General features: G+C 36.6%; 2 protein-coding genes and 1 pseudogene across 2 annotated transcripts; 1 reads left to right on the top strand and 2 right to left on the bottom strand.

Annotated features, from left to right (window-relative positions):
* Positions 1-70714: 70714 nt before the first annotated feature.
* Positions 70715-204189, bottom strand: LOC149077114 (phosrestin-2-like). Its single transcript, XM_089242691.1, has 4 exons — positions 203982-204189; positions 100478-100712; positions 87075-87270; positions 70715-72160 (listed from the first exon to the last, which is right to left on the bottom strand). The coding sequence occupies exons 1-4, from the start codon at positions 203987-203989 to the stop codon at positions 71421-71423; spliced, it is 1179 nt and encodes a 392-aa protein (XP_089098817.1). The 5' UTR covers positions 203990-204189; the 3' UTR covers positions 70715-71420.
* LOC149077115 (5S ribosomal RNA) lies at positions 130614-130733 on the top strand (annotated as a pseudogene).
* A 55599-nt stretch (positions 204190-259788) lies between the features above and the next one.
* Positions 259789-286650, bottom strand: LOC149077113 (uncharacterized). Its single transcript, XM_089242348.1, has 9 exons — positions 286617-286650; positions 279972-280105; positions 279155-279216; positions 274722-274775; positions 273771-273854; positions 264900-264983; positions 263724-263804; positions 263075-263165; positions 259789-260467 (listed from the first exon to the last, which is right to left on the bottom strand). Exons 2-9 carry the CDS (start codon positions 280103-280105, stop codon positions 260251-260253), a joined length of 807 nt encoding a protein of 268 aa, XP_089098474.1. The 5' UTR covers positions 286617-286650; the 3' UTR covers positions 259789-260250.
* Positions 286651-288358: the final 1708 nt, after the last annotated feature.

Genomic DNA, 288358 nt, shown 5'->3' with positions numbered 1-288358 from the left:
GCGGACATAGACTTGGAAGTCTGGGGGGGGGGCACGGTCATTATTGTTCGGGGGGAGCAAGATGATGATGATGTTAATTCATATATACATATATATATTAGATCAGTCAACTCCATCTTTGACGCTGGGGGCGGGGGGGGGGGACAATGCTTCCCCACCCCCGTATCTCCACCCATGCCCATACGACCCTAATTTACGGGATATTCCAGTAACTGGCAATCCTAACTTTCATATAACACATGTCCCGTTTTTCCTCCCTATTTTTAACAAATTAGAAACTGTACGTGAATTTGGCTATTTTTACGGCTGTAACTGGAAACTTAACTTGCCTTTGACAACTTTTTCAACTATTATTAGAAACTTTACCTGAATTTGGCAAATTTTTTCAGCTATTACTTTACCGCACAGAAATCTCCCATCATATATATCGCCGGTGTTATATATGCGGTGATTTCCAACCAGTGGAGTTGGGTGGGAAATGAAGGCTCCATCCATCGGTGGTCGCCCCCAGGCTCGGTAGGTAAAGAAGTTGCTGCTGACGTTCTATGTCCGAATTCGAGCCCATGGACCTTGATGATAACCTTCACAGGGTTAGACGGGCATCTTACCACTGCGTTATTATCAGCTACTGGGTATGGTATGACGTGTCTCACTAAATAGATTTGTGAATTCAATGGTAGTTAAATTCTGCGCTCATTTCCTAAGCATATTTTGTTTGGGAATTCAAGTTATTGTTTTTTTACTAGATCAAACTAATTATACTTGCAACTGTGAGGTAGGTCCACTATGTTTTCCCTTGGGATGCAGTGGGGAAAAAAATTGGTATGAAGCAAGCGCAGTGAATTAAAAAAGCTTCTGAATCAGTTGCAACTGGCAACTTTACTTGACTTTGACAGTTTTTTCGGTTCTTATTAGAAACTTTAGTTGCCAAATTTTTGGCAGTGATTTGCAGTTTCACTTGCCTTGACAAATTTTCTGGTGATGTCCTTTATTTTTTTGTGAAAGAGATATTGCTAGATTAGGTATTTTTACCGTGTAGCATCTGATTTTCTACCGGAACAACATTCGAGGACCTGATGGAATCTTTTAGTGAGCCGCATTTGGCCCGTGTGGCAGAGGTTGTGCATCCCTGGATTCAATGGTGAAATTTGGCCCGCTCTGGTCCAGCACTGGAAGCATAGGATCTACCTACCCGCCCCAAATTGAGGCCCTGCCTGTAAAACCAATAAAAGGTTTTTGTTGAAATTGTATCTGAATGAACATGACTCTGAGTCGTTAAGTCCCACACCACGTACCCTCCCCCCCCCATTATTTTATTGCACGATCGTACTTGTATCCTACTTTTACTTAAAAATCCGAAAATTAAAAGGTAATTTTGTTAAATATATTTTGAACCGTATGTGAAAATTAAAAGCTCGCTTATTTTACAGGATCGCTATCCGAGATAATTTCGGTTGCCTTTTGATGAAGTTTATTAGAAAAATAGTGTTTATATCATTGAAAAATCGCTGAATTGCGATTTGAATCAACATTTTACAGGCCGAATTCAGATTATGACTGATTTTCTTCATTGTTTTTTTTATCATACTATTTCCTCTTCTTGTAGACCATAGTTTTTCAAACGTTTTATTCCCTTGCTCGTTCCCTTCAATCACATTTCTAATGCCCCAACCTCAAGCCAACTTATATATAGGATTCTAAAATTCATTCAGTACTTTTTACCAATCCCTAGACCGTTTCATTGCTCCAACAGGAAGCAATATTGCAGACTTTGGGAAACACTGGTTTAGACATACAGTGTACGTTATAACAGCCATACGCTATTGCAATCGATTATGATGACCATGCGATACGTTCTGAATATTTCTTTATTCATTCCATGTTACATTTCATCCAATGAACAACATTTTAATTATTCTTTATGAGCGTTGTATAATATTTTATCATGTGTATATATTGTTTATAATTTGTGTGAATTGCATTTTTAATTGGGTTGCTGTATTTTTGAAATATATGGCATCCATATTTTTATCGGAATCTTTTTATCAGCCACCTCGTTGGGCATTTTGCCTGTTGTGGCGTTGTATTTGTATTTGTATTTGTATATGAATGCGCATACACATGAATAGGGATCCCAATCAGGCGCGGATCCAGGGTGATGTGTTGGGGGGGGCGATTTTTCACAATGAAGATGTCGATCGGTGAGACCCAACCTAGTGTCCGCAGGTGCCAAACGTACTTAAAATAAAAAAACTAATAAAAAATTAATTAAGAATTAAAATTATTTAAAACTTTCAATTAATTTTCACTTAAAAAATTAATTAACATTAAAATTAATTACGATTACATTTTAATTGAAAATAAAAATTAATTAAAAATTGAAGGCAGTTAAAAATTAAATCTAAATTAAAATTTATATTTATAAAAATTATATTTTTTCAATATGCAGCATACTTATTTAAAAACTTGCTTGCAGCAACTGGTGTTACAATTAATGAATAAGCTGTTTTTGATAATAAATTTGAACGTTTGCGCCGGCTACCCTCGCAAAAAATACCGTACGAAAAAAATGTTTGAGGTGCAGACTGAATAATGTGTGTTATATTTATAAACATTGTAAAGAATTCTGATGCACATTACCAGTTAAAAATGTTTTCTTATTAACAGTATCATGAGCAATTGCACAAATAAATAAAAACTTTGCAGATGAAAAGAGAGCAGAATATGAAAAGCGTATGAAGAATTGGTATTTTAAAATGTTCCTGGAATACTACTTCTTCCTTCGCTTGATAAAAATTAAAAATTAAGGCTCACAGTTAACCGGACAAAACAATGCGCACAAATAAAAATTCATCCGAATGTATTCGATAAATGCTTTTTCCAGCTTTTCAAGTCAAAGTAGAGAGATACTTTCCGTTTAAATTTAATTTTTTTGATCCCCGTGAAAGTATTAAACGTTTCTCTTTGTGGCGTTATGATAACAATTAGGCAAATTAATATGAATAAAATAAGGATCTCTGTCAACCAGAGGAAATGAATTCTAAGCTAACTCGGATACAAGAAACCTCGTTTAAGAGAGACGATCCTTGAACATTTGAAGGAAAAAAAAATTATCTAAAGCCCTGATCATGGCCTCCACATCCTAGAGCGGGGCCCCTAGGCTGAAGCCTCTAGTGGGCCCCCAGATCAGACTTTTCACGGGCCCCTTTATAGTTAATTTATAGCTTAAAGAAACAAAAAAAAATGATGAGAATCGTCCCCGGCCCTGTCGGCTCCACCCTTGGGAGCATGATCTTTACGCACAACAACAAAGTAGTTATCAAATAAATAGGTAGGCTACTACGCGCACACCGACAGCCCCCTTACCCGTAACGGGTCGCACTGAGCTTGCGAAAAATTCTTGTGACCGCTCAAACTTTAAATGACTTCATGGCTTCAGATAAAAAGCTGAACCTATGCGGCGCAGCTTTTGTCCTCTCATATGTAGGGTCCGTGATAAGGCAGTTTCGGTTTCAGTACAGCACAGGGTAGATGTTTTCCCTGTTCAGATTTTGAATGCCGGTGATGGAATCGGCCAAATGAGCTTTGTTTACATCAGTGATTCCAGGTGAGCCCTCTGTGGTCTGTCTCGTTCGATAGAGAATTCTATCTATTTGCCGGCAGATCCATGTGGGGCCTTCAACTGGCTCTGCTTGTCTCGTACTAATTCATATCAGCTCAGTACTCCCCACTCGGCACTGGACCCGACCAAAGGGAGTTTGTGTCCATCCATGGGGTCCCTAAGGTGGTCCCTCTTGTTTCGCTCAATACCTTGTTTAGTATTTACTCATGATCTGCTTGGCGTATGCACTGAAAAGGTTCGGAACCACTGCTGGAAACTCAAGCATCCAAAGCCGAGCTACACTCACTCCAGCAACTTCTCGTGTTCACGTATACGCTTCGAGGACTTGGCGTTGATGTAGAGAACATTAAGCAGTCTTCTTTCAGTTACTCACGTTCTAGACAGTTAATTTTTCTTTCTGTGAACAATTTTATAGCACACCAAACTTGTATCCTTTCTTAAAATGAAAATAAGTACTACACACAATAAAACACCCATTTATGACATGTCTGTATTTACAAATAATACCTCATTTCCTCCTTTCCATCCTCCTCCTCCATTCCATTTCCTCCTCAGTTCCTCATTTATCACTTATAATTTTCAAACGAGACGATAAAATTTAAAAAATTACAAATTTCCAGCTTTGTATACCCGATTTATGAAAATATTTTGCGTCTGAAACCCATTTTTGTCTTCAAATAAAGTTTCCCATCCTACTACGTATAGAGTCAGATTTTCAATAATCCCTCCAGTAATCCGGTGTTTTTAGGCCGGTTTTCTCCGAGCATAGAAGAGGAAAACATAGTGCGCACATGTTTATGAGCAGAAGTTTGTTATTTAAATGGACTTTTTCAATCAATCTGCAGTAATTCGGCGATTTCGTTAACCCAGTACACCCTGGTGTGATATGTGCCAGATTAGCGAGAGTCTACTGTACTAATAATTCATATCTCTATTAGTTCTAGAAAAATTGAATTCCTTCAGCCTTTTTTTTTTTGCTGGTAATTTTTCAGTTTTTCCCCTCAATTTTTTTTTTTTTTTTGCAACACTGATTTTAACCATCCTCATGCCCCGTTACTGAAGACAATGTCCTATTTACAGAACTAAATGGGCTATAGCCCAGGGCGGCAAGTTCAGAAGGTCGGCAAATTTGAGGATTGAGTGGCCAAGAAAATTAGCAAAATGGGAGAAGGGCGGTGAAATTTTTATAACCCTTAAATAAACCCACCTCTTCCCAGACAACAAGTGACCGTGTCAGTGAGTGACCTAGAGAGTTTGCAAGCACGTGAATGAGCAAAAGCGTGACTTAGAGCGGGAGTAATTAATGATCAAATGAGTGACATAAAGAGTGAGGGACCAGTTCAGTGAGTGGCCTAGAGTCAGCCGTCAGAAGTATACTGGGCCCTCGGAAAAAGTAATTTTTCTGAGCCCCCCACCTGGCGAGACACGTTTACTTTTAAAATTTTAAACCAGAGGCCCCTCTGCATTTGAGGCCCCCCGCCCGCGGGGAATGCGTTAAGGCAGTATTGTCTAGAGCGCGTGTAAGTAACGAAACAATTACCAAAACCAGCGTCAAACACGTGTGTGACCAAAACAGGGTGCAAACATGTAAATGACTAAAAGGTCCGTCCCACGAGGGTTTGCTAGGGGACGCTGGGTAAGATAATTAAAGTTAATAAAAGTCTTTGTCGGACATAAACTGCAAAAATAACAGCCGGCGTGAAGTAAACCGTGCTTGTTCGGTCATTCACAAAGGAAGACGCTCGTTCCTCTGCCTTTGTATTGAAAGCCTTAAAAATTATTGCTTCCCCGAGGCCCGAGACGACCGCGGATCCTGACAAAGACTTTTATTATCTTTAACTTTAATTATCTTATCCAGAGTCACCTAGCAAACTCTCGTGGGACGGACCTTTAAAAGAGTGACTTTAATACAGGTGTACTTGCACGAGTGGGGGGGAGGGCTATAACATGGGATGAAAAATTCGTGGATAGAGTAGTCGAGAAAATTAGACTAGAGTGGAAGGGCGGTGAAATTTGAATAGCCTTCAAATCGGCAAAACCGTAAATGCGCTTCTGACTGAACATCAAAATTACTCTCAATCTCCTAACCTGAATCTCTGGTTCGGTTTCAAATAAACAACTCATAAAGGATGAAAACTTTAATTTGGAACCACCTTAGCAGGAGTTTCAGAGAATTACTAATCAAGAAATATAAAATCTTGGCAACACAAATACACGAAATACTAAATGGTAAATCTTGCTTATTCGAATAGGACGTCAAGATAAAATATGAAAATGTTTTTAAATATGAAAATATAGCATTGAAAAGTTATTGAAACAAGTATAGACTGTTTTCGATAACAAGAAATAATTGACGCATATTTCAATAAAATATGTGGGTACTAATTTGTCTGCATAATTAAGAAAAATTTAAGAGTAAAAAAACTTCCTAATGAAATTCTAATATTGCGCGATTTAAAATAATAAATTTCTTATTCAATTTTGTGCAGACTATATGGTTGTCAAAAACCTATTCAAAAACAGTTTTCCGCCACAGATACGTTAAATAGCAAAAGCTTACTTTCATGCAAATTGGAATGATTTTCATTATTATTTAATTATGATTATCAAGTGCACAATATTAATTTTCAGATTTTTTGTCTGAAAAGATGGTGGTTAAATTTAATTCCCGCAGAACATCCGACACCACACAATCAATTTTATATCGTGGATTCCACTTATAACGTTCCTCAAGGCCGAAACATGGGAAGAGGAGGTAGTTTGGTGCCCCGGGCGCTGGACCGGAGGGGGGGGGCGTGAATTTCAACCTTTTACCTGCCCTTTAACATTACAAGGGACACCAAGATGCTGACCAAGCATCTGGTTGCGGCACTGCTCTTAGAACCTTTTCCCGCTTAGTACGATTCATTTTCGTGGTTCCATCTTCAACTAATGCTCAGACCATAGAGACGTTGCAAGCGGAAAAACGCTTTGAACGGGAAATATTAATATTTCCCGTAAAAGCGTTTTTCCGCTTAAAACGATGTTATGGCGGTTTTTGGAAAAGCATTATACGCGCGATCCACTTTTTATGTTTAATCAAGGTACTTATTTCAAATTACAAAGGCTTTAATTATTAGATGGGGCCGAGGCCTATATTTTCATAGATATTATAGAGAAGCTATGTGTGTTCAAATGCTCACCTTCTGGCGCAGGGCTTTTGAGCTACGTTTTCGAGGAGGGGGGGGGGGCTTTGCTGAGATTTTTCATACTTTTAGGCCCCACTATAGTGAATTTGTAGAGTGAAAATCAAAAAATGATAAGAATCGTCCTGAGCCCTGTTAGCCTCACCCTGTGGGGGAAACCCCCGTTAATGTCATTATCAGTGAATCCGTAAGCGAATGCAGCTTCATTCTCTGGGAAAACCCCAGATGTGCTACAAAAAGTAATAGAATTAATTTTCTTAATATCCATTTATTTTAAAATTTTAGCTTACTGAAAACATTTTTTTTCGAAGATGTAGTGTTCTGTAGCGCGTCTCTCAGTTGACAACCTTGACGAAACAATATGGTATAAGGCTTGAGAGCATAAGAAGAAGAAAAGCCTCAGGAGACCGAAGGTTGCAAAAACAAAAAGGGGACATTCGAAAATAAACAGGGAGAGAGAGGGTGTGAAAAAAGCGATCGAGTAGGATCGTCGTCTCATGTTAACGTTCTTATTTTATTTTTTTTTATTAATAAATTTCTGTTTATGCTTGTCATCATGAGTGCTCACTATTCAAAGAACATAAGGTCACTACATTGGCGCAGTCGGGTAGGATAGTGAGCAATAGATCGGACAATATTTAACGGAAAAACTTTCGTCGTGAGAAGGCGACGCGAAGAGAACTTTTGTCGTGAGGAGACGATACGAAGAGCACTTGAAGAGTGTTGGAAGAACGAAGGAAAAGTGCGGTGAGTGTTTTTTTCATAAGAAAATTCGCTGGTTTTCTTTTCTTTGAAAGAATCATGGCTTTCTTAGCCAGAGGCAAAAAAGAGGACTTACAGCAAGTCGCTGCGGAAATGGGGCTTGAAAATGTTATGCAGATGAAAGTATTTCAACTTAAATCCGCAATAATGGAGGCAGAATGCTATGACAAAGAGTTCATCGAACAGTTTCTGAACACCGTAATTGAGGAGAGAAAACGGAAAGAGATGGAAGCAAGCGAGGAGAGAAAACGGAAAGAGATGGAAGCAAGTGAGGAGAGAAAACGGAAAGAGATGGAAGCAAGTGAGGAGAGAAAACGGATGGAAGCTAGTGAGGAGAGACGAATGGAGTTCGAACTCAGAAAAATGCAACTAGAAAATGAAAGGATTCGCATCAGCGCGGCAGGTGAATCCCCGATTAACTCAATGGCAAGGCCAAGGCTAGAACTACAGAACATTTTACAAAAGTTCGATCCGAAGAGCAACGAGATTAGCCTCTACCTGGTGCTGTTTGAAAGGCAAGCGAAAAGAGCCGAAATAAAAAGGGAACTTTGGGTTTCATATCTGATTGGACTATTACCTTATGAGGTGGCGCAAGTCATTGCTAGAGAAAATGAAGAGACAACAGATGACTATGACCAAGTCAAATCCATTTTGCTTAAGAGATATAAGCTTACTCCCGAGAGGTTTCGACAGATGTTCACGAAGCATAGTAAACGATCGGAAGCAACGTGGTGTGATTTTGCTTATGAACTCAGAAACTTCTTCACTGAATGGATCCGAGGCCTGGAGATTACCACGGTTGAAGAACTGTCTGATTTGATTATTACGGATCAGATAAAACGCAAAGTACCGTCAGAGATTCGAGATCATTTTATTGACGAGTGGTCTCAATTCAAGCGACCCGACATCCTTGCTAATAAGTTGGATGACTATGAGAACGTCAGGGCAGACATCGGCGAGGATATGAAAGCTTTCTCCGGAGAAGAAAAGTCATTGTTACAGCAACAACACTTCAGTTATAGAGAGGGACGAGGAACATCGACAAGAACAGCATATCAACCACCAACTCGGAAATATCATAGCAATAAGGACTGGAACAAAACCGAAAACACGATTATCAGAAAAACTCCAAAGGAGTGTTACATCTGTGGACAGAACCATTTCGCTCGAGATTGTGACCGAAGATATAAGGCTAACACAAAAGAGAAATCGGAAGATAATGTGTTGATCGCAGAAATTCGATCGGAATTATTTAATTCCAGTGAATCGAGTCTGGATTTGAACCCTTTACGTTATGCTGACATTTGCGTAGATGATAGAAAAATCAGAAGCTTAGTGGATTCTGGTTGTCAAATCCCAGTGATTCATTCTGACTGTATACAGGGACCAATAACTAAGAAAGGGAAAATCATCTTAGCGAGTGCATTTGGAGAAAGAATTGAAGCATCCCTTGTGAATATCAGTGCTTCGCTGGAAATAGGAAATAACGAAGATTTTTGTAAACCTGTTGAAATTCTCGCTTCAGTAACAGATAAAATTCGAGAACAATGCATTATTCCACCAAACGTACATGGACTACTTTGCGAGTCCGCAGACACCGAAGAAGGGCGATTGTCCTTCCCCACTATAAGGGAATATCACAAGCCTCCTGCGACAGAGCGAAGGGAGAAGGGCGTGAGTGTGAATATTGAAGAGGACAAGATGTCATCTCTACCCGAGGACAAATACAAAAGACAGACTGAGCTGGTGGATGACCTGGCTGAGCATTTCGACACCACCAAAATCTGCGAAATCAAACGCGAGAAGGTTGGAGAAATTCACCATCTCAGTACAACCAAGAGCCGAAGCAAATCTGAGTGCACCCTACAAATGGAATTGGATCTAAGAAGGATCATAGCGGAAGCTCGTGATTATGACGAAATGGCATACTTGTGGACATCTTGGAGAGACGTCACTGATAAATCCGTCAGGAAATATTTCTGGGAATTTGAGAAGCTCAGCAACGAAACCGCGAAGCTTAATGACTTTGAAAACACCATATCCATGTTTCGGGATAGCTACGAATGTGACATACTCGAAGACGCCATATCTAAGCTGTGGAATCAGGTGAAACCGCCGTACAAGCAACTCCCCGTTGATGTCCAGTGCATGACCAGGAACTGCTATGGTAGCGACAAGATTCAAGAATGCGGACCCGTACCGGCGTATATTTTAGAGGACATGTGGACCCAGCAATGGGGTAGCAATATGGACCACGTGAAGCAATTGACCGAGAAGCCATCGGTGGACGTCGCTCCGGCATCAAAAGCGGAAAATATAACGGTGCTGGAAGTGAAGACGGCTGAAGAGTTTTTCACTTCACTGAGATTGAAGCCGATGACGAAGGTCTTCTGGAAGATGTCTATATTCGACAGATCCAAAGGCAAGAAGATAGTTTGCCACGCGTCTGTCCACGAATTGTCCAATGGATTGGACTTCTGGATCAAAATGTTCGCAGACAGAACCGAGGATGATTTCATCACTATTCACCATGAGATGGGACACATTCAGTTTTTCATACAGTACGAGCATCTGCCACACGTTTTCCGGGGCGGAACGAATCCTGGTTTCCACGAGGACATCCTCGTCCTGCTGTTGATAAAGGGCTTCGACATGAAACACGAGGGTTTAATCACGTTGATGTCCGACGTAATGCGGTCGTTTCTGAACATCGACGTGAACGTGCTGATCCATGCCAATCGGTCCGACGAGTTGACGTCCGAGAAGTTCTGTGAGTGTGCCATACATTGCAGGAACGCAATGTATGGCATAACGGTCAAAAGTGCTCAAGAAACTCCTCCAGACGGATTTCTTCCGAATCTCGGTGATACGCGACGTGGAGATCATCGAGGTGATAACGACCAGGGCATCTAGAGAGTTGGTTGATGCTGGACCGTTGCTGAGATACTTCGAGCCGCGCTGTTGGAATTCGTCAAAGAACAGAACAAACAAAAGAATTCAGTTTGTGTTTATAGGTAAACCCAATCTTGCGTGGGGGGTGTAGTGTTCTGTAGCGCGTCTCTCAGTTGACAACCTTGACGAAACAATATGGTATAAGGCTTGAGAGCATAAGAAGAAGAAAAGCCTCAGGAGACCGAAGGTTGCAAAAACAAAAGGGGACATTCGAAAATAAACAGGGAGAGAGAGGGTGTGAAAAAAGCGATCGAGTAGGATCGTCGTCTCATGTTAACGTTCTTATTTTATTTTTTTTTATTAATAAATTTCTGTTTATGCTTGTCATCATGAGTGCTCACTATTCAAAGAACATAAGGTCACTACAGAAGACATGGCCATTTTTTGATCCACGTCAAGCTTGCGGGTTTCAGAACTGAATTTAAAAAAAAAAGAGATAACAAAGGCTAGAAAACGATGATTCATCTTATTGGATGGCTTGTGCTTTATTGCGCGTTACCAAGAAAACTGAAGGGTGTAAATTTTTTTCCTCTCTACACGAGCCCTTAGGCGCTAGGGGGTAAGCGAAAAGGCAGCGTGACAGCCGAATCGTATGGAATCCCTGTAGAACCTTAGTGGGAATACAATTGACCCTCCTCCGGCTATGACTTCTTTATTTTTTCGACCTTACCAGCAGAAGAAATCTCAAGGTGAAACTTGGGGAACAAATTTTATGGAAAGGAACTTTGAGAAAAAAAGGAAATTAATTAAAAAAATTAAGGATTAATAAAGAAAAAAAGTGAGGTAACTGGAGTTATGTTTGCTTGAAGGCTCTTGGGAGGGGCGATCGCCCCTTCACCTATTGTTTAAAGGCTCTTGGGGGGGGGGCGATCGCCCCCATCGCCCCCCCCTGGATCCGCCACTGATCCCAATTGTTATTCTTTGTCTTTTCAACTCAGAATGTTCTCTGGCTCAAACACGCCCTCCGCCGTGTGTTTGTTGGGAGAAAAACACACACGCGTCAATGAAGAGATATATGTTTCAGAGAGCTAACACACACAAAATTCACTCTAAAGGGCGGAAGAAAGAAAATAATGCCGGGAAAACTTGAGGACAAAGGAGGACAAAAGGGCAAATTTTCAAAAACGTAAGAAAATGACATAAAGAAAAAGAAGACGTCTAGTAACCCAATCATTCTTTCAATTACAAAAATATCTTAAATAGGTGTTTGCTGTCGCCATCTATACACCACCGTTGTTATTAAGTGTAATATTTACTAAAAGGACTTATTTGACCATTCCCGAGAATATGCCTGCGTGCTGCCATCTATTTAGTTTTATACAGAATTTATTTAACACATTCTAGTATGTGTGTACGCACGGTATTATGTTTTCCGCAATAGGTATTTGAAATTTAATAGAATTTTTGACTTAATGCAGTATAAACTTTACAGAGCCAGAATTAAATCTGAAGTTATGAAGGAGTATAAAAAATATATTTTTCATATTGAATCATCACTGAAAAATGACCCTAAAAAATTTTGGTCTTTCTGCACTATCAAAAATAGAAATGTTCCTTTAAATATGAAATGTAATAATAATTTTTTGTCGACTACTTCTGATACTGCAACTGCATTTGAGAATTTTTTCAAGTCTAGCTACATCACCAGTGCTACAAATGATATCTATATCTCCGATACGGCTTTTCCTAATTCTTCTAATGTTACCATTGATAATATTTCTGTGGATGATATTGTTCATAGTATAAAGAGACTTAAAGGCTCTTCTCTAGGTATGGATGGTGTTCCTTCTTATATAGTTAAAGCTTGTGCTATAAACTTTGTTTTTCCGTTGCTAATTATTTTCAATTTATCAATTAGTACCAAAATTTTCCCTGCCGAGTGGAAGAGAGCAAAAGTTGTTCCCATCTTCAAAAAAGGTGACAAATCTTGTATCGAGAACTATAGACCTGTTGTTATTTTATCTCCGTTCGCTAAAATCTTCGAATCGATACTACACAAAAAAATTTTCAATCAGATCAAGTCCTGTATTTCTGCGAATCAACATGGTTTTGTCAATGGTAGGTCTACTGTCACTAATCTCCTGAGTCTTAATGCCTGTATTATCGACGCCATACATAAAAAACGACAACTTGATGTAATATATACAGATTTTTCAAAAGCTTTCGATCATATCGATCATGGAATTCTTATCAACAAAATTAGTAAAATCGGTTTTAACTCTGACTTAGTGAATTGGTTCATTTCCTACTTATCCAACAGAATGTTGTATGTTTCCTATAAATCCAATTTAAGCCAAGGTTTTGTTGCTAGTTCTGGTGTCCCTCAGGGATCTGTGCTAGGCCCGTTGTTATTTATCATTTTTATCAATGATCTATCCGCACTTTTCAAAAATTGTCTACTCTTTGCGGATGATTTGAAGATTTTTAAAAGCATTGATTGTATTGATGTATGTTATAGCCTTCAAAATGAGCTGTCTTTACTTCACGAATGGTGTTTACTTAATAGACTTAATCTCAATATTGATAAATGTTTTGTTCTTTCATTCACTCACAAAAAGAATCCAATCTTTTTTACGTATATCATTAATAATAGCCAATTGCTTAGAAGAACCTCTGCGACCGATTTGGGAGTTATTTATAGTACCAATTTTAACTTTGCTGATCACATTAAAAATCTTTGCTCTGTGTCATATAAAAAACTTGGTTTGCTTAAAAGAATGTCGAGAGATTTCAAGGATAGTAATACGTTAATATCCCTTTTTAATACGCTTATAAGATCTAAACTTGAATATGCTTCAATTATCTGGAACCCATTTCACGCTTGCCATATTATGAGTCTTGAAATTATTCAAAACAATTTTCTAAGGTATTTATATTTCAAAAAATATGGTCCTTATAACAATATTCTATCTGCCACACATCTACGAAACAGTTTCAATGTCAATAGCTTACAAAAACGCAGAGAGTACTTGCTCGTTATTTTTTTCAAGAAACTGTTGACTAACCAAATTGATTGTATACCAATTCTTAATGAAATCTGTTTCAATATTAAGTGTCACAATACAAGATCTAATTGTTTATTTGCCATCAAATCATATAATACTAATATTGGTAATTTCTGTGCTATAAACAGATTTTCTGAATTTTATAATCCGCTTCCTCAACATCTGGATATTTTTCATTCGTCTGTTACCGACTTTAGAAGATTTTTGCTGTGATTGCGTTGTATATATCTTTGTATAGAATTTTTGTATTTTGCGTAATTCTTTGTTACTTTTTATTTGTCTTTTGTGTACTTTATCATGTCGCTTTTTCTATTCTGTGCAAATTTTTATTTTTACTGCAAGCTGTAATTGGGTTTAAACCTGTAGCTTTGTTTTTATAAATAAATAAATAAAAATAATATTTTTGGTTTAAGGAGTCTTCTACCTTTTAATATGATAAAAAACTTTCTTATGAAGAAATATTATTAGAAATGTCAATTATATATATATCTATTGATTTATTTACCACATATATATTTAATTATATGTTTTATGTTATATATATAACACATATCTTCATGGATGTATCTTATGAAACTAAGAATATCAATTTCATTTGATATTGCAAATGCTGTGATCACAATTCAGGGGCAGTTATATCTATTTTTTGCAATTAATCGCGTTTATTTCACTTATTGATGTTGCTCTGACGGTTTGCATCTTGAATTGTTTTTTATGAATAGCTTGCAATGATATTCTCTCCTTATTTTTGGAATGCCAGCAATATGGCTCCTTTTCGTATTCTTGATTTTTATTGTTGTCCTTATTTTTTGGATGAACAAAATGATGCATAAAATTCATGTGATATTGATGTAATTGCAATACAGAAATGGTGCGCGTTATGTCTTCATTATAACTTTCTCTCTGTGTTGTTCTTGAATATATAGTTATATTATCACAAAAAATGAGTAACTTTGCCTGGTTTTAATTTATACAAAAATTGCCACGTTTTTAAGACATTTCTCATTTTTTGTGATAATATTTTAGCCCAACGTGTGCTTTCTTTTTATACTACGTCCGTTGATTCCTGGGACTTCGCCAATATGAAAAAAATAAAAATGACCATTCGACCAGTTGAATTTATTTGTCTTAAAAACGTGGCAATTTTTGTATATAGTTATATGACTGATTCCAGACGCCTACAGTGTGCTGCAAACTAAGCTTGCTTGTACCAATTTTTTTTTTTTTTTTGCATGAACTAATCTTGTATTGATTAAATATCTCTGATTGGTGTCTCTCGATTGTGTAAAATTTTATAATGTTTTGGGTAGCATATTAACATCAGCTACTTCCCACTCCCCCTTTATGGATTTTTCCCCTTTATTTTTCCGACTGTGTTGTTTTGTGTTTTGTCTCGATGAGAATTCATTTTCCAAAAGATTTGTATAAACACTCCTATCCTCACTCTTTTCATTCGCTACACATACATACCCTACACCAGTGGTTCTCAACCGAGCTAGTGGTACTGGTATACTATACTTCAAGGGGGGGGGGGCACGGAAGAAAATGGAGAAAGGATCCATCATAAGCAGTATGGAGTGCTGCAGAGAGCTGAGAAGAAAAATTAAGGTGTGAAGAATAAAGATTTTTTATATTAAAATGACTATACATTATAGAATCCAACAAAACCACCCATAAAACCGTCTTAGGCATGGACCCACCCGGGCCTCACCGCCTACATTTTGCAACAAGTTCCTTGGGATCGGATTTTTCGCCGGTCCCCGGCTAGATTTTTCACAGACCCCCCCCTTCTCTATATTAAATTTATAGTGTGAAAAACAAAAACAAAAAATGATGAAAACCATATCAGGCCCCGAGCTGCAGCTCTGTCAGTCCCACTCTTGTGAGGGGTCATGCCCGTGGGTCTCATGCCCATAAGTGACCCCACCTTATGATATTTTGTATTGTACAATTAATTTTGATAATAAGTAGGAAATATGTAGGCTGTTGATTTCCAGCTAAGTATGTGACTACCATGGCATCACTTTGCCTGAGGGAGGCATAATGTTGAGACGGTCCTGATAGAACTCGGACTAGCGGGGAGATCAATAAATTCTACGCCAGCAGTCTGGAGGCCAATTTTCTTTGCCAAATTTTCGTTTAGTATAAATTCACTGAAAAACATCATTTCAATACGTGTAAAAGATTTTGCTTCTAGATGAGAGTTGAAGACTGGGTAAGGCAGGGGAGCCACGAGAAAAAATAATATGGTTCAAAGGGGGCCCACGGGCAGAAAAAGGTTGAAGAAACACTGCCCTACACAACTCACATACAGCACAAACTCATCTTTCCACTTCACATACCACTCCTGGTGATCAGTAAGTCACCAGACAGCCCGCAAAGGCTGGACGGAGACAAAAACGTTCAATTGTGGTCTGTTATGGTCCTGTGCCAGTACAAAATGTTACTCGTCTCCGATACTTAATTTATTACAAATTTTAAAACAAAACGCATCGGAAACGGCTTGCGCGTATGATAAAATAACATGACATCAATGCAATTGAATAAAAATTGATTCAAAATAAAGGAAAACAGTTTAGTTCATAAAATAACGAAAACAATTTGACATCCATTCGTAAAAAAATAGTCGATAAAATCTCAATCCTTTTCATCATTTTATAAACTGAACAGTTTCCTTTATTTTGAATCAATTTATTTTTTCAATTACATTTGTGTCATGTTATTTTATCATGCGCGCAAGTGGTTGTTCCTATGTAAACTTATTCGGGGGATTAGAAAAGTGTTCGTTATAAAACGAGATTTTCGCTGTAACGGTATTCGTTAGAAAAAGATTCGACTGTAACATATCTACATTAGGAAGTTTGTTTACCATGTTAAAAGATAGGAGACCCCTTCAATGCCTTTATGAGTTCACTGTAAGCTGTACAAAGTACGTGTTATAAAAATGCTTTTAATGCTTGTCATTTGATGTCGATGACCCCAACACGAAGAAGACTGATGACAGGTTATAATGTTTGTCCCATCCATTTATTTCATGAATCGAATCATCAGAATGTCCACATCCAGCATTCCAAAATTAAAGTATGGGTTCATTTCCTACGATTATTAAATTTATATTGAAAAATATATTTCATTTTTTTTTCCTTCAAATTCTTGTTTGATACCGACCGTGGAAAATATATTTCTGCTGAATGTTATGGGCGAGTGGATGAAGCTAATAATACTGTGTCAAATAGAAACATTCATTTTAATGATCAATTATTCATTACAACAACTTTATTAAAAAAGATTTGTTTTTTAATTTGCACGATGATTAATTCTGTAAATTTTGTTCATTTTTTGAATTTGTAAGTTTTATTGTTTTGAATCCTTATAAGTTTGCTCTTATTTTGCAAATTAATTTGAATATACTATATACTGTAATATATGTAATTAATGATATCAAAATCAAATCTCTCGAGTAATACATAGAATGCAATCTATCGTTTTTTTTTTACTCTTTTTAAGTATGTTATATTTGACTGTATGTATTTGTGTATTACACGGGTTTTTTTTTTTCTTAACCTTTTTCAGTCAAAATCAGGAACAACATCAGCTTCGCGATCCATGGGACTTGTTTCTCGAAATTAATGAAACCAGTGATGCAACAAATGAATTTATAACAGGACTGTGTCAGCGGAATTTTTACGACTCATCTTGGAAGTCCCTGCGCAAAAAGTTTGGGACATGACTCATATCTGCAGAATCCCTGGGTGTAAGTGAATTTGTTTGACCCATCTTGGAAGACTCGGCCAATCACGTGAGGGTGGTGATCAATAGCTGAAGATGCCCTGGTTGTCAGTGGATATTCACAACCCATGTCGGAAGCCCCTGCGAATGAAAGTTGGGTCATGATCCATAGCTCAAGAGTCCAACCCAGAAACAAACTTCACGTTAGGTTCACATCATGTACACGCATATTCCGGCCTGTACAGATTCGTTAGAAATCACGTAGAGGAATGTGTACGAGGTGCATGAACGGATAAATAGTAGTAGCTCAAGAATCTCTGGCTGTACGTGGATTCGCACGACCCTTCTCGGAAACCCCGCGAATAAAGTTTAAGAGCATCCAAAAGAAAACAATTTAAAATGACAAATTTATTTATTGAACAGTTTTTATGATAAAACTGAAGCTAACAAGTGCTATTGCGAATTATGAAGAGTTTTTTTACTACAGTCCACGCCGCTTGATGTGATCACTTCGGGACTCGGGGTTTCTCTGATAGCAATAACCAAATCATAACTATATCCGGAAAGTTCCGTTTGCAAGTACGGTGGCAATACAATCTTTTTCGACTTCGACAAACGGGACGTATGGTAAAGGGTTATTACAGGCCTGTCATTTTGGGGGGGGGGCAGAGGGGGCCGTTGCCCCCCCCCCCGGCTTTTGAAAATACACTAAAAATGGTATACATATATATACATACATACATTGAGTACATGTGCTTTGCCCCCCCCCCCCCCCGCGGAAAAAGTTGAAATGACGGCCCTGGGTTATTAATAAAACGGGACAGCTCTGCTTTTCGTTCCCACATAATTGGTTGCAAATTGTTCAGTTCTTCCATTTTTTTTGCTCCATTTTAAAACGGGACGTCCTCTCCCCCCACCCCCTTTGAGCTAAAATCCTTTATTATTATTAAAGCATTTTGAGGCATTAGAATGGTACTAACGTCTAATGCACATCATGAATTACGATATTTTTTTTTTAATGTAAAAAATACGCTTCATAGATCCCTTGAGAAAGTCGTCCGGAAAAAGAACTTTTTTTAGAATCTAGTCACATGAAAGAGAATGGACAAGAATGGACAAGCATTGAAGGAAAGAGTTTTTTTCTCGTTTATCGTCATGTATTTGCCTTCACTATGGGATGACCATTGCAAAAGCAGCTCCACGCGTACATGGATCACAGTGGGACTGATTACACACCTATGTACTGATTACGAAATTGAGTATGGGAAATGTTAGTTTCAGAATGCGGAAAAAAAACTTCCGATGGAAAGAAATATGATAACATTATCCAAAGCCCTGATGATAACTATAAATGATTATTGTCCCATTTTATGATATTGGTCAGTTCCGTTCTTTGCAAAAGTGATAATAATACCTGAATGAAAGCATTATTCGTGATTCTAATGAGTGGTATCGACTGTATTTGTGAAAGTATAGTTAACCAATATTGAGATGAATTGGGTAATTCGAATGGTTATGCAGTCCCCCTTGAGCTTCGAAATAACCAAGTCCGACTTCAGTATCAATATCTCTTCCGTATCACAATAAAACTCAAAATCGATCCATCAAACCTAATCCTATTGAATTAAATCAAATTATACTCCGCTCAGTCCAATATGATCTACTTATATTGAAACATAATCTAACGTCATATTTTATCAGTATAAAACATAAGCTCTTTTCCTAAGTGAAAAACGGAGATTTCATTTATTTTACGTTTTCCTGCCAATAATACCACCAAAATATATAGTAACTATCAAATTTTTTCCTATCATAAGAATGGAAGAGATTTATCTGTTATCTTAGAGATTTTGAGGACAAACAAAAAGATTCTTATTCGATGAAACGGAACGATATGACAGATTCTTCCGCAGAGATTCCACATTCACAATCGTTTATCAAATACACACATACAGTACGTTTTCGTTGAATACTGAGAGATTTCTTTCACACAACGTGACATTAATGGAAAAAAAAACTATAACGTTTTCCAACTTTGTAGAAAAAGAAAAGTTATCATTTTTTTTTTCAACTAAGATAACATCTTTTTTTTTAATGTGTGGGTGTTTGAGAGAGAAGTATTTGCTTTATATTGTCTCGTGGGATATGACGAGAGCGTAGGAAAAACAAAAGTGCGTGTTTTTCCTCGTAATCCGTCGAAAACACAATCCTCTGTCTTCGAACATAAAGACGATACGATGAGTTTTCTACTCCACATGTGTTACTAGCAGATATAAACGAAGGGTATTGTTCTTGGAAAGAAAAATCGAATAGAGAAACGCTGAAATACAAAAAAAATCCATGATTATATAGGTAGGCCTATGGGATGGTGGAAAAAGTTTTAAAGACAGCCGAAAAATCCCCATATCTTTAAAACCTATGGATATAAGTATATTAAGATTTTACAGCGATAATTACGAGTGTACTTAAACATTTTCTACTGAAAATAAATTTGATGAGTGTTGCACCACTGTATGAAAAAAAAATTTTCAAATTATAATAAGTTCAAAACCGATAAAAAAGTATCAGGACAATTATATATAACATTATTTTTATGGGCATCTTTTTCTCAGCCACCTCGTTGGGTATTTTGCCTGTTGTGGCGTTGTATTTGTATTTGTATATTAAACATTATATTAAGTATTTTACGCTATTACCTATTTTACCTATTAAGTATTTTATCTAGTATTATTTTACACGAGTGTTTTCTGACATAATAGGTAAAATAGGCAATAGGTTAAAATACTTAATATGATGTTTAATATAACTGTCCTAATACTTTTTGATAGGTTTTGAACTTATTATAATTTGAACAATTTTGTTTCCTACAGTGGTGCAACACTCATCGAATTCATTTTCACTAGAAAATGTTTAAGTACACTTGTAATTATCGCTCTAAAATGTTTTAGAGAAGTATTTTATCTAGTATTATTTTACAACCTATAAAAAGTATTATTTGACACGAGTGTTTTCTGACATCGGGGAGAAGGGGAATCGGATTTTTCTCATGTTGGCGTAACAGCTGAGGCTGTTTTGATCAGTCATAGGCCGTGGAATCGATTTTTTTTTCTGAAAGAGTAAAGACGGCCATTATTTATTGAACATTGTTCTCAGAGGAACTGCGATGTTGAACTGAACCTGAATAACCAGATTCATCCATCGCTTATATGGCAGGAGCTTTCAAACTTTTCCATCCGCGGCACCCATTTCCCAATCAGCGCTTATCCACTGCTCCCCAAGAGCAGTTTAACGAAGAATCTATTCGAAAAACCTTTACCAGGGACGCCTTGGAGGGGCGTCTCTGACAAAGGATAAAGAGGTAAAATATTTTTTAAAACATTTGCTTTTATTTCAAAGCCCTCAAAAAGAGCTGCAGATAATAAACAACAGCGTATACCCACACTTAGAAATTCCAACGTTACTTTTAGCGTATAATCTACGGAACATACGCTAGAAATCACGTTGATTCAAAAATTATCAATTATTGGTGAATGCGATTTCGAAATTAGTGACATGATTTTTAAGTATCGTGGCGAGATTTTTTCAACCTTAAGGGTAACTAGCATTTCCTCACTAAGTTGGAAAATACTAGAAGACCGGAATTAGGTTACCAAAGCTACGTTTTCACTAATAGCGAACCCCTGCTTTAAACTGCTTTGTGCAAAACCATCAAAATAGTCACACCATCACATTAACTTACCGAGTGACAGATCTTAGCATCAATCACAACGGGGGGAAAATCAGTATATAAATTATTGGTTCAATTTCATTTCATTCGTAACATTAGTTATATATATAAGTTAAATTTTATTAGCAAATTTAGATTGCATCAAAACAGCTAGAGCATTATTATCAATCCGTATTTGCATCATACTGTATATGCAATATGAAAAATGCATTAACGTTATAAAAATGTTCAAAAGTTGATTTGACATCCCTCCTCATCAGTAATATTCTAAAGCTGAAATCAGTAGCTATATATTATATATTACATCAAATTATTTCCACTAAATTCCCACCAAAGAAGGAAACAAATTTTTAAGACATTTTTTTTTCGTATATTTTTCTGCTTTACGTTTAAGGCTAAATTTTTTGTGAACCAATTTAAGGAATTTCATTCGGATAAATTCGATTTTACGAACTGACCCTTCAATCAATCATTGAGCAAAAGAAAAAAAAAATCAAACCATCAGGTAAATAAGAAAAAAAAAATTAAGTAAAGAAAAACTCTCAATATAAAAATATCTCGTAAGTGCCTTCCTCTTCCCTAAAAGTGAAAACATAATTCAATAAAATTTGCTGCCTAGAAAAAATAACTTCCTTAAATTTTCTTTAACATTTTCCTTTCGTACAGTCATTTCAAATAGATAGAAGGATCTTAGGGGGAAAAAAAGTAAAATGGATTTCATCAAATGGATTTCGCAAAGGATGCCAGACAATCATGGAAGAATAACATAAGTTACGGAAGATCACCGAATTCAAAGAATTGCTATGAAAATAAATACAGATATATTTGTTATATGAAAAAAAACTATTGCAAGAGTTACGAGATATCTTCAAATAATTCAATCAGAATTCATTGGAAATATTCAGTTGTTTTTACTAGTCTCAAAGTCCTACTGAAATAAAGAGCCCCCAACCCCGAATAAAATGTTTATAACTTTAACATTGAAAATAATATAAAGTTCAATATTTATACAAATACAAGGCCGCAACAAGCAAAATGCCCAACGAGGTTGCTGAGAAAAAGATGCCCATAACAAATATGGATGTCATATATTTCAAAAACACAGCAACCCAATTATAAATGCAATCATAAAAAGTAAACATTAAAAAATTCAAGAATTCATAATTCCGCACTTGCGGAAGATGCTATTTTTTTTATTCAGATTGGAGCAGCACCTTCTAGAAACAGAAGGCCTCCCCACGCCACTCGTGACGTCAGCATGTAGTCCATTTCCCTCAGAATATTTAGGGAAAAAAAAATTCCCTTCTGATGCCAGTATCATCGTTCTTCGAAAAAGAAATGATCGGAATTGGCGATTTCTATGCCCCCCCCCCCCACATCCAATCACCATGCTGTATTTGTGAGCCAACCGGGAAGATTCTACGACAAAACAAGAAGAAACGAAACAGGATGCTGTGGCTCAAAATGTGGCAAACGTGCTAGGTAGTCTTAATGGCGATGCAAATGAACTTGGCAACCCGTGCGTAGGCGTTTTATCTCTAAGATGTGCTGATTAGAGCCCCCTTTATGTACAGATCGACGCATGCGCCAACTTGGTCCTCTTTGTAGCGCTGCTCAATGTTATCCTACCGTAGGAGATCCCTAGGACTTTTTCCTGTATTTTTAATTATTATTAGCGTGTTTTTGACAGTTGTTTAGCATATGAAGGCTTCTTAATTTGGATACGAAAAACTCCGCGTTTAATGCATTTTCGTCATGCGTAATCACAGCGTTTTTTGTCAGGAGGGGCAGACTTTGCTCCAGTCACTGTAAAATTCCAAAGCTTTGTACACGGCAAAATGCGCATTCTGATTGCACGTGTTGGTGCGTTCTGAATATATGAAGTGATTATGTTTTCAAAATTATGTGAGTTTTGTGTTGAACTGGTGCTGCCGGCCATCTGTCTTCCATATATTCAAGTGGAGAAAACCGCAGCGAGCGCTTGAGTTTCTATATTATTCAAGTACCGTGTTGAAGGTTTTCCTGCTCTCTGAGGAGAGTTTTTGAGGGACACCGGTTCGCATTCGTACCTTGAAGTTGGAAAACCGCAAAAAACCAACTTCAGCCGACCACCACTATGCCGCCAACGGTGTTCGAACCTATATCCTTACGGAAACTAACTATGATGAATTATGGTGCAATTTTAACCACAGTAAGGTGGAATCCATAGAAGAAACTGCAATGACAGGACCGCAATGTTGGATAACCTCGGTTTTACTCACCGGTGTTCATCTCAGCATCAACCCCGTCACGTACAGACTTTTAACAACACAGTTTGGAGGATCTCTACTTGACGTATTGACAATAAAATTGGTAACCTTGATCGAGTGTTTGCTCAATCTAGAAAAAAAAAGGGTGGGAATCATAAAAAGGAAAAAATAATAAATAGAGAAGGGGGAAAACAGAAAAGTAGATATAAAGAGAGAGATTACAGGATATATCTTTCAATAGCCATCACCAAGTGTTCTATTTCTCTCTTACATGTATATAGTAGAAAAATACGTTATATGTGTGGGAAAACCCATTCACAGGAATATAGAAAGAATGGACGGAAAAAACAACTTCGGTTCATAGGGTCACAGTGGAGCTTCCCGATGATGAAGAAAAAGGGGGGAAAACACTGAGTACTCTCTCTCTCTGGATTAAAGTTGTTAAATTGGCCTTTGAACGAAATATTTCGTCCGTGATGGTAAAGGGGTCAACATCCGGAAAAAAGTATCGGTTCTTGAATGAAGAGATTTCCAGGAGCTCAGTACAAGTAATAGTAGCAGGAAAAACCCACACAAATTCAATAAAATTCTCCCCGCTATAACTACTTCACCAAACACCAACTCTGGTCATATCGCTATGTTGCAATTCACTGCAATTAATGAGTTTGGTTGGAAATGATGACGCCAGCAATGATGTAACAGCAACTTTCACGGTGGTAGATGAGCCCCCTGCTATAATTAGGAACTTCATTTCAATTTATTCGAAAGGCATTTAAACGCTGAAAGGACGCGCATTCTTTTGTTTCCCTGTGTAAAGGTGCCCAAACACTTAAAGACGAATGTCGTTCGGAAAAATTTCAGCTGAAAATCCAATCAGTTTATAAACTTTTGAAAGTAGGTTCCAGGATAAGAAACCCCACGGACAAACCGAGAAGATCATATCGATTTCACTCCCGTGTCTTCTCCGGAGAAATCCGCCACATCTGTGAACGAGACGTCTGCAATACGACTTTCTATCGGATATCGGCTTCTCAGTCTGGTTATGACTCTGGCAGTAAAAGTCTACAGGTTTCCAATTCGACACGGTCTGCATAAATTTAGGGCGTTTCCGTACAAAAGCATATTCGAGTTTCGTGTTTAGGTATTTTCGAAACTAATAAAATCCGGCTATATATTCTTGGAAAACATTGTGAAATGTATGCCAAGGCGTTGTGAGTATAGCGTTTTTATACAGGGTTGAACCAACCCCTCCTAGAGATAGAAGGTCTCTGCAATGTTTGCCATAAACGTCATTCAGACTACCTAGCAAGTTTGCCACATTTTGAAACACATCATCCTATTTCGATTCTTCTTATTTTGTCGTGGAATCTTCCTGATTGGCTCACAAATACCTCATAGTGATTGGATGTGGGACATAGAAATCGCCAATTTGAGCCCGATCATTTCTTTTCCTTCAGGGAATTTTTTTACCTGAATATTCTTAGGAAAAATGGACTACTTGCTGACGTCACAAGCAGACTGTGGAGGCCTTCTATCATTTCTTTCCGATATGTTTTTTTTCCCGTGTATTTTTGAGAAAGCAAGTGTGAATATTTTGGTTGTGTTGATTATATCTCTACAGGCTGCGGAAACTATCCTACATTCCTCAGTTCATCATGAATTCATATTTTTCGATTTATATACATTTCAGTTCGCATCCAGTTTCGAATTTCACTACATGTATACGGATGTATTTGCCAACCTTTGATTTCAGTGATTTTTCTGGATTTTCCGAATGAGGCATTAAAATTAAGGGCACTCAAAATTAAGTAATATGTTTGACTCTAGTCGAGGGAGGGACGGTCCTCGATCCTTGCTCTATCAAGGAAATTTAAGTCAGAGTCGGACTATGTATTACCGCTTATGCAAGTGTTTCTCAACCACTCTGGGGTATATGGCCTACTTGTGGTCGTGAGGTTATCTAAGGGGTCCACGCGAGGTGAAGTAGAAGAGCCATTGGCCGCGGTTAAAGTGATCTCCACTTGTAAAGAAATACTAACGAAGAAATAAAACTTTTTTAAATAAATGATACTTTTCAGAAGTGATACTTTCTTAAAGTAAAAAGATACTTTCAAAATCCCACGGAATCGCCCAAAAACCAGGACGATCTTAACGTATGAGCCCATCCAGGCATGGGCCCAGCTACGCATGTCCATAGGAGCCAACATGATGAGATTTTGTACAGTAAAATTTGTTCACTTCGGAAACCTCTGAATCCTAACTCCCTACATAGGACAATTTTGAATTGAACCAGCCGTAATCCTATAACACAGATTGTCCACAATACCAGACTTCTATATCTTATACACGTCTCTAACTTCGAATGATTTTAATGGAACCGTAGGTGTGTCCAACTTATACAACGAAAGGGTCACAAGGTGATGTCTTCCAAAAGTTTTGAAAAAAATTGAAATGTGATTCCACACATTTAAATATGCACATAAATATGAAAAAATTATTACTGGTCATTTAATTTTATTTTTAAATATTAATATTTTGAACGCCAATAGAGGCCAAGAATGACTAAATATCCCGCAATCCTACAGTCGTAGAGTGACATCATTCAAACAACAAATGATCATTGATTACCTACATCCAACACCTTCTATAGTTCTGTAGCAGAAAGCGAAGTTTTGGCGTCCCTGAAATCGTTCATTTCACCTGTAGCCATTGGATATGGCAGGTCAACATATGAGAAACCTTTACCTTTTTTGCAGTATATCCGATGACTATTAGGTGAAATGGAGGACATCAGTGACGTCACGAGCTTCGCACGGAGGCTTTCTGCTATAGACGGTGTTGGTATAGCATAGACAAGGAAAGATAAAAAAAAATGTGCGTGAGAATCTCGCGAGATAGAAGTGAGGTTTGGCATGACTAGATTCACCTCAATTAAATTTGACCCCTTATTTTACTTGAACTTTGCCCTTCCTTAAACTCGACTCACTTGATCTAATTGACCACTTAAACCCCAAGGCACCATTCTTCCCGTAGAATTCTAACCAGTTTGGCGTCGTATGGAATCATAATCGAACCCGCTGTAAATCCCACGTTGGCACATTTGTTCACTAAAAATTTCTGGCGATAAGCGTGGTTGGCATTAAATCGGAGGAGGGGGGAGGAGAGACTTTATCGGCGCTGAAGTCTGGTACAGGGATCGAGCACAAGAGTGAAGAGTAAGGAAAAAATGAAGCACTCTGGATGTGCAGCGTTATGACAGCGCAGCCAATTAGGAATTATTTTCCGTGCGAAATACACTAACACATATTAATAGCGCGAATAAGTCACGAGAGAGAGTAGCTTGCTTATATATATATATATATCTATCTCGCTATAGAAATTCCCCCTCAAACACTAGTTTCTGGAAGAGAAAAGCTGGAGACGAAAAAGAAAAATGCAAAAAATAGAGGAAAAAGTTAGAGCTAGAGAGAGTGTGTGAAAATAATTTTTTTATAGATCTCGCCAAAAGAGAAGCACAAGAGGTGATGAGCAAGAGGTGTTCCAACGGATGTAATTTTTATTAATTTTTTTGAGGCTTTATGAACTGCAATTCCTCGCAAATTTTTGGTTATTTATGTTTTTTTGGGCGAGATGAATGTAAATGGATTTTTTTAAGGACGACACCTTCGGACCCTTTTTCCCCGTTAAACAAGTTTTACTGAAGTATGATCATAGGTGGAATTGACTTGAAAGTCTGGGGGGGGGGGGGTACGATGATGATGATGATGTAAACTCCTATATCCGCATGTACATTAGATCAATCGGATCCCCTTTTGACGGTTTAGGGGGGGGGGGCAATCCCCCTCATATAACTATGCCCACGAGTGTGATTCTCGAAAGTGAGGCTGAGTGAGGCTAATGATGTTGGAACGTTCCTGCATAGAACCCTCACAAGAGGGAAGCCCACTGAATTCTAGCCTAGGATCCGGGAAACGATCTTATTGACCATTCCTGGATGATGGTAAGTGACTCTGGATAAGACAGGGGCCCACGAGAAGAAAATATGGTCTACGGAGGGCCATGGAAGAAAAAAAAAGGTTAAGAAAAGTTGATGTATTCCATGAATATTATCCCAGACTGTCTCAATTCATTTAAATCCTTGACTGCAATTTTGATTATTTTGCGATTTGAATACGGAAAATTAATTTTGCTGGCTAAGAATCTAAAGAAACGAATCAGATGTCATTGAAATTAACATGATTAACAATACTTGACACAAGCGACTACAGGCTTCTCGAATGGGAGGAGAGACGAATAAACGAGTATGTGTATTGCAGGGTTTCTGAAAAACAAGTCGCGACCGAAACTTTGGTCCAAGATGGGCCGTTGAAATCCACTAACGGCCAGGGCTCTTGACCTATGTGTCCCGAACCAAACTTGATTCTCTGGGGGAATTCGGATTTTTTGGTCGTAAAAATCCACTTGCGGCTAAGGATTCTCAAGCTATGGGTCATGACCCAAACTTTATTTTCTAGAGCTTCCTAGATGAGTCGTACGAACTAACTTCCAGCCTGTTATAAATGCATTTATTGCGTCACTTGTTTTCACTAATTTCAAAGAACAAACAGTTCCCATAGGTTGCAAAGCTGATGTTGTTGTTGGGTCGCGGTTGAAAAAGTTTAAGAACCCTTGTTGCGTAGTGAAACCGCCCCCCCCCTCCAGGCTGTATCTTCCTATGATACTGGCTGTAGATACACGGACAGACACAGATTTGCTTGATGTGGCACTTATGCCAATTTCACGAACTTTTTTTTTTGCACGTGTAAATTTATTCGAAACATTTGCTTTCCCCGGTCTAGATAATCCGATCAATCAGATAATGGGTAATAAAGAAATGGAAATCGGAAAATGTGAAATTCACCAGAATATGAAAGTGGTACACAAAGTACACCCTAAAGAATAACAAGAAACAATAACATAAAGTTAAAAGGAAGACATTTTCTCTCAGATTGAATTCGTTCATATAAAATAGATCACATTCTGGGGTTTTCTGTTTTCCATTTTCGGATAGGTTTTGAAACATCGGTTCTCTGTATGAAAAACAAATAAAAGGTTCAGAAGTTTATAATATTTCAGATTTCTATTATTGTTTGGCTTCAAAAACCAGACTTCGTACGTCATGTATTCATGGTGTGTAAACGTATTTCACCCAGACAACAATAAATAAATAACTAATTTTCAATTCCCTCTTAGAGTGGCATCTACAGAACTGTCCGTCGAGAGCATCGCAGTGCTCAGTGAAGTAGCTAAGGGTGCTCGATGTTTGTGTTTGGTTCAACACGCACGACGTGTTCATCTTCCAACCTCTCAGGTGAACATCCCACTCGAATTACATTTAAGGATTGACATTAAACTCTATGAGTTGTCATATGGTGGCTCTTTTTTCTGATGATGATCACGGTGAGAAAAAGATTGGAGGTCCGGTCCAAGATGGGAAGAGGGCATACTTTATGAGTTGTGTGGGGGGGGGGGGGAATAAAATATTCCAGGTTTACGAGTGCGGATGTTTATCAGCCCGAAATGCATGCCGAGCCGTCATAGTAATGATTGTACGACCAAACAAAATTGATATTTAACTAATAAAAAATTAATAAATTGCAATTTTTAACGGGAATCCGGATTCATTTCAGGCGTTGTTCGCAACGAAATAGGAGTGGTGGGATGGGGGAGAAAAATTTCGACTGCTTTTATTTGGCTTGGCTTACGCGTGTTCTCATGAATCAACTCTTTTTTGAGGCATTACCCAAAACGGAATAATGGGAATAAAACTCGAATGGAAAAGAAAAAAAGTGGAACAAAAAAAATACTGCTAAATATATTCATATATATATATATATATATTTCATATTAAGGCGTGATTGCTATGTGTTCGAGAAGTGCTGCCATCTACCTTTCATACTAAAAACCAGAAATGACACATGTATGAGTTTTTTTTTTGGGATTTTGAAAATTTCTTATGTTGGTCTGTCTGCTCGTTTTTCAAACGAAGGTTTCCATAAATTGCCACATTCGAATTTCGAGAACTACAGTCGAATCCCGTTTTAACGTATACCGTCATGGCGAAAATCTCGTTTTAACGAACATTTTTTTCTAATCCCCCAGATAGGTTTACATAGGAACAACGCAATAAGCTCGAATTCCATTGTAACGAGATTTTGTTATAACGAAGTGATTTCTCCGGTCTTTTGGAGTTCGTTATAACGGGATTCGACTGTACAACCTAATTGAATTAGTAATTGTACCATTCTGAATAATATCGGGTATCACAAATGGTTTCTTGCAAAAACTAAGAATGACCAGCTTTTTTTTTTTCCATCCAAAATATTTGACACTTCATATAAATCTGAATTCCTGATTATTTAATTTACAAATAATTCTTAATTCAAACGAATGAATAAGATCTATCATGTCATTTTCACACATATCTAAACAAAAACAACAAACTTTCTACCCAAGACTCTAACTTTAGGCAAGAGTTATATATATAAACAAAAATTATTGAGTTTATTGAGGAAGAACGTCCCATCCGAATCGATATTAAATTTCATACCTGCAGAAAAATGAATATATTCATAAGAATATTTTACGATAAAAAGTGTTTTCTTACAAAAGCCTTTAAGAAATCTTCTTTCTCTTTGAGAACCATCGGCCGCTTCTTTCCCCGATAAGTCACACGAACATCGGTTTTATCAGAAATCTTCGCAGCAAAGAAAGAGAAACGTCTTATATTGAAAAGGAAAATGCACATATATACAAAATTTATATAACACTTTTCGAGCATATGGCTACGCAAAATAAAGAAAACAACAATATGAATGTAACTTCTTTTTTTCTTATAGTGTTGAAACTCAAGACGTGAAGAAGCATTTGAGAAGACTTCTCCGTAACACACTAAAATGTTAGATTCGAAAAACCCACGCTCTCATACTGATTTCTCCGATGCCTGCTGATATTAAAGTATTGATAGTCAGCTTTCCGTTCAGGAATTCATGCTTTAGTGCAGTTCATAATGGTCTGAACATTCATGGCATTCGTGTTTCGATATGCTATGATTTATGATCATCGTTATTTGTTCCGTACCATTCATATTGTAAATGGTCTTATACAAATATGTGTAGCATGTGATGCCAAAGATTATTGAGAAAGAATCCCAAGCATTTCTAATATTGATGAAGTACAATGACATATGTATGTTATTGAACTGAACGATTTCGATCGTAATGAGTTTATAGAATGCACAATTATTTGCTGTGATATAGCGAACTTGATTTCCGGTCCCTTGATTTGAGTTGTGATGAAGTTTCGCTATATTTCGTTTTTATGAGAGAAAAATTCAAAATAAATTCAGTTGGGTTCTGAAAAAGGACGTAAAAATGTTGATTAATAGATATTATTAATGGTAATATGCAGTATATGACAATTATCATATACACTGTGTATATGCATAAAATCTTGTATTTTTTTTAAGTTTTGAAAAAAAACCTTCTTGATCGTGACAATCATTGTACTACAGATCGCTGTCTCATTACGCTTATTAATCAATTTTATTTTAATTATAATTAATATGAAATTCATTAATTGGTGTAATGACAAAGCGGCCTGTAGTAAAATGATTGTCACGATCAGACAATCATTATTAAAAGACCAGAACTTTTTCCAAATTTAAGAAAAATAAAGAATTTTATACGTAAGATGGTGTAAAAGTTATTTTTTAAATTTCTAATACAGTCGGCTCCCACCTAAACTGATATCAACGATTCCTTAGCACTCAATACCAGATCAAGCGGGGTATTCGAGGAACAATTAAATTGCCGTTTCTCGTATATTGGGAACTTATGAACCATCAGCTTAATAAAACTTGTGTAATAAATCAAGCGTCAAAATGATATGAAATTGAAAAGACAGTTCTCATGAATCCATGGCGTTGTGCAAATTTTAAAACTTTCATCGAAAAAGTTAGCGCTCTCTATTGGCCAAACGGAAAACAAAAATGAATTGCAATAATTGAAATATGAACCGAAGCCAAATTGTGTGAACAACACGAAACCTGAAATCTAGGTTTCTTTTTTATGAATTTCAACTTGTAATAATAATTTATTTTTGTGTTATATCTAATAAAAATGTTATGTTCATAGTGATTGTTATGTACTTATACGGATGTCGTTGGAGTCGTCATATTCGATTAAGCGAGGAAATTTTTTTTGAAATAATCTATTTATATAAAATTGATTTTCTGTGTGTGTATATATGTGTATATGTTCTCTATACAAATCAACAATTTTAGATCGATCGTTGTCGAATTTTACTCATGTACCAAATAGGACCCTTCTTGAACGATTGGCTACTTTAAAAGTTCGTCAGAGCTGGGCAAATATACCCGAAATGTGCGAAAACCTGTCGGGCAACAATGGTTTCTCGACCTTAACAATCACTTTCGGAATGTTTACTTTGGTTTCTGTGGTTTCCTACCAATGCGTTTCAGACATGTATATTAGGGTGGGTCGAAAGAAAAACGACGTAAAAATTTTAAAATCGGTTGACGTCTTCCGTTCGCGCATCGCACTCGAAGTTTATGAATATTGACGAAATCGAACATTTTTCTTGAATTTTTTAATATTAGTTAAAATTCTACGATCGACACGCAAATGTTTGTTTTATGCTTATTTCCTGGTTCAATAAAGTAAAATATATAAATTAAAACATCATTAATATTTCAATGCTTATTGGTCGCGCAACGTGTTCGAAAAACAGGGATTATCCACATTTTTCAAGTTTCATTGTGCAGCTTTCCACCCGCTTTGTCGGAACAAAACGACCAAGAATTCATCGCAAAAGGAGGTAGCTACTAACTATTTCAGTAAAAGAAGTTCAAAAAAGGGAAAGGCAAATTTTATCTAGTTCACTTTTACCCATTCATATGTTTCTACAGTTCAAATAAACCAGAATTCGTTTATAATGACAAGTCCGTCATAACGACACTCTTCACTCTGATTATGAACTGCTGTTATAACGGTCTTTTACTGTATTTCAGTAGTGTGTTGTACGAGTTTTCACTTCAATTCCCGAAATTCTCACCAATACTTTCTTTTTCAGGGAAAAATACTGATAAGCGAAAGATGTCGCCTTCGAAGATGAGCGTCTTAATACGTCGAATGCTTCCTTTCTTCCCACAACATATCGGAGACTTGGTTCACTTAACCACTACTGAAAGCTTTTCTTCAAAAATGGCTTTCACATTTGAATAGAATTTTAGATGATGATGATGATGATGAGAGAGAGAAAGAGAGAGATGATGCATATTCATCGCGATGAAAAACTCCCTTCACATAAAGTTTCTCCTCTTGTTTTCAGAGCGTGAAATTTTTTTTTCGGCAGATAAAGATTCTATTGACTGTTCTTTGAATAGAATTATCTGTTCGCAGCTCAATGCTATTCTTTATGTTGCATTCGCCTCTTTATATTGTTATCACAACATTTGTCCCGATTCAGATAAACCTCGTGAATTTTTTCATGTTCATTCTTATGAAAGTTCTCGGTCAGCGATACTAAAGTATGAAATTTTTTCATACGCTACATACAGAAAAACAAATTCATTGTTAACAGGGTGAGCCACAAAAACCACATTACATTAAATAAGCATTAATATAAAATCAACTCGTTGGCGTATGAAAAACTTTTTTTGGAATAAAATGCTTGTCTAGGTCAAGAATTCAACAGCAATAAAAATATGATATAAATTATTAAAATTCAAGGTGTTCACGCTAATAGTAAACAAAAAGTAATGAATAATATAAGGCGAACTACTGATAAATTTAGGTTCCATTCGAGAGGGGCAACTCCTAAAGGTTATTTGCGAATTAATAAAGTTAAATACGGATATCTTTTTAGCCGATCTGCGGATCGAGCTCTTGCCAAGTGTTTAATAGCGTTTCAGGTGTTATTGAACCAACTGCTACAGACACTGTTTCAAATCATGGGGGAAGGGATCTTCGCATTTTACTGAGTTCGTACACGTTGTTTTGGCGCACGCGTCTTTAATTTAAATTCAACTATCCTAAGCATGAACTTAATCTTTTGTTGTTATGGCATCCACATGCTACTACTACTATACTTCCCGATCCACTTCTAAATAATTTTCTGAGAAAAACGAATTGACGCATGTCGGAATGTGCTGTGTATGTGTTCTGTATCATCGTTAAGTTTGTTTCTCAGTAATTACTGTTATGAGTTCTAGGAAGTGCCGCCATCTGTTCTCTTAATTCGGAAGCAAATAAATTGGCAATTTATTTCGCCTGTATCATATACCACGCGTTAATTTTAAATGCTTTAGGCCTGATTGAAATCTGCAGTAGAACTTTTTTAATATGAGATCTGTTTGCATTTGGACCTTGAAGTTGGAAAACTACAGGAAACCATCTTCAGCCGACCACGGCGTCCCCATACCATAACATAATTTGTTTGTTCCCAGTCAATTATGATAAAACTATAAAAATTAGAGTTTACAATAAAATTGCATATATAAAAATATTTGATAGAAAATACAAAGGGAGGAAGAAAAAATTATAATTTATAAAATTGAAAATTATATAAAAAAAATTATATACTCGGAAGGAACGCGAGTCAAACTCACAAATTTAATGATGTTATATGGCATTTTCATGTGAATCATCTTGAGCAGTAGCCCATTATGATAGCCCTTATGGCAAACTTTATCAAAGGATTTTTACAGATCAAAGAAGGCTACTGCATCTTCATAAATTTTGGCTTCTTGGATTCGTTCCACAAATCGTAACAGTTGAGTAGTTGTCGAGTGCTTGCTGCGGAAGCCGTGTTGTTTTGGACCGATAATATGGTTAGCCTCAGTGAACTTGTGTATCTTTGCAGCCACAACTCTCTCAAATCGTGTCCGGAAAATTCACCGCCAGCATTTCACTGACAACAATTCACCGCTGGAAAATTCACCACCAGGAAAATTCCCCGACCAAACAATTCACCACCATGCAATTAACCGCTAGGAAAATTCACCACCATGCAATTTACCGCTAGGAAAATTCACCGACAACAGTTCGATGCGAGTCAGCGAACGATTGAGTTACTGAGGAGTGACTAATCCCTAGTGAGTATTTGAGTGAGTGACCTAGTGAGTATGTAAGTGAGTGACCTAGTGAGTATGTAAGTGAGTGACCTAGTGAGTATGTAAGTGAGTGACCTAGTGAGTATGTAAGTGAGTGACCTAGTGAGTATTTGAGTGAGTGACCTAGTGAGCATGTAAGTGAGTGACCTAATGAGTATGTGACCTAGTTAGTTTTAACCTAGTTGTTTCACAAATGATTAAAAATCCGATTGTTCTATATTATATTGTCTACATTACAATATTGACCTAATGGCATATTTATAGCTTCAGCGGTTTTGGGGCTCGGCGATGATGAATCAGTCAGGACAGGTTATTTTATATACAGTATATACACGTGTACATGTAGATACGCACTAAGACACGGGATTTCTGAAAGTTCATCACCCATGGGGATCATGAGCTGTTCAAGTGGTATAGGAAAAAATGTTTCATTGCTTACTGATGATCAACAATGTTTTTTATGACATCAAAGTGATAACAGGAGATGATTTTGAACATTTTAGGGGGTTAATGCATCGCGTATCCTTGTACTTTATTATCTTTTACTTCTCTGTTATTATTCCTTTTAACGTTTTGTTAGAAGATTCTGAGTGAAACATAGAGTTAATGGAATTATTGATTATATTCTCTTGTGCAACAGCAATTGCTAATTTCTTTCGTATCATCTAAATTTCTTCTAATAAAGTCGTTATTAAAACTTTACGCCATATCTTTAGGATCACTCGCTAGATCATCCACTCAGTAGCTCGCTCACTCCCTCGCTCGCTTTCTGACACGCATCGAACTGTTGTCGGTGAGTTTCCCAAGCGAACTGAGAAGCGAGAAGCAAGATTATAGGAAGGTGAGCATTGGATATTATAATATGAATTACATGTATACAAAACTTCAACTCATTTTTTTTTATCTTATAAAAAAGTAAGTACAAACGCTCAATTTATCTTTTTTTGCTGATATTTTGTTTTTTTATAGTAATTTCATAGATTGCTGAAGAAAACATTTCTCTTGGACCTTTCCTGCATTTTTACGTATTCATGCATTGTCAATTTTTCACTTTTAATTTTTGGAGACAGATGACAGGGCAAACATGTGTATTTAGCAAATACAAGAAACGTAATTTTTATTGAAAAAAAAAGCTCCCTTATTATGAAAATAAACTTCACTACAGAGTCATCTTATGCCATCACTACTTATGCCATCTTAATACAGGCTGCCAAGTAGATTAAAGCGGGGGGGGGGGGTGGTATACACGACCACCGGATCGTGGACCAAATGCGGCCCGGTAAGAGGTTCCCTCTGGCCAACAACCCCCCCCCCCCCAAAAAAGGGGGGGCAACACACTTCCTCCTTATTTAGGGGGTGTTAGCTCTGGTCCGCGTGAGGTGTATCGGTAGGAAAGTGTGTATCAATACAAACACGGTAAATAACTGGGTTGACCATATTTCCTTCATAAAAATACAGGAATCGGAATCTATACGGGATATCTCCAGTAATCATCAAGAAATTGTCGAATGCGGGTAAATTTGCGCAATTACAGCCAAAAAAAGTTGGGAAAGTCAAGTTAAGTTGCCAATTGCGGCCAAAACGTTATGAAAGGCAAGTGAAGATGCCGACTATCGCTAAAATAGCTAGAATAGAGGACTACGGAAGTCGCAATGAGTGAAATTATATATAATTGAAATAATCGTTTATAAAAAACGTATATGTTTGATAAACATGTGACATAAATGTATTTATGCGACTATAATTAATTATGATAGAGTCATAACTAAAGCTAGGATTTCTATGACTGCATACTGTTTATGCATTTTGCATATTTCGCTATTTTTACGCAATAGAGCATTTTTTCATGATCTTCAGAATTTATGGAGCATTATTTTGCATATTTCGGTACAACAATGAAGAAGGAGATTCCCCCCCCCCCAACCTCCCTTTTCCATAGGCTGCGATTATCCTATAAAAGTCCTTTTATAAAACTTGAAAAATGCAGCCAATAAGTCCACCGGTTGCATTTTCTAGAACGTAACCAATAATCTTATTGACTGGATTTTTCAAGTTCTATAAAAATACTTTTATCAAACTTTTATAGTGTAGTCCCGGCTTTAGCTTTATTTCCAGCAATTGGTAATTTTAGCAATAATTGGCAGTTTTACCTATTACGGTTGTTTCATCGGTTACATGCAGGAAAGTGTCGTGTGCGTGTATGCATGGCTCTAATGTATTTATGTTGTTCATGTTTCGCGTGCTTGCTGGTGCTGCCATCCGCCTTCCATATTTTGGAGTAAAGATGGTAAATGATTGAATTTTTATTTCATGTAAGTATTGTGTTGAAGGTCTCACTGCTTTCTGCGGAGGGAGACTTTCTAAAATGTGGAGACCGGCTCGCATTCACATCTCGAAGTTGGAGTATTGCAGAAAACTAACTTCAGCCAACCACCACTGTTCGGTCAACGGGGTCGGAATCTGGATCCTTGCGATGAGAAGGATGTAGTGCCCATTCTGATGGAGATATTTTGATGAAACTTGGTACATACGGACTATGATGCGGAAAAGAACGGTTCATTAATAAAAAGTTCGGTTTTCGACCACGAGGTGAAAAAAATGGCGCTTTTTATCGCACTTATGGTTTTCTCGGGTTCCAGATATCATATATACTAAGTGTCAATGAAATATGTCTACCAAAATGGATGCTACATATATGGGAGTAGTGTCAGTATAATTAAAGTAACAAGTGACACTATTCAGCTTAACTACACTGACACTACTCCGGCCTATTTAGCGTCCGTTGTGGTAAACGTATTTCATTGTAATTTGGTACATACGTTATTTGGATCATGAAAAATCTACACTTGAATCCCGTTTCAACGAATACCGTTATAGCGAAAATCTCGTTTTAACGAACACTTTTCTAATCCCCCAGATAAGTTTACATAGGAACAATGCAGGAAACCCTGGAATTCCTTTATAATGAAATTTAGTTAAAACGAAGTGATTTCTCCGGTCTCTTGGAGTTCGTTATAACGGGATTCGACTGTAAATGCGATGAAAAAAGCGTTACTTTTTCACCTGGTGGTCATATGTTGAACATTTTTTTTATTCAATCTGTCTTAGTATGTACGTACGGGTTTCGTCGTGTATTATAAACCAGCTCTATATGACAAGGATTATTAAATTTGTGAATTCAACAATCACCCGAAATCTGTAGATGATATCGACGAACGCATAGTATTTAACATATTTATTAAAATATAATTGAATCAATCATGTGGACAAATGAACCATCGGAAGGTTACGAAAGTATTGAAAGTTTACTTTTACGAAAGAAAAAAATTACAATTTAAATTCAATAACTGCATCAGAAACATCCGAATAATGGATTGGATTTTGGTCCTAATCTCTAAATAATGATTCTCTTACCCATAAGCATGAAAGCTACCGATATTTATCAACAACGTCCAGCTAATTATCTGGCGCTCCAGCGGAATCAATTTCCATAGCGATCACCGACTATTTATAGATATAATCACATCGAATACACCGGATATTCTTTAACGAATTCCTGAAAATCAGTTTTAAAATATTAATCTCCCAATTTTTTTAAATGTATTTCGGTGACATTTTTCTTCCATTCTTCGAAAATGAATAAAAAAAAAAAAATTTCAGAAATTGAAACTTGTAAGAAAACGTTTCGAAATATCTCTATTCATAGTTATATTATTCAAATTTTTAATTAGATATGCTATCGCTTTTTATCGTAGTGTTAAATCTCTCTGACGTTGGCGTTTATAATTGCATTCCGATAGATTTTTATTGTTGAATAATTCAAAAAATAATTCACAGTTTATTCATTTGATTATGAGAGAATAAACACACACAGCTATGCATTTTTTTAATCTTTCATATGCTTCTCAATTTTAATAGTAAATGAGTTACTTATTTGCATCTAGACGTTTGTAATTTTGTAATTTACTCACGAAGGAATTACGAAAAAGTTTCTTCGTATGCGTCTTTCATTCGCATTCGAAAAGATAATATACATTTAGATTTATAATAAATTTTAGAAAATTTTCCCCATAGATTTATTTTGAAATCACGTTGGTTAATAATGTTGATAACTTTCAGGGAAGTTATCAGAATTATTCTCGAATGCGTTAATGAGTTTTCTATTGAACTGTTTGCTTTATATTTTTCAGTCATATTTTTTTTTTCGATTTAGATATAAAAGAAATTTGTATTTAATTTAGGATGGTAATTCAATGTAGAAGTCATGAACCTAAACACATGATAAGCTATAACTAAATTCATTGCATCTTTTAACGAAATATTAATGATACTAATATACAATAATATCTTAGAGGAAGCATGTTGTGATGGAGGGAAACCATTGACACTTCTTAGATGATGCTAGAAAAATCGAAAGAAATAGATATTTTAAATATGAATGAAATTGGGAAACAATTATGAGAATCCAATCAAAAAACTGATTGCATTGATTGGAAAAAAAAAACTAATTTTTTTTGTAAATAGTTCCAATTTTCAAAATTTTAATTTTTCATATTTTATATAACTTTTATCTATTCTACTTTTCTTTTATAAATTGGTTGAAAAACCGTCATTTCTCATTTTTTAATATTTCTTCAAGAAAGAATAAATTGAATTAATATTTTTGTCAGAATTTACAGTTATAAATGTTTTGTTGCATATCCCGCCAAGCCACCGATGTTTGGCGAGAAACCTAACAAACACACTTCCCCTAGCAGACACCGCGGAATGAACACGCATAAAAACCGTCCTGAAATTGTTAAGTTTATAAATTATATAGCGATGAATATTTTATATTTTAGCTCGCATGATCATTATTTTTCTAAACTCCTCCATCACTCACCAACAGGACAGTTTGATCGTAAATTTACATCGTGGTATGTGGGAACGTATAAGCCAAATACAAAGTGATTTAAAAGTTATCGGAGAAAGAAAAAAATTTATACGCAAGGTATGTAGTATTTCAAGTGAAATGGAGTGGTTTTTAGCAACGCACAAAGTAGTGAGATTTTGATTTCGCAAAAAACGGGGACAATGAGAAATAATGTACAGGATGTCCTGTAAGTGCTGGCGTGGCTTTTATCTTGTCAACCGTCCATCGTAGAGGTATGATTTCAATTTAGAAAATGATCAACAGGCGTTTAAAAGTTACTCTGTACCAGTTTTGAGAGTGAAAACAGTGTGTCACAAAATAATAAAATTACATTTTTATACAGTCCACCGTCCTCTAACTTCCAATTAGAAAGTTGTTGCCCTGTCTCTACTGATGCCAAAAAAAACAAAACTCCATGTTTCTAAATAGAGATATTCGAAAAACGAAAACAAATTTCCTCCGTTTTTTGAATATCTCAGTGAATATTGCACTTCGATACATGACAAAAAAAAATTTGGCATTAGGAGATACAGGGCAAAACTTTCCATTTAGAGGTTTAAGCACCGGGGGACCGTATAAAAATTCAGATTTTTTTATTTTGTTACACACTGTATATTCACTCTCAAAACTGGTACAGCGAAATTTTTAAACGCCAGTTGAGCATTTTTATAAATTGGAATCATACCTTTATATACGACGCATGGTCGATGAGATAAAGGCCGTGCTAGCACTTACATAACACCCTGTATAACCGCTATTATCACTTGCAGATTTTTTTGCCATCAGGTACTTCCAGTTCAGTTCGTATTTCATGTAGTTTGAGTGTAGATACTCAAATAAATGAATTTTATTAGGCACTTAACGTGCTACCTGTTGACCAAATTATTCTAGCAAATGTAATTTCTTTTAACAGGGATAAAATAGAATCCTATTTTTTTGTGCATTTCTGTTTGAAGTTACATCATCCTACTTTAAATCTTTGCTACTGTTTTTTTGTTAAAATTCAGGGAATCATTGAATTTAAAGTCATCGACAATTGCCAGTGACTTCTGAATCACATAAAGTAATAACTGAAGTAAGCGGGACCGATTTGCTTCATTTGTTCAAAATCAACCTAGCACCTACGTTGGAAAAATCGACGAGACGTCTCGAAAATATGAAAGCAGGTAATTTGAATTATTCTATTTTTAAGGCTAGAGTGCTTCCCTCACTAAATTTTCTTCAGTATCCCCTTCTCAAGATTGGTTTTATTTTACTTGCTCCCCTCAAAGAGGTAAGTGGAACGTGAGGCGGATTGTGATTTAAAATCATTTATAAAACATTGATTGAAAAATGAACGACATCTGAACAAAGGGAAAAAAATTCATTTAAACCTAGAAAAAAACACAAATATTTTATTATTTTTCATATAAAAAGCTAATTAACAACTTTAGTATGTGGAAAACTCGGCATGTTAATTATAACTCTTTGGGAACATATAAACCGACAATGTGAAAATAACTCTCTCCTACATAAATATTATCCGGCATTATGTGATGCAAATGAGAAGGGTAATGCGAAATTTGCAAAAATTCGGGTTGTATGGGGTTAGTGTAAATGCAGTGGGTTTTCCATTTGCCTCAGCACAGTGAAAACCTGGGGAAAGTGTATCTACTACTTAATTCCTACTTTATCTTAAAAAATATCATATAATTATATTGGAATGACTGATAAAGTAATTAAAAAGGAAGGAATTGGCACCGAAATATTGATATTAGGCCAACTTCCATTTTCAAAATTGGTCGAAATGGAAACAGCACCAAAAAAAAACTCCCTTGTTTATAAGCGCAATATTCTCTGGGATATTTGAATTCAAAATCGGACTAAAGATGGCAAAGGTCAGCATAAACTAACGAGAAACGGCTCTTACTCATCTGTTCTCCAATATTTTAAATTAAAATATCTCAGTGAATTTTGCGCTAAAAAACGTGGGAGTAGTTTTTTGTTGGGCGCAGAAGAAGCAGGGCAATAATTTCTTGATTGAAAGTTAGAGGACAGGGGGACCGTATAAAAGGTTAATTTTTTTAACACTGTATTTTCACACTCAAATTTGGTGCAAGGGGAAGATTCTTGAACACATTTTGATAATTTTTTAAATTGAAACCATCTTTTAACCGACGAACGGCTAGTAAGACAAAAGCCGAATTAGAACTTACTGGACACCCTGTCTATAGAAATAGAACACCGCAAATAGAACTGTATCTTACATTTTTGGTAAATATATACATAAAACTAAATCACTGAAGGAAAAAAATTCACTAATTTCACGAAGAACGCAAAATATTCAAATTCATGCAGACATTTCTCCAAATTTGCATAATCTCGAATTTAATCCGCCACTTGGCACCGAAAGCTTCAAAATTAGAATTTTTGATTCATTTTATTATTATTTTTCCCGACTTTTCAAGCAGCTCTAGCGAATTACTCATTATTTTGAGAATTTCTGCCTTCAGTGTTTTTTAAACGTCATTACGCTTGTGTAGTTTGCATTAATCTCAGTATCGACCAACGCTTCACGCCCATGTTATTTGGAGGTTAAAAATAGAAAATTATTCTCTAAATGTCATATCAGTTTCGCGGGGAATTCATTTGGCTTCTCATTCGTTTCTCCCTTTTCTCGCGATGAAACAGTACGGATGGGAGAAACTAACAATAAAATACGAGTTTATTAGAAAAATGAGACGTATTTCTCATGACCGGAACCGTAATTTATCATAATTTCTGATCGCAGTGTGTATTCTGAACACATATTCTGTCCGTCCGTCATAATGGCGAACATCCACAGTCATCCGATGACCATTTCTCGAACATGTTTTATTTCTACCCTTTTTTTTTTTTCTCCGTCGATCCCATATTTCTTTATTGCTGGTAAACACGGCGATAAATTATCAGTAATCACCAGTGAGGTCAACATCGGGCGAATCATAATGCTGTTTCATAAACCATCCTGCACACAAATTGCCTTCACCAATGACCGACACTTACAAGCTTTCAAGCTTATATACGAGTATAGAAATGAGTTGGATATACATGTCTCAACGATGACCAAGAAAATTCTACGTGTGATTTAGTTCTCCATTAAAACTAAAGTTAATAGAAGTTTATACCTGCCAACATATATTTTGTCATGTATTGAATGTTAGTAACAAAATTTTATTTAAAAACGGGATTGGTTTCGATGAACTGCAAAATTTTTCTGATAATGCACTGCATGCTCGATGATTATGCGTATCCTTCAGAAATACACTGTCTGGCAAAAAGAAAGTCTCCTATTATAATACAAAACTTTGTTGGTTACTATTGAGTATGCATCCGTTCTAGCTGTATACTACTGTACAGGGTGTCTTGTAAGTCCTAATTCCGCCTTTTTCTCATCAACCGTTTATATCTATCTATCATCAACCGTCTGTCGTAGAAAGATTGTTTTAATTCAGGAAATGCTGGAAATATGTTTAGGAATCACCCTGTACCAGTTTCCGGAGTGAAAATACAGTGTGTGTCATAAACTAAAAAAAATTGAATTTATAAACATTCCTGGCGCCCTCTAACTTCCAGTGAGGAAGTGGCATCCCTATTTTTTCAGAATCCGGCAAAAAAATTCCCCGTTTCTAAGCGCAATATTCGCTGAGATATCTGGATTCAAAAATCGGAGTTTCGGATCGAAAAATCGAAAGTTGGGAAAGAAGCGTAGTCCGTTAATTTATGCTGTTCTTTCTTAAATTTTCGATGTTTTTGAATTCAAATGTTCTAGCGACATTGCGCAAAGAAACGCTACAAAGACACAAAGCAACTTTCTAATTGGAAGTTAGACGACCAGGGTGGGAAACCACATAGAAATTTTTTAAAACATTTACGAGGAAACCTCGTATTTCAACCAAAGTTTTTGCCGACTCGGTAAAATACTACAAATTACGAAAAACCGGTGCGTATCTGGAATATATATATAATAATCAGACATTTACTTTTTATCGCAAAATAAAAACAAAGTGTGTTTGATTAATTGGAAAATGATGAACAAATTTCATCTCATTTGTGATGAGATGTATAATGTGAAGTTTTGTGATTATCGCAAAACCCACGACCCTTCCCCCCCGCGAACTATAACTTTTTCACTTTAAAAAAAATCCCACTTAATGTAATTTCATACATAGGTAAATCAGAAGATAACATGCCGTGGGTTTCTTTTCCTCGCTTAGAAATTCTACAAAGCACTCATTTTACAATAACAGATACGCACACCTTGCTACGACACAATCGTGTCTCCATCATTGCTTACATGACAAAACACGTCACACCGTAACATGCCTTCTGGTTTTTTGGTTTTTTCAAGTTTGAAATAATCATGAGCGTGGCTGGTTGTTAGATGTTTTTGTTCAACCAATCAACATTGTATGAAGCCGAGCAAAGGAAAGCCTGAGTGACTCTCGCCCAATTTTGTTTGTTGAGATGCAGACATTTTCCCGGCGAACATGCTCCAGTAACGCCTAGATATGTTAGAAATGTCAGGTTTAGGTTCGATGGTGTATTTACTAATTTATCAAGGGGAAGGGCGATTCCCTCAAAATAGTGATGACCAAATTAATTTTTGTTATTGTCGTTTAACTGATTGGGGACGTAGAGGTGAAAATGTCTGAAGTTTAAGAAATCAAACTAAAAGTTAAATGCAGTGGTACAATATCTTGAGTATTTAATTGAGCAATGCATTATTTTTTTAAATCTAATATGTCGTGTATCAGTGTGCGACGGTTTCATTCTGAATAAAGGAATCCCACGAACGTAAAACAATTGATGTCTTCGACAATTTGTGTTATGAAGTTTCAGATGTAAATTTTTCAGAATGGAAATCCCCCAATAGATGACGTAATTGAAATTTATAATGAAAAAATCCAATTTTTATTACAAATTATAAACCAAAAAAACCCGATGGTGGAATCGATAACTGGACGAAAAAAAAAAAAATCGAAAACCTCATCAGTGTTGCTGGGAAAAAAGAAATTGATCGATCACGCAAGTTGTACATTTATCTCGCATGTGTGTGTGTGTGTGTCTATTAGCGTTAGATGTTTAGGGTTTCGTGACCTGGGATAAGATAACACGCGGTGATATAAATAGTCACGTTGACGGTAAAAAACGCCGGAAGTCACCTTTCATCGATGGGAAATGACATTCTTTAATATTTTCTCGATCAATGGAATCATGATGTAATATACTTTTCCACAACATCAAAATAAATCATGAAAAAAATTAACGACCTAAGAAATAGGCAGAAAAACCCGTTCGTAGATATTTGCGAGATTAATTAATTTATTGCGATATCTTTCTGCTCAGGAAGTCACGTGATTGACGAGGAAGTATAAAAAAAGACAGATTTTTTCATGAAAATGGCAGCCTTATGAGTGAGCGAAACGTCGAGTGAGAATTTTTCATTTCGACTGCCTAATAACCTGGACCGTCTGAATTAAAACGACTTGCCCGGCTCCATTTATCGACTGTCGTTATGAGGAAAGGTATTCCGATATTTCGAACAATTTAAAATAATATGTTTTTTTTAAATTTTAAATCTTGTGTGATGTAATACAAGTAAGCTTTTAATTATTTACCCATTAATCGATGTTCAAACAAATGCGGTAAAAGTACTTGTTGCGTGGGTGAAGGGTTAGATAGGTAGAATTAATTCAGTTTTTCTCAGAAGATTGAGGAAGAAGTTTCTAGAGGCTCTTCCAAGATCTTTCTTTTTCATTGAGAAAGTGAAGTTGTGTTAAAATAGAGTGTAACTATATGTACACATGGTTTTTATACGTAGAATTGAATGCACTAGAACAGTGGTATCCAACCTTTTTCAGTCCGCGTACCCCCGCTCCCGAACACACCAAAGATCCCCCCCTCCCCACAATCTGTTTCACCCATTACAGATACCGAAAACTTCCCTAAAAAAGGTATATGTTGAATGAAATTAAATGGCTATTTTTTTCATTATGCAGTTTTTTTATTTTTGAAGTAAGCGAACAAGTTAAAGATTAGAAAAAAATTAATGTGATCTTTGGGACTATTAACACAGTTTTGAAAAATTAAGCCCAAAAGAGGATAAGTACAATCTCAGATCTTAAGCTGAGTTCAATTTGTCTTTGTATTTGTTTTTTATATAAGTCTACGAAGAAAACGCCCGTTCACAAGCTCCGTGGTAACAAACGTCAACAAAAACATTATGGCTTTTCTAGAAAGTTCACTGTATTCGCAAACGCGACGAGCCCAAAAACTGACTAGGTTCACCATTCCACCATTGAAAAGGTTCTTCAGAGTGGCATCTGATACGAGCTCTATCAATAACTCATTTTCTGGAATCGACAATGAAGCCGGTTCAAAATACTCTTCTTTGAAAGGATTAGATGTCCACCGATCACCCATTTCCGGCTCTGAAAAATATTTTTCAAACCAGGATTTTAATCCTTCCAAGTGCTCAATTATCTTACCACTGACTGTTAAATTTTACTCGGCTTATGGCAAGAAATCCTGAAGTATTTCGAACACTTCCAAAATAAAGGGCTACCTCGTGCCGAAGTTCGAACAACCACGTCAGGGCTTAACCCCGGGACAACCACCTAACTTCGGTATGCAAAAGCAAAGTGTTGTGAAAGCTGTCCATATCTTCACACAACAATTTAAACAACCTGGAGTTGGTAGGATTATCCTTGATAAAATTGACAACTTTGACCGCTTTATCAAGAACGTTTCGCAAATTTGTAGGCAAAGGTTTCGATGCAATGCTCTGCCTGTGAATACAGCAGCGAGTCAATTCCATTTTGGGGGCGACTTCCGCCACGCGTGCACGAAAGCCTGAGTAGCACCCTTCCGTGGATTTTCCTCTATCTGTGGTGAGCCCAACGCATTTTGACCATTGAATTCCTTTTTCGACGAAATAATGATTAATTGCTTCAAATAAATCTTTAACAATCGCACAACCCTTTCAATGGGTGACAAATAAAAAGATTTTCTTTTGTCACCCATGGTGTTACACACCCAAGGGTGTTTGTGTGTAACGACGTTATTTGGGTAAGAGAACTACATCTCTTTTCAGAAAAGAGCTGAAATGAGCCGACAGTCGAGATGTCGAACTTGGTGAATGAATTGCCCACCTGTGGGCAATTCATTTGCCATCAAGACCCATTTGCTGGCGTAACAGCCAGTCGGCAAGTATGAAAAACGAGCTGACAATCGAGATGTCGAATTATACGAGTGCAGGAGGGGGGGGGGGTACAAGAAAGACAGAGAAGGGTACTAAGAAGTGGCAAGGGAGCCCGCAGACATCAAACACCGGTTCGGCTGGCATAACAGTCCGTTGCCAAGCCTGAAACAGAACCGAAAGCCTAGACGACTAACTTTGCGAGAGCAGGACCCGTCTAGGGATCTTCAACGGATATGGAGAAGTGTGTGGACTATGAAGAAGAGTCTTGGTGGCCCACAGAGATCAAATAACCCCCGCCCAGGAGTTCCGGGTTCCAGGAGATCTGGGGACGCAGAGGATTCGGAGAAGTGGGGGGGGGGCACACTCACACTTCCCGCACAACTCAATCGGTTGGGTTGTAAATTGCCTATGGTCATAGACCGCAGTTGTGCTCGGTTTCAATGAATGAATGTCACACTTGGGAAACAAGATGTGTTATTTTTTAAAAGTAAATAATGTAAACTTCACAACTCCCCCAATGTTGTCGTAGCTCGTAACGAACTCTTTTATTCATTCAAGGAGGTTTTTTCAGAGAGAATTTCATGGTATCACAAACCAATATTATAGATATTAATTGCTCCAGAATATTTAAATTGAATAAGTTAAGGAATGTGTCAAATGTATATACATGACCATGTGCCTTTTAATTTTCACCGAGTACTGATTTCAAAACTGTTTTAAACGCAGTAGTATGATTTATAGTTTAATAAAAACGGTTTTTTTTTCCGAAAGCAAGATCTTTAGAGCTTAATACTTACCACCTGATATCCTTAATATTACTAACTTATTACCTTTCAAAAGACACATGAAGGAATATATATTTTCAATAAGTGACATTGAGAGTTTCTTTTGATTTGCCTTATGCTCCTCAATCAGTTAAATTATGATTCTATTTGATCTTGCACATTGCAACATTACATTGATTTTTATTTGTATATACTTATCTGAAAATCATGCAATGTGTATTTCACATAATTTCACTCCTTGCTGTTGCCAAAAACACTACAAATTATGCGAAAGTTTTGTTTTGACATTTGATTTTTTGTTTCTGAAACTCTCTCCCCATTTTCGTAAAACTGTATGAGTGTGTTTTTTTTATAATATTTCGTTTTTCCGTTTTAGTTTGTTGATGTTGTTTACTAATAAGCAACTGTGTTCCTTATTATTCATTATAAACTTGCAATGTATCATCCAGTATGGGTCTCTAGACCCCTTGGCTGATTTTTTTTGTTTCATCTTGTATTTATGTAAAAAAATTACAAAAAAAAAACAATAAATAATATTTTCTATAGGTCAAAATGTGTACTATTCGTGTTTTTGGAAAACTATTTGATACCCTTAACTAACAACATTTCAAACTCGGAATAAAAGTAAGTGAATATCGAATAAAAAAAATCGTATTTGATTTTTTTCTGAAAACATTACGATTTTTAACAACTATTCTACTATTTATTGGTAGATAGATGTCGTCTCCCCCCCCCCCACGGGTACAATTTTTGTCAAATCTAACAATATTACTACTGCAGTCTACCAGCAATGCAGCTGAGCCTTTGCGCCTTAACTAAATTAAAACTCTTCTTTTTAAGTAATTTGTTTATATATCTTTTTTTTTAATTTAGCATTATTTTTTACAATATAAATAACTCTACAATTAAACCGTGGATCCCCGGTAAAGAGGCCGTGAACCACAGGAGATCCAGGCACCCCCAATTCGGAACTGCTGCTCTGGACAGAAAAGTAAACTTGAAAGCGTGAATGTGACGTCTTAGAATAGAACTCTCTACACAGTGAATAATTAAGCTAAAATTTATATTCATGAATGTATATACAAGTCATTAACTGCCATTTTTCACTTTTGAATTTGTGATACATATATATGGCAGAGCAATTCGAATACATTACTCGCACACCACTGACACGTTATGTGCACATTACCAAATGAGGTGATGCAAACGTCTCATTTTTGTGAGAGGGTTGGGAGAGAGTATACGTCAAGGACATAAAACGTTTTCCTTTTTTGGAGCCCAGGGTCGCAAATGAAGTTTTTATTCAACATGCGTTAAAATGCGATTTTTAGCATTGGTGGTAAAAAAAGAACATAAAGATCTCCTAAATTAACCCTGGGTAGGAGAGGGATAAATACTTTCCCTACATACACATAACGTCGACAAAGAGGATGAAGGGTGATATTTTTTCCTACCGTAATTGCCTGTGACTGGAAGGCGGGTATTTCCCTGTCGCTTCTCATGATTTAAGAAATGTGATGATATTGTGGCGTCTTCTGAAGCAGGTTTATGCACGTATCTCCCAAAGTGAGTTGCAACCCTGGGTATTATTGCATAACCCTGGGTATGTCTTGATGGGTATTTTCAACCTCTCTAATTTTGGCAGCACAGTTATTGGGATCCAAAGCTTTTTTCGCTTTCTGATACGCAACAATTCATCAGAAAGTCTTCACTGGAATGTTAACGAGGCGTTTGTGCGGTTCAGTAATAGTAGCTGGTTGCTGCTTGAGGCGCGCGAAGTTTTTACCTGTAATTGATTAAGTAGATGTTTTTGGGGAGGATTGGGGCAGGATGCACTGCCTATTTTGCCGGTTACTACCTATCTGTACCACAAAACAACAATCTATTGCCTTTATACGTTTCAATGAAAAGGCTGTCACCATATTCGAATGTAATACGTGTGGAAATTAATCTCTTAATTATAAGCAAAGCTTCGAAATAAACGTAAGTGAAGCCCTGATATCGATTGATTATCGATATACTAATCAGAACCTTTCCCGTTACTTGAAATCCTAGCTATTGTTTGCTTGTTACGACGCACAATGAATGTGAACATCTATTCATGTGGAAAAGCTCAAGTAAGCTCCGGTCTTATAATGAGGATGACACCAACTTGAGATTTTTCCTCGCGGCCACCTTTTTCTTGTCGGCTCTAATATAGTGTTGGTTCGTTAAGAAGAATTGATTGCTCAACCGAGCATTAGCCGTCGAGAGTGAATCTAAGAGGCGCTTGTAAGGTTTCTTTATTTGACAGCACCATGCTTCACATTTTTCTTTGCTTAAACTTTCGGTATCCAAAGAATTCTTTAAAATACTGGAGCAAACCTTCAAGACAAAACACTTTCAGTAAATTATAAACCAAGCAAGAATAAAATCGGTGTTTTGATCAGATTTATTTAAAAAGAAAACAAAATTATGTTCATTTATATTTTAGGAGAAAACTTTGAACATATCATAAGTTGATTTCTATCCTATACCAAACATATTGATGTGCAAATTTGTGGCCGTGTCGATGGTGCAGCCCATCCCAATTATTTTCTGACAACTTCATAAATTTCTATGTCAATACATTTTTTAATCGAGTAAAAAATATTATGATTTTTTACCTCACTTCTGGGAATGAAATGTGCAAGAGAAAAATTTATAGGGGATATCGCTGTATCTAAGGACAGTTGTACCTACGGACATTTCATTTTAAAACTCGAAAACAGTAAATACCGACATAGGATAGGGATGACAAGCTCTCCGTTGTCCGTACTATATCGTCGAAGCAATTTAATCCTTTTGTTGGCCCAAGGTGGAGGTCCCGAATTAAGTATAGAAGTTAGTTATAAGAATAAGTGGGCAAATTTACTTGGCGAATTATGGTTTAAATCAATTTACTTTAAATTAGGAAGCTCTTACAACCTTATTAATTTGGGAAATCATCATTCTCTTTTGTTAGGACCGGCTTCATGATACTCCCGGACGATTTTTGGCATCTCACGAGCACTTGTAAGGTAATGAAGTTAAGTTACAAAATATTGTAACCTCAGCTTTCAAAAGAAGCGTTCGAGCTGAACACCTAAATCCGGTATGCGTTGAACCAGAGGTCTTCAAGACATGACCCGCCGATCTCTTTGATAAGATGTGTGCAGTGTAGCTCAGTGACACACGTACTTCATTAGAATACAAATGTAGCCTCTTTGTCAAAAGTTGAATGTGCTTATCCTGAATGTCTTATATATTCAGAAGTATACAAATGTCAGTGCTCCCTCCCGACAGGATAGAATAGGGTAGGAAATATTCACTAGGGGATCTCGACCACAAGGTCATCATCATGAAGAGCTATATTGCTGACAAAAATTTAATCGTTTATATTTCAGAAACACCCTGAAGTGTAGAAATTCAATTTTTGAGAAATTTGAGAAAAACACCTAACTGCACTAACGGGGTTCTGTCTAAACATTTTAATTTCGAGGACACAAAATGGGCGGGGGGGGGGGAGGGTATAAAGAACGTTGTTTTAGTGGGATTGGGTTTCCTGTACAAAACGAAGCATCAATAAATCAACTACAAGAAACCAGTATGAACTTAAGTTGCGATATTTTGTCAGTTACCGTCAACTGGGACGCCTTTGTCCAGTTTTGAAAAAAAATATTTTCTGGTGGTGTAAAACTTTTAAGTAAAACGCATTTGATTGATCATTTGCGGCACTGCAGTGGTCAAGACATTCACTTTACATGTAAGTGTGGCAACTTGAGGTTTGGGGTTTTTCCTAATAAGCCAGTTTTTTGATGAGACGGGATTCAATATCAAGAAAAATTTGAGGACCACAAACTTTCATTTGTGCAGCTTTTTCGATAACCAAGTGAGTGCCATCAGTTACTATTATTAGTAGTAAATGTAATTTAATGTGTTGTAATGTAATTTCGTACTTTGAAGTTTGTAATGCAATTGCAGTTTTGGTTTTGCACCTTTCCGGAAGAGTTTTATTTTAGTGGACAACGTCAACCCATGCTCTCTCTCCATACGATATTCGGGGTCTGATTGTCATTTGGTATCAGAGTACTAACTTAAAAGGTATAAGTGGATAAAATCATAGGTTAAAGCTACTCAACAGTTCCAAAAAAGAACGGGGGAAAAAAAACTACAGAAAATTATTTTAAACACGAGATTCACTCTTATAAAAACTAATATACACAGAAAATAGCTGGACATTTTTTCATGATTTGTTTCGGGGCAGGGTTTCATGAAATTTCTGTGCGAATCATTCAACCTTAACTCGTAAGTTTTCTTTCCGAGATTCCAGATTTTTTTTAACTCTTTCAATATCAGATTTAACGAATTTAGAATTTCTAATGATAATTCGTACTTGGAGCTTTCAACTATGTGAAGTTATTTTTTGTGTATATGAAAATATATTGCAGTGAAACCATTCTTCGATTTGGTGTCGATCTTTTCTTTTTTCCATCTTCGTTCTCTTCGAAAATCGAATTTTGAAATCATTTCGTCTACAAACTTACATCCTTATAATATAAATAAATTCTAATGAATATAATTTACTTAATTTCAATTTTGTAATTTATCGTAATGTTCCGTGGACCCGATTTAAGGCATAGCCATCATTAAGTCATGTGTTTTAAAAATGAAATTTCATTGCATTGTTTTGCATTATTTTTTTTATCATTGCAGTTCTCATGCCTATGACCATCAGGTCCCATGACAGAAAGAAATGGTGTGTGTGCATATGGTACAAGGCACCTCAATAATGCACAACCGTCTCTGAATCTCTAGTGAAGACGTGGAGGTCGATGCTGGCGTCAATGGCAATTTCTGTTCAGATCGTCATGCCGTTACAATGGAGTTCATACCGTTACAGTAAGAGTGTACGCTGTGTAATTTCGTACTTTGAACCGACGAAAGATTAAATAAATTGACTAAATCTACCTCCCGATAGATAACATTGAGAAATTTCAACGCCACTTGCTTAATGTTAACAACTGTTCAAGTTTTGGTCGTAAGTGGATTTCTATCCTGTACCATACATATTCATGTGCAAATTTGTAGCCGTGTTGATGATACAGCCCATCCCAATTATTTTCTAACAACTTAATAAATTTCAATGCCAATACTTTTTTTTAATCGAGTAGAAAACTTTATATAACTATTTATCTCGCCTTCGTGAATGATATATGCAAGCAAAAAATACACAAAATACATAGAGTAAACAGCTATATCTAAGGACAGTTGTACCTACGGACATTTCATTTTAATACTCGAAAACAGGTGGGGGAATGTAGTGGGGGGGGGGGGTTCCTAGCGGATATAAACTAGCGATAGGCAGTTAGTTGCTCACGGAAAGGTGAATCGTTGAAGACTCAAGGTATGTGCAAATGCAAATACAACTACACACAAGGCCCCAACAGGCTAAATGCCCAACGATTAGTGCCTGAGTGCTCATCACAAATACGGATATAATATACAGGGTGGGCAAAAAGTCAGTACAAACTTTAAAAATTATTGAAAAACTGGAAAAATAATCGAAATAAAAAACGGTTTGCAAGGTTAGCATCGACAGGGAAAAAATAACTAAGTAAACACCCGATAGGTGGCACTGACGTACACAAATCGAAGAAAAAAGTACGCAAATAACGAATAGAATGCCGCCTAATCGTTTATTACAGCAGTATAGGTTCCACATGACCACCACCACAGGAAATAACACACTGCAGGCGAGTCACAAATCCAGCAGCGGCAGAGTGCAGCTGGTCCACATACACGGTTTACAACGGTGAACTGATTGTGGATTAGGAGCGCAAGTTCTTATAACCGTCTCATTTGCATATTTTCACCGAAGTCGTACGTTCCAGTGCCACCTACTGGCTGTTTTTTTTGAGTTTCTCCCCCTGTCTTAAAATAATTCCCGTGACTTAGCGATGCTAACCCTGCAAAACTTTTTTTATTTCGGTTATTTTTCCAGTTTTTATTCAGTTTTAAAGTTTCTACGGACTTTTAGGCCACCTCGTATTTCAAAAATACAACAACCCAATTAAAAATGCAATTATAAAAATGTGTAGCTTCTCGATTTGCAGTGAGGCAAGTAAATTTGATATTTTTACTCTTTTTCTGAAAATTAAAGTAAAAAGAAATTGCACATCACATCCTTTTTTTTTTTTCAATGTAAGTATGTTTTTTTTCAAATAAGTTTTTTCAATGATTACTTTTCATAGGCGGGGTTTAATATCGAGGTTTTGATGATTCATTTTTTAGTTCAAAATGTAATCGAAATATTAACCTACCTGCTGCTATCGACCTTCAAAAAACAAAATTGTATTTACGGACGAAATTGTTTGTGCCCACAGGTACACTAGATATTTTTTAAATTTATTTTTATGATCAATTCTTCGCTATCTTTGGCTTTTCCTTACATTTCTTCCCAAAATAGAGTTTTATTTTTTTTGGTTTTCTGTAAAAACCTTATAATAATGCGATTGTTGTTTCCTGACACAGGGGTACAAGAAAAAACGGCGACTTGACCGCACCAAAAATACTACCGCAGGAAGTCCCCCATCGAGGGGTTAGCGCACAAACCTCTCGATGAGTATAAAACACAAGCCTGCCGTTCGGAATCGGCAAAAAATCCTAGGTCCCGGTATAATTAGCCCTCGTGTGCAGAAAATGACCGTGGTGCGAGAAAAATAATCAATGATCTATAACGCGATTTTAAACTTATAAAGGAGTTATAGGTCCTGCAAGAGGGTTTTTAAATTCATTTCTTTTCTTAGATATGAAATTTTTCGGCAACTATATGCTCGTGAATGTTAGAAGGAAAAAACTGGTTCAAAATTTTGTGGCATTATGTCCGGAGGTAAATCCGGGTGTGTCCGAAGGTACATCAGGTTGTTGTTGCTAAGGAAGAAAATTCCATCTCGAAATTTTGAATTTTCAAGGATACAGTATTCAAAATTTTAGATTTTAAAAAGTATGACTTTATTCGCAAAACTTCAGAGCATAACCTGAGCATTTTATCAAGTGAAAATATGTTGCCGGGTGCTGAGGAAAATTAAAATGTAACAGTAGTACAGTAAAATGCACAGCAGTCTCTCCTACAAAAATAAATAAATAAATAAAACACAAAAATAATAACAATAGAAATAGTAACAATTAAAGAAATCGACTCAAAGCTCTGTGGTAAAGGAATTATCATTCAAGTATTACGTGGGCATCGATGGAGGGAAGGGGGGGGGGTCCCGGTTTTGCTGACTTTTGATGGCAAGGGGAGAGGGGGGTTGTAATGATGCTTACGTCATCAATCACCCTTTATAAAAATCTGAAATATTCTTAATGACATCTTACTGGGTGTGCAAAAAAGAAGAGAAAAGACTTTCCCTAGTTTGTGAGCACAGGAACTAACATTCTTCCTATTGATAGGCCCTCTACAGAGCCACTTTAGTGACCTCTAAATGTTTCGCCGATCCTTCAGGTGATCTGGGAATGTGTCCGGGGCGCTCAAGTATTCTAGAAATGTGTCGCGGGCCGCTTAAGTGCTCTTTAACTGTGGCGTGAGTCACTCAAGTAATTCGTAATTAAGTTCACTTAATTAATCTGGAAATGTGCCACGGATCACTTAAGTGATCTGTAAATATGTCGATAAAATTCTTATTCTTAAAAAATTATATTTGAGGTGGAGGGAAACGTCAGATATCCCGAGGGCTACATTTGGTCAGCGGGTAATGGGTTTAGCATATATGGCTTAGAGGGAGGGACACAATGAAATTTGCAAAATGAAATTTTGAGTTATTAACCTTCAAATAACATTGCAAATTAACAGAAATTGATTATAATAACACATATATAAAGCTATTTTCTTCCAAAATTATATTTATTTTTTAAATATTTCTTACAGCAAAAAAAAAAAAAAAAAAAAAAAAAAAAAATTGATTTTCTGAGGGGACCACAAGCCCTTTACTCGGCATACGCCTCTGATCCCAATATGCGTTAGACGTAGGGAGCATAGCTGACGAAATCCTGATAATAAGGGGGGAGTTTTGCTGACGGGGGAGGGTGAAAAATGGCTAAAAGTCTGTTGACGTAATATTTGAACGGCCCCAGATGTAAAGCGTTCTATCGAGTTTTATTTACTGATAAGCTAATTATTCTCATCCTCTGAGATTTCAGACTCGAATTTTTTTCGGGCGAAATTCAAACGGAATAAGCTCATTATACTCGATATGCAGCCATTATCCTGATGGGGATTCGACGACGTCATTGAATCAACAGGTCTCGTATATTTTCCCTCGCGTAATGAACATTTTTATGCAACGTTATACTAGAAAAATAATAACAAACCGATTTGCGAACCCTTTGATTTGGTTAATCTATCGAAAAGAGTTGATATTACATACGCGATACATTGCATATTTCCCGCGTTCACTAACTATTAGGAATAAGTAGAGAAAGAATTGCGCTTCAACATAATTGGGAAAAATTCGTAGGAAGTTGGCTAAATTACTCTAAGAACATATTTGACGACATTGAAATCTTTTTTTTTTACATGCTTCATCCATTTCCGATTATATATAGACAATCTACAGAAAGAGTTTAAATAAATAGGATTTACCTTCATTTTGCAAGGATTTAAAGGAAAGAAAATGTACCAATAAGATCCCATTACGAATTATAATATTTTAATAATGGATATCCAGAACGATACGCTGAGCCGGTTAATGTACTCCTATATTCATTGATGTACATCAGATCCATGTACATCAATGAAAATTGGAGCCCTAATTACCCATGCAGCAATATAAAGTATCAATTGTAATATGTGTCATGAATATTGTATAATTTCTTAATCTCCTAATGTTTTCATCGTTTTTGTTACTTATACTGTCTACTCTTGAATTGTTGACAAGTAAATGCACGGGCTTATTACACTTATAAACTGTGTATAGGGTGTCAACTTTTATCGTTGTCCAATGGCTATGTCCCGAATTGCGTTGGTTTTAAAGACAACTGTCAATTAGAAAAACATGTTTCAAATGATGTTACCCATCATACTGAATGCCGTTCAAATGAAAAATAAAACCCCACTATTAATATAAAGGTTGCAAAATTTTAACATTTAAATTTTTATATGCTTCCCCCGTACTCTAATTTCAAATTAGAAAGTTGTTTGCCCTGTCTCTCTTGAGACACAAAAAAAAAAAAAAAAAAAAAAAAAATCGTGAGAAGTCGTAAATGTTAAGGAGCTGTGAATGCTAGAACATTTATGATTGCGCAAGTTGATGTTTGAAAAGTGTCAAATTCTTAACGATTTTTTTATAGCAGAGGCATTGAATGCACCTTTTAAATAACAAAGAAAAATTATTGGAAATTGTATGTGTCCCATTCGTTCATCGCGAATTAGCTTCAGTGTGCATATAATATGACCGTGCACGTAATGTGTTTCTTCTCAGTCGCGTTGATTGCAATCGGTGAAGGGAGAGAGAGAAAGAGAAACGCAATTTAATACCAAAAATACTAGTCTCCTCACACAAATAGCAATATTAAATCATCATTTAAATTAGACTTTCACGCGAAATGGGCAAACCAATATTCATTCGGATGTGATCTTGAATCATAACCCAATCAAGAAAATATGATAATGGTTTAACGAGATTTCGATTTCCTTACTCTCATTTACGAGGAAATTCGTTGTATAATCAAAATACACTTGAATATATGATAAGTGCTTGTGGATGTATTTTTAGAAGTTTGGTTTCTTGTTCTTCACCTTGAAATGTCCATCCAGTATAGCGAATCTCCCCCCCTCTGTCTCTCTCTCCGTCTTGCGCTTCAGCCGGAATCATTGCGAGGCAACAAATCCAGATAACGCCCAACTAATGTAATTAAAAGGAAGTGGAGAGAGAATTAGATTATGCAGATTCATCATTAGATAAATGCCGAAACGGAGCATACGTTAATTAATTTCTTGATGGTTTTACTGTTTTCCAGAGGAACATCGTCGATGAATCTGGTTCTTTTTTCTGATAATGGTAGTTTTTTTCAACGACATTACGGCTATTTTTTCCTCCAAGCTAGTTTTTTAAGTGAAACTTCTTTAAGGAAGGTGCGAATTTTCAGATCCATGTCAGAAAAAGTTGAACGGAGGAACGCAAATTACGTAACTTTCCTCTTTCCTCGCAAAGACAAAAGTGATACGGGGGAACGGAAATAAAGTTAGCATTCCTGCCTTTTAAAAACGGTTGCCTGTGCCATTTTGCGGTTTGTGTCGAACAAAGATAATTTATTACTTTTCTCTGCCACCTGTGACTCGAATCGTAGAACGTCTCCTTCAGAGATGGTGGTGTGGGAAGGAGTTTGTGTCCTCACGCTTCGATATCTTGCGACCAGTAACGTGAGGTGAGTCGAATCTATCCAAGGATGATGTCACGAAGGCTTTTAACATCTGACTGATGCGAAGAAAAATTTCGGGAAGAGATAAAATTCAACTGCCCTTCCGGGTAACCGAACCCACATCCTTTCACTTGCCGGGTGAGCATCCTAGACCAGTGGTTCTCAACCTTGGGAAGCCCACGGCCAGTTGATTTCTTTTTTTTGCGAGTGGAAGGCCCGGTCATACACACGATTAATGGGAAATGAATGGGTAAAAATGAAACGGTGAATCACTCACGGCCCGGTTTGACCGTGGTCAGGGCCTGGCGGTTGAGAAACACTGTCCTAGACAATTAGACTACAAAGGTAACGAATTTCAATCTTTCCTTAGAGCTCGTGTGCACTGAACGCAGTATAGTGTTAGTTTTATGCCAAAAAAAAAAAATAAAAAAAAATTGTTAAATATCTTTGAATACGATCCTTGGAAATGACTTGCTAATCCAATTGTTCAACAGTGGATAATAGGAATCGTATTTGGAGGCGTTAACATTACTCGGATGAAATCAAATTCTTCAATTAACTCTTCTCTCAAAAAAAAAGAAAAGAAAAAAAAATAGTCACGTGACCACAGACTTCTGGAACATCCTTTCCTCAAGATTGAGTCCTTCTGTGTATTCGTAAAATAAGACGTTTAAATAAGTTCGTAACCCGAACCATTTTTCGCTGTTCATAAACCAAATTGCTCGAAAATTGAGCCATTCGTAAACCTGGGGTGTTGACTGTATTTCCAACTACAAAATTTCTGAATAATATAACTCATATACAACAAAGTATAACTTTCATCTATATTTTAACATCTGTGTGAACGTATATTCGAACTGTGAATATCTTTTAATACAGTTGAATTTATTCATATTTCGTTGCATACATTATTTATGGTACGTGAGCACTACACTGCATGAAATTATTTATTGGAAAGAAACCGAGTGTGCTATTTTGTTCAGCTGAGAAAATTAATTTGGTGAAAAGATATTTCTAAACAATTTTTAATTTTTCTGAATCTTTTTTTCCCGTTTCTTACACGTGTATTGTATTTTCGGCTATTATATCACATTTTTTATTCAGTTTCGGGGGGGGGGTGAAGTCACCTTATGTATTGATATTTTTATTCTTTGTCAAGTTAAAGTTCAAACGAAGCACAGTGTAATCTTGACTATCCGGAATAGTCTCTTGGCACAATGACGTCACCAAATCATCGGAGCTGCCATCTATCATTCTTTGCTGAGTTTGTTGCCAGTTTGGCGATATTTACAGCGGAATGCGTTAATTTTCATTTTTACATGAGATAACGATCGTTCACAAGCGAAAAATGACATAATAAATAAGAACTATTTACATAATTTTCATAACAGCATTTAAATTCTTTGACTTCATTTTTCTGTAATAAATTTTTAAAACGTACAGTACATAACAAACATCTGCATCATGCATACGAGTCCAAAATTGGCTCCTTCGCGAACTGAATTATGGTTAGCTATAGCTAATTATAAATAGCCATAATTATCACAAAAAAATACGCATTGTCGATGATCTTGAATCATAGGGAATCGATTTTTAGGGATATGTAGGAATCGATATATAGGGACCGGTGAAATCACGACGGAAGCCCGACTTTCGGACATTGACCAGGTCAACTGGGCCAGCCAGTTTGCGAAGTGGCCAACTTCGGGCTTTGGCAGTAATATGTGCATTTATGTATAAAGACATTACTTATACAAGGTGGGCAAAAAGTCCGTAAAAACTTTAAAAATGTATAAAAACCTGAAAAATAAAAAACAGTTTGCAGGGTTAGCATCGCTAGGTCACGGGAATTTTTTGTGACAGGAAAAAAAAAAAAAAGCTCAAAAAACAGCCGATAGGTGGCGATGACGTACACAAGTCAAAGAAAATTGTATCGATCCGGTCCATCCAATCTGTCGGAACTAAAAGATGCGATCCGCCGAGACGTGCCATGTATACATCCAGACCTGCTGCACTCCGTCATTGCAGGAATTGTGACTCGCCTGCAATGTGCTATCCCCTGTGGTGGTGGTCATGTGGAACACATACTGCTATAATAAACGATTTGGAGGCATTCTGTCAATTATTTGCGTATCTTTTCTTTCACTTGTCTACGTCAGCGCCACCTATCGGCTGTTTTTGAGTCTTACAAAAATTGCCGTGAACTAGCGATGCTAACCCTGCAAATCGTTTTTTATTTTGATAATTTTTTTCCTGTTTTTATGAATTTTTTTCAATTTCTACGGACTTTTTACCCACCCTGTATGTATAATGTACTGACCTGTACCTACAGGTCGAAAAATATGAGTAAGAAGCGGTTTTTGGTATTAAAATGGTGTTTTTGATGGTATGGTAGTGGTAGAAAGTGAGAATCTGATCTGTATAAATCCGGCCTATCTGGCCTACCCTTCCGCCACATTGAATTAGCTAGTCCAGATTAGACTGTAGTTTTTACGTCATCGAAAAATACTTTTTTTTTTTACAAATAAGCTGCTTAAGGAGAATTTTCCTCTGAGTAAAATCCAAATATCTTCGCTAATTAACACTTTTGACTCTTTTTACGCCACGCACAAAAGTAGGAGGGAAAAATATTCCTCTTTCTCCCCTAAACATAACATTATTAATGAAATTCCTGGAAAAGTCAGTTTAATGAATTCTTCCCAATTATTAGAAAGGAAATTAAAAAAAATAAAAACCCATCATCAATAATTTGGTTTTCTGTGATTACAAAATTACACAAATCCATATATAGCAGAGCAGGCATCTTCAACCCGTTGCACGTGAGCACCACGGTGCTCTCTGAAGTTCCCCGAGTGCTCGATGCTCGGGTTCAATTCCGTTCTTGCGAGAAGTTGATCAATGTTCCAATTAAACACCTTGGAGGAACTGCATTAAAGGATTGAAAATCATCGCCAATCCTTGCACTCGTATGGTTAAAATTGCCGGAAGGGTGCTCTTCTTTTGATGATGGGTACAGGCAGTGCTCGTGATTGGAAAAAAAGTTGAAGATCCCTGCAGTGGAGTCTCGGTAATCCCAGGCGGATGGGACTGAGGCCACCTCGGATAGTTATCGAAAAACTTGAATTATCCGAGAAACCATATAAAATGTTTTAAATGTCGGTTCTCCTGAAAAAAAACACACACACACACACACACACACACACACACTAGCAGTACTAGTACCGTTTTTACTGTATTTTTATTCTTGAGTAGACGCTATACCATGTGATGTGAAATGGGTTGGAAGATGAGGAAGTGATTGAGTAGAGTTGAGGCTGGGATTGATGGTTAACTGCGTTGAGTCACTGATAGCTTTCAACAGCCTTTCCAACTATTTTACGTAAGCAATTAGGGGACAACACCTTCGTCCACCATCGAAGAACGGTCAAACTTTACCTCTTTCGCCAAAATCCCCCCCCCCCCCCCGAAAGTTAAAATGGTCTTCGTCCGTTCAAGGGAGTCAAATATTTTATCACACGAGTTACCCATTATAGGACTGAGGGCTGCGTAGTCCTTTTTAAACTGCCGCTACTGATGGAATCGCATCGCGAGGACCCGGGTTCGAACCCCACCGGTGTCTGAAGTTGGTTTTCTGTGGTTCCCGATTTCGCCGTATACACCGACACATTTTAAACCACAATCGCAGGCTAAAGGATTAGAGATCGATACGGATTGGTTAAAATCCTGAATTTAGTCTCAATCCGTTTCGATCTCACCTCCTATCACTTGCGATTGTAGTTTAAACTGTGTTGGTGAATACGGCGCGTTTGGTATATATGTGTGTGGTCTACTGTATTATACGGATCAGAGACCTGGACCATAAACTATAGAGACGCGAAACGATTTAAAGCATTGGAGATGTGATTCTGGGGGCGTTTGGAGTGCACAAGCTTGGCATTGAGAAGGTCAAATTCATAAGCATTAACACAGGTTAGAGAAAATCACAAAATCCTGGATAACATTAAATACTGACTGTAACACTGGTTAGGACATGCTCTCCGACCCGGCGTATTGCTGCGTGACGTGATAGAAGTCAGGATTGAAGAGAAAAGGCCCAGGGGAAGGACCAGAGCCATCTACTAAACCAAACATGCTCTTAGTTCATATTCCTCTGCGGAACCTCTACGAATTGGCACATGTTGGAATGTGTGTGTACGTGTAGTGAAACCTGATGTGAAGTTTGTTTCTGTGTAATGCTTGTTCTGCGTTGTGCTGCCATCTGCCACCAGTTTTTCTAACTATGAGTGAAGTGTAATGATTGAATAATTTATCGTTGTAGGCCTGTTGCTCTCTGTGGCGAGACTTTCCAATGGGGCGATCGGCTCGCATTTGCGGCTCGAAGTTGGGAACCACAAGAAACCAACTTCAGCCGACCACCACTGTGGTGACGGTGGGGACCAGAGTCATCTGGAAATCGACGCTACTAAATGACGCCGAATGTACCAGCTATGACCAACTAAAAAAACTAAGCCAGAGACAGAGATGGTTGAGAGCTGCCCAACGTGGGGGTGCGAACACCATGCGAGCTAGGACTGAGTACCATTAGGACTGATGCACCATTGGTGATGATGATGATACAGTATATTGACTATTGACCTCTTTGGTGTGGTCATTTGAGCCCACCAATATAATTTCTGAAAAAAAAACCAATGCAATGCACCTTAACTCTCCTGAGTACGCACTTGAGTCCCGTATATACGGGACGACTAGAAATTTTCAGCCTCCCAATCCTTTTTTCATGTCGGTGCCTGACTGGTGTATATATTAGCATCACCATCAATTAGGGCCATCTTAAGAGGCCCCCCCCCTACCCCCTGGGCCAAGTGACTTTTCTGAGGCGCTACCTAGCTAGAAATGCTTGCCTACAAATCTAGTACTTACTTTCGAAAATTTCAATCAGATCCCTTTTTTGTGAGGGGCTCCACTCTGGTCTTGATTCTATGCCCGAATGGCCCCCCATGCATTAAGACGACACTTCCATCATACATTTATTTAGGGGGGAGGGGTGTCAACCCTGAACTTCAGGGCAAGGGAGCTACCAGTAAACGAGTAACCGTATAAATTATTGGACCCACGGATATATGACAATTAGTGAACCAAACAGTCTAATGTGTGCACAGATGACTAGGATTCAAACAAGCTCATTGGCTTGAGTTATGCGTATCTTTTTATCAGCCACCTCGTTGGGCATTTTGCCTGTTGTGACATTGTTTTTGTAATTGTAATTGAATATGTTCCGAAAAAGTGCATCAAAAGGCTTCTCTGAAAATATACAGCAGTGTATATCTTTTACACGTGTTGAAGTTTCAGCAATATATGCAATCTTTCCTTAGGCCGTGTGTATTGTAATTCATGCAACGGATTTAAAAAAAAAAATTGTAGAAGCTTAGATTCAGACGGAACTACCAGTTACCAGATCTTGATTCCCTTTAGTGACATTGCAGAATATTTGAGGAAATCCAATTGAAAATACACCTTTTTCGTAAGAAGTATGAAACCTACAGGAACGGCATGAATTCCAAAAAATGCTTAGGAAAAAAGTAGACGCTTCATGTTTCGAGAATCGATTATTTCGCCAAGAAGTCATGTATAAACGAAATAATATCCGTGTTCGAATTTCTAGATTTCCCAATAGCTATTTATTTTTAGGAGAACTAAATTCCGAGAACACCCCCCCCCCTTTTTTTCCCACAGTTTGTCAAAATGCCGTTCACGTTCACAAACCACTCAAAATACGTTATGAATATAACATTTCCGCTAGAAAGATGTTCAAACATTCGACATGAGCAAAAGAAATATATATATTTTTTTGGTATAGTTTGTTCTTTATTTTCTTTACGCTTTCCATCACTTGAGACATGGAATAATGCCCTTTTCCTGGAAATTTCTTCGGGATGAGAGTGTAAAGGCCTGATACTACAATATAAAACTGCTTCCATTCAAAATACATTCAGGGTGTATTTTAAAAAAAATAAAACTATTCTTATTTAAGACTTTTATTTCTCTTCCAGAATATATTTGATATTTTTAAAGGAATTCTCACCATGTTTCCGGTTCCTGGGGATATTTTTTTGAAAAATGTTTCTGGAAAATTCAGCACAGTTCCATTGGAATCCCGTTATGAAATTTCGACTTTTTTTATGTTCTTATTCTGAATGCATTTTTTACTACTCCATGTCGAAGATTTATGTTTGAAATAACGCCTCGTAGACAGAAAGAATCATTGTATATTTTATGTCTGTTTGATTACTTTGCACACATATTTCTTGTGTGCATAAAGTTATTAGACTTTTTTGAGTTTTATGACCATCCAGGACTGGAGAAAAAACACATTGAATAATAAAAAACACACCCAAACACACGTTGGTTAATTTGGAGCTGGAGATATTTTTTTCTACACCGGAACATAATATGAAACATGCTTGAGTATCCCCAGTGTTATGTTTCTCTTTTTAGGAAATGTGCGTCGGTGTCGCTGAATGTATCCAACCTACATTATACAGAGTAACTCTAATCTCACGGGACAAACTTTGAGAGGGGGTAAAAGCCTCCTGAACAAGCAATTTGGACATAGAATATGTGGTCGAATCGCTGTAGTAAAAAGGCGGTAGAGGGTTTTTCAATGAGTGCACAACAGCACTTTACCAAAAGAAATTTGCTCCGCTATGTGCTATGAATTATTCGAGGGTGCGGAGAGGAGGGGGGGGGGGTTGTTATGTAGTAGGCCTTCTCACTCATGGTGCAACTTGGGTAACACAAAATCTACCACAAGTGATTGTATTGCTTATTACAGTAAGGAATCAAAGGAGCGATCACTACCCGCCCCCAAGAACTTAATAATATGGAAAAAAAATTGTCGTGTACCGTATTTTACAGAGCAATCAAACGAACACACACACGCACAATAAGTGGCCTCTCAACTCAGGATTCGCACGTGGCTTGTCATTGTTTGACATACCATCACCTTGATGGTCAACACACCAAAAGTTTGGTTTTTATCGGTGAAGATGCACCTTCGGATAAGATTGGATTGGAGTATGGTTTTTATTCGTGTGAGGAGTATCAAGGTTATGATGCGCGCCGAACAATCATCAAGTGGTATAACGATATAATGACTTGTGGTTGAATTTGCGTTACATGGGAAGGCCTACCAAATTACAGTACCCATCTCCCTCGAATGGTTGAGTGCACATATCACGGCAAATACGTCGCAAAATATAACATTTTCTTTTGATGAAATGCTGTTTTGTGCCCTCCCTAAAAACTACAGTTTATCGGGTTTGCTATTGCGATTCGACTACGAATAAAAACTACATTCTAAATAGACCAAAAATTCTTGTTCAGGTGTCTTATAACACCTTTTAAAGTTTTCCCCATGAATTTAGAATCACCCTGTATGTGTAGATATATACTACTACTTAAGCGTACATGTACCTCTTACACATTCCTTGAAATTTCTAACGAATCGGCACATGCCGGAACATGTGTGTGTATATATATACTTGACCCTAATGTATTTATGTTGTTAGAGTTGCACTTGCTTCATTCTTGCTGATACTGCCAGCAGTCCTCCATATTTGGAAATGAAGTGAATTTTGGTAAATGCTTGAATTTTCATGTCATGAAATCTCATCATGAAATCATGACGTCCTTCCTCACTGCAAGTGCGCCGCACCGGTGACTCTGGAGGCGTTAGTTGTGTGAGCATTTACGTCTGGATTTATGAACTGAATGTGCATTCTTCTCCACGCTGGAAGAAACTCGGATCGTAGTCTCTGCGGTCGTTAGTTGGTACTTTGTATGCTGGAAAAAATCTCGTGCATCGATATCTATGCTGGGGGTCACAACATATATCTGTCCGCTATGGAAAAAGGTGCGCATCGGTGTCGTTGGGGGTTACTGGAGGTACTGACTTTTGGTGCTGAAAGAAACTCATATCGGTCGTTGGTGTTCTATGAATCGCACTTTAAGTGTCACTGTGGTCGGAGTCGGCTTCATCGTTTTAAGCTGGAAGAAATATGCATTAATGCGTCTAATATGCATTATATTAATATGCATTAATGCATTAATATGCATTATGCATTAATGCGTAAAGATTGTTCCAAGCAAAATGAAATAGGCATAGATTCGTCTGAGGTATAATTGGATTATTCTTTTTACTGTATGAATGTTTTGCTGAATAAGATGTGAGTAACATGCATCGGTGTCTTAAGGGGGATGTTGAATTTAACTTTCTGCTCTGAAAGAAACAGGCATTGGTGTAAATCAGAATTAAGCTTAAAAGTTTTCGGGTTTTTGTCTTTCGACGTTTCGTTCACACGTTACGTAAGATTTTTTGGAAATGTTCGCCACTCGTGCGAACGAAACATCGAAAGACGAAAACTTTATTTCACGTCGGCCAAAAAAAACCCGAAAACTTTTAAGCATAATTCTGATTTATACGATGGCCACGAAAGCCTTTTTTGTTTCAGGCATTGGTGTCTTTAGGTCGTTGGTGATCCTACAAGAGTTAGACATCATAACTATAATCCCGAGCTTACATACATACAAAAGATACTTTTATACGGGGGGAAAAACTTTTTGGAGCGAATTTCTTACTATAAAAAGTATCATTGAGATCATTATCGCAATGAGCGTAGGATAACGTGATGTGTGTGTGAATTTACAGGATTTGAACGTGAAATACGTTTGTTCATTTCAAATGATTGTTTTTTTGTTCGACGCTTCCCAAACGCTGTAAGTGTAGAAGAAAATCTAGCGTTGCAGGGAATTTCTGAAAGTATTTCATGAAAAGTCAACGTACTCAGACAGTAAATCCGTAATATATGGAACACTTTATCGTATATTTCGCATTATCCAATGTACAATGTCGAAAATGCACGTAATTGATCACACATTGATTTTTGACACAATGAATACCACAGAATATGTTAACACATGCAATGCCATCAGTGTTGACAGTAAATGTGACGATATCACCAATCAAAATTGCGATTTGTCCACAGAAATATTCAAGAAACTATTCTATATCATTAATGTATACATAGATAATTTTTTGGTTCCGATTGTAAGTAATGATATTAAAATAAAACTTTATTCTACTTTTTCCTTTAATATTTCTTTATAAAATAATGTAAATTTTACAAGGATTTTACAATATTACGGGATATTATTTAAATTCCTGACAACAGATTAATTTTTAGAAACGTATAAAATATGATCTATTTATTATTACTTTATTCTTATAAATATGCATATGAAAAAGAAGAGTATATATATATATATATATATATATATATATATATATTATTTTGATGCGAATGTACAGAGTGATTACAAAACGATTTCCTCAAATTAGAAGCCTCTGCAGGTTTTTCTAGTAATCTTATTCTTTTCATAATTGGTATTCAGGTCATTAGGAGGAAATTTTTTAGAAAAGAAAGACTATACAAAAATGATTCGAGTTTTCACCACCAGGGTGTGTTGGTACAAAACGTTTTATTATCGAAATGTGCCTTCTAATAAAGCAAAAAGAATCAATTAAAGCTTTGCTTAATATTTGAGTGATATACTGGCTCTTACAAATTGTTTGCTCAGAGGATATCTGTGCAATCAACCACTGACTTTAGAAACATACTTTCGAGATTAAGATTAAAATGACGAGCATTATTTAAAGTTTCATAATTTTTTAAGGGGGTATATTTATAAACAAATGGAAGAGTAAATATTTTATGCGGTTGCCATGTTCTGAAATTTTCAGTTAGTGAAAAATCATTTGCAAAAAGATACGTTTTTAAATGAAATATTCGTGGTGACATTCGGCTTAGAAGTTTTCAGCATTAATTGCCAATGATTGAGGGTGTAGTTCTCAAATTAACAAAACTATAAATTAAACACAAAGTGTGTGTGTGTGTGTGTAATGAATATAATTGTCATTGTGACTAAAGAAAATAGTTCCACACTTTGATAATTTTAATAACAAAGACTTTTCCGTTAAGTTGTGTAAAAACGAAGCCATCTTTTGATTTACGTTTCTCATGTGACCCAGTAGTTTGGAAAGTGAGCCACACAAACGTTTAATGCACTTAATATCATTCATCTAGCATCTGAAACAGTCTCTCCTCAGGAAATGGGCAGATCTTCAACACAGCAATTACATAATACGAAAATTCGAGCATTCGCTACATTCACTTAAAAATATGGGAGTCAGATGACAGCATCAGCAAGAACAAGAAACAATCACAAATTTGACAACATAAATACGTTAGGGGCACACATTACACTCAGACAACACATTCCACGTGTACCAATTGGTTAAAAATTCCGCGGAGGAATGAGATTCATGTTCGGTTAAGTAGTGTATGTAGTCATTCTATTTGTATATTGTCGGTAAATATTGAAATTTTCAAGCCAACGAAAGCTTGCTCTTAACACAGAGCGGGTTAGATCACCAAAACACAGTATTATTTTTATCGTCAATATCTCGATAAATATCGCATTTAAAATATGTAATGTTTTGCAAATTATTTCTCAGAACATGATCTACATTCTGCTAATTGAAAGTTTTAGCACAGGGTTAACATAAAAATTAAATTTACGTATTTTCTTATGGTATGCAACCTCTTAGAAAATGTATTGCAATTTAAATAACCACACGTCATTTGACAAAGGAAAAACTTGTAATCGTTAGTTTTTCTAAAGTCAACGATTTCAGAGATATTCACTGAGCAAACAATTTGGGACAGCGTGCGTAGTGGCGAAAAAATTTTAAATTTTGGAATTCCGTATAGAGAACCATCACAACTGATTTACTAAGAAATCGATTGGGCCTTGCAGTCCAGGGTATAGGGAGCTAGTTTCTAACTGTGCCGTTCTGGGTCAAGACCACCTATAGAACAAGGCCTCCGCACGAAGCTTGTGACGACACCGAAGAAGGCCATTTCATCTATTGCCATTGGATACAGCAGGCCGGCACATGCGATATCTTTACCCTTTTTTTGCAGTATATCCAATGGCGATAGGAGAAATAGACTTCTTCATTGACGTCACAAGTTTCGTGCAGAAGCCTTGTTCTATAGGTGGTGTTGTCTCGGTGGAGTCCCGTAAAAAAGATCTCTTGGAAAAACGTGCTGATCACGTTATTTATTTAAAAAAAAATCACAAAAAAAGACTAGCCCCGTTTACATGGGAAATAAAATATCCCGGAGCCCGTTTACATGGCCTTTAGTTTATGCCGTTACCCCTTCCTCCGGCTGGTATTTGATTTTGTCAAGGACGATGATGTTCTTAATGATCCACCGTGTAGTAATTTTGTAGAATATAATATTACGTACACGTGTTGATTTAGATGTGTGTGTGTGACATCAGGGTTCCTGGAATTTTCACGTTATAGTTTTGTTCATTTTTTAGCTCCCTTTTTTGTACCTCCTTCCGCAACTTTTTGATATCATATCATGTGTAGTCCCTATTGTCATCACTGTCATCGTAAATATGCCAACTGTTGCTGGTTAGTCGCGTGTTCGCGCCGGCCTTTCTATCATGGCTCACACCCCTTGGATTAGCAAGTTTAAATCCCCCATGGGGACAGAGCGAGAGCGGGCATGGTTAGTTTTGTTTTTTGTTTGTTGCCTTACCCCCCCCCCCCCCACTAACGAAGTCCAAGGTTTTTAAAACCGACACCTAATTCAAATAAAAAAAATTATTAGAAAGTTCAGTAGATAATTTTAATTATCTTCCTCGAGCTGACTTTCAATCCATCCAATATAAGTTAACTAGCGTGCGTGATTCAAATGAAATGAATCTGAGAAAAATATTCTTGGTGGAAGTTACTTCATAAGTAAATGTAAAACTCCGTATTTTAAACGTTCAAATGGCTAAACGAATCAAGCCACTAAATAAATAGATACTAATGAAAATAATCGAAAATAGTATTTTGAAAAGAATTCAATAAAATTGGCAGAACAGTGACGTGCAAACTACTGTAATTAACAAGGAGCAGAAAACGAGGAGCAACAAAACTAGCGCACTCGATTCTGTGGAATGACGTCACGCGTGATGCCAGCTGGTGCCGACTGCAGCGCCTCATGAGACAGCTCTTGTTATATGCCCCTGGCTAATGGTAGTTTTCAAGGCGCAAAGAATTATGAGAAGCAGGTGAGAGTCACCTATTATTTCTCCCCGGAGAAAAGGTGCTTCTTTTGAGGGATCTCTGTCCCTCCTTTTTTTTCCTCCGAGAGAAAAAGCTACCATGCAGATCCTAATCAACAAAGCAACCGCCAATCGTGTACATGTTAACGAAGCTAATGGATGAAAAAATGTTACAGATACCTGATAAGTGTGTTAAAAAGGTTAAAGTACTGACCGTGGTTTGAATAGACTTGATATGAATCTTCAGAAAACGTTGGTGACTAAAGCCGTGGGCATAGTGAGACGACCAAGAGAGACGGGGGTGCATAATAGAGACTAGCGACGGAAACAATTGTATTGTTTTTATTCTACACCGCGCATTCTGGAGGAGCGAGGCAAAAGAGGCCACTCAACGAGGGGCGGGAGTTGAACAAGCATGTTTATATTTTCACCTCGATCTGCAGATTTTTCCTACCAGCGAAACTTACCTCCACCTCCTCGTGGTTCGGCGTCGGGTGGCCCTTGCGCCAGCCAACGGAGGTGAGTGACTCGAGTCGGAACAGCTTCTCGCAAGAGAAATGAAAAGACAGAGGGCAAGTGTCAATTTCGGAGAGTAGTGAGGAGTCGTCAGGCAGGACGGCGATCTACTAATGTACATAGATGATGTAAGGTAGGATTTACTAACCCGTTGTATATAACGTGATACTAACACAAGGGTATGTAACTTGTAAACCCTATGAAATGCTGTAAATAGTTTTATTCAACTAGTCGATAGAGCGACTCTTGATGGATCCCCTGTGCGGGGGGGGGGGGGGTGCGAGGAACCACCATATGAGCGGAGGTCTGGGCCTGGGCTTTCCCCAACTGGGCATGACCTCTTCGCACGTCGGATCATAAAGATAAATCGTATTTCCCATTTGGGATGGGTCGGATAAGTAAAGCTAGCTCACTACCTGCTGATTTCGCCCTTTTTTATTTCATCTGCGGAGGGATAATCATCATCATAACACTACAATTCAAAAACCCTCCAGCCATTTTCTCTATTCTCCTACTCCTTTTTTACCAGATGTGCGGACGTCTCTTCCCCCACCCCTACGTATTTTTTTCTTTCTAGTCGCAATTGTATTTTAGGACTCATACCTGTTCGCTCCACTACGAGCACAGCCTAAATAGCTCTCCAGAGGCCTCCAAGCAGAAAAAACTTATCTTTCAACCATCCTTACAATGCCGTTTATGTTGTTTTTGTTCATACAAAAAAATCCTATCTCTATATATATAATTGAAAATCAATTTCATACGCTTATTATTCTCAAAATAATTACAAGAAAGGAAAATATATATTTTTTTGAAGTTTCATAATCATTATTTTCAATGATTTGAATGATAATACTTTATCACGTGAAATTGACAATGATAGACGATGCATGAATGAAATACTTATACACATTCCACAAATGTCAGATTTGAATTATGAAAGAATCGTGATGATGGTGGTGGTGATATGATGGTGAATTCATGTCGATATGACTTCGACGCTCCCGCCATCATCGGTCATGTAATCATTCGCCGGTTCGATATCCTCACAATGAACGAATGTCTGGTTGCTGGGCAGAGCGCAATTCGCTTGCCTGATCACGGAATTGTTCAGGAGTTTGAACGGCAATCGTATCGTGATCGGCCGGTCCACGTAACCCAAGACGGCCTTGACTTTCACCTCGTACAGTACCGTGACTCCATACGGGTTCTTCTCGTTCGCGTACGGCGGTAACGTACTCGGTGCGAGGACAAGAGATTCATCCGCAACTCCACCTTCTACCGCGAGCGCGACTGGGTATTTGAGGTATCCCATCAGTTTGATGCAGAAGTCTCTCGACATGCTCGAACCGGATGATATCGGGTGACGCTCTTCCGTCTCGGCGAGGCCGACCATGTTCTTGAAGTGACCGTTGGTGAACATGCAGACGTTGACGTGCTGGACAACGACCACTCGGATTTTGTGCACAGTCCTGTTGCAGCTGTTGTTGACAGTGACGTGAACGTGGAGCGGATCACCCTGGTAATAGATCTCCTTGTCCAAGACGGCTTTGATTTCGAGTTTGCCGGGACTGAAGACGAAAGTCTTGTGGATGCTTGCACACGGTGGAGATCCGTTTGGAGATGTCATCAAAGTCTCTGGGTTGGGCACGTAGTGAACGCACCTCAGAGACAACCGTACCGTGCCACGCTTGTGAGGCTTGTCGTCGGGACGGTTTCCTGAAAAAGAAACAGTTGTAAGCATTTATTTCTTTGCGACCTTCAATTGAGTACGTATTATTTCAGGCTAATGAAATGATTTTCTTTTTAGAGTTCCATCTCTATAATCTTCGCTCTCATTTATAATGGTTTTAAATGGTTTTTAATGATTATTTTTTCAAGTTAGGACTTGAGGTACACATATGTGTGTTCTTAACTCAAAAATGATCCTTACAAAGATATTGGCAATTTTTTTTTCTTTTTCAAAGGACATTTTGATATACAATAAACACACATCAATCAAAAATATAATATTTTTTTTACCAGTCAGTTTTGGCTCAGGTGTGAAGAGGCTATTGTCGATGTTAGTGTTTTTCAATTAGCACTTACGCAAGAACCCACCTATTTCTAACACAGAATTGAATACAGCTCAAACTCTCACAATACATGGTGACCCGATAATTTTCCTTGCCTCATATTACTGGTAAACCGTTGATTCTAGAGGTATACTTCCAATTAAAAAAATATCTAAATAACATGTAGAACTCAGATAAGTCATTCATGTTACCAGGGTTATATAGTTATTAGAATTTAAAAAAATTAACTTTTTATGTAGACACCCTGTCCCCAAAAACCCCATTAGAAAGTTGCAGCCTTGTCTCTCTCGAGGCCAACAAAAAAAATTTCACGTTTCTATGTGCAATATTCGCTGAGAAATTTGAATTCAAAAAACGGAGAAATGTTAAACAACGCGTTTTACCGCTCCATTTATCCCGTTTTGTTACCTCAAACGTTCCTCCATTTTTCGAATTCAAATACATAACTCAATGAATATTGAACTTAAGGAGCGTGGAATTCTAGTTGGTCTCAGGGAAGACGACAGCAACTTTCTAATTTGGTTTTCGAGGACAGGATGTTCGTAAAAAGAAAATTAATTTTTTTTTATTTCAACTACCAACCCCTATAACTACCTACCATTATAACTACACAACCCCTATTATATAATTATACACGTTAACTATATATTTGACTAACTATATACACGTTCTAAGTATTCCTCTAGGATCAACAGTTCAAAAATAAAACGCGACAAGGGAAATTAGGTAACCGCCCTGTATATGCTCTGAGGAGCCAAGGATAAGCGTTGATTAGAGAAAGGAGAGCCGCGGGTGAAAAAAAAAAGTTTGAGAATTCTTTCTATACACCGTTCAGGCTCTTTTGCAGGTGGAAAATTTTAGATACTGCCTTCGGAAAGAGGCAAAGAAAAGAAAAAAAGAGCAAGAATTTGCATATAATTATATGCAATGGGAAATTGAGATATACAACGTAATATTCACAAGAAGTAGAGAAAATTCATAGCTGCATAGGATAATAACCAAATGTAGATAGTAATATGCTATCCTAATCTGTATGGCCACCGGCGAGGGTCCGCAATTGAGGTTTCAGTCTGTGAGATGTTTTTTCGCATCGCAAAGAAGAGCCAAAATTTCTCCTGAAATAATATAGACGGCGCTTATCACGGCAGTCATTGAGTCACCATTTTAGAAGTAGTATATACTTTCCCCCCCTCTAAAGAGAAAGAGTGTTCCTTTCAATTCAATCATGAGTATTACCCCCAAGGCGATAGAAATGATTGGAGATGATTGAAGCTCGCGTGCTATCAAGAAACAAAACTTTTCACAAAACTACAGTATTTCTTGACGTGTCCGCCCCTATTGGTCCGCCGTGGCACTTACGTTTGAAAAAAAATTATTTTGAGAGGCTTGAAGAGCTTACATAGATGACGCGTGTATGTCAATTTTTTTCTTTCAAAACACTATACGGAAAAAATTTACTATTACTTGGCCTTACATACATATCATGGACATTCGTCTGCGCAATTTCTAACGAATCGGTACAAGAAGCAACGTGTTCAGCGAGTATGTATATACGTGGCCTTAACGTACAGGATGGTTATAAATAAACTGATACTTAGGGATAAGTAAATTTCGCAAATGAAAAAAAAAACCAAAATTATCAAAAAATTTACATTTGTTCCCTATAAACGAGATTCAGTTCTTTTTTCAAGTGTAATTACGGCTGTTTTTAAATTATGACATGTTTTTAATTTACATTAATAACTGCCCTTGAAAAGTTGAAGTACCAACAATTTTTGCTTTTGCATTTCAAGTCTGCTACTACTATTACTTGACCGTGTGTGCAACCCATAAACATTCCTCTGCGATATTTCTACGAACTGGTACATGCAGGAATATGGTGTGTGTACATGCGTACATGCGTAGCCCTAACACATTTATGTTATCGAAGTTATGCATGTTTCGGTTTACGTCACCAAAAGTCTGTTGGCTTACCACTAGAAATAGCTGTCTGTTAATATGATCTTTTCCCCCCATCCCGTGTCCACGTCTATTAAGAAATTAATTTTCGGAAAAGGCTTCTCCAGTAATACATTTGGACACAAAGCTGATGTACGTGGTGTTGCGGCTTCAGATGTCCAACAATTAGGGGACAATGATAAGGGTCCATTATTATGTTGGCAGATTTTTAGCAAATTTTTGACCCCTTCCCCCCCTTGTCAGCAGAATTTCGTCAGCCTACCTCATATTGGGATCAGAGACGTATGCGCAGGGGGCAGGGCTCATAACCCCCCCCCCCAGACAATAAAAATTTATTTCTTTGCTGCAAAAAATATTTTTAAAAATCAAAATTTCGAAAGCAATACCTTTATATGTTATTACAATCAATTTCTGTTAATTTTAAGGCTATTTGAAAGTTACGAAATCAAAATTTATTTTTAAGAAATTCATTGCGTCCCACGCTCTAGGCCATATATGCTAAACCCCTTATACGCAGATCAAATGTGGCCCCTCGAAGATATCTGATGTGGCCCTCCACCTCAAACCTAATTTTGTAAAAATGAGCCAAGTGGCGCATCCACAGATCGTTCGAGTGACCCGTGGAACAATTCCAATACATTTCAGCGGCCCATGACACATTTACAGATCACTTGAGTGACATGTGGCACAGTTTTAGAGCACTTAAGCTACACACTCATTTTTCTACATCACTCCAGTTACCTGCCGCATATACCCAGATTACTTAAATGCTCCACGGCATAATTACGGACGGATCACTTCAGTGACGAGCGACACAGTTAAAAAGCACTTAAGCGGACCGCTACACATTTATAGAGCACTTGAGCTGCCCGGACAAATTCCCAGATCACTTGAAGGATCCGCAGAACATTCAGAGGTCACTAAAGTGGTTCTGTAGAGGCCACTTAATATCAATACGGAGAATGTTACCCCATTACGGAGAATGTCAGGTGCCCACAAACTAGCGAAAGGCTTTTCTTGTTTTTGGCACACCCAGTAAGATGTCATTAAGAATACTTTATATTTTTATAAAGGGTGATTGATGACGTAAGCATCATTCAAACACCCCCGCTCTCCCCTTGTCACCAAAACTCGGAACTCCCCCTCCCATGGATGCTGACGTAATACTTGAATGATCCCTAAGGACAACGATTTTCAGGTTTTGAAAAATTGCAGCGAGCAGCAACAAAGGCAATGGACGATGTGACAAAAAAAAAAGGCTCGCAAGCAGCATTTACATATTTGTATGAACAAAGGCAAAACTCCATAATTACACAGGGTAGTTATTTCGAGGGAGAAACGCCAAATAATAAAGTCTTATTTGCGTTCATTCTTCCATAATAAAATAACTCTCGGAACTTTTTGAACGTAGTGGTATAAGTAGAATGTAAGTAAACAGTATTTAAATGGAAATTTAATTCCATCCTGGAGAAATTTGAAGCTTATGTTAATCTCACAAAAATTTTATATATATATATATATATTTACTACTGTGGCTCCGGAAAAAGTAATTCAAATGAAAGAGTCTGCTTTTACGGTAAATTTGAAGCCACTCGTTTTATTTCAAGACATGTTAGAAGATAACCAGAAGCTGGAAATAGCAAGATATTTCTTGCAAGGAATGTACCAAGGGAATAAGGAGTGAGTTACTTTTATATAGTGTCGTGCACTAAGATTTTTTCGAAATTACACTGTATGGGGTTTAAGAAGGAAAAAAATGAGTAAAACTCACTTTTAATCTAGCGGATTGAATTTCACGTGGTTCTAAAAATACGACTTTACATTAAAATGAAATATTACGTAATAATACCCCGAATATTGCTTGAAAAATGTGAAAGGACACATACGTGTTCTAGCATAGTCATATTTTTTCACCTCAAAGTTCTATTAAAATATTTCAAGTTTTGCAGCATTTCGTATGTATATTTTAGACTACTTTTAAATTTTAATATAAGTTCTGTAAACACGTTTCTGAAAATTTCGTGATTTTTAATCTATAAGATTGCACATTGCACGTACTTCTTGCGCAGTGCGCATCGAAGTTTTCTCATCCAATACGTCCAAAGTGTATTTGTACCTCCAGTGATATATTTTGAAATTTAATTTAGTTCATTGAAAACATGACTCCCGGTGAAAGGAATGCGACTTCGAAGAATAAGAGCGACTTCTACATGCTTCTATCTTGATTTCCTTGTTCCATTACAATTATACTCCGCAGGAGACAAGCTATTTTTGGAATTTTCCATTTTATATTCCCGTTCGATCGTAACTGTTTCGTCGTTTTTTTAACTATTTAAAGTCACAAAACTATCCACGTGACTCCCAATTCTTTCGATATTTAGCAGAGAGAGAGGCTTCTTACAAATGGTACACACATCTAGTATGCTCATATACACTATACACCATGATGATACGTGTGATTTTATTTCATGTTACATTACACTAGTGGTGATCAATTGACAGTTTTTAAGCTATAGACGGTGATTACACTGAATTCCCCCCTTGCCGCATTTTACTGGCGAATCGTTGATCCCGGAAGGAATTATACTTCCAGTAGCTGATGTATGTCTATGCTTTGGGTTTAATGAGCTCCGCTTTCCATAGCCGGTAAGGGGTCATTCAAGTATTACGTCAGCATCGAGGGGGGTTTCGGATTTGCTGACTTTTGATGACAAGTTGGGAGCGGGGGGGGGGGGTTACAAGGTTGCTTACGTCATCAACCACCCCTTTTTGAAGATATGAAATATTCTAAGCTGCTGACGAAATTTTGCTGACAGGGGGAGGGAGGGGGGGGGTCAAAAATGACTGAAAATCTGCTTATGTAATACTTGAATGGCCCCTAAGCACCGCACCCATTTTTCACCATATTTTATCATATCTGTTTTGCTTTTGTTATGTAACTGTGCCTTACGTTTTTATTTTGTTCCACCCTCAAATTAACATTTTCTTATTGTGTATATACTGCAGTTATCTTGTTTGTTTTCTCCAATTGATTTTCGCATATTTTATTTATTTATTTTTTGTTTGCAATTCTGTTTATAACGCTATTTCTCTTGGGTATTGTGATGTTGCATAGTCCAAGGCGCTGTCTGCCCATGTTCTCGTATTATTTTGCATGTTAATGTTTTTATATATTTTTCTATTATTCCGGAAAGGGCCTGCGAGATGCAAGTCCAGCACCTACAGTTATTGCCCTAATTGTTATACATCTGGGACCTCTTGTCTTCTCATTTTTTGAACTTTGTGGCGGATGCGATGAGAGAATGTGTTGTGTTTCTGCGTCTATTGGGGTGCTCTTGGCCCGTGGGAGGTTTGACTTCTTTCCTACATGCTCCCTATACGTTACAGGTTCATGTTGGCATGTTAACGTGGGAGTGTGTGTGGTTCTCAAATTATTAAAATGAAGAATCTAGAGCTTTTTTATATGGACACCCTAAACTACACACACACTACAATAATAATAAATATAATAATATACCCAAAATAGTATAATTATAATAATACTCGAAATAGAAAAAAATATAATAATACTAAAAACCCCAATTAGAAAGTTAACGGCGTGTCTCTGCTGAAGGTAAAGTTTTCAAAAAAAGTTCCACGTTTCCAAGTTCAAAATTCACTAAGATATTCGAATTCAAAAATTGCAGAAAAGTTGGCAAAGAACAGAGGAACCTAACCCACAACTGTTTTTTTTTTTTCCCAACTTTTCCCGATTTTTGAATTCAAATATCTCAGCGAATACTACACTTAGAAACGTTGATTTTTTTTGTTGTTTGTGAGACAGGGCAACAACAACTTTCTAATTGGGTTTTTAGGACAGAGTTCATTTAAAACGTTTTTTTAAATTTCGATAACTATATAGCCTGTTGCAACACGAATGACGCATGAGTTCTAAGCGTCATTTGGCTACATTTTCTAGATGGAGGTATGCCTCTAGGATCAACGTTTCGCCAGTAAAATGCGGCAAAGGGAAATTAAATAATCACCCTGTATATTTGTTCCTAAAAATAGTTGATAATAGTACAAAAAAAAAACTCGAATGAATTGAAAAGTAATGAGAAATGTTTGTGGGGGCATATTAGGATTTAACCGAATACACTGTACACTCGAAATAATATATTTCTTGTTTACAGTTCAGGTTTTGGAAGGCTTTATATTAGAAAATCTGGAGTTGTTGGTATTCGTGTGAATAGCGTGATACATTTTGAAAATTTCTTTTAGAAATCGATTCGAACTGGAATCAGTGATTATTGAATAACGAATGTGCAGAAGCAGAAATGAGAGCAGGGTATATATATCTACGGATCTGTACTAGTTTGCTTTGAAAAACTAGAATATTCTAGAAATTCGGGAGCGCTGTTCATGAAATATTAATACTAGATAACCCAATTTCACATCATCTGCAATACGTATCACTATATGCCAAGAGCTGCAGCAACGCCGCTGCATCTGAAGTTGACGAAATCTTGATGTGTGGCAAATGATATTGCCATCTCCAAACAAGTCTTAAATTTCTAGTGTCAGAATCTGTATTCAGATCAATCGTCTGAGATGTATTGATCTTCTCTTCGTGATTCTAGCGTGTTTGGGGGGGGGGGGATGAGAATCCAGCCGTGCAAGTGAAGTCTCACCGATGCTTCGATTGTTTCGTGATATCTGAAGATTGTATTTGATGTTAACCATATCGAAATGTCGTGGTTACCGCTAAAAAAATGAGTTTAGCCAAATGCGAGTCAAGTAATATCGTCTTTATAACAAGGTTAAATCCTGAGAAGGTTCAATGCCCTGAAGCATAAAATCCATGACCAAAGCCAATGACGGAAATAATACAATGTATTTGTATTCGTAGTTTTACGTTTGAAGATATGAGTTCTCTTTTTATACAGGGTGATTATAAAAAAAACTATCCCGACAAATGGGCCCCTAACTATCATACCATTCACAGAAACTGAATGAAATTTTGGCATAAGGTATTTTGAGGTACGCGCTCAAGTATGATATGGAAAACAACAGTGTCACTCTAACAGTTACGGTTACAGTGAGAAAATTTCGAAAATATCAAATGGCAACACCAAGTTTTTTGTATTGGAATGCGATCTCCATTGTGAAAACCCTAAATAGCGTTCGAACGGCAACTGTAGCATGAAAATCACCGGCGGTAGATAGGCTAAAAGTGAGGACAACCAATAAGGACAGAGAAGCAGCACAAAATAAAGCATTTTATTGTGTTTCACAAATTTTCCACATGACCTTGTGGAGGACTAATCAGGCTGGGATCTCGGTGTGACGAATGAAACGAACATTAATGCTCTGGTAAAGTCACGGCAAAGTCCTTTTTACTTTTTCCTTGCCTAGCTCCGGGGATTTTCGTGCTAAAGGTGCCATTCCAACGCTATTTAGCGTTTTTCAGTATGGAGATCGCATTCGAATACAAAAAACTTGGTGTTGCCATTTGATATTTTCGAAATTTTCTCACTGTAACCGTAACTGTTAGAGTGACACTGTTGTTTTCCATATCATTCTTGAGCGCATACCTCAAAATACCTTATGCCAAAATTTCATTCAGTTTCTGTGAATGGTATGATAGTTAGGGGCCCATGTGTCGGGATAGTTTTTTTATAATCACCCCGTACATGTAATATTACGACTGAACTATTCCATCTTTACACACAGAATAACTCACAGCCAAGTTAAAACTCACGACCGCCTAGTACAACAACATTGATGTCTATTTCCATAAAAAAAGATATTTCTATATTTATCAATTTTCATTTATGATGTTCTAATTTTTCGACGCTTGTCGGAAATTTCGTAATAATGATACAGTGGAACTTTTGTTTTGCGGACACAAATGGGATAAAAAAATTGTTCGTAAAAGAGGGGTGATCCTCTTAGGGGAGGATCCTCACCAGGGGATTAAAAACCTACTTTTCTGAAACACGGGGAAATTATTATTTGGGCCGTAAAAGAGGGTTGACCGCATTTGAAGGGGTGTCTATTAAGAGGGGTATTAATTTATACATATGTGGTACAGTAATGCATAATGAAAAAAAAAATGTAAAGTTGTCCACGCAGCAATTTGTTCACCTGCTTGAGATGAACCGTTTCTCAGAAGTGGGCTACAGTATTATACAATACTATTACGAATGCAAATACAAGGGCACAACAGGCAAACGGGCTACCACCGAGGTAGTTGAGAAACAGATGTGCATAACAAATATGGATGTCACATATTTCTAAAATACAGCAACCCAATTAAAAATCCAATTGAAAAACTGAAAATTATCTTTACATGATAAAATATTATACAATGCCCATAGAATATATTTATGATTGTCTCATTCTAAGTATGGCTAGCGTCTCGATATAATCCAACATGTTTATCGTATTTCTTTTTACACTTGTCAATAATTGTGTTACAATTTAATACCTCTGGGGGGTAAGCCATTCTATTTACAGCACTACACATAAGAAGCATTACAGAGAAACAAAAAAACTTCACGTCAGGTTTCACTACACGTACACGCACATTCCCGCATGTACCGATTCGTTGGGGGTGCCGCGGGGGGGGGGGGGTGCATGTGTGGTGTAGCAGTAGTAGGTAGGGCCTCCAAAAAATGTCTCGGGGATCCATGATGTTCTTAAGTCAGCCACCTCGTTGGGCAATTTGCCTGTTGTGGCGTTGTATTTGTATTAAAAACCCTATTGGAGAAAAATTCCCTTCGAAACCACAACCTAGAATTATCGCTTTTACCGATCGATCCACAAGGAGCACAGGATTACACCTTTGTTAACCACCTACCTAAGTTGACAAAAGAACTGTTGCGCCAGTTGTTGTTGGTCAACTCGCAAATGTTTTACTTTATTCCAGGGGCTCTCAATCTTTTTCATCCACGACCCAAAATCAACAACACTGTATACTTGACTTGCCCCACCATTCTATTTCTAATTCAAAAATTATTGTTAAATAGAAAGAGAGAGAAGGCTTTTTTTTTTCCTTAGCCCAAGATATCAAGAAAATATATTTTCTGGATATTTTAGGCCCTCTTGCATCATGCAAGAGAGCCTGGATTCGAGTCCCCGTGAAGACAAGATGACTTTTCTTTCCGAGTTGAAATCAGCATAATATACAAAAATATCAGTTTCCTTATTAAATATTTCGGATAAACAAACTGGTTATTTTATGAAATTAGTGAAATCAGACAATGACATTTTAACAGGTGAGCCGACGGGGCTTGAGCACAGGACAATGAATCTAACAGGGGGCATCAAATTACCGAAAGCTTTCACTATAATTCTGGAAATATTTCCTTCATAAATTTTGGAACATTACATTATAAACTCTGGAATTACCTTTCAAAATATTTTTTTTATAAATTTTAAGATTGCATTCCATTAAATATGGACATACTTTTACAGATCTTGGAATTATGTTGTCCTTCAGATTATCAAATTGTCACGTCTAAATTTCCATTAATGTTGAGTTTGATGTGTTCAAATTTTTATACAGATAATTTTCATCATTCCTGTCCATTCTTTAATAATGCCATTCATTCATTCTGGATGTCAATTTTTCTCAAAAAATAATGCACATGAAGTCATTAATCAAGAAGGTGCCAATGTGGCATAAAAATTTTTTCGATGGACTGTAAATACAGTCGACGCTCGTTATAACGACAGGTACGATAGGTCCCAAATACTTCCCTATTTCGACTATGTTACTTTTATCCAATATAACGACCGATATATAACATCCAATCTATTACAACGAACTGAACTTGCCTCCTGCTCTCTTTTTTGTTCTTTCCCAATTAATTGACAAAATCCGTTTTTCAGTGGGTCTCACCTTGACATTTGATGCTCGGGGAAGAAAGGGTACGAAGCCTAGATGGTTTAAAGGTAAGATAAACCCGATGGTTAACTAGCGCCATCATTGGAAGCTTCGCCCTGATCATTTCGTTTTACTTTCTCATGTAGTGGCCAATTCCAACTTCCCACGCGATCGAACCTTTTTTTTGTCTGATTATAAATTTTATTTGCACGATTTTAATTGATTTCTTACACGGGAGAATATCGTAGATGTAGGTGAACTTATTTTACTACATGTAGTAAAAAAATAAATGCAGATTTTGGCCGTAACATAGAATTTTCGTAAGTGAGTTTTCGGGAATGTGCTTGAACTCTGCCGTATTATGTATTTGAATTGTATTTTTTAACACGTTTTTATTGCAATATTGTAACAGAATAAACGATTTCTGTTTTTAATTTCATCGACACAATGCACAGTTTTCCGAAGAAGATAATGATTTTATGATTTTTTTAAAACTGTTTGATAAAACGACCACATACAAGGGTTTTTAACAGCTGGCTGATGCGAAGATATATTTTAGAAACAGAGAAAATTCCACTTAGCGGAATCGTACCCGCGTCCTTTCATTTTCCGGGTGGACGTACTAGACTACAGAGCCAACGAGTATCTCAATATTTCCTTGGAGCTCGTGTGCACTGAACGGGACCGTACATGGACGGTCGGACTTGAATCAGGCCAAAGCTCACAATTGCTGACAATGCCACCAGATGGCGACTTATCCGATGATGATGTCACGCCCCGCTATCCATACAAAGGTTGGCTGATGCGGAGCCAGCTATTAAAAACATTTGTATAGATAGCGGAGAGTAACATCGTCCTCGGATAAGTTGCCATCTGATGGCAATGACAGCAATTGTGAGCTTCGGCCTGAAGTAAGTCCGACCGTCCATGTACGGTCCCCGTTCAGTGCACACGAGCTCTAAGGAAAGATTGAGATACTCGTTGGCTCTGTAGCCTAGTGTGTCCACCCGGAAAATGAAAGGACGTGGGTTCGATTCTGCTAAGTGGAATTTTCTCTCTTTCCAAAATATATCTTCGCATCAGCCAGCTGTTAAAAACCTTGGTATGGACAGCGGAGAGTGATATCATCCTCGGAAAACGACCTCACACTATAACGTCCGTTTTCCATGGAACGAAGGGGGTCGTTATAACGAGCGTCGACTGTAGGTAGGTAAAAACGCTCACAAAACCCCGGCCTGATGCAAAGCAATTTACTTCCGTTACCTCAAAATAGGCAGGGTAGTGACGGAAAAAGTTAGCAAAGATTTATAGCAGTGCCCCCTTTCGCCCTCAAGTATCGAATCACTCGCGTCGTTCTCCCCATGAAGACAGCCATCAACTCAATGCAACGTACAAGCAACGTACAAACAACACGCGTGCGCCCAGTGGCACATAAGGGCCCGGAGAACCTTATGTGTTAAGCGTCCACTGTTGATTCATCTACGGGGCCAGTACGACTCAATTTTTGGTTGCGACTCACAGATTAAGAATTCCTGCCTAAGACTGTGAACATAATGCGTCCGTATTTCCGATTATGGAAACCCACGTCCTCTCCGATTTATTAAAAACCCGAAATTCCAGCTAAATAAAGTTGAAATTCCGTTTTTTAACCAATCGGAGACGACGCGGGTTTCCAGAGTCGAAAATACGAACGCACTATGTTCACACCTTTACATAGTACCCACAATCATCGTGATTCTTAGCTTAGTTATTACTAAAGAACCAGGGTTTGATTAGTGAGGTGTCCAGTAAACTTTACAGTATATGCTTAGGTGTATATGTTTCTGAATAAAAACCTAGGACACCACCGTTGTTGGGAAATAGCAGATTCTTGATGGAAAACATTATATATATATACGAGGGCGATAATTACTTCACTGACTTGGCTAGCAAATTAAATTGTCTCAAGAACATGAAACAGAATTTCAAAGCCAATCAGAGAAAGAGTTCTTCCTATAGATCCTTTACGAATGATGTCGAGTATATATTGCACTTTAAACTATTATTGATAATTAATGAAACATTAGTTTAAAGAAAATCAATTTCTATAATTTATAGATTCTCAATATAAGTTCTGTAGCTTAATTTCAAGTTATGTACAGAATGTTTTTTTTTTCTCTGTGTCTTTTACTGTGGAGATCAGACATCGTTATTATATATACGAAAAAACTGTAAATTGCAGATGAAAAGAATTTCACTTTATATTGCTTTCAAGGGGGAAAAATATATCTGGTTGCCTCAGACATACTGAAATAAATGAAATTATACATTTGAGCAAAAAATAAAACGAAACGATAATTTCAATTGCTGTTTCGATTGAATTTAAAATGTTTTCCTTTAATGTAGTCATTGAATATTTACAGATAAGTGGGGAAAAAAGGCATAATTTGAATTCGTAACTCAGTAAAAAAGAACGTAAAAACAGTGATTTCAATTTCCATAAAGGCTAGAAATCCCTTGAAATTCGGGCAGTAATTGAGTTTAGAGTGTTCTTTACCCCTATGTTATCGTTGTAATGGGTTCGTGTATGTTATTGTTTTTTTTTTGTTTTGCGTATTTTATGATCAAACGTTGGAAATAATGAATGTCACGGAAGTCATTAGAACCCAAAGTAAAAACTGTATACTATATAAATGGAAAAACTGAGTGGTTTTTTTGGAAAGTCGGAAAAAAAACCCCAACCTAAAAAAAACGTAGCTAATAACAGTGGTTTACATGGGGATATATAGCAATAAAAGCTAAGAATACACGAACAAAACGGCATGGTATAATGTAGATAACACGTGGGGTAGGTTTATATAGTAAGAACATTTCTCTTACTTCTCGAATCATCGATTATTAGATTTCTAACTTCTAATACTTGGAGCTCTAGAGAATTGGAGCAATTCAAGTAATTGCCTCTTATTGGAGGTAGACATTAACTTATGTAATAGGATTAAGATAAAAACCCCAAGGGGGTTTGTTTTTCTTCCCGATGGTGAATTGAGTCTTGGGTTCTCCCGTGTTAGTTAAAACTTCACATTGAAAGAACATTTTACAAAATATTCTAATAGTATTTTCAATGTTAAATAAGAAAATTATTAATATAAAAAAGGGAAAATGATTGAAGGCTCTAGGAAAGTTTTAAATAACTCTTAATTTTTCGATGGTAAGTTAAGGCTGTAGATGGCTCAACATTATATAGACACCCTGTATAGTTTATATGGATTGGATTGGAATTAATGACAACTTTATATGAGAATTTTATATGTATTTTTGTATATGTACTATATGTATTTTTCAACTTTATATGACGAGAATGTTTTTGATTGAAAAAAGTCACAGATTTCACAGATTTTTCTCTCTTTCTCACGGGGGGGGGGGGGGGGGGCTTTAAACGCAAGGGCGCGGGCCAAATGTGCCCATCAAAGGTTTTTGTAGCGGCCTATCGACAATAAGATTAATAAATTTCAGTATTCATAGAAATGCTGACGAAAAAACCTCATAGCAAGAAATTCATAGACATTCATAGGAATGCAAGAAAGGAATAATTTCAGAATTGGCTAAAGAAGAAATTTAAAAATTACTTTTGGTAAACAGCTTAGAACTAATGAGAGACCTACTAAAGAACAAATATTTATATAATAGAACTAATAATTATGTAATTAATTAGAACTAATAATTATGTAATTAATTAGAACTAATAATTATGTAATTAATTAGAACTAATAATTATGTAATTAATTAGAACTAATAACTATGTAATTAATTAGAACTAATAATTATGTAATTAATTAGAACTAATAATTATGTAATTAATTAGAACTAATAATTATGTAATTAATTAGAACTAATAATTATGTAATTAATTAGATCCATATTTAATGAAAAAATAATTTCAAAATTGATGGATATTCGTAGTTTTTGGAAAAAGCAAAATCATAATTAATAAAAGTTGATATATTTTGAAAAAAAAAATTCAGAATTAATGAAAATTATTTGTTGAAAAAATAATTGCACTACTAGTAAAACAAAATTTCAGCATTAAAGAAAAAATAACTTTAGAATAAATGAAAAAATAGTTTCAGAATGAATGAAAAAATAATTTCAGAATGAATGAAAATAATCTGAGAATGAATGAAAATAATCTGAGAATGAATGAAAATAATCTGAGAATGAATGAAAATAATCTGAGAATGAATGAAAATAATCCGATGAGAATGAATGAAAATAATCTGAGAATGAATGAAAAAATAATAATCCTAGAATAAATAAAATTCTCCAAAATAGACGGCACCCTGTTAGATTTGGAGCCCTCGGCCCTGATGGTCTCCATCCGTTAAGAAGTCGCTGTGCGTGTTTGGCCCTCAATCTTCGCGGAATTTTTTTTTTTTTTTTTTGGCCAGCAGTGTCTGAAAGGTTGAAGACCCATGCGGTAGGTCGTTTATTGATTTGTATGGAATAGCTTATGCAGTGTTTAATAGCCTAACAGCAGGTTTTTAGCGCCACGTGCTGCGTGGGGATGGAGAACCGGTTGAAAAACCTTAAATTTTCCAGTTTTTTTACCAATCCCCACTTTCACGCTGCTCACGGTGCATAAATTCTGCTCTCTTCGGTATTTTCTTAAGAGCGGTACATTCTAACGGTAACGGTAGCGGTACATTCTAACGATACACCAATGCTGAAAGAAAACAAACAACAATGAACGTACCCACAAAAACTTTCAGATCATAAGTAACACCCAATGGGCTGCCATGGTACAATCTTGCTGGTCGTAACCTCACGGAATGTGGGGCTTGAGTCGATACGCTCAGAGACAGTGGATATGCGTCGTTACCCAGTTTTTTAATGAGATTCTGTTGAACCAATGTCAAGTCATCTTTCTCTTCCAAGTGCTGAGGATAGACCTGAAAACAAGACCAAATTAAAGGAGAAAAATAATTTCCTTTGCGCTATATACAGTGCTTGGATATATTATAACTATTTCTTCAAACAAAGAAATAAATTGCATATTGCATGAACATTTTGAATATTATAATTATGAGACGATGCCTTGCGAATTTTGCAACGTCAACATACATTAAAAAATATGGTACAGTATATTTAAATTCTATGGATATCTACAGAGACTAAATATAAGGTGTTTGATGTTAACATGACGATTTTTCTGCATTTTTATTTTGAACGTAATTAGAAATTTGATGTTAGTGTGCTGTGTAGCTATTGGTTTGGGAAAACGAGCCACGTTTTTTGTTTGGGTGATGCACATTTTCACGCTAGTTCACCATATTGTGCTTAAAGGCCATTCAGAAAATCACGTTGTTATTTGCTTACGATACATTTATATATTTTCTTTCAGGTTTCATTATACAATGTGCAATTTTACTTTCTATAGACGAAGTAATTTCTTTACGTATTTGATTTGAATTACAAGTTTGCTTTGTAGAATAACTTTTTAAAATAAATAAGTTCTCGTGAAAATGCACATTAATTTGTACGTTGTGGACTTCATTGGCCGTATTACTTTCACCCCTGTTGGGAATAAGACAAGAAGTATACTCCTTGAAAAAAAAAAAATTTCAAATTTTTTGTTGAGATATGCAGTATATAATAAATTGACTATTAACACCATCGTGTTACATTCAAATTTAAATTAATAACATTTTTCAAACTATTCAGAATTGGTTCCTAGTACTTAGCAAGCGTCATAGTGACGGACTCGCATAGAGAGGACCCGAAACCGACCATGACCCCCGCTCTGTCCCCATAGGAAATATAACATAATTTATATTATGAAATATAATATAAATATAATTTATTATTATATAAGCTGGTCAGCCAGGGAATATAGTTATAGCGATGACCCGGGTTTGAACAACACCACCTGCAGAAAAAGGCCTCCGCACGAAGTTTTTGACGTCACTGGAGAAGGCCATTTCACCTATTGTCATTGGATATAGCAAACCGACGCATGCGATATCTTTACCTTTTTTTGCAGTATATCCAATGACAATAGGAGAAATGACCTTCTTCATTGACGTCACAAGTTGGTAGTCACTTGTTGGTTTGAACCCCACCGGTGCCACAGTGGTCGGCTGAAGTTGATTTTCTGTGGTTTCCAACTTCAAGGTGAGAATGCGAGTCGATCGCCCCGTTAAAAAGTCTCGCCACATAGAGCACCCGGCCTACAAACGGTACAAATAATCATCATACTTTACTTCTGAAATATAGATGGCTAAGAACTCAGAGTACACACATTCACACTTCCGGCACAATGCACGCGGTAGTAAATTGCTCGTGGCGATAGAATGGAGTTGTGCGCGATTTAAAAGAAAGGATCACTATTTTTTTTTTCTTTTAACAACTCTTGAAAGTATTTTTGTTTTAACATTATCTGTTTCTCAGAAATTCACCATACACGCCTCGGCAAAAATCACTGAAGCTTAGCGTGGGTATATTAACCTTACCTTAGTATATTATTCGTTTTTTTTAAATATATAAATACAAATATATAGAGATGTGAAGAGGAGTGTTACCAGTCCATGAATGTGAATATCTCTGTGAGACTGACAAAAGAAAAAAACATATTTCCTGAGTGCAATATTCGCTAAGATATTTAAATTCCAAAAACGTAGAAAAGGTGGAATTACCCGTTTTACCCCCCCCCCCCGAATTCATCCTATTTCCCCCCAACTTTTTTCTGGTTTTCGAATAAAATTATCTCAGCGAATATTGCACTTAGAAAAATGGATTTTTTTTTTCTTCAAGACAGAGACAGGGCAACAACTTTCTTATTGGATTTTTGAGCACAGGATGTCCGTATAAAAGAAGTTTCAGATTTTTATTCTAATAACTGTGCACACACAACTCTCGCAATATGAATATCGCATCTAAGGTACACACGTTATTTGAATATGTTTTTCTAATTTTAAATATGCCTCTATCATCAATGGTTTGCCAGTAATTTGCGGCGCGTGCTGATAGCCGTGTACCCTGTATGCGTGTTTCCCATCTGCGGCAGTGAAAAAAAGTTTCTTTTTCTTTTCAGCAGAAGTCGAGAATTTGTTTATTGTGCTTTCAGACAGATAGATGATACTCAAATTCAGACGTTTATACTAGGTCGAACAGAATCAAAATAAGAAAGGGGGATGCAGTACAAAAGCAAACCTGTGTCGGGGAGTCGGGGAAATAATGGAAGAAAAAACTAGAACGCATCTGTAGCGCTTAGAAATTCTGAGCTCACCACGTTACCAGCCAATCAGAGTCAAGCAACTGTGACGTCATAGAAACGTAACAGTAGACCGCGAGGCTACCACAACTTTTGATCCATTTGGCGCCACCATATTTCCTGGCGACATTTAATAATGGATATACTAATTCAACGTCTGCTCAGCAACCGCGATTGGTATAGTGGGAAGTTCACGGAACACTCAAAACGAAGGTTATGAGTTCGAGTCCCTTCGAACCCATTCGATTTTCTTTCCTAATATCTTCGTTTGAAAAATTTAATATCTTATTACATTTAATTTCTTTTAACCGTTGCACATAAATATGATTTATTATAATTCACCACAAATTGGAATGGGTGGGGGGTTGTTCCCAAACAGCGAACTTGGCGATACAGGGGAATGGGGGGGGGCACCCTGTATAATAAGTTATCGTTTATTGAATCACTAAAAACTGTTTTCATTTTTTTCTGATTTAATCCAAATGTGGCTCAGTTGCATCAAGTTTACAATAATAATGGCTAGCGAAGCTGGGCTCTGCTATCATTTATTGATTCATAATGATAATAGATTCATTAGAAAACCAAACATAGAACTTGTGTTTCGGCAAGCCACTGTATTTATTGCATGCCAATATAATTATTATTATATAATATATATCATTATTATTATGATCGTTATATTATAGTATTGTTAAATTATATCATTGTAATATTATCGTGTGAGCAAATGAGACGTAATGAAAAAATAACAGCGAAATCGTTAATATACGCTGGTGTTTGGCGATAAGTTGCCAAACGTAGCAGCAGGAGGTACAATTCACAACGTCACATTTGCTTGACTCTGATTGGCTGTAACGAGGAGAATCAGAATTTCTAAGCGTTAGTGAACGCATCTGTATACGTCATTTCAAGAATTTTGTCTCAAGAAGACAATTCTCAAATCATCAGGCGATGATTTGAAGGAAAAAAAAAAAAAAAAAAAAAAAAATATATATATATATATATATATATATGCTGTTAATAGTACAATGCTATATAATTGATAGCATGTTTCCGACATGCTAAAGCGACAACGCTGTAATTAACGGCATAGTGTCAACAGTGCTGTAGCTACTAAAGTGCTGTCGACACTCTTTAGTAAACAGCATAATGCCTTTAGCCGCTATACACACGTACACTCATATTCCAACAGGTACCAATTCATTAGAGGTTCCGCAGAGGAATATGGACGAGGTAGGCACATGTATGGTTTAGTAGTAGTAGTAGCATATTGCCTTTGCCAAGGCCTGCCAATGATAGTTGACGATATGTCACGGATAATAGTATGGCGTCAACAATGCTGCTCAACAGTGTATTCTTAAAAATGCTGTAGTGTGCGCTTAAAAATGTTAACAATATGGTGTCAACAATGCCACAGTAAACAGAGTACTCTTAATCTGCCGTAATTAACAATGTATTATCAACAATGCTAGAAATAACAGTTTGTTATTGAAAACACTGTAGTTAACAATGTAGTAAGAGATACTAACCCCCGACCCGGCAAACATAGTTCGCCATACGGGGTTCCCCGAAGGGAGCATTTATTTTCTCCACAAAAAAAAATCAACTTTACATCTTACCCCAAGGAGCAACCATTAAAAATTCGCGAGCTAACAATGTGGTAACAGCAAACAGTGTACTCTTAAAAATGCCGTAGTTAACAATGTGGTGTTAACAATGCTATACTTCACAGTGTGCTCTTAAAAATGCCGTAGTTAACAATGTGGTGTTAACAATGCTATACTTCACAGTGTGCTCTTAAAAATGCCTTAGTTAACAATATGGTGTCAACAATGATACAGCAAACAGTGCATTCTTAGAAATGCCGTAGTTTACAATGTGATGTCAACAATGCTAGAACTAACAATGTACTCTCAAAAATGTTGATAGTATGGTGCCAGCAATGCCTCAACAAATAGTGTGCTCTTCCAACTCCTTAGCTAGCGATGTACAGTCAAAAATGCTAGAGCTACCAGCGTACTCTTAAAAATGTTATCAATATGGTGTCAACAATGCCACAGCAAACAGCGTATTCTTAAAAATGTTATCAATATGGTGTCAACAATGCCACAGCAAACAGCGTATTCTTAAAACAGTCATAGCTAATCATGTGGTGTCAACAATGGGGCAATTAACGCTGTGCTCTTAAAAATGCTGTAGATAAAAATGTGCAGTGCTGAATTTTTTTAGCAGCGTCCTCTTAAAATGTAGTTAACAATATGGTGTCAATACAATATATCAGCAAACAATGTAATCTTAAAAATACTGTAGTTAAGAGTACGTTGTAAAAAGCTTTGAATAATGATATGCTGCCAACGCCACTGTAGCTAACAGAGTGCTTTCGAAAATATTCTAATGCACGAATGTTAGAATCAATATAATGCGCTATTAAATTGATCTCTTTTTAGTTAATCAATTTTTAACAATACCCGAAACATTTTCGCACAATGAATTTCTCCAACAACGGAGTACCCAAAAATGTCTCAATCGCAACACTATTTATAATAATGCTCATCTACAACTATAATATTTCATTTCCTTAGTCAACAAACTTGAATATTTTAGAGAATAATCATTGAAACATCATTCTTTTCCAGATTTCAAGATAAACAATTTTAAATCATCGTGGAATTATCGCTGACATATAAACTCTTGTACATGATTGTGAAAATGAATTAAGAACAATCGCAGAGTTGTTTCGAAATCAATTAAAAGTGTTGGAAAAATAATAATTTCTTTTTAAAATTAGAGCCGATGAAATCAAATTTCACAGAAGAGAATATTTTCAGAAATTGTCAACACCTACATTTTGAAATAACATTCAAAATGAAATGTAATTCCGGTAGCCCTCGGAAATGACATTTTTAAAACATTAATATTTAATGATCAAATGTATTCGGAATTGTTTATGGTTAGAAAATAATGATTCCAATTCTGGTGTTTGATTGCAATTATTTGAAATTAAAGTGGAATAAACAAAATTTATCATCGTTTGTAAATAGAAAATACAAATTGAAAATTAAATTATGATATTTTCCTATGGAGGAACGTACAGGGCGCGGTAGCCAAGATCGATATGATGCTCGCCTAAAGTACCAAAAGATGTTTAAAAGTGTCGCGAGTTCGCTACCCGGTTCCTCCTTGTCAGAAAACTTTCCTGTCACAGGGGTACAACAGAAACGGTGACATGACCACAGAAAAAATTGCTACCGGAGCGAGTCTCCCATCGAGGGGTTGGTGCGCTAACCTCTCGATGAGTATAAAAACAAGCATGCCGTTTGGAATCGGCAATAAATTGTAGGTCCCGGTCTAATTAGTCCTCGTGTGCAGAAAATGACCAAATGATCAATGAGGAACGTACAAGGTGGATGAGAAATCCTGGACCCAATGTTAAAAAGTTAATTACAAATCAACCGGGTCAATTGTTTTGGCCTATATATATATATATATATATATATATATAAAACATGTTATCGTATTTCTTTTTAAACGTGTCAATTGCGTTCGAATTTATCACCCCCGGAAGTGAGCGCTATTCCTGTTCAAAACTGTATTTATTTCACTCTATTTCCTCAGAAAATCGGTTTCAATTTTCCCATTTTTTTTGATAAATTAAAAACAAATTTCCAACATGAGCACCCTTTCACCTGTTTAGATGCAGCTCGAGCTGAAAAAAAGCGTTCCCATATTGAAATGTGGTCGTTTTAAAAGCAAACAGTCATAAAAATCAATTATACACTGTTTATGTTGCATGCATTTTAGGTGTTATGTCGAGTTTATTTCTCAGTGAAGAAAATTGGTTTCAATTTTCACTCACAGGTATTGCGTAGCATTACACACATACACGACAGAGTTTTCAGGATGTTGTGCCGACATGAATCTGGAAAGAAAAGTGACTTGTCTCCTCCGCGAATTGAACTCAGGTCCCCGGGAAACTGCGCTAACCAATACACCAGAGACAAATTCATTTCCTTTATAACACACATTTTTTAGCATAAATATCCCAGGCGCGGATCCAGACTGTCGGGATGGACAAATTCTGTTAAGTTCGCTTGATCGTCCATTATTTTACGAGACAGACAATTTTTCCCGTATTTTTCGGATCATGAGAGGACAGTCGTTCCCATCGCCCCTCTCTGGATCCACGCTTGAATGAAGGCAGCCATATTCAGCTGCGAATGGAGGAGGAAGACATCTTTAGCTGCGAATAAAGCCGAGGCAGATATCTTGAATGGCGAATTGAGTGGAGGCACGCATCTTCAGTTGCGAATGAAGCCGACGACGTAGACATTTTTAGCTTCGAATGTAGCGAACGCAGGCACCTCCGGCAGCAAATGAGTGGAGGCAGATATCTTCAGCTGCGAATGAAGCCAGGACATATATTTTGGCAGCTATTAAATCCGAGGCAGACAGTTTTAGCTTCGAATGGAGCGAAGGCAGACATCTTCAGCTATGAGTGGAGCAAAGGCAGGTAGATCCAGCGCGATGTGTTGGAGAAGCGAAGTACTGCGCATATGCATCGGAGCATCCTGTATTTTATGGGACAGATAAATTTTCTCCATGTCATTCGGCTCTTGGAAAGGGCCTCATCCCCATCGCCCCCCATGTATCCGCGCTTGGAACATCCAGAAAACTCTATTTCTCAGTATATATCGGGGACCGAAGAAGAAAAGAAAAAGGCCTTCAAAAGCATGTATCTCCAAGTATTTTTCAGTGCAAATCATACCTTTTTATGCCAATTGGATGATTTGTCATCAGTTTTTCAAATGCGTCCAGAATTTCTCGCCCACCCATTTTCGTATTATTTATATTTAATTTGATACTTTCTAGTAACTTTGTACCATAGTAATCACAATTTATTCCCTTAGAGATAGTTTCTCCTGAATCCAAGGGTTGTTGCCACGGATGCCGGAACAGATCGATTCGATCTAAGTAAAAGAGAGTTAACGTTTACCCAGGTGGGAATTTTAAGCCATTTTAAGCTCGGGAGCGAGAGGATTACGCCACTGGCGAATAGGATATAAAACTTCATGAACCAGACACAGAATCTCTAACTCTCTCCGTATTTTCAAGAACTAAGCATTAACGACCACCGTGAGTTGCACAATAATTGGGAAAGGGTTTATTTAAGCCTCTCAATGAGAGCATTCGAAATAGATAAAGCCGATTATATATATACAGGGTGCATGGATAACAGGGCGTATGACATTTTACTGGCGAAATGTTGATCCTAGAGGCATACTTCCAATTAGAAAAATTAGAAAAATAACGTGTATATACGTAATTATAAAAGTAACTTGTACACTCATTCATGTTGCAAGAAATTGTATAGTTATTTTAAAAAATGCTAAATTTTTATACGGACACCCTGTGTTAAAGAATCTTATTACAAAATCGCTGCCCTGTCTCTCTCGAAAAAATATTCGACATTCCTAAGTGCAACATTCATTGAGAAATTCTAATTCGAAAAACGGAGGCAAGTTGGGAAAAAACAGCGTTAAATACGGATATACCGTTTTTCCCGCATTTAATGCAGTTTTTTCTCCCAAATTTCCTCGGTTCTTCGAATTCGAATATCTTAGTGTATATTGCACTTGGAAACGTGGAATTTTTTTAGTTGGCATTAACAGAAACAGGGTAACAACTTTCTAATTTGGTTTTCAGGCACACGGGGACTGTATAAAAAATTAATATTTTTATTTTAATAACCATACAATTCCTTGCAAAATGAATGACGCATCTGAGTTCACGTTATTTGGGTACTTTTTCTACTTGGTAGTATGCCTCGAAAATCAATGGATCGTCAGCAAAATGCCATACGCTCTGTTACCTATGCACCCTGTATATGTCTTTATGATATTGCATGATATAAAAAGTCAATATTTTGACATTTAGAAAATGAAGTAAAAATTATTCAAAATTCGAATATTGAATTCGACCTTTAGTATCTTCTAATTTATTTTTTCTTTCAAAAAGGCCGTCCACTTACTTATAGGAAAAGCGGTACGGGCTGTTTTCCTACAGAGCGCAACACGGCTCACGCCAGTGCTGTACGTCGGGAGATATTGACCGACTGCTTCTGGAGGAGTCAAATGCGTCGTGCGCTGCGCGTTTCGCCGATCTTCTTTTCACTTTTGTTGTTGTTTTCTTTCCCCCTCCCATTCTGCATCCCTATTTTATTGTGCAGCCGCTGTGGTGGTCGAGTGGTCATAGTGACGGACTCGCATCGGAGAATCTGGGTTCAAACACCACCGTCGCCGCGGTGGTGGTCGGCTGAAGTTGGTTTTCTGTGGTTCCCAACTTCGGGGATCGAATGCGAGCCGATCTCCTCGTTAAAAAGTCTCACCGCAGAGAGCAACAGGCCTACACAACGGTATAATTATTCATTCATTACACTTCAATCACTATGAGTTGAGAAAAACTCAGACTTTAAAAAAATGATTGCAGAATATGCAGCACTACACATAACAAGCATTACACAGAAATGAACTTCACGGTAGGTTCACTATACGTACACACACATTCCAACATGTACCAATTCGCTAGACGTTCCACAGAGGATTATGGACGAAGTACATGTCTGGTTTAGTATTTTATTGTGCAAAATGGCAAAAATACGTTGATGTGCAGTTGACGGAGATGCCGCTGTGGTGGTCGAGTGGTCATAGTGACGGACTCGCATCGGGTTCGAGCCCCACCGTCACCACAGTGGTGGTCGGCTGAAGTTGGTTTTCTGTAGTTCCCAACTTCGAGGAGCAAATGCGAGCCGATCTCCCCGTTAAAAAGTCTCGCCACAGAGAGCAACAGGCCTACAAACAGTACAAATATTCAGTCACTAAACATCACTCACTTCACTTCTGAGATATAGATGGCAGCACTGAAAAATCATACACAACACTAGATACGCACTAAGACTGTTAGGCACTTACACTTCCGGCACAACTCACTAGGTAGTAAATTGCCTATGGCGATAGACCAGATAGCGATAGAGCAGATGGCGATAGAGTTGTGCTTGGTTGGAAAGAAGAAAGAAAGAAAAGTTGACGGAGATGATGCTCCAAGCTTAGAAAACACAAACGCGTATTACGATAGTTACACGTTTCCGCCGACAAGAAATAATACTATTCGGTTCACGCGGCGCAGGAAAACCCGGCTCAAGAACGAAAAACTACCATATTTACATGCAGTGCAAGCAAACATGAGCGGAAACTGTTATCCAGCAAAAACATTGTCTACCTACCAGGATTTTCCGGTGCTAATAAATTTCGTACATAAATGACATTATTTGAACAGGTTCTGTATTTTACCGTTGCGTCGTTGCAAATAAAAAGTTTAATAGCCAAATCTTAAAAGACGATTACACGGCATCATTTAAGTGGTGATATGCGATGGACAGCGGCAAGACGTTTCTGAACGAGCATGGTTTGAGGTAGTGCAAGCTCTATCTATATATAGTCAAACCCTTTTTTTATTGGAATTTTTTATCGGAATTTCAAAAATTCCGATTTTGATTGCGTGATATTCGCTTATGAGTTCGCATGCTGAGTTTTCAAACAATTTTTACTAAATTCATAGGAAACTTTGCACTGTACAACAGTACATACAGTAGCTTATATAAATTAAAAATGTGATAAATAATTAGTCATTGATATATGGGTATTTTTAGTAAAAAATGATTAATTGCGCTTGCCTAAAAAATTATAAGTTTTATTTTCCCTAATTTGAGATAGCCAAATGTGTAGTGCAACGTAGATGAAAATTCCAGCTCAATGTTGCGAAAATTCGCAGATGTACGTGATAATGTGAGCTGCAATTTCGAAACTTGGTGAAATCAACTGAATAACAAGTGATTTTACACAAATTTGCGTAAGATTATTTGCTTTTATTTCATTTTACAGTTCAGTTTGTTTATTTGGGCATCATACACGCGTGCCATGTTAAAACACTTCCCGTACACAGCATCAGACACGAGTATTCATTCATTCGCATAATGCTGTGGGCTTATTCTAGAAATAATTTAATACAGAATAATCATATACCAATATAATTTGTGGCACATCCCTTATTATTCAGTTACTTTCAGCAAGTTTCGAAATTCCAGCTCACATTACGTACCACGTATATCTTTCTGAATGTTCACGACACTCAGTTGAAATTTTCAAATAAATTGCACTGTGTAGCTGGCAATCGTTTCATGAAAAATAAAATTTATATTTCTTGCGCATGCGCAATTAATGATCATTTAATAAAAATACTCATATGTGATTGAATAATTATTTATCACATTTAAAATTTCTATACTGAATGAATGAACTCCAGAACTTTGCCACTGGACTTATCCCATTGCCGAGATGTCTTCCAGCCTATCTTCTTTCTTGGTGCCCGAATGGCATGGTGGTAAGATGCTCGTCTACCATCGTGAAGGTTGTAGTCAGGGTCCCGGGTTCGAATCCAAGGAAGGATATAGATGGGATATTTCCCTAACGAACTCGAGAAGACAACCGATAGACAGCGCCTTCACTTCCAACCCATCTCACTAATGGCAGTAAATTGCAATATAGCGATATGGCCAGAGTTGGTGTTTGGTGAAGAAGCCTATCTTCGCTCCGGAGTGGAGATTTGATGAAAATATACAGAATATAAATATTGTGGGGAGGAACATATACAATTAGGGATCACCCGTGTCATCTCACTTAGCATCTTATTCGGTGAGCAACATGAATACGACAATATGTGTACGCACGTGTGTTGTGGACATGAAAAACTTGAATAGAGGAAAGAGGAAATACAAATATACATATATATAACTGCTAGGCCGAGTCGTCTCGCTCTAAATCTATTTTGGTGAGCGATGTGGGATTAGTTTAAATGGGGGATTGTCTGGAAAGAGACTTAGCTAAGATCAGCTTCGGTCTTGTTTTGGTTGACTCGCTCTGGCTGGTTATATCTATTTTAAAAAAATGAATATATATTTAAAATAAAACTATATATATATAAACTAAATTTCTATAATGTATGTTTCATGTATAGCGCCATGTTTTCTGAACATTTCGTAAAATGTCCAAAACTCGGCATGTTATAAATAGAAATGATGCGATGAAAATTGAAATTTTTATAGAAATCATGTATATCTTTGTGAATATATGTGCTATTCTGAGAAAAAGTACGGAAGTTTTTTGCGTAAATTAATTACAATATATATATTTTTTTAATTGAAAGACATTTGCAGCTGTTTCTCATACAGGGTTGATCGAGAGAGATAACTTTTTAATTATTTAATTCTTTGTTGGTCCCTTAAACGGTCCCATGAGTAAATTTTTACTGTAAATGGTGAGTTCCAATATAAGGTATATATGACCTATATTTCAGAACGATTTGCCCTGCATTTTTATTGAAACTCGAAAAAATTGAATACGATACTATAATTGAATTGAATAATCACATGGTATCAAATAACTTCTAGATATTAATGATGGGAGAACTTTGGAGAGAAACACTCGTTGTCTCCCTCGCGAATCGAACTCTGGTCCTCTTGCGGTCCGGGAAAGCGCATTAACCAATATACCACATAGACATAAATCTTTTGTTCCTCATTTTTGACCACACAGAAGCGTGATACGATGAGTCGGGACAAAGTAGCCTCGCTTAACTCAGCGATAGGTCCTCAGGAGGCAACCGTAGAGAGAGAGAGAGGGGGCATTAAGGGGGAAGTTGTTGTCTCTATTCAATGCATCAAAAACTACTCTGCCCGTTACAATGAGAAAAGTAAGAATTCTGTCTCTGGGGTATATTGGTAATGCGCTTGCCTGCTTTGCAAGAGGGCCAGAGTTCAATCCCGGTTGAGAAACAACGAACTTTTCTTCCCGAAGTTCAGTATTAATATCTGGGAAGTCTCTTTCTTTGATGAGTTCTGGTTTGAAAAAGTAACATATTTCTCACTCCTATAGTACAGTCGAAACCCGTTTTAGCGAATACCGTTATAGCGAAAATCTCGTTTTAAAGAACACTTTTCTAATCCTCGCAGATAAGTTTACGTAGGAACAATACAAAAACCTAGAATTCCTTTGTAACGAAATTTCGTTATAACGAAGGGATTTCTCCGGTCTCTTGGAGTTCGTTATAACGGAATTCGACTGTAGTCTAGACAGAAATGCTGAATTATACGTACAAGGTGCCCCATCAATTTGTAAATACTTTAAGAATTCAAAAAAATTAAAGGAATTGGCGCATTTGAATGACTGTACACGAAAAAAGATAATTTTTACAAAGACATGTTTTTGGTGTGGGAGAAAGTTTAGTTCAAGTTTTTCGATAGAGGTCACTGCTCAAAAGAAAATCGCTGGAAATATGCAAATCAGAGACCTCCTGCTCTTAACCAGAACGTGGCCCGCCGCTTCGTCTCAACGGAGAGATATAAGTAGGTGGTGAAAGACCTGGGACTTGCTGGAAAAAAAAAAAAAAATCAGAGTCCTGTAAAATACAGATTGTGTGCAACTTACTGCTAATTTCTGAATTTTCTCGTTACTCTTCTATACATAAGGTTTTCATTGTGATGATGACATTGGTGAATAAAGCACCACTGGCAAAGTTGTTTTACCTCAGCCACGAATCACCGGCTGAAATTTTACGAATGTTTCGGACACAGAGGAGATTGGAGGAAGGTTCCAATCACTCCTGCCGGACTGGTGTATACGTGTACTACCAAAAAAAAAAATTGGAACTAATTTTTCACACCAAAATCGCATTCAAATGTACCAATTCCTTCCATTCTTATGAATTTTCGAACTATTTACGTATTTATGGGACACCCTGTATATTAAACAGATGAAAAAAAGAAACAGACCGACCTGTTTGAAGTCAAGAATAGCTTCGGTGAAAAATTTCAATCCCATGACCTCTTCGTCTTCTCTGCCATACCTGAACGTCAACACGACGATAGCGAAGACTTTGCGATCGCGTACGTTCGCAGGATCGATCAGGACCACGCCGTCGATCGGTTTAACGACTCCGCTCTCGTTCACGAACTCACGACGGCTCAGGTACAAAGTCAATCTTCCGTTAGGACTCTGCTTCTTCAGCACACTGTGGAAATTTATATTTATTATTTTTCAATTTAAAAACACATATCATAATGACAATAATAACAAAGAAACACCCACAAACACGGATTGATTATATAATTAAAGTCCTCGTGTACTCTGAGTAGTTTTTCTCAAAAACTATCTATCCGAATGCAGACAAAAATTTTAGAAGATTTTAATGTTACCATGGGAGAAAGATTCGTGAAATTAAAAAAAAAGGTTCAATTTTCAACCACCAGGTGAAATAGTAGCGCTTTTTTGTTTTTCTATGGTCTTACAGCGTATGTACCAAATTTCAATCGAATGCGTACCAAAGTAGCGCACTTTCTGGAGGACGTATTCATTTGAAACTTGGTATATATAAGCTATATGGACCATGGGAAAATGTATAATGAAATAAAAACACTCCACTTTTTCACCTGGTGGTTGAAAATTAAACTTTTTTATTTTCATCAATCTCTCTCTCTCTCTCCCATGGTCTCATTTAAGATATACTAAAAATTTGGCGCATTCAGATAAGCAGTTTTTGGAAGAACTACTCAGAGTACTGGAATTAATTATAATCACACTATATATCGTTGATATTAAAAACGAAGTTGACGAACACACACACACACATTATTTTCTATGAGAATCTACAGAGACCACCGCTTATTGACTGCAGCTTATAGACACCGCTTATAGAACTATGCGACTTCCAGGTACTACTGTCCATCCAGTCAATCAAAATTTCGTTCTATGTGTTCACACCACATACTGAGTACATTTATAGTTGAGTGTTTCCGAGTATTTAAAAAAATCTGAAGATAGGAGGGGAGAAATAACCTGAAATTATTTTTCATTTAAATTATTTATTCAAATAATTCATTTAAATTACTATCATTAAATTATTTAAAATTTCAATAATAATAATAATAATAACGTGATCTTCACGTATTCCCAAGGGATCAGCAAGAACCCTCCAGGGAATTAATTTATGGAATTAATTTTTATGGAGTTATTATATTTTATCATTCAATAATTCTGAAATTATTTTTTCATTAAACATAAATTTTCATTAACTATGAAATTAGTTTTTCATATTATATACTTTTTTATTAAATATCAACTTTCATTAATTATGAAATTATTTGTCATCAAATACTGAAGTTATTTTAGTGATGGATTCCCAAATTATTTCTCTTATTAATCTTCAAATTATTTCTCTGATTAATTGTCAAATTATTTTTGTAATTCTGGACACCCTCTCATTATTACTGAAATTATTTCTCTCATAGATTCTAATATTTATTTCTCATTAAAATTCCTAAATTCCTAAATTATTTCTCTCATCCATTCGAAAGTACATTCTAATAAAGTAATTTTATATAAATTATAATTTTATATATTCTGGGCCTTTTTGTCGAAAGGCACGCAAATAAGTTCCGAGGGCCACACGTGGCCCGCGGGCCATGCGTTGAAAATCTCTAATCTAAATGTTAATAAAATATAACGAGGAAAGTTTCATAAGAAAACTTCATAAAATATAAAATATCAGGTCTAATAAAGAGTTGCTAGGATATTGCTTATCCTATACAACAAATTATAAAGCTTACGTGTGTATTATATCTGACAAGAATACAGTAAAAAAAAATGCAACAAAGAATTAAATGAACTTAATGCGCAAATGCAGTTGTAACACATTTAAAAATATCTTTCAAATAAATTGTCCCGAAATTCTTTAAATATGTATGTCTAACTAAATTTAGACATCTTTTGATACTTATTTGGGCAAGAGCTCTCTAATGTCTCGGAATTGTTGCGTAATAAATTTAATTACGCATAACTCTGCCTAACAAATATATTATTTAATTCGAGGAAAATCTCTCGTGAGGCACTCAATTCCATTTCTGAGGAGTGCATATACTTAGCAATTACTATTATAAAAGGAATTGCTAAAAATAACCAATGCAATTTCTCAAATTCTCTTTGAACGGATTCAAACGATGGAAAATATATTTTCCAGTATATAAATGAGATGATAAATGTTAAACTATAAAGACATGAAACGATTTTAATAACTTGAGAGGAAATTTGAATTTTTCAGTTCTGTACTTGAGTTTTAAATGAATCGATATTGATCATATTTTTAATTCACGTGTAAAACGGAACGCGAATTTTGATTTCACGGACAAGTCTCTTATCTTAACCCTCAAACTGACGATAGGGTCCATTGAGTCCACCTCATGTATTGAATCTCAATTTCTGAGTAAACTGTGCGCTTCCGAGAGCCTATCCTTTTCTATTTTTCGTTCTTTTTTGATGGGAATTCATTCTTTTTTCAATTAAAAAAGCCTAACTTATTCAAACTGACAGCTTTCATTCTTTCTTTCCCTATGGGGATTTTATGAAAAAAATGAAAAGTCATATTTTAAATCACAGATAGTGCTGTTTTTCGTCTTCCTGCCCTTGACAGTCTCATTTCCCACTCTTGCATAGTAAAAATGTACGTCGTGCCACCGATTCGTAGCCAAATTGCACACAATTTTTATGTATGACAACTGGTTACTTGACGTATCTGAGCAGTGTCTAAAAATATCAGACACTAATTTTGTAGTTTTTTATAAATTAATTTATCTTTTCAATTAAATTGTTAATTAACACAAACTAATTAACTTTATACGCTTCAAATAATTTATCATTACGACTGCAGGAAATCTCATGCATCATGTAACAAAACAAGGAAAAAAGATTTCTTTATTGTTACAAAATTTATTTCAGGACGAAAAAATTCATATAGAAAATTAGGATGAAATCTTTAACATCTGAAAAATTGTAGAAAAAGTAAATTTAAAAAACAAAAAGTAATTTCTTTCAAAAATTCTGAATTCTCATCAATTTTTTCTGGAATTACTTCTTTCATTTATTATAGAATTACTTCTTTCATTTATTATAGAATTACTTCTTTCATTTATTATAGAATTACTTCTTTCATTTATTATAGAATTACTTCTTTCATTTATTATAGAATTACTTCTTTCATTTATTATAGAATTACTTCTTTCATTTATTATAGAATTACTTCTTTCATTTATTATAGAATTATTTTTTTCATTAATCCCGAAATTTTATTTTCAAAAACAAATACGTCATCAATTCCGAAATTATTTTTTCATTAATTCTTCAATTCTAGAATTTATCATCTCTAATTGTTTTCAACCATTTTCTAAAAATGATCGGGGTGACCATGAGGAAAAGCTCGGAGGGCAATACCGTAGCGTGCCTTCTCGGGGCAGACTTTTCCTCGGAGGCTACTTTTTATTATGCAAAATAAGTGTACATATTTTGTGGGCCAAATTCGGTAGGAATCCTGGGGCAGTGCCCCGGCTGCAGCAGCAGTTACGGGCTCGTCCGGGGGCCTGATGTCTGACGTAAGGTATACCTAACACGAATTCGCGAAATTACCGATCGCATAATATAACCGCCAAACATGGTAGCTTTGCTAATATAAGTCATCAGGTCGAGAGAAGGCGTGAATGGAATTGCTCCCTCTACTTCAGTACCTCCTCTAAGGTTCAAACCCGGGAAAGAATATAGATAAGATATTTTCCCTAACGAGCTTGAGATGACCACTGATAGATAATAACGCCTTCATTTCCAACCCAACTCATTAATGGCAGTAAGTTGAAATATAGTGGTATGAGCGGAGTTAGCACATGGTGAAGTAGCCACCCTTTCTCGGGATTCCACCATTTTTGCACCCGTATATTTTCTTGATTTCTGGCCATCCAGCTTTTTCTCCCGGATCACTGCTCAATTTGTCGTTTTATGTATTTTTTGTATTCCTGACCTTTTTAGGATAAAATTTTAAATTTCCCCCTTCCAACCCCGCCTCTGGATCCCCCCCCCACTATTTACGGCTTTATCTATTCTACTTTTAATTTGCATTTCTGCCCCCACCCCCGACGTTTTATTGGGTTCCCCTGATCTGTCATTTTTATGAATCACTGTGTCTCTCATGCTCTTTACTGAATTTCTGCCCCCTCGGCTTTTTCTGGTTATCTGGCCTCCAGCCTATTTCTGGATCTTTATCCCTATTCGTCATTTTCTGGATTTTCTCTCCCCTTTGCCATTTTCTGGATTCCTCTCCTCTTTTGTAATTTTCTGGGTATCTCTACACTTTGCCGTTTTCTGTGCCCTTGACTCTCCGTTGATTTCTAAATTTCTGCACATTTTCTCGGTTTAAAACCGTACTTACTCTTTATTTTAAAATATGTCCCTTTTGTTCGTTTTCCTGAACTTCTGCTTTCCCCACTCGCTGGCATTTTTTAATGATATCTTATACATTTATATTTTTTAATGATCCTCTGTACATTAGCGGTAGTTTCCGTCCCTTCTGCCCATTTCAATTTTCAGCGTCCTTGGCGGAAGAGTCATTTCTGAAATATCCTGTGTGCTCAACGCGTCTTGCTAGTGTATATCAATTTACAACTCTAATCAGCTTTCTTGTCAATTCCTGTTTAAATTCAAAGTGAAACAAAAACAGAAAGGATTCAATGAGCAGATAGCCGTGTGCCCAACGCTTCTCCATTCCCCTGATAATTTCCAGCAAGCACTTGAATTAGAATTTTAGGCAGCGTCACATAAATTGATGACTACCCGTATAACACCGTACGCATCTTAAAGTTACGAGTTTGAGCGTTCTCCTGAGATCCTTTACGATCGTTTTCTTTACGTTCCTTGGGCCAAGTCTCGTCAACAAAACTTCTTAGATCCCTCCGAAACCCATCAATAGGATCTTAGGTTAAAGTGTGGAAAAAAAGGAGAAGGTTAATGGACTTTCGTTTTATATCTATCGTACATTCATTTGTATTGCGTTTTTTTTTACTGTCATGTTTATGTTATACCAATAGGCGCCGGAACTTCTAGAGACTTCCTTTCTTACTTTCAAACCGAGCACAACTCAAGTCTATCACCGTGGGCAATTTAAACCCAGGCACTTGAGGCACTTTGAGCTCCCCCCATAAACTTTGTAAGGAGGCGGAGTCCCCCAATTATTTTTGAAAAACAATGCAATGCACTTTCTCTCTCCTGCGTATGCCCTTGAGTCCCGTATATGCGGGACGACCAGCAACTTTCAGCCCACCCCCCATGTTTTCTTCATATCGGCATTCTCTGGCTGAACCATTACATTTTTTTTAATGAATCACATGATGGTTTGTTCAGTTATATGAAGTGCACTTCATCTTTTTCCTTGATTATTTGAATTGATTTTTATCAATGTTTTCGATGAGATAACATTTTCAAATTCACTTTCGATTTGAATGCTTTGAAATGCTGTTACTAGTTCCAGAAAAATCATTGTAATATTGAGGGGGAAAAAAACTACTCGTGTGGTCAGCATTTATGAATTTTTTTTAATTTCCGGAAAATGACTAAAATTTTTTCAAATTAGTGATGCAACTTCTATCGACAGCACTAGCATCAATGCAAGTAGAAATACACTGTCAAAGACAGGAAAAATGCCTTTCGATGCCAATAAAAACTCTAGAAATTTGGAGGAAAAACTCTCTTTTCTCTGTATGGTAGTTTCTTAGATAAAAATAAATTAAATATATGATTTTTATATGCTGGGCATTAATCCACGTACGGAGATCAAATATAATCCTCCATGAGGGTGGAATGTTGATCGATGGCCCTCTAAGGCAGTGGATCTCAACCTTGGGAAACCCACGGCTCAGTTGATTCCTTTTTTTTTTTGAGTGGAAGACTGGGTCATACACAAGACTAGTTATGAAAAATAAATGAGGAAAAATGAAACAGTGAATCACCCATGGCTCGGTTCGACTAATGTCAGACACGGTTGCGGGCTGCGGCCAAGCTGTCGAAGAACACCGGTCTAAGGGTTACTAGCAAAGTGGTTTGGATGTTTTCAGTGTCTTAATTATTCTTTTCGAATTTAACAACTCGTATCTGTACTCTGTAGCATCATGAGTGAGCGAGAGGTAGATAGATCCGTTCCGCTATGAATTATTTCAAAATTTATGTCTAGAGAAGGCACAAAACCAATTGAAATTTTGAGGAGGCTTTATGCACAGTGTAGGGAGAAACTCTGCAAAACTCAAGTGTATGACTGGCGTGCACTTTTATTGGAAGGTCGTGATATGGTAGATTGAAAATGATCCCCACCATGGACGAGTATTACTGCAAAAAACATTCGTGCTATTGACGAAATTGCTGAAATCGAAGATCATAAATAGCAGCAACAGTTGGTACAGTATTAGATATGGAAGATTTTGATCGATCATTGACTATAGCCGGGACCATGGAATACTAAAAAGTGTCTACTAGGTGGGTTGTCGTGCCATTTTTCTCCACAAAAATGCAACGGTAAACACAGCTACATTAACAACTGAAAAGCTAAAGGCGGCTCTCAGGTCAGCTGTGGAACATCCTCCCTATAGTCCGGATTCATCTCCCTGTGACTACCATTACTTTAGAACACTCAAGGAGACATTGAGACGATAGCGATTTAACGATGATATAGGAGTGGATGAGCAACTGGCTGCACACATCAATTTTTTGGAAAAATGTACTTCAAAATATGAAGATAATGTAGAAAAACAATGTGTTATTTTTTAGTGTTTCCGTTCCATTGAAAATTATTACAAAATAATTCTGGTTTATATTTGATTTGTTCCTGTAATAAAATTAAAGCGTAACTTTCAACGAAAAATAAACATCAATTGATATATGGTTGTTCTCTAAAAAGAGGGAATGTTCTCTCTTATCCCATGTTTCAAAAGTTTTTCACGTTGGTTTACATTGAACGATTTTCTTTTTAATTCTTAAATTGACAAGTCAATTGATTATAAGATTAATAGGATGGTTACACATGTATGTGTGTGTGTGTGTGGGTGTGACACTTTTCTCTCTCCCTAAAACCATTTTATCCAACAACTGTACATGATTTTCCGAAGAGTTATGTATAAGTTAAATTTTTAAAGAGAAAAATTTTACAATAAATATCGAAACAATTCATCGAACCTTAAACAGGAGGTAATAAAGTTTTAAACCTCAACGTTTTAAAATTTTTTAAAACGATTGAGAAATTTATGTCTCAAAAAAATATTTACGTTCAAACTTATCTGGTTCAATCTCCAATACAACCTTCTATAACTGGTCACACAACTTAAATTATAGTTAGATATTGATGGGATGAGTTATAAAGAAAAATATTTCAATATTTTGATACAATTGAACTCAGAAGTAATCTCTATAAGTCATTATTTTGTGACGTAAAAAAATCTTCATGACATATAGATATGTTAAAAAAAATAATTGAAATAAAAAATATCAAGACGAAAAAGAGCTCGATGCTGATAATGTATTTGAAAAGAAGATTTTATTTAATTTTTGTTTAATTAATCTTCACATTTCCCAAGGGATAAGCATGATCCATCCAAGGAATTTGTTAGTGTTGGTAGACATTATTGCCCGAGCTGGGATTCAAACCCAGATCTGCACAGAGAGAGACTAGTTCCTCTAACCACTCGACTGCCAGGCGACAAATCGACTGGTTAGGGAACTAGCAGTAAATAATTTCACATAAAAAGTGAAACTGATCTACTTCTAGCCTTTAAGAGTAATTATGCATTCCGTAATAAAATAAAAAAACATATTTTTTTCATCAATGAAAAAACAATATTTCACGTGAACTCATTAAGGAAACTTCCCAACCTTCAGAAACTTTTCATTGATATAATCAACCCTATCAATCTTAAAATCTGAATAATTTATTTTTCAGCAGAAAAGCTCACGTTTTGAAGAATAAGCAAAAACTAAAGTATTTTTGTTTTTCTTACGAGTAAATAAGATGAATTGCGTAATTCACTGCATGTAATCCGTATATTTTTAAATATTCCTGAAAAAATTCTGGAATGTCCAACGGGGGATTATAGACCTCTGCGTTTCATTTTTTCTTAATAAATTGGAATAAATTCATTTCAATTTTTGGAATAAAAAAATTCAACAGCCATATTTTTAAAGATAAGATGAAGTCTAGACGTACGACTGGGAAAGATCGACACTTTTTATAAACCGACGGGATCAACAACCCCTTCCATTTCTTAAGATGTCGCTATTTGTAATAGACGTAACAATCATACAGGATGAATTTCGATTAATCTGTCAAACGAAAGGTGATAGAAAAACTGAAGTGGAATAAAACACCAAAAAAAGAACAAAGAAAGCAAATCTGTCCTATCTTTTACCGAATAATGGTGGATAGAAGAAAAACGCATCAAATCTGAAAATCCTAAAGATTTAGGAAATTTCTGGAAAACTTACACGTGCGAACTAAGTACATACTTGAATAAAAAGAAAAAAAATTCCATAAGTTGACATGGCGAACTACAAGCTGTGAGAGAGGCGAATTGCTAAATCTGATATCGCCAATTCTAGCTACAATCCGTAAAATTTACCAAAATCTTTTGCATTGCACCAGCTTTTGAAAAAGCTTACAATTAACCCATATCGGTGTTTCAGTTCCGGAGAAATAAGTCGTTCTCATTATGATAACATAATATACAGTAGAGCATCATATACCGAATACCGATCAATCGAACACATCGGTTAACCGAAAGTGTTTCAGTCGGCAAATTCAATTTCGCGCGCCATGTAGATGTTCCGCTAGTACTTTCGCAAATGATATAAATGATATATTCCCCTGAAGTGATACATAGTTTTGTGTCTGATATTACTGTTTCTTTGTTTCATATATATGGCTCCTATGATACAGGTACAATTTCTTTCTTCGAATGATCGGTTATTCGAAAAAGCAGTTATCCGAACACCCACAGTCCCCAATTGTTTCGGATAATCGATGTTCTTCTGTATATACTCTAAATATGTATTTGCTAGTAATATTCATTGCAAACTTTTTGTACATTTTTGAAGTTACTATCCTTTATATAGTAAATTGCATATACATAGTATTCATGAACTGTATTCTGCGATCATTACTCTCTTTGTATGCAATCTCAACATTATATATTCTCTTTTATTTTCATCCTTTTCCTTGTATTCTTAATTCATAAAGATTTTTTTTCGTACTATTGTAATACGTAACATCTCAATTGTATCTGCAACTCGTACCCTCTCGTCTATAATATTTCATCTACGTATCATGAAAACTGCACACGGTATGTATCTTTCATTCCAGTTGAATACTCTTTATCAGCGGCTCTCAACTGGTGCTCCGCGGAGCCCTTGGGGCTCCTTGTGCACTCTCCAGGGGCTCCACGGCCGCTCCAGGAAAATTTAAAAAATTATTATATATATTTCAAATACTAAAAATGAATCTGTAACTTTGATGAATAATTAAAAAATTGGCCTACGAAGCTCCGCCATAGAATTATTTTACTTAAAAGGGCTCCGGGAGTCAAGAACGTTGAGAACCGCTGCTCTAAATCAGTGATCCCCAACGTGGGCGTTGGAATGTTCCAGGTGAGCGGTAGAAAATACGGGTATAACATAGAATCCTATGGATTATAGATTGCGTTGGAGGCGATGGGAGAAAAAATTTCAGAAGAAGGGGGCGATGACACAAAAAAGGTTTGGAAACTATGCTCTAAATAATACTTTATATATGGAATATGTTTGATGTATTTTCAGTCATGACATAAAGTACAAAATGTCGTACTGTATTACACTGAAGAGCCAAAAAAACTGGTAAACCTGCCTAATATCGTGTAGGCCCCCGCGAGCATGCAGAAGTGCCGCAACACGACGTGGCATGGACTCGACTAATGTCTGAAGTAGTGCTGGAGGTAATTGACACCATGAATCCTGCAGGGCTGTCCATAAATCCGTAGGAGTAAGTGGGGGTGGAGATCTCTTCTGAACAGCACGTTGCAAGGCATCCCAGATATGTTCAGTAATGTTCATGTCTGGGGATTTTGGTGACCAGCGGAAGTGTCTAAAGTCAGAAGAGTGTTCCTGGAGCCACTCTGTAGCAATTCTGTACGTGTGGGGTGTCGCATTGTCCTGCTGAAATTGTCCAAGTCCGTCGGAATGCACAATGGACATGAATGGGTGCAGGTGATCAGACAGGATGCTTACGTACCTGTCACCTGCCAGAGTCGTATCTAGACGTATCAGGGGTCCCATATCACGCCAACTGCACACGCTCCATACCATCACAGAGCCTCCACCAGCTTGAACAGTCCCCTGTTGACATGTAGGGTCCATGGATTCATGAGGTTGTCTCCATACCCGTACACGTCCATCAGCTCGAAGCAATTGACCGAGATCCGTCAGACCAGGCAACGTGTTTCCAGTCCTCAACAGTCCAATGTCGGTGTTGTCGGGTTCAGGCGAGGCGTGAAGCTTTGTGTCGTGCAGTCATCAAGAAACCATACGTAGGAAAAATGCATTGGCATGATATGTTCGAATCTTTTATATATCTACAAATTTATTCTAAAATACACATCCCCTAAGGCCGGCATTACACTATGAAAGTTTGATAAAAATTCTTTTATAAAACTTGAAAAATGTAACCAATAAGCACATCTGTTACATTCGATCGAACTTAACTGATCCTCCTATTGGTTGCGTTTTTCAAGTTTTATAAACGAACTTTTATCAAATTTTTACAGTGTAATCCCGGCCTTAGACAAAGACGAGCGGGGAAAAACAAAGATGATATCGAAAATGAACGTGTTTTTTTAATCTCTCACACGAAAATTTTTAGGGTAGTTTTGTTAGGCGCACACCCGTGGCATAACAATAGCAGCGAATGAATGGTGTTTATATCTCTTCCATTCAACTCCCGACGTAACATTACGTCAGAAATACTGGACGGGTTAAAGCGATAAAGAAAATGTGAATTCCATCGGATTAACATCAATAAAAGTTCGAAACATATATTTCTGAGAAATATATATATATATATTTATTTATTTACATATTAAACATCTGTAGAATATTTCCGAGCGTCATGACCCATACATAGAACATCGCAATTTCCTCCAGCATCGCACGTTTCTCCCGAAAAAGAAGCGAATATAAATATAAGAAATATATATATATACGAGTACGTATGAAATGTGTAATATGATTTCGATACAGCAGAGTTGAATACAGAATCGCTTGAAGTGATCGAAACTCGTTCTTGTTATCGAATCGTATTTGAAATAGTTCTATATCCCGACGGCACGCAACTTTTTAAGGATCGTAGTTTCAACGTTCGGACGTTATCCGACTGGATATCATGGGTCTCATAACGTTACGAAATACATCCGAATAGATATAGTAATATATAAAAGAAATGCAGTATGTTTTTTTTTTGGAAGCGAATGATATCTACAGGATACAAAGGTTTTGATATCGTGAGATGTATTGTTTGCGTAGTGCACGTAGAGAATCCGTATTTCTTACAAATAATATATCTGTTATGCGAGGGCCTTCGGAAATTTATATTTCGTTTTTTTATTCGGACATTGTATATTATCAATGTTTATTTTCAATTTTTATTTATTTGATTTGCCCTACTTTTTATTATTATTATTTTTTTAACATTTATTCCTCCTAATCAGATCATGACCCGCCACTGGGAATCAATAAAGAGATTTTAGTACGTGGTCTCTGCAGATGAATATGGACGAGGTGTATGTGTGGTTTAGTAGTAGTAGTAGGTGGTCGAAGACCTGGGCCATAGTGGAAAATGTGCGCGTATGTGTTGTGAGTTTAACGTAAAGCTTGTGTCTGTGTAACGATTGTTATAGTGCTGCCATCTGCCATAAATTTTTCAAACTACGGGTGAAGTGTAACCGGTGAATAATTGTATCGTTGTAGGCCTGTTGCTCTCTGTGGCAAGACATTTATTCCATCGGGTGCACTAAGACGCAATATTTGAAATATTCGAATTCGGAAGAAAAAATGAAAGTTCGCCCACAAAATAAACTCAAAAATACATGGAATGATGTGAAGTTTTATCTGGGGAATATATATATTTTCTAAAATTTTCTAACAGATGGTGGTCCATATCTGACTAAAAATTATGTTTAACGTGACAAATTTTCTTCTTGCAGGTACAGGGAGTCCACGCTAAGGGTATTTAAAGTATTGTTTATTTATACTAAGAAAAACGAAGGGTGTGTGTGAGTGTGTGCGCGCATGCCCTTAGTTATAAAAAGGCTGCACTGTGAATAACATAGACATAAGTTATGACAATTGTTCCTTTCCGAAGTCGCACATGCGCGTTGTCAATAGCTGCTTTAAGACTTTTCGGGTTAGTTATGCAAAAAAGAGTCTGGTCGTATCAGGGCTATATAATGAGGGCTGTTTCATGACACGCAGGAGTCGGTACCAGCTGATGCCATGCGTGACGTCATTGCCTTGATACAACCGAGTATGCTCGTTTTGCTACCTTGTTAATTTGAAGTTGGCTTTCTGTGGTTTCCAAGTTCGAGGTTCAAATGTGAGCCGATGTCCCCGTTAAAAAGTCTCTTCACAGAGGCTGCTTCACAGAGAGCAACAAATCTCAAAATGAGGATCTCCAGATGGCAGCTTGCAAATCCCAATTAAAAAGTTGTTGCCCTGTCTCTTCTGAAGTGAACAAAAAAAAAAATTTCACGTTTCTAAGAGCAATAAGATGGGAAGGAACAGCATAAACTAACAGACAACGTTTCTTTATGTGCTGCCTCCTCTCATTCCTTCTTTCCCTCATTTATTAAACCAAACGCCCGACACCCCCCCCCCCGTTAATATTCCATTTCCCTCATTTATGCGTTCTTTCCCAACTTTTCTTCGGTTTTCCAGTTCAAATATCTTACAAAATATTGCATTTAGAAATGTACAACTTTTTTGTTGGTCTCAGAACATATAAGGCCGCAACTTTCAAGAATCGGGTTTTTTATGACAGATTGTCTACATAAAAATTTAGACTTTTTTGCGACACACTGTATTTTCCTCTCGAAACTGGTACAGAGCGATTTCTGAACACATTTTGAGCGTTTTTTATACTAAAACTGTATACCTCTACCACGAACGGTTGATGAGGTGGAAGCCGCATTGGGACTTACAGGAGGACACCCTGTATACAGAGTGGTCATAAAGTAACATTGCGATATACGAGCCTCTAGCGGCCGCAACTAATATTATAGAAATTCGATATAAAGGTGTTTCAGAGTGCTATATGCGCTCGGTTATATGAAATGAAAAACAAAAACCTATCTTCATCGATTATGGTTATAGGCGCAAAATTTCAAAAACTCTAATGGCAACACTGAATTTCATGCATTGCAAAATGATTGGCGCAGTAAAAAACCGGGAATGGCGTTGAAACGGTACCCGTATCATCATAAACACCTTTACAGAAAGCAACAAAGAAAGACGTTCTCGTCGAGGAGTTGGTGCACTAAACGCTCGGTCTCTGGCATCTCGGCCACATTTGCAGGAATTCCCGAATGAGCGGTTAGCGCATCAAACTTTTGGTGGAATCTTCTTTCTTTGTCTGCGTCCTGTGCCTGCATTTATGATGCTACAGATACGGTTCGAACACCATTGATGATTTCTTACTGCGCCGATCATTTGAAAAAAACCCTCTTTCTTATGCATTTCTATCTGAATGTTTCCAAAATTTGGTTGCTGTAACCGTAAACGTGCGTTTCCTTGTGTGAAGAGTGTCTTTCACGTATAATCGATGTATCCAATCCACCCACCCCGTTGTTTCGCAACATATTCGACATCCATATTTTTATGGGCATCTTTTTACAGCCATCTTGTTGAGCATTTTGTCTGTTGTAGCCTTTGTATTTGTATACCGGGCAAGTGCGTTGGCCATTATACCATAGAGAGACGATCTTTCTTTTCCTTAACACTAGAACCGCGGACTGGGTCAAATTTACCCAACAAGCCAACGAGGGAACACGTGATCCAGGACCTGCCCTGGCTCACCCGAGCGAGCAAGCTAACGAGGGAAGACGCGTGGACCTGGCCTGGCCACGGTGGAGGGCTCACCCGAGCTAACAAGCCAACAAGGAAAGATGCGTGGTCCAGGACCTGGTCTAGCCATGGCGAAGGGCTCATCCAAGCTAACAAGGAAAGACGCGTGGTCCAGGACCAAGCCTGACCACGGCGAAGGGCTCACCCAAGCCAACAAGGAAAGACGCGTGGTCCAGGACCTGGTCTGGCCATGGCGAAGGGCTCACCCGAGCCGACAAGTCAACGAGGAAAGACGCGTGGTTCAGGATCTGGCCTGGCCACGGCGGAGGCTGATCCGAGCCAACGAGCGAAGACGCGTAGTCCAGAACCTGCCCTAGCCACAGCGGAGGGCTCACCTGAGCCAACGAGGGAAGACGCGTGGTCCAGGACTTGGCCTGGTCACAGTGGAGGCTCACCCGAGCCAATAAGCGAATGAATGAAACGTGGTTCAAGACCTGGCGCTTGGCCACAGAGAACAAAAAGGGCTCAAGCTCAATAGAGCTACAAAGACATCAGAAGAGCTCATCGAAATAAATTGTATAATAGAAACATTTAAATCTGTAAATCTCAAATCTGTATCTTTTTTTTTTTTAATAATGTGTTTACATTCATGTATTTTTTATGCATAATAAAGCACCCGACATCGCTCAGTCCCCTCATCCGGGGCAATGGCTAAAATTGACAATGGTCGATAGAACCTGGGCGGTGCACGGTATGAAATGAAATGAAATGAAATGCTGTAACCGTAACCGAAGAGTTAAGTTCTCTCTTGTTTCTTTATTCATTCTCGAACGCATACTCTGAAATTACTCCTTTATTTCATTAGGATTAGTTGATTTTTGCTGCCTTAGGGGCTCGTATGTCGGCAAAGTTATTTTATGACCCCCTGTATGAATATATCGCCAGAAGATGATAAAAAAAAGTAGAGTAAGCACAGAATTTTGCACCAAAAAAATGTTTTTCTCATTAATTCATTGAAATTTATGGGTGATAGTGATAGGAACCGAGAGACACCCAGGCTCTGTCACACTAGGTGATATAAGCACATTGTCCCACGGAACTCGGGTGCCACCGGGGAACCTAACCATTTATTGAGCTTGAGAAAGATTTTATAAGAGACATAAAAAACCATTTTCTAGACATTAAAGGAAATTGACTAATGGAAAAAAAATGGAGGAAGCATGAGCAGAATTTCTAAGTTACATAGCGATATATTTTCAAAATTATCACAATTTCGTTATTTTTATCATTATTCTATTCCTTCAACCACAAGTAGCCCGAGGTTCGGTTTTGAAGTAGAAGAACTTTCACTGTTTCAACGTAAAAAAAATATATATATATATATAAAATCAATATCAACTCACATTTTTCGATGGATTATTTCTGAACCTGAGAAATCATAAAATAAATAGAGAAGCGGAATATTTTTTATTCAATGGATCATAAAGAAATGTCTTGAGAACAGCAATTCCATTTTCTTCTCTATCATCTGATGAAATAGAAATTGCGGAAAATTATTGTGGAATTTATGCACTTGTATTATACAAGATGAAGGAAATGTTTCTTTAATGCAAGGGCCTCCTCACACAGAAATACTAATTTCCAGACTTAATAGGAAAGTCCGTATTCAGAGGATCGAACTATGGAGTGAAATATTTCTATGGAGCTCCTCACACGAGGATATTGGCGTATTTGCGACGAAATATCCTACGCGACGGAGTCACTGGTAGCAGCATTGCGTGCTAGTCGAACGCAACCAAAGTAACGCGACTGTTGAAATATTTCACATTTTCGTCAGCCGAGGTTATACGAGTAATGTAGATACAGGTCACGCACACACGTACGTGTGGGAGTATATGGGAAAACCCAGTACCCATCTAAGATGAACACGGTTATATTTTTTTTCTCTCGGTATGGTATCCACATAGTCACCTCTTAGAAGAAAATAAAGCTTCTTCATGTTATAACTCCCCTTCAAATGAAACTCCCTCCAAATGTTGGATATTTATAGCATGAATTTCACTCACCTTAATTAAGGATTATTAGCAGTCACTCATCAGGGCTGACAGGTAATCAGCTGATTTATTAATTCCAGGTAAGTCTCTTTTTAATTCCGTAGAATGCAAGGAATCCGATTCCCGTTGGCCGTAACGAATAGTGTACGATGATTGCTATTTTCAATGTATCGATGAACCTATTAGTTTCTTCTATTTATCCTTTATTTGTGGAAATAAATAGTATAGGGTGATAATTATTTATAATTATAATAAAATATCATCAACTTCATCGCTACTAGAGAACAGCTAAAAATTTTATTTTTTTTCCTATCCCGGTTCATAATGTACAGGGAGATAAAAAGGTGAACAAAATACTGCATCGTTTTTACTCATTTTCCCATTGTTTGAGATTTTTTTTTTAGTAGTGTCGGGTGAGGGAGAAGGGGCAACTCGACTCGTTCAAGTCAACTCAACTGTCAAGAGTTGAGGCTACTTGAGTTCGATTTGAGTATCCCCGTGTGAGGAGGCCGTAAGAAATCTTAGAAACTGTGATTTCTTCAATTGAATATTTGGACCGTAATACACAGACTGGAATCCGAGAACTTAAACAACTTGGTAATTTGGTTTTGGAAAGGTACGAACAGTTAATTACCGGACAAGTTAAAACTCCGTAGCAAGTAGTAAACTGCGTTTACAGCAGTTTTTAAGGAAAATTATTCAAATGTTATTCTCCCTTGATTTTGCGGCCAGGAAAAGTATTTAATTACTGAGTATCTCTTGGAATGTAAGTTTATTCAGGAAACGTAATCAGGTTTGAACTGTTGACGCAATCGTCATGTATCCGAGATATTTGACGGCTACATGAACTAGATTTAGTCAGAATTTTGCTTAAACTTCAACGTATTACATGTTTCATACGTTCAAATTCAATTTTTTCTGAAGTTGAAGTGAAATTTCTATAAATTTATCATATTAAAAAAGCAATTTATAATAATAAAATATAGCATACTATTTTGAACAAGCTAGTGTTATTAACATGCTAACGTATCTTTTGATACAAAAATAGTTCAAATTTATGTCAATAGATGGCGATGCACAAATACAAATCGCAGAATTCTGAACTATTCTTCGATCTATATTACGCACGAAACGTTCTTGAAGCTGCAGCTGGCGATTAGTGGCTGAGGTGAAACAACTTCACTAATATTATTTTATCCACCAAATCAGAATCACTATGGAAACCTTATGTTATCACCAGCGACGGAAAAAATTACAACTAATTATTTTTTTTTTTACTAAACAAATCCCCCTTCATGAGAATAACTTTTGTCAAATCGCATTCAAATTTCTTAAAATTTTCCATCTCTCAATCCGTGAATTTATATTTTATAATTTGAAAAGTTTAGTCAAAATTTATTGTCCTTTACCGTTTTTTGTTTGAAAATTTAATTAGTTTCTGAAGATTAGAGCACACACAAAGTAACTAATTTTCGTTTCAGCGGTCGTAAAACTGATTTTCGATTTATTCCAGCTTATCAGCTAAACGATGTACGGAAGGGTTAAATTTCACCATCCTGTGGAGCTGCACATGCCTAAATAATGTTCTGATCATTGTTCAATTTCCTGCAATCGTTCATAGAGGCATCAGTGCAGTTCCAAAAAAAAACCCCCCGTGGATTCAATTATCACATCGACGCCGCTTATTAGAATTACTAATTATTTCTGGACCTGAGAAATCATAAAATAAATTTTAAATTCAATGGATTGCCTGTGGGAACGTCTTGAGAACATCAATTCTATTTTCTTCTCTATCATCTGGTAAAAAAGAAATTCCAGAAAATTACTACGGAATTTCGGCACGTGTATTCCAGGATGAACGGAATATTTGTTTAATGTAAGAAATCCCAACAACTGTGATTTCTTCAATTAAATAATTGGACCGTGTGTGGGTGTACGCAACAGAATCCGAGCACTTAAACAACTTAGTAATTTGGTTACGAAAGACACGAACAGTTAATTACCGGAGAAGTTAAGCACCGTATAGCAAGTAGTAAACGGTGTTTACGGCAGTTAAGGAAAATTATTCAAATCGTATTCGCACTTGTGTGGTCACGGAAACGTATTTAATGACTGAGAGATATCTCTCGGAATGCAAGTTTGTTCGGGAAATACAATCAGTGGTTTGAACTGTTAACGCAAACACACCATGCCTCTGAAATACTTTAGGGGTTATACATTCAGTCAAATTTTCGCTTAAACTTCAACGTATAACGCGCTTCATACGTTCAAATTGAATTTTTTTTGAAGCTGAAGTAAAATATCTCGTATATATTTATCTATATATATAAAATTGATTTTCTGTGTGTGTGTGTGTGTGTGTATGTTCTCTATACAAATCTACAATTTTAGATCGATCGTCGCCAAATTTTGCATATATACCAAATGGGACCTGACTTGAACGATAGGCTACTTTAAAATTTCGTCAGACCAGGACAAATGCCCCAAATGGGCAAAAAACTGTCCGGCAACAATGGTTTTTGGGCCTCAACAATCACTTTCCGAACGTTTACTTTGGTTACCGTGGTTCCCTAGCGATGAGTTTCAGACGTGTCTTTATGTCTTTACAATGGTTTGTCACTTCTTTAATGCTGCCAGTTGTGTATAATAGTTTATGCCTTTATAATGGTTTGCCACATTTTCAATACTCTCAGTAATGAGGCTTTTGGAATAGTCGTCATAATCATCATCATCGCTTTGAGGGTCAGGAAAAGGGTGATCCTCCTAGAAATCAGTGTTATAATTGCCGATTCTATTGTATGAATGCGGAAATTTAGTGGGGTTTTCTGTCACATCAATAATTTTAAAAATTGTATTGAAATCTAGATTTTTGAAATATTGAGGTCGCTTAGAGATATACGAAGCCCAAGTGATTAAATTGGAAATAATTAGTCGCGGACCTACTTTTGCGTTGGATATCCATGCAATAACATTGATTTCAACTTTTTATTTATATCTTCTCAAGCATGAAAATTAAGTTCTCCGTACTGCCTTTTGATATTTATTTGCATAAATTTATATAGCTTAGGATGTTTTTAAAATTAGTTTTGGGCCCCGTAAAGTGCATCGAAAAAATTCCACAGCTTTAATTAAGCATTTTTGGAAGCTCAAAAAGGCAGAAATAGATAACTTGAAGTTCAGGGGGAGGGAATCGAAATACCTAGCGCCCCTTAAAAAAAGGGGGGGGGACTATTCATTTCTACGTTTCTTTAAATTTAGATTTATTTCTTTCATGAGTCGCGCAGGACGTCGCCATATTGGTTAACTTAGACACGGTTTGCATGTCCCTCAAAGAAAGAGGGAGATATCGCATGATCCAAAAAGCCTCATTGAAGAAAACCCGGGCAGCGCCGGGTATTATAGCTAGTCATTTATAAATATTCATAGCAGTAATATATCGATTATACGAGAAGGGTGAAAAGTCCTGGTCAGATTTCAAAAATTTATAAAAAAAACACCAATTGACACAAAAAGGTGTGGTTTACACTAAAATACTTGTCATTGAACCTAGAACCTTCATTCGTCTATCGGGATGTGGTAGATGAGACTATACAGCTCACACTCCCTCCGTCATCACTCTGGTATAATACACACACGTGTGCTCAACCTATAGCCCGTTGACAAACTTTGGCCCTCGGAGACATCTGATGTGGCCCGCGACCTCCAACCTAAATTTTGTAAAAATGAACCAAATAGCATATTCCCAGATAACTCTTAAAGAACCCGCGGCACGGTTCCAGATCACTTTAGTACCCTGTACTGCGCAGTTAAGTACATTACTTGAGTAACCCGTTCCGGATCACTCAAGCAGCTCGCGGCATATATATACAGATCGTTTAATTGACCTGCGGCACAGTTTCAGAGCAATTGAGCGACTTGCGGTGCAGGTTCACGTAACTTGAGCTACTCACGTTTCGGTTCCACATCACTTATGCGACACTTCGGTGAATCACCACATGTTTACAGATCACTTAAATATTCAGCGATACAGTTCGAAATTATTCAAGCGGTTTCGGCATATTTAAAGACTTCTTAAGTGATCAGTGGCACAGTTCCAGACCACTTAAGCAGTTCGTGGCACATTTACTGAGCACTTAAGTGTCTCACGGTGCAGGTCCACATGACATGACATGTGAGACCTCTTGATGGCACACGGGGCGTAAGCAATGAAGAGAGACGTGAGTTTTTTACATTGGAAGAGTGTAGATGTCGGGAGAATATCTCATTGAGGTATTTAATTTTTTTTCAACGGAATGGATAGAATGGATCACGAGTTATTAACACATCGTCAATCGACTGCTTCGACCAGGGGACAAAACGATTAGTAACGGACAATTCGAGGTTGTGGTGTCGCAGGGGGTTTTTTCTAATAGAGTTGTTGATAAATGGACTAATTTACCTGCGAGGGTCGTGAATTCTTACACGATTGACACGTTTAAAAAGAAATACGATTAAACATGTTGGGATAAATCGAGAAGCTATCCATGTTTTTCAGATGAGACAACCATAACTTTTTATGGGCAGTACATTTATATTTTATCATAATTATTAGCTTTTATTGCTCTTATTGGGTTTATGTATTTTTGATATATAGTTTAGATGCATATATTCAAGATCTATATGTTTTTTATGGGTATGTTTTCCAGCCACCTCGTTGGAAAATTTGTCTGTTGTGGCTTTTGTATTTGTATATAAGTTAATAAGTTACCCCCGGCACAGATTTCCAGATCATTTAAGCAGTTCCCGGCTCATTTAGAGATGACTTAAGTGACCCGCGACAGATTCACAGATCATTTAAATAGCTCGGAACACGTTTTCAAACCAACGAAGTGGTCCGCAATCTCATAAAGGTTGACCTTTAGGAGAGTGCGGGCCATTCCGTTAATTTGAGTACTCTTGTTTAGGAGAGAACATAATCGTTAAAATAATTTAAGAGTCATCTCTTATCATCTGTAAGGTGGCGAAAATTTTATTAAAGAAATGTGGGGTTGGATGTATATCTTTATTTATCCCTGTGGGGATGAGTCTTGGATATCATATATTGATGGTAATTGATGCTGACTAATAATCGGTGACTATAAATCGAGATGATAGATGGTGACATGAATGACGCATATGAGGGCTACACGGTATTTAGATATTTTTCCCTATTGGAAGTATGTGCTTCTTGGATCAACGGTTCGCGAGTTGTTTTAGGATAAAGGGACTTTCTTATGAAATATGGGAAATCATAGTGCGTCCGAAAATGATTTTTCAAGTAGATCAGAATTTTACTGAAGACACAGTTGTGTAATCCAACATAATATATATTCTCAAAAACCGTAGAAAATATCCTGTTCATATCATTTGCTGAACTCAGTTTGAAATCAATAAGTCTTTCGGGATTCAATTTTTTATATTGGAGCTCATTGGCGTATGCAGGGGGGGGGGGGTCGAGGGGGTTGTAGTTATAAACCCTTCTCCCGCCCTTGAGCCGAGATTATAGTGTTATTTTGCAGAAAAAATATAACCCCTATCCTTCACAAGAAAAAAATTTCACCCCCGCCCCCCGAGAAAATCCTGCGTACGCCTATGTAGGGGTTTACAATAAGCCATCTTAAAGAGATCTCAGCTGAGTATCATGATACTATATATATATATAAGACATCCATTTTCTTTTGAACCATTGTTTTCTTCCCTCGCATAGACTGAAAAATCTTGTAATTTGGCTTCTTCTTGAACGGAAAATACTTCTTTTATACGTCACTATTAATGGTTCGATTCTTGGACAACGCATCATAGGATATCTAATATTTCAGTACTGGAAATTTCATTCGGAAGACACATATTCATATTTGCCGTTCGCTGTTGCCAAATGAATGAAATGGGAATTAAAAAAAGTTTACGTGAAAATACACGCGTATAAAATTTTTATTTACCATCTTATTTCTAAAAGAATGAAAAATATCCATATTCGGTTGATATACAAATACAACGCCACAACAGGCGAAATTCCCAACGAGGTGACTGAGTAAAACAACAAATGACTTATAAGTTAATTGTTATTGGTGATTATAATCCCTCAATTTCGTTCACCTCCAACACGATATTTACAAAACACGAAAATTCAGTCATATGCCGCTTCTATTTTCAATATGGAAGGCAAATGGTACTACACGCATTACCCTGGCATCAGGTCTGGACAGATCTCCAAAAATGTGCACGCTCTATCAAGCATGCAACTTAAAATAATAGATGCCCGAATCAATAATTTGCATGCTCAAAAAATATTATCATTGGATTTACTTACTTAAAAAAACTTTAAAAGCAGAAACTGAATTTATTTACACAAAAAATATCGGAAGTGACATGTTAATTTTTTAATTGAGATTTTGAAAAATACGTATATTCAAAAGAAATGTGGTCACCAGTTAAAAAACGCAAAAGATTAGCGGTTTTGCTAATTTTAGACAAATCATCAAGTTATAAATAACTCATTCAGAGATTCATAACCAATTTACGGTACGGTACCGGACTTGGGCAGGCAAGGGTCTGGTATAGGGTGTGGCCAGATCATGTGACTGAGAAACCGAGCAGATGCTGATAAAAGATAGTCGGGAAATAACGAAGAATCACTGATGAAAACCGAGATATCTTGGAAAAAAAAAACTTTCTGAGGGAATTATATTTATATATATAGAGTCGAATAGTTAGGCGATTGTTAGACATGTTAGGCAATGGATAAAATTACCTGCTGGAACTGAAAGCTTATTGCTCTCTTCCCTGTCCCAGCTTTCTTCACCATATTATGAATTAACTATTTTCTACAGTGTCCATTCAAACATTTTTTCTTTCTCTTCGCATTTTCTGTCAAATATTGTAAAATATGTAATTCAATTGTAAACTCTAATTGGTATAGTATTATTGAAATTGACTGGGGACAAATAAATTATGTTATGTTATATATGTTGCGGTAAAAATGTGACAAATATGTTATTATACAAAACAACCGATTATTATACATACGATTATAAATCGTCTTGGTAAGGTTGATAAATTTATCATTTTTACCGGTGAATATGCACAATACCCAAGAGTCATTGGTAAATTTGATAAATACCGAAAACACATCATCACTTTTACTGGCGATTATGAATAATAACAAAGTGTCGTTGGTAAATTTTGTAAAGACCTGAAATTTATCGCTTTTATCTGTGGTTATGTCTAATGCCCCTATGTTTGAATTGGATATACATTTTTATGGCGCAAGGACCATTCTGACCATTGACGCACCATATACCCTAGTGTAATTTGTGAGTTTGATGAATACGAAAAAAAGTTCCAAATGATGTGTGAGATGATTCCAGTGATATGTGTAAATATAGTCGAACATATGTGATGCCAACAAATTGTACGCTCATACCCGATACCCGATATAATGATGCAATAATGTATGAATTACCATGCATAATATATCATACAGTACGATATATCACGTCTACGAATGACGCGACACTTGGGTATTATGCATAATTTCCGGTAAAAGTGATTAATTCTGGGAAATTTATCAAATTTACCAACGGCACTTGGGTATTATACATAATCTCCTGTAAAATTGATATATTTAGGGGAACTTATCAAACTTACCAAAATGCACAGCGATCATGCATAATAATCGATTATTATGTATAACGACTGGATCTATCACATTTAATTCAACATATATATATTTATTTAATAGCTTTTAGTTTCTTCAGGAACATTGCTTTCAAGTTGAATTTCTAAATGTATTTGCATCAATATTTTTTATGGGCATTTCTTTCACCAGCCACTTTTCGCTGGGCACAACTTGAAAGATTCGTCAGAGCTACCGTGACATCACCACCAGCCATCGTGATTAACTTCTAAGAAACAAGGAAAAGACTCATATAGGATGGTGAAACTTTGCAGCTGAATGGAGCACACGGGTGCTTGAGGAGGAATTATTAAGGTCTCTGGAGAGGAGTAATCTACTCAACACTCGGAGCCTGTTTAAAATCTGTCAGCCTGACTCCTGCCAAACCAAATATAGCTCCGGGTGCACGTGTTCACACGCCTTTCAATACACGCGTTTATCCGAAGTAAATACGCTTGCTTTTCAAGCCTAGTGTGTGTATCAGTTTTGCAATTCTTTTTTCCTATCGCCATTCTTCTGGAGAGAAAATAAAAAGACCCACGTGTGAGAACTCTTTGAAGCTTCGAAAGAAAACATCACTGAATAAACAACACATTGATTCGTTACGCGAACCAGCTTCGAAACAGCTAGAAAGAACAAAAATATATATATATTATTGCATTCATATGCTCCGAGATTTACTTTTTTTGTCTGTTCTTTTAATATTCCGGAGTTTAGTTGTCACGGATGAAAGCCGAAATAACATAAGAAATGTATTTGTTGAGAAACGTTATTAGTTTTGTTGTAAGAAGAATGTTCGCGATATGAGGAAAAATATACGTTCTATTTATTTTTGTTGTATTCCGTCTTTTTTGAACAAAAGCTTCGTGAAAAGCAAGCGACGAACATGAAGCGAAATATATTAAATTTTTTTCTGGTTTTTTTTTTTTCTCAGTGTGAATATAATTAACGTTATATGAATGCTAATACACCCGGGGAAACATAAAGAGTGACTTAATTGCTGTTGCTAATAATTAACTTACTAATAATACTCTAGTTTACTCAAATTCAGCTTCTGTAGCATTCGTTGTAATGTCAATAAGCGGTGGTCTCGGTTGATTTTTATAGAGAATAATGTGTGTGTGTGTGTGTGTGAACTTAATTTTTAACGGCAACGAAATACAGGGAGATTTTAATCAAAGTTTCAGTACTCCGAGTAGTTTTTCGTCAGAAATTGCTTATCAAAACGCAGCCAAATTTTTAGGATATCTTAATGACACTATGGGAGAGAGAAATTAACGAAAATAAAAGAAGTTCAATTTTCGACCACCAGGTGAAAAAGTGGTGCTTTCCATCTCATTTTCCCATGGTCCATATAGCGTATATAGGACATCTTAATGAGTCCACGGGAGAGAGATCTATGAAATAAGCCGCTGTGGTGCTCGAGTGGTTATAGTGCCGGACTCGCGATGCGAGGATCCGGGTTCGAACCCCACAGTGGTGGTCCGCTGAAGTTGGTTTTCTGTGGTTCCCAACTTCAAGGCGCAAATGCGAGCCGATCTCCCCGTTAAAAAGTCTCGCCAAAGAGAGCAACAGTCCTACAACGATAAATCATTCAATCATAACACTTCACTCATAGTTAGAAAAACTGGTGGCAGATGGCAGCACTACACATAACAAGCAGAGAAACAACAAAAAAACTTCACGTCAGGTTTCACTACACGTGCACGCACATTCCAGCATGTACCTATTCGTTGGGGGGTTCCGCGGAGAGGGGGGGGTGGTGTAGTAGTAGTAGTAGTAGGTAGGGCCTCCAAAGGATGGCTCGGGGATCCATGATGTTCTTAAGTCAGCCACCTCGTTGGGCAATTTGCCTGTTGTGGCGTTGTATTTGTATTGTATTGTAAGAGATGATATTCAATCTCCGACCACCAGGTGAAAATGTGGAGTTTTTTTTAATTAAATTTTCCGTTTTCCCGTGCAGTATATTGGTTTGAGCAGTGCCACTATACTGCAGCTACTCACTTGAGTAGCTTCAGTATAAAGGTATAGTATAGTGGTAATATAGCTTCTACTCGAGTAGCTTCAGTAAAGATGTTTATTCAGTAAACCGGTATAGCGCCTGTTCTGGTTAACGTATTGCATTGAAATTTTGTACAAACGCTATATGGACTACAGAAAAATGTAAAATGTAATAAAAAGAGCTCCACGTTTTCATCTGGTGGTGAAAATTGAACAATTACCTCTCATAATTCATAGATCTCTCTCCCATAGTCTCATTAAGATATCCAAAAAATTTGACTGTATTCGGATAAGCAGTTTTTGAGAAACTACTCAGAGGAAACGGAAACTTCAATTATAATCACCCTGTATATTGACATGCTATATAAAGGAACATTTTGCTATACTTTAGCTTTTGTTGTGTTTTTATTTTCTTCGGAAAAATTCTTTCAATGTAAACTCACATTGATGGGATATTTGTTTGCTTTTTCTATTAACGACTCTGACCAAAAACACAGTGTTCATTACATGACAGTCAATACGCCCGTATTTACAGGACTATCGACTACGGATAAGAAAAGAACGACCACTAAAAAAAACACGGGAAAAATAACGTGTCTTGGTAAATAGAGGTCACGCTGTTGGTCATGTTTTTCTTTCTCTGTTTTGTTAAACTTATTCTTGCGCTAGCATCTATACGTCATCTGTTTTCGATCTACTTCGATCCCTCAGAAAGAAAGCCGCAGATAATTCAGACCATAATCAAGTTCTTGCCCGCACGTCCAGCCCCTACAGTCTGACGGTAGGATCACAGACGGGCTGCAGTAGAAAGGTAGGGTGTTAGGGTGTTCCATTAAACACCCTAAGAAAGGGTGTTTAATGGAATTCACTGAATATTGCAGTAGATAATAATATGCAGCGGTTATATACAGGTTGCATAGCAAACGGGGGAGTATGGCATTTTACTGGCGAACCGTTGATCCTAGAGGCATACTTCCAATTAGAGAAACTATCCAAATAACGTGTAAGGGACCGTTCAAGTATTACGCAAGCAAATTCGTAGACATTTTTGACCCCCCCCCCCACGTCAGCAAAACTCTGACCCCCTTCCCTGTCAACAAAATTTCGTCATCAGCTCTGCCCCTCTGAATCCTGACGCATATTGGTAGGATCAGAGACGTACACATGTGGGGGGCATGGGGTGCTCGTTCACCCCTCCCCCCGACGATCAAAAATTTATTTTTTTTTAATGCAAAAAATATTTTTTAATTGAAATTTATGAAGAAAATACCTTTATATGTTATTATAATCAATTTCTGTTAATTTCAATGTTATTTGAAAGCTATGAACTCTGAAAGCTATGAATTTATCTTTAATAAATTCATTGCGAAAACCCTCTAAGCCATATAATGATAAATAGCATAAAGGCCCTTGGCCCGCGGACCAAATATAGCCCTGGGGGGTGGTTATCTCATGCGGCCTACCCTCCTCAAACCTAATTTTGTAAAAATGACCTAAGCGGCACATCTACAGATCGCTTAAGTATCCCATGGTACAATTATGGAGCATTTAATCGGCCTATCGCACATTTTTAGATCACTAAAATGACCCGGGACACAGTTCCATAACACTTAAGCGATTCGTGACACATTTAGAGATCACTTGAGTTACACATTAGGGATCGAGTGACATGTGACGTAGTTTTAGAGCACTTAAGTGGCCTCCAGTGCGGTTCTACATCACTCAAGTTACCCGCGGCACATTCTCAGATTATCTAAGGCCCTCCTCACACGGGGAAACTAAAGTTCGGCAACTGATAAGAGAAACCGTCTCCCAAAGACCAGTACGTATATCGCTCTAGACGCCCTCACACGAGGAAATTAGCGTCTTGGCGATGAAATATCGAACGCGACTCGGTCACTTGGCGACTGACATGCTAGTCGCCGCCAACTTTTGTTGAAGAAACTAGAAACTGCCTTTAGCATTCCTTCATATTTCCGTCATGCGAGTTTGGACTCATATTGAAAAACAATTCAGAGTATATATATAATGAATTATCAGTTGAAAGGATATAATGAAATTTCTTCAGAATTTCAGTTCACAGGTAAATACAAGATTTCTTTATTTAAATTGATATTATTTTGAAATTATAATGAAACCAGAGGCGTCGGAATTGTTTCGAAACTGTGGGTGCTCATCTTTAGTTTTATGTCGGAAAGTTTAATTCCTTAATCAATTCTGGGGTGCTCGGATCCATGCCACAAATTACCGTGGGTGCTTGAGCTTGCACCCCTGGCTCTGACGCCACTGAATGAAATGGTAAACCAGGACTGTCATTTCAACTTTTTTCGGGGGGGGGGGGGCAAAGAACATATACTCACTGTATGTACGCATATATACTATTTATAGTGTATTTTTGAAAACCGGGGGGCAATAGCCCCCTGATCCCCTAGATGACGGGTCCGTGGTAAACACATGGGTCCACCCGGGCACTCCCCCGCGGGGGCAATTTCAAAAGAAGATGGAGCATCACAAAAATTATATCTGGTAAAAAATTTCAGGAATAACCAAATGAATTTGCCATGTAGGATCTCAGAAAAAAAATACATGGCTGGGAGCCCCCATGTTGCTCTTAAGACGGCCCTGGATAAGAACCTGCAGAAAATTTCAAAATACTGTCTACTTTTACATGTACCTAAACAAGCACATGTTCCATAGGGATGGTCCCTGATTTCCCCCCTTGCTTGGAATGTCTGTAATCTAGGTCACGTACACGCACATCTGTGTGTGGGAGTATTCGGGGAAAATCATTCCCTGAAACATAAACAACAATTCATGTGTTGTTTGTCTCTAGTTTTGCCTATAGTTTATTTTTTGCCTCTGGGAACCAGCTTTCGTCGTTTCATCTCATGAAACTATTTAAAATTCTGCGTGACAATATTTTAACTAATAATAAATAAAAATTTATTAAATCCAACATATATAGGTACTGAAAGGCACATTTATAGAGGAAAAACAGACATTTTATTGCGAATTTTTTTTCCGAATGAAACATGAAATTATACTAAAAAATTATCTAATTTTTACCATTTTATTGTCATTTCAAAATGATATCAATTTAAATAATGAAATTTTGTATTTACCTGTGAGCTGAAATTCTGTAGCAATTTCACATGTAATATTGTAGCGTTGTATTTGCATAATAGAAATTATTTTTCTTATTTATTTGTTTCGATTTTTCCTAACCCGGTTAACAAGATAGTACCGGAAGATAAGAAGGAAAACTGTGCTGTTTTTACTCAGTTTCCCGGGCTTTGAATATTTTTTTAGTAGCGCCGTGTGAGGGAGAACGGGCAACTCGACTCGTTCTAGTCAACTCAACTCTCAAGTTGAAGCAACTCGAGCTCGATTTTAGTTTCCCCGTGTGAGGAGGGCCTAATTGATCCGCGGCTTATAATTACGGATCACTTGAGTGATGCGTGGCACAGTTCCCGAGCACTTAAGCGACCCGGACACATTTGCAAATCATTTGGATCCGCGAAACATTTAGAGATCACTAAAGTGGCTCTATAGGGCACTTGTCAATAGGGGGGATTGTTACTTCAAGTGCCCACAAACTATCAAAAGGCTTTTCTCGTTTTTAGCGCACCGAATAAGATGTCATTAAGAATATTTCATATTGGGTGGTTGATGACGTAAGCATTACCCAAACCCCCTCCCCCCATCGATGCTGACATAATACTTGAATGGTCCCTAGTACTCAGGAAAATCATTGATGTTGCAAGGGATTGTCTGTGCTTGTGCATAGTTATTAAAATAAGAAAATAACTTTTTATACAGTCCCCGTGTGCCCCAAAACCCAATTAGAAAGTTTTTGCACTGTCTCTTCTGATGTCCACTAAAGAAATATAATGTTTCTAAGTGTAATTCACTGAGATATGCGAATTCGATAAACGGAGGAAATTTGGGGAAAAACAGCGTTAAATGCGGGTAAAATGGTTTTTCCACGTTGAGAGCGGGAACTCTTCGCGCGGAAGAAGCTTACTTTAAAAGGGGGTTTAATGTGTGTGTATTTTTTTTTTTTTTTATTATTTTTGTTTAAATTTTTATCTATAGAGGACGCTGTATCGAAACAAATTGCAAAATTCAGAACCTGAATTTTTGTCTGTAGAGGGCACTGCACGAACATGAATCACAAAATTCTGAACCTGAACTTTTCTTCCATCTTTTTCTCTGCCCCGAAACATTCGCCAACGGCCATACCATGCTAAAAACACCGGTTCTCGTCCGATCACCGAAGTTAAGCAGCGTCGGGCGCGATTAGTACTTGGGCAGGTGACCGCCGTGGGAGCACCGCGTACTGTTGGCATTACTTTTTCCACGAAGCTGGGCTGGAAGATGTCTCGACAACGGGATAAGTCCAGTGGCAAAGTTCTGGCGTCCATTCATTCATGCCCGAAACGTTCCTAAAGCTGCAGCCGGGGATTAGTAGCTGAGGAAAAACAACTTCGCTTATAGTAATTCATCCACCTATATCAACATCACTATGAAACCCCCCCCCCCCCGTTAGCACCAGTGATGAAAAAATTGCAACTCCCCAATTTTTTTCAAATAACCTCGTCTAAGGATAACTTCTTCGAAAATCGCATTTAAATTCCTTCAATCTTTGAAGCTATTTACGGAATTTATGAGACATCCCCTTTGTATATATTATCATCTAAAAATTCTTCTTTCAATGCGTGACTTTGTATTTTATAACTTGAAATCTCGTTTTAACCAATACCGTTATAGCGAAAATCTCGTTTTAACGAACATTTTTCTAATCTCCCACACATAAGATTGCAAAGGGACAATGCAAAAACTTGGGATTCCTTTATTACGAAATTTCGTTGTAAACGAAGTGATTCTCCTCCCGGTCTCTTGGATAACTGCAATTGTACATTAAAGGGTTAGAGATCGACACGGGGATTGGTTGAAATCCCGAATTTAATGAATCCGTTTCGATCTCTAATCCTTTAACCTGCAATTGCTGTTAAACTGTCGGTGAATACGGCCGCGTGCCGTCTGACCACGACGTTTGAGGTGAATACACATATTGTTTTTCCGGCTGAGTAACCGGGAGTTAAGATTTGGTAGCCAACCCAAGGGAGATCCCCGATCAGAGTGATAGTGGTTATGTTGTTCCTCTAAAGACGGCAAAAACTGTGTTTCGGAATGCATTAGAAATTTTGTATTTCTCCGTGCAAATTTGTCGTTTTTCTGTTCGTGATTTCTCGGCAGCTGTTCACGTTTTCATTAGGTGTACCCCCCCTCCCCTCCATCCTCAGTCAAATTCAATTCCAATCCCCCCACAAAATTTAATAACTATTGCAAATACGTGGAATCAATTACTACTTCACCAAACACCAACTCTCTGGCCATATCGCTATATTGCAATTTACTGTCATTAGTGAGATGGGTTGGAAGTGAAGGCGTTGTCTATCGGTGGTCGCCTCGAGTTCGTTAGGGAAAATATCTTATCTATATCCTCCCTTGGGTTCGAACCCAGGACCTAGGCAACAACCTTCACGGTGGTAGACGAGTATCTTACCACCATGCCACTCGGGCACCGGAAGGAATCAATTACTCGTATCATAAACAATTTTTTTTGTATAGCTTCCCTGGTTAACCCTCAACCTACGGGAATAGTCGAAGAAATTCTTCTCCCAAAACAGCTGCGTAAAAATCATTTGTTTTTCAAGTTGTCTTTTGTGAAAGATAGATGGCACTCAAACTCATACTTTGCAAAAATTGTATAATACAATCCAGAAAAAAGGTGTGATACAAACACAGAATTTGGGTTCATACCTAGAATGAAAGGCAAATAGTGATTGGTGGGAGGCAAATACTCTCGCTCACTACTCGACAGTGTACAGTCATCCTATATAGTATAAGAAAATCTGTTGGAAAATAAAGGAATAACAACAAAAATGAAGTGAAGCCCCCTCTAACGGCCACCTCCGAACAACGACCACATTTTGTTGGAACTAACGCGTTCCATAGACTTAACATTACTTGTATATATATATATAAACTAGAGTAATTATGCGTACGCCATCTATATGTGATTTTAAGAACTTAATGTTGCAATTCAGATCATCGCAGGATGATTGAGCAGCCTACTTCGCTGATGACCTACTGACGATGGGTAACATATACATATTGAAGTTGAAAGGGCAAAAGAGCCACATTTAAAGTAACCTATATTTTAGCCGCTGGCCACTTAAGTGATCTTTAGATGCACCGCGGGCCACTTAAGGGATCTGTAAATGTACTGTGGATCACTGAAGTGATCTGAGAATGTGTATCTTAATTTGGGTCCACCAACTGGCTGCCTTAGCTATTCGAAGCCAGTTGGTGGAGCCATACTTATATATGTGCTGCTAAGTTCATTTTTGTAAAATTAAGTTTGAGATCGAGGGCCACATTTGGCCAGCGCGTCATGGGTTGCCCAGATATTGTCTAGTTGACCGTTTTCTCGCCAAGTCGTTTCTGTTATGTTCTATACCTCAGCACTCCAAGCCTAAATTTTAGAATGCAGAAATAGTGCTGTAGATCGATTAACAGAGCTGAAACTAAATGCTACGTCAGTCGGGACAAGTACGCATTTTGACGTCCCCTTGTAATGTTGAAGGATAATTTATAGGGTGAAATCTGTGCTCCCTTCTTGTCCGGCTTCCGAGCACCAGACCACCTGATCCCCTCTAGTTGCTAATCAGTTATGTTTTAAAGTAAAAAAAAAAGAGTCATATGTTCTAATAAAATTAATTATATAATTATATCGTAATCACAATTATGGAACGGAATATCATTATATATAGATCACAAATTTTAGTTGTTTTTTTTTTCTGAGATAAAATGGCCACTCCCAATAGCGGCCACATTTTTAGGTCCCGTTAATGGCCGCTGTTGGGAGGTTTTACTGTATAAAGAAAACACTGGAATAATTATGCGTATGCCATCTATACGTGATTTTAAGAACTGAATTTTAAAATTCAGGATCATCACAGGATGATTGTGCAGACTACTACTGATGATTATGGGAACATTCTGAGGGTTAAGTACTACTACCGCCCACCCCCCGGACTCTTAGAGTTTAATCCAGAGATTTCGCGAGGCACATGTTGAAAATGCCTCTAACAAACCATTAGAATCATCATCCATTTTGACGTCAGAAAAATTGTTAATTTCTAAAATTTTTTTTTTAAATTTCTCGTTTTGTTATTTACGATGATTTAATATTTCTCTTAAAACCAGCCGAATTTATTAGGAAATCCCTTTTTCTTTAAATTGGAAAAATATAAAATTGATCGTAAAATAGGAATCGTATCCAGTTCATATTCCCCGAAGTTCTGTTGTTAAACTTCACATAAAATCTTTCGGGACGCATCATTTTCTCTCAGTAATCCCTTTTTTTTCTTTTTGGGTTTAAGTGGCGAATTACAAAAAGAAGAAAACCCTTTACTACCGGGAAAACCACTTTCCGTCTGGTCCAATCGACAAAAAAAAAAGGACAAATTAAAAAATGAAGAAAATAATGAAATATCCTTCACGGGAGATTGAAGACATTAACTATCGGAAAACTCTTGATCAATTGATTATAAAAACAAAGAAAAATGAGGGCGGTGTTTATTGGAATTCCAACATCTTTTTAGTCTGTAGAAACGTATCGGGAAGAGGTAAATTTTTTCTCATAAGGACTGCATTCGGAAATATACAGGGTGACCCATAAGTTTGTAAATAGTTTACGAATTCATAAAAATTGAAGGAATTGGTATATTTCAAAGTGGTTTGTGAAAAACGTTATTCTCACAAAAAGGAATTTTTTTTGGTACAGAAAAAAAAAATAGTTCAAATTTTTGTCGATACATGGCACTGTAAGATAGCAAATCACTGGAAATATTCAAATCAGAGTCCTATAAAATGCAGGGTGCAAAACCAATGATATAAGGGTGTAAAAACAGGGTGATTCAAAAGAAATAGGGAAAATTTTTAAGAGGTGATACACCAATACAAACAATTGTCATCAAAAAATGCATTGTCTAACATGAAACGAAAACGCGCTAGCGAGTTTCGATACGGCCGCTCCGCAAACGTTAAAATTCCTGTTGAAATTTATCGGGAGAAAAAGAATACCATGCCTGCAAATGTAACCTATGGAAGAAGAAGGAACCGTATGCAAATCTGTGTCATAAAAGGCACGGATGACAGCCCTGTGAAGTTATTCCAGCGTTCAACCGTTCTAACAGTTGTAACGTACGGGATAACGGCGTACTTTAGTAATACTGAGAAAGCAGACATGCATTACATTTACGGAGCTGCAAACGGAAGTACCACAGAGCAGAGCAGCACGAATACGGTGAACATTTTTCTCACAGGCGGTTGCCCAATCCAAAACACTTGCATCGGCAGCTGGCTAACTTAACAGGGCTGACGTCCGCGCCTTTTATTTACTGCGACGGAGATCTGAATACGGTTTCTTCTCTTTAGAAATGTTAAAACTCTTCCTGTGGAATATGACGGTAACAAAAAGGCATGGATGACATCAGAGATTTTCGAACAACGGTCAAAGAAGCTAGGAAATAGATAGAAAATTTTGAAGTGAGAAAGATTTATTTATTTTGGATATTTGCAGCGCTCATCCAAAAATAACGGACCTTTCAACAATCAAATTATGCTTTTTACCACCTAATTCAAAAGCAGTTTCACAACCACTGGATCAAGTAATTATCTTAAGTATGAAAACTTTCTACAGAAAATTACAGAATAAAAAGAAATTCGTGGATGTTGGAATGAACGCAAAAAATTTCTGTTTTAGAAAGTGTTGAAATGAATGATTCTGCATGGAAGTGCGGCGATTCGTACCTACTTCCAGTATGTTGGGTTTTGTTTTGAGTCTTTGGAAAACAATAATTTCTTTATAGATTCTTCTCAGATTACGTGTGGAGAAATCATAAACAGTGGTACGTGGGTGATTCTATCGAAGATTAATTCGTGAGCAACGACTCTCATCTTGTAATTTCAGAACTTTTAGAAGATGACGATATTCTAGAATCAATCAACCAAAAAGCAAGTGCTTCGTGTTTCTAAGAAATACAACCACACACATAAAGATCAGATGAAGAAGAAGTATGTGCACCCTCTCGCCATTATGCATTAAAAGCTGTGGATGTGATACGTTGCTTCATAAGCACTCAGGAAAAAGCCGAACAATCGCGGAATAAACTGCATATTGCAAATGGTTCTTTGTTTTCTCTTCGGGAAGAAAAACGAACAAATAAATATGCTTGATCATTTTTCCTGAATTTTTTTATATGGTTTGATTCTATTATGAAACAATCCCGAATTAAAATTAATGAGAATTAGCATTTTATTTAATGAACTTGTCCGAATGTACAATAGTCCCTCCATATTCGCGGGTGGGAGTTACGTTCCGGGGGTGACCGTGAACCACGGAAAATCCATGAATAACCCAAAGTTGTTTAGGCATCTGATTTTTTCAGTATTTGCTTTGTGTGAAAAAAGTAGAAGGGGGCGTCACTTTAGGCGATATTTTCTGAACGAGCAACAACATTTCTCAGAATCAAATTTTCTGGATGTTATGCCGAAACGAATATTTGGAAAGAAAAGCGATTTGTCTCCTCCAAGAAAAGAACCCGGATTCCCCTTGCATACCGGGCAAATGCGATAATTCCGCTGATGATGCGTGTTATAAGGAATTTAAAAGTGTGGCTTATTGGTTAGCGCACTTGCCATGTATGAAAAGGGATCCGGGTTCTATTCCCGGAGGAGACAAATCAGTTTTCTTTCCAAATATTCGTTTTGGCATAACATCCAGAAAATTCAATTTCTCGGTATATTTCAGGCCGTAAAAAACATCATCTCTTAGACCAAAATGTCTGTTAGTCGTTTCTTCTATAAATTCCAGTTAATTTACTATAGTATAGTAATGCAAGGCTTCCTTTACCAATTTTCGTAGATGTGAAAAACGTATCACAGATGGGTCTATGTCATGGAAATACTTCAATCTGATTTATATCCAACCTACAAAGCCTTTGTATGTTGCTCATAACGAACTTGTCTTCTAATTCTAAATCTTGATCATCTTCATAAGGAATCGCTTCGATTTCAGAAGCAGTCGGCTCGATAAATCTCTCCTCCGTCGATTAATTTCTGAATTGCTACTGATTAATTCTTAAATGTCTTTTATCTCAGCATCAATGAAGTTCATTAATTATCCAGAAAAAAGTGTTTTCCAGTTCAAGCTTTCCCATTGTTCATACCAAAATAATGGGAGATGTGACTTTTTCATTTGTGACTCTTTCAGATTCTTTCCATATGTAATTATTTTTATCAATACCTCATGGATTTGCAGATTAAATAATACTGACAGCTATAGTGTGCACGTTATGCAATACATGACTCTCACGCATGCCTTTTCTACTACTGTAATTTGAATTTACCTTGCAAGTTTTTTCCCCTTTTTTAGAAACATTTAAACAACAGTCTTGTATAAACACTTTCAGAAGCAAAAGGAAAAACCTTTACGAGAGATTTTTCAAAAGTTCTTATATTTTGTTCGCATACGAGACTATTAATTGAACAATGTTTTTTCAAAAAAAGAAAACCATATGAAATCCAATATGAAAACCAAACCTCCAAAAACCAATATGAAATCCGCGAATACCGAGGACCGACTGTATGTAAATACGTACACAAAAACGATCGGCCAAAAATTTAGAGCGAAACCCCGCTAACTTGGCATCCGCTGAATTCGACATGTTTGTCGATATTTTTGGGGATGTCGAGTTATAACGATTCTATTGTATTTACGAATTTATGGGACAACCTATATTTCGAAATGCGAGCTTCCGTACTTCGCCACATCTTGCAAGAAAACGGACGCCGTTTCGGAAAACGTAGGAAACATGTCCCGTATACGTTTCGTGTGATATGGAAGTGATGAAGATCAAGTAACACGTACAGTAAATTAAAGTACGTGATTTTCTTCTATAGCTCAAGTGTGTATAGAAGTAAATCATGCGACAATCGCAGAGATTTATCTCGAAACAGATGTGTATGGTTCGAATGTCGTCAGCAATAGAAAAAGTAAGTAAATGGATGAGAATGTACATGAAATGTCGGGAGAACCAGTATACACATGTACGCAACGTATGTACAAGGTCATCGGTGATTACGGACGGTCGGTGCGAGCACGTAGTTTCATCATGCGTCTGATCAAGGCCTTCCTTAAACTAGCTCACCGATCCACGAACTTTGTCATATATTCCACATATCTGGTGACGAATCTTTGCGATGTCACATTTCTTTACGGCAAGGTAAAAAACTAATTAGTGATTTTACACTGAGACGCTTTAAGGTTAGACACTTTAGGTGCATAATCTCCGGCCCGTTGGCGAAATGTGGCCCGAGAAAGCGTTTGGGTGGGAAAAGTATAAATAACCACACAATGCTGTATACAATTAGTCTGGCTAAATATTTAATCGATAAAAGTGTTGAAAATTCTGATCCATGCGGGACCTCGCTAATTGTAGCCAAAAATAGTATCCCTTTATCAGAAATCACCAGAGGCGAGAAACAAAGTGCCGCTGCAAATCGCAATGACTTAAAATGGGATTCCGATAAAAAAAAACGTTCAGTTTAACAAATATGTGAGATAAATATATTTATGTCATAATATTATGGCAATTTGTGATAATTTTCATAATATAATTTATAAATTATGAAAATAACCTCAGTCTGAGCTCTCTGTAAAGGATAAAAATTCAAGTAATTATCTTGTAAGGTACTGCGGAAAAACGAACGGGTGTGTGTATAGAAAATTACGACTCCTGATACAGTGAAATCCCATTATAACGAAATGAAAGAGACTGGAGAAATCACTTTGTTACAACGAAATTTCGTTATAAAGGAATTCCATGTATTTACATTGCTCCTACGTAAGCTTATCTGGGTGAGAGAAAAGAGAGAATTTTAGAAAAGTGTTCGTTATAACGAGATTTCGCTAATATCGGTATTCGTTAGAACGGGATTCGACTGTAATTTAAAAATATGCAGGTTAAGCGAGAAGTCCTGAACACATTTTAAAAATCAACGAATCCACCGATTGACAAAAACATGCGGTTTGCATTAAACAACTTCTCATGGACAAGAATATTTTTTTTCTTGATTAAAAAAAAAGTTCGGATTTCACTCACATGGTAGCGCTGCAAAACGAAAAACTGGACATAACACATGGAGTGCAGCATAAAAAGTGCAGATGTTTACGAAAATTTGCGTTACATAAAAACTACCATATTTCAACACGAGCACCCGTTCACATGTAGCGCTAAGGGGTCGTTCAAGTATTACGTAAGCCAATTTTTAGCCATTTTCAGCCATTTTTGATCTCCCCCCCCGTCAGCAAAAGTCAGCAAAAACTTCGACCCCCCCCCTTTCGTCATCAGCTTTGTCCCTCTGAATCCTACCGCATATTGGTGGGGTCAGAGACGTACACGGAGGGGGGTGGTAGCATAAGGGCAGCTCATGCCCCTCCCCCCCCCCGACGATCAAAACTGTATTTTTTTACAGTTCAGGATGCCATTAAGAATATTTCATATATTCATCAAGGGTGGTTGATGACGTAAGCATCATCCAACTCCCCCCCCCCCGTCATCTGAAGTCAGCAAATCGGAAACCCCTCCCTATAGATGCTGACGTAATATTTGAATGACCCCTTTATAAAAAACGCTTTAGGCAGTGATAAGTATTTTAGGCCAACCGAACGGTTTTATGTCAGGTGGTTGATTTGTTATCAATTTTTTAAATGTGTCCAGCACTTCTTGTCCACCCTGTATTACCGAACGATCTTTAGTTATAAAATAACCCTCGTACTACATAATTGAAATATGTGTGAAGGAAAAGACCAATATGCTTATATTAATACAGTCGAATCCCGTTTTAGCGAACTCCAAGGGGGCTGAAGAAATCATTTTGTTATAACGAAATTTCGTTTTAGAGGAATTTCTGTATTTACGAAATTTAACATTCGTTAAAAAGAATTCATTGCAGTAGAATTCGATTCCAAGGAGAAAAACTACTTAATTACATTCTATATAGTAATAAAAAGAGTGAAGTTATAAATTTCAAAAACAATTCAAAGCAACTTAAATCAACTAAGCATTGAATTTTTTTAGATAAGTTTCACTCGCTTGACTTATTTGAGGTAAATAGTCGGATCCGTTTTAAAATCTCTTTTTAACGAATACTTCTAATCCCCCCAGATAAGTTTACATAGGCACAATGCAAAAACTTGGAATTCCTTTATAACGAAATTTCGTTACAACAAAGTGATTTCTCCGGTCTCTTGGAGTTCGTTATAACGCGATTCGACTGTAATTCGTTTTTTTCCCTTTTTGTTTAAATACTGTAGAAGATGAGCAAACAACAAATTCCTCGCAAATTTCAAAGTCTTTTCTCATATGAGTGGGTTACTACTACCACTCAACACCACATGCACCTCGTCCATATGCTTCTGCGGAATTTCTAACGAATTGGTAAATGGTTGGACCGTGAATGTGTAGTGAAACTGACGTGAAGTTAGTTTCTGTGTAATGCTTGTTGTGTGTAGTGCAGTGTTCCCATCAATTTTTCTAACTATGAGTGAATGAGTGAAGTGTAATGATTGAATAATTGTATTGTTATAGGCCTGCTGCTCTCTCTGGCGAGACTTTTTAACTAACAGATCTGCTCGCCTCGAAGTTCAGAACCGCAGAAAACCAACTTCAGCGGACCACCACTATGGCGGGTTTCGAACTCGGATCCTCACGATGCGGCATTCGACCACCATAGCGGCTCATATGAGTGGGCTGGTAACTGATAAATTTCTGTATTGAATGTCCTGAAACCATGCGTGTTTCTGGAAAATGCCTTCTTTTGATTCCTGAAAATTTGAAAAAGTCTAGTCTTTTTTTATGGGAATAATAAAAGAGTTGTTTGAATTTGAAATTCTTACTTGGATCCGATTCTTCAAACATGTTGAAAGAGTAAATGGAGATGAAGCGAAATTTTGATTTATTCCAGCATCAACGTCTGAAATGAAATTAAGTTTTTCTTTAATCGGTTTTTGATTCATTTGAAACAGAAGTCGATTGTTTGAAACCAATTCTACAGGATCATTTTTGGGGACGTTCTACACTCTTTTCTTGATTTTCAGAAACTTATTTTTAAATTCATTATAACGGATTTTTGATTTCGTAATATCGGAATTCGTAATACATTGTTTTTATGTAAACTTATTTAAAGATCGGAAAAGTTTTCATTACGATGGGGGTTTTGCTATAACGATATTCGTTAAAACGGGATTCGACTGTAGATAGGGTAAGCCAATTGTTATTGCGTGCCTATAAGGATTGCCTACTGTGATGATTTGTTATTTGTTCAAGGGGTAATGTACACTTAAAATCACATTAGGCTTAACTCTAAAAGTACGAAATCCTCATTTTAAGTGCCTGACATGAAAATATTCCACGAAATTTAAGAAGATGACGTTCTAAATCATGCTTATTCTGTTTGTTACGAGAAAACAATCCAAGCAGAAAACGAGGTATCATAACATGCTTAAACATAAATAGGATTTTATATAGGCGTATCAGTATAATAGGATATAAAAATATCGACATTAAGCCCCTTCAAAACAACTTTTGAGGATAATGATTTACCATAAATATCATTCCAAAATTTTTCTCTCTCCCAATCGACTAATAAAATAGGATGGCGGAAAAAAAAAACTTCGTTGCCGTGGCGTAACGCTTAGAGATAGAATCACTTATTATGTAAATATTTTATGGCCATCAGGAAAAAAATTTGAATATTCCAACGTCTTTAATGATTTACAAACGTATGTATTTTTTCCAAGAAATCTGTTCCAACTTAGGTTTCGGAGAGAATGACTGGAATATAATATTTTTCTAAATTAATGTATTCAGATGAAAGAAAATATCTCTCGCCTTGAAACGGATGGATTAAAGTAAAAATAGTGAGAATGTTCGAGGTATCGTTCGATAATCGGATCATCATCAATCAGGAGAAAAGGAATTATTTGTATAAAATGTCTTGCTCTTGAGAGAATAATGCCGATTTGCTTGATTTCATTCGACGTTGTTTTTTTTTTTTGTTACAAACTGCGCGAGGAAATGAATCAGCGTTAGTACGATATTCCTGAGTGAAGGAACTGAATTTTTACATTTAAGGAAATTTAGACATACGAATAATATTTCTTGCGTTAACATCAATGTCGAAATTGATTCGGAATGGGCTATTACCAGAAACGTGATCTAAGAAGGAGTTTGCATGAGGTTTTTTTTTAGTAATTGCGTGCGCTCATGTAGTCGAAAGCTCGGGATTAATTTGCATCAGGAGTCCACAACTTCCGGTTTGAGGACCGAATGCTGCCCGCCAAGGGGTTTCATCCGGTCAGACGAAGGTGTTCCGGTAAAATAGTACTGGTGTAGTAAAAGCCGGGCCATATTACCTTCATATGAAAATACGGGATATAAAGATCCATAAGGACCATCGCCAATTATCACCTATTATGAAAGGTAAGTTGTTTTGCTATATTGTATACCCACGCTGAGTTGGCCTCTGGCTACGTCATGAAACGTCACGATGGGCGATTCCATTTATATTCTTTCGGTAAAAAGGTCGCAGGGAAAAGCAGCAGGTTGGTATTTTCCGTTGGCGTCTTTTCCGCTATTTTTTTAGTGAGTTTTCCCCCTTTTTCCTCATTCTTGTAAGTTGAACCCTCCCTTCGCGCGTCAAGGTCAGAGGCCAACTCAGTACGGGCATACAATACATAGGCAAAGAAATTGTCAAAGGCAAGTGAAGTTGCTAACGATAGCCAAAGAAAGAGTAAAAAAATTATCAATATCTATAAAGTTCTCAACTATCTTTGAAACTGATGAGAAATCACCAATTGTGGGAAAGAGATGTACTGACACTCACCTAAAAAATAGGTAATTCACCAAAGTTGTATAGAAAGGGTGAATTTAGCTAACAGCACGCTCGACATTTCACCAGCGAAACGTTGATCCTGGAGGTCCCGCTTCCAATTAGAAAAATTATCCAAATATTGTGTAGTACTCAGGTATGTCATTCATGTTGCTATAGGTTGTATAGTTAACAAAATAAAATACGGACATCATGTGCTCAAAAAACAAATTAGGAAAAAGTTCTTGCCAGTACTATTGCTGGAGAAGTGCTCGTCTGTTACCCTAATGCCAAAAAAAAAGGAAAGGAAATTCACGCTTCCTATTGCAATATTTGCTGAGGCATTCGAATTCAAAAATTGGAGAAAACACTGCATAAAAGGGGGGGGGATATTTTCCATTTTCCGTTAGTTTATGCTGTTTTCCCCCAAGTTTCCTCCGTTTTTACAACTTTAAGTGCAATATCTTCACGAATATTACACTCAGGAACGTGAATATTTTTTGTTGGCATCAGAAAAGACAGGGCAAGTACTTTTTAATTTGGCTTTGAGGAGAGGGTGTCCGTATGGAAAGTTAATTTTTTTTTATTTTAATAACTATACAACCTCTTACAAAAAAAATGAATGACATATGTGAGCTCTACCAGCTCCTCCTAGAGATAGAAGGCCTCCGCACGCTGCTCGTGAAGTCAGCAAGTAATCCATTTTTCTTCAAAATATTTAGGGAGAAAAATTAAACTACACGTGCCAATATCATCGTTGTGCGGAAAAAAAGATGATCGGGTTCAGAATTAGCGAATTCTATGCCAAACATCCAATCACCACGTGGTATTTGTGAGCCAATCAGGAAGATTCTACACCAAAATAAGAAAAAACGAAATAGGATTTTGTTGTTCAAAGTGTGGCAAACTTGCTAGGTAGTCTTAAAGACGTTACAGATGAACTTGGCAACCCGTGCGGGGAGGCCTTGTATCTCTAGGAGAAGTGTTGGCTCTACACATTATTTGGATGTTTTTTCCAATTTGCAAGTATGCCTCTAGGAAAAAATTGCTACCGCAGGGAGTCCCCCATCGAGGGGTTAGCGCACCAACCTCTCGATGAGTATAAAAAACAAGCCTGCCGTTCGGAATCAGCAATAAATTGTAGGTCCCAGTCTAATTAGCCCTCGTGTGCAGAAAATGACCGTGGTGTGACAAAAATGATCAAATGATGCCTCTAGGATCAACGAGTAAAATGCAGTGCGTGCTGTTACCTATGCACCCTGTATATATATATATATATATATATTTGCAAAATATCTAAAATGAATATATTTGTCTAACTTATTAATTACAATAATTGGAGTGATAAACACATTGTAAACACTTGTAAGCACATCATGTAGAAATTCATATTATAGAAATATTGTACACTAATGAAATATTAATTCACTCAAAAAATTGATTGAAACAATGTAAACATCTCTAGTCAAACAGAGCAAACAAGTTTAGGCGATCAAAGAGAAAACTCTGCAAATGATACTATGATTTTTAATTAAAAGCAGCGTATAAAATGTAATATACCAAAGGAAAATTTCAGAAATGATATAAAAAAAGAAATATCAGTTTGGTGCACTCTTTAATGTACAATTAAGATACTCGGATGTTTTTCTTAATCACATAATCATTTTCCGTCATTAATCTCAGCACGAAAATTAGTTAATGAAGTAAAACAAGTAAAGGACGAAGAATATTACGCACGTGATTAATAACTTCATCATTGATTACTCTGTAACGTTAACGACGTTTGGATCTTACGAACCTTATAATTATCTTCTAATGATTATGAAATTAAGTTATAAATAGCAGGTACTTCGAATTTCTAAAAATAGTTTATAATTACTCCAAGTTCTGAACTTGACAAGTAATTGCAAAAAAAAAACACCCGAGTTTTTTTCATTATAGTTTTTCTATTTTATACTATAATGAAAAAACTAAAAACTAAAACTAAAAAAAACTGAAAAAAATTAGGAATAACGGAGAAAGAAATCTTGTAATATTTGACTGTTTTAATAAATAAAATGCACAATTTATTTTAGGCACGCTAATTGATTAGAAAACCCCAAAAAATGGAATTATAAATATATATATATACAGGGTGATTCAGAAAAGATGGGGAGATTCAGAAAAGATGGGGAAAACTCTTTAAGAGGTGATAGTACACACCAATACAAACAGTTGTCATCAAAGAATGCATGGTCTAACATGAAACGCAAACAGTCTAACGCGTTTCGAAACGACCGCTCCGCAAACGTTAAAACGGCATTCCTGTTGAATTTTATCGGGGGAGAAAAACAACACCATGCATGCAAATGTCACCTGGGAAGAAGAAGAAACCGTATCGAAATCTGCGTCACAGTGAATAAAACGCGCGTACGCCAGCCCTGTGAAGTTATTCCGGTGTGCAACAGCGCGCGTTCTAACAGTTGTAACGTACCGAATAATGGCAGAATTTAGTAATACTGAGTCCACGCCATAAATTCACTGTGACGCAGATTTGCATACGGTTTCTTCTTCCCTAGGTTACATTTGCATGCATGGTGTCCTTTTTCTCCCGATAAATTTCAAAAGGAATGCCGTTTTAACGTTTGCGAATCGGCCGTTTCGAAACGCGCTGTAGAGTTTGCGTTTCATGTTAGACCATGCATTCTTTGATGGCAATTGTTTGCATTGGTGTGTACTATCACCTCTTAAAGTTTTCCCCATATTTTCTGGGACGCCTTGTATATATTTTTCGAGTACTTATATATGTCTAAAAAAACAAATAATTCTATATAAATTTGTAAAATAAATATTAAATACAATTTCCAAATTCTTTTTTAAAAATCTGGGAATAGAATGAAGAAACATCATTCGATGAAACACATAAAAAATAAGTGTAAAAACTTAATGCGTTTAATACGTTTAAAGTGAATTTAATTAAATATACGTAAGAAGCTACGATTAACACCTCGTATGAAAGCTATTTTATCGATATTTACTGATATTCGTCATCTTCCAAAAATATTTAACGAGTATTTATCAATTATTCTAATATTTGTTCATATAGAGTAAATTAAAAAATATTTTAATTAATTTTACATTGTAATTGATTATATGGCAATTAATAAATATATTTATCAAATATTTATATAGTAAATGAATAAATATTTTCACATATTTATCAATTATCCTAATATTTGTTTATATAAAACGTGTCCTGTAAGATGTAATTCGGCATTTATCTCATCAACCGTTCGTTGTAAAAAAAGGTATGGTTTCAATTTAAAATATATTCAGGATGTGTTCAGAAATGCAGTCGCGAGAGTGAAAATACAGTGTGTCAAAAATCAAAAAAATTAAATTTATATACGGTCTCTTTGCCCTCTAACTTTCAATTAGAAAGTTGTTGTTTTGTGTCTCCTGAGCTACAAATTTTTTTTTTCCTAGTACAGCATTCGCCGAGATATTTGAATTCAAAAATTGCGGAAAGGTAAGGAAAAAACAGCATAAATGAGAGAAAGATGCTGTTCTTTCCCATTAAATATATATTTTTTAGATTTCTCCGAGTTTTGAATTCGAATATCTCAGTAAATGAATTGAAATAGAAACATGTAAAGTTTTTGTTGGGCTCAGAAAAGACAACAAGGGGACCGTATAAAAATTTAGATGTTTTTTAATTTTATGACACTGCATTTTCACTTTCGAAACTTTTACATGGTGATTCCTGAACAAAATTCAGTTTTTAAATTGGAACATACCTACCTCTACAACAAACGGTTGATGAGATAAAGACCGGATTAGAAAGGACACCCTGTTAAGTAAAAAATATGAGTTATTATTAAATTAGGGTGGGCAAAAAGTCTGTACAAACTTTAAAAATGAATAAAAACCGGAAAAATAACCGAAATAAAAAACGGTTTGCAGGGTAAGCATCGCTAGGTCACGGGATTTTCTTTTGACAGGAAAAAACCCTTAAAAACAGCAGATAGGTGGCGCTGGTACGAGCGATGTCGGTGGAAATATGCTAATGAGACAGATAAGAACTTGCGCTGCTAATCCACAATCAGTTCACCGTTGTAAACCTTGTATGTGGACCTGCTGCACTCTGCCGTTGCTTGATTTCAGACTTTACTCTCCTGTAGTGTGTTATCCCCTGTGTGTGGGATGAGTCATGCGGATTACATACTGCTGTAATAAACGATTTGGAGGCATTCTCTTCGTTATTTGCGTATCTTTTCTTTGACTTGTGTACGTTAGGCCACCTATCGGCTGTTTATTTAGTTATTTTTTTCCCTGCCTAGCAAAAAAATTCTCGTGAACTATCGATGCTAACCTTGCAAACCGTTATTATTTCGATTTTTTTTTCGGTTTTTAATGAATTTTTAAAGTTTGTACTGACTTTTTGCCCACCCTGTATATAATCTATTTAATTCAGTACTGCGAAATTAATTTTCCTTTTTCAATACCCATTCGCACCAAACAAATAATAGAATCATCGGCAATAACAATAAATAATAAAAATGTTCCAATTAGAAGTGATATTACACTTGCATTTTCGTTCCCTTGATTAAAATGACCGGGAATTATCTTTAAATCATCTCAAGATTTCGTGTCACGAAAAGACAAATTCAAGACATCTTGATATATCATCCCTAAGGGTTATTTCAACCTTGAGGTTCATTTTTCCTGATGATTATATTTTCATATTTCTCCTCATTACCGACTAATTACTCATTAGACAGGAGAGTCACGGTGAATATAGATCCGACTGTGACCGTAAGCTAAATGTTCCAATTACTGCTTTCGGGATAAGCACGTATCAGATAAAACGCCAATTATTGACTTGGCTGATCAACTAATAAAGATTTCATTGAGGTTGAGGTAATGAAGATGAAGTGTTACGTCGACATGCGTTCGACGTTAATATCACTCATTAAATGTACATGAAATTACACCGGGGGGGAAGCTCAAGCGTGTTTCAGCTCAAATGTCTCGTGAACCACTGGTTATAGAAAAACCTACTTTAAATTTAAAAAATATATCTAAAGGACGTGCCTATATATTTTTAGATTTGTCATTTAGTTTACCAAGTCCCGTATATGTACTTATGTACAAAATTGTTTATACTGTCCCCCCTCTGTCAACTAATTTTCAATAAAGAAGTTGTTTTACCTTCTTTCTTCAGCCCAACACAAAAAATTACATGTTTCTTAGACCTTCTAGCCAGATCATGGCCCTTTGACGACCGGACACACCCCGCTTCCCATCTCAGAGAGATATCGAAGCGTTCCCGGAGGATGGGTGTATCCGGAGAGTTTTATTATACATAACAAAACATTGTCGCCTCAGACGAAGGTAGCAAAATATATATATATATAAACAACAAACGCCAATAGGCAATCAAAATTATAAACAAGATTATACGATGATAGCAAATAGTCCCTCCCATAAGACTCCCCGCCAGATCATGGTCCGCCGATGTGTCTCAATGAAGAGTTTTTAGCAGTTGATGGAAGACCTGGGCCATGTTGGAAAAATTGCGGGTATGTGGTGCGAACCTAACGTGAAGTTTGCTTGTTATAGTACTGCTATCTGTCATCAATTTTTCTAACTATCAGTGAAGTGTAATATTGAATAAATGTTGCCTGTGGCTCTCTATGGCAAGACTTTTAAACGGGGAGAAAGCTCGCATTCGCGCATCGAAGTCGGGAACCAACTTCATCCGACCACCACCGTGGCGATACTGGGGGTTTTCAAGGCCTGGATTACACTATAAAATATAAATTTCAGAGTGTAATACCGGGCCTAAGTCGAATTATAGCTGCGATACGTATTGGATTAAATAATCACTGAAAATGAGGGAAAGAACAGCGTAGAACAAGTTTTCTCCTATGAGCTAGATCCCCACCAGCAGAACTCTGCTGGTTGGGATCTAGCGTAATACTCTTTCAAAAATCAGACGTAATCGACTTGTATCGCCCAATAACCCTTTTGCTGGTAGGAGGTAGGCTAAATGTCTAAGAAAACTTTTGACTCAGACTCAACTTCTACTTAAAATCCCAAGCTCTAACCTTAAATTCGGTTTTGGGTCAAGCAAATCTATAGACGATGCCCTCAACCTAGTACTCACTAAAATTAACGAATTCAAGAGCAAAGAAGTGGATGTTGCTTTTATAAGTTTCTATATTAAAGGAGCTTTTAACAACCTGACATTCCTTAATCAAGCAAGAACTATCCAAAGCTCCTCTCCCTAACAACCTTAAATCAATGTTTTCGGACCTCCTAGCAAATATACATGTCTTCATCACAACTCCACAATTCCGGAAGACCTCGCGGTTAGAAAACAGGATATTGGCTGTCGACAGGGTTCGTGTAGCGGGCTGGCTTTGTGGAATTCTTGTGACCAGTCAACCCTGAAAATCCCCCCTCCAGGAAGATGCCCATATCCAGGCATTTGCTGATGAATTTGCTTTTGTGATAGGGTCAGTTAATGCATCACAGCTAGTGAAAAAAGCAAGTAAAATCCTTAACGTTTTTTCGAATTGACTTAATGAACACAACCTGAACATCTCAACTGAAAAAAACACAATTTCTCTGTTTCACAAAAAATAAATATTCCCCCTTAGGATTAATGGTAAACATATTAAATGCGTAAACAATCTCAAATATTTAGGCGTAACCATCCAAAAAGACCTCGTCTGGGAATCACACATCAATGACAGCAAACTAAAAGCGACTCGCTTCAATTTTAAACGAACTAAAATAGCAGGCAAATCCTGGGGCATCTCACAAAGCATTAGGAACACCATCTACAAGACGGTAGTCGAGAGAGTCTTAGCCCATGGCGCCTCAGCTTAGTATAAGCATCCAACCAAAAAAAAAAAAAAAACACACACAACAGGCCCTAGAGATAGCGCATAGAGGAAATTTCTTTTAACAATAACCGGGGCCTATGACACAACAGCCACACTCAGACTCCAGGTGATCACAGGCAACTGCCCACTACACCTAAATCTCAAAATGGTATCAGTCTACACAAACGCAATCCAGCGGATCAATTTAAGCTAGATCCATCCAGCAGAACTCTGCTTTTATAATATGTATCTGATCTGCTGCGCCCTGTTATCTTTGCAATATCTTTGACAGCCACGTCTTTAGACGATAAACGCTTAATTTTCAGCTACATCCCTCACGGTATAATGAACGTTGCGAGGCATAGTGAAAAATACTTGCAATACAAGTTTTCAAATAAGCATGCATACTCTTTCAATACAAAATTCATTGAGAGACTGGTTGTTTGTGGAGATGAAAATTACAAGGAAGAAAATTCATCACTGCCCCCACGGGGACTCGAACCCCGTTGATTGTTGACGCCGTCCATGTACGGTGCCTTTCAACATATATATATACGCTCCAAGGTTGAAATGTTCTATCTGCTTCCATGGCTTAGATGGTAGAGCACTCGTCCGGCAAGCGCGAGACCGGGGTTCGAGTCCCCGTGGGGGCAGTGATGAATTTTCTTCCTTGTAATCTTCATGTCCACAAGTAACCAGCCTCTCAATGAATCTTGTATTGACAAGTGGAGAGGACATTTCTATATACTCTTTCAACGATTACGGCATAGCAGAAACGTTAAAATATGGAAATATTCCGATCGCTTTCTTCGCAAGTTTTTTTTTCTCAAGTAAAGTCTATATGTGCTTTTGAGGCAGGCTGTTTCCCATTTTTAACTTTTTGTTAATTCATTTTTTGTGAAAAATCCGGCCGAACTATTGTGAAATGACTACCAACGTGGGGTTCATGTATAAAAACTTTGGGATCGAAATGTGGTTGATTTGTTATTCAAGAAGAACGATTGTCTATATATACTTCTGCGACAGACTACATAATCATGAAATTATATAAAAAACGAGTATTTCATCGCAACTAAATTTATTTCATCTCAAATAAGTGCATTTTATCTGCAGAGACTCGTGTATTTGATCCGGTGCCCGTGGTGGTAATAAGAAAGTAAGAGGACTTGTCGGAAAGTGAGAGAGAATATTGATGTTGATATGAACTTTTTTTTTTAAATTATCATGGTACTTAGGGATTTAAGGAGTATAGTCTTAAGACGATCACTCAAACCTGACGATTATTGATTGTATAGCATGTACGACAACCTTAAAATGTCTGACAATTTTGCGTGCCTCATTTCCCAGTCTACAGGCGTATGAACAAGTAATTATTCATAAGCATATACGCATGAATAAATAAAACACTGTCTAGTGAAACAAACTCTAGTGCTGTTGGAAAGTAATACGAAAATCGTTCTCTTATGGTGCACCTGATCTAATGATTTGTTTTATGTCGCTAAAACGTTCAAGGAAGTTTTCCGTTTCGTGTAAGTGCAATTTGAATAAAATTTGTTTTCACAACATTTTGTACTTCTTTTACGTAATATCTACTATCATTATTAACCTTCAAATTTTCGAGTACCGTGTGTATGAGTATTAACTATAATAACTATGAGTATAACTGTAAATAATAAATATTTTCACTCTTTTATAAGCATTATATAAAACGTTACTAAAGTAGACGTTCTCTTGTAAATGTAAATGTTCGGGATGCCCGATGTACACTAAAAAGTTTTTAAACCACTGGTATACGGGTTATTTCTACAAAGTGTCTGAAATGAATATTAATTCTAAATTTTGAAATCCGAGTAAAAAACGAAAAAAAAAAATATCAGAAGCATAATTATTAAGTAATGTGTTGAATCAAAAACGAATATTGGAAGGGGGTGGAGAATACAAAAATTAGAATTTCTATATGTTCGCAATGAATTTTTTTTTCAGCCAATAAAGTAAATTGATTGGGTATTTCTCTGATACACACCGAAAGAAATTTACCCCATATTTTAGCTGATAATCAACTGAAATATTGGTATTATAAATTGTGTGTTAATTTTTGCTACTTTTTACATGCTAAAATGATTGTCTCTAAATATCTCAGGAGTTAAAGAAGTGACAAAAACCTATCTAGTAATTGCAATAACCTCTATCTCAGCCCGTTTTCTATCAACTACTATGAGAGAGACGCATATTTTATTAACTGACAATTCCTTTTTATCGGTGTACTACACCGTGTCACATTGCCAAAGCCCGAAGTTGACCATGAAGTGGCCAGCCCAGTTGTCCCGGCCAATGTCCGAAATGCGTGCTTTTGCCGGTCTTTAGCCGGCCCCTGTCCATCCCTAATCGATCCTTATGATTTGGGGTCATCACCACGTTGACGTTTTTTTTTTGTGTGATAATTATAGCCATTTATAATTAGCCATAGCTAATCATAATTATTATGGTTAGCTATGGCATAATAACCCTAATGATCAAACGAATCTGAATATCGATATCTTAGTGATCCATATATAGGAATCGACATACCGGCTAAAGCCCAAATTTCGAATATTGACCGGGTCAACTGGGCTCGAAGTTGCCAACTTCGGGCTTTGGCAGTAACTTTGGCAGTAACGGCTCATTGGAATGCCGAAGAAGAAGGAGTTACCTTCGTTTTTTGTATAAAATTGTCAATAATATAATTGATGACTGCTAACTTCTTCAACTCGTTGATTTTTCTGTGCCAATTGGAAATAGGCCTGTTCGGCGAACTTTTCGCCTCCCTAAACCCCGAACAAATATTTTACGACGGTCCCCTATTTTTGAGATGTGCAATAGATATTAGTCAGTGCGATGTGAAACCCGATATGTTCAATGCAACTATATAAGAGAATTTCTTAAAAGTTATGTGTGAGTATTGTGTGTGAATATTCATGTTATTATGCTTTTCCGTATGTATTTCTATTGTTCCACTCGTCTTTTTTTTGTTTTTTTGTAGTTTGTTGTATTTGTGTTTTTGTATTTTTCTTCTCTTGTCCATCTCTGTAATTGGGCAATCCTTGCCTGTTGAGACGGGAATAAATAAATAAATAAATATAGTACATAAAGAGTGACCATATGATTCATAATTTAACAGACATTCCCGTAATTTTGGCCGTCACAAATGTTTTATGAAATGTCCCACTTTTTCCTATATGTTTCAACAAGGTTAAATGGAATTTTTGAAATAAAGAATTTATAGATTATTTCCATATTATATAAATTATGTTATGATAAACTGTGACTCAATTTGATAATTGATTATAGTCATAAAAATACATTTATCTCACATATTTGTCATACATTTTATTGAACGAATTTTTAACTTATTGTGACTCGCAGTAGCCTTCTATTTCCGTCATTAGGGGTCATTCAAGTGTTACGTGAGCATCGGGGGTAGGGCGGGGGTTCCAATTTGCTGACAATGGGGGAGGGATTGGATGATGCTTACGTCATCAACCAACCTTTATAAAAATTTGAAATATTCTTAATGGCATCTTACTCGGTGTGCCAAAAAAGAGAAAAACTTTCACTAGATTGTGGGCACCTGAACTAACATTCTTCCTATTGAAAAGTCTAGTTGGGCCTACTTGAGTGATCTGAAAATGTGCCACGGGCGGCTTAAATGATCCGGATCTGTAAATGTACCGCTTAGTTTATTTTTACAAAATCATATTTGAGATGGCGTGCCACATCTGATAACCCCAGGGCCACATTTTTTCCGTAGGCCAAGGGCGTATCTTATATGACTTAGAGGGTTGGTCGCAACGAATTTCTTTAAAAGAAATGAGTTCTTAGCCTTAAAATAGCATTGATATTGACAGAAATCGATTATATTAACATATAAAAAGGTATTTTGTTTCAAAATTTTAATTCTTTTTAAAAAATAACGTTTTGATCGTCTGATGGGGGCATTAGTCCCCCCCCCCCCATGTCCTCTTTCCTGGTATATCTCTGATCCCACCAATTTGTCTTAGGAGGTAGAGGGCAGAGATTAAATTTTGCTGAGAAGAGGGGGGGGGGGGTCAAAAATGGCTAAAAACTTGCTGATGACTTGAACGGCTGATTTTTCAGCAATCTTAACGACAGATGGCAACTCTACTTGAATTTGGTAATTTTTTTCGGCTGTAATTGGCAACTTTGCTTGCCTTTGACAGTTGCTTGGCTTTAATTAGCAAATTTATTTGCAATTTTTCAGCGATAATTGATGATGTCCCCCCCCCCCTCCGTATGGAAATATAGATTCCCCTTATTTAAAATATGATCAGCCTAGGTATTTGTCGTGTTGTGTGATACTTTTCGGCTGGAACATCACTCGCGGGCCAGATGGAACCCCTTGGCAAGCCGTATTAATCCCGCTGGTCGGATGTTGCGCACTCCTGACGTATGGGGGGGGGGGTTACGTAACAAAAATTCAGTTTTCCTAGCTTTTCTTAAGCAACAGTTTCCAACTCATCTCATCCTCGAACATTTCTGGTGAGGAAGACAAATTTTAAAAAGATTCCAAAATCATCTAAACCACTCTTCACTTATAGCCTTTTCACTTTTAAATTCAATTTTAAATCATATACTGTTTTATTCAAGAGAGGACTGTACAACATTTTCAGCCACATCACAACTGATATACAACCCCACCGTAAACTTTAAATCTTGAATAATAACTTTTTCAAGACATCTCATACATGCACGACATCTTAGAACATGAAATCGTTTCAATTCAACAAAACATTGAATTACCATCCACCCATAGGCTATGTCAAACTCTAACCAAAATGAATTAAAGATTGCCTCTGCTAATTTGAGTAATGTTCGCGAAATTTATCTCCAACAAAATATGTAGAAACTCTCTACAGCATGTGTTATACATATAAGCTATTCAGAGGCTTTAATTCCATAATACTTAGATTTTTGACATCTTAGAATAATCACCAGGGATACCTAACGGGAATATTTGAAATGCAGAGGTTAAGTGAAAAGAGGGAAAAATTGGAGCTTGAAATCGGAATCCACCAACCACAAAATTGCTTTGGAATTTCCCTGTTAATCCTTTACTTCCATGACAATTCAAGGTGGAATTAATCAGCATTTTAATTGAGCTCCAGAGTTTACGTTAGAGACGGGAAGGGACGGCAAATGAGAAGTGAAAACGGAACTTTTCTGGAAACGTCATTATCCAAACCACACGCACAATTGGATTTTCTCCCTCCGCGTGTGTATGTGCGTGTGTGTGTGTGCATGAATCGGTGTCTCTCTCCTTCTCCAAATTACGACCATGTCAGGAAATCCCAACATTTCCTAATAATACTAAATAATGAGGAAAAAAACGGAAACTAATGTGCCTCGAGGTAATCGGAACCGTCCGTTTTAAGAGGATTACATTTCTGCTTTGAAATGAAACAATTACTTCTGATTCACGATGTCAGTGGTTCCTGGAATTTTAAAGAATTGGATTGGAATTATAAAACTATATTCGTGTACAAATTTTAAAGTTATAGGATTTGAACTTTAAAGAATAATACGTTTTTTTTAAGTTTATGAATGTTTTCCATGTTAATGAAGTTAATCCGATCAGTTAAGATCAGCATCAATAATTTTTCACGTACCATTATGGATAATGATGAGTTATAATAAAAGTGATGGGCAAACAACAGCAATTAATATCTTTACTGACCATATTTTCTTCATAAAAATACGGAAATAGAAAATCCGGATCTATACCAGATATCACAAGTTATCGCCAGAAAAATTTTCAAATGTAAGTTAAGTTGCCCATTATAGTCATAAAAATTGTCAAAGACAAATAAAGTTGCCAGTTATCGCTGAAATGGCTGAAAAATCGCAGTAGGCGGGGAGGTAGGGAGCTTCCACAAGACGCAATAGCTGAAAATGTATAATTGATCAAACGGAACGTATATGTTTGACGAATATGTGAGATGAATGTTTATATCACATTATAAAATTATGACTAAGTAAAAGGAAAAAGAAATCTTAATCCTTGATTTAAAAAATTCAAGTAAACCTCGTTGAAAATAAGAGGAAAAGTAAAAATGTTTTGTAAAAAAAAGTTAGAACGTGTCCAAAATATTACGGAAAAAATCCCGTAAAACGCGTGTCATATGGTCACGCTATTCATACACGTTTCTGACCCGCGAGCAACAGAAATACCGCATATTTGGTCAGAGAATTGTAAAGTTTGCGAACCACTGAATTATACAGTGAAATGTTAACCATTTTTATGAGTTTTTGGTGATTATTATAATGACAATGATAAACTTTCAATTTTTTTTTTTTTTTTTTGAGTGCTGTGTGTCACGTTTTATTAGTAATACGAAGTTAAGCAATAATTCTTTGGAAATGGCAGTTTTGATAATTAATTCATTGTAAAAACTTCATAAATGATACGATGGCTTTTCTTTAACAATGTTTTTGGTAGCCACCAATAGCAATATTTACTCTCTTATGGTGTTATCTGATGACAATGCTTTTTCAACAGGGCTTTTGAAAATAATGCGTTATCTGCAACAAACCAAACAATGTTTTAAAAAAAGCATCGTTTTCTTCCTCCAACGCTTGTTTTTAAAAGAACGCGTTTCAACTTTTTGTTTTGAAATTTTCAAAAGAATGCAGTTTTTACAATTATTTAAACAATTTTCTCTCGTTATATGTTGTAAAATTATTTAAATAAATCTTCACTATATGTCACAAAATGATCATTCCAACATTGGTTTAAGCAACAGTTCAAGTGTTTATTTGACTAATTGCTTTTACATGGTTCATTTGAACAATTGTATAAAATATCCTCATTTTAAGAATTTTTGCAAATATGATTCATTTAAAGAATCTTTTTAAATAAGCGCTTTTTAACAATTGCTTGACAAATGATCATTTTAACAATTGCTTGATAAATGATCATTTTAACAATAATTTCAAACCATGCTCATTTTGATAACGATTTTGAACAATGCTCATTTTAATAATGACTATAAACAATGTTTATGTGAGAAACGACGTTCACACAAATGTGTATTTGAAAATTACATTAAACAGTAACTTTTCACAAGTCGTTGTGAAAAAAAAGGTTCTGACAATACTAAAACCTGCCTTCTCATCAATAGTTCTAAAAAGTATGGGTTTCTCACGAATTGTTTGAATAATATTCTTTCGAACAATGGCTTTGAGGTGTATCCTTTCGAAATTGGCTTCGAATAGAAGTTTTTCAATAATGGATTCAAACAGAATCGTCGAAAACTGATTTAAACAGTATATGCCTTCGCAAAAATAACCACAAAATTTTAAACGATGGATTTGGGGAAAAACAAATTCATCTTCATCTTCTTATTGGGCAAGGCTTCTTTCATTGTTGACAAAGGCTTTAAATAGCGCTTCTCTTCAAAATATTTTCTTTGTAAAATTAATTTCAATAAAATTTTGAAAACAGCTTTTTATTAACATTTAGTTTAGAGAACCCTCCTTTGACCAACGTTTGGAAAGCGCACCTTCGAGCAATAGTTTGAAAAGCGCTATATTTCAAGCAATTGCTTGAAAAATACTTCTTCCGGATCAAAATGCTGTTTTGATATCGTGAAAACATGATACCAGCTTATACAGCCGACAGGCATTTTAAATAATCTTCGTTTCACGGTTCGAGAAACTAACGCTAGTGAATCCAAAATTTCACAAGTGTCCCAGAATTTCCATGCGCCTCGGTACATGCTGAACACCACATGGATGATCAACGAAAACTAAAGCCATTGCCATTGTTCTAAATCAGCAAAGTATTAATCGTACAAGATGTTGGTGTGCATGCCATATTTGTACGTTGACTATTAACTGCTCATGCACGACACGTGCGGGGATTTCACCAAGATCAATCTCACAAATATACCGGGAATATCCCAAATGGCTCTAATATATCCAACGGTTTTGATGGTAGCTAGCATGTGGTTATCAGGAAACTAACAGGAATTCCTGGCATATGAGCGTCGAATAATCAGAGTATTACAATCTTCACAATTCAGAATTATTACTAATCCAGGTCAGTACACGGATTTCAATCAACCACTATATATGTGCGTGTGTGTGTATACATGTACATACATACACACGTATATTACTTGAGTAGTTGGAGAGCATGAATCATAATCTAAATCTCAATATCATAATGTTATGATATTGTGGCCGCTGTGGTGGTCGAGTGGTTATAGTGCCGGACTCGTGATGCGAGGATCCGGGTTCGAACCCCACAGTGGTGGTCGGCTGAAGTTGGTTTTCTGTGGTTCCCAAGTTCAAGGCGCAAATGCGAGCCGATCTCCCCGTTAAAAAGTCTCGCCACAGAGAGCAACAGTCCTACAACGGTAAATCATTCAACCATAACACTTCACTCATAGTTTGTAAAACTGGGGGCAGATGACAGCACTACACATAACAAGCATTACACAGAAACAAACTTTACGTCAGGTTGCACTACACGTACACGCACATTCCCGCATGTACCGATTCGTTGGGGGGTTCCGCGGGGGGGGATGCATGTGTGGTGTAGCAGTAGTAGGTAGGGGCTCGGGGATCCATGATGTTCTTAAGCAGCCACCTCGTTGGGCAATTTGCCTGTTGTGGCGTTGTATTTGTATTGTATTTGTATAATATGGCCCAATGGACATTATAGTGATCTCATCATGGCGGAAATAATACGGAAGAATAATACAAATGTTTCTGTATGCAGGGTGATTCAGAAAAGAAGAGAAAAACTTTAAGAGGTGATGGTACACACCGATACAAACAATTGTCATCAAAGAATGCCTGGTCTAACATGAAACGCAAACGCGCTAGCGCGTTTCGAAACGGTAGTCCCTCAAACGGCATTCCAGTTGAAATTTACCGGGAGAAAAAGGAACATCCATGTGCATGCAAATGTGATCTGGGGAAGAAGAAGAACAAATCGTATGTTTGCGTCGCAGTTAACAAAGGGCGCGGACGTCAGCCCTGTCAATTTATTTCAGCGTGCAAACGTTCTAACAGTTGTAACGTACGGGATAATGGCGCACTTTAGTAATACTGAAAAAGCAGACATGCATTTCATCTTGAACACTTGTATGTGCACATATTGTAATTAGTTCCCATTATGTATTGCCTTCATGGTAATGTTTATGTGCATTCCCAATTGTAGAAAAAAGGGAAATTTTTATATAACGTAAATAATACATGTGAGTAATTGAAACGTGAATGCCAGCATTGTGAACGGAGTCTTTGTTTCTTCGTTTCCCGTCACAGTGGAGGCACTGTATATATATTTTGTATACATTGCGTATTTAGACCATTCTGAAATCTCTCCCACTTCAACATGCCAACTTCTTCTTCTTCTTACTTGCTCGACAAGTCTTTTCCACACTTATTTTGAAATCCCAGGCTGCGGTCTCCAGCCCTTAAGTGCCACTGGGCGCATGTGTATTTTTTTCCCTGGTCATTGGATTCAGTTATCCATTTTTAGTCAAATGGCTTGCACGTTACATAGACTGGATAGATAGATAGATAGAACCGCTCACAGCCCCGGACTGATGCAAAGCACCTTACTTCCGTTACCTCAAAAGATAAATAGACTGGATAATCTCATAGACTGGATAGCTGTCTTTATGGGGAGAACGACGCGAGTGATTCGATACTTGTGAGTAGGGGAGGGAGCACTGCTATAAATCTTTGCTAACTCTATCCGACACAACAACGCCTCTTTTGAGGTAATAGAAGTAAGTTGTTTTGCATCAGTCCGCGCGGGGTTGTGAGCGGTTCTATCTAGCTATCTCTCATGGCAGCATTTCGCTACCGTTCTGAATCCAAGAACCAATAAAATGTCCAAAACAATTCAACTGAACTGCATAACTTACATTATACTACTTTACCGTACACCAATTCCTGTCATACCGTCGTACGGCAATTTCAAACCAGTGAAGTTGGGTGGTAAATGAAGGCGCCATCTATCAGTGATCACTCGATAGGTGAAGGATCTGGGTCTGTGCAGATAAATTCGAAGCCGTGGACCTTGACAGTAACCTTCAACTTACATTATACTGGTCTAATTTCCTATTTAAACCTGTATGAATTACTATCAATTTTAGTGTACTGAATTATTGATGTTTAAATTATTTAGTTCTCTTTATTAGTGTAATCATGACACTCGCCTAAATTTCAAATATCATGTCGAGCAAGTGATAAAAAAATCCCAAATTGCGATGGAAAGTCTCCTCTGTTTTTGCTACCCAAATTCACATGTATCACTAAAGAACAAGAAAATTATGTATGAACAAATTATCAGACCTGTTCTTACATATGGTGCACCGGCTTGGGCTTTCGCTCAGAAAAGCAATACTTACAACCTCCAGAAACATCAAAATTATATTCTCAGGAGATTCACAGGTGCTCCAAAATACTTCAGACTAACCGACCTGCACGCTGATCTTCAAATTCCATCCATCTACAAATATATAAAGAAACTGGCCAAAAAGTACTTTGAGAAGCAAGAGCCTTCAGAAGTGGACATTATCAGCTCAGCATCCAACTACCCAGCTGAACAGAAATTATCACAGCTAAGACCAAAGAATATCTTGGTTACAAATTTTAGAAAGGAATTTTAATTGTCGTAGAACAAGCAATAATGGCTAATCATACTGAAGTTATGATTAAAAAGACCTTGTATTTTATTAATAATGTACCACAGCATAGTATAGATAAATACTACTATAAATAAATTTCATCAAATTTTTGTAAAATGATGGAAATGTTAATCACTACCGGTCAATTCCATTTTTAACATTGGTGTAGTGAGATTAGTTCATGTAAATACAGTCATGTAATATATCAGTTCATGTAAACAAAATTAAATTTTAATTGAAAGGTATATGATAAGAACGTAATGTGAATTATATAACCATTTGTATGTGACCTAATCAGCATAGATTTTTTAATCTAATATAATTGTCAAATGTTCAAGAGTTACATAATATGATTCTGAGGAGTGTATTGAGGTTCTGTAAATTATGATGACCATTTGTAACCTTATACTCTATTTTTCTATTTTATAATTATATATTTTTTAAATATACTTGTCAAATGTTTAGAAATCATATCGAATGGTTTTTGTGACATTGTTGGAGTTTTTCATGTATATACACATATCATTTTTTTGTCTAAATGGAAATATATTGCAAAATATGCTGTAAACTTATGTTGTGTTAATCACTTTGTGAAACTGATTTGTTTAATATTGTAGATATTGGGAATGTTTGCAATCGATGAGATTTATTTTTGAAAGTAAGTGTAATCTGATGGGGTAAAAGATGTTTTAACCCCTGAAAATTGTTAACAGTATATCGATATTGTTTTGTATTAGTGAGAATATTTTATATATAAAGGGTTATATATAATTAAAAAAAAAAATGTACTGGTGGTTGTTTTTAAGTAACCATTGCCATTGGCTGATCAATATCTCTACCTAAGTAGAGAAACCAAGACGAAGAAGACGAGAGCTTAGTGCTCGGTACTTCGCATCAACTAGCAACGGCTAGTGTGGTCATCTGCTCATATATACTGCAACTGGGCTCAAAATGGAACCAGGTATTACAACACCGCTGTTCTGTTAAAACCTCTCCCCCAGTAAAACATATAATATATCCTAATAATGTTCCCGGAAGAGGAAAAATATTTTTTAGTATTTGCATATAGTATATAAACAAGTAAAATTACATTCTCCGAAAAAGAAATTGCTCTATAGTGTTCGGAACAGACTTTCTGAGTTCTGCGATTGACTCTAGACTCATACATAAAATTATACCGCATTTCTCTTCTACGAAAATATGTATCTGAAAAAGTATCCATGATGATCCTGAAGCATATGGTTATAGATGTATTTTTGATGGTAGTCGAGTCTTTTAAACATTGTTAACCGGTATTTTGCCACATGAATTTTACACTTGTATGCAAAATAAGTAAAACAAAAGAAGTAGAGTTTTACACTAAATGTTCTTTTTATCCTACACACACATCAGTTTAAAAGAAACGACCATGTTATTTGGCGAACTGTGACAGATAGTTTGATTTTATTCAATAGGTGGCAGCAGCAACAAAGTACTCTATAAACCACTCAGTTTGAGGCATACTGTGATGCTTGGCGGGGGAACCGATAATCGTCCCTATTCTGAAATCCGATAAACAGTTTTTTTTGGAATGTATAGTATTAACCACTTCCCGTACAAACATTTGACGAGGAATTTGTATTATTACCTCTACTCAACGAATAAGCAATACATTTGGTAACCTTGTCCTAACTTAATCTCACGTTAGTCTCCACCTTTGCCCCCCCCCCGTATCTCCGTCCATGTTGAATAGTATTACAAAAGTCGACCGACACATCTTCAGAATGCTTACATTTATTATTATATTCGCCAAGACAGTGTATGTATTGATTTTACTCTCATATCTCTTTCACTAATTACACTGAGCTGATGTTGAAAACGGAAAGTGGTCACAATAAACGCTCAGCTGTGAACTTTCGCGCGGTTGTTGCATAATATTAAATTATAACATCCGGGGAATGTTAAATACAACGCAGGAACTTAAGATGTGAGTGGAGGAGTGTTGCAAAAGTTCCAGACATTTATCGTCTTACGTCGCGTCTGGAAGCGACGATCGAAAGGATAATTTAGTCTGCATATTAGCGGGTCAGCGGCCTATTATAGATACCATATCGGATCATTTTGCCTAAACAAAAGCGGCTGTTTTCTTCAATGTCGTCTCGCTCAAACTGACTACGGATGTTGGTCTAGTACGGAGCGCAAAATTCTTATAATGAAAAAAAACACACACACAGCAACTACAATTACAAACTAATTTCTTTTTAGACCATAATGAGGCTTTTTGGATCACGTGAGATTTTCCTCTTTCTTGAGGGACATAAGGTAACCAATATGGCAACTTCCACTCATGAAAGAAACAAATCTAAATTAAAGAAACGTAAAAATGAATCGTTTTTTATTTTTTGTGTGGGCTCTAGATGTTTCGAAAATTTTCTTGAAGTTCAAGTTATTGATCTGCCTGTTTTTGTTTCAAAAAGTACTTGAATAAAGCTGCGGAATTTCTTCAGAGTAATTTATGGGGGCCCATAACTAATTTCAAAACATCCTAAACTATATGTATTGATGCAGTTGGATATTATAAGACAATACAGGCATATTTTCATTTTCGAGTGTGAGAAGATGTAAATAAAGAAGTTGAAATCAATGGTATATTTCATGAATACCCAACTCAAAAGTTAGGTCCACCTAATTATTTTATATTCAATTTCGTGGGCTTCGTATCTTTAAGCGCACTCAATATTTTGAAAATGAAGAATTCAATTCAATTTTTTTTAAATCGTTGATGTGGCTCAAAACTCCACAAAAATTCTGCATTTCTGCGGTGAAATCGGCAATTTTAACATGGATTTCTATGGGGATCATCCTGTGCTTGTCCCTCAACGCGATGCTGATCATGATGTCTATTCGAAAAACCTCATTATTCTTAAATAATAACTATGGTCTATAATTTACTCAATAATTCTAATGGAGCGCAACTTCCGAGATGCAATTTATAAGAATTGATAGTAAAATCATAAAAAGAAACCAAGAGATGAAGGTACGGCAAGAAATAATTTATTACTTTTCGAAATATCTTTCCTCAAATGCTATGCAATAGTCACATCGTTTAATCCACTTTCCAAAGTAAGTAGAAAAGACTTTTTTCTGGAAGCTGTCTCAGTGACCCCCCCCCCCTACACAGCTGATACAACTAATAATTTCCACACAGAGCTTCTCTCCCCCCCCCCCCCATCAACGTCGGAAACAGCCGGAACTCGCATGGGGCGAGATCCGGACTAGAGGAGGGTTGTTGGCGTGATTTTAATACCATATTTACATATTACGTTTCAATTTTTAACAGTTTGTGACAACATATATCGATAATTTGATCGACTTAAGTTGTTGCCCTGTCTCTCCTGAGGCTAACAAAAACATTCCAAATTTCTAACTGTAATATTCACAGAGATATTCAAATTCAAAATCGGAGAGAAGTTAAGTTGGTAATGGACAGCATAAATGAGGAGGAGTGTTGTCCGTCAGTTTTTGCTGTTTTTTCATAACTTTTCTTCAATATTTGAGTTCCAATATCTCGGCCAATATCGAACTTAGAAACATGGAATTTTTTCTGTTGGCCTCAAAAGATACAGGGCAACAACTTTGTAATTGTTAGTTAGGGGGAAAGTTTGATTTTTTTTATTTCGTAACCCACTATGTTCTCACTCAAAGTGGTACATGGTAATTTTTTAAACACCACCTGAACATTTTCTAAATTGAAATTTTACCTCTACGATGGACGGTTGTTGAGATAAAGGTTGCATTAGCACTTACAGGACACCCTGTATAATCTTAGTAAACGAAATATTAAAATCATGCCACGACACTTTCAACCCCCCCCCCCCCCCCCACAGTCAAGATCTCTATCTGTTTTGCAGGAGAAGCTCTCTAGCAATGAATTCAATGAAGATTCTGATGCTGTTTCAGTTGCGCCGGGCTCACTGAAGAAGCAGGGGTATCAGACTCAATTGTACTTATACTTTAAGACATTTGTTTCAGGATTACCTCTCAAGTGGTTCACTAATAATTAAATATTAATAATCTGTAATTGATAACAAAAATTTGGTAATTGGTAAATAAAAATTTGTCAATTAATGATTAAAAATTAATTAGAAACTATGAAACAGTTTAACTGGAATCGAAGGGAAGTGAAAGAAGAGTCATTAAGGAGGTTGGTGCACGCAGTTTCCACACAAAAAACACATTTCCCAATCTTTCAATTTTTAAGTACTATGAAATTCTCTGCTTCTGTGTTCAAGTAATTATTCTTACCTGTACTAGAAATATTTTTAAAATACTTTGACATAACCTGTTGGCAGGCATTACACATGCTAATGTTTTTCACTAAAATGCTTTTTTTCCCCAAAACTAAGTTTTTTGTTAGATGAGGAAATTTTTTTCAAACAAATCACTCATTCAAATATCTTGAAACTTCGGGTGTCTCTCAACACTATGGTGTTACATGCTTCAACACGAGATTTTAAAATTTTAATTGGTTGGTTACTTTTTTTTGAACAAAATTTACCCGTATTTTGTACCATAAATTTTTTTTAAATTGTTTTAATACGAAATCCTCGTGTTAAAGTGTGTAACACCATATTGTTGAGGGATACACGACGTTTCAAGGCATTTGAATGAGTGGAGTATTCGAAAAAATTTTCCTTATCTAACAAAAAACATAGTTTTGCGATTTTAGTGAAAAATATTAGCATGTGTAATGCCTGCAAGCAGTTTGTATTAAAATATTAAAAAAAAAACATTTTTAGAGTACAGGTAAAACAAAAACTCCAACACAATTAGATGCAGAAAATTTCATAGTATTCAAAAATTGGAAAATGTGTTTATTAGAAAATTTTCGTGCACCAACAACTTTAATAAAACTTGGAATTAATTATATTTACCCACCATAAGTAATTAAGAATATTTTCATCTCTAAACTTTATGGCTTTTGATCAAAATTAAATTTACACATAAATCCATAAACTTGACAGTGCATAGAAAAATATGCATTACTAGCTGTGATCTTTCCCTTGTATTTGGATATTTAAATTATTCAAATGTTCCGTAATATCAAAGACTGTTAAATAATGTATTAGAACTTGTGTCTTATCATTAAGAAATGAAACCTGTTGATCTCTCTCAATTTCTAGGAATAGTTCTACCTCATTTAACAGTAAAAACAAAAATAAAACTTTACTACAAGACAACCAACAAATTTTTGTGTGATAAGAAAACCCCTCGAAATTGCTCTGCGAGTCTTGAACAAATCACTGTAATAATTACTTGGTGCCCCCGGACCGGATGAAGTTCAAAATGATCATCACAGGCTTTAGAATTCAAATTATTTCTGCCTTAGTAACAAAGGACCTGCTGATAAATGACGCAAAGGAAAGGTTACAGTTTGAGAATGTCTGAATACATTTTCTTCAATTTCGCTGTAAGTCTTGAAGCAAAATTTACATTTTTTTTTGTCAGCCTTTGCTGATGTATTGCTCTTTCTCACTGCTATAAGTTTGTTCGCCGGAGGCAGACATTTTGAGTGCATAATTTGATATAGTAGTTTGACAAGATGTCAGAAATATCTTCCCTTGTCGTGGTTTCGCGAATAGAAAATACTATTAGAAATTCTTCAGTGATGTTCATATTAGAACGAAAAAACAATCATTTGAGCCTCGTCCATGATCACCCGAAATTTCGTCGAACATTAGTGAAAAGATAATTTTTTTTTGTTTTAATTTGAGGATATTGCTGCCAACTGGTTACGCCAGTTATCAGCTACAGTCGAATCCCGTTATAACGAACTCCAAGAGACAGGAGAAATCACTTCGTTATAACGGAATTCGAGGTGTTTGCATTTATCCTACGTAAATTGATTTGGGGGATTAGAAAAGTGTCGTTAAAACGAGATTTTAACTATAACGGTATTCGTTAAAACGAGATTCGACTGTATTATTCTTTCGACTCTAATACGTCTCGATACAAAAATATCATTACATATTTTACCATAATTAATTAATACAAAAATTTTCTGAATCATTTTAGTCAATAGTGAATTTATCTAATCATCTGTATCTTAACCAAGGAAACGTCACTGAAAGGCTTGGCATGTTTCACGAATGTACAGCTGATCTCATATCTGTAGAAGCGCTCTCGTTGCCATTTTTCAGAAAATTCTTCATACCTTTTAATTACAAATTGTTTACTAGTATTTCTTGGATCTTGTTCGGACATCGCGGGTCTCCACTAGTTCGTTCGGGGGGGACCGCATGCAGTCCGCAGGCCCCGAATTCGATACCCCTGATCTAAACGAAGATATTTTGAAAAAGTATAAATGATTTTCTGCTGTGTCTACTATATGTGATATCTTGTGAATATACGACAATTCAGCGTGTTAACAATGCAGCAACCAACATTCAGCGCAGTGACAATTCAGCGCTGATGATTCAGCGCAGTTATTGTGTTTTGGAAATAACAATTCCCTTCCTACTTTCCCTTCATACTTTCAAAATGTTTTGAAATGATTTAGAAAATAAGGTGTGGTTATATGTATATATAGAATTTTTTCTGACACAAATACGTCGTCGTAATAAAAAATATGGCGAAGATATCTGAGCCTTTTCGAAGGATACTACCGAGTGCTGCAGAGACAATATATGTAAATATGATATTGTAAATTATTTTGAAGACACAAACAGCCAACATGATGAAATCCTAGGAAACGTGTCATGAGGTCGATGCCACGATTCATTGTATACAATGAATATACAATGAATCGTATATAATGAATCGCATCATGAGGAAATAGTAAGAAAAATCCATAATTTGCAATAGGACTATGCAATCAGTTCGATGCCACTATTGATGGCTTTGAAAAACCAATTATAATATTGAGCGTAATTCGTTCAGCACCACTATTGAAGTCCATCATCTCGTAGCATTTGAAAATTCATAACGGCTCTGCAGAAAGAGAAGCTAACAGAAGTTAATTTAGAGCAGTAGTAAGTCTGGAAGCCGCTGTGGTGGTCAAGTGGTCATAGTGACGGACTCGCATCGCAAGAATCCGGGTTCAAATTGCACCGTCACTACAGTGGTGGTCGGCTGAAGTTGGCTTTCAATGGTTCCCAACTTCGAGGCGTTAATGTGAGCCGATCTTCCTGTTCAAAAAGTCTTGCCATAGAGAGCAACAAACCTACAACGATAAAATCTTCAATCATTACATTTCATTAATATACGGAAAAATTGAATTTTTTCTGGATGTTATGCCGAAACTAATATTTTTGGAAAGAAAGTGATTTGTCTCCTCCGGGAATTAAACCCGGGTCCCCTTGCATACGGGGCAAGTGCGTTAACCAATACACCCCAGGGACAATCAATCAATTTCTCTGAATCGTCGCCGCGCTGAAACTGTCCTGACACCGTATATTGTTACTTCTCTTGCTTTTTCTTAAATCTTATACAAACGATTGTTATGAAACGCAACTTGTACATCGGCATATTACGCTTTCGTAAATTCCATATGAATTCGATCCTAAGTCTTGGAAAAATTCATTGGCCAAGGAAATGGGCCTGAGAAACGTTAGAATTTTCAATAAATACGTAAAATAACCCGAAAAAAACTCCCAAAAAAACTCCCGAAAAAATCTCAGAAATTTTCATTTCCGTTTTCTTTTTAAATTAAAAAAAATGTTTTTCTTTCAAAATTACTTTCAGATTTCAAAGATAAAATAAAATATTAACGTTAAGCCATTACTTTGAAACTTGACTTGCCGTGAAATAAATGCAAGAATGATTTTTATTATTATTTTTAAAAATACTTCTGGAATTCAAGGATTTTCCTGAAAGAGTGTAAAAAAAAAAGATCACACGCGAATAATCCGATCTTTCCGAAAAAAAATATTCCCCCAAGAAAAACACGGGATAAATTTCATTATAAGATCAGACTGAATTAGTCAACACACAGAAATATTTTCAACGGAGAATTCCATAATATTCTTAAGAATTTTCCTCTGAATATTCGGTGAATAAAAATCATGAAATTTAATATTAATTTTTTTTCCCAATGTTTATTTCAAAGAAATATTTTTTAGTAGAAAAAGAATGCGGTAACTCCATTCATTTTGAGCATTTGTGAATACATTTCTGTTGAATAAATATGAGATTTACTGAATAAACATATAATTAACAAGAATATCTGACAGTACATTTTTGATCAGGAATTTAAGTTTCATTATTTCTAGAAAGTTAAAAACTTTCTTTTACAATATCAATCCCGACTCTGAATTTGTGCTGAACATGGGTATTTATCCTAAAACAGCAATTCGGAATCAAGTTTAAATTTAATCTTAGGCTAATGTAAATCTTGCTTGTGACTGATAATTCTTTCATATCATTTGTTTTTGAATTGAATCAGCTGATATGGGTGTTTGATATGGATTAAGAGAGGATTAATGTGAGTGTGCACCCACACACTAAATCTCTCTCTATCGCAGGAGTTACCCAATCTGCAGCACTACATGCTGCTCAGGATGGCGCATTAAGGTTTTTGACAGAAATGTGAGAATGAAACTTTTGAAGATTTTCACCGTTTTACTTTTGTGTAAGATGTACATAATTTCTCATTCTGAATTAAGATGTATCTCTTGATTTTGATTCAGTGTATAAAGCAGTAAAAATTTCATTATACTTACAAATTTCAAGCCATTTAATAGCTCAGTAGCTGTATTGAAAGTCTTGAGAAAAATAAGAGTTTATAAAAATGTGATGCATTTTCACTGCAGCTGCTTACATACAGGGTCTTTTTAATTAAAGTTCCCCTTTCAAATGGCCATAAATGGAAAACTACTGGACAAAATGTTACCAACCTTGGTAATAGTTTACAGGAGGTCATAAGATTAAATTTTCCGCAAAAAAAGTCAGAGACTCACCACCAGCGGGAAATGGCTCTGCATGCTTGTTAAACGAAATAACCCAACTGTTTGTTGGGTTTTGGCGGAAGTGAAAATTATGATACACACCGATATGCCCGGAACATTCCTCTTGATATGCTAAGAGCTACTGTTGAGAACGCAGTAATGCGATTTAACTAGCTTTCAGAAAAATGGTGGACGCTACATTGCTTTGTTACACGTTTTAGAAACGATTAAAAACATTTTAAACCAATGTCTTCACGTCTGATTTCTTTTAACAATATTGCATACAGCGTCATTCCTCGCTGGTGGTTGAGTATTTGAACTTTTTCTTTTTTTTGCGGAAAATTAAATTCCATGACCTCCTGTAACGCAAACCATCCCAAGATGGTCTCTCTGGGCGGTCAGAGGTCATGCCTGTCTGTCTGTAACTTATTACCAAGGTTGATAACATTTTGTCCAGTAGTTTTCGTTTTATGGCCATTTCAAAGTGGAACTTCAATTACCATGACCATGTATTATAATTAAATTTAAAAAAGTTATTATTTTTTATTCCGTCACAGTATGCACTCTCTTAAGAAAATAACTTTTTTTAAACTTATAATTTAATGACCTTCTAATACAATGTCCGTTTTCTGTGGAACTAGGGGGAGGGGTATGCACAACAAATTCCCACTGTAGATAGATACTTGAACCGGTGCGCCCCCAAAACATACATTCTTATATCCTCCTCCACATCACTGAATCACCCGTGTGAAATGGATAAGAAGGTTGAATTCACAACCCCCCCCCCCGGTCCGGGTCCGGCACCTTGGAAACACCAGACCTCTCTCTCTCTACAAACTATTTGCAGCCACAGGTCATTTTATGTCATGTGTGTGATCATAGTTCGATTCCAACAACAAAAAATTATAGATTAAGTTTTTCTGTTTTCGATATCTTTAGATTCAATGAGGGAAAAACTATAAAATTCGAATTCAATTGATAAAGCCACCAATTACACGCACGGAACTATAACGACGTCACAGTTCCGACGTCACAGAACTATGAACGTCACAATTACATAATAACTGAAACTCTCGCCATTTAGTCCATATAATGTTTTCTCAGAAAGCTTAGGAAACTTAGATTAAGACCTTTCTTTCATTTTTCCTTGATATATATCTCAGGAAATGGGTTTTTGTTGTTTGATATGATATTGTCCAATGAATCCCTTTTTGTTTTGGCTTGTTTTTCTTCTGAGATGTATGTCATGCTGATACCGGCTACTGTTAGTCACGAGCCTAAATACTTCTTACACATATCCTTTGGCTACAAAGATCCATTAAAAGACGATATTATATATACTGCGGGCAACGATTCTTCCACAGAAAAAAAAATCGTAACGTGAGAGGTAGTAGAGAAAAGTCTTAATGGCCCTCTCTCACAGGGTAAGCAATTCTAGGTCTTATAACACGCAATCCTATACTTTCCTTCGTATGATTTCAGCTTTGGAAACCATTACAGGTCTGGAGAAAAAGACATATTAAATTTCTTTATAGCTATTACGTTCAGTAAAACTAACATGGTCGGTTCGTATAAGACGATACATCATGTAAAATTGGAATAGAAATATCATAAACTTGTGGTTTTGGAAACACATTATTAAATACATAAGTCGGTGATCTTTAAAGGTTTTACATCTGTGGATTGGTGAAATAGTGAACAATTACGTGAACCGGCGGGAAAATGAGAGAAATTATTTACAGACAGGTGAAAGAGTATAAATAAATAGGGAAAAGTAATTTGCGGACCGTCAAAAAATTTTTAGGAGAGACATGCGGATTGGCGGGACATAAATGCATCGCAAGGGTAATTTGTGAACCGAAAAAAATTAAATACATAAATAACTTGGGAATTGGCAGAAAAATAACTGAATAGAGGGGGGGGGGGTAATTTGTCGACCTTCAGAAAATAAATGCCATATATTAAGGGAGAGCAAAAATTAATAAATGGCAGAAGTAATTAGGGGACGAGCACAAAATTAAATAAGAAATTAATTTGCTGATCGCACAAAAACAAATTTAACGAGTGACTTGTGGATCGGCAAAACATAAATAAATTGGATAGGAAATTTGTAAGGACAGGCAAAAAAATAAATAAATAGATGTAATATTTTGCGGATTGCAAGAAATTAATAGATATGAGAAATAATTTGCGGACCAGCAAACAAATATAACAAGAAATTTGGGGACCGGCAGGAAACTAATAGAAAGGAAAAAAATAATTTTCGGGCCAACAAGAGAAATAAAAAAAGAATTAGCAAAAAATTAGCAAACAGAAGAAACAGTTTGTGGGACTGGCGGAAAATTGACTTAAATAGGAAAAATAATTTTGTGATAAGCAAAAAAAATTGAAGGAATGACTTTTGAACCGGCAAAAGATAGATAAATTAGAGAGAAAATTTGCGCGGGGGACCACCAAAAATAAATAAAAAGATGTAAATTTAGCGTTTTGCAAAAATTAATAAATATGAAAAATAATTTGCTGATCTGTCAAAAGATGAATAAATCATGGGGATAATTTGTGGACAGGTAAAAAATATATAGGAGAAATAGTGTGCGGAGGAGCAAAAATTAATAAATAAAAGAAATAGTTTCGTCTGAAAATTAAATAAGTCGGAAAATAATTTGCAGATCGTCAAAAATTTTTTTGAAGGAATGACTTAATAATTTTAGAGGAAAATTTTATGAATCGGCAGAAAATCCATACATAGATGAAATTTCTTGCTGGTCGCAATAATAAATAAATATAAGAAATTATTTGGGGAGTGCAGAAAAGTAATTGAATAGGAAAAATAATTTGTGGACCGGCTAATGGTAAATAAATTGAAGAGATCATTTATGGCTCTCCAAAAATAAATATAATAGGAGAAATATAAAATATACATATAAAAGAATTGCGAATCGCAAAGAAATTAAGAAATCTAAAAAATAACAGCAAACCGGCTGACAGCAAAAACAGAAATGAAAACAAATTCAAAGACTGCATTTCATTTTTCAAATCTGAAATTATGTAGCCGTTATATAGATTACAAGATTCTTCGAAAGATTGGTTATATTTTAAGATGATCCGCCTTCGCGAGGAAACAAACCCCAGGCTCTTGTTTTGCCAGACAAGTGCTCTACCCTCAAGCTATGGAAACAGATAGAATATTTCTTCGTTGGAGCGTATAATTGAATGGTTCCATACATTCCACGAACTATTAGTTGATGTCGGCAGCAATCAACTAATAGTTCGTGAATGACATAGGCTATAAGATAACGACAATGCGCGCCCGAGTGGCAGGATGCTCGTCTTCTACTATGAAAGTTACTGTCAAGGTGTATTTGTTCGTATCCAAAATAATCAAAGAACCTCAGAAGAAAGTTCTTTACTTACAGAGTCTGCGACGATCACCGGTAGATGGCACCTTCATTTCCCTTCCAACTCCACTGGTTGGAAATTGCCGTATTGCGATATATGTCCGGTAAAGTAGATAACGGCAATGTAGAGAAATATGTCCTCTCCACTTGTTAGTACAAGATTCCTCCAAAGACTGGTTATATTTGGTGGAGAGAGAGATGATGATTTTACACGAAGAAAATTCAACTCTGTCGCCGTGAAGACAGAGTTGAATTGTCTTCCTATAAAATCATCTCCAAATATAATTAGTCTTTCGAAAAAATCTTGAAGTAGAGGGCATATTTCTCTACGTTATATAGATTGTTCGCCATTTTTGGTGGACCAGCGGTTGATGAACATTCTCATTCATGATGGGAAAGTTGCAAAACTATCAAAAAATATGGAATTTCTATCATCAACATACATAACCGTTCACAATCATCTGTATAAATATTTTAATTTACCAGAAAAGTTCCTATAAGTTATTTTAGTACAACTAAGTGCGTAATTGCATCGTCGATACTAGGTTTTAAATTTAATCCCGAGACATTATGAAATGCTCGACGCTCCATAAATATCGCATGCGATCGTTCGCAAATTTCCCAAATATGTATCCAGGAAAATATCTGCAGAGGAATTCTGTCAGCTATGCAAATTTGTAGCCGTAACAGTTACACTTATAATATATTAAATACTAATTAAAGTTTTACAATCTACTGATTTGATACGATTAATTTATCGGCTTTTTGGAGATAAGTAGTTCTCATTAGAATCGCATCGTCAGCACTTGAGTTATATATTTAGAATAGTACCCGTACAAATTCGGTTTAATGTTAACCTCTTTGAAAAAAAAAAGAGAAAAATTAAAAAAAAACCAATTTTAATTAGTTTTTAGCTAATTTTTTAGTTGATTATTATGATAAAAAATAATTTTTCATTCTCAAACGAGTTGAAATTGCAAATAATAACTATGCTATCACTTCTTTTACTGTGTAATAAGTTATTCTAAATGACTAAAAAATTTAATCTAACTTTTGAAAGTGCATAAGCTGTGGAGCTTTTTTATTTATTTTATTTCAGTGTTTGAATATTAAAATCCATAGCAATGGCAAACACATCAAAATATGATTTCAAACTAATCTAATTTAAAATAATGATAACATGTATATTTATTTTTCATTCCAAATCCATTTCAATTTATAGATACGCACACATAATATTGAATTTCGAAACATCTTACTTTATAAGTGATTAAAAACTTTTGAATTTATACGCGAATGGCTATTATTAGAATAAATTTGAATGATGAACGCTTAGTTAAATAGAAATGAGTTCTCTAATGAAAATTTATGGTTTTGTAATTGAAAAATGTTTATCGTTTCCAGAAACGATTCATTAAATCGGAGGAAAATACGTATAACAAAGTAATGAATGGCGTAGATTTTAATTTATTTATTAATAACAATTTCATTTGTTCTGCTTCAAATGGTCGTGTTATAAATTTAGTAAAAAAGTTTAAATTCAGTACTTGAACAAAAATCAATATTTTCCTGTATGAAAAAGATTTTTTTCAAGGAGGTACGTGATTAATCATTCATTTGCTTCTAGGGTTTAAGAAAATCATCTATTGTTGAAATATCGTATTAGTCACGGAGTATAGTTTTATATGCTGTTTTGCCACTATTTTATTTTTAATAATATTCATTAATTGATTACTTTATAATCATATATTTCAGGTATTTCATACATTATGAATATGAAATCTAAATGAATACACAAATTTTAATATTATATACAAAAAAAAAATAATCATTACATTAAATTTTTCAGTTCTGGTAATTACTGCGTTTAATTTTTGGAAGCAAAAGTAAAATTCTTTAGCCGCTTATACACGTGTGAGATATTGAAAAAACATTTTTTCCTGACGTGATTTTCTTGAAATGATATAGATAATTGATAAGGAAAATATCAATGATGAGAGATATAGAGAGGTGAAAATAAAGTACATAAAGGATGATAGAATATTTTTGATAGCGGAAAGCATAATTAAGTGAGAATGGCACACAGGAGAAAAGAGCAATAAAGAGATAATTTCGTAGAGGAAAGAGATAAGAGGTATATAAAAAGTGTTTAAGCAAGGAGAGAATTCAAGATAACGAAATGTAAAAATTAGAACTTCTGTGTGGTTATTATTTTCATGAAATATTTGATACCTTTTCTTAATGAAATTATTTTTTTTTCTATATTTCTTTGTAATTTTATTATTTTTCATGCTTTCACATTTGTTTTTTTTTTAGTTTTATTTATTTCATTGTAATTTTTTAGTTGTATTATGTTATGAGTGAATCATTGAATACTTTTGTTAATGTTTTTCTTAAATTTTAAGTTGTTAAATATTTTCCATGATTTTATAATTTTTCAATATTTTATTTTCACTTTATGGTTTTCTTCCTAAACCTTGATATTTTCTAGAACTTTCAAGAATAATTTCGAAAAAACGATTTCATAAAATCGAAAAACTCTTGAACACATCTCTATATACAATAATTATAACATATCTGTCACGCATTCGTATTACAAATATACAGGGGGATTACTTAAGTTCTCTTGGCCATACCGTTGATTCTAGAAGCGTAATTCTAATTAAAACAAATGTATCTAAATAACGCAGAAATCAGACACATCAGTCATAGTGCAAGGGGTTGTATGGTTATCAGAATTGAAAAAATGATTATTTGGTCACTGTGGCCTCAAGAATCCAGTTGAAGAAAAACAAAGTATCTTGCCCCGTCTCTCCTGGAGATAAAAAAATCCACGTTTCCAAGTACCAAGTTTCAAACCATTTGTTGGAATATTTGATTTAAAAATCAATGAAATGTTGGGAAAGAACCGCCCATGGTGCTTTTCTTTTCCTCCTTTTCAGCAATTTTTTGAATCCAAAAATATTGCAGTGAATATTGATTGCACATAGAAATGTAGAAATTTTTTTGTTGGACTGAGGAAAAAAAAGACAGCGCAGCAACTTTTAGATTGGGTTTTTACGGACACGATGATGAAATAAAATATTACTTGTTTTTGTTTCAATAACAATAAAACCCTTTACAATATGAATGACGTACGTAAGTTCACGTTCAGATACTTTTTCTAATTGAAAGCATGCTTCTAGGATCAAATGGTTCGTGATCTATTCACTAATAAAAAAACTTTCCTATGCACCCTGTATATATTCTTCCATATTCAATGCTCCATATTCAATGCAAGTTGTTGCTCATACAATCCATTACACGTACTAAACGATCCGCAACAGGCCAGAAAAGTTTCGGCAAATGATAAGCACATTAAAAATATGCTATTTTCACCCCTAAAAAATTAATTGTTTTGAAAGTAGAACGATCATGTCTCTGGAAATAAACTATCATGACGTTCTGTTCCTATTTTTGTTCCAAATTACACGTTAGGTATCCCGTAACGCATTACGTAAAATATATAGTTGGTGAAAATAATATTTTTAATTTTACCTTCACTAACTGAAAATTTATCTGAATGTATAGATTAAAACAATATGTTCAGTTCAAACTTAGACAGGGTGCATAGGTAACAGAGACGACCGCTGACCGCACAGAGAGTGATATATGGTTTTGCGCTCTTTCTTAAAGGGTTGGGCGGTCTCGGTTAATCAAACCAAAGAGCCCTGCTAGCATTCAGATTGCGTAGGTAACAGCACGCACGGCATTTTACTGGCAAAAAGGTTGATCCTAGAGGCGTACTTGCAATCGGAAAAAAGTATCCAAATAACCTGTAAAAGTCCAAGGGGTTGTATAGTTATTAATATTAAAATTAAAAAACTCTTTGCATGGGCACCCTGGCCTCAGAAACCCAGTTAGAACGTTGTTGCCCTGTTTCTTCTGATAGCAACAAAAAAAAATTCCACGTTTCTAAATGCAATATTCGCAGATATATTTGAATTCCGTAATCAGAGAAAAGTTTGAAAAGAGCGGCGTAAACTCGCGGGCAAAGCTCCTTTCCCTCGTTTATGTTCTTCTTTCCCAATTTTTCTCCGGTTTTGGAATTCAAATATCTCAGCAAATGAATGTTGCACAATTGAGACAGGACAACAACTTTCTAATTGGGTTTTCGTGGGACAGGTTCATGTAAAAAAATTCATTTTTTTTCACTTCAATCACTATACAACCCTTTACAACATGATTTATCTGAGTTTTACAAGTTATTTGGATAATTTTTCTAATTGGAAGTATGCTTTCAGGATCAAAGATTCATCAGTAAAATGCTGTGCGGGCTGTTATCTATGCAGCCTGTATATTCGAAATTATTCAAAGTGATAACAAATGACAATTTATATTTCAAAAAAGAAGAAATACACCATTTCCATTTGTCAAGTCGGAATAATTCGTAGGAACTTTTTCATTTATTTCCTAGTTTTTGACATAAAAAGAGAAAATTTAAATTTTTCTCCTGAGAAATATCAATAGTCATGGTAAGTTATACATTTCATCTTTGCATTAAGAAAATGAAAAAATGTAAGGATGAGAAATTTGCATTTATCTTCATGAATTCTTTATGGTGGCTTTTCTCCGAAGTTCATGTTTGCTTTTGATGATCAAACACAGCAGCAATACTTTGTAGTATGATTGAGAATATGGGGGAATATCTTTATTTATCATTGGTATATATATGAATATATTTTTCTCTTCTTCTGACATCAACTTCAACACATAAATTTACCAGAATGAATAAATGAAACGCTCTTCTCTTCTTTTAGGTAAGAATAATATTTCTTTCTTACGTAGAATTTCCGAAAAAGATGTCTCCGGTGGTTAATAAAGGCCGGAAAAAAAACTGAATTAGTGGTAGAAGTCATTTCTAGGAAAACGTCTAGATCTAAGGAGTGACGGAGACTAATTTAAAATTCATTTCTCCGCACTTCTCACACGGAATACAATCGTTAACGGCGACTAGAAAACATACGTTGAACAGTTGATTCTCGTTGGGGAAAACTATTTCTGGTGATGGTCCATGATTGACTATATATGATTGATGATATGATGGATTTATTTTTCTTATTACAGCACGTAGTTGGGCTAAATTATACATTTTTATAATTTATTATTACTGTTATTGTCTTTTAAGTAGGGGTGGAGGTGTAATAAGTGTAAAACTTTGATTATATCTTCTATTAGATATCGATTTGACGTTGTGGGAGAAGACCTAATATTTAGGAACATATACTGCGCAATGATTGAGAAATATTAACTCGATACGTAGCTAGACAATACTACAGTCCCCTATGATGACCACTTCACTGCAGTGGAACCTTCACTAACGGACACTTTTCTGATACCGTGGAATAGGGCTTTTTTATGTATTTCACTCGCCGTTAGTGGACAGTAAAATCAGGCAAACTCTAATTTTTTTTTCCAAAATCTAATTTATTAACTTTTGTTCATAAATCCAGAATTTATCAAATTTAATCAATTTCTCTATTAACTGAACATAACTTTAGTCCAATATGGCGATTCCAAATGGTAATGCTGGTTTTTGTTTGAACATGTTGATGTGTGTCAAGTAAGCCAACATTACACAAAACTGATAAAAATAATTTTTATGTTCTACTCTATGTGTAAATATTCTATTTTCCCAAAATTAAAGCTACAATCTGAAGAAACACGGTTTCAGTTTCGACTTTTTATAACTGCATAACGGGGAAAAATTAGCATTCAGTATATAACTATTATATTTTTAAATTTGTTTCAAACATGAGTCTTTATACAAGGGGTGTCTCATGAAAATATTCCATAAGGGATAGAGATTTTCCGACCTATTCTAAAATAAATGGAAAATATTAATAAATGATCAGCAAGAAAAAGTGTAAACATGACTTTGCCGCCCTTTCCTCTGTAAAATTCTTTGTAAAATATTTTGTTCTTCCCTGGAAGATGTCACCCCCAAAAGATTTGCCGCTCGGGGCAGTTGCTCCTCTCTGTCCCACTCAAGTTACAGCCCTGCTCTCTATATCAGAGCAGAAGTAATTCTCTCTGTAATATTTGGATGATAATTGCTTTACACATTTTACATATCGAGAGATCTACATTTGTACCAACTCTATCCATTTCCTTTTACACGAGAATTGGTTATTTTAGTACTTGGAATTATAAGAATCATTAAGAAATGATGAAATCAGTAACAAAAAAATCATAACAAGGAAGAAATAATAACAAATAATAATCAAATGATAATGAAGAAATGATAATAAATTAAAACTATTAGAATATAATAATAACAATAAATAAATAATAATAAAAAATAAAAGTAATGTATTTTTTTAAAATTCAAAAATGGCAAAAACAAACAATTTTAACTCAAGATATTTTCGATACAGACATTCATACAAATGTTACTTGGTGAATCTTCTTCAGTATACAGTAGTAAAGAATGGAACAAATTTTACTGATCAAAATTTTTCCGAAATAAAGCAACATAAAAAAATTTAGTTTCCCTTCCCCCCGAATTATCATTTTATGTAAGGTAAACTATCACCTAAATTTAATTCTTTTCTGATTTTGCTTTTTTGATATTTTACTATCAATTTAGAATCAAACGTAGCATTTTTATTCCTTTCGAACATTTCGTAAAGTAACGCTTTTTTTTATTTTGTATTGCTTCACATACCGTCGATACCAGGAGCTTTCACAACCAAAAATCCACTCGGAAATGTTTCGACCCAATAATACTTGTCTTAATAGATCCAAATACGTGTTTACGTTTTACACTCGAAGGCCAATTTTCTTCAAAGAGAGTGAGGGATACGGTAATATACCCCTTCTATCTTTCGAGCGGAATCGATACTGTAAAATAGACTTAGCCTACGAGGAACAGACACGCTATCATCAACTCTAACCGAGTTTATATTCCTTGTAATGATTCAAAGTTGTTGACATTTCCCTTGGTACATAGAAATACGCTCCTACGCTCAATTATCTGTTTCATTCACGATCTCAAATGTCTTTAAGACCTTCCTTCCAGATATTTCTCTCGGTATAGATGAGGACTACTTTGATCGAATTCGGCGAATTCGGGTGAATTTCTTCGCTGTCTTTCGCGCGGAATGTATATCATATATTATAATGTGCTTCCGATGTACAAATGTCTCCCCACGCATCCAATTTCTTGAATCACACTAATTTTCATTTGAAATTACAGAACGCGTTGAATAGGCCCATGCTGCCAAAATACATATTCGTATTAACATTTTGCAGTATTTGGCAGCGGTACGCTCAAAAGTTAACATGAGTTTCTTATATTCTCCAGATGAAGGAATTGCATATTTTGAGCTCGTTTCGTCATTTAAGGAGTCTCATACCTTTGAACTTGGTGAAAACTCTGCTCTAATAGAAATACCATTAAAAAATACTATTCAACCATTATTTCAAATATTTTCTACGCGTCTTCTTGATTGCATGTGCTATCTCTCCTATGTTGGTATAAATATTTACATAATTTGGATACTAGATTCTTGTAAATTTTCAAGAAAAAACCATTAAAAACTGCATGCGCGCATGGTAAAATATCATTACATCAATGTAATTGAATAAGAATCGATTCAAAATACCCTATATACTCGTGTATAAGCCGACCCCCCACCCCAACTTTAGGACCATCAGAACCGCAATAAGTTGAAAACCCGTGAATAAGCCGACCCCAAAAAATATGAGCATTTCAGAGAAAAAAAAATCATATTTTCATGCAAAATGACTATGGCTTACGGAATGGCTTACGGAAATTTTCAATAGAAAATGATTCCAACTTTTTAATCCGTTTCTTCTGAGTCTCCAAGCTCATCGTAATCCATCAGATCATTATAAGGGGATGCGACATCTTCGCTTTTATCCTCATCTGGTCTGTCATCGCTATTGCCACTTTCAAAGAGGGATATCATCTTCTGTTCCGTCTATCGCATTGCTGATGCAACATTTTTTGAAGGATCGGATGATACTTTTGGTGGAAACACAATTCTACGCTTCATGTACGCATTGGCCAATGTCAGATTTCTTCAAGGCACCACTTTCAGTAGTTTCTTTATGATCAAAACCCCTCAGATGATCTGGGAATGCGCTTATCCCACTAAAGTGACTTGCAAATGTGCCGTGGGTCACTTAAGTGCTGTGGAACTGTTTCGTACATCACTCAAGTGATCAGGGAATGTGCCAGTGGCCATTTAAGTGATCCGCCATTGTGCAGCGGGCCACTTGAGGGACCTCAAATCATGCCACGGGTCACTGAAGTTACCGTGGAAATGCGCCGCGGGCCGCTTAAGTGATGTGGAACTGCACCTCGGGTAACGTAAGAGATCGGTTCATGAGCTATTTAGTTAATTTTTAAAATGAATTAGGAAAAGTATTGTTCATAAATTTAGGATTATACATAATATTTATAAATGGAATAAGAGGTTTAAGGTCACGAGCTACATCAGATGACTCCGAGGACCACATTTCGCCCGCGAGCCATGGGTTGACCATATATGACGTACCGTATTAGCCCCGTTCACATGGGAAATAAAAAAAGCGTGTTTCTTCAAGAATTTTCACCAATGACTGCTCTCCATTTCTTCCCTTATAGGCCGTTCAAGTATTACGTGATCATCGATGGAGGGGAGGGAGTTTCCGATTTGCTGACTTTTGATGAAAAGGGGGAGGGCGGTTTGGATAATGCTTTCGTCATCAACCACCCTTTATGAAAATATGAAATATTTTTAATGGCATCTTAATCGGTGTTTCAAAAACTAGAGAAACCTTTCGATAGTTTGTGGGCACTTGAAGTGACATCCCCTCCCCTATTGATAAGTGCCCTACAGAACCACTTTAGTGATCTCTAAATGTTTCGCGGATCCAAGTGATCTGGAAATGTGTCCGGGCCGCTTAAGTGCTCTGGAACTGTGCCACGCATCACTTAAATAATCTGAGAATGTGCCGCGGGTAATTTGAGTGATGTAGAACCGCACTGGGGGCCACTTAAGTACTCAAAAACTACGTCACATGTCACTCAAGGGATCTCTAAATGTGTTACGGATGGCTTAAGTGTTCTAGAACTTTGTCTCGGGTCATTTAAGGGATCTGAAAATATACCACAGGCCGCTTAAATGGTCTGGAATTGTACCACGGGACACTTAAGCGAACTGTAAATGTGCCGCTTAATTCATTTTCGCAAAATTAGGTTTGAAGAGGGCAGGCCGAATCAGATAACCCCCACATGGCCATACTTGGTCCGCGGGCCAATGGCCTTTATGTGATTTATCATTATATAGCTTAGAGGGTGGGTCGCAATGAACTTATTAAAGATAAATTTTAAGTTCATAACCTTCAAATGGCATTGAAATTAACAGAAATTGATTATAATAACGTATAAAGGTATTTTCTTCCGAAATTTCAATTTAAAAAATTATTATTTTTTGCATTAAAAAATGAATTTTTGATCAATTTTGGAGGGGGGGCACGAGCCCCCCTGCCCCCCCCCATGTGTACCTCTCTGATCCCACCAATATGCGTTATGATTCAGAGGGGCAGAGCTGGTGACGGATTTTTGCTGACAAGTGGGGAGGGGTATTATTTAACGGCGCTGCGGTCGGCAACGCCTATATGACACAACAAGTGTCTGGCATAGTTGTTAGATCGGTTACTGCTGCTACAATGGCAGGTTATCGAGATTTAAGTGAGTTTGAACGTGGTGTTATAGTCGGCGCACGAGAGATGGGACATAGCATCTCCGTGGTAGCGATGAAATTTGGATTTTCACGTACGACCGTTTCACGAGTGTACCGTGAATATCGGGAATCCGGTAAATAATTAAATCTACGACTATCAGCGTTTTGCAGACTTTTGCTGACAGGGGGAGGAGGTGGGGGGGGGGGAGTCAAAAATGCCTAAAAATTTGCTTACGCAATACTATGCCCCTTACGAAGGAAAAAAAGTCGTCAAGCGGGTGCAAGAACTCCCAATGCTACCGCAATATTTGCAATATTTGTGAACACAACTATAGAGTATGGTTGTCAATTTCTTAATGCGACCCGAAACAAATAATAAAGTGCATTCACACACACACTCACACACACACAGATTATAGATTTTATATAGTCCACAATGAAATCTATCACACACTTTTCTGGAAGTATGCGTAAAATGCATCCGTGGAATAAAATTTGCGAATCTGGATCATCAAGCTATTTTTTTTTGCTGTTGTTTTTCTGTTTAAAGAGTCGTCAACAATATATTCGTAACAGTCAAAACAATCTCCGTGATAAAAAATTGCAATTTCTTTTCCAGATCCAGCAACTTTCCCCAAGTGTTTTTTTTTTCATTTGAACATCAGGAAAAACATTTCCCTGATGAGTTTTTTCTTGTATATATACGCAAAAGTTTTTTTAATACTCATACTCCCAAAATAACCAACATAACACAGAGGGGAAAAAAACCGCGCCAAATATTTATACAGTAAAATTTCCTATTTCTGCTTCCTAATCCTTCGGAGATTTTCTCTATTTACCAAATCCCTAAAAATAAATAAGAACCAAAAATAAAATGAGATTATTTTTGTGTGAATGTTTTCTCTTTCTTTCTAAGGTGCATGCGGTACGTACCCTAATATTACCCAGCCGTGAGAAAATTGATTTTTTTTTTCCGTGTTTTTTTTCAAATGGTGCGTATACAGAAAACTTCAGACGGTAGCATTTTTTTCTCCCTAGTCAGTTCCTGGGAAAATTGCTTGGTTTTTCAATCAGAACTGATCCATTTCAAGCGCTACGTGTGTTTTCTCGGTTGTTTCTCTCTTCCAATCAACTGAATAAATAGAAACCATATAAAATATGAGTTTATTTTTATAGAAGAAATTGTTCCTGAAGTGTTTATTCTAGCAATTATAGAACTCTTACATCGTTGCCGTTTAAAGATATACAAGCTGGTTTGATTAAACTTTTTATTACGTTCGTTCGGACTCAATTTTTCTGAGTTTACTACTTTCGCTATAATACTGTATAACCATTTACATTATTTTGTCATCAATTTTTTTTTTCCAAAGATTTTTCGGAAATGATTGATATTGGAGAAAGAATGTTCACGGACTCTTCATGTAGGATGAGCTCTAAATTTTTTCTCCATAAATTTACTGTTTTTTTGAGATTTTTTCGAAATTCCGTTCTTATGGAATATTACTCGTTTGGGGAGAGGCGTAAAAAATCACCTTTTGAGAGACAGCATCGAGTACAACAAAAATCGATTTTTTTTTTCGTAGAGAATTTCTATGGGAGTGAAACAAATGGAAAAGAAAGATGATGTAATATTTGATAAGCATTGTGACATTTCTTCAGGCAGTCTAAGAAGAATTTTGCCGTAAAATTCAGCTTCTTTTTTAATGGTTTCTCTTTCTTTCTAAGGCGTAGTACGTATCCCAATATTACCCAGCTGTGAGGAAAATTGATGTTTTTCGTGATTCAAATGGTGTGTATACAGAAAAATTCAGAGTAAATATTCATTCTCTAGTCAGTTCATGAAAAATTGCTTGGTTTTTCAATCAAAACTGATCCATTTCAAGAAACGTGTGTTTTCTCGATTTTTTTTCTGTCTCGTCTAATCAATTGAATAAATAGAAACTATATAAAAATATGAAAGTTTATTTTTTATGGAAGATTTGGATCCCGAAGTATTTGTTTGAGTAATTATGAATTCTTACAGCATTATTGTTTGAAGATACGAGCTGGTTTTATTAAAATTTCTATTTACGTTTATGTTCGTTCGAACTTGATTTTTTGGAAGAGTTTACTATTTTACTACTTATACTACAATGTAATTATCCGCGGAACAGATATGAAGTATTTCTGCCATGGTTACCATGACCCTGTATTTTATGGAACATTCCGATAATTTTGGCCGTCCAAACTTTTTTTTTTATAAAATGCCTCGTTTTTTCCCTAATTTTTAACAAGGATTTGTTTGAAATCAAGGATTAAACGAGTTTTACGATTGACTGTATGAACTAAATTATGATAATTATGATCCTATATCATGGTTAATTACAGTAATGTATAAACATGCTAATCTCACATATTTGTCAAATGTATATATGTGTGCATTTTTTTTTTGGTGATTTTTTTTAACGAACGTGACGTGAGTGGCGTTTATTCACGCCCACTATTCACGATTTTCAGCGATAGCAGCAACACTTTACTTGCTTTTGATTCTTTTTCGTTGGCTATAATTGGTAAATTTGTTTGCCTTTAGCAATTCCTTTGATGGAAGGCTGTAATTGGCGGCTTCGCATGCCCGACATTTTTTTTTTTTTGGCTTAAATTGGCAACTTTACGCATAGGCGGCGATAGACTTGGAAGTCGGGGGGGGGCACGGTCATTATTGCTGGGGGGGCAAGATGATTATGATGTCGATTCATCTATGCATATATGCGTTAGATCAGTCGACTTCACCTTTGATGCTAGGAGGGCAATGCCCCCCCCCACGCACCCCCCCGTATCTCCGCCCATGACTCTACTTGCCTTTGGAAATTTTGTTGGCTGTAATTGGCAACTTTTCTTTGGCAATTTTTTGGCAGGAATTGGCAACTTTGCTTGCCTTTAACAATTCTCCGAGATAATAATTGGTGATATTCAAAATTTTCATGAAGGATATTGTCAGTCTACTCATGTGTCGGGCCAGAGTTTGTGCACCCCTGATTTACGTTATTGTGTCATAAAATTGTTTGAAAGTTTTTTTTTGAAAAGTTATTGATTAAAGAAAGAATGTTCACGGACTTTTCACAAGTAGAACAATTATTAAATTTTTTTCTCTATGAATTTAAACTATTTTTAAGGATGTTTTAAACATTTTTTATCCTCTGAATATTTTTGTATGAGTTTTGTATTTTGCTAGTACCTGCATTTTTCGGTGGTGATTTTTCTGAGTATTATTAGGGAAAGTTTACATACTCTCTTCCATGGGTAATAGTTGTGATCCTTAATACGGTATAATGCTAATTGTATAGACAAAAAATGCCATTCTCGACAAATCTGCTAATTATTGCTAAGATCGCTGAAAGCTGTTACGAATAAGAGGCTACTGCAAATCGCGGTAAACAAAAACGTATTTCAAGACAAAAAAATCATTACGATTGAGTCTTCATATTTCATCGAGAAGAATACGGGAAAATCGGATAAAAATGTGGTTAAGTACGGGACGTCACCCATTCTCACCGAAAACATTGCCATAAGTCAATAAAATCATCAATTGTTGCGGAAATAGCGGCCGATATACCAATGTATGAAAAATCTCAGGTTTTAGTAAATACAAATTCGAAAGAAAGCATCGTCGTAAAAACGAAACAGTTATATAAAATCAGTCGGAACGACCAGGAATGTCCCGGATTTTAAGGGACATTCCGTCGTTATATGCATTTAAATTTATGTGTCATGCGAAAAATGCGGGACATACGAGCACTGTGCTCATGCTGTAAGTTTGTGATTCATCGAATTGTTTCAGACATTTTACTGGCCCTTGGGTTCAAAAAGGTTGAGAAACGCTATTTTATAGCATTTGCATAAATTATATAGCATTTAGTTTCGAATCTGAAATCATCATTTAATTGGCAATGAATGATGTAAAATTATGTACTAGACACGTTCATTACTTAAGTATGAAAATCTTTCAGTCGTAGCGGAAAACACTGTAGATTCTGTGCTAACATCGACTAGCGTCTGGTACAACTCCAGTGTAAAACAACACACACACCCACTTATATATCTTACGCAACGTATCTCGGATCATGTTAATACACGGCTGGGAAGATTAATTGTTTGAACACACATAACTATTACCTCGCACTTGTAATTGGCGTCTTTCGAGTTGTTTATAATTAACCGAGAAAGCCTGGTGTTTTCCCGAAAATACATGAACGATAGCTATTTTAACACCCCGCTAATAAACAGATTACCGAAGTCATGTTACCGAAAACTATGTAAACATGGCAGAGAGGTGAGAGAATTGTTTCGCGGGTCGCTGGTTAATGAGCGGGAACGGGATGGTTTCGCGAACGGAACACGGGACGCCGAAAATTGTTAACACTTTGTTCGCATAAACTAATTAACTCTTTTTTTTTCGCTTTCTTCTTCGAATGCCGTTTTACGAGAGAATAACGCCTTATGAGAGAGTTTTATTTTTATCCTCTTTCGTTTTAACGCGTCATTCGTTAATATTGCACGAGTTTCCGCGGATTTCGTCGTTTGGAAACCGAACGTTCATCACCATCTTAAATGAAAAGAAGTTGGAGGAATGAAAGTAACCGACATTCCGCGGTGTAATTTAGTTATTTAACAGCTTATTTATTTCCAGAATAGTAAACGAAAATAATAAAGTTCCGGGAAACGTCTGCGTTTAGCGCGAGTTTTCTTCGATCATTTCACCGAGCTTAATGGAAGTTTCTGGAAATTAGAATGTAACATATGTCGCTTCTCTTGTCACGAGAAGCATTTCTTATGAAGTAACAGCGATTACTTGTTCCCAGTTTTGGATGATTGCATTTTGAATTCCACGAGGCAATTTGAATTTTTTTTTCTCAATTGGATACTCCATGTTTCTGTGTCTAAGGTCGAGATCACACTATGAAAGTTTTTTAGCTGGTTGATTCAGCTATTTGATGTTTTATTCCGTGATGTAATAACATGGTCAACAGTTAACAAATAATTAACATTTATTTAATTAACTTTTGAGAGCGAGAATCAAGCGACCGACTGATACAACAACAACAAGAAAACTCTACAATATTATAGTACATTCGAGAACATTGGTCAGAAACGTGAGCGCGTTTTAGCTAGTAGAGCCGAAGTGGGCGCGCGCGACACGACTGCCATCTCGAGGAATATTCGTCGCCACAATACTCCCCCCGTAGATTAAACGCCCGCCTGAAAACGGACTACGGGCTTAATTTTGCGGCCAGATTTCGTGTTACATGCATTAGGTATGGGCACATTAACAACACTGGGAAAGGGAGACTTGTTGGCTTCTTGCTGGATATATGCAGGCTTTACCCGATCAATAGAAACATAAACTTTCTTATTGTTAATTAGTAAGCAAAAATTTTTAGAGTCTCTAGATACGACATGATATGGTCCTTGATATGGAGGAACCAATGGACGTCTCACAGCATCAGTTCGTAGAAAGACGTGAGAACAATCCTTCAAGTCCTTTGACACGAATACTGCTTGTTTGGCATGGTTAGAAGCTGGTGTTGGTCGCAGTTTGGACATGTGTTGGCGAATCCTCTCGACGAATACAGGTGCTGGAACTGGCAGTTGGTCAGAACTTTGGATGAGTTCTCCGGGAAGTCTGAGGACAGTTCCGAAAACTAGTTCAGATGGTGATGATTGCAGATCTTCACGAACTGTTGATCGAAGAGATAGCAACACCAAAGGTAGAGCCTCGCTCCAATGCACTGGGTCTACTGCCATCAGAGCACTTTTCATGGTTCGATGAAATCTCTCTACCATCCCATTGGCTTGAGGATGGTAAGAGGTAGTGCGAATTCGCTGAACACCGAGTAATCTTGACAAGTGCTGGAAAAGATGAGATTCGAAATTCGTGCCCCGGTCAGTTGTGATGACATCAGGAATGCCATAACGGGACACCCAGCAATTGATGAATGCTGAAGCCGTAGTCTCGGCTGTTTGATCCGGAATAGGAACGGCTTCAGGCCAGCGTGTGTATCTATCGATGCAGGTGAGCAAGTAGGAATTCCCATTAGATGGCAGAAGGGGGCCGACAATGTCAAGATGGACATGGCGAAATCTGTCAGATGGAAGCGGATACTCTGCAAGAGGAGACCGCGTGTGCTTGTGAACCTTCACCTTTTGGCATGAAATGCACTGTCGACACCATGCAGAACAGTCTTTTCTCATGGATTGCCACACGAAACGTTGCTGCAGGAGCTTCAAAGTGGCCTTGGCACCAGGATGAGACAGTTTATGGATTTTGTCAAAGACAACCTTGCACCAGTTACTTGGAACGTAAGGTCTAACACGTCCATTAGAAACATCACAATAGATGGGTGTATTGCCAGTAGGGAAAGTCACAAGACGCAACTGAAGATTAGTGTTTGATGTTAGCAGATTTTGTAAGTCCTGATCATTTTGTTGATCAGCAGCCATGGAATCTAGGTCTAAAGAATCGGATAGTTTTATTTCGTTGATTCTAGATAATGTGTCAGCAATAACGTTTTCTTCACCCGATACGTGCCGAATATCAGTGGTGTACTGACTAATGAGTTCTAGATACCGTGTTTGACGAGCAGATGATTTCTCTAGCTTTTGATTGAACACAAATGTAAGAGGCTTGTGATCGCTGAAAATAACGACCTGTCTGCCTTCTAACATATGTTGGAAGTGTTTGACGGCCAAATAAATTGCCAAAAGTTCACGATCAAATGTGCTGTATTTTGTTTGAGTGGGAGAAAGTTTTTTAGAAAAAAAACCAAGAGGTTCAAGTCCTTTCTCAACCTTCTGTTGCAATACAGCGCCTGCTGCAAAGTCAGATGCATCGACCATCAGAACCAATTGAGCATGGGGCTCTGGGAATGCTAAAGCAGTGGCATCAACAATTAATTGTTTGCACGATTCAAAAGCTTCTTTAGTAGTGTCAGTCCAATCGATAGGGGTTTTGTCATTCTTACGTTTATTGCTTACGAGAGCATATAAACAAGATTGTTTTGTTGCAGCGTCCTTCAAAAATCGGTGGTAGAAATTTAGAACGGCAAGAAAATTTCTGAGTTCTTTAACTGTCTTAGGCAAGGGGTACTCGACTAAGGTACGAACTTTGTCAGGTAAGGGAGAAACTCCTTTTTCTGATACCAAGAATCCTAAAAAAGAAATTTCGGTAACTCCGAAAACGCATTTGTGCAAGTTGATTACTAGTCCAAAGTCCTGGAGTCTCTGGAAGAGCGTCTCTAAATGTTGCTTATGGGAAGAGTCATCCTCAGAAAAGATGAAGATATCGTCCAAATAAGCGAAACAAAAATCGAGATCGCGAAGAATGTTGTCAACAAAACGTTGAAATGTGCTTCCAGCATTTCGGAGACCATATGGCATCTTCAGAAATTCGAACAAGCCAATTGGAGTGGTTACAGCGGTTTTTTGAATGTCCTTGGGCTCGATGGGTATCTGCTGATAAGCCCTGACGAGGTCAACTTTTGAAAATATCTTCTTTCCTCGCAATCCCAGTATGAAGTCGTGGATATGGGGGAGCGGGTACTTATCAGCTACGGTAACTTTATTGAGCGCTCTGAAATCCCCACATATGCGCCAAGTACTGTCTTTCTTTTGCACAAAATGAATGGGGCTGGCCCATGGGCTTTTTGATGGCCTCAAAATACCTTGATTCATGAGCATTTGAAATTCGGTTTTCAAAGCAGCGAGTTTTTCGGGATTGAGTCTCCTCGGTTTCGAAAATACTGGAGGTCCGGTTGTTTCTATACAATGACTCAGCATGTCATAACCTGGCTTGATTTGGGGATTAGAGCCCAATAATTGGGGAAATTTACGTACAATGGCATCGTACTGTGATTTCCCATTGACAATAGATAAACTCGTATGTGGGCATTCAGCAAATGAACATACCGCTGATAAGGATGTTTCGTTATCGCGAATACACTTATTTTTGACGTCGACTAGTAAGTCGAATCGTTCAAGAAAATCGGCACCCAAAATTGGGGTAGAAATATCGGCAATAACGAAATTCCATGTAAATATTCGCCTCAACCCAAAATCAAGTTCTAGTCTGAGCTTACCGTAAGTCCGGATTTCAGAGCCGTTCGCTGCATACAGCTTGAATTCCGTAGGAAGACATTTCGAGGACGTTAGCCGTTTGGGAAAGCAACTAATAACTGCACCGCTGTCCACTAGAAATCGTGTTCGAGTTTTGCGTTCGAAGACGAAAAGTCGGCTTGTTGTACCACAGCCTGCCGCCGACGAAGCAGCTGCGCCGACTAGTTTCCCGTAGACCAGTTGCAAGGAGTGACACACTTGCGAGCCTTCTCGCCGAAATTGTTGTGGTACCAACACAGCCCTTGAGAACGTGCACTGGATCGGGATCGGTTTCTGGAACGGTTGCGAAAGCGAGTGCGGCTGCGACTCGAATGAGATGAATTGTTGCTGCCAAATTGTTGAAAAGCATTTTTCAGTTCGGCAATTTCTGTACGGAGGGTGCTGACCTCGGAATGAGAATCGACAGTCGCGACTACGGTACTGTTTCTGGATACCTCACAGACTTTATCGGCAATTGCAGTAAGCTTCCGAATATTTGTAGGTTCATCACTACAAGCACTGAGAATCTGCTGTACATGCGAGGGTAATCGTTGGGTCCACAACGTGCAGAGTGCGCTTTCGTTTAGTTTTCCACCGTTGAGACTTTCCATTTCACAAAGCAATTGTGATGGACGTTGATCACCTAAATGCAAATCGTTGAACAATAATCGAAGTCGTGAACTTTCCGATTGCTCGAAATATGCAAGCACGCGTTTTTTGAGCGTGTTATAGGCATCAGTGGTGGGTGGCTGAACGATAATGTCACGGACACATTTCAAAACGTTTGAATCTAATGACGCGACAACAGAATGGAATTTTGTTAAGTCATTAGAGATGCCAGAAACTAAAAATTGTGACTCCACTTGTGCAAACCACACGGCAGGATCCGTTTCCCAGAATGGAGGTGCCTTGAAAGCAACACGGCACAAATCGAAAGCACGTGCGTTGACATCAGCTTGAGATGATTGATCCTGTTGTGCATTCGGATTTGCCATGATCAATTAAGAGCAGTTCAGTTCACTAAATTGTTGAACGTGAAATAAAAGTTTCGCCTACCTGAAAAATATTAACGGCAAAAATCCGTGCTAATGAGAAGACCACATGGTGCTGATAAACGAAAGTAAAGCAGGTGCGATAATATCCATATTGAAACGGCCGGTTGTCACCAGTTTAGCTGGTTGATTCAGCTATTTGATGTTTTATTCCGTGATGTAATAACATGGTCAACAGTTAACAAATAATTAACATTTATTTAATTAACTTTTGAGAGCGAGAATCAAGCGACCGACTGATACAACAACAACAAGAAAACTCTACAATATTATACAGTACATTTCATTTTAAAAAAAGCGTGAGGACCTTGCGCAATAGAAGTGAAACTTTGGATTGTTAAATCTAATGACTGACTGCTAAACTATTTTGTTCGTGCCAGCTGAAACGAGATACAGTCGAATCCCGTTATAACGAACACCAAGAGACCGGAGAGATCACTTCAGAACGAAATTTCGTTATAAACGAATTCCAGGTTCATTGTAGCATTGTTCCTACGTAAACTTATTTGGGGGATTACAAATGTGTTCGTTAAAACGAGATTTTCGCTATAATGGTATTCGTTAAAACGGGATTCGACTGTATATAAACTGGTGACCAATGAAAAAATCGTAACCAGTCTTCAAAAAGCAAATGGTAGATGCCATACTCTAATACTGTTTTGATCAACCAGGCAATTTATTGGTTATAACTTAAAAATAGCTTCCAATTCAGAAATTAGCCCGTGATTATACTTGAATTTGAGAAAGCGTGCACTTTTCACAAAAAATCGTAACTCCGAGTACACGTAACTCTGGGTTAGCGTAAGTAGGGCTTTATTACTGAATACACCCCAACCTACACCAAACCAACCTTATTTCCTTTACCTTACACGTCCGACCGTCTTGAGTTAGATTAGTTTTACCCTACCGTTGTAGGGTGAGACAGCCTAGCGCTGCCGTTATGCAGTACTTCGTCCAATGCTACAGATCTGTATCTACAGCAAGAAACCAGGCGACGGATATTAAAATAGTGGCGCCGCTCTCGAATCTGACCTCTATGGCACTAGACTCGGGGATTTATCACGTATCGCCCCGACAGTTTTTGTACTGAACAGGACTGTAGCGTCAGATTTATTAAATATCTCGTATACCTTAATCGTGGGTCGGAGGTGCATCTACGAGATTACCCTTACACAGTCAAGTCTCTCTCAACAAACCCACCAACCCATCTGTTTCTCGAAACTTAATCACGCACACCAGTTATTAAACACAACCAGTTTTCAAGAAAAGTAAAGTTTTAACAGCTGGCTTATGCGAAGATATATTTAGGAAACAGAGAAAATTCAACTGAACTTGCGGGGAGTCAAACCCACGTTCTTTGAAAGATGTGACCACGTCCACAAAAGGACGTAAGTTCGATTCCCCGCAGAGCAATTGAATTTTTTCTCTGTTTCCTAAATATATCTTCGCAACAGCCAGCTATTAGAAATCTTCATATGGATAGCGGAGAGTGACATCATCATCAGTAACCGAAAGTTTTTCACTTTTTGTGACGGTGTTCTTTCACTCACAGAATTTCACTGCTATGTCTCGCTGAAGAAATTTCACTTCAAAAAGTATGAAGGTAGAAAACAAAAAACCCAACAAATGGCCTAACAATTTCGCTCACATGTTAAAGCTAAGAATCTCTTAACATTGCCAAAAGTTCACGATCAAATGTGCTGTATTTTGTTTGAGTGGGAGAAAGTTTTTTAGAAAAAAAACCAAGAGGTTCAAGTCCTTTCTCAACCTTCTGTTGCAATACAGCGCCTGCTGCAAAGTCAGATGCATCGACCATCAGAACCAATTGAGCATGGGGCTCTGGGAATGCTAAAGCAGTGGCATCAACAATTAATTGTTTGCACGATTCAAAAGCTTCTTTAGTAGTGTCAGTCCAATCGATAGGGGTTTTGTCATTCTTACGTTTATTGCTTACGAGAGCATATAAACAAGATTGTTTTGTTGCAGCGTCCTTCAAAAATCGGTGGTAGAAATTTAGAACGGCAAGAAAATTTCTGAGTTCTTTAACTGTCTTAGGCAAGGGGTACTCGACTAAGGTACGAACTTTGTCAGGTAAGGGAGAAACTCCTTTTTCTGATACCAAGAATCCTAAAAAAGAAATTTCGGTAACTCCGAAAACGCATTTGTGCAAGTTGATTACTAGTCCAAAGTCCTGGAGTCTCTGGAAGAGCGTCTCTAAATGTTGCTTATGGGAAGAGTCATCCTCAGAAAAGATGAAGATATCGTCCAAATAAGCGAAACAAAAATCGAGATCGCGAAGAATGTTGTCAACAAAACGTTGAAATGTGCTTCCAGCATTTCGGAGACCATATGGCATCTTCAGAAATTCGAACAAGCCAATTGGAGTGGTTACAGCGGTTTTTTGAATGTCCTTGGGCTCGATGGGTATCTGCTGATAAGCCCTGACGAGGTCAACTTTTGAAAATATCTTCTTTCCTCGCAATCCCAGTATGAAGTCGTGGATATGGGGGAGCGGGTACTTATCAGCTACGGTAACTTTATTGAGCGCTCTGAAATCCCCACATATGCGCCAAGTACTGTCTTTCTTTTGCACAAAATGAATGGGGCTGGCCCATGGGCTTTTTGATGGCCTCAAAATACCTTGATTCATGAGCATTTGAAATTCGGTTTTCAAAGCAGCGAGTTTTTCGGGATTGAGTCTCCTCGGTTTCGAAAATACTGGAGGTCCGGTTGTTTCTATACAATGACTCAGCATGTCATAACCTGGCTTGATTTGGGGATTAGAGCCCAATAATTGGGGAAATTTACGTACAATGGCATCGTACTGTGATTTCCCATTGACAATAGATAAACTCGTATGTGGGCATTCAGCAAATGAACATACCGCTGATAAGGATGTTTCGTTATCGCGAATACACTTATTTTTGACGTCGACTAGTAAGTCGAATCGTTCAAGAAAATCGGCACCCAAAATTGGGGTAGAAATATCGGCAATAACGAAATTCCATGTAAATATTCGCCTCAACCCAAAATCAAGTTCTAGTCTGAGCTTACCGTAAGTCCGGATTTCAGAGCCGTTCGCTGCATACAGCTTGAATTCCGTAGGAAGACATTTCGAGGACGTTAGCCGTTTGGGAAAGCAACTAATAACTGCACCGCTGTCCACTAGAAATCGTGTTCGAGTTTTGCGTTCGAAGACGAAAAGTCGGCTTGTTGTACCACAGCCTGCCGCCGACGAAGCAGCTGCGCCGACTAGTTTCCCGTAGACCAGTTGCAAGGAGTGACACACTTGCGAGCCTTCTCGCCGAAATTGTTGTGGTACCAACACAGCCCTTGAGAACGTGCACTGGATCGGGATCGGTTTCTGGAACGGTTGCGAAAGCGAGTGCGGCTGCGACTCGAATGAGATGAATTGTTGCTGCCAAATTGTTGAAAAGCATTTTTCAGTTCGGCAATTTCTGTACGGAGGGTGCTGACCTCGGAATGAGAATCGACAGTCGCGACTACGGTACTGTTTCTGGATACCTCACAGACTTTATCGGCAATTGCAGTAAGCTTCCGAATATTTGTAGGTTCATCACTACAAGCACTGAGAATCTGCTGTACATGCGAGGGTAATCGTTGGGTCCACAACGTGCAGAGTGCGCTTTCGTTTAGTTTTCCACCGTTGAGACTTTCCATTTCACAAAGCAATTGTGATGGACGTTGATCACCTAAATGCAAATCGTTGAACAATAATCGAAGTCGTGAACTTTCCGATTGCTCGAAATATGCAAGCACGCGTTTTTTGAGCGTGTTATAGGCATCAGTGGTGGGTGGCTGAACGATAATGTCACGGACACATTTCAAAACGTTTGAATCTAATGACGCGACAACAGAATGGAATTTTGTTAAGTCATTAGAGATGCCAGAAACTAAAAATTGTGACTCCACTTGTGCAAACCACACGGCAGGATCCGTTTCCCAGAATGGAGGTGCCTTGAAAGCAACACGGCACAAATCGAAAGCACGTGCGTTGACATCAGCTTGAGATGATTGATCCTGTTGTGCATTCGGATTTGCCATGATCAATTAAGAGCAGTTCAGTTCACTAAATTGTTGAACGTGAAATAAAAGTTTCGCCTACCTGAAAAATATTAACGGCAAAAATCCGTGCTAATGAGAAGACCACATGGTGCTGATAAACGAAAGTAAAGCAGGTGCGATAATATCCATATTGAAACGGCCGGTTGTCACCAGTTTAGCTGGTTGATTCAGCTATTTGATGTTTTATTCCGTGATGTAATAACATGGTCAACAGTTAACAAATAATTAACATTTATTTAATTAACTTTTGAGAGCGAGAATCAAGCGACCGACTGATACAACAACAACAAGAAAACTCTACAATATTATACAGTACATTTCATTTTAAAAAAAGCGTGAGGACCTTGCGCAATAGAAGTGAAACTTTGGATTGTTAAATCTAATGACTGACTGCTAAACTATTTTGTTCGTGCCAGCTGAAACGAGATACAGTCGAATCCCGTTATAACGAACACCAAGAGACCGGAGAGATCACTTCAGAACGAAATTTCGTTATAAACGAATTCCAGGTTCATTGTAGCATTGTTCCTACGTAAACTTATTTGGGGGATTACAAATGTGTTCGTTAAAACGAGATTTTCGCTATAATGGTATTCGTTAAAACGGGATTCGACTGTATATAAACTGGTGACCAATGAAAAAATCGTAACCAGTCTTCAAAAAGCAAATGGTAGATGCCATACTCTAATACTGTTTTGATCAACCAGGCAATTTATTGGTTATAACTTAAAAATAGCTTCCAATTCAGAAATTAGCCCGTGATTATACTTGAATTTGAGAAAGCGTGCACTTTTCACAAAAAATCGTAACTCCGAGTACACGTAACTCTGGGTTAGCGTAAGTAGGGCTTTATTACTGAATACACCCCAACCTACACCAAACCAACCTTATTTCCTTTACCTTACACGTCCGACCGTCTTGAGTTAGATTAGTTTTACCCTACCGTTGTAGGGTGAGACAGCCTAGCGCTGCCGTTATGCAGTACTTCGTCCAATGCTACAGATCTGTATCTACAGCAAGAAACCAGGCGACGGATATTAAAATAGTGGCGCCGCTCTCGAATCTGACCTCTATGGCACTAGACTCGGGGATTTATCACGTATCGCCCCGACAGTTTTTGTACTGAACAGGACTGTAGCGTCAGATTTATTAAATATCTCGTATACCTTAATCGTGGGTCGGAGGTGCATCTACGAGATTACCCTTACACAGTCAAGTCTCTCTCAACAAACCCACCAACCCATCTGTTTCTCGAAACTTAATCACGCACACCAGTTATTAAACACAACCAGTTTTCAAGAAAAGTAAAGTTTTAACAGCTGGCTTATGCGAAGATATATTTAGGAAACAGAGAAAATTCAACTGAACTTGCGGGGAGTCAAACCCACGTTCTTTGAAAGATGTGACCACGTCCACAAAAGGACGTAAGTTCGATTCCCCGCAGAGCAATTGAATTTTTTCTCTGTTTCCTAAATATATCTTCGCAACAGCCAGCTATTAGAAATCTTCATATGGATAGCGGAGAGTGACATCATCATCAGTAACCGAAAGTTTTTCACTTTTTGTGACGGTGTTCTTTCACTCACAGAATTTCACTGCTATGTCTCGCTGAAGAAATTTCACTTCAAAAAGTATGAAGGTAGAAAACAAAAAACCCAACAAATGGCCTAACAATTTCGCTCACATGTTAAAGCTAAGAATCTCTTAACACACATCTCTTTTAAATTAGTTAGAGACGTACTTTTTCGGGCATTTGAGTATGTTTTTGAATTTGTAGTGGCAGAGAGTGCATAGCTGGAATGAATATGTTTAATACGGTGACGCATGTTACGACGGGCTTCAATCATTCATAGGTTCGCCTTCCCGTTATGAAGTTAAGAAACCTAAGAAATATAATTTCAATTGGTACACAGGGAAAACACCTAGTTATGGACGCCGGTGAAGAGTGACGAACATTTGAATCCCGGATTCGGTTTGAAGTTTTCTACAATAGTTATATAATCTACAGTTGGAAATAGACTTGAAATCCCTACTACTACTACTACCAAACCATACATGTACCTCTTCCATATTCCTCTGCGGAACTTCTAACGAATTGATACATGTTGGAATGTGCATATCCGTGTTGTGAACCTAACGTGGAACTTGTTTGTTCCACTCCACTTAATGCTTGTTACAGTGCTGCCATCTGCCTCCTATTTTTCGAACTATGTGTGAAGTGTGTCAACCAATGATTGAAGATTTTGCTGTTGTAAGCCTGCTGCTCTCTGTGGCGAGACTTTTCAACCGGAAGATCGGCTTACATTCTCACCTCGAGGTAAGGAACCATAGAAAACCAACTTAGGCGACCACCATTGTAGCGATGGTGGGGTTTGAACCCGGCCACCGCAATGAGAGTCCATCACTATATGACCCCTCGACCACCGCAGCGGCACTTGAAAGGCTTGGGGGAGGGCACCACATTATGATGATGATTAATGTCAATATACATTATATCAGTCGCTGTGGGCGACGCCATTGACGCTGAGGGGTGGGGGGAGAATGCCCTCATGCGCTTCACCCACCGTATATCCATCTATCATAACCTAACATTCCAACATGTACTAATTCGTTAGAAGTTTCGCAGAGGATTATGGACTATGGACGAAGTACATGTGTGGTATAATAGTATAGTCTAGTCGAAATCTGACTGTGATACACCGTGATATATGAAGCTATTCTGCTCACTACACATGGACGCACAGCTTCAAGAGCTGGCGCTGCGCGATCTTGTGGACATTATGCTCGACTCTCATCGCGAGGATCCAGGTTTGAAGCCCGTTGGTGGTACTTTAATGGTCGGCTGAAGTTTGTTTTTAGCGGTTTTACCAACTTCAAGGTGCGAATGTGAGCCGTTCCCCCATTTGAAGAACTCTCTCCGCAGAGAGCTGGCAGATCTGCAACATGATACTTACGTGGTAAGAAAAATCTGTCATTTGCTATTTGCACTTCAAAACAGGAAAGGTAGATGGCAGCACATGTATACCACGAAACTAACATAACTCTGACGACATGAATACGTTGAGGCCACGCATATGCATAAATACACAGAACATTTTGACGTGAATACGTCTTTCAAATCACCTGACGATACTTTACCGTACACCAACTCCGATCATATATCGCCATACGGCAATTTCCAACCACTAGAGTTGGGTTGGAAATGAAGGCTCCACTTAACGGTCACCCTAAGCTCGGTAAGTAAAGAACTTGTTTCTGATGTTCTTCCCCGGATCCGAACCGGTGGACCTTCATGGTGGAAGACGAGCATCTTACCACTCCACCACTTGGACTCCATACGATACTGGTAGCATTCGCAAAAAATTGCGTGACTAAATTCTTGAAATGCTTATATTCAAGTGCCTAACGCAAGTCAGAAGCAATGGTATCGTCAGATGCACATGGCGATATGTGCACCCAGTGTATGATATCACTCCAGTTTCAATATCTCTTCCCATCAGCAGGCCTGCGGCACTGATTCGTAACAATTTTTTTTCCCGCTGTATCTCGAGAAGTTCACAACGAAAACAGAGGATAATCGTGTCGTTTGTTAGCTACGCCAAAATCAAAACCGATGAAAAGGCTGGCGTGTCATTATCGTCGGCTTTGACATAGTTTCATTATGTCTGTTTCTAACACGTGATTAACGGCACCAAAAACGTATTCACGTCATGTTTTGCGGCCGTGTCTTATGACAAAGCCTACCTCAATGTTTCTTTTCAACTGAGACGAGGAGGGAGTCTCGTGGTTGCGACGAACAGTGACTCATGTTTGTGAATAGACCTTAAATATGATGAGAAACAAAAACAATTATTATTTTTATTTTTTTGTAGAATCGATTACACTTAATCTTTTCCGATATAAATCAGAATTCTTCTATAGAATTCTTCTAATCAGAATTTTGATTTATATCGGAAAAGATTTAGTGTAATCGATTCTACAAAAAAATAAAAATAATAATTGTTTTTAAAATTTCACTAAGGATAGATTTCAAAGAGTCATAATTACATAATGTTTCTCATAAAAGTCAAGACAATATTCCTCCAGGCAATTATCTATTCCGAAATAGTTTAAAAAAAAAGAATAGCAAAATTAAAAACACTGGGAAACCATTGAGGAAGCGAAACCGCAGAATAAATGTCGGTAACGGTATTTCTCGGATAAGTAGATTTTCCTTCCGAATCGCTCCCAGACAAAATAAGTTTCAGACCATTAATTTCTACTAAACCAGGATATCGTCGAAATTTAATGTATTTATTTGAAATAGCCGGAAGGTTTTGTTCTGGTGTTCTGCGAGGAATTCAAATCTCAATCAAGAATTATTGGCGAGAGAGCGTCTCTGCAAGACGAATTTCTCCTACAGTGAGATGGAGATACGGTATAGAGAGATCTAGATAAATGTAAGGGTAATAATGTATATTATTCGAGATGCATAAATTTAGGTATTGTCTAAAGGTGACGAATTGTACTGTTGTTCATGTGAAAATTTTTTTTAAAGGAATTGTAGTGTATGTCTTATTAACCCCGCTATTATAATTCCTGAACCGTTAGTCTGGTTCAGGGTTTCCAAAACTATGGGTCGCAACTTCTGAGGGGTTCGAGTTATTAAACTAGGGAGTCGAGAGGAAATTTTCAAAAGAAAAACAATTGATAAGAAATTTATTTTCATATATCGCATCGTAAATACAGCTATTTATAACAAGTGAGGAATGAGCCTTGAAATTCAAAAAAATTACTTTTCCGTAATTCAGTAAAATAATGCATTTTTCCCCTTGTATTACAATAATTTTTACTGAATGCGACTGTAGGACTCAAGGACTGTGTAAGAAATTGAATCGTATATATTTTAAAGGAATGCTATTTTTGATTTGAATGGCTTCTAGTATAATGTGTGATAATATTTGAAACATTTCTTCAGATTGGAACCTACTCCTATATGACTATAAAGAGTTGGTTATGGAATAACGATGAAGTCACACCTTGTTTAAGGTTACATAAAATGAAACTCGGTTGAGTACATTTATTAAGATTGGCACAAAATGTATGCGATGATGTGGCAGAATTACTAAAGCAAACGATCTATAAGGAATCGGGATACAATTTTCTTAGGCTGTAAAAAGTCACCACGGGCATCTAACTTCTTGAGAAACATATCACCACTGAATAAGGATTATAGATGGTTCGTTACAACGGTAAATTGAGGAAGAGCTGCATAAAGCCAAAATGAATGATGAATTAAACCAGTGCTCTTCAACCTTTATGACACTGCGGGTCAAAAAAAAAAACTTCAACAAAGCCCGAGGGGCCAACAAGATATACTGCCGTGTGATTCACACAGTGGCGTCTATACGGGTAGGCGAATGGAGTCCCGAGTGAGACAAGGGCTCTAAAGTTATTGGAAAATTTTACTTTTTCTGAGATTAATTTTTTCATTGATTCTGATTATTCATTGATTCCGAATTTTCATTAATATTTTGGAAATGTTTTCATTAATATTTTAATCTACTGCTGTGTGCAGTAATGAGTCATTTGCCGCCGTTGGCGTTGTGGTAATTCTTCGGTGATTTTAGAAATAGTTGGTAACTTTACTTACTTTTGGCATCATTTTTGGCAATAACTAGTGATATCCCGTATTTCCGTACTTGGAAACCCACTATTCCGTGTTTTTTTTTTCTAGAAATATGGTTAGTTTATGCTAGTGACAATTCTACAGCCACTGATATGTCACCAGGTGACTTTTATTCGTTCAGATCTTCTTGAAACCTTTAAAAACACGTAAATGAGCAAGAGAATTGAAATGCAAAAAAACCACATCACGTAAAACATGCCGGTCGCTTACCATGATGACTTTATACATATTGCCCAATGTGTCGTTGTAGTGGACCAACCAGTCTGTACCCAGGGACGGTATTCACTATTTTCTCAAAAATTTGGTCACCTCTCTGAATGCCTATAATGAACTTTTCTTTCAAGTTACGCATACAGTTCAATGTAATTTTTAATTTAATAATAGGCTATTAATTGAAATTGTTTATGAAAGTGATTTTTAGGGAAAAAAAATTAAACCTAAAAGTTCCCCCCTTTTCAAGAATGTTGAAAAATGAATGATAGCATTCAGTAACTTTCAGGTTGGTTCGTGGAGACAAAAAAAAAAGTATTTTCAACAACCAAAAACAACAAAAAGGTCAAAATAATAACTATACTGCGAATAATTTTCAATTATAGATCATCTTAGACAGTTTAGTAAACAGTTAAATCGGTTGCACGAATTCAACAGCCATTTTGTATCTGTCATGTAATACATCAATTCTTACGGATTTTTTGAGTGTAGAACCAGAATCCGCTGTTAAAAATGCACTGACACGTAAGGCGTGTTAGCGCATCTAATTCTATATTTAATTCTACAGCGTGTCTAAATTCTATGTAATTTAGATTTTTAAATATGTTTTTTTTTAAGATTCTTCGGTTGATTATTGAGAAATATCGTGACGAAATAAATTTATAAAATTAAATCTGGGACTATCCTAAACTATTTGTAATCACACATAACACAGGGAATCTGTAATTCGGAAAGAACTAAATCACTAACGGACAGTGGATCACATACACAGAAACGTACGATTTTATAGAAGAGTGCAGACCTGATTACGACATATCACCTAACGTCATAGAGTAGAAGGACAAGAAATTACTTTAATTACTGCTTTCTTAACAGCAAGCTAAATTTTTGAGTTCTAGGTTGAAAAAGTGAATTCTTCTGCTGAAGGAACAAAGATTTCAAGTTTCAGATCAAGAAGTGACTGTTTTTCTATAGATTTTGGAATTTAATGTCTGTATGTTTCGACATCAAAGGACTGATGATGGAAATGGGTGTCCATAATATACCCCACAGGAAAGGTGACTATTTGAGCCGTCCAGTTGCAAAACTCGTTAAGCGACAACCATATTTTTTCACAGAAAGTGAAAAAGAAACTTTTGTACAGTATATCTTTTGAGCTGACGCTTGTTAAAATGTTAATGCTGTGAAGTTAAAATTTTAAATTCCAAGCAGCCAGTTCTAAAAATATACTCTACAAAAGTTTCTTTTTCACTTTCTGTGAAAAAGTCTGATTGGCGCTTAACGCGTTTTGCAACTGGACGACTTGCAAAACAACTAATCAGAAACAGAAATATTCAGAAATTACAAGTAAAATCAGCCTAAAAGCACTATTATTGCTTAATGGTAACGACTTTTAGTGCCTGTAGCTTATGCAGTAGACAAAAGAGTAACATGTGAAGGCATGACTCTGCTACTGGAGGCAATCAGATGTGAAAATCATGGATGCCGATACGTTATGATGGTTGCTGCACTTTTCACATGTTTACAGGGTAGATTCACAAAATACTGTTGCTTCCTTTTCTGTCTATGGGACAGCACAGACACCAAAAGCCACTACGAAGCCAAGGAGTGGCCCTAAAGAATATTATATATCATTGGAAAGGAATAATGTAAGAAAATACTCCATTGGTTGACTCAAGTAACAACATTTTACTTTCACTTCATGTCCAGTTGGGCGTAATTGAAGATTAGATAAAGGTCAGTTTTTTAATCATTTAAACGAAATATTTCTCAAATTTTATGAGGGAAGGCTGAAGGAGCATATTTGGTGGACATTAAATCAGAAACCTGTTGAAAGATCCAACTTTCGATACCAAGCTGGGAAATCATGAATTAGCTGCTTAGTCCTGTTTCAAAATAGTTACGTTATCTACAGCTCTATTGGCAATAGAAAAGACGATAACTATGTTTCCATAGTGAGGGATTTGCTAGACAACAAGAACATGGGATCCAAGATGTCACTAAAAATTCACATTTATTCTGATTTGTTTCCAAAATTGTGGGCGCTTTTAGCGACGAACAATTTGAACGCTTCTACCAAAGCATCCTCACTACAAAGGATAGTTATCAGAGGCATTGGAAGCCTCTAATGATAAGATAATACTGTTGATATTTTAATCAGGGTGATTGATGATGCACTGCAAAAGAAGAAATGCACTCGTCTCATTTTTACAAATAAAATGCTCGATAAAATTTAGAAATATATTATTAATTTGCGTGCTTTTACAGAAACATTAACTGGAAAATATCAGTAAACTCTGAAAGTTTTTTTTTTTTACTTAATTCAAAACCAGTCAATGTTAGCCAACATTGTATTTTTGTATTGTTGTGATAATTGTGTATCTCAGAAATGTGACGTGAGAGAGAAATACTGATTTTTTTTAAATTGAATTCAGCACCCCAAAATTAGGTAAATCCACCCATTTGCTGAGCAGATACATCAAAAAAGTTTCATTTTGTTGACTAGAGTGTTATCAAAAATATTATACTTCAATGAGGTTTATTATCTCCAAGAAAACAATTTCTCAGGAAGCCCAACAAATATTTTAGTCAACAGAGAGGAGAGAAAATTACACAACATCCGTACCACGTGTGAGTAATGAAAAACACGAGTGTGTTCGTAAAAGATAACTCCCGTGTTATCACATGTTCTTTTTTTTTTTCCAGCTCCTGATAACACTTTGATGATAAACAGAAACGATTATCACTTCACGTAACCGTAATTCCAAAAAATAAATAAATAATAGCCGAAACAAAATAATTTATAAAAATTCAACTTACGCCGTCATTAGTCTTCTGATTTGATGAGAAAAAAAATCGAGAAATAATCCTTTTATTTCTTTTTCCTAGTTTCAAGGAAATTCCAGAAAAGATGTGGAGAAAGGTAATGTTATAAGGTCCATTCAACTTTTTCTCGTGCTGTTGACGATGCGCACAAACATTGAAATAGAGATACGGACGAACGAGCGAAACTGAGATCCTAACCCTCTTGTTGCTTCAGCTAAAAGTGAAGTAGCATTCCGCGTGGCGCGATCTCGTTAACAGGTATTCCTCCTACTCTTTTCATGGGAACAGAACAGCTGCGCATGCGTATCACCCCCACGAAATAAAAACAACAATGTTAAGGATGTCGAGAGGAAAATGAAATAAAACAGAAATGTATGTAGTATGTGTAGCCCCCGACCTTCTCCTTCAAGGTAGTAAGAAATATTGTTATAGTCCAAGAATTATTTTTCCTATATCTTATTCAACGAAGAAAAAGTAAGGGAGAAAGTCATTATTAACTTAATATAGTACCGGGGTCACATAAATTTCACTAATTACGAACGAGTTTCTTACTTATGGTGAATAAAAATTTCGTCTGTGTAAAGTCTCTTACGTCTGTAAGAAACGCGACGCTTTTGCGGGAAGAACGCAACGCTCCTCGAATGATAGAAAAAAGTTATTAAAACGTTAATTAGTACGATGATGTATTACTTAATGAATATATTTCTATCTGAGGGACGCAGAAATCTTAAAAGTATCCTTTACCTATTTTTATAATGCACCTGTTTTTAAAAATAGCGGAATATACTCTAAAGATATGCTAATATGCCCTAAATTCTTTTATTCTGTTTATTTATTTTTTATCATTATTATTATTGTTTTATTTTCCACGGTAAATATGCTGATTGTACCATTTTATATGGGACTATGTTATACTGTGTGGTGCATAGGGAGATGTGTTTGTGACACAAAATTTAAAAAAAAAAAAATTAAAAAATATGCACTAAATAGTACAAAAACATGCATTAAAAATTTACAGAAAACCTGTTAAAATTCCAAAATAGGTAAGAAAGAGAAAGTATGCATTTAAAAAACAAATAACCACACATAAAAAGCAAATAAGATTTTTAAAATGGATACAGTAGACTCGATAATCCGGCCCTGCGCTAATACGGTGTTTTTTACGCCCCCCCCCCTCCCCCGCACCAAGAGCAGGAAAACATGTCACTGCATGTCTTTGCGCAGAAGTTTACATTATTTAAATGGGCTCCTTCAATTGACTACCGATAATGTGGTGATTTTGGTAAACCGGTGCACCCTAGTCCGATAGGTGCCGAATTCAGCGAGAGTTCACTGTATTTTATATTTCTTAGAGCGTATTTATTAAAAATATATATATATAATCACATGCGAATGGTTTATGCATGTTTTTTATGCAGTAATTTCTAGTTATCAGTAGTTTTTGGGAATTTTACACTTTTTTTGGGGGCGGGGAGGAAATTAATCTGAATATAGGAATGAAGAAAACGTGCACATCTGTAACGAAACAAAAATAGCGCCAAGAGAAGAAGAAAAACAGCGTCATCTGCTGTTGACTTAAAACATTAATTTATGAATTGACGCATATTACAGAAATATGTTTTGCCCGTATTCACCGACAGAGTTTAAACTACAACCGCAGGTTAAAGGATTAGAGATCGACACAGATCGGTAAAAATCCTGAATTTAACCAATCCGGGTCGACCTCCAATCCTTTCACCGGCGATTGTAGTTTAAACTCTGTCGGTGAATACGGCCGTTAATTTTTTCAGTCTTGAGTTAATTTACGTTATAATTAATTAATTCTTTTTATGTAACTTATAACAGTTAAGCCGATCTGCACAAAGATTTAAGAGTGTCGTCCATGTATTCCCACATCGAGGAACTATTTCGAAAAACAAGAAAGGTCGTGTCGCCAACATCTGAGAGAGATCTCCAATTATGATGCTCGTGAGTTTCTGAAACATCTGAGGCCTAAAAACATGCTCCATACAAAATATGTATCGGAATTTAGAAAAATGTCTGTGCGGTTGTGCATAAATGTATATATATTTTTGTAAACATTTAAATATTCAATGGTTCATCTATTAAGGCAATGTTTAAGACAATCTCATGGACGAAGACATCACATGTGTGACAAACTAGTGGATAAGACAATTTTCTGCAACAAAATGTTTTTTTTTTCTTTTTCTCTTCTCTTTTTCCCCTTCAAATACTATTATTTTATGTCATATTTTATACCAATGTAATATTGTGTTTTCTCCGTGATGAAAGGAGAATGGGGCTGTTTTGAGCTCGGCGCTCTGTCTAACGTTCAACGGTCCCTCAATCATCGAGAAATTTTCGGCAGTCAATAATTAATTAATTAATCTATATATATAAAATTGATTTTCTGTGTGTCTGTGTGTGTGTATGTTCTCTATACAAATCTACAATTTTAGATCGATCGTCACCAAATTTTGCATATATACCAAATGGGACCCGACTTGAACGATAGGCTACTTTAAAATTTCGTCAGCCCAGGGCAAATGCCCCAAACGGGCAAAAAAACTGTCCGGCAACAATGGTTTCTGGGCCTCAACAATCACTTTCCGAACGTTTACTTTGGTTACCGTGGTTCCCTAGCAATGCGTTTCAGACGTGTATATGCCTTTACAACGGTTTGTCACTTCTTTAATCCTGGTAGTATATGTATAATAGTTTATGCCTTTATAATGGTTTGCCACATTTTCAATATACCCTCAGTAATGAGGCTATTTGAATAGACGTCATAATCATCATCAGCATCGCTTTGAAAGTCAGGAAAAGGGTGATCCTCATAGAAATCAGTGCTAAAATTGTCGATTTTACTGTAGAAATGCGGAAATTAGTGGGATTTTCCGCCCCATCAATAATTTTAAAAATTGTATTGAATTCTCAATTTTTAAAATATTGAGGTCGCTTAGAGATATACGAAGCCCAGGAGATTAAAAATGAAGTAATTAGCAGGACCTACTTTTGAGTTAGACATTCATGTAATAACATTGATTTCAACTTTTTATTTATGTCTTCTCAAGCATGAAAATTAATGTCTCCGCATTGTGTTTTGATATTCAAACTGCATAAATTCATGTGGGGTAAGATATTTTGAAATTAATTATGGGCCCGTAAAAAGTACATTGAAAAAATTTCACAGCTATTAACGCTGTGGAATTTTTTAAGCATTTTTTGAAGCTGAAACTGGCAGATGGATAAGTTCGGGGGGGGGGGGTCGAAATACTGAGCGACCCTTAAAAAAGGGGGAGATATATATATATATTCATTTCTACGTTTCTTTAAATCTAGATTTGTTTATTTCATGAAGTCGCCATATTGGTTAACTGAGACACGGCTTGCATGTCCCTCAAAGAAAGAGGGAGATATCACGTGATCAAAAAAGCCTCATTCAGGAAAACCCGGGCAGCGCCGGGTATTATAGCTAGTTAATCTATATATATAAAATTGATATTCTGTATGTCTGTGTGTGTTCTCTATACAAATCTACAATTTTAGATCGATCGTCACCAAATTTTGCATTTATACCAAATGGGACCCGACTTGAACGATAGGTTACTTTAAAATTTTGTCAGAGCAGGGCAAGTGCCCCAAATGGCCAAAAAACGGCCGGGCAACAATGGTTTTTGGGCCTCAACAATCATTTTCCGAACGTTTACTTTGGTTACCGTGGTTCCGTAGCAATGCTTTTCAGACGTGTTTTATGCCTTTACAATGGTTTGTCTCTTCCTTAACGCTTCCAGTATATATGTATAATAATTTATGCCTTTATAATGGTTTGCCACATTTTCAATACTCCCGGTAACGAGGCTTTTTGAATAGACGTCATAATCATCATCAGCATCGCTTTGAGGGTCAGGAAAAGGATGATCCTTATAGAAATCAGTGTTGAAATTGCCGATTTTACTGTAGAAATGCGGAAATTTGGTGGGTTTTTCCGCCACATAAATAATTTAAAAAATTGTATTGAATTGAAACGCTTGCGCCAGTCCTGCATACGGGCAGTGACAGTAGATGTTTGTATACTGCTTTCTTTCGCCGATGACTTTCGCAAACTTAAACTCCTCCTGCCACTTTAAAAACTTGAATACCACGTTACTCTTCTTTACTCGCAAACATTCTGCACACGCAGATGTGCGTAATATTGTCTGCCGGATGATACTGATGGTCGATTGCCAGCACATATAACGTGCTTCCGAGTGTCTAACTCGGGCAGTGGTCCTCAACCTCTAGGAGCCCGTGGCACGGTTTCATTTCGGTTTTGTAAGTGGAAGGCCCGGTCAAACATACGACTGACATAAAATGAAAGATTGAAAGAAGAAGCTGCCATTCACTCGCGGCCCTGTATGAATAACGCCGGGGCCGCGGCCAGGCCCTTATAATTTCTATGAACTCTTACCTAGGCAAGTCCATTCCCCAGTAGGGTTAACTTCTTTACCTACGCTCCACCTCTATACATAAATTTCGCATCACTCATACAAAAGCGTAATTATAACTAGGGCTGGTTATTAAACAGTTAATCGATTAATCGGAGTTAAAAATTAAATTAAAAAGTAATCGCAGTTAAAAATTTTAGTTTAATTAATCGATTCACTCAATTCGATTAAAACTTTTGATTAATGTTAAACATTAAACATTATTTAACTTGACTTATTTGACTAAACCGATAAACGTCTTGAATTATGTTTATATATCATTAATTGACCATAACTAAAAATACTTGGATCAATATTTTGGTAGAAATTTTCGAAATGAGGAAATACAAGTTGATTCATCGAAAACTGGTGATAACGTAATTTCAGTTCCAAATTGATTTTGAGGACGGTTTCAGAAGACAAAACTAAAATTTATTGTCTTCACTGTGAACAGCACTTTTCGTACTCGAGAAGCATCAGTTCCCCACCCTCACAAGTACTATTTGAGAGCAGCCTCAACAGAAAAAAGTAACACTACGAAAAAAAAATCGAAATTAGTTTCGAAATCAGTGAGGAACCTGAAATAACTGATTTAAAAATAAATAAAAATACGATAAGATCCAAGTTAAAAAATTTCAAAGATTCCAAAATAAGATCCAAGTTAAGAAATTCCTGGATATGACAAGTACATTTTTCAGTATTCAAGTACATTGAGCATAATAGTTTCAAGCGAATCTTTATTTCTTAATCTATACATCCATTCAGTCGGTAAATGCGTGAAATGAATAGAACATACTTTTATCGATAGATAGAACCGCTCACAAACCCGGATTTATGCAAAGCACCTTACTTCCGTTACCTCAAAAGACGCAGAGTTGTGTCGGAAAAGTGGTGGCTTCCACGATTTATCCATCTTTCCAAAAACTGATAGTGGTGGCTTCCTTTGCCCCGTGCTGGCAAGTATCGATTCACTCGCTTCGTTTTCCCCATGAAGACAGCCACCAACTCAATGCAACGTACAAGACATTTGACTGAAATGAACAGCTAAACCCAATGACTAGGGAGAAAAATTACGCGTGCGCCCAGTGACACATAAGGGCTGGAAACCGCAGCCTGGGATTTCAAAAGAAGTGTGAAAAAGACTTGTGGAGCAAGTAAGAAGAGGAAGTTGGCATGTTGAAGTGGGGGAGATTTGAGAATGGTCTAAATACACAATGTATACAAAATATATATATACAATACCTCCACTGTGACGGGAAACGAGAAAACAAAGCCTCCGTCCACAGTGATAAGCAGTTTTGCTTCCCTTTCTTTTTACAGAATATGCAATATATACACGCACAGATGAAAACACACACAGCCTCCACTGCTACAGGAATAATCAAACAGAGCCTCCGTTGACAGTGCTGGGCATTCACATTTTAATTTTACTCACATATATTATTTGCGTTACAAAAGTTTCCCTTTTTTATACTATTGGGAATGCACATAAACATTACTATGAAGGTAGCACATATTATAGGAACAAATATTACCATGAGCTCATACAAATATTCAAGATTACAAAATTATTATCATACTATGAAAGTGCGACGGGAATAATCAAGCACAGCCTCCGTTCACAGTTCTGGGCGTTCACATTTGAATTACTCACATACATTTGCATAATATATAAATATATTATGTATATGATGTACGCTATTTACGTAATATAAAAATTTCCCTTTTTAAATATAATTGGTGATGCACATAAACATTACTATGTACAATACACATTGGGAACAAATGTCATTATGGGCACCTACAAATATTCAAGGTTGCAAAATTATTATTATCATAGCATGAAAATCTGTATACAAAAACATTTGTTTACTCTTCCGATTGTTTACGACAGGGTCGCTGAGTGTTGCATTCATGACAGGGTGTGTGAGGCTACTATAATTCTTTACTTTCAAAAATAGCTCACACATACACAACATCTCCTTGATTCACAATCATAAATTATACGGTATGTATTACTTAAATATTATGGTATAGGAACCTAAGTGCGCCCTTTTATATATTGTGAATCTGTTTCAGATTCTACTTCCTAATCACTAGTGGAATGTTCACTGCTTCCAGTTATTATCAGAATAGTTTCTTTATTATTCACCAGATAGCTCAAGACTTGTTGTAGTTTTCTCTGATCTCTTAGTAAAATAATTTTCCGTTTCCATCAGATCTCTCGTCCGTTTTGTGGTGCTTCTAAATGATATCCCTTTGTGTACTCACACTGTGTCACATGGTGTATTAAGCTTCCCGAATGGCCGCATCTACACGTGCTGCTCTGGCTGATTTTGAACCTTTGCATCTATTCACCGAATGAACCGTATTCTGTGAGGACCATTACTATTTCTCTCGGCATGACTTCTTTCATTTTACTCACTTTTGGTATTACGTCGAAGACCTTTCTTCCACTTGCGCATATTTGTGAATGGTATTGCCATTTCTCTGACCCTTCTTGCGAGAGCAGACTTTTAATGTAGGATGCCGGTAATTTTTCATTAGACGGTTTCATGTTGATGTTTTGTGGCCTCTTTTGCGAATTTATCCGCCATTTCATTCCCTTCAATGCCTTCCTGAGCTTTTACCCAACGTATTGTAATCTTCCTGTTGTCCATTAGTATTTTTCTAATGTCATGCACTAGGCTATGAGGGGATTCCACGTCCCGTATTTCCTGTATACAGGACATGCTGCTGAACTTTATAGTACATATTTTTATAGCATCAATTAATATTACATAGCTACAAATACTACGTTTTCTGTGAATCATTAGCAATTCAAAATATTTGATTAAAATTCCGGCTAATCATTTAAAATATTTTAATCGATCCCTGCCCTAATTACAAACACTGTTCCGTTTCTATTTCATCCACCATTATGAAATTACGCATCTTTCGTGTCTATACAAATAATTTAAAAAAGACCCATGAAAATTTTCATTCTACAAGTTAGTAAATCAAATCTAAAAAACACACCTTAAATTTCTTAGCTCTGTAAAAAATTTCTCGAAAAATATTTCTTAATGCAATATTCCCTGATAAATTCTCATTATATGTTTTGAGGCCATCTCAGAATCTAATTTTTTTGTTTTAATGAATTGAAAAGAATCTTCTGAATTTTCACTGTGTTTATTATCGAGTCAGTCCCTATACACCAGGGGTGGCCATCCAGCGGCACACGTGCTACAAGTGGCATGCGATGGGAGTGGCACGCGAGCGCTTTCCAAAATTTATAGAAATTCTTTTCCATTCTTTTCCAGCTTAAATAAATGCTCATAAAGCGTTCAAAAATTGCCATATACCAGTTTTGAGTGTGAAAATGCAGTATGCCACAAAATGAAAAATCTAAATTTTTATACGGTTCTCATGTCCTCTAACTTCCAAATAGAAATTGTTTGCTCTGTCTTTGGTAAGCACAACAAAAAAAATTCCTTGTTTCTAAGTACAAGATTCACTGAGATATTTGAATTCAAAATCGGTGAAAAGGTGAGAAAAAAAATCGCACAAAAACTACTAACGGACAAGGCATCTTTCCTTCATTTTATGCGGGTTTTTCTTACATTTTCTTAGTACAGTATTTGAATTCAAATGTCTTAAGCGAATATTGCAGTTAAAAACATATGATTTTTTTTGGTTTTTGCTCTGAAGAGACAGGGCAACAACTTTTTATTTGAAAAATGTAAAGAACAGGAGGTCTGTATAAAAATTTAGATTTTTTTTTAGTTTCAGACACACTTTATTTTCACTCTCAAAACTGTTACAGAGTGATCTCTGAACACATTAAGAGGGATTTTCTAATTTAGAACCCCAGCTCTTCGACGAACAGTTTAGAAGATAATAGCAGAATTAGGATTTGCAGGGCACCCTGCACGCAGAGAGAGAAAGAAAGAATCTCATCATTCAGAGGTATGGAAAATTTTATTTTGCTGCTTAGAGACGAATTAAATATTTTACTGCGTATTTTTTCCTTGATATTAAATATTAAACAAGAATTTAATATATTTTCCCATGAATAAAATAAAAAATCTTGAAAAAATACGAAGTTATTTTCACAAGAGACAAAAAAAAAATCAAAAAACACATTTCTGTATGTTTTCTGAGGCAGTAATTAAAATTCATATATTTTTATGGAATTATAAAAACTTGAATTAAAATTATATTTACGATCCGAGATCCGAAATTAAAATTTTTTTTGATGTGGTCGTTACTTTTTAACCGTCATTAAATCCACATCAAGCTGTTTAGAAGCATTAATATTTCATATTTCTGTCCAAAAAAAATTTATAATTTAATCCGACTAAATGCGTAGATCCGATGCGTTATGAATTGAGAATAGGATTACATGAATATATAATTCCTCCTTTTACTTACATAATGCCTTTACTTGTTGGTGAAATTCTGAGTAATCGAACGGAACAGGATTCATTCTCTCATGATAAGTAACTTAATGGAGATTCTTGAAGACTCGTTCTTACGTAAGTAATTGAATTTATCCGTAGAAAAGTGCATTGGGGGATCTTTGTTGTGCTTGAGCACTTTTGGAAGTTCGAAACAAACATCTCGTTAGGAATGCCTATTCATATTAGATGATGGATCGCATCCATTTTCTATCAAACAAGGAATTTTTGATAATATTTTGTTTTATACTCAAATATACTCCGTTCGTATATAAGTTATGTAAGTTAATTTTTTTTCAAAATATTCATGAGGTATCGAGTTTGAGAGGTAATAACTTTCACGAATTTTTTCTCAAAGTCCTTTTTTTTGGCAAAAACACTAGTACAAACTGATACAAAAAACTGGTACACAGAAATAAAAATGACATATAAATACATAGATTTTAAGAAAATTCAACTCTGTGACCCCCAAGGGACTAGAGTGTCCTCCTAGTAGGTCTAAAAAGAAAATATTCATTGTCTGTTGGCACATGGCAACCGTCATTCATTTTTCAAGGATTTTTTAAATTTATGTTATTATTAATATAATTTATCTTTTTTTTTTTTTTAATGTAAAGTAGCACAATGAACTAGTTAACATCAAGTTATGTGTACATTTGTATTCTACCTTATTAGTGTAATCGGTAATACATATACACTTCCCTTTTCTTCTACTCTTTTCTGATCAATATATAAAGTTTGAAATATATCTGTGGTGTATATCTAGTGCGGCCTAGAAACAACAAATAGTAGATTCAGTAGTGCCAGGAAGAGACAAGAGGAGAGAAGAATCTGGCAACACGAGGAGTTGGCACTTTTGGCTAGACCACGCTGTACTGATAGGACACTCTTCCGTCGCTTTACTAAAAACATGTAATTGTTCTTATATTATGTTAAATTAAAAAAAAGGTTATAGTAGATATATAAAAGAAAGGCCGACTTGAGTTCTTTTCCGACTCCGACAAACTCCCATATATCCATGCATCAATTTCTCTGATGGAATCCATGGGCTCCATTTTTCTGATGGAATCATTCTTGTCGCACCAGGGCCATTTTCTGCATACGAGGGCCAACTACACCGGGGCCTACTATTTATTGCCGATTCCGAACGGCAGTCTTTTTTATACTCATCGATGTGAGGGATTCCCTGCGGTAGCAATCTTTTTCTGTCGCCATGTCGCCGTCTCTGTTGTATAATATTGGCTACAATTAACCACTTTTTAATGTACTTCCGCGAGTTCGACTTACGCGCTTATTGTAGGTCCCACCTATCGCGTAACTCCAAGGAATTACTGCATCTACTACCGAAATGTCTAAGAATTATTAATACAAAATATATCACTTCGCAGTAAAAATTAACCAAGTGTCATTAGGTAAATAAAATATTCAATAAATTATGCATGATTCGCGCACAAATTACATCGTCGGTTTTAGAGCTTTGTATATTGCAATGATAATTCCATAGAAATTATATTGGTGTAACAATTCACCTAAAATTAATGACACTACGGAATGCATTTTCACGTCGATGGGGGGGACAAAGAATTCCTCTAATGCCGAAGTATTAAAATGATAGTAACAGCATTGAAATTTCTATTCTCCGTCATGTTTTGGTTATATGAGTATGTGGGTACAGAACTTAACGACTTCATGGAATTCATGAGAGGATGGCTGACTTCCGCTGTCGCCGAGGAATTTTTCAATTAGTAGTTCCAGAGACGATAAAAAAAAAAAAAAGCTCGTGCAATTTTTATATTAAAATGTCACATTCCGTGCTAGAAAAAATAACCCCATGTTACTTCAAAGAAACGCTCTGGAATTTCCCAAAAACTTGAGCTTTTCTTTATCTTAACGATATTAACGTTATTTCCAAATTTTCTGATTAAAAGTATCGGTGACGCATTGATACTGATAAAATATATTTAAGGTCTCTAAACGTTGAAATTCTATATATTTGTATTTATTATTGGAGTGTACTTGGATATATATATAAGAACATTTGAAACTGTATAATAGGGTGAAGACCCAAAAAAATGGGAAAAGACCAAAAAAAAAAAAACTTTTTTGTAAATTTTCCTGTTTCCTGACCCACCAGATGGTTCTGTTTAGTGAAAATAACAGTGTAAGAAAATCTGAGCGCAATCGCTCGTCTTCAGATTGCACAAACGGTTTAAATCTTCATCTACTGACGGTAAAGTACCACCAACATTTCAACCCCCGTAATAACATCCTTTACATGCACTGTTGAGTGTTGGTATTTTGATGGATTGATGAATAAAGGCTTTATAACTGCTACACGATTATCACATCACAGCACAAGTTTGGGACTGCTAGTTATTTAGATATGATAATTAACAAAATTCTCAATATGTGGTTTCGCTGCTGTGAAACTGCCTCACACTTTTATGTCATGCAGTAAAACACTGCTTTTAACGAAATGTTCCGTAATATAAAACAAATTATGGCCCTCTTTGTATAAATAAATATTTATTATTATATGGATTATTCGACATATTTGAACTGGTATTTTTGTTTTTATGTAAGCGTGTAGTAGGGGTTGGACTGGAAAAAAAATTCTCGAAATATTCATATTGCCTGGCTCATTATATGGTGTCAACGGGCTAGAACACAATATCTTCGGATTTCAGCCAAAAATATTGCCACATTTGAGCTTCCACACCTCAAATGAATGCTCATTCCCATTTTTTTTAACGTTTTCAGGTTTTCTTTTATTAAATTAATTTTTGTTAATATGATAACACCGCTCCCCATTTGTTTTGTTGTCAAAGATATTTCAGCGGTTTTAGAATAATTTTGGGACTCTTATTCCGAATCTGGCATCGGTTTTGTTGTCAGATTGGCTTTAGTTTTTGAGACAAAGTGAAAATTAAATTTCAGTGGTAACACATAAGCATCATAATAATATGTCGAAACCAATTCCAGATTCGTAATCAGTGCCCCGAAATGACCATAAAATCACAGAAATATCTTTGCCAATGATTTTCTCTATTCATTTATAACTCGCAGTTTCAATGAGATCCGTACGCTGCTAGTGTAGTCGTCGTTGAAATTTAATTTTCCATTTATCGCAAACACTGGACCAATCTAACAAAACGAATGTTAGATTTGTAATCATCAGTCCCAATGTATCCTAAAATCACTGAAATATCTTTGAGAACAAAATCAGTGTTGAGCAGTGTTATCACATTAATTAACAATAATTAATTTAAAAAAAAACCATGGAAACGTTAAAAAAAGCAATATAAATATTCACTTGAGGTGTGAAATCTCAATGTGGTGATATTTTGGGCTGAAATTTGGAGGCAATTTGCTCTATGCTAGTCTGACACCATATGAGCCAGACAATATGGATTTTAAGAAAAAATATTTGCTACGTCCCTTACTCTACGCTTACATAAAAAAATAAAATACTAATTCTAATACGTTGAATAAATTATAAGGAATATTTATTTATTTTACCACACAGAAAGCCATAATTTGTTTTATTCGGGAACATTTTGTAAAATTCTTTCACAGGGGCGAAACGACAAACTGAATTTTGTTAATTAATCCCCTTTACGATTAGGGATAGATAGAGAGATAGAACCGCTCACAACATTGGACTGATGCAAAGCACCTCACTTCCGTTACCTTAAAAGAGGCAGAGTTATGTCAGAAAAGTTAGCAACGATTTATAGTGGTGATTCCCCTTGCTCGCAAGTATCGAATCACTCACGTCGTTTTCCCCATGGAGACAGCCATCAACTCGATTCAACGTACAAGACATTGGACTGAAATGGACAGCTGAACCCAATGACTAGGGAGAAAAATTGCACGTGCGCACAGTGGCACATAAGGGCCGGAGACCGCAGTCTGGGATTTCAAAAGAAGTGTGGGGCAAGTAAGAAGTTGGCATGTTGAAGTGAGAGAGATGTGAGAATGGTCTAAATATACAATGTATACAAAAAATATATACAGCGCTTTCACTGTGACGGGAAACGAAGAAAAAAGCCTCCGTCCATAGTGCTGGGCAGTTTTGGTCTCATTTCCTTTTACGGAATATGCAATATACACAAACAGAAAACACACAGGGCCTCCACTGCGACGGGAATAATCAAACAGAGCCTCCGTTGACAGTGATAGGCATTTACATTTGAATTACTCACATTTTAATATCAGGGACATATTATTAAAACCATTTCTGGAATTCCACGCATGTGGGTAGGAACACTTACATTATCGGCGGTGAAAAAAAATTACAAAAAACGTTCAAATTTATGGGTTTTTCTCTTTAATATGCCTGCCTTGGGCATGTGGTCGAAAAAATATATCCTGGTCACAATTTAGAGCATGTCGGACAATAAATTGATCCAGCTCCCCACAACATGGAGCATCTCCGAACATTTCTCAACCCGTGATTCACAGGCCATACGCATCTTACACAAATAGAGAAAACAAAAATACTTAATGTATTTAATTTTAATTAATAAACAATATTTCAATCCACAAAAATCGATAGTAATTCATACAAGTTGAAATAAAAAGTTAGACTGATATAATGTAAGTTAAAGGTTATATATCTATATATTGTCAAAGCATAATGGCTTAGAATCCTAGGAAATAACATTAAAAATAAGTCCTTCCTCTACCCAGCCTGGAACGATCACCGATAGATGGCGTCTTCATTTCCCACCCAACTCTACTGGTTTGAAATTGCCGTATGGCGATATGACCGAAGTTGGTGTGCGGTAAAGTAGTATTATGTAAGTTATGCAGTCAGTTGAATTGTTTCGGACATTTTACCGGCCTTTAGGTTCAGAACGGCAACGAAATGATGCCATGATGAGATAGCTAGATGGACTTTATGATAGACATATATATTACTAGATAGACCCCACACAAAAGTCGCAATTACCCAACGGCAGCGCAGTCTAATTCTATTGCATTTGGGTGGTATTTCATGGTGAGTAGTCATGTTTACCATCAAGAAAATGGCTTCGTTTTATATATACTCTGGGATATAATTTCAAAATTTCAACGTAGAGTTTCTAAACACCTTGTATGCTAAGCTAAGGGAGCATCAGTTTCATTTTATAGTCGTACGTCACCCGAAGATATTACATAAAAATTTCTAAAAATTCACCTCAGGCGGATTCAAAATTGCGTATCATAGAGAGAGAAATCGATCGGAAGATTTTTTTCCACAAAAAAATCGAGGTCAATGACACATTTCTCGGATGAGATAATAGAAGGGGAAGGGCGCTTTCTCTCCCTTATCATATTCGATAAATATTGTATAAAAGATCACTTTTGCCAACTCCGTTCAAAAGCGATTCTTTTCAGTTCTTGTCGAAGAAATGCATCTTGTTGACTTGAAGCTGTTTTTATTTACATTCGACAAATGATGCCGCTTGATTTGCCAATTTCTCTTTCTCTCTCTCTCCATCTCTCTCTCTCTCTATCTTGCACATTCTTTCTCATGGTCATTGATTGCCAAGTTTCTAGAGTTACAAAGTCCACACTTTGACAAATACGATCAAATGTTTGCCACAATCTACAAGCTAGAATTATTTTTAAAACTACAATTCGGACTATCGGAATTCGTATAAGATTCAATCTTTGATGGAATTTACGATATTTTTCAAAACCGTAGAATAAAATTTGGCTATTATAATCACTGATGATAAACAATGTGTGGTAGAGAGAGGTGTCTTCATCTCACTAATCTTAAACGTGTTAGTTAACCTAATTAAACAGTATATTTTGAATGCACAAAGTGCATTCCATAAAAACTTGAAGTGAAATCATAAAAAATCAAGAAATATTGGTACAGCAAAAATAAATTTATTCTTTTTCAAAGTAGCTTCTTTCAGATGACATTCAATGGCCCTGAGTTCAATCCACTTTCAGATGCAAGCAGAGAAAGATTTTTGTGGAATCTGTCTCTCAGAGAGAGTTGAACCGTACATAGCAGAAGTACCTAATAATTTTCCAACGGAATATCTCTCCTTCAACATCGGAAACAGCCAGAAATCGCATGATGCAAGATCCGGACTGTAAGGGGGTTGTGGCATGATTTTAATATTTGCCGAATATGTTTCAGTTTTGAAAAGTTTGTGACAACACATATCGTCAAAGTGTCGCGAATCGGTAGAAATTTCAGCTGTGCAGGCTGCTCAGTCATTTACTGAGGCAGCTTCTAGAAAAATTCTTCTCTGCTTGCCATGGAAAGTGGATTGAACGATGAGACGACCATTGCATACCATCTGAGAGAAGATACTTTGAGAGAGAAAAAAATATTTCTTGTTGTACCTATAGTTCTTGAATTTTCATGATTTTACTTCAAGTTGTTATGGAACGCACTTTTTAAATACAAATCCTCCTTGCTCAAGAATGGGTTCGGATACATCATGTTAGTTGACATCGGGTCATTCCATTCTGTTTCAGTAGGTGAAGCGGTCATATGGACCTGCTTATCAAATAATTCATGTTTGATGTCTTCAGTGGTATTTTGACATCCTTAGATTGGTTTATAGTGCTTATGTAGAATGACTAGATAAGAATTAAAGGTTTACTCCCGTGACTGGCCTAATGCGGGTCATAAGAGGGTTAGAAAACTGTGGCCCCCGTCGTTACCACGTACGAATGGAAAGACAAGAGAGTATGTGTATGTGTGAATTTGTGAGTGAGTGTTTGTGTAAAGTAAAAGTTTTGTCAGATTCAGGAGATTTTCTGGCACTGGAATTTGACACAGTTTTATAGGTAATGCAGAATGAAACCGAAGACACGGTGCAAACGACTTGGCGACTAAAAACAATTCGCACAAAATCAGTGTACAAGTAACTTGGGAGAATTCTCCTCCATATCTCTCCACAATAAAATGGACCTCTATTACCTTTCCATTACAGGGAGGAGGGTATTTTGAAGACAGATTCGGACTGTATATCTCTCAAGGATCATTTTTAACCTTTTGATATTAAATTTGAACGATTTATAGTTGAAGTAGGAGCGATATATCTCAGAAAGTGGTATCTTAGTGAACATTTAGGACATGGAGGAAGGAAAATGATAAGGAAGCAGTGATTTTCCCTTTCTTCCCTCTCCAGTCATCTTTCCTGTAAATGTGTCATACTATACGTTTTTCACTCAAACCGTAACAAAAGAGGAGAAAATAATGCTAAGCTAAAGAAAAATATCAATTTATCTGTTCATAGGGTTGCCAATGAAGCTTCTCTATGAAGGAAAATATCTTCCATCTGCTCTAGACCGGGATAATTCGCCCTTGCGAGGGAAGAGGTTCTGTTTAGACTCTGATTCCTACAATTACAGTAAAACAGCACTTTATGGTCACTCGTACGGATAAATAATAATTTCTTTTGAAAAATAAAAGTATGCATTCCAAACCATTATGCAATTAACGGTCACCCCTCTTTTACGGACGAATTTTTTTGGCGTCCGTAAAAAAAAGGGAGGGGTTACTGTAATAACATTGGAGTTTTGATACAAAATCATCCGTGTGTACGAATTAGTTTTTGTTTTTTTGTATTGGTGATGGTGATGCTTTCCATGATGCTGTCCTATCAAATATGTTATATCCAATTCCATTTAACTGGTTCACATAAAACTTACAACGCTACTATTTTCGTGCAACGGAAAGCAGTTTGTTAAATTACCGATCAAAGCAAAATCATGCCAGTAAAAGGTCGCCAATTCGGGTTATCAAACTGGCGATTTCTAACACTGTCAAAATGTACACTTCAGTTCAACTTTATAACATCACAGTCTCTTCCTGTTTTGCTTTGCGCCATAGAATGTTGTGATTTATATTAAATTAAAGTTTTTTTCCTCATTTGAGACCCATCGCTGTGTAATACAGTCGAATTCCGTTATAACGAACGCCAAGAGACCGGAGGAATCACTTCGTTAAAACTAAATTTCGTTATAAAGGAATTCCAGGTTATCTAACAATGTCCCAATGTGAACTTATCTGGGGGATTAGAAAAGTGGTGGTGAAAACGAGATTTTCGCTGTAACGGTATTCGTTAAAACGGGATTCGATTGTATAACGTTTTTTAAAAAATGGTTATTGCCCAAAATTCGTAAACGTACATACGGTAAAGACGGGATGTTTAAAATACAGAGTATGCGTATTAGAGTGTGTTCCGTACGCCTAATGTGGCGGCCTTTGTCTCATAGACCGTCCGTCGTAGAGGTGTGGTTCCAATTTAAAAATTACTCAAAATGTAATCATAAATCATCCTGTACCTGTTTCGAGAGTGAAAATACAGTGTACCACAAAACATTTTTTATATGAATTCCTTGTCCTCTAACTTCTAATTTGAAAATTGTTGCCTTGTCTCTTCCGAGCCGAACAAAAAAAACCCTATGTTTTTAACAAAAATATTCGCCGAGATATTCGAATTCAAAATTTCCATGCAAAAATGGGAAGGAACAACATAAATGAGAGAAAGAAGCATTTTCCGCTGGTTTATGCTGCTCTTCCTAAACTTTTGTCTGAATTCAAATATCTCAGTGAATATTGCAGTTAAAAACATGAGATATTTTTTTTTTTTTGGCTCTGAAGAGAGACGGCAACAAATTTCTAATTAGAAGCTAGAAGACAGGAGGCCGTAGAAACATTCAGATTTTTTTTATGTTGTGATATACTTTCAAACCGAGCACAACTCCGGTCTATCACCATGGGTAATTTACTACCGATTTAGTTCTGCCGGACGTTGTTGTGATATACTGTATTTTGACTTTACAGCGTGATTTTTCAACATATTTAAAGCATTTTTTAAACTGGAACCGTACCTCTACGACTAACGGTTAATGAGATAAAGGCCGAATTAGGACATACAGAACACCTTTTATACGTATGTCTAGTAATCTTAATAGGTATAAAGCCGTTTGTTTCTTCCTCACGTAGTTGGTATTCTCTGTTGGATATCTATTTTGAGAGGGAGAAACGTCACCAAACATCAGAGCTATTTTGGGATGAGAAGCAAACGCAAGAAGGTTTCCGTATCTGCAGAATAAGTAACGAATAAGTGAGCATTGTTCCGAACGAAGCTAGTACAAAACTCCTGGTGATACGAAACACTTTGAAACCAGTGTAAGACAAATCTTGTTTTTCGACGGCTTCCTTCGTCACCGATATTTCTCTACTATCCTCAGCATTTCCTTGGTAAGCAAAGGATACCGTCCGTATACGTAATTTCAATCTGTCACCTTCTTCGTGGAATTCGGACGCCGTCAACGTCATCACGAGGAAAGAGACTACGCTAACCACCAAATAGCTAATGTTAGTTCCGCACGAGAACACGTTGCTGCAAGGTGGCAACACACCCAAGACTATCGACGCGTTGAAAAAAACGTTCGAGAAAACAATCGCTGTGTAAACGAAAGCCGAAAAGTTCATGATCTCTTCAGCTCTGACGCACAATTTGAACACAGATTTGATTCTTTTACGCAAATCATGAATGTCGTTGACGTTTTTATTACCAAAACTCTCCTTCAACCCAACGAGTAATTTGATAGTTTCGTAGCAGATAGTAGAGTGAATTATCGGGAATACGGCAATAAGCGTGTGACTATGAGCCACGAGCAAAAATATAACGATCATGAACATTGTAGTTGACGAGTCGCCGTTACCTGTCAGAGTCATTCGACGGATGTTGTATGCTTCCATGGCCGTATACGTTTCATTTCTGTAGTAAACAAAACCAAGCGGTATCGTCACCGAAGCAGGAGCGGAAAAAAGTATCAGAATCAGTATGTACAGTCTCAAAGAATTCATTCCCTTTCCATTGGCGGCAGCTGGAGCTCCGCCATCGATTCGTCTTTGAGCCCGGAATAATTTTTTTACGAGGCACCTTAAAGCCGTGCCATTGCTGAAAATTCCATACCACAGAGCGCAGCAGAGCACGAACCAAGTCAAGTCCAGAATAATGAACACTATCTCGAGACGACCTAAGATCACATCAGTTACCATCTTGGTTAGCCACCATAAAGGCCACGAGTTATACGCGAAGAAACTAACGCAAAATTTAATTTTGCTGCAGACATTATTGCGCTTGCAACATGGACATCTCATATTTACTAAAGAAATAGCCAAGAGGACCAGCTTCAGAGCAGAGCTCGTATTATATTGATGCTTCCCCGAGGACTCGTTCCGTGGTGACGCATGTCTGTCTTGTTCACGGTGTGGACACATATTTGTCTGTATACAGCAGCGCAATCCGAGACGCACTCAAATGGACGCTTGCCACTGCAAAGCCAACGCATATGAGCTCTGCATAGCAACGAAATTTCAATAAAACACTTTCTATAAGACGTTATTGAGTCTGTACGTAGAGAGCAAAATGCAACTTTTGAAGTGAAAATAAAACGCTATTTGCTATCAACGTCTCTCTGTTACAACTGCATTCAATATCACTTGTTATCATTTGTGAAAAGAAGTTTGTTAATTAATTCTCCTATTTCATGGCTTGTATGGATATATTTTTGCCATTATACCGATTCTTATTATGTGTTGATATTGTATCTCTCGATCCACGTTGTATGAAAATTTAATGACACAAGTCAACGAACACGTTCGTGTGAATGGATTTTCATCTATTTATAGAAACGATATCTTTTATTCATTGAAGTTATTTATTTGTAAAAGAAGATTCAAATTTTGTTGCTTAATATTTCTGGTGGTGCGATAAATTTTCTATCTAGTATAAAAGAAATGCCATTTTTTTATCACTTCGGTTAGGGCGTATATGTTCTTAGAATAGTGTATTTTTTCTCTGTTCTGAGGACAACACATTCTCAGTCGGATGGGCTGCAGTCTGCTCGGCTACTACTACTAAACCCAGGAACGTCATTTCAACTTTTTCCGGGGGGGGGGGGGGCAAAGAACACGTACTGAATATATATATATTTATTTATTTATTTATGTGTATATATATATATATATACCATTTTAGTGTATTTTCAAAAGCGGGGGCGGGGGGCGTAAAGACGGGCCTGACTAAACCCCGCATGCATATCATAAACATTCCTTTTTTGATTACAGCATGTAAACGATACATTGAGCCAATTAATACCTTTGACCTTTGAAGACCGGACACACCCCGCTTCCCAACTCAGAGATATCGAAGCGTTCCCGGAGGATGGGTGTATCCGGACATTAATACCATAAACACACAATGTTGCGGCGCAAGGTGTTTCGTGAGTAATTTTCAAACGTTTGGGTAGACATTATGGAGCAATTAATTGCGACACAAGGTTTTTCGCTAGTCATTTTCAAACACTTGCGTAGACATTCCGTGAACCAGTTTATTGCGACGCAAGGTGTTTCGAGAGTGATTTCACCGCACCTAAATCGTGCGAAATAAGCTGCCACATGAAAAGTACCTCGGGTAACCAAAAACTTGTTTAATCGGGGTTCTATCAAATTAAGTATCTTGGTAACGCATTCACTTTACATACACTTGGAAACTTACCATTAGCATATTTTCTTCGATAATCGATCAGCTAATATGGTATAAATTTTAATTTCGACCTTTTTCATCATGTTTTTTTAAATAACGTTATATCCTAAACTGCCGTCGGAAATGATTCATTATCACGCAGAATGTAATTAAATTCTCCGGTATAATGTTCAAAAGCTGACAAAAAGTCTTCATATCCGTGCGCAATATTTCAAATTTTATTATTTTTTCTTTTGGAACACGATCCACAGAATCAGAGCGTTTCTTCTTCTTTCTTACGTCCGTTTTATAAGTGCCAAAGATTTTTTATTTTTATTTTATATTAGACTTCATTACCTTAATTACTTCATTTTACCACCATCATCATCATCATGGAAGTGAAATGATATTAAAACTGTGTGAGATACCCTTGAGTTTATAATTCTAAGCAGTATGTAAAGAGAACTTTACACTATTTTGTTTTTTGTTAGCCTTAATTAAAGCCCTCACAAAATTTTCTTATGATGAATTTCTAATTTTTATTAAAATTGGAGGAAATTATGCCGTGATAATAATGGCTCGGTGAAATCTTTTGTACTGTTTTTACAACTGAAATCGTCTTTTTTTTTAAATTTTAGTTTTATTCTTGACTATTATGCATGTTTCTTATTTTCTATTATTGCATTAATGTACTCTCGTGTCCAAAAGTTGAGAATAATGTATGGAATGCTTTGAATTAGCGGTTCTCAATTCGGGTGTCTGGACCTCCCAGGGGTCCGCGGATAAATTGTGGAATTATAGAAAAAAATTCTAATTTGGAAATATATATATAAATCCCTTTATAAAAGAAAAGTTTTAATTAAATTAAGGAGCAGAAGCACCGCGGTATCGTTGGTAGACTGCAGTAGTGATACTGTTATGTTTGGGAAATAATTGTTCTTGTGGTGACATCTCTCGACAGGAGTATGAAACGTTGTTTCAGTGAAATTAGATGGCATTGCTATTATCGCATCGCATTTACTAGGTAGCATATGCTCTCCATTATTCGAGAATATTATCGCTGTTAGATGGTGCCGCTGTGGTGGTCGAGTGGTTATAGTGACGGACTCGCGATGCGAGGATCCGGGTTCGAACCCCACAGTGGTGGTCAGCTGAAGTTGGTTTTCTGTGGTTCCCAACTTCAAGGTGCGAATGCGAGCCGTTCTCCCCGTTAAAAAGTCTCGCCACAGAGAGCAACAGGCCTACAACGTTACAAATATTCAATCATTTCACTTCACTCACAATTTGAAGTATAGATGGCAGCACTGAAATATCATACACAACACTAGCTACACACTCAGACTGTTAGGTGCACTCACTTTGTTCCCGACTTTGCCACGAAGCTGGGCTGGAAGTGATCTCGGTAACGGGATAAGTCCGGTGGCAGAGACCCTGACGTTCATCCATTCGCTGTTAGATGGCTGTAATTTCTGCTGTTATAAATGTGGGTCCATGGCAGATACCAAAATTTCTGGGGGTCCATGACTAAAAGTACTAAGAAATCGTTGTTCTACATCAAACGCGAAAGACGATAGATTAGACTAAAGAGTTATCCGAAAACTCTAAGACGTGAGAATATGATTGTGCAAATGATATAGGGTAGGGGGTGCAAATATCGCCCACTTAAGCCATTATTTTAATCAGAAGACTAATCCATGTGCAGTTTGTCTAATAAAAAATGAAAATAAAGTAGTTATAATCTATTATCTAGGCTATTGGTGCGCAAACCATGGGTGGCGAGCCCCTGGGAGGTCACGTCAATGAACTAGGGGGTCACGAGAGACTCTCCAAAATAAAAACTTCCAAATAAGAAATTAATTATCATTTATAAATGTATCTAAACTAAAGAATGTCTCTAGTTTCGGTAGTGGCCACCAGCTACTAGCATTAATCAAGAAGCACATCCGTGGTAGGCGATATTTGGGCCTCCTACCGTTAAGTATTTCGCAAACGATGCTGCAAAATTAGCAGAACGAATAAACCCAGTTTTATGAAGTTTTCGTAGTTGTTCATGAATTTCGAAAACGCAAATTAAATTCAAAGTGAAAAAAAAAATTATTGTCATCTTACTGAGAAAAAACAGCTATTTCGTAAAAATTTTTTTTTTCATAATGTAATCTTATCCTCGAAGTGATAAGTACAAATACATCGAAGGACGAAACTCAAATAACAGTATTTCTTTTCGTTACTTTTTTTATTTGCATTCAAGCCTCAAATGTATTTACTGAGTTCTAAAGTTTGAAAAAAAAAATAAAAAATAAACTGAAGAAATAAAAATTATTGAAGTACGATAAATAGAAAATAAATACACAGGAAATAAAGTGAGAAAAAGTGATAGAAAATAAATAGTGATAAAAAACATACAGTAATTATAAATAAATAGAAAATAAACAAATAGGAAAAAGAGTGAAAAATGATAGAAAAATAAACAAAATAATATTAAGAAATGACAGAAAATAAAACCAGCGAATGATTCGATAAATGATTAACATTAAAAAGATCACTAATATTACCTAATATTGTTACATAAATCATAAAACTATTAAATAAAAAGTACCAAGTAGATTGCGTTTCACCTCTAAGCATGAAGATTTTTAAGACAATACGAATTTTTCAACAGAAGAATTTTCCACAAGAACCAAAAATATTAAAATTTTACATATTTTAACATCTTTAATGTCTTAGCAAATAAGAGATTCGAAAGTAACTTTTTTTATTTTTTTACAATTGGCTCCTATGAGGAGGATTTGCGTTTCACTTGTTGGAAATTTCAGCAAACAGAATTTTCATGTAAGTTAAGTTTATTTATTTATTTTTTGTGTATACAACCAGCACCTCCTAGAGATGGAAGGCCTCCGCACGAGTTGCCAAGCTCATTTGTAACGGCATTAGGACAACCTAGCAAGCTTGCCACATTTTGATCAGCAGCATCCTATTCCGTTTCTTCTTATTCTGGCGTAGAATCTTCCTGGTTGGCTCACAAATGCCGCATGGTGATTGAATGAGGACCATACTTCCGTGCCCGGTCGTTTCTTTTCCGCACAACGATGATACTGGTACGTGCAGCGGAATTGTTTTTTTTTTTTAATATTCTGAGGAAATCACTTGGAAACGGAGAATTTTCTTTTGTTGGCTTCAGAAGAGACAGGGCAACAACTTTCTAATTGAGTTTTCGTGCACACGGGGACTGCATAAAAAGTTAATTTCTTTGTTTTGATTTATACAATACCTCAAACAAATTTTTAAATTTTCTTACAAGATTTTAAGTAACTGCTTGTCATTTGAAAAAGTTTTGTTGTAACTGAAAGCATGTTTCTAAAATCAATGATTACCGAGATATCCACCGTGAAAACAGTTTGGGACAACCTATATACTAAATACATTTCTGCAAACGGGGTCTTTGGCCTCCAGCATGTCTGTGAAAAAGCTCCGTTGAACACATAAGGTCAAGAACCCCTTATATAACGTTCAAAGGGTTTTGTCACAACACTCACTTTGAAGTCGATCAGGGACCGTATTCATATCACCACCATTCAACAAAACTCCGAGCATCCAGAGACGAATTGCTATCAAACCACAGCACAGGTTACCCATTCAGGTGGAAAATTGCTTTCTACCAACAACGCTCTTTCGAAACGTCTCGTAATGGATTACATTACATATTCAAAGATTTTTCTTCCAGTTTATTACCCTCGGGATCCGAATCAAAAATGCGATAACCTCAGAAAATAGAAACCTCACATTTCTCCGAATATTAAATGCATTAAATGTTCACAAAATTATCCTCAAAACTGAAAATATACAGTACACGACGCTCAATAAGATCACATTAGGACTCGGGGCTCCTGCCAATAATAATTAAATGATAAGTATTGTCTGAGGCTTTCATGGCCGGCCTTTTATAACCCGGAAACCGTTTGCAAGTCAAATGATAAGTATTTCCAAAAAATTCCCGTTTACAAGTACGGTGACCATACATTCCGTTCGACTAACGGGATGCATGTGGTAAAACGGGACAACTGTTTTTCTTTCCACAAAATTTGTTGCAAAATGTTCACACACACACAATTATTCCATTTTTTTAAATTTTTTCTAAAACGGGACTTTTTTTGCCTTTACGCTAAAATGCTGCATTTTCTTTTTTATTCAGCCACCGTGAGGCGTTAGAATGAAACTGCCTAATATATATAACGAATCACGATAATTTCTTCGATGTTTCTCAACCTATGGTCCGCAACGATGGCGTAGGTGCTCCGCAGGCAGACTTGATAATTTAATTCTAACTGAATGAAAAAGTTATTAAACGGTTGTGATTGATATTAGGAATAACGGTATGGGTTCAAATAAAAATTACACTTTCGTACTTAGGTACACCATACATCATCGAGGAAAATGCAATCATAAATACGACTTATTATATTTTGCCAAAAAATGCAAACTATTGCTTTAAATGCAATTCGGTAATTACTATTGGAAAAATTGCTGAAGGGTGGGAAAATAAAGAACTGCTGCAGATCGCAACTAAAAAAATGTATTTCACGAAAAATGTATTCAAATGATCAGATGACAATATTTCTTTCAGAAAAATGTGGTAAACTGGAATCATAAACAAAATAAAATACTGGGCATCACCAATTGTGATCAAACACGTTGCCAGGAGTAGGAACAATCACAAATTACTGAAAAATTGCGAAATAGAAAACGTTCAACCTGAAAAATATGCGAGATGAATATATTTATTGCCATAATTATTATAATATAATCTTATATGTAAAAGTGAAAGTATGTCTGACTGTTCTTTATACACATCTACAGTTTTAGACCTATCGTCACCAAATTTTGCATATATACCAAATAGGACCGGGATCGAACCGTAGGCTACTTTAAAAGTTCGTAAGAGATGGGCAAATGCCCGAAATGGGCGGAAAAATTGTCGGGCAACAATGGTTCCTGGGCCTCAACAATCACTTTCGAAATGTTGGCTTTGGTTACCGTGGTTCCCTAGCAATTCGTTTCAGACATGCACATGCCTTCACAATAGTTTGGGGCCGTTCAAGTATTACGTCATCATCAATGGGGGGGGGAAGAGGGGGTTTCCGATTTACTTTTGATGACAGGGGGAACGGGGAGTTTGGATAATGCTTACGTCATCACCCTTTAAAAAAATATGTGGATAATATTAGGATTCAGAGGGGCAGAGCTGATGACGAAATTTTGCTGACAAGGGCGGGAGGGGGTCAGCATTTTGCTGAATTTTGCTGACAGGGGGGGGGGTCAAAAATGTCTAAAAATTTGCTTACGTAATACTTGAACGGCCCCTTTGTCACTTCTCTAATGCTGCCATTATAACAGTTTATTCACTTATAATGGTTTGTCACTTTTTCAATCCTCCCGGTAATTCAAGAAACCCGGGAACCACCGGGTATTTTTGCTTGTTTATCTATGTATATATATGAGCAACCGTCTTTGCAGCTGCGTAGCATTCTCTGTTCTGTTTCGACTGGCTGTTAACCGTATATACCGGTCATCAGTTGCTGTAGTGGCGCATGGCCGACCTTGCCCTGGTCGACGTCTAACATTTCCTGTTTCTTGGAATCGATTCCACAGCCTTGCAACAACACTTCTGGCGACTCCAACAGCGTCCGCGACACTACGTTTTGTTTGCACGGATTCCAGTCCGCCTATAACACGCCATGCCATGGATTCCGGTAAATCACGTTGTTGAGACATCCTCAAGTCACCTTGTCTCAAAAAACAATACTGCGCAATCGAATTTCACAGTTACGGCAGTAAAACTGACGTTTCTGCAACATCCTGTTTCTTTAGCATCGCTTTGAGGGTTAGGAAAAGGGTGATCCCTCTAGAAATCAGTGTTAAAATTGTCGATTTTACTGTAGAAATGCGGAAATTTGGTAGGTTTTCTGTCAAATCAATAATTTAAAAAAATGTATTGAATTCTCGATTTTTGAAATATTGAGTTTGCTGAGAGATATACGAAGCCCAGGATATATTAAATATCAAGTAATTAACCGGACCTACTTTTGAATTGGATATCCATGCAATAACATTGATTTCAACTTTTTATATTCATATCTTCTCAAACATGAAAATTAATGTCCCCGTATTGTCTTTTGATATTCAACTGCATAAATTCATGTAATTTAGGATGTTTTAAAATTAATTAAGGGCCGGTAAAGTACATCGAAGAAATTCCACAAATTCGGGGGGGGGGGAGGGAATCGAAATACCTAGCACCCCTTTAAAAAAGGGGAAAAAATCGTTTCTTTAAATCTAGATTTGTTTCTTTCATGAGTCGCGCAGGAATTCGCCATACTAGTTAACTTGAACACGGTTTGCATGTCCCTCAAAGAAAGAGGGAGATATCACGTGTTCCAAAAAACGCCTCATTGAAGAAAACCCGGACAGCGCCGAGTATTATAGCTAGTATTCTATAAAATGTTACGGAGTTGACATTTTTCAATCAGAAACATCCAGAGATAAGTAAATAAATTGGTGTTGCCATCCTCTCGCACACGACTCGGAAGATAAAAAAACGGTTCTATTTTATGCATGGAAGAATATGAACACATGTTACACAGATGGTTTTGTGTGTGTGCATAAAGAGATCTATCTGATGAAACCCGAATGTTTTACGTCAGTGATGCGATTATTCTCGAAGCAGAGAAAAGTATTTAAAAAATAAAAAAAGCATGGCTGTTCACAACATCGTTATTTGTTCTTGTTGGAGTCGAGTAAAAATAGAAATTTTGAAGTCGGTTCCGGAGATTCCCGTAATCACTTACGCATTTTATCTTCCCAGATGAATATACACTGCTTTTTCTTTCTACGAAGTACTCTTTCACCCGGATCTAATTTGGAGTTAAAAATCTGGAAAATAAAGTAAAAGGATATTTTATACTCCGCTTTTTTTTTTTTTTTTGCATACGTTAGTTACATACGCTGCACATATATTCAAATTCCTCCGAACAAGAGCCTTTTCATAATACGTAACTCTTATGTAATATTTTGTAACATCTAAGATTTATGGAGTTTGAACAAAAAAAATTAAATACGGGAAATATATTTCTTGAAAGTTATCAAAATAAAATGCAGATGTCAGTGCCATTCGACGTGCATTATTCTGTTCACTGGTCGAGTAATTCGGTGAAACCCTCTTTCCTCTGTCCGCAACTGATGACACTATAATTACTAGTGATTTACCATTGGGCAATCATACTTCGAAACATAGAAATGACGACGGCTGTGCGTACTCCGCTGGTAATGTCACTTAACATGTTTACAACTGATGGGGAAGAGGAACTATCCGAGGATATGACATCACTCTCCGCTATCCATAAAGTACCAAAGGATGTTTAGAAGTGTCGCAAGTTCGATACCTGGTTCGTCCTCGGCAGAAAACTTTCCTGACAGGGGTACAAAAAAAAAACAAAAAAACGGTAACTTGACCGCAGCCAAAAATTGCTACCGAAGGGAGTCCCCCATCGAGGGGTTAGCGTACCAACCTCTCGATGATATAAAAACAAGCCTGCCGTTCAGAATCTGCAATAAATTGTAGGTCTAATTAACCCTCGTGTGCAGAAAATCGCCGTGGTGCGACAAAAATTACCAATGACCATACGAAGTTTTTTAACAGCTGGCTGATGCGAAGATATATTTTTAGAAATGTACGGTGTCCCGTTCAGTGCATACGAGCTCCAAGGCAAGATTGATATTCATTGCCTCTGTAGTCTAGTGGTCTAGGGCATTCACCCGGAAAGTGAAAGGACGTGGGCTCGATTCTCCCCGCAGGGGCAGTTGAATTTTCTATCTTTCCAAAAACATATCTTCGCATCAGCCAGCTGTTAAAAACCTTTGAATGAAGAGGAACAATTATTTTCTAACCACTATCCAATTTCAATGCACAGTCAAATCACGTTATAACGAACTCCAAGGAACTGAATGAATCATGTATATGCCGTTTTCCAACTTCAGCGCGAACGCCAGCAAGTCTCTCATTTGGAAAAGCCGCACCGCAGAGAGCAGGCAGACCTTCAACGCGACACTTGCATCACCTGAACATTCAGGCATTTACCATTTTCATTTCAAACTATAGGAGATAGATTTCAACACGAAAAAAACATTACTCTAACAACATAAATATGTTAGGGTCACGCATATATACACACACGCTCGCATAACACGTTTTCCTGCAAGTACCAATTCGTTAGAAATTCCCCAGAGGAATGTATACGAGGTGCATGTCAGTTAAGTAGTTGTGGAAAATTAAAGCAATATGTCCGTATCTATTCATGGTTTATTCTTTAATTCATCACTTGGGTATGGGACAAACGAGTGATCTAAAAATGTATTTTTTGCGGATACTGACCCATTTTCTGGAACTACGGGACGGCAAGCTAACCTAAGAAAGTATGTATATTCGAGAAAATGGTTCTAAAATTCTGTGCCATGATAACGATGTATGTGACTATGATCAGGATATATCTGTATAATCTTACCTACCTCAGATCTCCTAAGATCACGAGATAAGCAATTACCTACCTGTCAGCGGAGAATTCAACGATAAAACCTATTTGTCTCAAAATGCCTTTCAAGGGAAACTCGATGAGATCGTCGGAAAGCAATTGCCGATCACACCAAGTGATCAATCTTTTACACGTGTCATCATTGCTTGAGTTTGTTCCAACGTTATAAGAAGATGATATTCATATGAAAGAGCTACATCACAATTGCTGCGAGGCTTGGTAATTTACAATAAGTTCATCTTATTTTACGTAAATAACTTGAGAGTTTTGGAATCTCTGTACATTTTGGTTCTGGAAATTGTAGAAATCGGTTTAAGAGTATATTCGGTATATATTATAAGTGGCTGGATGGTGTTTTTTGTTGATACCATGTGGTTTCCACAACGAAGAATGGTGGGACCCGAAGATTGGCATTATTTAAATATCAACTTTTCCCACAATTGATTTGCGAGGCAAATAATGTAAGTGGGCCACTAAAAAGTGTTTCCCCGAGAACCTTAACACGAAAAAAAAGCGTTACTGTAAAAATACTACATTACTACTGCTACTTATAGATCCAGAACGAGACGGTCCACTTCTGGATATAATGCCCTGCTGAGTATGATCATCTCAAACATCGTAGTCCCAAATACGATGGTTGCTTTTTCTCGCTGTAGAATCTTTTTCCCCTTGACCTCAGAGTTAAGCCTTGACTTAAAGGATAGTGGAAGTTTTGAGTTAGAATTATGGTGAATATGAATTTGAGGGTTTCCATCAGAGGGCAACACTTTTAAGTTGGACTTCCAGGGGGAGTTCGTGATGGCTTCTGAAAGAAAGTACCACCAGGAAAAGAGTGATTCATTACACAAAATATAGCAATGGCATTCTGGGAAAATTGTATGTGAAGATGAATATACCCTGCATCATCTTGGGTGTAAAAAACTGAACGAAGTGAATCATTTCTTCACAAAAAAATATTTAAATTCGAGGGGGTGGAAAAGAATTTAAAAACCATTACGCATATATCATAATCTGTGATACATAAAAAAAAATTGAAAGTTTTTTAACATCGTTCAATAGATGGCAGCACTTCCGTAGAATGCAGTGTCTTAACCCTTTATATCATATCATAGTTTCCCAACCTTTTTTGTCCCATCTCCCCCTTCTTCAGAAATTTTTTTTCTCCCATCACCCCCCAACGCAGTCTCACCCATAGGATTCCATGTTATACCCGTAGCTTCTACTGTCCCCCTGGAACATTCTATCTCTCTCTCTGGGGAAGATAATTTTTGTCGTTACGTTAATTTTTGTCGCAAAAAACATAATCTTCAAGAAATTTACTATAAAAATTAGAGTACAACATTCATTCGAATGTAAACAAAAAAAAATTAACTCTTTACATACTAACCATAGAGTAATAATAGTATGTATCTTTAGTCTTAGATACTAATACTGCTTTAAAGTACGAGGTTAAATTATTTGTTGTGAACTAAAACTAAATGTGTAAGAAATAATATTTGTTTTAATTTTTTTTAATCTTTAATTGGAACTAAAATGACGTGCCAAGTCATTTGCATGATAATTATTTATTATTATCATTATTTTTATATTTATTTATTATATACTATATTCTTATTTTAAGCATAAAATAGGGTTAATGTATATGTTACAAGTTATATATATCTTACATTATCGGTAGATAAATGGTTAAGGGGCCGTTCAAGTATTACGTAAGCAAATGTTTAGCCATTTTTGACCCCCCCCCCCCCCAACCATCAGCAAAATTTCGTCATCAGCTCTGCCCCTCTGCATCCTAACTCATATGTTCATAAAGATTGGTTGATGACGTAAGCATTATACAAATCCCCCCTCTCCCCTTGTCATCAAAAGTCAGCAGATCGGCAACACCCTCTCCCCCCCCCCCATCGATTATGACGTAATACTTCAATGGCCCCTAAATAGCATTTCGAATTTTCCGAATAAGTTTCGAACTAACCTTTCCTACCCATTACTTGCCATTATGCCTGAAAAGAAAGTGTTCAACTAGTGTTTAACCAGTGTGTGCTACCAGCACTGACTTATGGAACTGAAGCATGGATACTCACAAGCAAGACGATATAAAGACTGCAGACAACACGAAGGAGCATGGAAAGATGTATGTTAGGCATCACAAGAAGAAACAGAAAACGAATCACTTGGATAAGAAACCGCAGAAAGGCAGAAAGGTAAATGATATCATGGAAAGAATTAAACGTTTAAAATGGAAATGGGCTTTACATATATTCCAAGAAGACAGGACAACAGATAGACCGCAAGTATTCTGTATTGGTACCCTGTGGTGTTAAACGTCCGGGAAGACGTCCACACGAAATATGAATCGACGCGATCCGGAAAGTGGTTGGATTCAACTGGATGGCTAAAGAATCAGACAGAGTAAAATGGAAAAATTTAGATCTTTCTCCAGCAGTGGATTGAAAATGGCTGCTGATGATACTTGCCCGTGGAAAAGAAGAAACAGTGATTACATAAAAGTTAAATTCCAACTTCGAAAATTACGTTCAAAACTTTTGTCCCCTCAATGTTTTACTCCCGACTGCGGAGCATACGACCATGTTACAGACAAATCAAGAAGAACAGTAATTATTATTTCACCAGGGAAAAATACACATTTATCTTCATTTGAGGGAAAATTCTGAATAAAGAAACGTCAAATAGTTGGAATGTCATTCAGGATTCCAATATAAATTAAACACGTAAGAATTTCGTTTCAATATCAGCGCCATATGCCGAAAATTCGAATCGCCCCGTTGTTTAAAAAAACGCTGAACGAAGCACACAACGAAAAGACGATTGGAATTGTCTCCTCTTTCATAAAAGATGAAATTCTTTTCTCTGTTACTCTCGTTTTCCCATAAAAATCTCCATAACCCCGTATTCCACGCTCGGTTCTACAATGAAAGAAATGAAGAAAATGCCTTCACATCACAGTCTGAAGATCATTTCTTAGAGAAGTTAAGATGATAGGAATTCGGTAAGATATGTTGCCAGGTAACGGCACGGAATCACCTCTTACCCTGTGTACTATACGTTCCTTCGGGAAAAATATCATACATGCAATTGATAACAGCAATAATGTAAAGAACGAAGTCATACGTTTGATAATATAATACAACTGCGTGTCATCTCTTTTTTTCCCCATAACATGGTGAATGAAACTATATGGAAATAACGAGGAGTAATGTTTCATGCAAGAATCTGTAACTTGACAGCTATTTTATTCCACTGGATTTGATACATACGTGAAGACTGTATTTTGTGCTTCGATTTCTGTGGTACGGTCATGTTTATCGTGTATTGCGTTGTGTGACCTAGTTGACTGTTTCGAAACAGGTATGGATTCGGAATTCCTACGAGTGTTTGAAAAAATGTTAGAAGGTTTTCGATACGGTAGGAACTGAATTTATATTTGAAGAAACCTTATTGAAAAACTTTAAGGTCTTCAAAATGGAGATATTGAATATATATTGTGGGAATTTCTGTATTTTTCGTCTATATAGACAAGTTGATTTATACAAATACAAATACGACGCCACAACAGGCAAAATGTACAACGAGGTGGATGGCTGAGAAAACGATGCCCATAACAAATATGGATGTCATATATTTCAAAAATACAGCAACCCAATTAAAAATGTAATTACAAACATTATATATACATGATGAAATGTATATACTTTGATCAAGATCAGATTTATTACGCTCATCAGCACTCATGGAAATTCGACTCTTTCCGCGTTATATACTAGAAATTACTTATATACTGCCATATATTTTTCAATGAAGTCGTCTCACTTCTAATTTTAAGCAGGTGCAAAGTGGGTGGGGGGGGGGGGGTATAAAGAAAAGTTTCCCCCATAGAATAAGAATAATACGTGATCCTCACGTATTCTCAAGGGATTACTATGAACCGTCCAGGGAATTTGTTAGTGTCAGTAGACATCTATGCCTGAACTCGGATTCGAACCCAGACCTGCGCAGTCAGAAGTTAGCTCCCTAACTACTCGACTGCCAGGCGGCAAACAATTGAGTAATTCGCATCACAAAATGCCTATGCTTTCCATTATTGAAATTAGAGGCTTTCGAGGAGACGTCAATACCACTGAGAAGGTTAAAATATCTCATGATACTTTTACACCAAACTAAATTGCTGCTGAGTAATTTGGTTTGTGTCCGTTTATTGGAGCCAATATACACGAATACTGTTATAACGTTATAGCGAAATTCTTGTTTTAACGAACACTTTTATAATCCTCCAGGTAAGTTTACATAAGAACAATGCAAAAACCTTGGAATTCCTTTATAACGAAATCTCATTTTAACGAAGTGATTTCTCCGGTCTCTTGCAGTTCGTTATAACGGGATTCGACTGTAATTTTATCACCAAAAAAAAAAAAAGAAATCGCAGTACCCTTGGTTGACGTAATGTTACCCAGAAGTTAAATCTTTTTTGTAACAGTGTGGTTAGGTATTCTACCACTGATTAGCACTTTTAATTCAAAATATATAATGTATTTTATTTCTGCCTGAGACCGAAGCCCGTGAGCAAACAAACACAAAATTACATTAAACAACAGAAAAGGTGGGGAGGGAATGGGTTGAGGTACATACACGTTAAAGACATTGGTGAGAAGAACATTTAATTATCAAATATATACAATTCTAAGAGAATATATATATAAAACAAACATAACTTACATGTGAGTGTTACTGATGCTTGTTTTTACACAATTTATAAAATCGTAAACTCTACCTGCTTTACCAAACACCAACTCTGGCCATATCGCTATATTGCTATTTACTGCCATTAGTGAGATGGATTGGAAGTGAAGGCGCTGTCTACCGGTGGTCGCCTCGAGTTTAATAGCGAAAACACCTTATATATATCCTCCCTTGGGTTTAGGTGACGGGACCCTGACAACGACCTTCACAATGGTAGACGAGCATCTTACCACCGTGCCACTCGGGCACTCGTAAACCCCACCTGGCTGGGTATTCAAAAAAACTGATTAAATCGGGAAGGAAGGGGTAAGAATTATAGGGAAAAAAAAGGTCATTGCATAGGGAGATTAGCATAGCACGGGTGCAAAAGAAATGTAAAAAAAAAAATTTGTGGGACATCGCCTGTCACAAAGAGGGCAGTAGTGGTTGAAATGACTGCAACGCAGTAAAAAAATACAGCTCGCCTGCAAAAGAGCTGATGGTCTTATTAGAATTGTTAAGATACGACCAACACCATCTATAGCAGAAAGACTACGCTCGAAGCTCGTGACGTCACTAAAGAAGTCCATTTCACCTGTTGTCGTTGGATATACTGCAAAAAACAGTTAAAGATTTCGCATACATAGGACTGCTATATCCAATGCCTACAGGTGAAATGGACTTCTTCAGTGACGTCAAAGCTTCGCGTGGAGGCCTTCTACTACAGATGGTGTTGGTACGGCTCTTGGCAGAAGAAGGAACCGAAATATCTGTAGAAAGGATTGGAGTTGCTAAGGACATTTTTGTGGGTAAACTTTTTCACATAAATATCAGTTAGGGAGTTTCAAAAGCAATCTATATAGAAGAAGAAAGTGTACCAATCAGTTCCATGTTACGCAATTCACTTGGAAATAATTCTGACAAAAAGTCTCACAAAGCTGGTTGCCTCAGCCCTGTTTAGTATGGAGACTCCAATTTATACAAATTTTAAGTATGTGATTGCGCGAATGTTTTTGTTTTCTCCAACCTCTTGAGACTATGTTTAAATTTATGCAAAATAAAGTATCCATTTATACAATTTTTTTAGACTCTAAAATGATAAGCCAATCAGAAAAATAATAATATCGAATCGCACATGAAACAACATAATTATAAATACATTCAACGAAAATAATTGGATACCTTTGAAAAAAGTTATTTAAAAATTTTTATTATTTTCATTTTTTTCAAAATTCAAATAAATGTCATCATATATTTCCTGATATTTCTTTCGTTAATGTTCAGTTTTGCATGAAAATTGAAAATGGTTTTTTCTCTGGAATAAAATAAAGGATCATGTTTCCACATTTTTTTTCATCTTATTCCGAAATCACTTATAATGATGAATGTAACGAGAACTCTCACGATATCTCAATATTTCATGAAATTCAACTGCGTCATACATCAATTGAATAGGAGTTTTGTGAATTAAAATAATTAATTAATCCTTTTTTCTATATTTTCATACTTGTGTATGGTATATGAGTGGTAGCAGTATTTAATAATATAAATTGCTATTTTTTTTCAATGTCTCACAAATAAAAATAAACGGGTCATTTTTTGCACGTAAATAGCTTTTTTTTGTGCTCTCATGTCTTCACATTCTACCATTACATTTGTCTTATACATGAGTACAAAATTAAAAATATCAATTAGGCAAGAAAAATAACGGAACCTCATTCATCATGCAATCAAGAAGTTGCGCGAAATTTTTCTTAAAACCACTCACCATGTGAGAAAGGAAACCGGGGAAAATTTAAAAATTTAATTAATGGAGTTTTCATTGAAATGATGTGGCATCGCAACAAATACCTAAACCAGGTATCATTTTTCCCTCTTGTATCAATGTCTTAAAGAATATGAGATTGTATTCAAATGGCATGTCAAATTGACGTGAGTGCTTATGACTTTTTATAATGCATGTCTGCATCAGAAGTCTAAGCTTTATGCCTTATAGTCACTTGACGTGTTTGTTCTCAAGCCGTATGTCAATATCACGCCTTCGAAAATATGAAAATGGTAATGAATGAAGCTTTTTAGCTTGAGTTTTTAATATAAATTTGAAAACTTATTTTTTTTAATGTAAATGTAAGTTGGATTTTTTCTTCTTTAATAAATTATTGCCACTCATTTTATTTTTTTATACTTCTCACTCCGAATGTCGATAAAATTATTTTAACGCCGAGCACGAGTCTCGGACTGTATGAACGGATTGAAATAGGTCCCTGGCAGGGCTAAAACAGAGATTTAATACCTTCTCAACCAGAAGTTAGTATGTTTTATTAAAGAGCAACTTTGGGATGGAAGATTGGAGAAATAGAAGAGGTAGAAGAGACAAATATAATTTGGTGCAGATAAATCAATACGAAACAGGACTTTTGGATGCAGCCGTTAGGACGTGGTTGTTTGGACGCGTGACACTTGGACTCGTGTCGTTAGACGTCGGACAATCAGCGGGATCATCGCAATCGATCAATTTATAATCAATCATTTAACAATTTATTAAACTTTTAGCAAAAAATTTATCTATGAGTTTCCAAAAAATCGAGCGGTTAGCAACGAATTCGGCTTGCGGGTTTCTGCGTCGAGTTATTTGTGCGAGTTTCGTCATGTGCGGCGTGCTTATAACAGGACCAAATATCTGGCTCAAACAGTAGCCGACTGTGCAGTTCTTTCAACAGTATCTTCCGATGTAATTGTCTTCGAAGTAATGTAAAATGTGGCAAACTTTCGCCAATAGCTGGCACATTGTGATCTTCATTCGCTGCTCGTAAAACGTCGAATGCAAATTCGATATTGTCAAGGCTACAAAAGCCAAACCAGGAATCATACGAGCCTGTAGAGCAAAGTACAAATCGGTGTTGCATCGATGAGTAAGATATTCGGAAGTGAGACGTTGCTATATACATTTTTTACTGAATGTAATAAACATCCGTTCAATTCTGCATTTAGAAACTCATTGGAAAACACATTGCTCACGTTGAAAACCACGACGTCCAAACGGCACGAGTCCAAATGTCTCGCGTCCAATGAGATGTGTCCAAACAGCCGCGTCCAAACGTAATGTACTCAGATAAATAAGCTAGGCCTATATATTCCTTCTTTCGACTAGCATTCGTGGCGTTCTTGGAGTCTGAAAATTGATTTTTCTCTGTGTAATTTTCAGGAACTCCGGGGTTTTCTTAAAATTTGAGGAATGGGGCCCAGGAATAGAACGCGCTGTGGAAAGTCCTTTCCTCGGACTTTATCACAACATCTTGGTAAGTGCAAGTGCTGTCTGGTACACTTGACACAATGGCAGTTGATAGGAAATTTTTTCTCGAAATAACCAGAATTCTGGCATCTAATGCATTACAATTCGTGGAATTTCTATATAGATTTTTCGACTGAAATTTCCAGGTGATGGAGACTTGTCAACTGAAAAAGTCAAAGATTTTCTTTGGTTTTTGGAAGAAGAAAATACTTCGAATATGTTGTTTCATGGGGGGAAACCCCGTCTAGGATGAACCTAAAAAAAAATTAAATTTTCATTCACTGATTGTCACATGCTAACAAAACACATCACTTGTTTTTCAGGATATATATTCATTCCAATACACTCACAAAAATGAGTAACGGCAAATAAAATACAATTATTTTAGAGCTGATAAGGAGAATACAAGTGAATAAGATTCAGTAATTCATGGCATGATGTCATCACATCATGAAAATATATATTGTCTAGTGATGCAACCGATATATTGATGAATATTTCTAATATCGTTTGAGTTTACTGAATAGAACCTTTTGAACCAAAAATACCCTCCAAAGTTAATACCTATCTCTTTCTTTATGTTCTATTTATGATGTAAAAACAAAACCATTAGAAGACTGTGGGAGAGCCATTGATGGATTTTCTTCGAAATCTAATTACAAAATCAGTTCTTACTGTAATTAGTGTCGAGCTGGAGACTGAAAATCTGCGCCATCTAATTAATAGCAAACTCTTGACGATGGATTTCCGAAAACAAATTATTAATGTATCTTATTTACGCTTCAGTGAAGTCGAAATCGGTTCGGTGAAGCATTTTCGAGTGGTCTTTCATCGATTACGAAAGAGGTAAATCATTTTTTCCTCTCTTTCGTAAAGCCAGTGATTGAATTGTTCACACCAAAAAACGTTATTCACTCAGTTGTGAATTCACGGAGAAGTTCTTGATGCGTTTCATTGTCAATAGATCTTTCTAAGATTTCGGTTGTAAATATCGATGGTTTCCCGGTACCGATAATATAATTGTGACTATTAATTCTCTTATAATACATTAACTTCTGTCGTACATTAAGAAACAATTTGATTCTAATTTCTTGGAGCACATCAACCAGTTTCGCAAAACACTTTTAACTGCCCATCATGCAGGAGAATTAAGATGTAGGCTACTTATATGGAACAGGAATGTGTACCTAGAATGAGCAAAAACACCTGGGTATCCGAACATTGGCTGACTTGGACACTTGGACCACCACCACCACCAAACCAGAACACTTGGACCAGGACTCCATGCGACGCAAACACGACATCGATTCGTCGTTGTACGGCCTACATGACTATATCTTGTGACTTCCAACGAACGCGGACGGACCGCCACCAACGGAACTTTGATAATCGAGTCGTAGACGTGCCAAGGACGCTATAATATAAATTTAGATTTCGATTCTTAGATCACGATTTATCATAATTATTCCGTTGATTTATACTTCTGTAATTGGACTTGTTATTCTGTTATACAAATTTATATAGATATATATATATACACATATACATATTTAATAAAATTCCGGATGCACCCATCTTTTGGGAACGCTCCGATATCTCCTTGAGATGGGAAGCGGGGTGTGTCCGGTCCTTCAATGTCCAATGCCCATCATGCTCTGGTAATAACGATTATACAGGGTGCATAACAAATAGGGAGTATGGCATTTGTCTGACAAACCGTTGATCCTAGAGAGGTATACTTCCAATTAGAAAAAAGTTTCCAAATAAACGTGTAATACTCAGATATGTCATTCATATTCCACGGGGTTGTGTAGTTATTAAAATAGAAAGAAAATTAAACTTTTTATGCAATCCCCTGTGCCCCAAAACCCAATTAGAAAGCTGTTTCTCTGTCTCTCCTGATGCTAACACAAAAACGTCCATGTTTCTAATGCCGGCATTACGCTATAAAAGTTTTATAATAGTTATTTTATAAGACTTGAAAAATGTAACCAATAAGATCATCAGTTGCATTTGCTCGAATGTAACCAAAATGCTTATTGGTTGGATTTTTCAAGTTTTATAAAAGAGCTTTTATCAAACTTTTATAGAGTGCTATCCCGGCTTAAGTGAAATATTTACTGAAATACTCGAATTCAAACATCGGAGAAACGTTGGGAAACGACAGTATAAATGAGGAAAAAGAGCGATATATCCGTTAGAGTTTCTGCTTTTCTTTCATAACTTCTCCCCGATTTTTGAATTACAGTATCTTACCGAATATTGAACTTAGAAACGTGGAATTTCTTCCAACGCGGTAGCCAAGGTCAATAATATACTCGCCTGAAATACCAAAGGATGTTTAGGGGGTGTCGCTAAATCGATACCCGGTTCGTCCTTGAAAGTAACTTTCTTGACACAAGGGTACAACAGAAACGGCAACGTAACCGGGGGGGGGGGAACAAGAAAAATTTCGAACGCTGCCGTTCGGAATCGGTAATAAATAGGAGGTCCCGGTCTAATTAGCCCTCGTGTGCAGGAAATGGCCGTTGTGCTACAAAAAAGTGGGCAAAAACTGATCAATATATATCAATAGGTAGAATGTTAGTGCAGGTGCTCAATAACTATCGACAGGTTTTTTCCCGTTCTTGGCGCACCGAATAAGATGCCATTATTTCACATTTTCATAAAGGGTGGTTGATGACGTAAGCATTATCTAAGCCATCCTCCCTCCTTGTCATCAAAAGTCAGCAAATCGGAAACCCCCTTCCCCCCATCGATGCTGACGTAATACATGAATGACCCCTTAATTTACATATGGACAATGCAAACCCCTGGAATTCCTTTATAACGAAATTCTCCGTTGTAACGAAGTGATTTTCCCGGTCTCTTGGAGTTCGTTTTATAACGGTATTCGACTGTATTAATTGCATCGTGCGTCGATCTATTAATTTGAATCATTGGCTCTTTTTTTTTCACTTTTTCGTGGACTTTCGAAACACTTCTTATACATATTCACGAAGAAACTGATATTTCTGATTACAAATAATTAAAGTTTGTTTTTTTTGCGCGTGACTTGCACCTGTAATTTCTTCTGCTGCCGTCTATGAACTCTTTGAAACAATAAGTGATAGAGTAGCTTTGATTCGCCAACAGATGGCAGCAGGATTCTAATCATATGATTGACAATAACGTATCACCAAAGTGACCATACGTCCCGTATTTCCTGGGACCGTCCCGGTATTTTCTGTATTTTTGGCCGTCCCGACTTTTTTTCAAAAGTGTCCCGTTTTTCCCGTATTTTACACGAAGTCAACTTGAATTATTCTTTATTGAAGTCAAAGATTGAAATTATTTTTCAACTCATAAATTATATTGTGATAATTACAACTATAAATGAGAATATTAATCTCCCCCATCGTTAGGGTGACCATACATCCCGTATTTCCCGGGACAGTCCCGGTATTTTGTTTTTTTGGCTGTCCCGACTTTTTAGCAAAAGTGTCCCGGTTTTTCCCGTATTTTGCACGAAGCCTACTTGAATTTTTATTCTTTATTGAAGTCAAAGATTGAAATTATTTTCAAGTTATAAATTATATTATGATAACTACAACTATAAATGAGTATATGAGTGTCCCACAAGTGTCTTAGTGAAATTTTTTTTCGTGGAATTCATTTTAATCCACTGCAATTAGAAATAATGCTGCATTTCCCGTCATTGTGATTTCTCCATTATTTCAACAATATTTGGCGACTTTGTTCGGTTTTGGCGTCATTCTTGGCAATAATTGGCGATGTCCCGTATTTTCCCGTATTTTGAATCCCAATGTCCCGTATTTCTCTTGAGGAAATATGGTCAGCCTACCCATCGTGGAATTCATTTTAATTCACTGCAATTTGTAGTAATCCTTCATTTCCCGCCATTGTGATTTTTCCGTAATTTCATCAATATTTGGCAACTTTGTTCGGATTTGGCGTCATTTTTGGCGATAATTGGCGATGTCCCGTATTTTCCCGTATTTGGAATCCCAATTTCCCGTATTTCTCTCGAGGAAATATGGTCACCCTACTTATCACGATTGCGATCGTTTTGATTTTGTCCTCCAAAATAATTAAAATCTATTAAAATTGTGTGTGTGTGACTTTCAAGATAACATTAGCATTGATATTATTTTCCGTTGGAAAAAAATATATTATCGCCTTCACACACACACCCAGAGTTCGTGCCGAAGACTTGTTTCCTTTCCCAACAAAAACTACTGTAACTTTCTATAGCTTTTTTCCGAGAAGTTCCACGAAAATATAACAATAATATTTTATACCTACTGTACCATTACCCTTATTTCAATTGTTTTCCTCTCCTAACTGGTAATTGTATCATCCAGAGGATTGGTATTTCTTGAGATATTTTCCATGAGACAATGTTTTTCTCCGAGAGAGAAACGCGCAGATCTTATAACAAATTACCAGCAATTTAGTTCTTTGTATCTTTTACGAAAAACCAGGAATTCCTGCTATTTATCGTCCGGTGAAATGTTCTATTTCAATGTTGGCATATCGTTCAGATGCAGTACAAATTGCTCCAAATAACTTTGAGTTTTATTTTAATGTTTTCTTTTGTTTCCCGCGAAACATTGAAAAAATGGGGGGTCCAAAATGGCTAAAAATTCGCTCACGTAATACTTGAACGGCCCCTTACCAGGAAAAGTCTCCTGGGATATCGTTCACAGAACTTTATTTTATAAATAATTTCTCAAGAATATACATGGTGGGGGGGGGGGAAATATTGACAAAGTTCTAAGATTGTGACATGTGTTTACAGCTGACGGTGGACATTTGAGAATACTGTACAGTGAAACCTCGCTTCAACGATACTCGACAATGATGATAAATCTCCCGGTATTTGGGACCGCCATTACTCAGCCATTTGTGTTTCGCCGATGACATTGTTACTATCAGCAGTAATCCAGACGAACTAGAAGAAATGGTACAAGAACAGGCGAAGGCAAGTATTCAGGTGTGAGTTTGAAAATGAATCTGCAAAAGACAAAGTTATGTTCAACTCCTCTGCTTTGAAGGAGAAGATCTTGCTCAACAACACAGGGATAGAAGAAGTAAAAAGCTATGTATACCTGGGACAAGAAATTACCATGGAAATTCCAAATTCTCTTCTGAAAATTATGTCTTATAAATTGTGAATTTTCAATAATTCCGGAATATATTTCTCTCATTTGTTTCCGATTGTTCCATTCATAAATTTCCGACTGTTGTTTTACTCCCTGATTCTGACTCTTTTTCATCAATATTAATTTTTCAATGAATCCCGAATTATATCATTTTCAATCACTCAAAATTATCATTCACTCTGGAGAGGTATTCCTTAAATAAATTCCCATTTCTTATTAATTTTTATTAATTTTTTTTGTCTGGTAATGAATTTTTTTTATTTAGATATTCGCTCGTATATAAATAAAATAAAAACCTCGTCCCCTATACGGTGGACATACGGTGGTAAATACGCCTATTCCGTAGAAATCCTTGCCAACCCCAATATACTACTGCTTTCAGTATTTGGTGTGGATCATATCAATGCGTCTCGATCAAACGAGATACCATTTCTTCTCGTAAACTAAGTGGAAAATACATTGCCCTGGAAGAGATAATTTCCATTTTTACATCTTTCCAATATAAGTTCGTCAATCAAGAGAGTTCTATCTTCAAAAGGATTCTCTCCTTCTCTCGAGTCTTCATTTTTCACGGGAAATCATCAAGGGAACATTAAGTGGGAAGTAGAGAGCTTTCTAAATGGGAAGAGGGAATCGATGGATGCCTCTCTAGCCATCGTATTTATTCGTTATTTATCCATAAAAGCTCTCGAGATTTATCGTCCTATCGGTTAGCGTGTAATACGTTATAATAGTGATAAGTAATGATCTCGGAAACTATTTTCGGACAATACTATTTCATTTAGGATAACCGAAGGATAAGAAATCGTCCGTCTTTTGTTAAGGATTATTTCCATCCGGCGTGATGCTGTAGCTTCAACGCGTAACCACTAACGTGGATATAAGAACGGAAATGGCAGGAGTTGTCCATCATTATCTATCCTACTATATTCATATCATGTAATCATAATTGAGAGGAAAAATAGCATGTTATGAGTCAGTCTTGAAAGGACTCGTGTTTATTGGCCGACGATATAATATTTTTTGGTAATCCCAACAAATGCCGCAGGGCAGTGCGGCAGGAGGGATTATTTATCATGTAAGTTCGGTAGATCGCCCCGTTTTCTACGGGGCAGACCTGTGTTTCCCATAATATTCGGCTCTTGGGAGGGGCAATCACCCCCCTCCCTCCCCGCGCCTAAAAAAATGCCGAATTTATGTGAAACATTTTTTTTTAGAAAGATACAAAAAAACAGCGTCCCCATTTATGCACGTATGCGTACGTTGGCTTATACACGGGTATTCGATTTATTGCGGTTTTGGTGGTCTTGAAGTAAGAGGGCCTTTTTATACACGAGTATTTACCGTAGAGTCAATTTTTTTTCCTTAGGACAGCTGCTCCACTTGCCCATGCGGAAATCGGGCTCTGCCAGTACCTCGTAGAGATAGAAGGCCTCTGCAGTGTTTGCCATAAACGTCATTCAGACTACCTAGAAAGTTAGCCAGATTTTGAAACACAGCATCCTATTTCGTTTCTTCTTATTTTGACGTAGAATCTTCCCTGCTCGTGGCCAGTATCATCGTTGTGAGGAAAAGAAATGATCGGGCTCAGAATTGGCGATTTTTCTATGCCCCACATCCAATCACTATGCGGTATTTATGAGCCAATCAGGAAGATTCTACGCCAAAATAAGAAGAAACGAAATAATCATTGATCATTTTTGTCGCACCACTGTCATTTTCTACACACGAGGGCTAATTAGACCGGGACCTACAATTTATCGCCGATTCCGAACGGCAGGCTTGTTTTTTATACTCATCGAGAGGTTGGTGCGCTAATCCCTCGATGGGGGACTTCCTGCGGCAACAATTTTTTGCTGCGGTCAAGTCGCCGTTTTTTGTTGTACCCCTGTGTCAGGAAGGTTTTCTGACAAGGACGAACCGGATATCGAACTCGCGACACCTCTAAACATCCTTTGGTACTTTAGGCGAGCATCTTATCGACCTGGGCTACTGAATAGGAAAACGAAATAGGACGCTGTGTTTCAAAATGTGGCAAACTTGCTAGGTAGTCTGAATGACGTTTATGGCAACCAGTGCATAGGCCTTCTATCTGTAGAAGGTGTTGGCTCTTCTGATATCTCAATAAAATATAAAACGATTTTGATCCTGCCCCTCCTTCCTTCTTCGCAGGATCTTTAGTGACGAGCCTCCACTGAATACGATGCAATAATTTCTTGTGGTTGAGAGAAATAATTTAACATCTGGTGCATACAGTGTATATTATTGAAGTTCCCTTGTTATCATTTGCATAAAACCGTATCTGTTCATCAGGGAGCTACGAAACTTTGAGAATGTCGTAATCAAGTAATAAGAAAACAATTTTGAAGAAAAAAAGTTCTTACATACACCACTAGATGGATTTTCTCATTCAAATCGTATTGCACAATTACACATGATAATTTTTTTTTTTTTTGCAAACGTATTCCCAGACTAATCAAGCTTCATAGTAGAATAGTATCTAAACATTCCCTGCATCCCAGCAGAACCATTTCTGTTTTCATTTCATTAATGTAGATTATGGTCATTAATAAAGATTAAGACTTGAAATTGCGATTCTGCAATAAAAGGCATGTAGAGATTTTCGGTCTTTGAAGGGGATTAAAAAATGTTCTCAGTCTCTTAATTGCGAGTTTTCCAAAGTTTCATAATTTTCTGAAAGGTACGTGTAATTAAGGCTGTAAGAGAGAGAAGAGAGTGAACACAGAGGAACTTTTTAATCCTTAACACCCTGTGTTCAGGATGTATTGAAGTATAAAATCGGCTACCACGACCTTGCAGCACTTATAATCAACTCAAAAATTATCAGATGTAATTATGTTTTAGCGATCCCGTGCTAATTCACGTTTCAATATAAATTTAAGTGCATTTACATTCAATAAACGGAATTTTTTAATCATTTCGAACAATTTCAAGTGTGAATGCAATTTATGCATGAAATTCATGAAATTCTACTTTTACGTATGGAAACATTTAAATCGATGTTATCCCCTCTCTCTCTCTTCTTATACACGCACTCAAACTCGGCTATAACGAACTCGGTTGTAACGATTTGCTGCGACTGTTGCGATTGACTCCTATGGAGAATAACGTTATAATGAAGCTTGTTTATAACGTCAATGAGGACATAACGGCCTCGGATGTAACGGCACATTTCTCTCTCTCTCTCGTCGCTGTTTCCCAAGTTCATAGAAAATTTCCAGAGCAATGCCCCGTTTTTTTTTCAATGAAGTTCCTTTGATTCAAATAGGAGAATTCGGGAATTTAAAATGATCATAATCAGGGATTATTAATCATTTGATCATTTTTTGTCGCACCACGGTCATTTTCTGCACATCAGAGATGACTAATGATCAGGGTAAAGATAGCTTGCATAATTTATAAATTATGTCATAATGTTTATAAAAACAAAAAAAAAGACCTTGCAGTTGCGCCTCATTTCAAACCAAACCTTATTTATGACAATAATTGGCAATTTTCCCGAAATCGGCAACATTTTCTGTGAGAATAGGCGATGTTCCGTGGTTCTGCGATTTGAATTTCCCGTATTTTTCTCGATAAAATGCGGTCATCCTAATCATAGTAAAATAACTTAATATTGTCTTGGGGAAACATCATCCTTTATAATCGTGATTCCCAGGGTGAGGATCACGGAGTACAACATGCTTTTTTAAAAGGGGCAATTTGAGGGAGAAATTAGGATTTATGGAAGTTCATATTTGATGAAAATTTAGTTTCTCAGAATCAATGTAAACTTCACATTCAATGGAAAAATAAATTTTCAGAATAAATGAAAATTAGTATTTGATAACTTAATGGTAAAAGGAAATAACATAAAGGAATCAATGAAAATTCATATTTAATGATTCACAGCTGGAAAAATTGATGGCAGATGGCGGCACTACACATAACAAGCATTAGACAGAAAACAAGGTTCACAACACGTACACACACATTCCAACATATGCCAATTCGTTAGGAGTTTCGCAGAGGAATGTGGACAAGGTGCATGTGTGGTTTAGTAGGTTTTATTCAAACCCCTGTGATGGTCGAGTGGTCACAGTCACGGACCGGGTTCGAACCCTACCGTCGCCACAGTGATGGTCGGCTGAAGTTGATTTTCTGTGGTTTTATAACTTCCAGGCGCGAATGCGTGCCATTCCACCCCCCCCCCGTTAAAAAGTCTCACCACAGACAGCAATAGCCCTACAACGTTACAAATATTCAATGATTACGCTCACAATTTGAAATATAGATGGCAGCACTAATTCACGCGTAACACTAGATACGCACTCAGACTGTGAGTCACACACACTTACACTTCTACATTTCCGGCGCAACTCAATCGGTAGTAAATTGCCCTCGGGGGGATAGACCGAAGATGCGCTAACACTATCTACGGCACAAGGAATCCACGCGAAGCTCGTGGCGTCACTAAAGAAGGTCATCTTACCAAGAACCGTTAGATGTAGCAGGTCGACACGTGCCCCATTTTCATCCTTTTTTGTAGTATATCCAATGGCTATAGGTGAGATGACCTCTTCAGTGATGTCACGAACTTCGCGTGGAGGCCTTCTCTGCGTGCCTTCTGAAAGAGTTTATATTATTTAAATGAACTTTTTGTCTACTGTACAACAGTAGAGTGACTTGTTGGTCATTGGGCTTTATGGAAACTTTGTTTAGCCGGCACTGTCTCAAAGATAGAACACCCCTGCCTCAGACCAGATTAGTCGTCATTGGGGAACCCTCCCTGTGGATAGGAGTTCCCTCTTTGAATAATAAGACAGGGATGACAGAGGTGCTGGGATGGCCTAGGTTTTCTTTTGGAGGGGGGGGGGGGGCACACAGGATAATTTCAGGGGGAAGCTTAGAGAATATCTCCAAGCAAATTTCGAGTTTTTAACCTTCAAAAACCGTTTCGAAATCACAGAAATAGTATTTAACGATTTTTTTTCCTTCAAAATATCTGAATTTTTTTTAATTTTTCTTTTCGATTCTCGATTATCTTGGGGGTGGGATTGCTTTGGACGCATTGACTCCATATACCCTCCCCCCCCCGTGTGTGTCTTTCAGGAGGGCATCATAATTTTACAAGTTGCTTGGGGGTGGGATACGGTGAAAAAAATTTCGGTATCCCCCCCCTCCTCTATAACGACAAAAGTTCAAGAAATCTCCGATGTGGTTATAACCGAGTTTTATTGTACGTAACGGTTATGAGTGGCGTAGTGGTAAGATGCATGTCTACCACCGTGAAGGTTGCCGTCTCTGTTCCAGGTTCAAACCCGGGGAAGATAATAAATAAGATACACGAAAGAAGGCGACCATCTCCAGATGGCGCCTTCATTTCCAACAAAAGTCCTTAATGGCAGTAAATTGCAATACAGTGATTACAATTTATCAGAGTGTGTGTTTGGTGAAAAGAGAGTGTGTGTAATATATATACAAATAATTGATTCTCTCGCATTCAATCATTAAGATTAGTGATGAGCAAACTACGGCCAGATGCGGCCCACCAAAGGTATTCCGGTTGAAAAATACAAATACACACAACGCAGTTAGTGCCTATAGGCTGACCAGTATTTTCCTCCTAAAAATACGGGAAATAGAAAATCAGGATCATACAGGATGTCACAAGTTATCGCCAAAAAATTGTCAAATGCAAGTTCCCAATTGTATCCATAAAAATGTTTGAAGTTGCCAACTATAGCTAAAATTGCTGAAAAATCACCTACTGCGGGATGTAGGGAACTTCCACATGACGAGAGGACCATTCATGGTTTTGCCACTTATGAGCTACACAAATTTTGCCGCAGTTTTCCCAAGGTGCTATAAACCTCTTGGTCCTGTAAATACGCCTCTTGGTAACTTTTTTGTCGCTCACATGCTTCCTTACTCTCTTTGCCCCTCCTATGCTTATGCACATTACACGTCACACTTTTGGTCATTTCCATGCTTACACACTGTTTTGGTCTCTCACGTGTTCCCCCCCCCCCCAGTCCCTACGCCACTCTTTCACTGAACTGGTCCCTTGCTTTCTAGGTAACTCTTTTAGTCATTTTCATTCTCATACACATATTTATATACACACACACACTATAGTTCATTCTTTAAGGCATTCACATGCTTGCACACTTCCTAGGTCCTCTTCTGTTATCTTTTGTTAACTGACGTACTCACATATTCTTTAGGTTACTCCTTTTTGGTGACTCGCTGACCTGTTCCCTAACGTTGTAGGCACTCTTTTGCTGATTTACAATTATTTTCACATACTCTAGATATCACTCTTTTGCTCATTAATGTGCTTGCACACATTCTAGGTCACTCTTTTGGCCATCCACATGCTTGCACACGCTCTAGGTCACACTCTGACTTGCACACTCTTTTGTTCTCTCTCTCTCTCTTACATGCTCACAAACTCTCTAGATCACTCGTTTGGTCACTCACTGAACTGGTCCCTCGCTAGGCAGAGGTGGATTCATGATTTTGCCGCTCTTCTCTCGTTCTACTAATTTTAACTGTCGCTCGTTTCTCGAATTCACTGTCCCTCCGAACTTGCCGCCCTGTCCTATTATATTATATATAGCTCGCGCACACAAAGTTCCCCTGTAAATACGCCAATCATTTCTGCCCCACGAACGATAGAAATACCGCATATCTTGAGGCCCGCGGACTGAGAAGTTCGCGCGTCATTGATCAAGATTAATTGATTGAGAAATCATGTGCTCCGATAAAAGGTTATATTCCATTTCGTTCAATCAAATCGGAAACTCCGGGAAATTGGTTTGGGAAATGGAGCGAATTCGCTCGGGAAATCTATACCGTATACAGTATTTAGGGTGGTAAACCGTTGGCTGATTCTTAAATGGCATTCCCTGGATTCCTTTCTTTCCATTTGAGGTTTCCTTACAAACGACTCGGATGCAAAAAATAAATGAAATCCTCGATATTTTTATTTTTCTGAGGTAAAATTCAATCGGAAGTCGATATGAATCCTCAAAAGAAATTTAAATTAGATAAATAAAATAAAAATAGACTTACTCTGCGTGTGCATATAAATCGATATTCCTCAGTTGATATTAAATCAACACAGAAATGATTTACGATTACTTTTTAAACTTGCAAATGAAGTTTCTCTGAGGTCAGATATTAAAGTTGAATGGAGAAATTTCACTATCGGAAAGATAGGAAATTAAATTACAGTGGAATTCGCATAATGATCAAAAATTTGGAACAAATTTTGACTCGGTTAACGAGCGATGGTTCACATTACGAGCAAAAAATTTGCACTTTGCTTATTTATTTTTACATTATCACAACTGAACTGGTGTTTATTTTCTTTTGCTTTCATCCACACACGCGTAATGGAATTTTGGGTGAGATTCTCCCTCTACAGTCTCTGGTAAACGTGCCTCACTCGGGAAATTAACACACGTGCGAGTGTGAATATTTACGATACGAAACTAGGTGTAGCGGCATTGCAGCAGCCGTGTGCATGTGCGCTTGAAGTTTTCATTAACCTCTTTTTAAATTCTTGGGGGAAACTTTGGGCCTGAATGCAATATTGAACGTGACTTTAAGGTGAAGCTAATGAACAGGAGCCACTACTTGACGAAGGTATTGTGTGCTTGGAGAATACCATGGACTGGATGTGCATGAGGATGGCATTCAAGAACTAGTGGTGAAAAATGTCTAGAAGTTGAAGGTAGATGAAGTGATGGATCTCTTTTGCACGCATTAGCAAGAGTTTATAGACAACATCTCATCTGAGGAAGAGAGAAGTAAGGAGAAATTCCTCTCATAAAATGAGATTAGAGAGATGTGTAGAATGTGGGAATATGTACAAAATTCTAGAAAAGAACCACCCAAGTAAAGCTGTATCATTGTGCGAGCAATAAATCTGTCCAACGAACACTGCAATTTCCTATTTCCCAGAAATCCTGAAAAGGAGGAAAAAGCAAGTGCCATTGGATAAGGTTCTTTTTGAAATTCACGCAAAAAGAAGTTTGCAAACAACAGTGTCTGTAAATCATCCTAAAAAACGATAGTCCTCCTCTCTCTCTCGTCGTTTAGAGTAAGTTAAGGTGACTCAAAATATTAATTCAATAATGTTTGCAAACATTATCGTATTGTATGTTTAATTATGGCTATTATGTGAATTTATTTTTATATTATGGTTATTTTATTGTGTTATATATATTACTATTGTGTTTAATTATTGATTGAATGTCGCTTTTATTAATCATTTTTATGTGAATGAATGATTGTGGAACGAAAAATTGTCCGAGTTATATTTACTGTATTTTTTATGGGGAAGTTTGATTCAAATGACGAGGTGTTCGGATAACGAGCACGATGGCAGAACGAATTAAACTCGTTTACCTTGTATGTTTTATTTTTTTTAACCTATATAACTTAAAAATTTAGCTTTGCTGTTTGGAAAGTTTTAGATCAAAAAACCAAATCATTTCAGGTCCTTCTGTTCCATGAAATAAGATGATGTGCAATAATCTCTTCTGAAGAGCATACATCTTCTGATCGCATTTGGCTTACTTTGTGTTTCGATCATTCGATAATTTTTGTCGCACCACGGTCATTTTCTGCACACGAGGGCTAATTAAACCGGGACCTACAATTTATTGCCGATTCCAAACTGCAGCCCTTTTTTTATACTCATCCAGAAGTTGAAGCGCTAAACCCTCGATGTGGGACTCCCTGCGGTAGTAATCTTTTTCTGTGGTCATGTCACCGTTTTTGTTGCACCCCAGCGTCAGGAAAGTTTCTGACAAGGACGAACCGGGTGTCGACACCTCTAAACATTCTTTGGTACTTCAGGCGAATATCTTATCGACCTGGACTACTGCGCCCCACTTAATTTGTATCTTCATCAGGGTATTAAATTTCAAGTTCAAAAATTCAAAAAGATGAGATAGTAAATATGCGAACCCAACTTAAAGATACGGACTTCGTAATGTCTTTATGTTGCGATTACAGATAAGTAAATATTTACGATTTCAATCTTTGCGGTATTTCGAGAAAAGGGAGAAAAAGACCAAATTACAGAAGACAATTTTGGGTACTCCTTGAAATGTCTGGACTTCAGGCACACACACACACTCATGCCCCATTTTTCTATGTTAGGAACAGGCACTACCAATCTTTACTGAGTGAGAAAAAGAAATCAATTTTCTAAATGCAGTTTTAGTCGACCTATTTTATTCAGAAAATTCCTTTAAAGTTCCTTTAAACCAAAGAATTGCCCTCAACTTTGAATGAGTAATTTCTCAGCAAATATTTTACTTAGTAACCGAATCGGGGGAGGGAGTGACCACATACAATATTAAATTTTGTACCTCGGTATATATACGGCCCCTAGTACAATAAATACTAACATATCTAAAATGGGCACGTTCTTTGAATACTTTTACGACTGAAACGAAAAACTCACGGTTCAAAGAAAAAAGTTGCATGTAACGGTAACTGTGATAAATCGTAACTATGCATGATCATCGCGTATTTTGGTAAGTTTGTTAAATTTCCCTAAATTTATCACTTATATCGACGATTATGCATAGTACCCAAGCGATAAATTTAATGTTCGTTGGTAAATATAATAAGTACCAAAAAATTGTCACTTTTACCGGCGATTATGCGAATAGTAATGAAGCGTCGCGTCGTTGGTAAACGTGATAAATCCTGCTATACGGTATAATATACATGATAATTCGTGCACGTATTGTATCATTGTAGCGGGGTTTGATTGTAAAATTTGCTATCGCTATATTGGAGTCCGACTATATTCATCACATATACTAGACTCATATGTAATTTGTTTTCATATTTATCAAATTCACCAATTACACTGCGGTATTATGCATAATCACAGATAAAGGAGATAAATTTCACGTATTTATCAAATTTACTAACGACGCTTAAGCATAATGCATATTCGCCGGTAAAAGTGATAAATTTTTCAGAATTAACAATACGATTGCTAAGCATGCATAATAACCAGTTATTATGAATATTTACTGAGGTAATTATTCATAATATATAATATATAAAAAATAAAATTTACACTCTCTGCACCCCTGTAGTATAGTAATTTAATGTGTTATCTTTCCCCTCCCTTCCAGTGTGCAAAGCCGTTTTATGAACATCACAAAAGCGTTACGCTGGGGATAGGAGGGGAAAAAGCTTCTCCTCCATATTGGTAAAAAGATAGGAGAGAAAACACAGAGAACTTGTTTGAATTTATTCCGCTGGAGTAAATTTTGTAATATTACGTAATATTACGCCCGTGATCGTAAAGAGGCTAATTTGAAGAAAATCCAGTGGCACATCAGTGAATTGATTCTTTGAACTGATGGGGAATTTCACAACGCTTAAGCCTAAACCTTCAAACAAAATAATCAACATGAAAAGCAGGGGGGCGTATGCATGATTGACATTTGCAGGGGGCACACCAGGTTTGGAGAGAGAACAAGGAATTCCTTTTGTGAGAATTTTGATTTGCAAATCTCCAAAAAAGCATTTTAAATCACCAGAGATCTATAAGTATCTTGTATTTTACGAAGATATTTTAAAAATTTAAAAATATTTTTATAATTTTTTACCATCTTGGGGGAGGGGAGCATGGGAGCCCCTTCCTGCATACGCATCTGATGAAAAAAAAAATGAAATCAAAGTCAAATAACTTCGAAAACTCATACTGAGGATTTAAGATTTATTTGAAATTATTTAGGAGAATACAGTAATTATAGAATAGTGCATTATACATCACATAGAAGCAAATGGAATGGAGTGTTGGTCTTTAAAATAAAAAAAAACCACCTCATTTCATGTTAACATTAATTTTAAAATATTTAAGAATGTTAACAACACGGCAAATAACAAATCACAGAAGCAAAGTAACGGAATGTTGATTTATTTATCACATTCTTATAGCATACAGCAGAGTTTCCATATGACGAATTTTCCTACGTCACAAACTGTTCTGTAAAACAAAATCTCACATTTTTGTAAATTTGCATTATTTTATCACTGACGTTGCTACTAGTACTTGATAGAATTCTTAATTTACTATCATTGTTTTTTCTCCGTGATCAATTTTCTGATTGAACAATGTGTCTTCTCATTATATGGAAAATCCACTGTAGCATTGCATTTTTCAAATGCACAAAATAATATTTCAAATATAGTATAAAGATAGAGTGCAGAGCTGGACAAATCTATTGCACGACATGCCCGGGGCATGTGAAAATTTTGACCGGGCATGATTGTTTTTCGACCACATGCCCGACGTGGGCGTATAAAAAAATTTTAAGAGCCTATATATAAACACTTCTGTGTCTTCTAAGTGTTCCTACACAAATACGTGAAATTCCACAGAAATGATTCATCGGAGTGAGAATGCAAATGCGTAGTCAACGTATGTTGATCTATTTTTATAGTCTTGATATTTAGCAGCACGGTGTGGTTACATGATCCCTGATATACTGCAACTTGGCTCATAGACTGGGATATTTTTTTTGGGTCTCCAGACCAGGAATTATTTCGGGCCTTTATCTGAAATTTCTTTATTAATTTTAATTCTTTAGCAAATTTAATAAACATAAATTTTTTGGTGAAAATAATAATGGGCTTCATACTAGGCTAGGGTAATCAAACGTCCCGGTTTTTGACCAAGAAATGCATTTTTCCCGAAAGAAGCTGTTTGCCTGGTTTTTTCTTCGCTAATCGAAGATTCAATAAAATCAAATTATTTTTAAAAGAAAAATAAAATATAGATGATGGCAAATATTTTTGGGGAGGGGACCCCGATACGCTTTCATGTACCGATAATTTTTTTTTCCTTTATGTAAGAGAAATACACATGAATATTACTTGATAGCTGTGAAGCCTGCTGCCACCTATTTGATAATAAAAAAACTACCTGATATAATTCTAAAATAAAATGGATATTGGTTTTAAACCGCTGTGCAGTATTAAAATTAATTAATAACATGTGGTATTAAAAAAAATTTATGTGTGGTATGAATTTTATGCTTCAAAATATCAGTTACTATATATTTATACTTACTGTATACATTAATTTTGCAACCAATTTCATTTATATGGTCCACTGAAATATTGGTTTTAATTCGGTGGTCTGGAAGTAGACTGCCCTATCCGCTTGAGAGAGTTTATATTTCTCTGAGGTGGGAAGCGGGATGAGTCCGGTCTGCAAGTAGAATAAGGTTGAAGAATACCGTACAAGGCCCAAGCTTTTAGTGCCAATATGATTTTATCCATTGCCATATAATTTATCCGATTTTTTTTTGAAGATTTCCTGGTTTTTATCAGTAAAATTGCGTTATGTCCCAATTTTTATCAGGATTTGTCCAGGTTTTTCAGTCGCATGATCTGGTCAACCCTATCTTGGGTACGCGCCTGCCCAAGTCCGGTTCCGTACCATAAACGATTCCACGGCTACGATTCTGTCCGACGCACCGCGCGGAAAATTATAACTGGCGGTTTGACTAACCTTAATTTTTTATTTGGTGGCCACATCTTCCTGAATTTTCGTATTTCTTTAAAAAAATTTAGATTATTTAAAATAATTCTATCACTTTTGATATGTTTTTTTTATGCAAATAAATCAATTTGTTTTCAATTTTTTTGTCATGTATCTAAATTCAGTGATAATATTTTTTGGGCATGCAAAATATGGATTCGGACATCTAATATTTTAAGTTACATACGCGAGACCGGGCATGTAAATTTTTGAGATTTGTCTAGCCCTGATATAGTATGTATTGTAGTATAATGAAGTTTATATATTTGGTCTTAACACTAAAATATAAGATATACCTTTTCTCATACATGTGGATAGTATTATAGATATATTTTTTCAACTTTTTTCCAAAATTTAAGCACAAAAAATCGAGGATGGAGTTTCCTTATACACATAAAAATACAGTAATTCCATGAAACAATAATAGTTGAAATAGTTGATATAACTGCACTTCGGAATGTTTAAGTCACCACTACAATCACTATAGATTAAGATCATTTTTTTTTATGATAAAAAAATAAAGAATAACTAATTTCGAAAAAAAATCAATATTTCATGCATCGGTTGATTAAATATATTATTAAAAGTTTTAGAACAGTTCGAATTAAAAATATATTTTAAAGCAATAAAATCCAGTATATAAAAATCAAGGTTATAATAATGCTTGACATGAAATTTAGTTTTCCTTCTATTCATACTGAGATCAACCAATGCAAAAAATTGACAATCGACATGTATATTAAAATTAAACATGTTATTTTCATTCGATTTTATTCAAAGATGTACTAATAATTTTGAAATCCGTTGTTATTATAGCTAGATACACAAATAACTATAATTGGTGCTAGAAATAAATTCCGAGATTCCATGTTTACCGCGATAATGAGCTGGAAATTGAATTTAAAAGAGCAAGAACCATTGCTCTCTTGTAATACTAAAAATACTTTTGTAATTTTTAATTTCCACAGACTTTAAATTAATGTACGAAAAACAATTACGTACAAAATATTTTTTTTGTGTTTCTTTTGAGCATTGAATGGTTTTCGTACGCATTTATGTAAGAATGAGAAATTCCGCAAATGAAATCAATTCATATTATCATTGAAAGAACAATCATATTATATATATATATTTTCATATAAAACTGTATAAAATAACAAACAGGAATATTTCAAAAAAGTGACATAGAATTTATAAAACGCGCCATATAAAGTGATTTAAAAACATTCATTTAGAAGAATGTATAAAATTTAGTTCATTAGAAGAATATATTCATTGTATAAAATAACTAACATGAAGATACATATTTCAATATAGAGCAACATATAATTCATAACACACCATATAATGTAATTTAGCGTGATATAATTCATTTTGAAGAATATAATTCATGCAAATAATATTTGAATGGAAAAAAAAGAGAGAGAGATAAAAGAGAGATATAAGAATGGAAAAATAGAAAAAAAAATCACTTGTATGAAATTACATTTCATTCAGTGTCGAAGTCATTGCTGTCGGATGACTCATCTGGTGAGTGTGAACCATCGTGTTCCATTAACTCATCCGGATCATCGTCTTCACTTTCCTCGACCGAAACAGCAGGTTTAGCAGGTGGAATTTTCCTTCTGCAGCTTATGCAGAAATTCTTATGCTTACTCCTAGGCACCAGCCCACAAGAGTAGCATCGCCTCCCAGTCTTGGCATACCTGCAAACACACAACCACAAGAAACATCGTTAAAATGTTGTCATTTCGTATAGCTTCATTTTTAATGAGATTCCCGAAGAAAAAAAAACCAAAGCTGTACATTGTGCATAGAAATTGAACAGAAAAGCAAAGTTGAAACTCTAAGACATTTGTCCCAAGTCTTTCCTCAATTTGCTATTTTACTGGTAAAGGGACACGAAAATGCCGTTGCTTTTTATCGACATGTAGTTTATTAATAACACCATACAAATTAATTAATTTATAATACCATCAGAAACAATTTTCTTTGTGGACGTCTCACAATTATGCCAAAATTGAAGTCCCCTTTTCCTCATCCGATCACTCCTTCTCGCTACGGGCGCCATCTGTCTTCCTTAAAGGGTAATGACTCCTAACTGGTCCTCAAAGCACCGGTTTTTCTCTCGAACTGTCTCACCTTACTTCGAAAGCACTAACTCTTCAATTCGGCTCAGCTCTCTTTCTTCCATTGATCAGAATAATATACCGACTGAAGAATTTTTCTATTATACATGGTGATTCCAAATTCGTGAAACAAACTTTAGGAGGTTATTTAAGATACCTATACGGAGCACGTTTGATCATAGAATGTGCGGTCGAATCGCAATACCAAAGGCACTATAGGATGTTTTTGGATATTACACAATAGCACTTCACCAAAAACAAATACATATATGATATTTTTCTTACGGATTGCTGCGATAGGTGCTATCAGCCATTTGAGGGTGCATATGCACAGTCGAGGAAGAGTTGAATAAGAGTTTGTTTTTTATTTGTGCAAGGACCATCAAGGTTATTCAGCGCCGAACAATGATCAAGCGCTATAATGACTTGTGGTAGAATTTGTGTTATCCAGGTTGTACCATAAGAAGGTTTATCGCATTATAATACCCTGCTCCCTCGAATTATTGATCTGTTGATTGCACTTATTGCAGCGAATCCATCGGAAAAATATGATACTTACTTTTGGTGAAGTGCTGTTGTGCAATCTCTAAAAACACCCTCGACCGCATTTGCTATTGCGATTCGACAGCACATTCGATGATCAAAAATGCTTGTTTAGGTGTCATATATCACCTCTCAAAGTATGTCCCATGGATTTCGAATCAATTTGTATTACAAACAGCTTTTACGCAGAACAGACAACTTCATCAAAACACTAATAAGTAGGGTTGGGATTTTAGGATCTAAAAACTTCTAAAAATACTCTATAAAATATGCATTTATGCTCTTAAAAAACTGTAAATGTGCCATATAAAACGAAAAATATGCCCTAAATTTTTTTTCATTCCTTTCTCAAATAACATTAGTTTTAACAAAATAATATGATAATTAGAAGTGTTAATGCTGTGTAAACTGTTTTGAACCATTACTTAATTGTATGAACAGAAAATTCTTCGTTTTACTAATTAATCTCATAGAGCCAAAATTTCCCTTTTGAGCAAGTTTTTCCCCTACAAATTCAGAAGCAAAGCTATAGGTCGATTATTTGATCATTTTTGTCGTGCTACGGTCATTTTCTGCACACGAGGGCTAATTAGAATAGGACCTACAATTTAATATCGATTTTGAACGGCAGGCTTGTTTTTTTTATACTCATCGGGAGGTTGGTGCGCTAACCTTTCGATGGGGGACTCCCTGCGATAGCAATTTTTTCTCTGGTCATGTCGCCGTTTCTGTTTTGTACCCCTCTGTCAGAAAATTTTCTGGCAAGAACGAACCGGGTATCGAACTCGCGATACCTCTAAACATCCTTTGATGCTTTAGGCGAGTATCATCGATCTGGGCTACCGCGCCTGCCATCTATAGGTGAAAATACCTAGCCAAGTAGTGTATTTAGATTTAGAAAAACAAACAATTCTTTTTATGTAATAAAACTTTCAAAATTTCCCCACAAACGCTAAAATATTCCCCCATTTACCAATTTTAGCCAATTTTCCCTACGAGTTACCATCACAAACACCGATTCAGATGATCACCGATAAATCTATTGCCATTGAAAGGCTAGCATTTTCATGCTCTAACAATTCAATGCCATTGCCGTTTGGTTGAAAAACCGGAACTTCAGGATTTTCTACCAATAAGCACCGACGTTCCATTCTTGGTGCATAAATTTCTTAGTGCCATTCCTAGCCTCTTAGGGCTAGGATTACTCTCGTCAGCGGAGAAAACCGCAAAAACGAGCCGGAAGCGGGGTTGAAATAGCAAGGAAAAAATGTACTTTTAATTGAAAATCATGAAATATGCAAAATATGCCTTAAAATTTTGAAAATATGCTTTATGGCGTAAAAATAGCGAAATACGCAAAAAAAAAATGGAGAAAAAAATTCAAAGACAGAAATCCGAGCCCTACTAATAAGTATTTAGCATATTAGTCAGGGCCTCGAATAATAGGTTAGTGAAACCTACACTAGCTTGATAGTAAAGAAATATTGTTTTTTTTAAATATTCTGTAAACATATTATTAAGTTTTTAAACATTCACAAATTGAAAATTAATGCATGAAAATAAGTTTTAACAAAAGAATTGGACTTTAAACTGTATAAAAAGCTGTTATCAAAGGAAAAATATGTATATCTCTGCTCTTACCTGAGACCGCATGCATTGCAATAACTCGATCCTTTGTAAGCTCCCCTCCATAAGGTAGTCTGGGTAGTACCACATGACCAACAATATCGACCTGTAGGGAGGAGGGATTAGCATTTTTTTTGTTAACACATGGAAATGTTAATCAAATAAATTCTCACTCAGTGCAATTCTTGAATCGTATTCTGCTACTACTACAACTTCACCATACATATACACCTCGTACACATTCTTCTACGGAATTTCTATCGAATCCATACATTCAGGAACGTGTGTGTGTGTGTGTATGCGGAGCTCGTAACGTATGTATGTTGACATAGTTATGCTTCTTTCGTGTTATACTGGTGTTGCCACCATGCGCCTTCCATTATAAAAGTGGAAATGGCAAATGCTTGAATTTTCATGTTATGTAAGTATCGTGTTGTAAGTCTGCCGGCTCTCTGCGGCGAGACATTGAAACGCTCACTGAATCTCAATTAATGCGATGATAGTTAACAACCGAAAATATTACTAAAGTAAAACATAGCAGAAAATAAATGTAATAACAAATTTCACATTGCGAAAATAACCAACAGGGAGAAGAAAAAAAAAAGACCCCCCGTAACTGAATGTCTCGAAGATAGCCAAAATAAAAGCTTAGTGTAATGCTTACCATTACTAGTAGATGGTCCATTCCCATTCTGGACTTTTAGGTCCTGCTTTTTGTTTTTCTTACCTCCACCATTAGCAGTTGCTGAAAGATTAGAAATATTTTCTCCATACCATTACGTTTTAGTAACGATTCTCACATTTATCAATCACATAGGTTATAATAACGGTATCAAATATTAATCAAATACCAATTATCATCAACCAACAGTGAAACTTCTACCTTTAAAAATATGGGTTTTTAAAGCAACGGATGGTTTCAATTGCAACACTTTATCTCAGTGAGAAATGGCTAGATACACAAATTGGTGACTCACGATGTGTCGTTTTGAACTTGGTTGGGACATGGGTGGAGATACGGGGGGGGGGAGGGCATTGCCCCCCAGCGTCAAATGTGGAGTCGACTGATCTAATTTATATACGCATATATGAGTTGACATCATCATCATCATCATTGTGCTCCTCCAGCAATAATGACTGTGCCGCCCCCCCCAGACTTCCAAGTCTATCTCCGCCTATGACTTCGGAAATTAAAATAAAGTAATGAAAACATTCCGTGTTTGTGAAGGTCAAACATTTGATTAGAGCTCTTGTGTGAGTAGTCGCTATTGCTAAATAAAAATAGCTTCGAAGTCGAAATCTTAATATGGACAGTGATTAGAGTTGTGCCTACTTCCAGCAACTGAGAAAGTTGCAACACTGATGCTTAGCAATGAATTTTCTTACACAAAAATGAATTGTTTGATTAGAAAAAGGGACTATATAAAATCTGTACAAAAATACATAAATATGGAAAAATTAAAAAATATTCTTCGTCCAGATGTATGATATCATGAAAAAGTTTGAAAAATATACACTCATGGTAATAAATTAAGCCAAGAGATAGGGAATGCTCCTGCAAGAAAGCTGTTGGACCAACCCGGTTTTCATGTGATTTTTCTTTATTCTCTCGTGACAAGTCGCTATTGCTAAGGGAAAATAGTTTCAAACTCGAAATCTCAATATGGACACTGCCCAGAGTTTTACCTACTTCCAGCAACTGTAAAAGTTGAAAAAATGATGCTCAACAGTGAATTTTCTAGCACAAAATGAATCGTTTGAGTAGACGAAAGCAAGGCAGTTAATTAATGTCTAGAAGATATTCTCTCAGATAAAGTAAGAAGCATAGTATGTTACTGACCATTATAGCTAGTGGATGGACAATCCCCATTCTGGATTTTCTGATCATTGAGTTTCTTGTTATCTTCATCATTAAGACTAGCAGCTGCTAAAAGAAAAGAAATTTTTTCTCTGTTGTAATAATTATCTCTTTTATGAACCATGTAGCTATAACCACGTTATATCAGATAATAAATTTATAAAATTCTAATTATCATCAACAAATTAATAAACACCTTGCTTCTAATATGGATTGTAGAGAGAGAATTCATTTCGTACTCTCCTTCACCAACTCTGGCCATATCGCTACACTGCAATTTACTGTTATTAATCAGTTGGAAATGAAGGGGCCATTTACCGGTGGTCCCCTCAAGCTCGCTAGGGAAAACATCTTGTCATCAACATTCTTCGCCAGGTTTGAACCCGGGACAGTGACGCTGGTAGACGAGCCCGGTACCACCACGCCACTCGGGCCCTATTCCATGCACTGGCACGATGGGAAACATTTGGTAATGGAAAACAAAATAAATTTCATTATTACAAAATCGCGTGTTCGGGATGGCGCATGCAACCGTAGATCATTGTCGTGTCCAAGACTCCAGAATTTAGTAATGCTAAAAAATAATAGATATCAAATTTTCCGTCTCTGAATATTTCTGTCATGAACAAAAAATATCAATTAAACAAAGTAAAGTGAAAGTGTTGGTGCATCTCTTTCTATAAATAAAATTATTTTAAGAAAAATATTGAATAAATAATAAAGAAATAAATGGTAAAGAAAATGTGAAGAAATATGATATATAACATATTGAGTTAGAATAATAATGAAGCAACCATGCAATAAATGTGGATGCTTGGGGGATAGGGGTTTGATAACAGTGACAAAAAACTAATGCAATTTTATCGGAGTCATCGTGTATACACATGTTTTAATATATGGTCTTAATCATTTTGTAAATATTATATATCGGAAAAAATTGAGTTTTTGGAATTCGACCATTTTATGCATAATCCTTCGCCCCCCCCCCCCCCTCCGCACTGTGTTGGTATGGATACGTATCTTTTTTTTCGTTTTTTTTTGTATGTTCTTGAATGAGAATATTTCATGAGAGCTTTATATATTGATGAAAAACACATGCATATTTATATAATATTGATTACACATGTTACTGCCAAAGCCTGAAGTGTGCCCAAGTGGCGGAATGAAATAACTGGCCACTTCATGAATTGGCCGAGAGTTTTGGTCAAAGTCCGATTTTTAGAAAATGATTCGGAATTTGACTGTCCAATTCGCGAAGTTGCCGGAGATCCCTGGTCAAAGTTCGATATGCTGATGTAAACGGTCCGGTAGGTGCCAAATGCATTTGTTTTTTCATCGCGAACATGTGATCGATACATGGCTATATACATTGCAGCTGTATTGGATTAACTCCGTGGGACGAGAGAGAAAGAAAAAAGTAAAGTTTGAGAGATGTGTTTGTATGTGTGGTGTAGCGGTAGTAGGTAGGGCCTCCAAAAAATGGGTCGGGGATCCATGATGTCCTTAAGTCAGCCACCTCGTTGGGCAATTTGCCTGTTGTGGCGTTGTATTTGTATTTGTAATAAAACTATACGAATAGTTATATAGACATACATGAAATATTTTTTCTGATAAATTTTCAAGAAAAAAATTATTACCGCATCGTGACTGCTGTTTGATGGGTTGCCGTAACTAACGTGGGCATAATTATCACGATAAAATATGCCAACTTGACGGTGATCCTGAATTATGTCTTTTGTTATCGGCCTTTGTCCAGGGAGTACTGGCCACTTCGCGAACTGGATGACCAATGGCCGGAGTAATTTACCACGAAACTGGCCAATTCGCGAACTGGCTAATTTCGGGCTTTGGCAATAACATATACACTAATAAGATAGAATATAAATGTACACATAATTTGCTATTAAACGGCTCATTCTGTTATTTTATATATAAAGAGGAGAAAAAAATGTGTTGAACATATGAAATCAATGCCATAACCCTAACCATCAATTTACTAATTTTTTGAAAAATTTATGATAGTTGCCATTTTACTAACAGACATTAGATTATTTTTTGCGGACATACTGGGAGGACACCCTAGTCCAGGGGTTCTTAACCTATGGGTCGTGACCCAAACATGGGTTGTCGGACTTCTGAGATGGGTCGTTCAAATCCAATAACAGCTAGGGATTTTTGAGCAATGGGTCGTGATCCAAACCTCTGGCTCGCAACAGCTTCCGGCATGTGCGTGCGTGCGTGCGCCTGTGTATGGCCCATTAGTATTGTCGAGTTGCGCTTGTTTTGTGTTCTTATTACCGGATGGCCACAAATGGCTATCTTTTTTTAGGCTTTTTTTAGAGCCATTATCAAGCCTCTATGTTGGTCAAATGGTCATAGTGACTGACACGCATCGCGAGGTTCTGTTTCCAAACCCCACTGGCGCCATCTCTCTTTTTAAGTAAAATTATTTTCGGAAAAATATTGAATAAATAGTATTAAATAATTTAAAGAAAATGTAAAGAAAAGTTAGAACAATAATGAAGCAATCGCGCAATAAATGCAGATGCTTCTATTATGGAGGTCGTCTGGACTCTGTTTTCTGTGGTTCCCAGCTTCGCGGGGCGAATGCGAGCCGATCTGTTAAAAAAGTCTCGCCACAGGGAGCAACAGGCCTACAAACGGTATTCAATCATTACACTTCACTCACTTCACTTCTGAAATATAGATGTGCAGCACTGAAAATTTAGAGCAACACTAGATACGCACTCAAACCGTTACGTACACCCTCACCTACACTTCCGGCACAAATCACTAGGTAGTAAATTGTCCATGGCGATTTGTGTGCTCGGTTTGAAAGAAAGCAAGAACAGTTATTACTGTTATTTTTAAAATATTGTAGATTGAAAATATGGGAATGAAATAGAACTTCTAGTCATTTCACATGTTATCTCTCTCTCCCTCTCTCTCTTCCTCTCTATTTTTCTCTCTCACTATTTCTCTCTTTCCCCTCCCCTCTCTCTCCCTTCCTCTTTCTCTCCCTCTCTCTTCCTCTCTCTCCCTCCCTCTTTCTCTCTCACTATTTCTATCTTTCCCCTCTCTCTCCCTCCCTCTTTCTCTCCCTCTCTATTTTTCTCTGTCTCTCTCTTTCTTTCTCTCCCTCACGCTCTTTCTTTCTCTCTCTCCCTCCCTCTCTCCCTCTCTCTATTCCTCTCTATTTTTCTCCCTCTCTCTCCCTCTCTATTTTTCTCTCGCTCCCTCTCTATTTTTCTCTCTCTTTCTCTCTCTCTCTCTCTCTCTCTCTCTCTCTCTCTCTCTCTCTCTCTCCCTCTCTATTTTTCTCTCTCTCCCTCTCTATTTTTCCCTCTCTATTTTTCTCTCTCTCCCTCTCTATTTTTTTCTCTCTCCCTCTCTATTTTTCTCTCTCTTTCTCTCTCTCTCTCTCTTTTTTTCTCTCTCTCTCTCCCTCTCTATTTTTCTCTCCCTCCCTCTCTATTTTTCTCTCTCTCCCTCTCTATTTTTCTCTCTCTTTCTCTCTTCCTCTCTCTCCCTCCCTCTTTCTCTCTCTCGCGATAGCCCTGAGTCGATAAGATACTCGCCTGAAGTACCAAAGGATGTTTAGAGGTGTCGCGAGTTCGATACCCGATTCGTCCTTGTCAACAAAAACGGCGACATCACTGCAGGAAAAAATTGCTACCGCAGGGACTCCCCATCGAGGGGTTAGAGCACCAACCCCTTGATGAGTATAAAAAACAAGCCTGTCGTTCGGAATCGGCAATAAATTATAGGTCCCGGTCTAAAAAATGAGTCCTCGTGTGCAAAAAATGACCGTGGTACGACGAAAAACTGATCAATCTCTCTAATAGTTTTTCTATATTTTTTCACATGTTCAACTCTGATTGATATTTTTTGTCAATCAAGAAATCTCTCAGTTTACATCAAATTCTTACGTTGAAGACCCCATTTTTGACCGCTCCTCCAATTCATGACCAAATCGCACAATTTTTTTACATTTGATAACTGGTTGCTTAAATAACATATTTAGGAGTTCGAAAAACACTGAACAAACTTAGCACGTTTTTCTTTGCAGTTTATGTAAATTTTCAATCAAATAACTTTATAATTAATAGTAATTAATCAACTCAATTTAATTAAAACAGTTATTAGTACAGTCAAACCTCGTTAGTGCGTCACCCGGTTAACACGTCACTCCGCTTACCAGGTCACTATTTGGAAGTCCCAATTGTCCTGAGGCAGGAATTGGCACAGCTATGGCTTACTCCGTTTAACGAGTCTCACTCCGCTTACTAAATCATATTTTTGCTCTCCCAAGAGTGACTCATTAACGAGGTTTGACTGTAAATATGATTTTGAGCAACTTCATGTGCCATGTAACAAAAAAATTTAAGACGAAACTTTTTTTTTTTCTGTGTTTAAAAAATTTATTTCCGTTAATGGTCATGGGAAAAAAAATTCAAATCGAAAAAATTAGCATAAAATTTCTAAAATTTTTATTTTTGTAAAAAAAAAATTGAATTTCTTGTAAAATAAATTTCTATTAATATTTGGTACTCATTAGGCTAGTGGTTCTTAAATATGGGTCGCGATCCCAACTTGAGTCCCAGGAAGCTTTCGAGATTGGTCGTGCAAATCCATTAACAGTGAGGGTCTCTTGAGCTAAGGGAATCGTGCCCCAGACTTAAATCGTAGGGGAGCTTCTGAGATGGGTCGTACAAATCCATTCACAGCCAGTGATTCTCCAGCTATGGATCACGGCCCAAACTTGATTCTCAGGGGCTTCCTAGATAAGTCGTACAAATTCACATACAATCCCGTTACATATACATTTATTGGGCCACTGGTTTCACGAATTTCGATAAACAGACATTCCCATAAGTCGCGAAGCTGATTTTGTTGCTTATTTTTGTGGTCGCTGCCGAAGAAAAGGTTGAGAATCCCAGCATTAGACCCTTTTAATTTCCACAAAAAATGTTTTCATCTCATACAAAAATTTGTATCAAAATTAACTGAAAAACACGAATTTAAATAAAGCATTGCTCAAATGCAACGCCAATCAAAAATGGGACATTGAATATTATGGACAAAAGAATAATTTTTTAAGAAAAAGATTATATACACAAATGAGTATATAATCCTAACTTTTAATCTTTACAAAAAGTATTCGGGAACCTCCGAGGCGATATAACGTGGTTCCATTCAAAATAGTGAAAAGTTCTGAATCGAGTTCTTTTCAGAGAGATTCAACATTCAAAGCACACCCTGCAGGTGTTTTTGAAACTGAATTCTGCAAGTGACAACACTTATTACAATACAAAATACCTAGAAGGGACTTCAGTCCGTTTCAATTTCTTTCTTACATACTTGAAATATTCAAAACAAATAGTGTGTGAGCTGTCTAATTTTGATTTTGAATTAAAATCGTATAGAAACAGAAACATATTTCCTTGAGGATAATTTATTGAGATATCTTCACTGACTGAAATTTGTTTGATCACATAATGAAGTAATCATGAGAAAAATAACAAACATTTCGAGTATAGCCTTCGGTTATAAGTATATTTCTAACTAAAAATTCCTCAATTTTTTTTGAGTATTTATATTTCAAAATACATTAATATATATAGAAATACGGTCAAACGCTGTTATAACGACATCGAAGATTCCACAAAATTTTGTTGTTATGAGGTGTCGTTACAGTCGAAGTTGAAATTTTTAAGATTTTTTTTGACGAAAAATATAATCAGATGAAATCAATTACTGTGGCTGAAGTTTTTTACTTCATTATGATTATAGTGATCATGTTTAATCGAGAAAAATGCGAAAAGTAAGGAAAATTAATATGGGACAATCACATATTCTCATTAAACATGTTGCCAACTGCCAGCGAAATCGCCATGAACTGCTTATAAGTAACCATTGGCAAGAAATATAGTGCTGCAGGGAGCAGGGGAAGGTTGAAAGGGGCTAAGAATGGAATGGTGGATCTATCACACGGGGCTAGTTTGCATTTTGGTTCCCTCACCCAGAAATATTTTAGGAGCTACAAATAAAAGCCAAGGGAAGAATTTGTGTTTTCACTCGTCCAGCGCCTTCAGCACGATAAACCCCTCGCACTTCCCTAGTTTCCACACCAATAGTAACCTTGGAGTGGGTATTTTAGTCATTGTCATTGGAACTGTTTCGAACCTGTGGGCTCTCGTCTTGAGCTTTATACAGGACACATTTCGATTTCTGAATCAATTTTTGGGGTGTTCACACCCATGCCACAAATTTTCGTGGTTGCTCGAGCACCCGTGGCTCCAACGCCACTGATTTTGGACTAGCAAGGTTCAACTGTATTTAAAAATTTAGATTTATTACAAAATTCAATCCTAAAAGGTAGGAAAATATGATGACTTCTCAATAAGAGCTGTAATGTAAAGTAAGGAAAATTAATATGTTAAACCGTTAACAACAATCATAAGTTATCTGATATAATTAAGAACGGTGAAATATTACTGGACCAAAAAAAATCGGGAGTTGCTTTAAAAGCGGGTTGTATGGTCTGGTGCATATTTTTGGTTAAACGATGGTGTGTGTGTGGTTTCGAACATGTAAAAAAAACCCGTTTTCCCCAGAAAGGGGAACTTTCAGGGGAAAACATGTTTTCACTGTGAAAGTCTGGGTTCGAATCCCGGTTCGAGCATGGATGTTTACTAACACTAACAAATTCCCTCGACGGATCATGCTGATCCCTACGTGATGATCACGTTTAAAAAAAAAGTATAATGTTGGTACCATTGTAGGCCTCCTGCTCTCTGTGTCGAGACTTTTCAATGTGAGATCTGCTGGCATTCGCACCTCGAGATTGGGAACCACAGAAAACCAACTTCAGTCGACCACCACTGTGGCGACTGTGGGGTTCGAACCACTCCACCACCACAGCGTTTGCAGAGTGGACATCTTCTTTGCTTTTTTTATCTATTCCTAAACTTCGCTCTGAATATTGCTGTACGACCACCATCTCCTAACCCCCCCCCCCCCAAGACTTAAGCAGGGCCAGATTTCTGCATGGGCAACAGGGTCACTTGCGCATGTCCTCCTGTTATAGGGGGCTATATATATATATATATATATATATATATATATATATATATATATATATATATATATATATATATATATCTACTCTATAATATAAAATCACAAACTCGAAAAGGGCCTGCTTCTAAGCAACCGAAATTAGTTAGCTTTATTGTGCACTGAATCTGAGACAACTGAAAAATTGGCTTTTGATATTATTAACACTTTCGGTAATACAGGGGGATCACCGAATAAGCCCTTATTTCAAAATTAAATATCTCTACAACAAAGATCAATAGAATTATGCGGTAAACGGTACGTTTATTAGCGAAACAGTAAGAATGTTGTACAGGAATTTCGAAAATTTAGTTTTTTTTTTAAATTTTTTAAAATTAAAAAAAAAACAAAACTGGAGATTTTGGGGTTCCGAAAATCCTCATTTGTGTGAAGAGAAACCACTGCATTCGCCTAAAGTTACTGCATGGGCTGCGGTATGCGCCAGAGGCATTATCGGCCCCTTCTTCGTGCGAGAAACGATTACTACTGAACGTTACAATTTTGGAACAATTTGTCAGCACACATGGCACATACCGCAGCCCATGCAGTAATTTTAGGCGAATGCAGTGGTTTCTCTTCACACAAATGAAGATTTTCGGAACCCCAAAATCTCGTTTTTGTGTCGGAAGTGAAATGAAGTGATGTATAATAATTGGATCGGGTGAAAAGGCCATGGGGCCGAAGAGATACAAGGTTGTTGACTGTTGGACGTGAGGGATGTCAGGCGCTCTGGTTTAGTCGTCTGTGTAAATAAAGATGATCATAAGTTATTCTCGTTGGCTCTGGTGTATACTTAATTAGTGATATGTCTAGAAGGCCAAGCGAAGCAGTTTTTTTTTTTTTTAAATTTTAAAAAATTAAAAAAAAACTGAATTTTCGAAATTTCTGTGCAATATTCTTACAGTTTTGCGAATAAACGTACCGTTTACCGCATAATTCTATTGATCTTTGTTGTAGAGATATTCAATTTTGAAATAAGGGCTTATTCGCTGATCACCCTGTATGAGAATACGAGAAAAAAAACCACACAGAGAGAAGATACTTTTTTTTAAGGTATTTAATGAAGATTATAATTAGATCTTTTCATTTAAAATTTAATGCATACTTTTGTAATGTCTCTACAAATACCATGTTTTTCCTGACGCACATTACATCTTTAACCGTAGTCGAGGAACAAGGCCAATACTTGGTTTGCACAGAGACCCATCGAGTGAATGTCAGCCCCCCCCCCCCCTTACTCTTGCGTCAACCTGAAGACCCATCAGAGATATATACATAAAATATATATTATTGCGCGATAGTCCAGGTCGATAAGGCACTTGCCTAAATTATTAAAATATGTTCAGAGGTGTCGCGAGCTCGGTTCCCATTTCGTCCTTGACAGAAACTTTCCCGACACAGGAATACAACACAAACGTCGAAATGGCCACGAAAAAGAAGACTGCTACCGCAGGGAGTCCCACATGGAGGGGTTAGCGCATCAACCCCTCGGTGAGTATAAAAACGAAGAGCAAAATTTCGAACACTGCCGTTCGAAATTGACAGTAAGTGCCGGTGTAATTAGCCATCATGTGCAGAACATGACCGTGGTGCGATAAAAATTATCAAATGATCTTGAAATATTGCAAATTAAAATCATACCTTATAACAAAATGAAATGTTACAACAAATTAAAATACAGTAGCATGCCAAAAAAAAAAAATGAAGATTCGAATAACTTTAATCGTAACTTACCCTTACGGGAAGCTCTGCGTCCCCTAAGAGTCAAACATTTTTTGAGGCGTCGCTTTGGTTTCTTCTTTCCTTCATTAGCAACACCTTGAAAAACATTAACTGTATAAATATTCTAATTGGAATTAGATTGAGATTAAACGAAACCCTATAAAACGCATTGTTATGTTCGAAAAAAGAAAAGCGAATATTTCTGCAACTTGCGTAAAATCATCAAAGGGTCCACAAAATACAGTATTCCGTAAAAAATTCGAAAAATTGAAAGAGTAATCAAAGTCTTCGCGAGTCGAATGCGAACATAATGTAATCAATATAAATATATGCAACAATAAATCTTTTAAAAAAAATTATAGAATTACATTACATATATTATATTTTTGAAAAAATTACATATACAGGTTGTCCTGTAAGTGTTAGAACGTCTTTTATCTCATCAACTGTCCGTCGTAGAGGTATGATATTCCAGTTTTGAAAGTGCTCAACAGGTGTTCACGAATTACAGTGTAGCAGTTTTGAGACTGAATATACAGTGTGTAACAAAATAAAAAAAATCTAAATTTCTGTACAGTCTCCCTGTGCTCTAACCTCCAATTAGAAAATTGTTGCCCTGTCTCACCTGGGGTCCAACTAGAGAAATTCAATTTTTTTCCAAGTGCAGAGATTCGCTGAGATGTTCGTATTCGAAAAATGAAGGAAATTTGGGTAAGAACAGTATTAAATGCGGGTGAAACGGTTTTTCGCATTCAACGCTGTTCTTTCCCTAATTTCCTCCGTTTTTCGAATTTGAACATCTCTGGGAATATCGCGCTTTAAAGAAACAAGGTTTTTTTTTTTTTTTCGTTTGCATCAGGAGAGACAGGGAAACAACTTTCTAATTGGAAGTTAGAGTATAAGAATTTATGTACCACGTAATTTTTGAATGCCTGTTGAGCATTTTTTAAACTAGAATCATACCTCTACGATGGAGATTGATGACGTAAAAGGCCGTGCTAGCACGTACGGGATACCCTGTATAGAGGAAAGGGAGGATATAATGGGACAAATTTTAGTTTTTGAATTTTTTCAAAGTGAAAAAGAACCCCAAGGCACAAGAAAATGTAAACCCTCAAAAAATTTAATCTGTTAATAACACTATTTAAAAAACAAATTGTTGTCTCAGGCTTCACTAGTGGAGTTCCTGAAGGAAGTGTCCTGGGTCCCCATACCTTTATACTCGATCAGGATATCGATGGGATTGTTAGCAAATTCGCAGATGATGTGAAGCTAATGGAGATAATCGGGAATCAAAGCGATAGGGAGTTGCTCCAGACCAACTTAAACAGGATTGCAGCATGGGCAAATGAATGGAGCATGACGTTTAGCGTTGATAAGTGCATGGCCGCTCATTTTGGTTCGAACAACCCACGGTTCTCTTACGAGTAGAATGGTGTCACTATACTGGATGGTCACCGATTTGGGAATTCTCATTCACGAGCGGCTTAGGTTTACTGAACATTGTTCAGCGTTGGTCAGAAAATCGAATAGAATGCTCGGTTTCATTTTCAAAAAAGGTCTCTTCACGTTTTCCTAAATTCATTCTTCAACTTTTCCTAGGCTTAGTTCGTCCTGGACTGGAGTATGTTGGAAGGTTATAGAGACCATACCTTCAAAATTTTCAACGGGATGGATAGGGTGGACCATGAATTATTAGTACACCGTCAATCGACTGCTTTTACAAGGGGACACCAGTATCGATTGGTAAGGGACAATGAGAGGTTATGCTGTTGCAGGGAAGTTTTCTGTAATAGGGTTGTTGATAAATGGAATAGCTTACCCACGGGGGTAGTAAATTCTAAAACAATTGACACGTTTAAAAAGAAATACGATAAACACGTTGGGGTAAATCGAGAAGTATATATATATATATATATATTATATACTTCTCGTATATATATTATATACAGTCAAACCTCGTTAGTGCGTCACCCGGTTAACACGTCACTCCGCTTACCGGGTCACTTTTTGGAAGTCCCAATTGTCCTCAGGTAGGAATTTGCACAGCTATGGCTTACTCCGTTTAACGAGTCACTCCGCTTACCAAGACATATTTTTGCTCTATTTTTGAAATATATGGCTGGCATCCATATTTATAATGGGCATCTTTTTCTCAGCCACCTCTTTGAGCATTTTGCCTGTTGTGGAGTTGTACATGTACACTGAAGAGCCAAAAAAAACTGTAACCTGCCTGATATCGTGTAGGGCCCCCGCGAGCACGCAGAAGTTCCGCAACACGACGTGGCATGGACTCGACTAATGTCTGAAGTAGTGCTGGAGGTAATTGACACCATGAATCCTGCAGGGCTGTCCATAAATCCGTAGGAGTAAGAGGGGGTGGAGAACTCTTCTGAACAGCACGTTGCAAGGCATCCCAGATATGTTCAATAACGTTCATGTCTGGGGATTTTGGTGGCCAGCGGAAGTGTCTAAAATCAGAAGAGCAGAAGAGCTGAGACCTGGAGCCACTTTGTAGCAATTCTGGACGTGTGGGGTGTCGCATTGTCCTGCTGAAATTGTCCAAGTCCATCAGAATGCACAATGAACATGAATGGGTGCAGGTGATCAGACAGGATGATACGTACCTGTCAAAGTTGTATCTAGACGTATCAGGGGTCACATATCACGCCTACTGCACACGCCCCATACCATCACAGAGTCTCCACCAGCTTGAACAGTCCCTTGTTGACATGGATTCATGAGGTTGTCTCCGCACCCGTACACGTCCATCAGTTCGAAGCAATTGGAACCGAGACTCGTCAGACCAGGCAACGTGTTTCCAGTCCTCAACAGTCCAATGTCGGTGTTGTCGGGCCCAGGCGAGGCGTAAAGCTTTGTGTCGTGGGTACACGAGTGGGCCTTCGGCTCCGAAAGCCCATATCGATGATGTTTCGTTGAATGGTTCGCACGCTGACACTTGTTCATGGCCCAGCATTGAAAGCTCCAGCAATTTGCGGAAGAGTTGCACGTCTGTCACGTTGAATGATTCTCGTCAGTCGTCGTTGGTCCCGTTCTTGCATGATCTTTTTCCGGCAGCAGCGATGTCATAGATTTAATTTTTTACCCGATTCCCGATATTCACGGTACACTCGTGAAATGGTCGTACGTGAAAATCCAAATTTCATCGCTACCTCGGAGATGCTATGTCCCATCTCTCGTGCGCTGACTATAACACCCCGTTCAAACTCACTTAAATCTCGATAACCTGCCATTGTAGCAGCAGTAACCGATCTAACAACTATGCCAGACACTTGTTGTGTTATATAGGCTTTGCCGACCGCAGCGCCGTACTCTGATTGGTTCCGTATCTCTTTATTTGCATACGCATGCCTGTACCAGTTTTTTTTTTGGCTCTTCAGTTTATTTGTATATGGTTAAATGGGTTGCACTATATACATGTACATAATAGGGGAAAGAAAACAGATAAATTAGGGTGAAAAGAGAAATATATACTTCATACTTTCTCTCTCTTATCTGTAAGTATTATAGATAAGAGAGAGAGAGTATAGTCACTGTTTTTTCATTTGTTTTTCCTCCCCCCTTACTTTTCTACTTTTTTCTCCTGCCTAACATGCAATTACGTTAAAACAAGGTTAACAAAACTTGTACTGTATTTACCGCCGATTCGTCAAACAAAGATCATCCGAATTTCTTGCCAATCGCTTGTGAGCGGAGCGGTTAAAGATAAAGCAGCGTTATAATGGGGGAATATGAAAAATCGACCAAAAAGTAAAATTTGTATCGGGACTGGAAAGCATAACAGACAGAGACTACTCATTTCTATCTTCTTTGGAGAAAAGGATCGCCACTTCAATTACCAATTTCACACAAAAAAAAAAAAACTCGCCAGTGTTTTTTAGTGAAAAATAAACATTTTTTTTCTTTTTTCGAATTCATAAAGAATATTGAATTTTCATTTCCGAAAGAATTAAACTGCCGTACTGGACGGAAACTCTTTGGTTTCCAAAAACATGCGAGAAATTTTGAGAATTTTTAAAAATCAAAAAAGTAATATTTTGCGCTGTTCAAATGCGTAATTATGTAACAAATAAACATCAATTGATTAAGAAAAAGTCGAGTAATCAATTTTCATGACTGAACTCGTTTGAATAACTAAAATTTGTTTTTTTTCTACGTGAATGCATCAGTAGGGGGACAGGAATCAGAGCGGCTACGCCTTAATCCGTTTTATGAGACACGCCGCTCACAATGTCATATTTTCGGTCTCAAAAGAGTGACTCATTAACGAAGTTTGACCGTATATAGAGTGTCCCACAAATCGACTACTACCACTAAATAAGACATGCACCTCATCCATATTTCTCTGCGGAACTTCTAACAAATTGGTACATGTTGGAATGTGTGTTTACGTATAGTGAATCTTCCATGAAGTTTGTTTCTGCGTAATGCTTGTTGGGTGTAGTGCCGCCATCTGCAATCAATTTTTTAAACTATGAGTTTTTGTCAACTCCTAGTGAGTGAAGTGTAATGAATGAATTATTGTAACGTTGTAGGCCTGTTGCTCTCAGCGGCGAGACTTTTTAACGGGGAGATCTGCTCGCATTCTCGCCTCGAAGTTGGGAACCGCAGAAAAACAACTTCAGCCGACCACCACTGCGGCGACAATGGAGTCAAATAGACTGACAGTCTTTAAATTAGGATAGCAAGAAAATGGTGACAGATATTAAAGTATTATTGCGGAATACAAATGTGCGAAGTGAAGAATTGCAGCAACGTCATTCATGTTGCAAGGGGTTTGGCAGTTATTAAAGTGAAATAGAAATAATTTTCAACCTGGACACCCTTTGCCCAAAAATGGCCGATTAGAAAGTTGTTGCCCTGCCTCCCCCCCCCCCCCCCCAGATGCCAACAAAAAAATGTCCGCGTTCCCAAGTGCAATATTCGCTGAGATTCAAAAATCGGAGTATTAGTTGGGAAAGAACAACAAAAACTAACGGGCAACGCTTATTCCCCAATTTTCCTCCGATTTTGAATTCAGATGTCTCTGCGACTATTGCACTTAGAAATGTGGAAATTTTTTGTTGACATCAGGAGAGACAGAGCAACAGCTTTCTAATTGGGTTTTTAAGCACAGATTGTCCATATTAAATTTTTTTTTATTAACTATACAGCCAATTGCAACATGACTAACATAGCTGAAATTCCTGACATCTCACATTTATATTCCGCAAGAATGGCTTTAATATCTGCCACCGTTCTCTTGCTATCCCATTTTGAAAACCGTCAGTCGATTGTAGGACACTATGTATGAAAATAATCAAATACATTTGAACCTCTCTATGAAACTGGATACGCAAAACCACAAAATTTACTTATGGAAGAGCACGGCTTACCATTCTGACCCGTTTGCTGCTTCTCATGCTCTTCTTTCTTCTGTTCAATGCTGTTGTTTTCTCTAAAAATAAAAACAACACAAGTCTGCGATGAAAAAGCTTAACTGAAAATAATTGGTGTTTCTTACAGTATATGAATGCTAATTACTGGAAAAATAGTTAAAAAATTCCATCAAGTCCAGTTTTTGCGACAAAGTGAAAACTAAATTCCAATTGTAATGCATAGACAGCATGCAAACCACATTAAAACTGTACGTTATAAACAAATATAATAAATAAAATTTCCAAAGATATTTCAGTGAATTTTATGGTGATCTTTTTTGGCGCTGATTCCAAATCTAGCATTGGTTTTGTCAGATGGACTCTACTTTTTTGAGATAAAGTGCAAATCGAATTTCAATAGTCATAGACAGCATACAAACCACATTAAAACTGTGCGTTATGATTAAACCATTGCCAAAGATATTTATTGATTTTAGGGTCTATCATTGTAATGACAGAGCTAGGATATAAATGTGAAGTATGCATTTAAGAGGTGATAAAATAAAAATTCTAAAATATTTTGATTTGGGTCATTTCCCCAAAAATATGAAATCGTTTTGTAAATAACCTTACGCGATAGAAAAAGAAACGAATCATATTGTTGGAATCACACAGCACTGAAAGTAACATAAAAATCAATTGTATCAAAACTGAAAAAGCTTTCAAAAAGTATTTCATGTAGACCTGTGTAATGATTCAATTGGTTGATGAAATGAAATCCATTCCCAAACCTCAAATCAAAAACCCGAATTTACTTACAAAGTTTACTACTTACTGCAAGGAGTTTGGCTTTTGTTCCTTCAACAAAAAGAAAAACCGATGAAATCCATGGCATGGCTTCTCGACTTTTTCATTCAGGCTCATTAGCGCACTCAAGGCAATACGCTCTCTTTCCCACAACTCCCCCATCTATAAAAACAAGGTAAAGATATTCCAGTACCAGCCAAAATATGCACATCGGGAAAGATTTCGACAAAATTCAAAAAAATTATTTTTCCGCACCATAATTTGCTCGGATTTATTTAACGGAAAGTAATATTGATGCACAATGACAAATCGGTACGTACCGATTCGTTAGAGCAGCGGTTTTCAAACTTTTCTGACTCGCGGAGCCCTCCCTGTCTGGTATATTATTTCTATGGCGGAGCCCCGTAGGCCTATTTGTTACTTATTCATCAAAGTTACTGATCTATTTTTATTATTTAAAAATATTTATAACTATTTTTTTGCAAATTTACTGTTTTTCTTATTTCCCTCGAGTGGCCGCGGAGACCCTGGGGAGAGGACACGAAGCTCCAAAGACTCCGCGGAGCACCGGTTGAGAACCGCTGCGTTAAAGTGCCCACACACACACACACACACAGAGGTTCTTTTTTTTTTTAATCTCTATGATAAATGCACTCTGTGTCATTCAATCACGTTAGACGCATAAAATAATTCAAGAATAATGAAACGTAAAACTTAAGGTATCTGAATGAATACGTAGAAAACGTCAAATATTGAAACTTTCTGGGCAATAATTTGTCAAAAACAGCAATACATGTTTCGCTAAATATTCAGGACCACTTTCTACTCTCATATACTGTACACACATTTCTAGAAAAATATTTTTAAAGTAACAAATTTATTGTATGGCTCAATTTGAATAAATTTGTTTTTTTTTTAAATAAAAACCTCAAGAACATGGTTTTTTTTTCAAAAATAATCAAAATTTATTTTATTTTAATTGGAAAATTGAAAATGCTTGAAATCATTTCGATAAGTATATCTTCCATTAAAAATGCATTTAATACCAAAAAATATGCAAAATTTCTAGCCACTTGAACTATAAGTAGTTTTTATCTAGCAAAAACATACTTTTTGGAAAAAATTATTTTGTAAAAGGATCTTTACACAATATATGCATGCCTGTACCATACATTAGCATGAATAAAAACTTCTTTTGGTACAAATAGATCAAAAATTCGAATGTAGTTAAACGCAGAAGAGTTTAAAGTGCTATTAATATTTAAAGTTTTGTTAAATTTTGGTTTCAATTCCTTTAGAATTATGCTTTTTTTTGCAAGATTGGCAACTCAAAATTTCTTTACAATAAATTGCCTGCAACCTCTTTTTCTCCAATAGTCAGTGAACCCCCGAAAAAATCGGTTATGCGTATGCTTCTGTGTTATAAACGGATAAATTATCGAGAAAACACATTACCCCAGATGGCGTCCCTGAAAATTAAATCTTTATATTTTAAATGAGCTTTTAAATACTAAAACAATTATTATAACAATTATAATTATAAGCAATTATTCAATAAAAAATTTTACAATAAAATAACACACGGAAATTAAAAGACAAAGTTCATAGTTTGTTGGACTTTCTTAAAGCAGAAATAGTGAACTCAATTGTTACTAGTCAACAATAATTTATTAGGCAGAAAATCATCAATAAAAAATTTTGTAAAACTTGAATCAATACTTGTATTAAGTAACATGAATATATTTTAATGAAATATAAATTTTTGTCACTAAATCGATCAAGAAATAATTATTTCTGACTAAAGATATTTTTCCTCTTTTCCATTTTCAATTCTGGAAGTGTGAATATTGAAATGTTATTAAATTGAATGAATTTGAAAATATTCGAATCATGATAAAAGTGGCACTGAGGGAACACATAAATTTGAACAGATGTGACCAATTTTAGTTGCCTTTTAAGAATTCTTATAGATGGTTTTCGTGCAATTTTTTCCTTAAAAAATTAAGATTATTTTTTTTTTCAGATTTGTTGGTGAAGATATGTATTTAAATTACATTATTGTTGTAAAATCGGGTTTATCACGTTACTAAGTCAGTTCTTTTCATCAAAAAAAGTTTTATATAGGAAATTTAAAAGAGATTGATTGATTAATAATTCCTCTATGCAGAATAAATCAACAAAAATGTGAGAGATCCAGAAGTTTTGTATGATGATTAAAATTTCAGGGTATTTGAAAAAAAATTCAGATGTACGTTCATTCATGCACTCACCCTAAAATTTGCCTTAATGATTAAAATACGGGGTGATTATAAAAAAACTATCCCGACATATGGGCCCCTAACTATCACACCATTCACAGAAACTGAATGAAATTTTGGCATAAGGTATTTTGAGGTATGCGCTCAAGAATGATATGGAAAACAACAGTGTCACTCTAACAGTTACGGTTACAGTGAGAAAATTTCGAAAATATCAAATGGCAACACCAAGTATTTTGTATTGGAATGCGATCTCCATACTGAAAAACACTAAATAGCGTTGGAATGGCACCTGTAGCACGAAAATCCCCGGAGCTAGGCAAGGAAAAAGTAAAAAGGACTTTGCCGTGCACCAGAGCATTAATGTTCGTTTCATTCGTCACACCGAGATCCCAGCCTGATTAGTCGTCCACAAGGTCATGTGCAAAATTTGTGAAACACAATAAAATGCTTTATTTTATGCTGCTTCTCTGTCCTTATTGGTTGTCCTCACTTTTAGCCTATCTACCGCCGGTGATTTTCATGCTACAGTTGCCGTTCGAACGCTATTTAGGGGTTTTCACAATGGAGATCACATTCCAATACAAAAAACTTGGTGTTGCCATTTGATATTTTCGAAATTTTCTCACTGTAACCGTAACTGTTAGAGTGACACTGTTGTTTTCCATATCATTCTTGAGCGCATACATCAAAATACCTTATGCCAAAATTTCATTCAGTTTCTGTGAATGGTATGATAGTTAGGGGCCCATATGTCGGGATAGTTTTTTTATAATCACCCTGTACTTTAAAATAATATGTTAAAATGACAATTATTGTAACTGAAAATAATCTTTTGAGAAACAATAGTTGCGAGTCGAAAGCAATGTTAAAAACACTTTTATCGTTTTATCTGTCTAACAATAGGAATTATGTGATTGGTAGAAATATTTAATTTAACAGAAAATTACCAAAGAAAACATTCCTGAAAATATTTCTATTTTCATATTGTTGAATATACAGATTTTAATGTAAAAATTCAAAAAGAAGAACACTAATACTGAAGCATTGATAAAATAGATTACAGTAAAACCTCTGTTTTGCGGACATAGGCGGGACAAAAACATTAGCTAGTAAAAGAGGGGGTTTTAAATGCATACATTTATTATACAAGGGAAAATTATTATTTGGCCGTATAAAAGCGGAGTGACCGCATCTGAGGGCTGTCTTTTAAGAGGGGTTCTTACTGTATTCCACTTAGATAATATATTAAACAGACAATTGAATAGATTATTTCACTCATTCTCCTAAAGTCATTCTTCCGCTTTTCAGAGGCTTAGTTTGTCCTGGACTGGAGTATGCTGTAAGGCGGGCATCTTCAACCTATTGCTCGCGAGCACCTCGGTGCTCTCCGAACAACCCACATTGCTCGATGCTCGTGTCCGATTTTGTGCTCGCGAGCACTTGATTAACAATTCCAATTAAACACATTGTACACGTTGCATTCATCGATTGAAATCATCGTGATTTCATGCAGTCGAATTTGCTGTAAGGGGTGCTCTTTTTGGGATGATAAGATAGGCAGTACTCGCGACTTAAGGAAGGTTGAAAACCTCTGCATAAAGAGAAGAGCGTCTTTGTTAGCTTGAGTTATGAAAAGAGACTTAAAACTTTTGAATATGTTTGCATTGGAAGAACGCAGGTGTCGGGAGAAAGTGTTCAAAATTTTCAAAGGAATGGATAAAATGGACCATGAATTATTAATACACTGTCAATCGACTGCTTTTACATGTGTATAAAAGCATACAAAAGGGTATATACGACACCAGTATCGATTGGTAAGGGATAATTATTCTAGATTATTTTTCTCAGATATAATACATTTGTTCTAGATTTATATTACACGGAATTTTTCTGTAATAAAGTTGTTAATAAATGGAATGGCTTACCCCCGGAGGTAGTAAATTCTAACACAATTGACACGTTTCAAAACGAAATACGATAAGCATGTTGGGGGTAAATCGAGAAGCTATCCATACTTAGAATAAGGCAACCATAAATACATTTTATGGGCATCGTATATTTTATAAAGTATATATATTGTTTATAATTGCATTTTTAATTGGGTTGCTGTATTTTTGAAATATATGGCATCCATATTTGTTATTGATGGGATTCTTTTTCCTCAGCCACCTCGTTGGGTATTTTGTTTGCTGTGGCCTTGTATTTGTATAATATAAAAAAAAATATTTTAAAACATTCATTTGAAGTTATTGTTCAGTTACGTTATGCAAAATAGATTTAAATAATTCGTGAAACGTTAAAATAATTTCCGATTTGATTCGTAGTTTTTAAGTTGCAAAATTTAATAATGTGTGTTGGTAATTGGTGTTGCAAACGCGGTAGTATTTCAATACCCAAACTTTTAATTTTTAGAATTATCAATTAAATTTAAACTTCGATTGAAGCCCCTTCAGAAAGAAAAAGAGATATTTCTATCATTAATAAAGATGTTAATGTAAAATATAAAATGAAAACACACACAAAAAAATTATTGTCAAACATTGAAAAATTTTTGAAGTTACTTTTATCATGGAAATGAAATTCAAAAAAAGTTCATAAAACCTCAATATAATTCCAAATGATGAATTATTCTAATTACAATTTTGTAATTTTGTTGGTTATCGGTGTCGGAAACTGGTGGACCGTGATCAATACTGTATTTGAATTATTTAATATGTAAGCTCTTTTATGTTTTAGAATTTTTAATAAAGTCCAAATTGCAGTAAATTATAAAGTCCTTTCAATATGAAGAGCTTTTTTTCTTCTTTAGATCATGGTTTACTCCACCAGGATTGCCCTTACCAGACGCGGGATCAGGAGTGCCTTAACAATCTCGGGGGACAAAAAATGTTTATGACCCTCCCGTCCAAATTTCATATGTTTTGGAAGGGGTGGGAATCGGCATATATTATTTCAGAATGTGTGTACACAGGACCGCCGAGAAATATCCATGCAAAAAATTTCAAACACACAATTTAATGCTAAATTAATACATTGAATTTAAGAAATAATTGAAAGAAACAATTCCCGATAATTCCGAATTAACAGAAGACGTTATTTTGTAGCTAATGAAGTTTCATACCAGTGAATGAAATAATTCCAGACTTTATGAATATTCAAAATTAATCAAATTCATAAGTTTTCAATTGATGGAAATTCAGAATTAGCAAGAAAAACAATTAAGAATTAGCAAGAAAAACAATTAAGAATTAGCAAGAAAAACAATTAAGAATTAGCAAGAAAAACAATTAAGAATTAGCAAGAAAAATAATTCAAAATTAGCAAGAAAAATAATTAATGTGAAAACAAAAAAGAATTGATGAAAATAAAACAACCCTAAAGGACAAAATTGATGAAAATTCTGAATTATCAGGGATGAAAAATTCCAGAATTCACGTAAATTGAGAATTAACCGGAAAAAAAAAATTCAGAATCGATGAAAATTGAGTACTAATGAAATTAATAATTCTGAAATTGATGAATATTTAGAATTATCAGCATGAAAATAATCGCAGAATTGATAAAAAAAAATTCAGAATTTTTTTGATTAAAGACAGGGGAAAAAAATTTAGAATCGATGAAAACTCAGAATTAACAGAAAAAAAAAAATTCCCGAATCGATAAAAATTCAGAATTAATAAAATTAATAACTGCAATAGATGAAAATTCCAAATTAACCGTTTAAAAGAATTCCAGAATTCATGAAAATTCAGAATTAATGCATGAAATAATTTGAGAATTGGTAAAATCCTTCAATAATTTACCGTGAGTGTCAGGAGTCCGTTGCGACGACCGTACCTGTCGCGCACCCCTAACAGCAGCTCTTATAGTCCACAGATAGCAGACAGCCCGAGTACGCTTAGATCGAATACGGCTTACGTCTAACCTGACGCCGTTGGCTTCGTTTAGGTTTGCGATCTTTACTTCACGCTTATATGAAAACCAGCATTGTTATTTCTTTATTTTTGTTTGCGCAAAAAAACTATTCGAAAATTAACAATAAGACGAAGACGTCAAAAATATCTGCATCAACTATTTTCGTATATTTAGTTCTAACGCTGGCCATAGATGTCTCACAAAATCTGATGAGATTGGTAATAAATTATTTGGGGAACCCTCGTGTCTATATAACCAATACCCTTAAGAATAGGTCATGGTTAATGCCAAGATTCAAACAGATTAATGGAAAAGTGCCGGAGGATTAGAGCACTTCAACAAGATTTATGATGACTACGTATACGCATACGGAAGATCGGATTATAGTTTTGACAAAATATTTTTCAATTTATTATTTATAAATGAAAACGCTCATAGAGCTTAATCAATTTCACACACTCCATCAGATCAAAAAATATACATAAAACGGAACTCACCCTTTTCTCCTGGTTAAGACGTTGACTTCTATGAAGTGTGACTTACGGGATTACGGGAGCAGTTTTATATCTGCAAATTTCAAAGTTGAGGGGCATCACACGATTTGCTGCAGCCAATCATGAGGCAAATTTCGCTAATCGCTGTGATTGGTTGGAACCGAAAAAATAAAAGGGTTAAATTTGACAATGTTTACAGTAACTGATCGTGTTTTATGACAATGTAGAGGTTTTTGTTGGGAGGGACGGGGCGTGTTTAATGTAATGATGTATGGTGTACCTACAGTTACCATATTACAAAAAAAAAAGAGTGAGAGAGGAACGAAATTTTTTGGAATGGGTTTGATTTAGATCATGTGATGTTCGCAGTTTTTATTTTCGCTCCCACACTTCAAGTGACCAGCACCAGGAGCAAATGTTAAAATAAACAAAATGAAGTCGCTGTTTTGTCTATGTTTTTTTTTGTTTCATGACTCATGTTGAGAGTTGCTTCGATTCCCTTTGCATGAACGTTTTTCATCACCTGCTCTTTTTTTCTATTTGGTTGTTCTATGTTTCGGCTGTTGGTTTTGACGAGTGTTTTATTTATAACATTGAAACGAGGAACATTGGCGGTTTTTGGATCCGTGGACGATCCATGTCCATTGGGTTTATTTAGTTTCTCGGCAGTTTGAGAGGCCTTTTTCTCAGCCCACATCAAGGAAATAGATATCTTTCTAGATATTATGCCGAAGTGAACTCGGAAAGAAACGTCATTTGGTCTCCTCCGGGAATAGAACCCTCTTGCAGACCGGACAAGTGAGCTACCATATACACCACAGGAGACACGACTCTGCCTGAAGAAGGCTAATTTGCTGTAGGTAAAGGAGGCTACTGGTGGCTCTACTTCAGCGCCTCATGCCACAGTGCGTGAAATAAAAAACTCGAGCTCGTGCCTCCACAGTGGTTTATACATTTCAGACCCGAACATTCATTTTTTTTGGAATTTTCAAGATTTTTTTTACATTTTTGATACTCAAAAAATTCATTAACCACTTCACTTGCACGTGTTTGGCCAGATATTTCTAATATCTCTATTTAAGATATAATCTGCGATAAATATTGTAACCTTGTCCTAACCTAACCGCACGTTGGAAAACGAGGGGGGGGGGGGAAGAAAAATATAAAATGAAAAATATAATATATAAGAGGGGGGTAGATAAGGCAGTTTTTTTACAGTAATATTCTCACCCTCACCCTACGTGCCTTCTTTCGCTCTTACATTGTATTTTTAGTGGAAAAATACAATGAATGTGTGGAAAAATCTTCAGTAGATAATAGGGTTCCTATAAAACTTTACGATTGTGAAAAGAGAGAACTTAGAGATCTTCTTTGAATTTACTCCACTGGAGTTTGGACGTAATATTACGTTCGTGATCACAAAGAGGTTAAAACATAAGTGTCAGCAAATATTATTTGCTTTTAAATGTTCAAAAAAGTTTTTAGCAAATTTTGGAAATTTATAAGTAAAGAAATAATTCATCTCATTCAAACTTTTTCAGCCAAAATAATGCAGGGCATATTCATCTCCACATACAATTTTTTCCGAATTTTATTGATACATTTTATGTGATAAATCACACTTAAAAAAAACCCTGAAAGTTCAAATTCAAGTGATGCCCTCTGATGAAAAGTCCCCAAAGTTCATATTCACCATATTTCTAACTCAAAACTTACACAATCCTTTAAGTAAGAGCTTAACTCAC

The sequence above is a fragment of the Pholcus phalangioides genome, unplaced genomic scaffold (genome assembly GCF_987345545.1).
Source record: "Pholcus phalangioides strain wild (caught in Gottingen) unplaced genomic scaffold, Ppha-v1.0 ptg000015l_1, whole genome shotgun sequence".
Lineage (NCBI taxonomy): Eukaryota > Metazoa > Arthropoda > Arachnida > Araneae > Pholcidae > Pholcus > Pholcus phalangioides.
The sequence above is the reverse complement of the archived record's forward strand: the minus strand, read 5'-3'. Positions and strand labels throughout refer to the sequence as shown.

Bases quoted from the DNA above. Each gene is read 5' to 3' on its own strand.
- LOC149077114 (XM_089242691.1), bottom strand. The intron at 87,271-100,477 runs GTCGGTCTGTTT...TCTTGTTTTCAG, and splicing joins CTATTCTTGACTTCAAACAG to GTCTATCCTCAGCACTTGGA. The intron at 72,161-87,074 runs GTACGTTCATTG...TTTCTTTTTCAG, and splicing joins TGATCTGAAAGTTTTTGTGG to GAAACCGTCCCGACGACAAG.
- LOC149077113 (XM_089242348.1), bottom strand. From the start codon at position 280,105: ATGGGGGAGTTGTGGGAAAGAGAGCGTATTGCCTTGAGTGCGCTAATG. The intron at 279,217-279,971 runs GTAAGTAGTAAA...TTTTATTTTTAG, and splicing joins CAAAAGCCAAACTCCTTGCA to AGAAAACAACAGCATTGAAC. The intron at 263,805-264,899 runs GTCAGTAACATA...CTAATCTTTCAG, and splicing joins TCCATCCACTAGCTATAATG to CAACTGCTAATGGTGGAGGT.